Source organism: Parasteatoda tepidariorum, chromosome 6 (genome assembly GCF_982258835.1).
Source record: "Parasteatoda tepidariorum strain Cologne lab strain chromosome 6, Ptep-v5.0, whole genome shotgun sequence".
In the NCBI taxonomy this organism is placed as follows: Eukaryota; Metazoa; Arthropoda; class Arachnida; order Araneae; family Theridiidae; genus Parasteatoda; species Parasteatoda tepidariorum.
In genome coordinates, this window is record NC_141760.1 from 33,157,780 (window position 1) to 33,434,908 (window position 277,129).

At 27.8% G+C, this 277,129-nt stretch overlaps 14 protein-coding genes and 1 long non-coding RNA gene across 21 annotated transcripts; 10 read left to right on the forward strand and 5 right to left on the reverse strand.

The window, feature by feature from the left end:
- Positions 1 to 4,188: 4,188 nt before the first annotated feature.
- Positions 4,189 to 15,346, reverse strand: CLS (cardiolipin synthase). Its single transcript, XM_087165613.1, has 7 exons — positions 14,858 to 15,346; positions 13,292 to 13,429; positions 10,741 to 10,870; positions 9,220 to 9,305; positions 6,406 to 6,474; positions 5,929 to 6,020; positions 4,189 to 4,465 (listed from the first exon to the last, which is right to left on the reverse strand). The coding sequence occupies exons 1-7, from the start codon at positions 15,227 to 15,229 to the stop codon at positions 4,363 to 4,365; spliced, it is 990 nt and encodes a 329-aa protein (XP_087021739.1). The 5' UTR covers positions 15,230 to 15,346; the 3' UTR covers positions 4,189 to 4,362.
- An 86-nt stretch (positions 15,347 to 15,432) lies between these two features.
- Positions 15,433 to 71,290, forward strand: Oseg6 (intraflagellar transport protein Oseg6). Its single transcript, XM_043042070.3, has 36 exons — positions 15,433 to 15,688; positions 16,177 to 16,268; positions 22,571 to 22,636; positions 22,958 to 23,083; positions 24,055 to 24,153; positions 25,785 to 25,995; positions 26,343 to 26,455; positions 28,291 to 28,372; positions 29,016 to 29,110; positions 30,422 to 30,662; positions 33,292 to 33,406; positions 36,288 to 36,394; positions 37,341 to 37,463; positions 39,296 to 39,451; positions 41,233 to 41,313; positions 41,410 to 41,476; positions 45,662 to 45,825; positions 48,281 to 48,318; positions 48,476 to 48,573; positions 49,103 to 49,164; positions 50,229 to 50,452; positions 51,453 to 51,522; positions 51,601 to 51,671; positions 53,310 to 53,385; positions 55,901 to 55,983; positions 56,061 to 56,201; positions 56,278 to 56,367; positions 57,352 to 57,586; positions 58,190 to 58,336; positions 60,096 to 60,192; positions 60,336 to 60,460; positions 63,458 to 63,539; positions 65,424 to 65,574; positions 68,488 to 68,611; positions 69,267 to 69,343; positions 71,017 to 71,290. Exons 1-36 carry the CDS (start codon positions 15,683 to 15,685, stop codon positions 71,156 to 71,158), a joined length of 4,077 nt encoding a protein of 1,358 aa, XP_042898004.2. The 5' UTR covers positions 15,433 to 15,682; the 3' UTR covers positions 71,159 to 71,290.
- Positions 71,291 to 74,195: 2,905 nt separating this feature from the next.
- Positions 74,196 to 87,971, reverse strand: LOC107445949 (uncharacterized). Its single transcript, XM_016060469.5, has 3 exons — positions 87,702 to 87,971; positions 76,740 to 76,861; positions 74,196 to 74,470 (listed from the first exon to the last, which is right to left on the reverse strand). The coding sequence occupies exons 1-3, from the start codon at positions 87,805 to 87,807 to the stop codon at positions 74,303 to 74,305; spliced, it is 396 nt and encodes a 131-aa protein (XP_015915955.1). The 5' UTR covers positions 87,808 to 87,971; the 3' UTR covers positions 74,196 to 74,302.
- A 5,571-nt stretch (positions 87,972 to 93,542) lies between these two features.
- On the forward strand, positions 93,543 to 98,101 carry LOC147807763 (uncharacterized). The gene is made up of 3 exons (XM_087166803.1): positions 93,543 to 93,573; positions 95,171 to 95,292; positions 97,582 to 98,101. The coding sequence occupies exons 1-3, from the start codon at positions 93,543 to 93,545 to the stop codon at positions 97,750 to 97,752; spliced, it is 324 nt and encodes a 107-aa protein (XP_087022929.1). The 3' UTR covers positions 97,753 to 98,101.
- A 2,029-nt stretch (positions 98,102 to 100,130) lies between these two features.
- On the forward strand, positions 100,131 to 108,506 carry LOC122269366 (uncharacterized). Its single transcript, XM_087165612.1, has 3 exons — positions 100,131 to 100,304; positions 101,477 to 101,598; positions 108,188 to 108,506. Exons 1-3 carry the CDS (start codon positions 100,232 to 100,234, stop codon positions 108,356 to 108,358), a joined length of 366 nt encoding a protein of 121 aa, XP_087021738.1. The 5' UTR covers positions 100,131 to 100,231; the 3' UTR covers positions 108,359 to 108,506.
- Positions 108,507 to 116,692: 8,186 nt separating this feature from the next.
- LOC107445942 (uncharacterized) lies at positions 116,693 to 121,345 on the reverse strand. The gene is made up of 3 exons (XM_087165611.1): positions 121,090 to 121,345; positions 119,451 to 119,608; positions 116,693 to 118,070 (listed from the first exon to the last, which is right to left on the reverse strand). Exons 1-3 carry the CDS (start codon positions 121,163 to 121,165, stop codon positions 117,798 to 117,800), a joined length of 507 nt encoding a protein of 168 aa, XP_087021737.1. The 5' UTR covers positions 121,166 to 121,345; the 3' UTR covers positions 116,693 to 117,797.
- A 228-nt stretch (positions 121,346 to 121,573) lies between these two features.
- LOC107446096 (coiled-coil domain-containing protein 6) lies at positions 121,574 to 141,644 on the forward strand. Of its 2 annotated transcripts, none has more exons than XM_016060655.4 (8): positions 121,574 to 121,978; positions 129,258 to 129,407; positions 132,399 to 132,631; positions 133,631 to 133,788; positions 135,607 to 135,763; positions 136,515 to 136,618; positions 136,729 to 136,875; positions 140,279 to 141,644. In XM_016060655.4, exons 1-8 carry the CDS (start codon positions 121,766 to 121,768, stop codon positions 140,491 to 140,493), a joined length of 1,377 nt encoding a protein of 458 aa, XP_015916141.1. In that variant the 5' UTR covers positions 121,574 to 121,765; the 3' UTR covers positions 140,494 to 141,644. The 2 variants fall into 2 exon arrangements, with proteins under 2 accessions (XP_015916141.1, XP_015916150.1); XM_016060664.4 differs by having other exon boundaries at positions 136,729 to 136,871.
- Positions 141,645 to 146,409: 4,765 nt separating this feature from the next.
- Positions 146,410 to 179,772, forward strand: LOC107446081 (uncharacterized). 2 transcript variants are annotated; one of them, XM_016060641.4, is made up of 27 exons: positions 146,410 to 146,544; positions 148,301 to 148,720; positions 150,465 to 150,608; positions 153,178 to 153,260; positions 154,160 to 154,254; positions 156,059 to 156,192; positions 156,347 to 156,423; positions 157,305 to 157,343; positions 157,828 to 157,861; positions 160,419 to 160,502; positions 161,447 to 161,523; positions 162,289 to 162,383; positions 164,632 to 164,765; positions 166,292 to 166,365; positions 167,395 to 167,455; positions 168,746 to 168,820; positions 168,916 to 168,992; positions 170,869 to 170,963; positions 172,075 to 172,205; positions 172,609 to 172,703; positions 173,141 to 173,234; positions 173,970 to 174,040; positions 174,383 to 174,548; positions 175,101 to 175,180; positions 175,267 to 175,350; positions 177,180 to 177,248; positions 178,350 to 179,772. In XM_016060641.4, the coding sequence occupies exons 2-27, from the start codon at positions 148,429 to 148,431 to the stop codon at positions 178,407 to 178,409; spliced, it is 2,520 nt and encodes an 839-aa protein (XP_015916127.2). In that variant the 5' UTR covers positions 146,410 to 146,544; positions 148,301 to 148,428; the 3' UTR covers positions 178,410 to 179,772. The 2 variants fall into 2 exon arrangements, with proteins under 2 accessions (XP_015916127.2, XP_015916110.2); XM_016060624.4 differs by having other exon boundaries at positions 174,383 to 174,551; positions 178,350 to 179,002.
- Positions 179,773 to 183,786: 4,014 nt separating this feature from the next.
- Positions 183,787 to 187,469, reverse strand: LOC107446072 (UPF0389 protein CG9231). Of its 2 annotated transcripts, none has more exons than XM_087165614.1 (3): positions 187,240 to 187,469; positions 184,661 to 184,745; positions 183,787 to 184,182 (listed from the first exon to the last, which is right to left on the reverse strand). In XM_087165614.1, the coding sequence occupies exons 1-3, from the start codon at positions 187,358 to 187,360 to the stop codon at positions 184,023 to 184,025; spliced, it is 366 nt and encodes a 121-aa protein (XP_087021740.1). In that variant the 5' UTR covers positions 187,361 to 187,469; the 3' UTR covers positions 183,787 to 184,022. The 2 variants fall into 2 exon arrangements, with proteins under 2 accessions (XP_087021740.1, XP_015916096.1); XM_016060610.4 differs by having other exon boundaries at positions 183,787 to 184,139; positions 187,240 to 187,462.
- An 86-nt stretch (positions 187,470 to 187,555) lies between these two features.
- Positions 187,556 to 192,533, forward strand: LOC107446062 (oligosaccharyltransferase complex subunit ostc-A). Its single transcript, XM_016060599.5, has 4 exons — positions 187,556 to 187,992; positions 189,724 to 189,797; positions 191,743 to 191,960; positions 192,444 to 192,533. Exons 1-4 carry the CDS (start codon positions 187,854 to 187,856, stop codon positions 192,457 to 192,459), a joined length of 447 nt encoding a protein of 148 aa, XP_015916085.1. The 5' UTR covers positions 187,556 to 187,853; the 3' UTR covers positions 192,460 to 192,533.
- Positions 192,534 to 197,214: 4,681 nt separating this feature from the next.
- LOC107446044 (ZZ-type zinc finger-containing protein 3) lies at positions 197,215 to 210,184 on the reverse strand. The gene is made up of 8 exons (XM_043042076.3): positions 209,602 to 210,184; positions 209,146 to 209,401; positions 206,525 to 206,694; positions 205,186 to 205,266; positions 201,892 to 201,999; positions 198,703 to 198,822; positions 198,519 to 198,613; positions 197,215 to 197,410 (listed from the first exon to the last, which is right to left on the reverse strand). The coding sequence occupies exons 1-8, from the start codon at positions 209,833 to 209,835 to the stop codon at positions 197,266 to 197,268; spliced, it is 1,209 nt and encodes a 402-aa protein (XP_042898010.1). The 5' UTR covers positions 209,836 to 210,184; the 3' UTR covers positions 197,215 to 197,265.
- Positions 210,185 to 210,487: 303 nt separating this feature from the next.
- On the forward strand, positions 210,488 to 222,681 carry Rrp47 (Ribosomal RNA processing 47). The gene is made up of 5 exons (XM_016060590.5): positions 210,488 to 210,899; positions 212,749 to 212,815; positions 216,254 to 216,309; positions 218,544 to 218,670; positions 222,521 to 222,681. The coding sequence occupies exons 1-5, from the start codon at positions 210,768 to 210,770 to the stop codon at positions 222,619 to 222,621; spliced, it is 483 nt and encodes a 160-aa protein (XP_015916076.1). The 5' UTR covers positions 210,488 to 210,767; the 3' UTR covers positions 222,622 to 222,681.
- A 4,009-nt stretch (positions 222,682 to 226,690) lies between these two features.
- Positions 226,691 to 232,030, forward strand: LOC122268337 (uncharacterized). The gene is made up of 4 exons (XR_006225142.3): positions 226,691 to 226,872; positions 227,669 to 227,872; positions 228,562 to 228,783; positions 231,592 to 232,030. It is a non-coding gene; the product is annotated as an uncharacterized LOC122268337 (long non-coding RNA).
- On the forward strand, positions 226,871 to 227,614 carry LOC107446033 (serine/arginine-rich splicing factor 10). The gene has a single exon (XM_016060569.3). The coding sequence runs from the start codon at positions 226,941 to 226,943 to the stop codon at positions 227,454 to 227,456; it is 516 nt and encodes a 171-aa protein (XP_015916055.1). The 5' UTR covers positions 226,871 to 226,940; the 3' UTR covers positions 227,457 to 227,614.
- An 11,005-nt stretch (positions 232,031 to 243,035) lies between the features above and the next one.
- Positions 243,036 to 273,488, forward strand: gkt (tyrosyl-DNA phosphodiesterase glaikit). 4 transcript variants are annotated; one of them, XM_087165619.1, is made up of 17 exons: positions 243,036 to 243,092; positions 244,847 to 245,168; positions 249,010 to 249,072; positions 249,205 to 249,342; positions 250,262 to 250,308; positions 250,844 to 250,899; positions 252,199 to 252,295; positions 252,908 to 252,942; positions 253,043 to 253,135; positions 254,502 to 254,663; positions 256,132 to 256,210; positions 258,059 to 258,241; positions 259,741 to 259,856; positions 261,439 to 261,546; positions 262,233 to 262,335; positions 262,477 to 262,570; positions 273,302 to 273,488. In XM_087165619.1, the coding sequence occupies exons 2-17, from the start codon at positions 244,898 to 244,900 to the stop codon at positions 273,373 to 273,375; spliced, it is 1,719 nt and encodes a 572-aa protein (XP_087021745.1). In that variant the 5' UTR covers positions 243,036 to 243,092; positions 244,847 to 244,897; the 3' UTR covers positions 273,376 to 273,488. The 4 variants fall into 4 exon arrangements, with proteins under 4 accessions (XP_087021745.1, XP_087021744.1, XP_087021742.1 ...); XM_087165618.1 differs by having other exon boundaries at positions 243,073 to 243,201; XM_087165616.1 differs by lacking the exon at positions 243,036 to 243,092 and adding an exon at positions 243,108 to 243,270.
- The last annotated feature ends 3,641 nt before the right edge of the window (positions 273,489 to 277,129 follow it).

The following is a 277,129-nucleotide window of genomic DNA, read 5'->3' on the forward strand; positions in this document are numbered from 1 at the left end:
CATATATGAACAATGCGCAAAAAAATAAATAAAATAAAATTTTAAAAAATCAGACCACCATGAATAACTTATGATTTATTGATCGGATTTTTACGTTCGTAGGACTCAATCTTAATGGCCTCAAATATGCTAATTAATATGTGCAGACGATATTTTAAATTACGGAAGTCTGATACAAAAATGCACTTTTTCAAAATCAAAATTTTTTCGACGGATTCGGATTTCTAACTTCCAAAATATAAGGGTTAGCCGCAATCCGAGAATTATGGTTTCGAAGTTTAGACCCCTTAATTTTACTTTTTGAGAATTTCGCCATATCTCGAAAATTGAAAAATCTTTGCATACAGTTATAAAATTCGTTTATTTAAAGATAATTCCATTCAAATAATAACTCTTAGTAAATATTTATTATTTTACTTAGTAACAATAGAAAACATTTTAAATTGTAAGGTATACAATTTTTTGCATCATTTTAAGGAATACAATATTACACGGAAAAAATACAAAATTTGAGCGAAATCGGTCGAATAGTTCCTCGGATATCGAATTTTAAATATGCTACTTTTTTAAATTCGATTTCTCAGGAACTATCTTACTGATTTCGATTTTGCTCAAATTTAGTATTTTGCCTTCTAATATTACATTCTTTAAAATGATGTAAAAAAATAATGAATGTTTACAAAAAGTTATTTTTTGCATGGAATTATCTTTGGAGAAATGATTTTTATAATTGTGTATAAAGATTTTTCAATTCGCTTAATCTGGAAATATGGCGAAATATGCAAAAAGTGCATGCATAATGAAATATGCATAAAAGTGTTAATGCATAATGAAATATGCATTAACACTGAGGAGTTCAACTCTCTTGACAATAGGAGAAGGACCACGTTTCCCAGATTGAGGCTACCCCTATATTTTGGGAGTTAAAAATCTGAATCCATCAAAAAAAAGGTATGTTTATTCAGAGAAAATACGTTTCTGTGTCTGATTTCGTAAAATATGGTCTTCGCACTAATTAATTAACGTATTTCAGGTCACCCCTTTGAACCATTAAGATTGAGTCCTAGAAACGTGAGGATCCAATCATTAGATCAGAGGTTTTCAAAATGGTCCCTTTTTTTGTGCGCTGTACATATAAATTCAGTATCGTAAATTTTTCTTCTTTTAACATAATGCACTAAAATCAGTCCAAATTTGTTAAGTTTCTAGGCTAAAATCATATCAAATTTTTTTTTTCTCATTTTAATTTTTTTTAATTTAAAAATTATTCTTTTTACTGATTTTTTAAACTTATGATAAAAATTGAAAGATGTGTACGAATTTTGGGGCTTAGGAGTTATCATAAATGTGGGCACTTTTTTTATAGCTTTGAAACTCATTAAAATATTCGAAAAACCTTATTCCATCCATGTTATAGAGAAAGATTTTTACCAATATTACAAAATTACTTAATATGAACCTGGAAGGGTTTAATATGCATCACTTCATTTAATTCTTGATTGGATTTTTTTAAATCTACAAAAAATCTTACTCACTCTACACCTTACAATAAGTGATGAACTTGTACATATGTCTCTTTTAAAAGGTATTATATGGCTTCATTTGTTCATTAATATTTTTGTATAATGAAAGTGTTAAAAAAAACTTTTGAAAAGTGAAATGTTAACACACTGTCTATTGTTTATTACAAATATGTCCATCAGTATATGCTAATGAAAAACACAAATTTATTTTTCTCTGTATTTTTGAACAACTTATACAATGTACGATGCCGTTTAAAATAGAAGAACAATAATTTTTATTAATTTTATTTTGTTTAATGAGTTTGTATGTTATAAAAATATTATGAACTGAAAATAGTGCTGACATTGGAAACAAACAATACGTCGTGAAATATCAACATTTCTGAACGTCACGATAATGGTATTTTAAAACAATATTGTCAAGATGAACAAAATAATGGAATCCATTTGAAATTCATTGTCGGTCTCTTAAACCTCTTTACTTCATTGATATGTACGAGAAATTGCATGATCTAAACACTTCTGAAGTTATAAAATAATTAGTTAAGTATTTTTGGAAAAATACGAAAAAATGTATTAGTATCGAATGGTTTCTAATATTTTATCCATTCCCTGTCCAGCGTTAATACAATGTCTAATAATTGAAATTGATCACACCATTATATTCAATATTCACCGTCGATATTCAATATTTATGAATATTATTGACAACTATGTTTATTAAATATATTGTGAGTGATCAAATATATTGGATATGAAAATATTATCTAATGTGAATTAGTTAAATTGAAAAGAATACCATGTTACATCATAAAACATCAATATTATCTAACAATGTAACATAATATTAAAATTCTAATAAAGCCCAGAACTATAGTTCATATCACAAAAATCTTAAGTTACAATTAAGATCCAAAAAGAAAAAAAAAATTACAGAATTAGAAAAAGCAAAGGTTGTTATATATAAAAATTTTAAGCGTAAAAACAAAACATGTTAAGCAGCATTTTCAAATCATTCAATTTTTCATGTTTAAGAACATATTGTGGTTTACTTTCAGCAGAAATAATTATATTATTCTGCAAAATCTTTTTAAATATGATAGTTCTTCAATGGAAACACGACTTGATATGTTTTGTAAACAGTTTTCGGATGTGGTCAGATTTTTCAAACTAAGAATCGAAACATATCACTGACAGAGTTGGGGATTTGAGAATGCCATTTTATTTTCACTGGTCCAATATCTTAGCTTTCAGGCAAAAATAACATTTCACCTGCAACACCAATCTCCTAAGACATATATCTTATAAAATCATTGCAATTGTTTCTATATTTTGAAATAAAAACAAAACTTATGAGGAGTAATAAATCTGATGTAAGCTGAAAAATAATACAATGGTGTTATTACAGAATCCAGCACCACATAGCTTATCGAATGGCGTAAGAAGCAATTTAATTTTAATTAGCAAATATTTATTGTCAATCTAAATGCTCTCTGCATGAACACAAAAAGTTATTCTTGATTATGGACCCTTAAACCATGTATTGCAAATGCAGGTTAGCTCCATCAAGAAGTTCTCCAAGAAGGCAAATTTCACCCAATAGTCAATCCAGGAGTTCCCTTGTCTTCTGGATTGGGTTCAAAATTACAAGGCTGCGGAGTTGAACATTAGTAGTCGTAAACCCATAAAATTGGGTCGGCTGTTCAACGACGGCTATAAAATATAGACCCTTAAGTTTTTTCTGATGTTCAAATTTTATTCACCAAATAAAATTGTAGATCTAGTTCATTTATATTTTCCTCCTTATGTGGAACTTAAGAAGAGCAGGATGAAGAAGAGCAGGGTGAAGAAATTAAGAAGAGCAGGATTATAGAAGAGCAGGATGTATTATTTATCTATTCTAGACATTCTCAAAATCTCTATTATTTACATTAAAATTTTTAAATCTATATTTATCAATTGTAAAAGTCTATTATCACAAAATAAATGCATGAGATCTACTCATATCTGCTTAATTAAAATGGCCTAGTTCCCTACCATGTTCATAACTTCCAACAAGATTATGCCTTCTTTACATTTAAATCAGAATCTTCAGTTTGGAAGATCAGTTATTATTACTACCATTTCACAAATAGTGTATGACATTTATATAAAACTGAAAAATTACTTGTCGCTTGAGCACTACTAATATTAATATATTAAAATAACTTTTATGACTATGTTTTAACTTTCTTAAACATAGAAACATAAATCATAGAAAAACCAATCTTTCAATGAAAAACAAGCTTCTCCTTGGCAGACAGTTATGTAATATAATGAAAGAAAAATGGAGGGTAAAATAGCATCAACATAGGAAAATGGACAAAGAATGGATCAAGAATAAGGAAAGAAAATAAATGGATGAACAATTGAATGAGAAGGGGGTGTAAAGTCATTGATAAAAATAATTATAGTCGAGTCTTTTAATAGAGCAGTAAATAGAGAGGTGAGTGTGGTAGTGTCATTTAGGATGACATTTAAAACTTTTTTTGAGGCGAAAAAAAACTTGTGCATAAAGTTTTCAAAAAAAGAACTTTTTTACTATAATTATTGTATTAATTATAATATTATAAAACGAATATAACATTTGTGTTCAAATAGATGTTAAGTTACAATAATCTTTGGAACAATATTGAACAACATTTTATTCATTTAACAGAATAGTATCACATATAAACAATAATAAAATATAATGTATCTGTATATTCACATTACCTAACGATAATAAGTTTTTTAATTGGATAAAACTTATATCAAATATATTAATTATTATCAGTGCGAATTTAGGATCAGTAAATTATCACTTCTCTTTTTTAATTGCTGAAGAAAATAACTTGAATGTAGAATTTTTGTAGTAAACATAACTTGCTGCAGATAAAATAGTTGTAGTACCAGTTATATACCTAAAAAAGGGAGAAACAGTCAAATATACAATAAATGAAATGATTATCAAATTGTTCATAACTTTTTTTTGATGCAATAAAAACATTTTTCTCAAATTTTAAAAATTAAATATGGTAAAAAAAAGAAGAAATGTACATTAATTTTTGTTTGTGACATTCTCTTAATATACATCATTGGCTTTAAAGTTAAAGTTTGCTTTAAAGTTTTCTAGTTTTAAGTAAATCGGTTTTTCTAGTTTAAAAAGTTATCCTTCAACTGATGAAAACTATTAATTCATATTTTTAATGAAATTTTTATTTATTTTTCATGTTTCAATCAATTGAAAGAATTTTTTTTAAAGCTTAAAATTATAATCATCAACTTTTTCTTGTTTTGGGAAGTCCAGATTTTTCTACAACACCTGAACATCTTATAAGGTAGCTAATGTTAAATTTATCACTTATCTACAGTTTAATAAAAAAGCAATTACATTAAACTATACTAATTCATACAGAATAAATATCAGAAACATAAAAATAAGCCAAATTATAATTTACAGTCTATGAGTCCAATGATTATCTACTTAATAACATTAATTTAAGTTATCTAGAGTAGGGGTGATTGTGAGCCCAAGTTAAAATTCCGGAAAATTTCTTATGTTTAAAAAAAAAAAAAGAAAACAGTTTAAATTGAAAAATTAGAAAAGATTTAAACAAGTATTTTTTTCCTTTTTCTCAATATTTCTTAGTTTACTTAAAATATATTAAAAATTTTACACATACCTATGATGACCTGGAGAAGTAATTAAAATTTACAAATATGTCTTTCTTTCTTGAGTTTATGATTATAACAACTATTTACTGATAAAAAATAAATATTAATCATGAATATAAGCTTATAAAGAATCTCTGTGGCTCTCCCTCACAAACAAATAAAATAAACTGTGTTTTTAAGTTCCACCTTTGAAAATTTTATTTCCGGAAACTTCTGTGATCAATGATTTTTTTAAACGTCTGGACCTTCGATCTCCGGAAACTTCCGGATCACTGTTAGCGAAAAATCTGGATTTTTTCCGGAGCACAATCAGCCCTGCTAGAACTAAAATGTCTCTTTCTCTCTCTTAGTTACAGTCTTTTAGCCTTCTGTAACTTAGATTTTCTGGATTTAGATTTTCTTATAACTGAATATATCCTTTTATATATCAACAATATAACTAATATACTCTTTTGTTATTGCATAAAGTTTACTGAAGATAATGTAGGGTAAAGGGCTGAATGTACATACAGTATTTATCTGGTTATTTTACAAGGTATGATATTTTAAAACTGTTGACCCATCTTTACATTTCTCTATTAGTGAGCATTCTTATTTATGTAATTTTTTTTTAAACAAAAAAGTCTTTTCCTCTCTCTTGATAATTATAAACATGTTTTGAATACTTGTTTATAATTGTTACATGTTTATAATTAAACACAATACTTACCAAAGCACATGTAAATAAAAGTGGTCAACAAAACTGAATACAGGAGCAGCAAGGGATGCTGCCACAAGAGCCAATTGAATTCCAGTGTTGATCTGTTAATAAAGAATATGTAAGAGTTGGACATAATTCACAAATAACAGATTCAAAGAATTTTATCATATTAGTTGGAAGATTTTGTGGCGAAAAAATAGTTACTATATAGATATTTTCAAATAACCTCTATTAATTTAGTGCATAGAGTTCTGAATATTTAGTTATGATAATTCATTATTTAAAAAAAAAGTGAAAAAAAGTAAGTGAAAAAAATAAATAAGGGAAGAAAATAAATTTATGTCTCTTTTGCAAATTTATAATCAAATAAAACTCTTTTTAGGGCTGATTTATTAATAAAAGTTTAAATGATGTAAGAGCCACAAATAAAATTGTGTTCATAAAATATAATAGTTCATGATACATAAAATAATTTGGTAAACTTACTTTGCTTATGTTGGTTGGTGATAATCGAGCTGTGACAAATGACATATCAAAATACCTGGTCAGTGTTTTCTAGGAAAAAATAATAATTTACTAACATCTAACAAACATTGAAACAAAGAATAATTCTTTCTTTCATTATCAGCATTACAAACCCTAATATAAATAAATAATATGAATTATAACAAATATTATTACCATTGTAAAAAATATAAAATATATAGCAACACACATACAACCAAATATACAGATTTTTTTTGTCTTAGAAATTTCTCCTTTTACAAAATGAGACAGAACTCTTGACTCATTAATTTGTAATTTTTGCTACCACATGTAATACTGGAGCAATATAATCTTATATCTTCATGCGTTTTTATTATGTGTTATTACTTCATGTGTTATGTCTTACATCTTTTCTTTAAATAAACATTCCATTAAAAAAAAACATGCTAAAGTATACAGGCAGTAAAATAATTAACTATATATGTATCATAATTACTATATAATATCAGTTAGTCATCTGAATTATCCATGTAATAAACTCCATATAATAATCAATATAATAAACTAGGTGATAACACATTAATTATATGAATTTTCTATGGTACAATAGTAATGATATATTTTATCTACAATTTAGGGCTTTTGATTGAAAACCTTTTAAATCAAAGAATTTGAAAGTGACTTAACTATAAAATTAAACAAATTCTAGCTCGTACCTTTGAATATTTTTAAATATATAACAATCAAATATTTTCAAAATTCAAAAAGGTAACATTAACCATATATATTGTATTTTTATAACTTTAGTTTATGAAATTCCAATACAGTTATCAGTTCTTAATTGTTGTTTAACTTTACCACAAAACTATTTAAAACTCTGAATGAGAAGAGTAGTTGTGAAACCAGGACCAAATCTATAATTAATTAATTGCTTAAAAACTTTATGATTTATTTAAATTTTTTTAAATCAAAATAGATTACACGAATAATTTAGAATAGATTTCATTTGAATAACCAATTGAAGAATTTTTTTTTTTAAATTATACGTTAAGCTATTGGTTTAATTTAAAATTATCAGAACTAAATAGATCAATAATATTAAAATAAATAAAGAAAAATAGAGAAGGGGGAAAAGCTAAATTAATAATAATAAAAAAAGTTTATTGAACATAATAACTACATAAGTTTGCACTTTTGCTGCCTCATAATAATAATTCATTAAATCTTCATAGCCTGCAGCACAGAATGAAGAATAGTTTAATAGTTTTTACTTTTGAAGCCTCATATTAATAATTTATCATTATTTTGAAGCCTCTAGTTTGGAATAAAGAATAATTTTAAAGTGGTAAATTTTGAATACTGAACAATTCTTTATGTTTTTTAATAACTCACTCAGATTTTATATTAAAATTAACAATTACCAAAATCAATATGTACTGCTTTTTTTGTTGCTAATTTAAAATTTTTTTTAATAAATCACTAATCTTCATCGTTTTACTCATTATCATTCAGAGCAAGCATTGAATCAGATATTGAAGGAATAGAAAAATTGTGTGATGCGAGTTGTTGTCGATGTATGCATTGTCAACTTCGGAAGATCTTCAGCCAAGCAATTTTATTCTGGAGGGCCTATGTTAGTCTTGGATATCGAAAAGCTTTATTAAAGACATTAATGGCGTATTTTAGTTAACACTATCCAATGCTGCAGAAATCAAATTTAAGAGCTTCCAGAACATTTAATTTTCCTTAGAAACATTTTGCAGGTCACCAGAATCAAGAAAAAGAAATTATTACTTAACCAGTAGTTTAGTTTAACATACTTTAAATGATTGGATTAATTCCAATATTCAAAGGCTGCTGGAAAAAATTCTACTCGCAAATTTGAACATTTATGTTCCTATTATGTATTTATGTTCCTTCCTGTGCTTTGCCCATCCCACCCCCTTTCTGACTTTGACCCAAGGGGAAAATCCCCTCTCACACACAAAAGGGCAATAGTATGGAATAGAAAGAATGTCAGAAAAGCTATGAAATGCTAATAAACAAGTATTTAAAAAAAAGAAGAAGAAAACCTATAAAATTTGTGCGAGCTTTGTAGAGAAAAAATGATTTTGGTTCGTTAAAAAAAAATAAAAAGCAAGATATTTTAAAATAAAGGGTGATGTAAAATCTGGGTTAATTTAACATTGTCAGTATCAATGTAGGCAATTTTCACGGGCCAGCTGAAAATGATGTAGGAAGTGGGACAATAAATGAAACGAACAAGGTAAACCTGGAGTTCTAGTGTTTTAACCAGAACTCCAGGGCATTAAACTCCTTGAGCATTAAAAACTTCGTTAATAGTTAAAAATGTTACACCAACAATTTTTTTCCCAACTATTGATAACTTTTTTTTTAAAAATTTTAAAAAAGCAATCATAATCTTAAATTTATTAGTAGTAAAAATTTTAACAAAGAAAAGTATATTTAAAAAAAAAATCCCTATAAATGGTAAATTTTTTATAATTTCAGAAGTCAAATTGAAATTTCAATAAATTAATCAATTTGACTAAAAATCAAATTTTATAGAACAAGTTCTGTTATTTGTTTCTTACACAGTAAACTACAAAATTATGCAAAAGATTTTTTTCTTCTCATTACAATTGGTATTAAATAAAAAATTATGTTACAAGATAGGTTACATAATACTCTTGTGAACAACAAGCGTGTTAAAGACAATTTTAAACAGATTAAATAATTAAAGAAAAATATTTGTCAGTAAATAAAATGTTTTTTTTTTCTAAAAAAATAAGTAACTGAAATAAACATACTTACAGGAGGAGGTAAGGATACATATCTTATATAAAAGCCAGCTCCAAAGAGAACAGCATCGCGGATTATAATAAGAGATGTTAATGGAACTAAAGAAAAAATTAAAAACAGCAATATTTAAAATAAAGAAATCGAAATATAAAATTAAATTATATATAATAGTATCATTACATATTTTTAATAAAAATAAATAAATTTCATTATGACATAAATGGGTACTTCTTTAAGAATGAGAACAAAAAATGTAACCATTTTAAATTGTGTTTTAAATATTTTTAAAGGTACCACATTATTTTTAATAATTCTGTTGCACACAACAAAGTAAAACTCTGTTAAGTTCATTCCAAAATTGTTGTGAATTAATTACGATCACAAGATCAAGCCTTCATGTAAGATACTTTTTCCTTACACAACATTTAAATTAGTCAAATAGATATTTGATATCTAAACCAAAGCATTTAGTATCCAGAAAAACCACAGTTAACAAAATATTTGTTTATAGGGCAAATTGTCCAAAGTTATTTTTTAATGTACTTCACAAATTCAATTTTTAAATTGTAAAATTATTTAAACAAATTAGCACAAAACTTTGTTTCTTTTTTTATAGAGTAAACAACTTAGCTTCAACTTGTTAGCAGAAAAAAAAGTTCATTACGCAAAAAAAGCAGTCAAATCCTACAGAGAATCTAGTTTAGAATAAGTAGTTATTATTTAAAAAAAAAAGTTCATGTGTACATTAAAATTCCATGACTTTTAAGAGTTATTCACCTAAGAGAAAAATTTAATCTTCTCCCCTTCCAATTGAAAACACATGTTTATGATAATGATCATAATTCAAGTAAACAGAAATGATGCTATATTTGTTCACGCTAAAAAAAATTTTATATCAACATTTATAGGTCATTATTTTTGTAAGCAAATAAACATATTTATTAAGATAATGCTAAACATATAATATAAACATATTTATTAAGATTTTGCTTTATTTATCACTTCTAAAATAAAATAAACATTTTTAGAATTAATATTATTTTAAAAAAGAATTAAGCATATAATCAAGTTCCTTAATTATCATAAATACCATGAAAAAACAAAAAACAAGAAAAAAAAGTAAAAATAAAGGCACATAAAAAAGGCACATGTAAAGCACAAAATAAAGACATTTTTTCGATGTTATGAATGATTTCACATTGTTTTGAGTCTTATTCAAACATAACACAAAGTATACCCTATCCTCGTTTGAATAAATACTGTGTTTCAGAAGGATTTTGCAAGTACACAAAAATTATTTCTGTATATTTTAAAAGTTAAAAGTCACTGAAGTTAAAAGGTACTAAGTATGTTGACACATAAAATATCTTAGGGTTGTTGCCGCAAAGAAAATGATATAAAAGAACATAAAGAAATCTTTTACATTTTTCACCCTAATGCATTTAACATAAATCATTTAATATAGAATATAATAACTTTAAAATAATGTAAATGGTAAAGAAATAAAATGATAATTCTGTACTAATATCTCACCAGGAATAAGCCCATTTACTGTTAGTGTAACAAATAGAGTAGAAATTAGAAGCTTATCAGCAGCAGGATCTAAGAAGCTCCCAATCATGGTCTGTTGGTTTGGAAAGTTTCGAGCTATGTAACCATCAATCTATAAAAAGAAAATTTTAAAATCATGCATGTTTAGATTCAGCTAAAAATCCATCCACATAATTACTGATAAAATGTTTTTTTTCTTCCTTTTTTAAATAATATTAAGGATAAATAACAAAGTTTTATGTGAAAAATATGAAATATTTCTGTTTCAAAATTAATATTAATAAGAGTAAAACCTATACCCCTTAATGAAAAACATAATATCAATAATTCTTTTCTTCACATTTCCTTAAAATTATTTTATTTAAAAAAGGATTTTTTTTAAGAAACCTAATGCCGCAAAATAATGATTTTATAAAATAACAAATATTAAATTACCAATTATGCATAAATAACAGTCAACCGTTAAAGAAAATGCTGAAGTATGCCTGATTTTAATACAATTATAGAAGTTTTCAATTGCATTGCATCAGCTACTTGACACCCGTGAGCACCAGATTAATTAATATAGCTTTAAAGTTTAGTCATGCAAAATTACATGAATATGCAAAATTACATGAATGATAATGGTTGACAAAAATGCAAAAGGTTAAGTATGAATAATGTTTTAATTCATTTGAATAAATAAAATAATCTTCATTTGCAATGTTTAGAAAAATTCCCCAATAAATTTTGCCTGAAAATTTAAAAGGATCGAAAAAAGTATCAATTGTATAAAATAAAAAAAAGTGGAGATTTAATCAAATGGCAAGTTTTAGCTTTTTTAACAGTGTACACTATGTCAAAAACTAAAAATTTTGAGCTATTTTAAAAACTGTAGATATTTATAATTGTAATGCATTTCTAAAATGAAGAAAAATTTACAGGTACAAGCTTGATATAAATTAAATTTCAGATTACAAAATGCTAAAAGTAATTCCACATTTAATTTTCGTAAAAAAAAAAAGGGTGAGGAAATTTTTTAATCTCCATTTCTTATATTCAGTCTCCCTGTGGCAATGGTTAATTTTTACCTAATGGTGAAAATTCCTATATATTCCTAATAGTTTATTATTACTAAGAGGTCCTTCCCCCTTTTGGCTAATCCTTAAGATGGCTTGCACAATTCTTTTTACCTGTTCCACTCATAAGAAACAACTTCATAATTTAATTGCTCCAAAACTTAGGGCCACCCCACACTAAGCATATACCACCTTGTCAAACGTGATAAAATTGTAAGTTCCACAGAACAAATTATGTTTTGGCCAAAAAATATTGGGGAACGATTCCATAGTTGCAAGTTAACCAAAATTTCTGAAAATTCATTTCAAGCATTCCGCAAAAACATCAGTTTTATCTGAAAAATGAACCCAACAGTCATTTTTTCTCTTTCCGTTGATGTCATCCGATAATATCTCTGCTTTTTATTATTTCTCTAATTTACTGGCTAATAATTTGAAATTCATAGTGGGAGTCGTGAAAACTAATAAGAAATGTAAGCCAACAAAATCTAAAGTATTGTTTGACTTCCAATGTAAGAGTAAGTGGCTGTAAAAAACGATTTTAATTTTAGTGAGAATTATTTTTGCTAAACTTCAGACAGAATGGTATATGGTAAAAAAAAAAAATCATGATTCTTCTGCTAATATTTTGGTTAAACAGAATTACACTACAAATTCGTAAAAAAAATTTTTTTGACATAAAATAACTCAAAATCAAATAACTTCAATGACAGTTTGATACTGTATTACTTCTTAAACATATCTCAAAATTTACGAAATTTCATATTGTTTCATCGAACAGTTTTTTAATTATGAGTCTATTGAATGTTTATTGTGTGGATTTTATTTAGCAAAGATGCACGCCTGATAGAAATTTTCTAAAACAAAAGTTGGTAGTGAAAGGATCTATAACAGTAACTTATATACACAGGGGTGATTGTGAGCTCAAGTCAAAAATACAGAAAATTTCTTGAGTAAAAAAAAAAATTTTAAATCGAAACAAATTTAAACAAATTTTCTTTCCTTTTCCTCAATATTTCTTAGTTTACTTAAAATATATTTAAAATTTTACACATACCTATGATGACCTGGAGAAGTAACTGAAATTTACAAATATGTCTTTCTTTCTTGAGTTCATGATTATAACTATTTACTGATAAAAAATGAATATTAATCTTGAATATAAGCTTATAAAATATCTGGCTGTCCCTAACAAACAAATAAAATAAACTGTGTTTTTAAGTTCCACCTTTGAAAATTTGATTTCCGGAAACTTTTCTGATCGATGATTTTTTTAAACGTCTGACCACGGTTAGCGAAAAATCCGGAGATCCGGATTTTTTACGGAGCACAATCAGCCCTGTATATATATAGAATGAAAACTAACTAATACAATATTGTATTTGACATTTATTCATTTTAACATTCAGGAAAGAGTTAAACAATAATTTAATGTAAATAATAGTAGGAAATGAAGAATTATTTAGTCAACTTACTAGATCAGTAAAGCCCGCAAACATAAAAATTCCTAATGAAGTTGTGTAGTATTCAGATATCACAAGATATCCTAACAGAGGAGTTGAGATTATTCTTAGAACACAGAGCCCATTAGGAACTGTCAAGATGTTTTCTTTCTGAAATAAGAAATACTATTTAGTTTAGAATAATATTGTTAGATGAAAGATTGATTATCATAGAAAGATGTTAAATAATATGAATTTCGAAAGAATGTAACATAGGTCACTAAGTTTCAAGTATAATTTAAAAAAAAAAAATTTAATAACTGACAACAAAAACAGTAGGAAACAAGCAATCAAACAAACTTGCCATGAATTTTTCGAAATTAAAACTTATTTTTCTTATTACTACTGTATAGTTAAATCTTACAAGGTTGTTTAAGCTACAGATGGTTCTGCATCTGAAAAGTCAGCTTTCACTACATCTTTTCAACATAACAAGTAAGACATGGAAACCGTTTGTAGAAAAAAGGGGCATTTTAAGTTTTACTCATTTGTTAGTTCACCAGAGGTTTAAGATCACATACAGTGGAAATCTGAGACTGTAAAACAATTTAGATTGTAATACATTTTTCAATTATGCATCGATTTCCTCTCTCTTCAGTTCTGAAACTGCTAAAGACATAAAAATGAAATCACAAAAGTAAAGCATTTGTTAGCGATAGTGTAATCTAATAAAATATCCAGCCTTTACCATTACACAAAAGCTAATAACCGTTAGAGGCATAAAAATGGATTTTTAAATATAAAGGAATTGTTTGATGCAGTGTATTGCGATCATATACCCAGACTTTATAAGAAAAGCGACCACGTCGAAGAAGCTCTTATTACTTTCAATGTAGTTCTTTTTATTGAAAGAAAACAAACTTTAATTAAACATTAAGCATTGATGCAATATAACTAAATGTATTAATCACTATTTAATACACAGGATATATTTCATTTAAAAGATGCCGGAAATCCCTCCAACTGCATGGATTGAGTGAAGCAATTTGTCAACCATGAAAGTTTTACACTAGAACAGAGCGTTATGAACACACTAGGTAGTTAGTACAATGATTATACAGGGTCAGGAGATGGTTTGAAGCCTAAAGCAGTCTTTTAATTTCATAGGAATTATGCTGTCATTTAAATTCTGGGAAAATAACTACCTGAGTCAAAACGGTCACTAAGTATTGGCAAAAGCCAAACGGTTACCATAAGAAATTTTTAAAAAAAATTAAGAAAACAAACTCAAAAGGGATAGCTAGGCATCACTTTTTGCAACTGACTAAACATTTTTCTTAATTTATTGCAAATACAAGAAAAGGGCAGTGGCATTCAACTGATAACAGTTATTATGGTCATGAAGTTAATATTTACCAGAAAAAAAATGAACTCCTTGATGTGTTGGAGGGGATATTTCCTTGTTGGACTCGATGGGTCAATAAGTTAAAAACGAAGGAAGATATGTATTATTAATTTCATATTCATGCTTACGAAAATAAGGACAATTATGATAAATACAGTTAAAAAATTCATTAAAAAAAGAAAAGTGCAACTTACTATTTCTCCAATTTTGTTTTGCACTTTTCTTTTAGTTTCCCTTCTAGCATGCTGTAATTTCAATGTTACTCTTTCAGCAAAAACAGTACTTCTGTTTCTCCTCTTTTTTGAATTTTTAAGTGCAGGAATACCATTTGATGAAGATTTGATCCATTTTGACATATGTCGAACAAAATTATTGGAATTAATTTCCGTCATATAATAGTTTGTATAGGGTATGGATTTTTGTAATCTATATATACATCTAGAGTGAGAATTAGAAAAATTAACTTGGTTACATATTAAACGAGTAGATTGCTTTAATTTTATGACATTTTTAAAATTTATTAAGAATTGCGGCGAAATACACATTTTAAGACCATAGGTAAACATAATACTAATAAAATAATTAACTTTATCTCATTCAAATTGTAACTAACGTTTGTTTGTTTACAATTTAAATTTAGAAAAGAAAAGCACCGCCAAGTTCTTCACTTCAGTTCATACAATAATCTAATATGAACTTATATGGTTGCAATTTTGCTCTATTTGTCCATCCATTCAAATTTTTTACAAGCAGATAAACTGTAAACCACCATGTAAACAAATCAAGAGAAAAACCATAACAAATGTTAATGAAAGCTATTTATCTCCAATTTAAAATGTATTTCTAAACCATTCTTTGATGACAAATCGAACATATTCTTATGGACATTTTAGCACACTGTATGACTGTCTTCAACTCTGACTTTCAATCAACTGTAGTTATCGCTGAATACATCAGCGCACTGTATTTTCTCAAAACTTTGAACCTTAATGTTCATTGTTAATACAATATAATTTGCTATGAAGGTGAATATTTTAAGAGTAACGCAATGTATTTGTTTGTATTCATCTATCTATATTTAATTTAAACGAATCAATGATTTATTTATATGTAGTTAATTTAAATTATTTTTATATGTAGTTAATTTAAATTATTTATATCATGAATCAACGACTTGCTATTTATTTAATGCAAATTTAACATGTTATAATTAGTTATGGTTTCTATTTAGGTTTTTGTTTTCGAAAATATTGATGATGGATTAAACTTAGGATATAAAATGCAATAAGGGTAATCTAATTTTTGAAACAAATTAAAAGTAACCAATGCTGTATATTTCCTTACAAAGAATTTTCAATTTACTTATTCCGAGGTTTTGTACAATCCTCCTTACATTTGAAGAAAAAAAAAATTCTGGGTCCTTTAAATTGTTTAGTTTTTTTTTCCTTACAAAAAAGTTTTTGAAAAATTAATTATAAAGAGAAGCATTTTTATAAATTCTTTTTTATTTCAGAGAGTGTTTACTATTCCCCGGAAGCTGTCCAATAGTGGCCCTGTCCTATTTCTATGGCAGTCAGGCTCAGGCAATTTCCTGGTTACAACTGGGTAACTTTTTATATACTTATATACAGTAGGGAACCGATTATCCGGAACGATCGGGACCATCGCTATTCCGGATAACTGATTTTTCCGGTTTTCTGAATCGATACAAAAAACCGTTTTTTTTTTATTGTTAAACCCAACTGAAAAAAAAATAAATTGGAAATCTTAAAACGAAGAAAAAACGATTAAGTAATACACTAATGATTATTTCCAAAACGATGGTAAGGTAAACATCTTTCAAAAAAGAAAGAAAAATCCTAAAATCTTCTGAGGAAAAAAAAATTTTTTTTTTCAAAAATGGCGGCAAAATTTAGCGAATTTCGTTCCGGTTTTTTGGTTTTCCGGTTTTCTGATTTCCGGATAACGGGTTCTGTACTGTATTTTCATGAAATGAATGTTTTATTCTAAATACTATCTTAAATTGAGGAAACTACATTTGCACTGAATAATGGGTGATATAAAGTTCAGTACGTTTAGAGTCGGTCCCTTAAAGTAATTTTTTTTATTTGGTCATTTTCCTCCCCCTTTTTTAACATGTGGTTCAAAAAGCCCCTTTAAAAAGTACATCAAATGACCAGCATGTGATGGTGCCAATTTTCTTTTTTCATTGTTTTGTCAAGCAAGAAATGGAGGTATTTCTTCCAGATTAGAGGGATTGGTATTGATTGACTGAATTCTTGCAATGCTGGTTTCCAGTGAAATTCAGTATTAGTCCTACACAGAGGACAAAATTGTACAAAAGCCCAATCAAACTTAGTATTTTAAGTCTTGCAATTAGCAAAATTTTGCATGATCAAATCATAGTACCATTATCAAATGCTAACTTTCCCCTTAAAAGTATGCTTATAATAAGTTGTGATGGCCCAAATGTCATTAGATTGATGAACGTTACTCTTCTGGCTGTATGAGAGAAGTTATTGGTTGACATTGTTTTATGCAGTTTCCATGAAATTTATAATGCTTTTCAAAAAGGATTAGAAGCAATTGGGGATGAAATGACAGGACTGTTAATTATTTTATTTTTTAATGGCTGGCTAGCAAGTTGAGAATATTTTTTTTGCAAATTACAAAAAGAGATGAACATTAAAAGTTATAGATTTGTGAAGCGTTCTCCATTTAGATGGCTGACTCTAAAACAGGCTGCTGCAAGAATTCTTGAACATTAGGCAGTAGTCATTAATTACTTTCTGAAATTTTTTCCTTTGCATACTAAATCCATTTAGCTACAATTAGGCCAGTTTAAAAGTATTGTTAAACTTCTAAAATCCGATATTAAGGTTAAATTAATTTTTATAGTATATAGTGCTACTTTTATTTCAAATTATTTAAAGCTATTTCAAAATACCTACCAACCAACGATACATAAATTGTTTGATAAAGCGAAAAAATTGCTTTTAAATTTGAAGAAGAGTAGTATTCCTGAAGATCATTCAATTGTTGAGGACGAAACTAAATTATTACCATTAACAGAAATAAAGTACAACTTGGAGCTGAGTATTAATTTATCAAAATAGAGAAAAAATATAAAAATACTTTTTTTAGTTTTTCAAGAGTTTTATGTGACAGGATATCTTAATAGTTAAGAATAAAAAGAGGTGTATTATCTGATCTCCAATGCTTGGAGACAATTTTAAGTTAGCTTCCAACAAGTCTTTAATCGTTAAAAGGCTTTACCATTGTCCCTGAACATTAGGCACCTTTTAAACATGCAAATTATTTTGAAATTAGAAAACTAGAAGAATATTCTATTGATCAGTATTGGTGAGAAATTAATCTGTCAAAAGTACAGTGAATGAAGTTAAATTTACTGCTGTTGGTGAAGTAAGTGTTAGTGTGTCTATGTTAGCTTTGTCACATGGCAGTGATGCAATTGAATGAATAATCTCCACCTTTGGCAATGTTTTAACCTCTGATAAAACTGCCATGATAAGAAAAGGTTTAGTGTAAATATTGATATCGTTTCAGGAATAAAAGAATTTGACAACAAACCTTAATTAGTCCCTATTACACAGGAATTAACTATGCTCACCAAAAACTACTTCGAAGATTTGAAGCAAACTGATAAGATGAAAGGGTGGGATGAAGCTGAAAAAATAAAATCAAAAGTAAATCAGCTGCAGAATTAAAAGAACTTAGCACTAGTCTTATACAGTAAAATCTTGATTTAATGACGCTCGTCGGACTGGTGAAAAACTGTGCAAATAAGGGAACATTGTTATGAGGAGACATGAATTTTCCCATGAAAACTGAATTTAAATGCTTACAAATATTATGACATTTTGTTAAATAAGTACAATCAGAAACTTCAATATAATTTATTTAATAAAAAATAAAGGGTGCGTAGCATTTTTAAAAAGTGCTTAAAGGTGTTTATTTTTTATTTTAATTTTATAAAAGCCCTTAAAGGTGCTTATTTCGTTGGGTGTTGTTAAAAAGTGTTTAATTTTCCCTTTTCTAAAATGAGTTTTTTTTTCTATACCAAGTTGGATCTTGCCACAGATTATGTAAAGAGCATGGAGCATTCCATTCAACATTTTTACAATTGATTCCGCCACAATCCATTTTTGTGTACCGTCAGTCCGTTTGCGTATGTAAGCGCCAATCATTTTACATGTTTGACGAAATCATTTTGTATGTTGTGGGTCTGCAGCAGAGTTGGCCAAAAATGTAATCGATTACATTTTTTGATTACAGTAATCAATTACTTGTAATCATGATTACAATTTTCAAAAATTTTGATTACAGCTGTAATCATGATTACAATATTGATTACAGTAATCAATTACTTGTAATCGTGATTACAAAGTTTGATTACAGCTGTAATCATGATTACATAGTCGATTACAGTAATCAATTACTTGTAATCACGATTACAATTTTCAAAAAATTTTGATTACAGCTGTAATCATGATTACAATTTTGATTACAGTAATCAATTACTTGTAATCATGATTCCAAGTAATTGCGATTACAAGTAATCTCATCAAAAACGATTACAAGTAATTATGATTACAAGTAATCAAAATATATGATTACATGTAATTTGATTACATGTAATTATGATTACATGTAATCTAATTACACGATTACAAGACTATTGTATTCTTATAAATGATTATATTTTACAGTAGATAGTAGAACGTATTTTATAATAATACATTTTGCACGTATAACATGTACTGCATTTTGTACGTATTTGTATACGTGCAAATGAATGTAACTGAAATGTATGTACATATGATTTTATCTAGTGTATATGTTCAGACATTTTAGTATCACACACATGTACATACACTTATATTGTAAGTATAAAATATATGTACGTATGTATATAGATAAAAATTACGTATGTATGTGCAAACAATGTAGGCATGTACATTTATACACAATGAATATATGCATTTTATGCAAATATTTGTGTATGTAAAATGTATATCAATGTTCATGTATGCATGTATATACAAGTATTTGTGTTTGTACGAACATACATACATTGTCTGTACAATGTATGTCCCATGCATGTATGTGCAATTTATTTATGAACAGTACAATATATGTATGCATGTACAATATAGGTACATCTGTAGGATGTACAATATATGTATGTATACATGTACATGATATGCATGTTCAGTGTATTTATGTACATGTACATAATATGTTCATGCTCAATGTAAGTATCCAACTATGCATAATACATTTGTGAACTATTGTACGTACATTGGGCGTATTTATATTTCACATATATTCATACATGCATTCGACATGCATAACGTACGTACATACTCACATTTGAGATGCATATATTGTACAGATGTATATACATATAGCGTACAGATGTATATTCATATAATGTACATATGATGAAATGAACATATAATGTACATATGTGTGTACATATACAGTACGTATGTGCATAAATATATTGGGCATAATTCTTTCGTACAAATTTTACATGTGTACATGCATGCTATCCCTATCCATGCATATGGTGCAATGTATATATGTACAATGAATGTTACCGCACATGTACAATACACATATGTTCCATGTATGCATATCCATATATCTACTATATATGCACGTACAATACATGAATGTATGTACATACATTGTACATGCGTACATACATTACACGCATACATATGTACATTACATTTATGTCTAAATATGTGTTCAATGCAATAAATAAAATGCATGTAAGTTAACTTTTAATGACTCAAGCAAGTTAAATGACAAAATCAAACGATATTTAAATTTAGTTTTCAGCTTTAATTGTTCTATATCATTTTGAAATTCTCTGAATAAAAAATTATTTTCAGGTATTTTCATGAAATGTTTGACAATACAGATTTATTTATTTTTATAACATAATGCATGATTCATAGAAATTTTTTAAATGGTAAGAAAAACGGTAAATTTTATGTGTGGAATTAATATTTAGAAATTCCAAATAAAATTATCGTTTGCTTTCTAAGAAATATGAGGTCGAGTTTCATATACCTTAGAATAATTTTAAAACAAATTTTAATAACTTTACTCATATAAATTTTTTTAATGTATGCACAATGTATGTGTATATTGTAATTACATATATTTAAATGTACGCACGTATTTGTACATTACTTGTAATTATGTACACGTATACGTTGTATGCACATGCATACATTGTGCATATAACTATTTTTTTGTACATCCATGCATTACATGCGCATAAGTATTAACAAAGTATGTAGTTATACAAGTACATACGTAAGTTGTACATAAGTACATACTTTGCGTGCACATATATCGATGTACATATAAATATGTATGTATACATGTACGCATTTTATTTACGCAACTATGTGCATATATTGTACCTTTAAATAACATTTTTACATATTGTACGCAAATGCGTACAATTTTATATACAAACGTACATTGTATATACGTGCTATTATCGTAAATTTATACAATATATGCACTTAAGTACATAAAAGCATGCAAACGCATAAGCATTATTTTCATATACGTTCATACATACATTGTCTATGTATACAAAGATACAAAACATTGCCTTTTTGTACAAACTAACATACATGCGTACATGTATCATAAATGCATAATTACATGTACTAAGCATATGCGCATTGCATTAAGTATATTACAATATAATTATGAATATTGTACGTACAAACAACGTTTGTGCATACATTGTATGTATAGGAATCGCAAATTGTACGTTCATGCGTGCGTACATTCTATGTACATAAAAATATGTAAACACATGAATACTTACATAAAAAATTTGACTATAGTATACAATCGTAATAACTTGTAATCGTATAGTTTGATTACAAGTAATCACAATTACATGTAATCAAATTACATGTAATCATGATTACATGTAATCATATATTTTGATTACTTGTAATCATAATTACTTGTAATCGTTTTTGTTGTGATTACTTGTAATCACAATTACTTGTAATCATGATTACAAGTAATTGATTACTGTAATCAAAATTGTAATCATGATTACAGCTGTAATCAAAATTTTTTGAAAGTTGTAATCACGATTACAAGTTATTGATTACTTGTAATCGTGATTACAAGTAATTGATTACTGTAATCAAAATTGTAATCATGATTACAGCTGTAATCAAAATTTTTTGAAAGTTGTAATCATGATTACAAGTAATTGATTACTTGTAATCGTGATTACAAGTAATTGATTACATAGCTGTAATTATCTGTAATCAATTACAGTTGTAATCGATTACTGTAATCAACGGCCAACTCTGGTCTGCAGGTACATACACTGAAATGAATTTGGTGGCCTCTCATGTGCAACTTTGCTGCATTTAGTAAGCGACTACGATTTCAGGTTTTATTTCCCACCCTCTGAAATCGAAATGAAAAATCTCTCAAACTTTTGCTGATTATGAGAACAAACCAAACAGTGCCAAATGTTTTCCCCATATCTCTACATCAATATGTTTCATGTAAAAAAAGCATCTTTTAAAAAAATTCTCAATTTTTAAAATTTTTTTTTTGTCCCTAAATCCCTTTTTTTTTTAAAGTTCCAGGCTGCTAAACACCCTGACAGCTGTCACATAGTAAGAAATAGAAACAATATTGGTTATTTAATGCATTCATCGGTAACTTCTCGTATTTTAAATCAAACTCAAGTTTGACATAGAATGCCTTAAAATTTCATAATCACTATTATTCATTTCTCCCTTTAAAAAAAATTTGTATGAAGAGTTTATGTAATTGAAGTTTCTATGCAAATTTTTATACTTATGTTACAAATTTTTTAGGTATGACCAAATAGTGAACATTTTTGATCGTCATGGGGAGAAACAGCATGAGCTATCACTACCTGGGTAAATTAATTTTAAACATGACTAAATAAATATTCTATTAATTTTATTTAATTTGTTGAATCATATTTAAAAACATATCATTATTAAAATTGACTTTATTAATCAACTTTTCCTTTAGGTGTTAATAAGCATAGAAAAAGACAATTTATATTTCATTTGCTCATTCATTTTGTTTTATTTTAATTTCTTACCTTATTGTATTCTTTCACAATTTAATCAATGTTTCTTATTTGCTTTTAAAAAATGCAGATTATTTGAGTCATATTTCATGGTTAAAGGAAAATATTTTATTTTTTATATTTTTTTTTATTTCTATTGTAGTGTCTGCTCTGGAATTTCATGGGACAAAGACGGCCAAATTTTAAGCATAATTTGTGAGCATTCAAATTCACTTATTTTGTGGGATTCTAATACGAGAACCGTTTCTCATGTTGATTCTGGTCTCCGGTATGCTTTATTTTTATTTTTTCGAAATGAGAAAAAAATACTTGATATTTCATTGATTTAAAATTTGAAAATGTTTTATTACAAACTGTATTATTCATACATCTTTTTATTTCTTAACCCTATTTTAGGTATTTCTGTATTTTTAAATTTTTATGTAAGTATTAATTTTCAAGTTCAATAGCTGGATACTTTTTCTTAAAAAAAAAGTTTACTTCATTAATTTTATTAAAATTTAATTAACCATTTAGAAGTTACAAATTAATGGGTTTAACTAAACAAAATTCCTCTTTCAGAAAAATGTTTGTTGCATAAAAATTCAGTCCATATTCATATTAATATTTCTTTTCCGACTTTTTCAACAGGAATAACTAAGCTATGATATTCTTCAGTAAAATTGTTTATTGTTTTAACCACCAATTGATAAAGAAGGGTCAAGAAATATATATGTAGAGTTAAGATTTAAACGCAGTTTCTCTATACTTGCATGTTTCTCTAATTGATATTATTTTACTTCACAACAATTTAAGAAATTTGAATTTTCTTAAGTCAATTAACCTTTTTTTATGTTTATTTTTCTCGTTTGTAAATGGGTATCCTAGATATCAAAATTATTTCTGTGTACATAAAAGAGGAAGGAAAATTACGTATGAGCAAACTATATTTCCAAACTTAACTAAAAAAATAAGATTTCTTTTCCTTTATTATTGGTTTAATAAATATTGAAGTAAGATTTATACTTATTTTAAAAACACCTAAAGAGAGCTCTAAAGCTGGAAATGGTTTTAAACACAATCAAGTTTTTACCTTCTTGCAGCATTGTATCTGAAATTTTTGATATTATTCTTTTGAACTCAACCATTACGTCCCACACATATGTATATCTCCTGAAAATATTTATGAGCATAAACATTTTTATATGCTTTTTACCCTTCCTGCTTTTGTTAATTAATAATTTCATTAATAATTTTTAGTGATCCAATGACTTTAATTGTTTGGTCAAAAAGTGCACCATTGCTTGCAGTTGGCACTATTAAAGGAAATCTTCTGATTTATAGCTACCGTACTTCTAAGTAAGATTTGCATGCTTATTTTTCTTTATTAATTGAATTTTTTTAAAAACTTTTTTGTAGTACTTAAGAGAATATATTTGTAATAATCACGAAGAAAATCATCATTAGGAATATTATTTTCTCTGCGGACTCCCAGATACCAGTGTTTTAGTAGTTAGAGATGCATTTAATTTATAAAATGGGAGATGTTTTACCAGATTAGTTGTAGGGTTTTAAATATAAACATCAATGCCTTCACCCTCAATTGCAGATGGATTTGTCCAAATGTAGATGGAGCCTAAAACTGTGCATGTCTGGTGATGGCATGTTTGTGATGACATGTCTTCGGATCATCCTCGGGAATGTTTCAAAGACCGTCGCCAATAGCCGATTGTGCAGCTCTAGCCATAGCCCAGATCGTCCCTCATAGTCCAGTGCGACGTAAATAAAGTACCTACCTACTTACCTTGACAAAAAAAAAATAAACTAAAAATATCATCTAAAGAAAACTGTAGCTTGGAGATAGAAACCGATTGCAGATTCAAAATCAGTGATGTAAAAATATCTATGGTCAGTTAAAAAATCCCATGCAGCAGAAAACAAACAACAACAAAAATTATTCTCAAATTTAATTTATTATTATAATATTTGTCATTATTTGAACACAGATATAAAAATTATTTCAGTTTTTTTTATATTATTAAGATATAATCATTTGCTTCTACAGGTGATTATCCAAATAATGGAAGCACTTGTGAATAAAAGGGACATTTAAGAATTCGCTTCATAAGCATTAAAATATAATCTTAGCTACCAGTTTTTTTTTAATATAAAAAGTACATATATTAGGTGGTATGAGAGAGCTTTAGCAGAGTTGTCTATGTTTTGATTTTTTGTCAGAAGCGTAAAACGTCAGACCTCACAGATTTTCAGAGAGGCCAAATTGTAGGAGCACGACTAGTTAGAGCAGCAGTGACCAAAACATCCCAGCTTTTAGGCGTTTGTAGAGGTACGGTGTCTAAAGTCATGACAGCATACACACAGCGCGGAAAGACAAGCTCAGCAAAGCAAAATAGTGGATGGAAGGAGAAGCTGAGTGAAAGAGACCGACGGGTATTGAAGCGGATTGTAATGTCTAAAAAGGAAACAATTGCAGCCACAGTGACCGCAGAGCTCAATCAGCATCTGGATTCTCCAGTGTCAACAATTATAGTTAGGAGATACCTTCATAATGAGAACATTTACGGCTGAACAATAATTCCCAAGCCTTCATAATCTAGGGTGTTTCTATATTATTTTGATAACCACCTGTACTTGTCCCTAATGTAGATGCCTATAAATAAACAGTGATAGTTTTGAAACTGATGTATTGTAAAACATTGTATCCTCTTTTTAATTTAAACTATAATACTTACATATCTTTCATTAAAAAAATTTTTTAAATCTTTAAAATAGCAAAATAGTCCATCAAAAACATTATGTAATTTAGTTTTCCTTGCTTTCTTTGCAAACATTTTAATTAATTTTCTATCAAATCTGTATTTAGTTTTTACAACAGATTTTCTTCATACTACTCTTATTCAGTATTATTTGAGCTTTTTTGTCACTTTGTTTAGCATTATTTATAACAGATTTTGTTCTATTTTTGTTAGAAAAATCTCCATTTTGGGCAAGCACAACAAGCAAATTACTTATGGTGCATGGAGTCAACAAAATTATCTAGCTTTGGTTGCAAGCGATAAATCTATTACCCTTAGTAATGCTGATGGAGATACAATATTCAGAACTACTTTAAAAGGGGAGCCTTCACATGTTCAGTTTTCATCAATGAAGCAAGATGCGCCTGGAGGTGGAGAAACTACTGTATGTTTATATTTATTTTATTGATTGGTTGCTTATTTTTTGATTTTATGTGAAATTTAATGTTAAAACACAATTATGGTCTCTTTAAAAAGATAATTCTAGATATTTTTAGATGTTAGTATTTATTGTTCTTTTTTTCATAGATATTTAAAGGAAAAGTCGCAGTTCTAAACTATTTGTGCATCTAAAATTTTGTTTAATCTGAATTTGAGGATACTTCTTGTCTTAAATTTCAAATAATTTATGTTTGACTTTGAATTCTCTATAAAGTTTATTTTGATAACGATGTAATTTTTGTATTTTGTCATTGATTTTTGTTGAAAGTTTTGCTATTTTTTTTGTGTTAGGTTAGTTTGATCTTGAATCGGAAATCTCTGTTCCTCTTGAACATTCATGATCCTGAAGATCCGATAGTGCTGTCATTTCAAGAGAAATATGGTAGTGTCATTGACTATTACTGGTGAGTCCAAAAAAGTTTCACAAGTAATGCAACGATGAATACCCTGTTTGAACTGATTGCCTGGGTTTCATTTAAATACAATCTACTATTTTAGTATCACATTCACACAGTGACTGTAATACTGATTTCCAATGTTTTTGGCCTCTTTAGTACTTAAAAATAATTTTCCTGCACGAGAAAACAGTTTTGATTAACAGCGCTAAATTTATTTTTATTGTATATTAATTATGTAATTTAATTTTTAATTTAATGACATTGTTACTGATGTTAAAATTTTAAAAAAATGTGTTTAAATCACAGTCATCAGGTCAGAGCAAACAGTGTTGGCAGGTGGTCAGTATTAAGCTTATAATTGCTGTTAATAATAAGTTGCTCAGTAAAAGCTAATAGCCATGTGCCTAGATACTGAAGTAACTCACTTTTCTTGCATATTTTTAAGAATTATGTTAAAATAACATAAATATTTTTATTAGCTCAAAACATCCAGAAAGTGTATTAGTTCAGTAAAAAAAATATATTATTGAAAATTTTAAACTAATTCTTAAAATGTGCTGTTTACAAGTACTAATGATTTCTTTGCTCTCATTGAAATGTCATTCTTTTTTCTAAAATTAGAAAGAAATTTTATTTAATAAGTTATATTTCACTGCAACAGTTTGTTGTCAGTTTTTTAACAATTTAACATCTAGTTCTAGTTGTATCCATATTTTTTATTGAATTGTGGAAGCACTAGCAAAGAACTCTTTGTTAGTGTAAGAAAGTTTTTTTTCTCAGTGTAACCAACATATTTAAAGTTATCTTTGTTGTGGTTAATATAGACTTAGCAACATTTTACTCAAAAACAATTGCATAATATCCATCTTAAGGCAGCTTGGAGTATATTAGGATCTCTTTAGTTGCTTAGCCTCCTTTAAAATTAAGTCGACACAATTCTGAGGTACCCTAGCAATGTTTTATCCTTCTTAATAAACTAATAGTCAACTTTTATTAATAATGTATTATAAACATTATAAAAATTTATTAAATGTTTTATTATTTTGATACGAACTTGTGTTTAATATGAAAAAAACTAACTTTTTAAAATACTTGTGACATGTAGTTTAAAAGAATCATCAATTCGATTTATTCTTATTAGTGGTAAAGTCGACTCTTTTCAAATGTCAAACTAACTGATTTCTTGTATGGAAAATTTTGCTTTTCCCCATGCTACTCAGTTTTAAAAAATGTGAAGATGTAAAAAAAATTACTCAGATTTATTTTCAAAGGGTTAAAAACCTCATTTCTTCCCTTCTCTGCACATTTGAATTTAGTGATATTTAGAAGTAAACTTCCTATAACGTTGCATTTCCTCAAGGTAATTGCAATGGTTTAAGTTTTGTCTTAATAAATCATGACAGCTCTTTTGAAATAAAAAGTGGTTAACTGGTATATAAAGAAAATTAGCTTGATTTTCTTATGTTATTTAGTTTCATAGAAAATAGACAAATTGGATAGATTTTTCTAATGTTATGTGTAATTTAACTGTTTAGTACTTTCTTGTCACACATATGTGCTGCAATGGCTCAGTGATTAAAAGCACTGAGCATATTGTGAGGAACTGGGGTTTGATCCTCAGTGGGAGCTTGAAGTTCAATCACATATATCAATTCTCTTATCACTTAACAAATCTCAAAGAACTGTTTTGATTAGAATGACAACTACTTCTGAAATTGTAAATATTTTTCTTCTTTTATTAGTTTAATTCTAGATTTGCACTACTCTCCTGATATTTAAAATTCTTTTAGTTATTTCTTTTTTGTAACAATAGTCATTAACTTGCTTCTATTTTTATATAGGCATGGCGAAGGCTACATTTTGTTGGGTTTTTCTTCAGGATTTTTCATTGTGCTTTCAACTCTTCTAAAAGAAATTGGCCAAGTTAGTTTCAGCCTTTACTTCTTAGAAAATGATATAATTTTTTAGTAGAATTTCCCATTGTTAATAATGTTTTCGAATTTTTTTTTTCTTTTGTGAAAGTGATTTTTTAAAAATATTTATGTATTATTTTTATATAATATGCATTAATAATGCCTTCAAAAAACAGAGTGAAGTAAACTCAAATGGAATTAACTTCATTTATTGATGAGGCAAACAAATGATTAATTTTACAGACAATAGATAAATGTTTCAAAAAATTAGCTGAATTATACAGGTGAAATAGGGTTATCAAAATTCTTTTGTAGTCAATTTTATTCTTGTAACTATGAATAATTGTTTTACTCTCTGTTGTTCCTGCACAAATTGCTATTTTATAATTTAATAATAAAATATAATTAATTTTAAAGTTAATAATTTTTTTAAACTAATTTTCAAATGTATTAAAATGTATTTGGTTCAAAATTATTTGAAACATTATTATCATTACAAAATATTACATGTTTAGATTTTTTTTTTTTACTATAAAAGTTTTGCAAAACTTTACAAAAAGTTTTAGTAAAACTTGTTTTTCTTCAGAAACTTGCAAATTAATTTCCTGTGTGCTTGTATTTTATATTCATGTGTTTTATTTTTGATTTTTCAGGAAATGTGCCATGTACAGTGCTTTAAAAACCATCTTATGCACATGTCATTTTGTTATGCAGAAAAAAAAGTTGTTGGTTGTGGAGATGATAACAGGTTCCACCTTGTTTTTTGAGTCAATTTCCTTGCCTTATAATTTAAAATGGAAATGTGCGAAATAACTGTGACATTTTCCTTCTTAACCAGTTTAAAGTTATTAATTTTGTTAAAGGATATCAAAAATGGTTTCCAATAGTAGAATGGAAAAAAAAACTCTTCAAACAACTTTTATGTAATTTGAATCCATCAAATAGTTTAAATTTTAACCCCAAATTTTCTTTTGCATATATTTTTAAAAGACCAACTGTTTTGCATTTTTATGCTCAAAATTTGTTATTCTTATATAAAAATATAAAATTTTTGATTTTTTTTTTCGTTTTAATTATTATTATTTTTTTTTTGTTCTAAAATGTTTGTTTATTGTGTTTTTTCTTGTAGCCATTTAATAATATAAAAAATACAGTCAAGTATAACTACTATTATTTCTAATTTTCTTTTAAAGCTTTGACTGTTGCTTGACTGTTTCTGCTCAATTAAGATGCATTAAAATTTACAAATTTTCTTAGAAAGGAAAAAAGAAAATATATACTTTTCTTTGAAAGAAATATAAAGTAGTTAATAATATAAATTTTATGCTTCTACTGCAAGTGTCTGTAAAATTGAAGTATGATGGATGATTGATAATTTACTGCAAAATCATTTTGAACCACCTTTCTTTATGATCAAAACTTCTTCATACAATAGAATAGTATAAAATTTATACCCTTTTGTATTAATATTGAAAATTAAGTTTTTTGGAACATTATATTTTCGTCTTGACTAATGTATTAGATGCAACTTTAAATTTCTCCTGGATTTTTTTTATACAGCATTTTTAAATTGTATTGTGCGTTTAAAAAAATGTTTTTCTATTGTGCAGTGTTTTTAAGTCCATCCTCTTGTGTTTGTAGTGTAAACTCTGTTTTCATTTTAAAGTTTTTAAGGAAAAATTATACTTTCTCTATATTTTATTGGTTTTACAATGGTAGATTTACTAACATTTAACAAAAACGTAGCTTACAAAGTACAGCACCACATCTGGTGAAATGAAAACGTTTTTTTTTTTTTTTTAATCTTCTGCCCGTAAATACATTTAAAGAAAAGTTTTATAGAGCATTCTAATTTTTTTAAGTAATGCATTAAGCTTAAATTTAGTTAGCAAATCTTCACAGAAATTTATTCATGAAACTGTGCTTATAAAAAATATACTTTTCTCTTGTTGCAGTGTTGTGAAGACCGTCCTCGTGTGTTTGTGATGTAAACTCTGTTAACTCATTTAAATGTAAGTGATTTTAAGTACTAAATGCAAACTTCTGTTTCTTTATGTAGAATAAAAACATATGATTTAAGAAATTTGCAAGAAATGCTGCAGATGATTTCTGTTGAGGATGAGCAAACGATTGATGGCGTACAGTGGAGCGATGATGGCCAGTTACTGGCAGTGTCCGGAAATGAAGGAAATCTTCATGTCTATTTAACTAAACTGCCCGTTTTAGGTTGTGGTTACAATCAAAAGTTAGCCCATCTAAGTTCATTGTATGAAGTATCTATATATTCTGCGAGGAAAAAGGTAACAGAAATATTTGAACCTATGCACTGTCACTTGCAACCTAAAGTGCACTTGCATGGCTATTAATCAAGTATGAGTAATTTGGAATGAGTTTTCATAAGGTACACATTCATGTATGCTTTACAATTGGGCTTTAAACGCAAACTTTTCATATTTCTACAAGTTTTTTATGCTGTAAAAATATATTTGTTATATTTTTACAAAATATATTTTTAAAATAATGAATCTTATCTACAATAGTTTAGAATATAATTTTGATGCCATTTTTGGATAATGTTTATTAATGTTGCGTTAATTTTTAACTACATAAATATTATTTTGGATTACATTTATAATCAAACCTGTACTCAGGGAAAAGAAGATAGATGCAATTGTTCTTGTGGTCGATTGAAATTTCTAATGAAAAAAGTAATATTTTCTAATGAAGCTTCTATGCATGCATTATAATGAACTAACATATCAGAAATGCTTTTTCTGACATTAGTGCTTACTGTCTACTTAAAAATAATTTATTTTCTGTTAAGTCAAGGAGATAGAAGAAAATTTAGATAAAAATAAAATTTAATGCCAATGATTTTGCATTCAACCTTGTAATATTTAATAACATTTATCTTCCATGCATAAAAAATAGCCATTTAGTTTAATAACCTGATATATCATTCATAAGTTGTTACAAAGTTTGAAATAAGAATTTTTATATCTTGATGGGATTAAAAAGACTGTGAACTTTCTAGGAAGGTTGATCATAAATCAGTTCTTTCAATGCAGCAAAAGCTCAGTCAGCTAATCTTTTTTTGGTTTGAAAATCCAAGTCAACCAACGCTAATTTCTAAATTATTATCCTTTTGCAAACTGATTATGCTTTTTGTCATTTCTTAAACTAGTATTATCTGACAGGGATAATACTGCTAGTGCTTTAAATAAAAAAATAAGGAATGGAACTCATTTCAGCGATTCAAAAAATACCTTTCAATATGATTTTGTTAAAATGGCGTATGTATTCAAAACCTCAATTTGTGCATATAAGTTGGTATGGCAACCATTCAATTGTGCTGTCTGAAAATATCTTAAAAACACAGTGTAGCATTAAAGTAAACCTGTAAAATTATTTTTAATCAAATGATGCTGCACCCTTTTCTTGCTTCACTTACCAACCTGTGGGATTGTTACACAATCATATTTATTTCAGATTGTTGAAGCAAAATTAAAAATTAGTAAATTAAAATATATCAAAATTTTTATTCTACTGGTACAGATTTGCTTCCTGTTTAAGTTGGAATTAAAATTTAAACCATATCAGTTTGCTCAGTTATTATTGCAACTTCATTTACAGTTTTGTTTTTCAAATTCTTTTGAATTTTTGGCAAAGTTGTTGAATATTTTTAGTCAGGAAGATTATTTGGCAATAATACGAAAAGTTAATTTCTAAAAATACTTCACACATTATATTAAGCTTATTATAAAAAAAAGTAAAACTTACTGTTTAAAAATCGTAAAACGTTAAATAACCCTTTAAATATATTTATCTTGATATAGTGTTGCAAATAAAAGAACATTATTAGATTGCATTTAATTAAGGAACACTATTTCAAGTTTTAGGTCTTTAATTTGGAATAATAAACCAAAATCAAAAATGTAATTAACGCAAAAAAACAAAAATACTGAAAATAGATTAAATATCACAGTAAAATATTTTTACATTATGGAAAAATAAATAATTTACTGTTAAAAAATGCCATAATAACTTTTATTAATTTTATGCTGATGTCAACCAAAGAAACATGGATCTTTATAGTTAATTAAGGGATAGGATCTCCTCAGTTGCGGGGTTAATTAAGGATTGTATTACACGTTTTTTCTCATCAATTAGAATACACTATTAACAATGAGATTACAATTTCGACTATTTTCTTTTCATGCTATTAAGAGACGCAAATGAAGCTTGTAAATGTATGCAACATGACTAGAAACCTTCAGTAAGAGTAATTTTAAGCATATTCCAATATATAATATAATTTAATTCTATAAATAAATAACTTTTTTTTATACAATTTCTCATGTGTCACTTTGTTTTTCCTGAAAGGACAGTCATTTAAGATCAGTTCTACGCATGCTTTCATTTCAATTTAATAAGTTTTTTAAATAACTGACACCATTTAAACCTGATACATTTTATTTAGTTTCATTACAATTTTTATGTGCATGAGCAATTAATTATTTTTCTTTTAAAGTGTTGTTTTTTTCATTGTTCTAATTAAAAAACCTTTCTGAAATTGCTTTATTTTTTTATAATGATTTTAAATAATCATCTGCTATTAATAATCACATTTCTATTGTATAAAAAATAAAAATATCCAAAAAATTTAACCATTTTTTTAATTTTTAAGTGTTAAATTTTTAGTTTTTAAATGTTTTAACTATTAATTAATTTATCTTAATTTATAATTATTAATCTAATTAGTTACTAAGTAATTTATCTTTTTTCACACTCGATTCCTTCTTTAATAAAAAAAAATTCTTTAAATTTGAAAGTATGTAACAATTTATTTTAAAATGCAGTAACTTCAAAAAATAATATCAAGTTTTATAGTTTTTGACTTTATTACAAAAACTTAAATTTTTATTTCAGAATGAAGTGACAAAGCTAAAAATTGATATAGAGCCAAAATTTATAGCCTTGGGTCCTTTTCATTTAGCTGTTGGCATGAATAACAGAGCTTGGTTCTACACTTTGAATGATAGTGGTAAGAAAATAGTTGTTGAACCAAGTTACAGGGTGTGGCAAAAAACCTGGGCAAATAATTTTTATTATACTAACTTTATTAAATATGAAAAATTAATAAAATATAACAACTTATAATAAAAGTAGGCTTTAACTAATAAGTAAATTTAATTTTTTCAAAGTGTTTGGTGTGCTTATTTAAATTTTCAGCAATGGGTTACAAGGCCTTTAACCTATCACATTCCTGCGGAAGCAATTACTTTACGGGGTCTAAAGTTTTATTTTCAACGTTTAAGTGCAGAGGAAACGAACGTTTTCCTTTCTTTAAACAACTCTAAAATAGCAGATCTTTTGTTTGCCATAGTAAGAAAGCCAAAAACCACTATGTAAATTAAGATATATATTTTAAAATATTTTATAATTAAAGTGATAGACAAAAAAAATTAATTACACAAAGTAAAAAGAAATTAGTTAACTTCAATTTTATGATGCAATAACTATGTCTAAGTTTTATTTTTGCTTTATTCTATATTTATATATATATCCTGTATTTAAAGTAGATAATTTCAAAAAATTATGCAAAATTTTAAATTTTTTTTATTAAATTAAAACATCTTTTACAAATAAAAGTCAAATTTGGTTATAATAATTCTAATTATTTTAATTGTATCAAGTTGTACATTAAGCTTTTTAATCTTTTTTTCTATTGTGGCTTCTTTTTTTTTTATCTGTGACCTTATTTCTAAATTATTTTTATTTATTTTTCAATTTTACCTAAGCAATGCATTGTATTTCATTTTCGAATTGAGGTCCAAAAAATATTCCTTGTACAAGAAATGATATCAAAATATAAGTAGGTGAGTTGTAGTACAAAGTAGAATATTTTAAGGCATATATGCAGCTAAGGGCGCTTTTTCATTACACGACACGATAACGACAAAACGGATCCGATTGTCGGCGAACGACATAGGGTCAAGTAAAATACATGGTCAGCAACGGAGCGCTTTTTCACTCACCGATACGATAGCAATTATGTCGTATCCGACAAGACGATAACGTTTGTCGGAATCAAATGTCGGTTAGGCAAGAAAATTTCTCCTCAAATCGTGGCGATTTTATTAGTTGTTGTGTATCCTTCCTGTTTTATCTCCTCTTTTGATATCATTATTTTATTCTTTTAATCAATTTTAATATTTTATTAGATCATGTCAAATGTAAAATTCGAAAATAAAAGTTTTATATAATTTATTCTCATGTCTGGTTATAAATTTTTAATTTCATGAAGTTGCATTTTTTACATTATAATGAGGTTGAAAGACGTAAACAATCATAAAAGTTTCATTGGAAATTTTTATAAATTCATTATATGCTTTAATGAAGGGATGGTATTTTTTATAATAGTAATGGTTTGATAAAAAGGCAAATAAAGACCCTTATGTATTTCAAACGGAACTCGATCTAACTACTGGTTTATGCTTGATTGAATAATATAAAGTCTGTTCCCTGATTCAACTGAAACATTTTTTTGAAACATGATAGAACGGCTTCATAAGATAAATTTGATAAAACTCATTTAAAAAATCATCTAAAAAGATTATTCTAAATGAAACTAATATTTTAATTCGATTTGAAAAAAACGTTAATGCTTTAAAACATTTAAAGAATTTAAGTAATGTTAAGTGATTACAGACATAATTTTAAGTGTAGATTGGCGGCACTTAAAAACCGCCAAATCTGTTGCTGCTGTGGCGTTAATACGTAAGTACCATTTCGTGCACCCAAAAACGTTTCTGCACTGCTAGCTTTTTTCTTCTAAAATAAAGTAAGAAGTTTGAGACGACGATTATCATCCGGCATATTTAAAGTTTGCAGAAAAAAATCACAACAGAACACAAGCAACTGCTCACTTGTTGGGTCTTTGTGCCAACTAAATTAAATGAACACCAATTTACGATACTACCAATAATTTTATCAAAAAATAACATATTTTATTTCTTAAACATTTTAGAACACAACAACATTTATTATGTATCTAACTCCGTTGCCAAAACGAATTCAAAACTAAAACTTATAATTTTTCGAAACACGTTCAAATAAATTATTTAAATTTTATGTCTCTACACACTCAAGCTCAAAACATTGAATGAACAAGAATTTCTACTTCTCGGACTAACGATATCGGACAAGTGAGAAAACAGTTGCTTAAACGATCCGGCAACGACATTGTCGTTCACACATTTGTCGTCCGATTTTGTCGGTATCGTGTCGTGTAATGAAAAAGCGCCCTAAGGCCAAAGATCTTCACTTTGAAAATTTTTAAATAAGATAGTAATGTTTTCCTGTTTCATTGACAGTTTAGTCATTGACATTTTAATAAATAAATTAACGTTTTGTATTATGGGTGTAAAAATTATTTCTTGACACCATAATTATCTCACTTTTAACTTTAAATTCAGTTTAAAGTAGAACCTGGTTGCTTTCGTGCATAACAAACTATTTTTTCCTCTGTGAGAACTTGTGCAAATTTAAATTAATGTACCTTTAGTTAAATTGTTAAACTTCAATTAATTGTGATAAAGGTTTGTTTAAAGTGTCTTAAATAACTTCACAATTAATAGAAAATTATTCAGGTTATTCGATTCAATGATTACTAGACAGTCATCATATAGTATGAAAATATTAAATCATTGTTATTGAGGAAACATTAAATATAAAAATACTATTTATTAATACTATTTTAACTAATATAAATATTTTTTATATGAAAATACTTTTTATCTATTAATTGAATATGAAACATTAAATATTGTGGAACTTTCAGAAAAACTTAAATTAAAATTATTTAAACTTTGTTTTACTTACTCATGTGTATAATCATTCAATGTGAGTATATTTTCTTTCAGGAACTGAACTTCTGTATGACAGGGAATATCTAAGTACAGTTCGCAGTTTATTTTTAAATAGTGATTATGCTTCAGCATTAATTGATGGAAAAATTCAACTTCACATGGTAAGTTCGTATTGATACATTTCATCGAATTTATCCTTAATAATTTTCTCTCTGGTGAATTAAACCTCAATTAACTTTTGCATGCACTCAAAAATTCAATAGTGATTATAAATTAATATAAAATAAATTATGTTTTATTATGTATTAATTTTTTTAGGGCATAAGAAAATAAATATAAAAATTTGTAATTTATGGTTATTATGGTATTAAATATGTTTATATTTTGTAACTTTGTTTTAATTATTGTTGCAGTGTGAAAAGGTTTTTCTTATTGCAGTGTAAAATGTTGTTTTTCTTTTTGCAGTGTAAAATGTTATTAATCTTGTTGCAGTGTAAAATGAGCTATAATTGTTTATGTTTATGGTTTATCATTGTGTTTTTTAATGCAGTTTTTTTAATTTGCTACAGACTACTTATTGACTAAAAATTATGTCTATGCAATATCCTATAAGGTAACTAATAATCTATCTATGTTTTTCCTTCAATACAGAAAAGGCTATATATTAAATTATGTAGTTGCATTATTATAAGGCAAATAATTAACTAAAATTTTGATATTAAAGAGAGGAGTCAGATGTAAACTCTTATACTATTTTTTCATTTTCTTGGAGTTGTCATCATATAGAGATCATGATCAGAAATTCTTATGATCATTAAAACAAAATCTGCTTGAACAATTTAATATTTTTAAAAGTCAAAAAAGATTAATTACATTATAATTTTAAAAATTGGTTAAATTTGTTTATATAATGCCTCGGTAGTAGATGAGATGACCAAAAATGTGTTATAAAATTGCCTGCTGAAGGAGGAAAAAAAGTAAATAATTCTTTTTCCCTTTCAAATCTAAATTTCAACTGATTTCAAAACTTTTTAAACTGTAAATGAATTGTTCAAAGCCTGATTGTAATTCAGAACTCAATAATAATCTGGTCATATATTTAAATAGATAGATGAACCAAATGTTTCATGCATGGAGAGGGAATCAAGAATTTTTCCAGATCCAGACCAAAGAAATACTGTTATTACCTGCCATGCATTGACTAATGATTTTCTTGCATTTGGAACAGATGTAAGTTTTTTTTTTTTTTTAATTTAACTTTCAATAGCATTTGGACTAATACTATTTTATTATCATTTTTTCCCAAACATTTCCAATTAAATTTTATACCATTAACTTAAATTAGAAATGTTGGATAAAGTTTGGTTTGATTTAAAAAATATTAATTATGATATTTATTTAGTTTGAAATTAATGATAGTATTTAAGGTATTTCACTACTTAAAAATCTCTCGCAACCAGGTCAAAGAGTAGAGGGGAGTAAACAATCCATAGCTCATGGAGACTTCTGTCAAAGTCCACCGTAAAACTATTTCTGCTATCGTAACTAAAAAAATTATTTTTATCATGTGGTGATGCTGTCCCTGTTTAAAAGGCAATAAATTCCCAGAAAAAGATGAGAGGTCGTATCATAAAAAAAAACAAGATCTTCAGTCAATTACTTTCTCTGCACTGAGATGTACCCAACCTATGTGGAGATACAGGAGAATAGCAAAACTAGATAGAGACCAAATTCATTCAAAAACACCTTCCTTTTATTGAAGAACTATTCTAATTTTTCAACATCATTTTTTTAAGAGGCACTGGAATTATCATGAATACCATCATATATTTTAAATATAATCTTATTCCAGTTTAAATTATTATAAAGCGATTTGGTTGACGCTCAAAATTTTCTTTACCGTTAATTGTATAAAAATAAAAATGCCTATCAAAAATCTGAAAACTAATAACTGTTTAGATATCTTTAAAAAAATTGTTAATTGCAGAATAGTATTGGCATAATTTCGTGAAACAAGATTGATAGGGAATCTAAAATACTGCTCTTTTTCTATATCAAATTCTGCTTGGCTGATGGTCTTTTATTTTACATGTAACAAAAAATACTGCCATATCAAGTAATTCATCATCAGTTTATTTGTGTAAGTTAAATGAAAAGGATTAAAAGCATATTTAGAATTTCCCCTCCGCCCCTTTTCCCAGTTGAATTCAGTTGAGAGAGGAATGGCCTCTTAATGGTAGTGGTTAAAGCGCTGTACTGTCATTGCCTGTGTTCTATCTCGGTGAAGACCTAGCTTCAAATTGACTACCTAACTTCAGATTGAAAGATACCAGCTTGCCTGGAAAATAAAGGTGGCACTTTGCCACCATCATGCGATGAGTCTCAAAATTAAGAAGTCATTAAGCAAGTAACTATCGCTTACGTGCTGAGTCCAGCATCTAATACTATTAGTTGTTATAAACATTCTCTGCAGTAGGCTTAAATTTTAAATTTGAATATTATTTTGTACACAACAATCTTTCTTCGATAATTTTTTGTTTCAAATTGTTTCTTAAATATTTGCAGTTCTATAAGTTTTTTTAAAAAATTAATTTTGATTTTTAATTTTACGTAAGATAGAGGATTGCTATATTACTGATGTGACTCCATTAGTAAACTGTATTATATTGAATTTTATAAACTTTTCCAAGTCTTGTACGAAATTTTCCGATCAATAATTTGTGTGTTAAGGTATTATAAAGTATGCATGTTAAACCTTCACCCAGTAAACTTTTGTTTGTTACAAAATATAATATATAGTTTCATCACATTTTTGAATATGTTATATTTCTGATGAAATATTGCCCCGCATATCTAAAATATAACCTGAAATTTTGTCAAAATTTTCTTGCAAAACTTGGAGAATTTTATTAACAAACTGAGCAAGAACCCTGTAATTCACTCAGTGTCATAACAATTAGATGATGAAAACAATCATTTAACTTTTATAAGACATTTTTTTTTTACTTCTAAGGTTCTGTGACTCTTTAAATTAATCTGATTTTTCCTTTTTTTTTTTTTAGACTGGTTTAATCCATCTCTTTTCACTCATGGAATGGGAGTTTTGTGTGTCAGTACAGCATCCTCAAAACACAGGCGTTAAAGAACTCTATCCTGACTTTTCAGGAACTCGTTACCTTATAACAGATTCAAAGAATTCTGCCTACATTTACAATCCTGTAACTTTTGTTATATTTAATATTTTTGTCCAATTGTAATATTTAAATTTAATAATTTTATTTTATATTTTATGATATGATTATGGAGTAATGCTTGTTGATATTATGTATATTTGTTGTTGTTGTTTATTTACGTCGCACTAGAGCTACACAATGGGCTATTGGCAATGGTCTGGGAAACACCCCTGAGGATGATCCGAAAACATACCATCACAATTTTGATCCACTGCAGAGGGGATGGCACCCCTACTTCGGTAGCCTGACGACCTACACAAGAAGTTGAGCACTTTGCGGTAGAACAATTTAATGAGACCAATACCACACACCCTTTGTCCCTTCATAGACTGATTCAAGTGTTGACTCGCCCTCACACTGACCGTAGCCAGTGAGGCTTGACTTTGGTGTTCTACTGGGAACCGTGTCTTAACGATCAGTCCACTGCGGGATGATATTATGTGTAGAATCACTGAACTTGATGAATCTAATTAGTGAACATTGTTTGTTTAAAAAGTTTATTTTTTAATTGAATCTTGATTAAAAATCTTGAATCTTGATTACAAATAAAATCACTGAATTCAATTCAAAAAGGTATTTGTGACAGTAAGATATTCAACTTAAACTTTAAGTTTGTAAATGTAATTTTAAAACTGAATTAGAATATCTTAGTGCACATTTGAGATCAGTCGGGGCTCAAAGCGAACTCTGGCTTGTTTATTAAAAAGGATTTTGGGCGGGCTCAGACTCTTAATAAAATTTTCTAAACTTTTACTACTTTTAAACAAACGTTTCGTTCAGTTATTTAGTACATAAAATGTATAAGGTGTAAAAAGCCCTTCTTTTTACTGCTTTATTGGTTAAAATAAATTTCAGTTAATATGGTTTATGCACTCAGTTTGTTCAAGCATGCAAGAAATCGGAAGGGAACTATTGAGTATGAAGAAATTGAAGTTGTTTTATTAAGAGAAACTAGGAACAAGAATTGCAGTTCAGTATAAAAAGTCCTATTGTTTACTGTTATGGTTGTTAATGCAAATTACAGTTAACACTACAATTTTTTTGATGGCCTGTAGCTTTTATGAGTGCAATAACCATATACAAATATAATAAAAGTCCTCTCCCATGTGATAGAATGGGGAAAACTGCATGAACCTATTTTAAAAATTTCTTTTAATTTTCAACAACAATTCGTAAATCTGAACTTGGATTATTACACTTGTCCTCTCAATTATTATATTTTGTTGCTTGAATACTCATTCTGATAAATCTTATTGTATCTTTATTGTGAAATGAGTCACGCATACATTACCCATACATGGCCAATCACCTTACCCCATCTTTAGGGCTCTATCTTTTTACAGCCGTGATAGGAATGCCAAGAAATTTTAATCCTGGTCAGACGACATACTCATCGCCTGAACTGGTACATCTCTCTTCAAACTTCTACACCACAACCAACAAGAGGGCTTTCAGTCAAGACAAATTAAATTTTTCTGCGTATACATACTGTATACGTGCTGGTTGTTTTGTCGGCTGTCAGTTTGAACTCGCTACCCAAAGATACATACATGAGTTAACTCTGGATAATCAGGGAAGCTGTTAATGAGTATAGGGAAAAGTTGTGAGAAAAAGAAGTATTTTCACATATTTGGTTATTTGTGAAAACTCTGTAATGTTAATTTGTCAAATTTTCTATTCAAAAGGAGTAGGAAAAAATAGTTTTTTTACACCTTTTTTTAAAATAAAAATCTTACAGTGTTTAGTGATTCTGTTTTATTTTGCAGATGGAGAGTAATTTATTGAATGTACCTAAATTTTCTTCAAATGTTTCTAAACTTCTGTGGAACCAGTGTACAATCTATAAGGTAAATTTTATTAAATTCTTTTTTTTCTTACTTTTTTAGGTTCCTTTCTTTTAGATTAAAAAAAAACCATTGATTTGATTAATTACTTTTTTTCAGGGTATTTTTATTGCATTTGATGAAGAGAGAGCTAATACTTATCTTTACATCTGTGATAGTTTAGATGGTAAGTGATTTTTTTTTCTGCTCGCATTTGAATCAAAATAGAAGGAAACAAGAGTATCACATATGAAGATAGTTGCATTCTATAGTTTCAATACTTTAAATGCTATGCAAAAATTTATCTCTCTTTGATTCATTCACTTTTTTAGCGTTTTTTCTGCATTCTGTCCTACTTGGTGTTAAGAATGATGCTTATTAATAGCATCTAACAGTTGTATTCTCTAAATATTTTTGCTTCCATGTCTTGTGTTTTTTTTTTCTGTTTTGGCCTAATGTAACCATAGAGTAATAAATAAGAGGAGACGGCATGCCCGTACACTCGTGAAGCCTTAACCGCAACCGCGGCGCCATATTGGTACAACCAAAACACATCGAATTTCGTTGAACTAGAGCTGTATGTGTTTAAACATTCTTCAAACTGAGTTCTAAAATGTTCTAGAAGAGATTGTAGGTTTCTTTTAACAATTTTATATAATTTAAATTATTGTATTTATTAAAAGTAATTAAAATTTTTGGTTGTTTTATTTAATATAATTCCTTTAACATAACTCTCTTTCCTAAAAAGCAGGGTTCGCCAAGTGGGCCCACCTTGAAAAAACCCACTTGGAACGATAAGTAGGTTTTTTAAAAAATAAAATAAATTAATAATAATGTTTTTATTAAAAGTTAGTGTTGCACATTTATTTATATATCATTTATTATGCTGCATAAATTTGTCTGATTAAGTTTTTAATATTTGTAAAGTAAAAGAAACTCGAATCTTATAATTTTGTAGTACTATTGAAAACTTTAAGAGGGTTTTTTCAAAAAATAATATTTTAATGATATTAAATCAAATAGAAATTTAAATAATACAGTCTGAAAAGATCAATTTTTCAAATATAGTTGCATGCTTTACATATTAATAAACAGGTTATAATTATTAATTCATATGTTTAAAAAAATTGAAAAGAAACAATTTTTTTTTTTTTACTAAGGGATACATTAACAAATTTAAACAGTTTTATTTTCTGAATTTAAAAAAGTAAGCTAAAACTTTTTTAAGAGAACTTTTTAAAATTATTTATCTAAAAATGAAATCATTTTCTTAGGGTTAATTATTTGAAAAAAATGTGACAAGTACCTGATACTCTTTATAATTATATGTAATTTTAATTTCACTTTCTATTAATCTTATTATAAAAACATGGAAGACCATTAAATATTTATTTCAGTTTTTTATTAAAGTCAAATGTCAGATGAAACTTTAGTTTTTACTGATTATAAATATTTACAGATTATAATTTTATAATATATATATATGTGTGTATGTTTAATAAATATAGTAAATAAATGTTTGTAAAAACAAAAAGATTAATAAACTTGTTCCTTTTACACTACTGCATTTATATTTTACAATGCATGAGTTAAAAATTGTGAAACATTAATAATATGTACTTAACACTAAAAAAGATTCAAACATATATTAGTGATAATGCGTTATTTAAACTTAATATAAAACACATATAACAAAATTTAAATAACTTTTTGGATTTATTTCTATTTTTAAGCTTATACGACACTTTTTAATAAATAAAAATATTTACACAGTAAAACTTAAAGTGTATGAGCACTAAATGAAAAAACCCAATTTTCCCCGGTTTTTTTTTTTAATAAAACCCAGGCGGGTTGGGTTTTTTCAAACCCTGCTAAAATCAGCAAGTAATTATAGCAAGTAATACTCATTGTACTTTCAAAGTGTTGACATTTAAATCTTGTACTTTGCTGGATTTCTATGTGCCTTAAAAAGGCTTTAGTATTCATTTTATCTTTTAAAGTTCCTTAAAAGCCTTAAAATTTGTTTCATCTGAGCCTCCACCTTCCTCTACTAACGTCTCAATTGCTGTGTCAAAGCTTTAATTTATTATAGAGCATTCATTATAGATAATAATGCCTGGGCATTTATTATAGAGCATTTATTTGCTCACCACTTCATGTATTTTGTGAATGAGATGGAGCATTTCATGAGTGGAGTTTAAACCTCAATTGGGAAATAAATATTCCTATATATTAAATACTCTGGGCATTTACCTTTAAAAATAAATACACAGTTATTTTACGTTGTTATTTGTAAATTACAGTTTTGTACACTTCATATGAAGTGCTTTGCAAAAGAAAAATAAATTAGACTTCTCTGCTTAGTAATAAACAGTAGGTTATGGACTAGTTTTATTACCCAAGTGTTTACTCAAATGGCTTAATGTTGATTATTGCTATTCTTTTAGCACAAACCAATATTTTTCCCTTTAAATATTCTAACTTTTAAAGCAAAATTCCGTTTCATATTATTTTATTTGTATTTAAAATAGTGTGATTTTAATGTGATATTCTTTAAATAAATTTTTAATTGGAAAGCTGCCCCCTTAAATAACAATAATATATTACTTTTAATGCATAGATAAAATATAAAGGAACCTAAGTTCCCGAAAACTGCTGTAAAGTTCTTTTTTTAATTCAGTTGTAAAATAGAGCTATCTTAAAACATTATTTTTTGGGAAGAAGAAAAGAAACTAATATTGAAAAATTGAATGAAAAAAGGTGTTATGTATTAATAACAAAACTATTTCAATCTCGTTTTCGAAATTTTCCAATCATAAGAGAAAAGATCAAAAACAACCTAACTCTTCCTCTTGAAACCTGAGCGGCTCCGCGAAGTTTCTGGTTATACCAACATGGCCGCCGCTCCTTGACAGTTACTTCACTCGCGCCAACAGGGAAGGGAAGGAATGCCCACTCCTTCTTATTTATAACTCTATGAATGTAACATGGACATATAGACATAATGGTTTGCTTTGCATTTGGCCATTGTAGCCCTTTACCCATTCATCATGAAATTCAAGAACTTGAGGTATAGAAGTCCTTAAGGGAGCATCAAATGAAATAATAGTGCGAAGAAGTGAGCATTTTGTTCAGTAAAAGTCCAAAGGACAAATTGAAGGTTTGGAAAAGCATAGGGATGATGAAGAAAAATTGCTGTACTTAGTTAAAAAAAAAAACATCTCGCAGTTTAAGTGATTATTTTTCACAATGGAGAAGTTAGCATCACTAGACGCCACTACTTACTTGAACCTATAGGCTGACAGCAAAACTTAGCTTCACAAGTGACCCCTACTCGCAGTAACTGCTATGAACGAATGGGGTCACAAGTGACAGCAAGTTTAAATGCTACTACCGAATACCGCCACAAAAATCACATTCTTTGGTCAATTCACTTCAACAATTCTTTTCTGACAATTTAAGCTGTGTTTTCACTTTATCCGGCCCTGAAAACCACATCATCTTGAATTTCAGTCAGAAAAATTTTCATCAATTAATAACATCCTGCAGTCCCCAATACTTGTGACATAAACACACGAAAGAGGAAGGATCATATGGACAGCATGATGAGGCTCTTCTGATGCCCAAATACATCATCCTCAGAAAGATTGCGCGAGCCGCCAACTCAGCGAGAGAGCAAAGCACAACTGGTTCTGAAGGGAAAATGGCAAATTAAGAATGCAACACAACTTCCTCTTCTCTTACATCATCATTTGTATTCTATTGAGTGCTTTATTTTTTTTTTCATTTAGAAGTGTGGTTTACATGTTAAGTTACTGTAATCATTATAAAATTTTCAGTTATGAAAAATGCATTAGAAATGAAAAAAATAGTTGCAATTTTTAATTTTAAAACTTCAGTGAGAAAAAAAAATTACACCTTTCAAGAAATGCTTTTTAGCTTAGCATCTTTTTTTAAAGCTTCGACTACAATATTTTAATCTGTATTTATAATTTTGTTGATGTTTAAAATTTTCCAATGCTGCTACATTGTGTGAAAATATTGTTTTTATAGAGTAACTTGTAAACATTTACAATATTTTATCACTCACGTATAAAATATAATATATTTAAATTTAATTTCTAATAATGTGAGTTATTTTCTTATATTACTAAACTTTTTGTTGTTTACATATTTCTCTCTCTCTCTCTCTCTCACTTATTTTACACATTGGTGTAATTTTTTTTAAACAATTCTTTGTTAAACTTATGCATAAAATATTTCCTTAAAACTAGCAATAGTGGTAAATGTAGATTATATATATATATTATTATAAATATTTAATGCACAGATATTTTTGAGTGTTATATTTTAAGAAAAAATTTATTTTTAGGGAGTAAAGTTGAACATTTAAATTCTTTTGCAAGAAATGATTTGGTTCCAGCTCTGTTTGTGGAAGATGAATTGATATCTTTGACTCCAACTGGTAAAACATCTGCTATGCCCGTACCTGGACATCATTTGGATGCATATCATTATGGCCATGATCCAATCCAAGTAAGCAATGTTCTAGATTTATGATATTATATTATTAATAATAAATAATTAATACTGATAATAAAACAAATAATTTTAAGAAATGTGTGAAGAAAGAATTAAGACATGAAAATATAAGTACACACTAAGAAAAGTAAAGCTGCAAATTATAATTTTTATTCATTTTTGTACACATCAATTTGCTAATTTTGATCCTCTTTTATTTTATTTTCTTGTAATGTATGTTTAATAATTTTATTTTATTGATTTCAGTTCTGTTTTAGATTTTTTTTCAAGCAGTGCACTACTGAATGTATTTACACTAGATATATTTTTAAAAGGAGCTTTTTTATTTATTTTTAAAATTTATAAAATACAAGGGGAACCTGTCCTTAGGAAATGTGACTCTCAATAAATTCTAAACTTCTAAAGAAACACATTGCTATTTTCTGTGAAACCTGGTAGAATAAAATTGATATTAAAGATGTGTTTATTTCTTTTACAATCATTTTGTGATCCAATTTGCACTATTGAGATATGAAATTTTTTGTTGAAAATAAAGGTGTAAAGTGATGAATGGTGAATAATGGTGAAAGAATGCACTCATCAAATGTTATCTTGAATGATTTTGCAATAACCTACAGAAATTAAATTCAAGGAAATGGGGGAATAGAAGAGTAGATATTAAAAAAATTATTTATCTAATACTGGGTGCATAGCTTTTTTAAAGGTGCTTATTTTCGTTTTTTAAAAGCCCTTAAAGGTGCTTTTTTCATTGGGTGTTTTTAAAAAGTGCTTAGTTTTCCCATTTTCAAAATGAGATTTTTCCTTTACTATGTTGATTTTAGCTGCAAATTATGCAGAAAGCTGCAGTTCACATTTTTCTATTCAACGTTTTCACAATTCATTCAACCCCAATCTATTTCGGCGTATTGTCAGTCTATAGTGTATGAAAACGCCATTCGCTTTATATGATTCAAAACGTCATGATTTTTAATAATTTTCAAAAACAATGCCAAAAGTTTTTTTCTTTTGGCATGATAGTTAAAACAAGATGAAACCGTCAATTGTCAAAAACTTTCCAATCCTGCACAATTATGATATTTTTTTTAAGTGCTTAAAAATATCTTTTGAGGGCTTGAAAAGTGCTTAAAGGGTGTTTACTTTTTGTTGAATAATTTGGCTATGCACCCTGTAATAAATAAGAGAAATTTTAAAAAAATTATTGAATTGAAGTCAAGTTAAGTTTAAAATTTTTAGTTTAGAAAAAACCTCAGACTCATGAGTCAAACACTAATATGTATTTCTACATATTTGAATAGAATGTAAGCTGAGCTGTAAAAATAATTTTTAAAAACAGAAAATGTTAAAATTAAGCAATGAGTCAAAATTTGGATTTAAATTATTAGAAATCATCAAAATAAAAAGACATTGTTACCCTATCCATGTTGAATAAATTTTACCTACTTAAGAATTTAAGGTGTTAAGATTTGTAAATAATTTATTATCATTTATACATACACTATTATATTTTTAAAATTATTATTGTAATATTTTTTAAATAATAAATAAACATTTTGTCTGTGGATGCATAAAAATTATTTAGAACATTTTCTTACCTTTTCAGTCATTTAAAAATTTGAGATAAAGTATGATTTCACTTAATCGAAGGGATTGCTTTTAGCAATTTTGGTAATGAATTACGAAAATATTTTTTCTTTCCATTGTATCGACCACCATTGTTTTAAAATTTCTTTCAATGAATTAATAATTTTAAATTGATGCAATTATGCAATGGATCTCAGTTCAAAGAAAAACGCTATTGCCTTATTGAAAAGGAAATTATAATTTTAAGGAATAAACAGTAAAAAAAAAAATTTCAGTTTGAAGGAAAATACTTTTTCTTAAAATAGTCTAAATCAATGTTCTTGAAAATTTAATGAACTAAACTTAATAGAGTACCAGACAAGTCAAAGACAAAATGATTTAATATTATTGATTTTTAAATACTTTGAATCGAATATAGTATTTTGTTATTTACAAAAGAAAAATCGCTGTAAAACATTAAAATTGAATCAAAGTTTAATTTTTTTAAATCACTAAACATGTATAAAAAAATTTTAAAAAATTCACTTGAAAATTTTTAATGAAAAGAATTGTAGATTTAATAAGATTATCATATATATTTCATGTATACTTGAAAATAAGATGTTTGGGTTCCCAAATTAGATTATTTCAATTGAAAAATATGTCTCATAGTCGTACAATATCTGCAAAATATTTTTTAAATTAATATATAACCGTGAAAACTTAATAAATTCATTTGTAAAATTCATTAAATTAAAAAAAAATCTTGTGAAAAGAGCTTTTACTGTGCCCTTTTTTATGGGAATTATGATTTATTGTATATTTTAAAATTATCTTTTTTAAGTTACAGAAATAGATTATTTTAATTAAATATGTTTTATAATTGCAGGTTGAAAACATTTTTCAATCAGCACTGAAGTTAAAAAGGTTTGTGAAGTTATTCTGAATTGACGAGCTTAGTAGAAGATATCTAGAGATTGCGTATAAAAACAGATTTCTTCTACTAAGTTCTTCAACTGAATTTTTCAATCTGAAGTTTTCATATCATGTACAGAAAATAAAGTATTTAAATTTTCTTTTTAAGGTTTGATCAAGCTTATACTTTAGCTTCAATGCTGAAGTCCGACAAACATTGGAATGAATTAGCCAATATAGCCTTGTACAATCTAGAAGTTGAAAAAGGTTGAGACAATTTCGTTTCCTTATTTATTCTTATTTTACTGAAAATTTTGAATAGTTTTGAAGTAAGTGATTAACTGTAAATTTTGTAACTACATCAAGTGTTCAATACTGTAAACTAAATCATTCAACTATATGAAACAATTTATGTAATAAATCTTGCTAAAATAATTAGTTTGCAGAGATTTTTAGTTTTAAATTTGAAAAATTTTAATATCTGAAATCAAAAAAAATTTTAATTCAGAAAATTAATTGCTAATAAGTTTAATTAGTGAAAGTATTTTTTCTAAGATAAGTTTAAGCAACCTAATTCTTTTAAATTAAGTTTAGATTCGGTTCAATTTCAAATTTAGTTATGTATTAATACTATAAATTTCTGAAATTCACATTTATATTTGCATTGATTGAATTGTAAAAATATTATTTTTAGAATGTTAATTTTAATAGTAAAAATAACTGTCAGTAACAGAAAGTTTTATTATCTTATTACATTATCTATGGTTAGTTTAAATATAATGCTTTGTTTTAATAGCTGCTAGGATATTTCAAAAACTTGGGAATAGCAGTAAAGTTTTCGTATTAGATGAAATAAAGGTAAGATTTCTTCTGTTATATTTTATTTTAATTTTAATATTTAATGTATTAATTTTTATTTCCACTTATTTTATTTATAGTGAAAAATAGTATGATGTTTCATTGTTCATGATACTGCTATTTATATAAAAATATTTTAAATTTCTTGTTAATTATGTCTTAAAATCATAAGGTTTGAATTTTACTCAATTTGTGCAGTAAAATGTTAATAATAAAAAATTTTGATATGGTGTGACACCTGACAGTTCAGAGTTACTAAAAGTTTAGCGCTACCCAAAAAATCAATATATTTTAATTATTGAGTCATTCCGTAATGATGCGATTTTCCATCTTAGAAATCAAATCTTGCAATTTACTGGCATTGGACCTTTTCTTTTCTTTTTTCTGAAAAAAGTCTAAGGCTTTTGTCAAAAAATCAATAATCTCCCAGGCCTTTAAGAAGGAAATATAGAGTTTTATCATTAAAATTTAGATATATTTATGCAAAATGTTGATAGAAATTTTTTCAGAAGAGTTTGTGTCGGCGAAGCAGTAATATATGTGTGGAATAGTACTATAACCAATGTTATACTACATATGTTACTAATGTTATACTACACCAGTTATACTATTATATTCATAACGCTATATTGTACATTTTGCTTATTTATTTTTTATATTTTAGTTTAAATTGTATACTTTATATTTGTTTATTTAGGAATCAATAAACAAATTCACTATTTTTAATTAAAAACTTGTGTTTTCTGCAAAAAATTACTTTTTGCATTTATTTTGAGGCACCTTTCATAACTTATATGACAACAAACAAATCATTTATCCTCTAAATTATTATCCATAGGCATGTTGCTTAATTATTGTTTTTATTAGTGTGTCCAACATTTGATATTTTTGAAAAAAATGTATTGCTATTTAACTTCTTATTCCATAATGCAATGCTTATGTTAATGATCCAAGTTAGTATGGCACATCATAAACCACTGGTGGTAATCAAGAGTTTGCTTTATAATACATATTTTTTTATATGTATCCTGTGTGAGTTCTACATGCTTGAGTTTGTTTTTCAGGAAGTGGAAGACACAAAGCTTCTGTCTGGTCACATTGCTGAGTTTTTCTTCAAAAATTATGAACTGGCCCAAAGCTTATATTTAATGTCTTCCAAACCGTCTGCTGCTTTAGAAATGAGAAAGAATCTTTTCCAGTGGGAATCTGCCTTAAAGTTGGCTGTTACTTTGAATCCAGTGGAGGTGCCTTTAATATCTAAAGAATATGCTGAGCAATTGGAATTTACGTCAGTCTCTTCTTACTGTATTTCATTTAAAGTTTTTTTTGTGTTACATGATTTGCATGTGTTACATTGCATATTCTATGTTAATTTTTTTATGTGTTCATACATTTTATTATTCATAAAATGTAAATTTTCAAATGCAATAAAAAATTCTATTAGTGCTTAAAAACTACTTTTAAAGTCTACTTTTACTCTGTAAATTAAGAACATATATATATATATATATATATTTATATTATGTTAAATATAAAGGTATGGCTTAAGTAAGGTAATCTTAAATTTCCTTAAAATATAGATAAGTGATAAAATGTACTATTTGAAGTCTTTTAAGATGTTAAAATTTTACAGCAATGTCTTGAATTCCCTAACCTGGCAAAATTCAGTTAGATGAATGTTTAGTTACAAAGAGTGAAGTCTACAAATGTTATGAGTTAATGGTTATCTATATTTATTATAAAAATTAAAGTTTTTATGCATCTAGATTTCGAAATAATATTAATATTGTAGCCATTTCTTTTCTTTTAACTATAGTTTTTTTTTAATTTTTTTCATAGTATATGTAATTACAATAAATTTAATATTACAAATAAATTTATGTCATACAGGAATATAAACTAAAACTAAACTCAGCGGCGCGACAGCCCATAGAGGGCCAGGGCCTACTGTGCCCATCTCAGTTTTCTTGACCTTCGGGCTCTGGGGTGCAGGGGCAGATGTTCCGGTTAGGTGGTCAGCCGAACGCGAAACCCCCAGTGTTTAGTTCCCAAGCATGCTTGGTACTCATTTATCGACCCACTGAAGGGATGAAAGGCTGAGTCATCCTTGCCCGGCCAGAGGATACAGGAATATAAACTTACTCAGTTTTATGAGGATATAAAAAATTAAACTGTTAAATAAATTTTGAAAATTTTAAGTTATTATTCACTCTTTTATTATGAAATTTTTTATTTAGACTTTTAATTAAAAAAATCTTTGTACTCTGAAAGTTGAATTTAATTTTTAGGGGTGATATTACAAATGCTTTGCATCATTATGAAAAAGGACTCCAGATTAATTCAGATGATGACTATTTGGTTTGTATAATTGTAGTACTCTGATTATAATGCATGTACTGAATTTAGTATTTTTGATCTTAAAATTATTTTTTCTAGGTCAGTCATCAAACTTTAGTTTGCAAAGCTGGCATTGCTCGAACGTCTATTCGCTCTAGTGATTATAGAAGGTAACTTTTCTTTTTCTGCGATTTTAACAGATTTTTATAATTTATTGATATTAATTAGCACGTTTGGATTTATTGTTATCAATGCGAACTTCTTAAACCAAAAATATTGTATTTTATAGGATTTTGTGAAAACAATTATTTTTTTAGTATATCAATCTTTATGTTTTCTGTTCAACATGCAGTTGACTTATTTCCATGTTAAATTGAACACACAAACGATTAAATTTCATATTGTAACTATAGACTCATATGCTGAACCTGGCCTTTGTAAATATAAAATACCTCCATGGGAAAACAGATTATAAATTTGAGTACCATGGTTCTTAAATTAGGGGCTTGATATCTCATGGTTATCCTCTCATGTATCACAAATGAGGTGTTTATTCATCAGAACTAATTCAAGTATATTATGTATATTATTTAGTGATTTTTTTCCCAATAATTGATCTATTAGGTCGAGGTTGTTCTGATACTTGTTCTTGTCTTCTGAGTTAGGTTCAAAATTCCTACAAGGGGATGAAATATTAATGCAATATATTCAATTCTTTATGGGGTTTTGGCACTTTGTAAATACAGATAGATTGATCAATAAATATATTTAGTATGCAACATGTATACAGCATTAGAGATAGATTTGTGTATTTGATTTTGACCTTCCAAGAACTGAGCGCAGTGGCTTTTGATATTGGAAAGCCTCTAACAGAAAATTCGGAAAGATGGCTGGAACAAACGCTCATATATAATTAAAAAAGGTATTAATTATATATTTTAATTTTTTTTTCATTGAATACAGTATAAAGTCTAAAAATATCTGGCTAACAAAAGCATGAATAAAAAAATAGAACAAGATGAATTAAAAATAAAAGCAGGAGACAACTTATGGAACATCTGTTTTGTTAGTTAGTTGTTGATTTTTGATGAGATAATTTTTGGTTTTTGTTTTTGAATTTAAGGTTTATACTAACCCATTACAGGTATTTTAATTTTGTTTAGTTTATGTGTGGTTGTCAAATAAATGCATTTTTATAAAAAAGATCTGTTTCTTCAATATAGCTTACAACAGTGCTTTTAAACTCTTATTCAATTTATCCTTACAAAAAAAATATAATAATGTGTTGTAAAAATTAAGAGTTTTCTTAATGCATGCATGTTATGTATATTATTTTAGCTTTACTTAAATAAAAATTAAGTTAATCTAAATTAACAATCAAATTATTTATCGAATTAAAAATTATTCAAGGTAACAATGAATAATTTATTGTAAAGTAAACAGTATATAATAGTCATAAGTAGTTCCTCTATTTTGTAATTATTACTACCTATTAGTGACTCTTTTAACTATAAAATATTTAACTCCAATATTGTTTGTGTACTCAAATTAATTCCTTTATTTATTTTTTGTTCTTAAACAAGGGCATATTTCTTGTAAGATATTGTATTTACAAAAGAAAATTAGTAATTTTAATGTGCAGTTTCAAATTTTCATTTTAAGATGCATAATGTCTAATTCAATAATTGTTTTATGTGTACTAGTCTATGTATTTCCATAAGTTTAAGTTTTAGTCATTCAGTGTTAAAATATTTCTAAAAATATTTATAATTCATTCCAAAGAGACTTAATAAATTTCTATTCTTCAGAGGTATTGCAATAGCAGAAGAAATTGATGATCCAGTTTTATATCAAGAGTGTGCCAACATCTTGGAAGAAATGAAAGTGAGAAATTTTTTTTAACCTTTGGTTATAATATATAATTCAATAAAATAATACTAATAAAATTTTGTTTTATAATTATTAAAGAACTATCAGTTTATTTTTCATTAGATTTCTTATATTTCTTAAAGAACTTGTAAAAATTTTTACAATAAAATAAGCATTTTGCCATTTTTGAATTTTACTAATTCTTATTATGCAACTATATAATGTACTTTTTTATAGATTTTTTGGTTAATTTGAAATTCTTCACATTGTTTTGTTTAGTCAAGGATTAGTTTCAGCAAGCATTGTTTCTTTACTAAAAATGAAACTAATGGGTTGAAATATTTGTTCATGAAAAAACTTCTATCAATAGCAATTAACACTCAGTTTTAAACTTTTTTTTAAGTAAATAATGCATTGTTTTTAAAATCACTATGAGTACACCTCATTAAATACTTTAACATAATAAAATAGTGTCTAAAATTTTCAATATAATAAAATAGTGTCTGGACCACTCTAACTGCTCCAGTTTGTCTCAGGAACCAAGGCTTAGCTAACAATGACATTATTTAGATGGTAATTTCTTCCTCCCTTATAAAAATTTTTAATATATTTTTTGTGGTTTTGAAACCATTTCATGATTTTTCCAATCTTTCTATCTTCTGTACTGGAAAGCATTTTGAGTATAATTACTCTCATTAGCACTCTAGCCAGCTCATAACACACACATGTGTAGTTTTGAAATTAGTGCAAATTTTGATTTTTAATGTAGACAGTAAGAGAGGTAGATGTCTGTGGTTTCGTGTCAAGTATGTAACTTATTATACATATTTTGTGCAAATATTAAATAGTTAATTGCAATTGAAATGTAAAATTTTATTTACTACAGTTTTGTGTTTCTTTGAATTATTACTTTGTAAAATCTATTCACGTTAATTTTAAAATGTAGCAACAAAAGAGAAACTATTTGAGATCAGATACTCCGTAAATTAGGCTATGATTTGTTTTGTGAAAAAAAATTTATGTTGGTTTTGGCTTGTAAGGAACAGTCTTGGTTCCCCTCCTAGTGACTTAACTTTCAACTTGATTAGAATTTATTTTTTGTTTTTATCATTAAATTAAAATTGTAATGATTACTGACTTAATAATTGAGCCGAGCTTATGTTCCATAATTTTCTTTAAAAAAAAGTTTTTAATAAAAATGAGATCAATCAATTATTATTTATCTGCAAATTCTATGGGAAAATTTGTTTTCAAACTGAAACTCGTAACTCATTATATAATTCCCATCAAACATTTTAGTATGAGCAAGCAAGAACTGTAGAACTTTAATACTATATTTTGCAAAAATCATTCCAGCTATCTTTTCTATTTTTTTCCCACATAAAACTAGAATTTGTTAATAGCACTATTTGTTTCCATTGTCCTTGATATAATATAAAAGTTTAGTGTTGTGTAGCCAATCCTGGAATCAATTCCAATAAACTCTACAACAAACCTAATTCAATTCTTAAGAACATGTTTATGATGATGCCTATATTTTCTCAAATTTCACTGAGCTAATTTGTTATTTTTTTAATAGAAATTTTTTTTTAATTTTGGTGACTATAGCCAGCAATAAAATCATAGTGCTTGATTTTTAAAGTTATATTTTACAGGAATTGTGTATTCATTGAAATAACTTGCCTATTCAGCTTTTTCATGGTGCGTAGCATTTTTAAAAAGTACTTAAAGGTGCTTATTTTCGTTTTTTAAAAGCCGTTAAAGGTGCTTTTTTTCATTGGGTGTTTTTAAAAAGTACTTAATTTTCCTTTTTCCAACATGGATTTTTTTTCTATACCATGTGAAATTGTTCAACGTTTTCACAATTCCTTCAACCACAATCGATTTCGGCGTACCGTTGGTCATAGCGTATGAAAGCTACTTACATGTTTGATGAAATACTTGCAAGTCTGCAGTATTGAGCTGGGTTCGGTGAGATTATTGCACTCTCATGTGCAACTCTGCTGCATTTTGCAAGATATTCTCAATTTGAGGCTTCATTTTCCACCCTCTCATATCAAACCGAAAAATCTCTAGGTCATTTTATAATGGCTAATATGATCAAGAAAAAGACTTCTTTGCTAGAAACTGGTTATTTTATCATGATTATGTGAAGTCTTTGAAAATTATTTTGCATTTTGTTAATGTATATAGTACTTAAAAATAATTTTTGAGTGCTTAAAAAGTACTTAAAAGGTGCTTATTTTTGTTAAAAAAATTTAGCTACGCACCCTGTTTTTGCTGCTTATAGCTTCATTATATTATTACAGCTCCTTCACTATTTTTAATTGAATGCACCTAAAATAAATGGTTTATAAAAATTTATTGCTTTAGGAAAATTTTCTAAATATTCATAGGATAACAGATTGAGAAAAAATCAAACCCACTTAATGCGAATAATACATATATAATTTTTTTTAATGAAATAACACTAATAATCATTTACGAGTGTAAATATTTCAAACTGTATAGTGTCTTTTATTACATTCAGCTTACATCTGATGCTGCTTCACTGTATGAAAAAGGAGGCTGTATCGACAATGCTGCTACTCTGTACATAAAACAAAGGAATTGGTAGGTATAAAATAGGTAATTAAAACTTTCATATTTTAAAAGAATTGAAGAATTTCATGGATTTTTTTTTAATTTAGGAAAAAAGTAAAGGAGCTTTTACCTTCTGTGTCCTCGCCTAAAATCCACGCCCAATACGCTAAAGCTCAAGATGCAGAAGGAAATTATGCAGAAGCCGCCCGTGCTTTTGAAAATGCATTTGAATATGCTGATGCTATAAGGTATTTTTCTCAGATTTTGTTTTCCTTCAAATAAATTAACTTTCATTTTATTCAACGTTTTATTTTTATATTCCAGAATATACTTAGATAATTTAAAAGATCCTGATTCTGCTGTGCGAATTGTGAAAACTACAAACTCGGTTGAAGGTGCTAGAATGGTTGCAATGTAAATATTATTTTATATATTACTGTTTGAAGTATCAAGAATTTTCTATGGTTATGGAGATCGTTTTTTTCTTTGATAAGTTTTAATGAAACTAAGGTTAAATCCTTGTTAAAATGTATACTTTATAGTTAGATACTTAAGTATCATGTATTTATGAAAGTTGCTCTATCAAATTTGTTATAAATAACAGCATATTTAATTTAAAGAATTTAAACATTTAATTTGAAGAAATAAATATTGGATGTGGAAAGTGGGAGCACAATCATAAACAAACGAAATTCTTTATTAATGCTTGTATTTTAGGTGAATAGTTTCAACTTTCATAGAAAAAACTGTTTAATGCTATGAAACAATAACAGGGCTCCCACAAGCCAGGGAAAGCAACGAAAACCTGGAATTGTCAGGGAATTTTATTTTAACTTTCAAAAGCAGGGAATAATCTCAATTTTTTACAAAAAAGCTGGAAAATTCCTATATCATACCTGGAAAATAGCAGCCTTAGAATTGTCAGTAACCGTTATTCAGATTCAAGTTAAATAATTCTAAAATCTATTACAATTATTTTAGAAAATTAAATGTTTTTAAAGAAACTTTTCCATGTTTCCATTCTCATTCCATTATGTGTTTGCTCACATAATCTAATATTTGACATTACAAATTTAAAAAAATCAAAGTTTTCTGATGAAAAATTGCATGTATGGATAAAATATGGTATGGATTTTCATTGAAATAGATCTGATGTACTTAGAAAAGTCAGGAAATTTCTTTTCTAAAATTGAGTGGGAACTCTGAATGATTATTGCAAAGTAATCATCATTGTTGGTGAGAGCTATCATTTGGCTTAGCCCCCTAGTAGTAATATATTGTTTAAATTATTTACTAATAAAAATAAATAGTCTAAACAAAAAGTTTCTCTTTATCTAAAAATGTCTCATTTTATTAGAGTTAAAATATTTGAGTTCATAATTCAGCAATTGTTTTTAGGTTCTTTCAAAAGCATAATGATAGTGCATCAGCCATCAAGTTCCTTGTGATATCAAACTGCTTGAAAGAAGCCTTGCAAGTTGCTCAGGAAACAAATAACATGGATGTGTATGCTGAAGCTATTGGAGAAAATAGAGACCCCACAGACTTCATAAATATTGCTGTTCACTTTGAAGAAAAGAGAAATTTCCTTAAAGCTGGAAAGTACTTTATGCTGGCTCAGCGATTTAAAAAGGTTTGTTTATTTTTGGAAATCTTTTCTGAAACATTTTTAATTCGTCAGTAGAATGTAAGCAAACAACACAGTATTAAAAAGTATTTCTTTCTAAGTTTTTGTTTTCATGTGTGACAAAAGTACATTTTTTCGGCAAATTCTTTAATTTATTGGTTTATAACTGTACATTTTGTTTAATTTTGAATCTCTCTCTATATTTTTGTTAATTAAAACCATCCTAAATATACTGTATAGAAAATTGGATAATTTTTTTAAAATTTGACTTGTATTCGTTAATGACAAAAATTTCTGTTAAGTTTTTAATCACGAAATTTTTTATATTTTGTTCATTAAAGTTTATACTTACTTAAAATCACCTAAAAATCTTCTTTTTTTTAAATTTTTCCTAATTTTCTTTCTAGTGACTCTCATAGTATGGCTATTGTTTAATATTTTAAAAACACATTTTCCATTGACATTTTTATGCTTCACTAATTGTAGTTTAAAAAAAGTAATATTTCTAATGTTTTTATTCTTAAATTTTATTTGTTTGTTTTTTTAAAAAAAAAAGAATGTTAGGTTATGCATTATACATTTATCCTTTATCTCTTCCTTTTATTTTAGGCTGTGAAACTTTTGCTGGAAGTTTCAGGACAAGATGAAGATGAAGCTATTAATCTGGCCATCCAAGTAGCTGGAAAAGCTAAAGATGAACAAATAACCAAACAACTTGTTAGTCACATCATGGGAGAAACAGATGGAACAGTAAAGGTACCAAACTTTTCTCCTAGTAGTAATATAAATTCATTGATTTTAATGTTATATAATTAATTGTATATCATTAAACTTTAATATAATGTATCATTAATTTTAAGTTGTTCTTTAATCAATTTAAAAGGATTACTCAAAGCTAATACTTAATATACACTGTGCCCTAGGCCAAATACTTAATCTGAATTAGCAATGTACCATGCAAGGGATGCGAGGCAACTTAATAAATAATTACTTCCTCATTCCTCTTTTTCTTAAATAAATATTAAGTGTTTAGTTTTGAATTTAAAAAATATGTTATTCAATATAAATGGTAGCTGAATTACTTGATGAAAAAAAAATTATAAATTAATACTAAACAGATTTTAAATCTTCAACAAAGTTGAAAGACATACACCAACACAATTAAAAAAGCAAAAATAATTCCTATTTTATTTATTTATCATTTTTTGTTTTCCCGCCTTCTGTATTTACACTATTAGATTGAGGGAAATATGTTTTTCTATTTTAGTAGTTCATCCTATCAAAATAAAGATTAACTGCATAGAGTATCATTTGGCATGATGCAGTTGCTCTTGGCCAACTCATGATAGTTAAAATTTACCACCATCAAGCAATATTCTCCTGTACTTATCACTTTCAGGGGAGGGGATAAAAATTCTATTTCCACAATATCTATTATAAAACTACACTGTATTGATGCAATTTTAATAGGTACCAAATATACTAATGTAATATATTATACCTATATAAGTATATGTGTTACCTATCAAAGCTGTACCAATTACCATGATACTAGTAATGCCTGTTCCTAAATTTAATTAAGCATTATTGGCATCAATAATAATATGCCGATTTTTTGCGTTTTTCCTAAACTAATACCGTTTGTAAATTAATTTTGGTTTTTAGTATATAACTTATTTTTTAATTTGATTAATATCTACTAATAAAATTAATTAAACACCATTAACGTCACTTATAGTCTGGTGATTTTTTACATTTCTCTTTAATGAATTAGTTCCATATCTCCATTATTTTTCTTTCTTTTCAGTACATAACTATTTTTTGTTTCAATTACTGTTGATTTTAAATTATTTAGTTTACAGAAACATATTTTAAAAGCATAACTATAAACAAATGGTTTCAGATCTCTTTAGGAATACTAATTTGGTGATGTAGCCTGCTCATTTTAACACGTTCACATTGATCATTTAGTTTATATGACATAATGCATAATAAATAAATCATTATTAAAGAATGTGGAATAAACTTTTTTTTAATAATGAGAGCTATAAGCCATCAAACATGAATGATGTTACCTTTAAAATATTTGGAAATAAATAAATAAAACTGCCTATAATTTTATTTAAATCAATGGCTAATGCTAAACCAATCAGAAAATTCCCTTTTTCAAATGTCCCCCTGAAATGATTTAATTGAAGTTTAACAAATTTTACAATGGAGAGCTCAAATTACCCCCTTCACCCACTGTCCAAGTTTCAAGATAGTTGCAAAACTGGTTCTGGAGTTATCAGAGACACATATACTCACAGACAGACACACAAACTCTTCATTTTATTATAACATTTGTGTTAATGCCATTTTTTTGTTTGTTTTATTTAGTAAGTTAAGAAAAAAACATGATTGTTAAGTATGTAATGACAGTTTATTTAATTTTCATTTTATAGTGTTTGAAGTCACTTATGTTAGTTCTTTAAAAAATTTTTTAGTATTTATGCCCCTTTCCTTGTTTATGTAGGATTTGCAGCATATTTATCACCTATATTTATCATTGGGACAAATAAAAGAAGCTGCTAGAACTGCTGTAATTATGGCTAATGCTGAACAAAATTCAGGTATTTTTTATTTAACAATATTAATTTTAACAATAAATTAATCGCATCTGTAAATTAATCAATTAAAAATATTTCATAAGTCATTTTTCTAATATTTTTAATTATTAATTTTATTAAAAAAGTTTTTAAATTATGTATTACAGGTACCTATAAAAAGGCCCGCCTCTTGCTATTAAGCATGTATGCTAAACTTAAAGAAAAAAGCATGAAAATCCCTATTGGAATGTCCCAAAGTTTAATGTTGCTCCATAGTTACAGTCTTGCAAAAGTAGGTATTTTGGGGACCTTTTTATCTTTCAACCTTTTTTCAAATGGACGAAAAAATTGTCTTGTTGCAATTAATTATAAAATTTAAATATTCTTCAATGTAATCAAAATAATATCAATTAGTCTTAAATATTAAGAGACATAGCAGGTGTTTGACATTGAGTTAAAATAAATAATAATATTTTCTCCATACTTAGTTTTCTGTAGTAAAACTAAATTATAGCTGGCTTAAAACTTTCACAGCAGAAAAAATTATTTCATGATTTTTTTCACTGCTGAGATTATACTTGCATTTTTAACTTTAAAACTTTTAACTGAAATTATCCTTTTTAAATAAACCTTTGAACTACATTTATTTTGAATGAACATGGAAGGAAATTTTGCTGAAATGTAAAAAAATGTAAATGTTTTCAACACTTTAATTTGTACCTCTACATATTGAAATTTTAATATTTTAATTTCCTTTTTTTTGTTAAAGTTTATTAAAATTATTTTGAGAAAAAGCAGTTATGAAATGATTTCAGCTAATTGGTTATCTCTTTTTATACTTCTATTTTATTAGTACAATTACAACTGGGTTGATATTAATTTTGTGTAAGACTTTTCTCAATTGATATATTCTCAACACCAACTTAGACTATTGCTTGATGTTTGTTACGTTTAAATTGAAATTGTGTTAAAAACTATATTGGATGTATTTGTTTATTGAACATTAAGGCATGTATTAGTTTTATTATTGACTAATTTATTTGGTTAATTTTATTAGTATTAAGCGTAGCTTAGTATCTGAATGTTCAGTGTAATATTTGATGGTATGCTAAAGTTGTTTCTGCTGTTATAAAAATCTATTTAACTCAAAATCTATTTCATACCCAGTAATGTTAAATAGTTTCTAGTAGTAAGTTGTTCATTTTGTTCTCTTTTAATTCCTGTGTGTCCCAAAATTTCATAGATGATTTATGTTCTCTTATTTACATAGTTCATAGATATAAGTTCTAAGATTAATACATCAGATTATCTATTTTTTTAACTAAAAAAAGCAGGAAATAAGTATTTAAATGATTGAATATTTTATTGTATACTATTTTATCATTAACTTATTATTTAATATTTTGTAGTATACTAATTAATCATTAACTTATTATTATTTAATATTTTATAGTATACTAAATTTAATCATTAATTATAAAATTCTTAATTGCATTCCTGTTATTAAATTATATTTGATGTTGTTTTTTAGTTTTTTGTTTATCTAATAGATAATGTTTAGTGCATCTCAGATAAAAGTTGTTCTGTTTATTATTTTTCAATATCTGAATTAGACTTTCTTTATAAGGTATGAATGCATTATAAAATCTTTATAACGCAGAATAATTCTTTTTCTTATAAGTTTCTTGTGAAATATATCTGATGTTGGTATGTTATACTGTACTTCTTGAAAATCTCACAACCCTCTATAGTTTTATGTTAGAGTTGCCATACTAAGACCACATTGATTACCAATTAAAAAGGGAATGCCGGTAACCTAAGACTTGTATTTAGTTTGACATGGTTAATACAATAACATTTTTGTATATGTATCACAAATGCCTACTTTGCAGTTGTTAAGAAAAGTTTTACAAAATAATAATAATTGAAATGGGAAGAATTTCTAAACATTAAACTATTTCATCGTTACTTAAATGCATAACTCACTAATTAATAAATAATACATATGATAAAATTACTAAATTATCTTAGTGGATAAAACAATTCTTTTTTTAACTTTGAAAATTAAGATCGTCACTGCCACTTCACTAAGAAAAATTTGTCTAAGTGAATTACAAGTTGTCATCTATAATAAATATGTATATATCATTTATACTGTACAATTTGCAAAATAAAAAACAGGCCACCCTGAATAACTTTTGATCTAATGGTCAGATCTTCATGCTCTTAAAGGTTCTTTGAAGTGACCTCAAATCGGCTAATTAAGAACCAGATACAATATTAATATTTAAAGCAATAATTACTTCTTAAGAAATAGAATTTTATAAAAGCTGTAATTTGCTGTAATTTTGATTGTTGTAGTTGTAGTTAATTTACGTCACACTAGAGCTGCATAATGGGCTTTTGACGACAGTCTGGGAAACACCCCTGAGGATGATTCGAAGACAAGCCATCACAATTTTGATTCCCTGCTTCGGTAGCCCAACGACCTGCACGCGAAGTCGAGCACTTAACGGTAGAACAGTTTAACGAGAACCAATACTGCACACCCTCGGTCCCTACGCAGACTGATCCAAGTGATCGTGTAATTTTGAAAAGCTGTATTTTTGTAAAAGCTGTATTCGATTTCTCAGGAGATTTTTGACCAATTTTGCTCAAATTTTGTATTTTACCCCGTAAAATTACATTTTTTAAAATGATCTAAGAAATGATAAATATTTACTAAAAAATATTTTTTGCATGTAATTGTCTTTGGATAAATTAATTTTATTTTATTTATTTATCTATTTCTGTGTGCAAAAATTTTTCACTTTATAAAGTTCTCAAAAATATGCGCAATATGCAAAATGGAAAATTTACAAAAAAAGTTAAATAATAAATACTCAAAAAGTGAAATTAACATTTAGTGGTCTAAACTTCGAACCACTCTCTGAACAAGCTAGTAGGACCATATATTTTGAGGATCAAGAATCCAAATCCGTTGAAAAAAAGGGGGAGAGATTTATTCAGAAAAAGAACGTTTTTGTGTCTGATTTTGTAACTTAAAATATCATCTGCACTAATAAGTTAGCATATATGAGGTCACTCTCGTGAACTATTAAGAATGAGTCCTAGAACATTATTATCATTAGATCAAAAGTAATTAATAGTGGTTTGTTTATTTTGTTTGCACAAGCTATATACAAGTTAAATGACATTGTCGTACTTTATATATTACTTAATGTTTACTTTTATTTAAAACTTGCATATTAATGTATTCATCCCTATTATTCTGTGTGATTCCATTTAGCTGCATATGCAAAGGGGAGATCACATGAATGGTGCTCGAATGTTGATTAGAGTATCAAACAATCTGAATAAGTTTCCCAGACGTATGTACATCTATTTTTTTTTTATTTTACCTGCTTTGATTTTAATTTATTGAGGTTGTGTTAATATTGCTTTTGGATTTATTCTTATTCCCGTATTGTGTTAGAAACTTTTTCCAGTAACTAATATTATCTATAACTAATGTTTCTATTGTGTTATAGAATTATATCTGATTCAAAAGTGATTTGTATTGTTCATGAAAGATTGTTGGCAATTAGCCTATTTTTTATTTGAATCCTATGCCCTATATTAAACAAAGTAATTCTCCCTATTAACAATATTTGTTTAATTCGATACAATATTTAATTAAATAAACCTAAGTACTATATTATTAAGTTTTACCTATGTAGAAAATATAATGACTTAATTTAACAATGTTTATCTGATTCAACTTAATAAATAGTATCTGAAGTATTTTACCTATTAAAAGAACTAACTAAAGTTTTTCATATTTAATATTAATCTGTTAAAGCTAAAATCAAAAATAAATAACTTTCTTATGTCTGAGCTTCAACTTTGTCAATAACGTTGTCGTTACATTTTTGTTTAAATTTTCCTGACTTAATAGTGCCATTGGATGGTGGGTAATTTAACAAACTGCCGGACTGTGATGTTCTTAATAAATAATTATTAGTATGCTAGTATTCCAAAATGATTTTAATCAACTGTTTTTAACTTTAATATTTTTGAGATTAATAAATTAGAATTTATTTAAAAACTTGTCATCATTTAAAAAATATTACACTTCAGCTAAATTTAATTCACTCACTCTGCTATTTTCCCACCTAAAGGGAAATAAAGATGACTTAAATTTCATTATAAAAAACTCATTTTTTGTGTTCAAACTGTTTATTATTCATATTTAAGTAGGACTAAATAAAAAAGCAAAATTAAAGCTTTATGCAGCAATATTGAATGATTCAGCCATTGAAATACCGTCAAAGTTTCTGTTACCTGACTAAATTTCAGCCCAGAAATGCCAGTAGTTGGTCTATATCTCATGTCTGTATGATGATTCATATTTATTACTGATACTTACCTATATTAGCTTCTTATGTAAGAGTTGATCTAGAGAGAGAACTAGGAATTGATAAAATATCCTGAAGTTGAGGTCTGTTTCCCTTTGATGCAGAATTTTTATTAAATATATTTTTCATACTTGTTTCATTATTTTGTATTAATTCAAGACAAAATAACTGAAGAATTATTATAAAGCAGTTTAACAATTTAGAGTTACGAAATACTGCATTAAACACAGATTTGAAGTAATTCTGATAAATATATAATCAGATAAATATAACTGAGAATCTAACAGATTTTTATAGTAACTTCTATTAGACTGTTTTTTATAAATAAAAAGTACAAAAATATTTTTTTGCTTGTAATTAGAGCTTTAGAAAAAATATATATATAAGGGACACCAATGTCCCGTTTGGGTCAAAGGGATGGATAAGTAATGAAAAATGTTTTATATTATAATAACAATAGCATGTTTTTTTAAAACAATATTATCTCATTTTAAAATAATATTATTTAATGATATAAATTAGTATTTCTCTCTTGTCTTTGTCAATCAAGTTAAAAATTCTGTAATTGCGAATTAGCATATGATCTGTAGAAATAAAATGCTATAACAGTTGCTCATAACAGTTTCTTTATCATTTTTATAAATTCAATCTTATCCTTTCAGGAAAAAAACTCTCCAAATGCATTCAATATGTTGTTCAAGATTGTAGTATTCAAAAAATCAGTATTTTGTATTTGTCACAATACTTATTTCTTCCCACAGAAAATTCAATCTAGGCTAACTTAGTTTCACGTGATAAATAGAAATCGAGAAATTCAAGTCTGTGTATAAATCAGGTGATTGTTTATTTTTTTTTCAGATGATGTTCAGATATTAACTACAACTGTAGTTGAATGCCAAAAAGCTGGTCTTCATATATCTGCCCACAAAGCTGCAGTTATGTTAATGCGACCTGAATACAGATCAAAACTTGATCCAAAATATAAAAGAAAAATTGAAAACATTGTTAGGTAAGTTTTCCTTTTTTGTTTTTCGGCAAATAATTTATTCCAATGAGAACTAAAAATACAGCAGTATTCAGGGACTAATTTACGCGAGGATATTTGGGGCTGATGCCCAGGGCCTCACCTAAATTACCTAGGATAAATAAATATTTTTATTTAGTTAATTTAACTTATAAGGGGTCCCTAATTTTTCTGTCAAAGTTTTAAACATAATATCATCCGCCTAGAAAACAGTTTCTGATGACAGTGTTGTTATTACTTTCCGAAAAGGTAGTTTTTCATCAGTTCTGACCGAATAAAACAATGACAGCATATTAGAACAGAATGCCGATACCGACTTAATGGAATATTTGCAATGTGATAACAAGGGTGGGATTTCATCGACTTGCTAGTAGAAAATTACTAGTTAAAAAAATAAACAAATGCTAGTTACAAGCTGGTTAGAAAAGTGCAATAGCAAAAATTGCTAGTAACTTCTGATGGTCTGAATTTTCGAACGGTTTTTTTGTCTTTTTGGCACGTGATTTTTGAAATTCAGCATTTTTAATACATTGTTGTTACGACACGCAAATTTCGAATTAGAGTTGCCTTTTCTTGATACTCTCAATTAACTAAGATTTCCTCAAAAATCCTCTTTTCTTTTTTACAGTTGTTCGTTTTTTCGAATATGAGTGATCACTGTTTGATTCGCATGATTCACAACTATTCGGTCGTTAATCTCCGACGTTTTCTAATCGTTTTCTCGGCAGTTAATTTAGCTTTTTTTTCGTTTTTACAGCATTGTTATGAGGACATTAACATTCTTATATTTTTAATAAGTTATTACTTCACTTGAATTTTAAATTTTAGTATTAATTTTATGACATACTCAGTTTGTGTTGATTCAGTCGCAAATCCATTTCCTTTTTCAATTGTTTATTTTATTTAAATTTTTTTCCTGCTATTTTAAGATGATTTATTAAATTCCTATTTTTTAATACAATATTCCGGTCTCCAAATTTCGAATTTTAATAATAATTTTTTGGCGTGATTTAGTTACGATTTCATTGTTCATCGACATCCTTTTCAGTCCATTTTCTCGGTAGTTAATTTCCTTTTATACGGTCTTTTTCTCATAGTTTTTCAATAAAGATATTTTAAAATGATATTATTATGACACATGAATTTGTCTAATCATTTTTCTCAATTCGCTACCATGCCGTCGTAAATAAGTGTCATTTACTAATAATTTGTTTTGCAGTTGTAATCTATATATTTTAAGTGCAATATTATTACCGCCGACGTATTCAGAATAGCACATTTGAGTATCTAAACTTTCCTACAAATATAAATCTTTAATATTTATCACTCAATGATCGTTTTTCTTTACTTTCTTTGCTGAGATGGTTTTACTAGTAGTATTTTTTAGAACTAGCAAAATTTACTATTGATTTTTAAAAATGAAATCATGCCCTGGCTGATAACAATCTGATGACTTATCAATTTTATAGCTGAATCTAGTAGTGATTAAGAAGACTGTGAATCTTTAGATCCAACACAATAGTTTAATGAAGCAACTGAGACTAAAAATTTTCATTCAGTGACATGAAGAATAATAATAGAGAGACATAGTCTCACCTTGGAATTGTTGGAAAATTCGTTGCATACTTTAGGACAAAAAAAAAGGTTATTTAGAGAAAAATGTTCTTCTTTACTGAATAAATTATATTAAAGTTTTAGATTGTTTTTGACAAAATATAATTAAATTTGCTTTAGAATTTGTATTTCCCCTTCCATAATTTAAATGTTTTTGTCCTGTCAGACCAGCGTCGTTAAATAGAGGTTTTTCTTATTCTTTCAAGTCATTACAGTCTGTTACAGGACAAGGTCATCCCAAGTAATCTTTGCAATCTACTCCTATCTGCAGCAAGGGTGATGCAGTTTCCCTTATTTACTAGGGAAGCTTTTGCTGGAGGTTTCAGGACAAGACTAAAGGCTTTCTCAGTACAAGACTAAAGGCCAAGTAGTCTTAGCAATCTAGTCCTATCTGCAGCAAGGCTGATGCAGTTTCCCTTATTTACTAGGGAAGTTTTTGCTGGAGGTTTCAGTACAAGACTAAAGGCTTTCTCAGGACAAGACTAAAGGCCAAGTAGTCTTAGCAATCTAGTCCTGTCTGCAGCAAGGCTGATGCAGTTTCCCTTATTTAATAGGGAAGCTTTTGCTGGAGGTTTCAGGACAAGACTAAAGGCTTTCTCCACCGAGTCAAGCCACCTAATTGGTGGCCTTCCTCGTTTATTTTGCCCACGAGATTAGTAAAAGTTAGCTTTTTTTATTGGGTTTGTATTATCAGATCGGAATCGATATCAGAACCATCATAGTCTATTGCATTTTATGACTTTAACAATACAAGTTTACTTGCACTTTTAGTAAATTTCAAAGTTAAACAAGGTTCCCTTGCTATTATTCTCATGAATTGCACGAAATATATTTCTTAGTGCCTTGCTGACTGCCAATTCTACACAAAAAGTATGTCATCTCACCGGCTGTTATTTTGTAAATGAATATGGAGGTAAAACATTCTAAATATCGAGTTCATGCCCAAAGGTTGTTGACTGATGGTAACTTAACTCAACATTGCAAGTGCAATGACGAGTTAACTCGTCTCCGTACAACAAAGTCTGGCCAGCATGAGAAGATCAGTTAAGTCATGACCGGTCAACAATGTGTTAGATTTTCTATTGAAAGGTCAATAATTTATTTTCATGCAACTTGATTATTGTCCAGCATTCACTTCCATAAAACAGAATAAATCAAATGAGTGATTCAATCAAATGATGATGTTAATTCTTGTTCCTAACATAAAAATTGAGATCTACTGTATTTATTTTTCAATTAAATCATTTTATTTTCTAGTTTCTTTCATTGATATATCTTTCACAGGAAATACCAAAAAATTGAAGAAGATGATCTTAATACGCCATGTCCTTATTGTGAAGATCCCATCCCACAGTCTACATTATATTGTGAGAAGTGTAAATATTACTTGCCATATTGTATTGTTACAGTAAGTTTTGTTTTTGTTAAAGTTTTACATGATTTAAATAATTATACATATTAAATAAACCTAACATGTTTATGTAATAACAAATTTTTATTTTTTAGCCTCATGTAAAATAATTTGAAATGTCAAGTTATGAAATTTTAAATGTTACTTGTTCTTAGTGTGTTATGTTAAAAATGTTTTAAGTTTCCTCAATGTGTATTATGTGTGTAATACAAAAAAAATACATCATACTCGCAACTAGAAATTGTTGGAAGAAATTCTTCTGTTTTGATGTTATAAACGAGCATCATTGTCAGTAATAATGTTGAGCGCAATGCTTGTTTGTTTCAATTATAATCAAACATCATATTGCTTGTTTATTACAAAGCAGTTGTCTTTTGTTTATTTTTATTTGTGCACATTACATTGTTTTCTTTGTTTAAGCACAGAGATAATATTTTCTTTATTTCTCCTTTCTTTCATGTTTAAGAGTGGTCCATCGAGAACATTATCATTTTCTTTCTCTTTTTATGAATTAACTTATTAGATTAAAAATGCATTATGATATATTTGCGAAACATTTTTATTAATTAATTTTTAATAATATTTAAGAATATTTGTAGTATTGAAAAATGTTATGTGTGTATTATAGTATGAATTATATATTTATTTTTAGGGCTATCATATTGTTCTGAATGACCTCACCATTTGCCCTAACTGTGAATTTCCTGCAATGTTCTCGGAGTTTTCAAGGTAAATTGAATAATAATATTATGGTTATAGTATTATGAACATTTGGCTAAGCAATTAGTGTACTTGATAATAAATAAATCTGCTTTTAAATTATGTTGATACATTATAATTAATGTTTGGCAAATGTTTTAAATATAAAATCAGCATTATTGAAAATACACCTGCAACTATTAGTTACCATCCAAAGAAACCATTGAGGTTCTGACCAACAATTAATGGTGGAAATGTGATCTGGTTATCTTTAATTTTCAAACAAGTTGCTAATCATTGATCTGAAGGTCGGTTGACGTCAAGGTATTCCTCTGAAATAGAACTTTGACTCTTCTCAATTGCAGCTCCGAGTTTCAAGACAGCAGTATTCTCAGCATTTCTCAGACAACAGAAAAACTATTGGTCGTAGCAAGTGTATGGTTATAACTTATTTGGTTTAAATATCATGTTTCACTTGTTATTTGGGAATAATAATGTCACCCCAGTGTTGTTGTAAACTCTAGCTTTTTTTCTTTTTGGTGCTAAGTTGGTAAAATTTCATACTAAACTTTAATATTAAAGCAAAACTTGTTTTATCATGTATTGCTTAATTTTTTTTCAGTTAATTTTTGGCAATTTTGAGTCCATTTATTCTCACATGGGAAATAAATTAAACTATATTTTTTTATTCGTCCTTATCATAATTGACTTGACAACCCAGTGTAGGCGAAAGCCTCCTGCTGAAGATTCCTGCAGGACAACCTATTTTTTGGCCTGGACTACCATTTCTTTACCCCATTAAAATCTGATTACAGAAAATTGAGCCATCGTTGGTTTGTCCTTCTTTTCTGACATGTGAAAGGCTTTAACATAAATAATCTTCTTTACTGGATCTTTTTCATCCGTTTTGGCAGTATGATCTACCCAGTTCATTCTTTTAATTTTAATACATTTGATGATATTGTGCTCCTTATTTTGTGACTAAGTTATTTGAAACTTGCTGATTCTAGTGCGTGTCTAAAATTAATTTCATTATAATTTGCCGATCTGCACTGATTGAATTTTTTTCCCAATGCAGTCAATAAAATAGTAGAATGTATCTCAAATGTACATAAAAGTTTGTTCAAGTAACGGGGAAAAAGAAAACCAAATAGAGAAAAAAAGTTAATAAAATTTATTTTATCTTATATAAGAATGTATTAATGATAATAATGTTGAAAAAAACATTATAAGGTTGTCAAAATGATGTTATGGAAATTTGCAATACTTTATGTTAGATACTACATAAGGTTTTAAGGTTAAAATGGTTGTGGAAATTCGTTAATAATTTACTATATTATTTTTCGCATCAAGTTAAGCAGTTAAAACAGTTGTGGACATATAACCTAACTGAACTAATTATTTTTCCCACGTTGAACATGAATGCACAATTGGCAATTGAAAATTGTTCATCTAGCAGTTGTGACTTCATTAACTTCACCCATGTGTTACCATAGAAATTCGGAATCAATTTTAAACACGAAATTTTTAAATACATAAGTAAATTTTTTTTTTATTTAAACAATGCGCATAGTTTTAAATTAAGATTCTATTCGGAAGGGGGGGGAAAGGTAATTTTCTTGAAATTATAACTTCTATTTACTGTCTCAAGTATAAATAGTAATTTTTTATTAAATATAATTTTGAGAAAACAATTTTTTTAGATCACTCGTTGTTGATAAAACGTGTCCAATGTGCCTGTCTGATGTCTCAGTGGATGATTTAAAGAAAGTGGAGTACATACCACCTGAAAACTTTGATGAAGATGATCAGAAAATCATGAACAACATGAAAACGCACAGTTGATAACTCAGCCAAGAAATCATGCTTTTTATGTTTAAGTGCCTCTTTTCACTCAATCTAAAATATAGTCTGTATTTTATTTATATCATTATTATATGGATTCTATTTCATTAAAATTTTTATATTCACCATTTATTGTGCATCTGTTGTTTTCTTGTACCTATTAAGTCTTAACTTATTAAGTCTTCATGTTTTAAATTCTTCTTAATTCTTTCCATCAATTTTTAACCCATACTGAGGCTGAAAAACTTGGAAATTTTTTAATTTTTTCCATTTTGCAACAGGATTTTACAAGTCCCTGGTGCAGAGAGAGCAATTTTAGACGTTTGTCTTGCTCTCTCGATAGAAAAGGTTTTGCTTTTATGACTTTCTGGAGCTGGTACCCCCTGAAGACGTCAGCTTTGGTTGTCATATTTATCCAATTTGTTTAATTGTTTGAAACTTATTCCTATATAAACCACATGGTTAAAATTTTACTGCTATTACTTTTTTATTTCGTTGCTATCTACCTTCTTCTAGTATGAGGTTTGTAGAAGATATGAAAATACATTCGCTGCGAGCTAAGTACAAATTTTATGTTGTATCTACCACTGAAAAGTGGTTATCTATTAGGATAAAATAAAAGTTAAATTTCTTATTTTTGTAACCACATTAGTTTTTAAAATTCATAATAAGCTTATTTCAATAACCAGTGTTTTTGTCGAGATAAAATATTATATTTTCTTCAAAAAAGTGGGATGATGATAACATGCATCTTGCTATCACTTGATCTGTTTTATAGACACTACAAATACAACTGGTAGGAAGAATTTTGTCTCGCGCTGGCACAGGATTAACATCGAAAGTGTAAATAATTCAAAGGCTTATCTGAAACGCCTTTTTGTTACTTGTATTGAGTCTTTTAAAAAGTTGGCAAAATTAACCGAAAATATGCAAATTTTAGTTTATAATTCTCTACCGTTGTTTGGTTGTTTACCGCAGGTTTTGTTGTTTGTTTGGTTGTTTACCGCCAGCCGATCCGTGCAGTGGGTTTACGGCTTTTCGCGACCACTGCGTAAACTCTACCGTTGTTTAAAATATTTTGTAGAATCCGGTGCGGTTGGCATCTCTGCTAAAGTGTGTCCCTTCACATAGAATGTATTGTATGTGATCGCACTTGCCAATCGATCTTGCAATGCGATCGCTTTTTGCCAATATGTCTTGCCTGGCTAAAAAATTTTTTCAATTGAAATTTGCTGACGGAGCCTCGATGGCTTAAGGAATAGAGCGTTCACCTTCCAATGAGGTGAAACGGGTTTGATCCCAGCGATACCTGGTCGAAACGATTTCCTCATCAGGCTTGCACCGACCACAGTGTTGACGTAAAATATCTTCTTGGACTCGTGTTTGTGAGAAAGGAAGTTAGAATCTAGCCGGCCGAAGAATCTCCATGTATTAAATGGTGACTGGTGCACGTTAAATTTGTCGGGGTTGCGAAGTCCTCCAAGTTCAGTTCCCATAACAAATCAATACCTCTGAGGGTACTGATCCAGGAGCTCCCTTGTCTTCTGAATTAGAATCAAAATTACAAGGATACGGATTTGAACATTTGAAGTCGTAAACCAAGAATCGGGTCGGCTGTTCAACGACGGTTATAAAATAAAATAAATTGATTGCGAGCCGTGATGACTCAGGTGTTCGCCTTCCAATGAGGTGACCCGGTTCGACCTTCCAACGAGGTAAAACGGATTCGATCCCAGCGATGGCTAGTCGAAACCATACCGACCACAGTGCTGACATGAAATATCCTCATTGACAGACGGATCATGGGTTAAGAGTCTCTTTGCCGTCAGGCTAACCGTGGGAGGTTCTCGGGATCTTCCACTCCATGTAACGCAAATGCGGGTTAGTTCCATCAAAAAGTCCTCCACGAAGGCAAATTTCCCCTAATATTTGATCCAGGAGTTCCCTTGTCTTCTGAATTGGGTTCAAAATTACAAAGCCACGGAGTTGAACATTACTAGTCGTAAACCCAAAATTTGGGTCTGCTGTTCAACGATGGTTATAAAATAAAATAGAAATTTGCAGTTCCGAAAAATATCAATGGGTTGAGCTACAGAAATTCCGCGGTAGTTCGAGGTAAAAGAAATAACAAAGATTAAGGGTTTATTGCTATACGCAGATTTTTTCATCTATTTATTGAAAAAATAAAAGTGGGGGCAATTCAGTATTTTATCATTTGCTTGTAAATCAAGTATTCAAATTATTTAAAGTGATAAAACTCTAAATATTATGTGCTCTCCTCTTATTATTTTTTAAAATCCAAAAAATACTTAATCAAAAATTCGCTAAATTATATAAATTTTTGTTTATTTATTTATTTCCTTCTTCTTACTTCATGGCTCGCATGCACTTAAGAAAAATAAGAACTTGTAACAATTTTGCAACGAAGCCACTGAAAAATTAGCCTTTGGTAGCCTTTACTTTCACTTAAGAGATAAAAATTCAAATCCATCGCCTAACGATCAAGATAGACTTACTTATAGTTATTAAAATATTCTAGTAATAGGAAAACACAATAAATTGTGAATTGTTTATCTTAATATTGCTACCGCTTTTTAATTTTTTCAGGTGTATATGAATGCTGTGCTTTATTACTTTATCTTAAGGGCTCTTAATAATCTGCCAAAGATATTAAAGTGGTAGTTAACTAAACATCAAAGCAAATGGAAATTTTCATGCTTTATCACTCACTTAATTCTTAAAGGTCTTCACCATTTAGCTACAGATTTTTCTATCCGTATTTAAGCTACCAAATTATTGTAATGCTCAAGAAAATTTCATGTTAATTTTTTAATTATAAGAAATACATTTTATGATAATAATTTAGTTACCTCTGTAATTATTTTGACAAACCGCTGAAAGCTGTGTTTTGCTGTGAGAATTATGCAAATACTACCACTTTAATTTAAAAAAATTAGCGTAAACTGAAAATCTGTTGAATTCAAAATTGTGCTATGCTTATTCATAATTTACAGAAAGTGATTAAAAACGACATAACTCGGAGAATAATTTTTTATTCTTTTAAGGACGGCGCACATCAGATATAAAATAAACTGCGCCTACACTATATAATGATCCATCAATGTAAAAATTTATTATACATTCTCATACTACAACATATCCATCTTTTCCGCAATCCGGATTCTTGTTGCAACAAAATTTACACTCGCTTGTTTCGATTCCGAATCCTTTTTCAACACAAATCTGCGTACAATCTGTTTCGCACGTCCTCTGTAGTTGGACAAAGACGCCATTTATTCTGGTAACAACTCCCTGCAAAGAAAGAAATTTTAAACTATTACGTTCACGTAAAAATTATGGGGCTTAAAAGTTATTAAAGAACTTTTTGTCAGTAATGCGCCTAAACCCTTAATTTCCCTTCCATATTCAGTTGATGAAAGAAAATAGCCATTCATAATGGATAAAGGGTATTCGCGTCGTATCCTCCCCCCATAAGAGCGTTCTAACTCTCTTTTTGTTTGCAGGTGAAAACTAATGTGATAAAATGTTTTGAACTTAAATAGCAAAATGAAAACATTTATTTTAAAATCTTTAAGTCGATTCTCACTCTCATTTACACACAACTGGTTTTTGCACACACTCGACTGCTAATAGCAACACAGGAGTGACCACACACACAACCATGAACTTAATTTAGCTCTCACGGCTAAAACTCAAATCCCGGTGACCTTAATCCAGCTCTCCCGGTCTTTCACAAATACAGCAATTAGTGGCATCAGTTCATCGAATTCTATACCTGATGAGGACGATGACGCAATCACAATTAGCAAGTCAACTGTTAAGTGTGGGCCATCCATAGAAGTAGGTGTGATCATATCACGTCCGCAGGTCACCAATGTGGGGACAGGCCACAAGACAATGCCAACCTTCATCTATCAAAAGGTACCTCAAGATTGAATCAAGTTAGCATGTCTTATATTCTAGTGGATTGATGTTTAATAATCGTAGTGGTAGTTACGCCACAGACTCACGATTTCCAATATCTAAAATCAATTAATCATTTAATATCCCATTACTATTTTTCCTGTTTCTTAATTTGCCTTAGTGTGTAAAAAAATAAATCATTAAAATGAATTTTAATTTTAAATTATTTTTATCGAAATCACTAATTTATACTTTCTATTAATAAAAAGCATAAATTTACATAAAATACCAAGTATTTTGTACACTCTGAAATCTTTAACATATTTGAAGAAAATACACGTTTTGCAAGTCGTTTAAGCAATCGTCTTATCATCTCCTATTGCTGCTTTAAGGAATTTCTTCTTCTGTCTTATTTCAAAATGACATTGACAAATCAATAGACAGTGCTTTGCATAATGGTATGGCATCCCAATCAATTGAATATGTGTCTAGAACAAGAGCTCTTAGAACCACGGCAACCAAGAGAAATTCGCTGAATTGAGTACGTTCTATTAAATTTAAATGCCATGACTGAAGAGGAATGTTTCAATGACTTTCAGTTCTGTAAGGAGGGTTTATCCCTTTTTAATGAATCCCTTGGATTGCCAGAGAAAATTATTTAATCTTGATGTTATAAGACTTCAGGGTTCAGAGAAAATTATTTAATCTTGACGTTATAAGACAAGGTAATCAAATATTTTAAGTTTGTTAACCATCATTAATATCAAAAATGTTAAGTATATGCGCTTTACCATTTACGATTATAAAAGATGGTCAGAAAAGCTCAACGCAGACTAAGTATAAGTGATTAACTAATAATTTACATGAGAGTATTTAAAATGAAGGTAAAGTCGAGCTAAAAAGGATGCGTCTAGAACAGTAAAAATCCAAGTTGTAAGAATTTGAGTGGCAGAAAGTGATTGCACCATTCCTTAATTTATAGCAGACTATAATATTGCTCAGATGTCACGAGTCGTAATTCTTCGATTACCTCTTATCATTTCAATCAACAAAAGCAATTGGTTTGTGGGAGATCATGGCGTTTCTGACCTTGGGTCCTTAGTAATATGATGTTGGTGAACGGCTCTTCACGAAACATTTTACATAATTTATATGTTCACAGCCGTTTGTTTTTAACAGTATTCGATATAAATAGTAAACATTTGATGATTAATATCTGTATTACATTTTACTAAAGATTTTACTATTGCACGTTGCTCTGCACTAAACGTATTCACCACGTCTGCGATGCACTAGATGTTTGTTTTGCAGTGCACTACTCTATCTCAAGCTATCACGAAGAAAAATGGCGTTGTTGCGCACGTACGTAGCTACTTTTATAACGCAGTCATGTGTGTTTACTTTTCATTTGGTCAACCTTTGGGCATACTAGAAGATTTAATTATGAATTCTAGATTTGAGTTAAATTGAAAGAACAATTTTTGAGATACTCTGATTTAGCTCAAATTTTAATGAATTTTTAAATCAATATGGTAGATAAATTGTGAACTATTGGCTATATATTTCCCACCATTCAAATAATTTTCTTATATTTCTTTGGTCAAGTTTCGTACAGTTTCCCAACTCACAACGCAATTTTTCAATCACAGTCACTTACTTGACAAAATTTGGAGGAATCGCTGCATCGTGTTTTCTCGTTATCCTTGGTAGGAAACAAGCAAGAATTGTTTTGTTCGAAAGGCTGGCTTCGGAAATCGACACTGCAAGTGAAACAGTCAACTGAAAAATATAAATATATTGGGTGCAGTTAATAATTATTGAATAGAAGGACATTAAACCAAAATTGTTTATTTGAATTCTAAAATTCATGTGGTAAACTGAATTTGAAAAGTGTTTATTTTTCCTCATTTAATTTTGGTTTACTGTGAAAGCAAAATCAAAAAATAAGGAAAGTTACAAAGCAAAGAAGGTTATTGAAGGTAGCCCACATTTGATGTTTTAAGTATACATATTCTTCAAATGTTTTGATTTTATGGTAAGTACTTTTTCGACTTTTTCTATTGGCATGACAGTCCTTTGAGGGTCAGAGCCTTCCCTAGAACTTTCCTCCATTCGCTGTTTTCTTTGCGATTGTTCTCCAGTTAGAGATTCTTAGGATATTGAAACCCTCTTCCACACAGTAAAACCATCTGATCTTTCCTTTAACTCTAGTTCTCATTGGTTTGTAATTGAAGATCTTAAATGTTTATGGTATATACAATCATTTCTAATAAAAATTATTAAAAAAAACTAAACATTATAGTTTAACTTTTGCTACAACTATATATATGAGCGCGAATCGTAGAGAAATATCTCGAAACAAAACACTCCACAAAAAGATTAAATGAAATATAGCATTCAAGAACACTTTCCTTCAACTTCGTTGCACCAAGTATTACATGTTAAAGCATAAAATTTAAATCATAATACTATGCACAATGTCAGAACTTTTAATGATTCGCCAAAAAGTTGTGCCAGTACAGTCTTTGAGTTTGATGATTATAATTATGGTAATCAAGAACCTTTTTTTTTTTTTTAAAGACGAATTCAGGTCTGTCAACTTTCTACGCTTTTCGAAAAAATTTCTAGTGGTATCTAAGTTTACGTTTTAATATATAATTCTTTGCTTTCTAATTTTTATTTAAACTTTATCTTTACGGCTCTACGTGAATCGAAAGTTCATACAAAACGCCACTTAGTTCCAGCTCATTCGTGACGAGGCTTTAAAAAATGTTGGCATAATTACCGCAATTTCAGAGAGATTTAGTTTCCAATCGTCTACTACCCTATAAAATGTTTTACGATGAACGTGATAATTTGCAGGCCTTCAAACTTGAAAGAACAAGAAATTCCAGGGATGTCAACTGCTCGCTTTCTGCAAAAGTTTTAATATACTGGTAGCGGACCGGGATAGCCTGGTTGGTAGGACGTTGGACCCGTATTTGTGCGAACGGGAGTTCAAATCTAGCCAGCCGAAGAATCTCCGTGTATTAAATGGTGACTGGTGCACGTTAAATCTGTCTGCGTTGCAAAGTTCTCCAAGTTCCCATAACAAATCAATACCTCTGGGGGTACTGATCCAGGAGCTCCCTTGACTTCTGGATTGGGATCAAAATTACAAGGATACGGATTTGAACATTTGAAATCGTAAAACAAGAATTCGGTCGGCTGTTCAACGACGGTTATAAAATAAAATAAATTGGCAGCGAGCCGTGATGATTCAGGGTATAGAGTGTTTGCCATCCAATGAGGTCACCCGGTTCGAATCCCAGCGATGGCTGGTAGAAACGAATTCCGTATTCCGGTTTGCTCCAACCACAGTGCTGACGTAAAATATCTTCAGTGATAGTCGAATCATGGGTTAGAGTCCTCTTACCGTCAGGCTAACCGTGGGAGATTTCCTTGTTTTTCCTCTCCATGTAACGCACATACAGGTTAGTTCCATCAAAGAGTCCTCCAAGTAGGCAAATCTCTCCCAATACTTGATCCAGGAGTTCCTTTGTCTTCTGGATTGGGTTGAAAATTAGAAGGCTACGGCTTTAAACAATGGTAGTCGTAAACCCAAAAATTGGGTCGGCTGTTCAAGATTTTGCAAAATGGTAGTAAAACAATAATTAAGTTTGGAAGAATTATCTAAAAACAAAACTATTAAGATATCTATAAACGTAAACATTTTTTTAAAAAAAATTATTGATTCGTCATGGTAGTTTAAAAAATTTTTTGAAACTTTAAACTTCTAGATTTAATACGCCAAAACGCTAATGTTGCTACCGCTAAGAAAATTATTTCTCAACTACTGTACAAATTGGCAGCTATGTATTATGCATGGTTAATAAGCATATTTTAATATCTGAACAGTAAAGCGTCAAAACACGGCGAAACACGGGCTTTGTAATAAAAATCAATAGGTTGAGTTCTATCTGGAACTGGAAGCGTACAACAAAAAAATTTTCGCTTATAGTAGTTCTTGTTTCTTTTCGAATATCCGCTCAATTCATAAATCAGAGCAAAGGACTACGCCCTGTTCTTAAAATAAATGTGATAATTAAAACCAGGTTATAATTAAAGTGGAAAATATATTTATGTTTTGATATTTGTTTTTTTTTAAATTCATTTTACCACCAGGATATTTAAACAATTTTATAATGTATGTAAAGACCTAATTTGCGAAAACTTTTTAATTGCTATATTACAAAAACTGCTTTTACTTAATAACGTTACTACCACTGGGGAAAATCATCCGCGGAAAAATTAAAAGTTGGCAGGTATACAACTTTGTGTGCTAAGATATAAAATATTTGGAAGTCTAAAACTTCAGGGTCGGCAGTTCTGAATTTCTCAGTAGAGAAACTACTTTTTCTGAAGTGATGATTTTTTTTGTAGCAAAAAAAAAAAAAAAAAAAATTCAATATACATACATTTGAATTTATGAGAAAAAGCAATTTTTTTAATTTCATCATATTTTTAAATTCGCCAATCGGCCTGTGTAGGGGTCAGGGAACTGTCCTTGCATCAAAAAGGTTCTGGGTTCGAATCCCGGGAAAGATATGGATGTTTTTTCATTTTCTGTACCATATGTCTTTACTGTGTCCCCTGAAAGAGCGGCAAACAAACCTGCCCTTCAGATGCCTGTATTGACGAAAGGTCATTCTCCGGGTGGGCATTGGGAAAAATACATATATCGAAATTCGGCATAAATAATTAACAAGAATATTAATTCAAAATATTTATTATTACTTCCATAAAAAGTTAAAATGAATCTAATGATATACTTAGCGCTGAGAGAGCCTTTTTACCATGAGAGGCCACATTTTAATTAGGCAATGATAAAGAAAGTCGCATAAGTTGATATACCTATAAATGCGACTTATGTGAAATAATTATGGTTTTAGTATAAGTCTTATCACTTTATTACATTATATAGAATAAGGCAAAAAACATTAAGTCATTTATTGAGATAGACATTTGCAATATAAAATATTTTTGTATTTACTTAAGTTTAATAACTTACTTTATCATTAATATTTAATAATTTTTTATAAATTATTAGTATTTTTCAATAACTACTATTTTATTTTATATTTTATATCCGCCGTTGAACAGCCGACCCAATTTTTGGGTTTACGACTACTAATGTCCAATGCCGTAGCTTTGTAATTTTGAGCCAATCCAGAAGACAAGGGAACTCCTGGATCAGTACCCCCAGAGGTATAGATTTGTTATGGGAACATGGAGGACTTTGCGACTCGACAGATTTAACATGCATCAGTCACCATTTTACTACACGGGGAGTCTTCAGCCGGCCTGGAATCGAACAGACGAACTCTTGGACATGAGCCTAGTGCCCTACCGACCAGGCTATCTCCCCTCAGAGTTATTGATTTGTTATGGGAACATGGAGGACTTGGCGACTCGACAGATTTAACGTGCATCAGTCACCATTTACTACACTGAGAGTCTTCGGCGGAATAACTACTATTTGCCGAGATTCACTTTTTTAATTCAAATATTATGTTCTTTGTGACTCAAATAGTGTTTATTTGCATTTGCTTTCTGCAAAATAGCCAAAACTGTATTGCACGATAAACACACTATTTTGACTTTCACGGGAGTAAAGAAATAATGTAATTCCCACTCAATGTTCTGTTTCCTTCATATATTTTCCTACTCTTACAATTCGGCATGATAAAGAAAAAATGAAAATCAAATGGTATCTTTAAGGAAGCGTATACTTACCAAGAACACAATAAAACCTTGTATTACTAAAATATCAGAATTACTAAAACAAATAACTAGATTCTAACAATGACCGATAGCACTGAGAGACGAAACTGTTACAAGCACGCACAAATTACAACAAATCACCATCTCCGCAACACACAAAGAAAAGCTGAGAGGTGCGGGTGAGAGGAAAAAGAGTAGGTACAGTCTGTCCTCAGAACAGTCACTGTCACTGTGTCTGGTGGATAATGGTTGCTATAGAAACAATGTTAGTATATTTTAAGTAGGGGTGAGCCAAGGCCAAAAATAAGGATCGGTTTAATAGTTCCTGAGATATCGAATTTTTAATACGGCAAAATCGGTTGTATAGTTCAAGCGAAATCGGATTTTAAATATACGACTTCTTAAAATTTCGATAAAACAGCTTGAAAGATGAAAAAAGAGGAATAAGGTGGAATTTCACAACTACTTTAGAAGACCTTGATTTTGCTGCTGAAATCGTACTTTTTTCATCCAAATGTACAGACCTTCAGCTTAAAACAGACAAATATTCAAATAGTGTAGATTTATTCATAAAGAAGAAGAAAACTAAATTAATGAAAATAAATCAAAAGAAAAATGACAAAATTAAAATCGAAAATCACGAAATAGATGACATAGAGTCATTTAGCTATTTAGGTTCCATTGTAGATAAAAAAAAAAAAAAAAGTGGAAGTAGTGAAGATATTAGACAGAGAATAATCAAAGCAAGAACATGTTTTAAGGGATTACATAAATTTTGGAGAGAGTCAAATATTGATATAAAGACAAAAATAGTTGTTTACAAAGCTATTGTTAGAGCAGTACTATTATATGGTGCAGAAACCTGGAAACAGACCAAGATCGAAATACAAAAATTAGAAACCTTTCAAAACAAATGTTTAAGATTTATTTTTAAAATTTTCTGACCTTACAAAGTATCAAGACAAAATCTATTAAAGAAAGCTAAAATAAAAACAATAGAAGATGAAATTAAAAAACGAAGATGGAGCTGGCTCGGACATATCCTTAGAATGCCCAAAGAAAAAATTACATCTGTTGCGCTTACATGGGCTCCTGATGGTAAAAGAACAAGAGGAAGACCCAGACTTACCATCCAGCGCATGTTTTGGGGCGAATTAAAAGAATGTAGAATATCTGGCTGGGAGGAAGCAAGATCTATTGCTAGAGACAGGAGGGATATGCTGGAGGCCTTGAGTGCCCTAAGGCACGTAGAGGATAAGTAAGTAAGTAAGTAAAATTTCGATATCTCAGGAACTATAAGACCGATTTCGCACAAATTTTGTATTTTGCCATGTAAAATTATGTACTTTAAAATGCCGTAAAAATTTTTATCCCTTTCAATTAAAAAAATTTATTAAATAAAATAATAAAAAATTATTACTATTTAAGAAAAGTTTTGGTTGGAATTTTCTTCGGATAAAAGAATTTAATAAGTGTATCCAAAAATTTTTAAATTCTCTTAAAAAGTCCTCGAGATAAGGCAAAAAGTAAAATTAACATTAAAGGGACCCAAACTTTAAATCGCTCTCCTAACCAAACTACGGGGACCATATTTAGCAGATTGCTGCTGCACCCTATATTTTGGTAGTAAAAATCCAAATCCGTTGAGTAAAAAGGTAGATATATTCGGGCAAAGTAAGTTTATGTGTCTGGTTTTGCAACTTGAAATATCGTCTGCGCTAATTAATTTGCAGGCTTGAGGTCACCCCTTCAAACCATTAAGATTGAGTCCTAGAATGTGAAGATCCGAACATTAGATCAAAAGTTATTCAGGGTGATCCATTTCATTTCTTTTTTTGGCTCATTGTACTACTTAAATTTAACGCTACTTAAATTAGATTTTAATGACAACCTAATAAATTAATAATAATTATAAATAGAGATTAAAATAGATAGGGAAATATCACAGAGGATTTTTGTTTCTATCCCTTACATTTGACAACGAATTAATGAGGCACGAATTTTTTTAATCATTTTTTTCAGTAACAAAAAAAAATTGTAAGAGAAAGAAAGAATCATTAAAATTTATTGTTAAGAGAGAATGCACGAAACGGCAATACAATTATCTTCTTGCGAAACTGTACGTATCTGCTTTTCGAACTTTTTAAAGTACTAATCACAATTTTTTGGCTGCCATCCACGAGTTTAATGGTCTCTCAACCTTCAAACGAAAATAACCGCAACTATGAACTACAGCACGCAATAATAACCATATGATTAGTTTAGCTAGCTTATCTAGTTCACACAAATAGGCACGGCATGGTGGATGTTTTAGTTAATAATAAAATTAACGACGTCCATGATTTTTTTATTTTTTTAGTCCATTATTATGTATCATTTGAATCTTCGAATTTATCAGGGTGGCGAAATCTGGAAGAAAAAGTGGAACTATCAAACTGTCATTATCAATTCTTTAATGAATGAGATATCAATGTTTTTACTTATTTTTATTAATCTTTGCTTATTTCAAAATTTAAATGATTCGACTATACTTATTGCATTACCCACTATAACTGAAACCTGAACACTTCTTAAATTCACGATTTTTGCAGGGCGGGGTAGCACGGTGGTTACATCGGACATCGGTCATAGCCTTCAGTCCGACAGGACCGACTGGTTCAATGTTCAAAGACGCTAAAGCCCACTCAATACATGCGATATTTGTGCTCGTAAAATCTATGGAATCGAAGTCCTTTGGTCAGTCGCTAAGCGGTATCATGAACGCAGTTATCTGGAGAAAAATACTTTTACCCTTCAAATCTATGTCTAAACTGTGGAAGTGACCTCTCGAGTAAATGGTGGGGTCATCTTTTGAAGGGGTTCTGATCTTAGTAGCACGTTCATCTAAGCCGTACTCTCTTGTCAAACGAAAAGCGCTCCTTCGTTCGGCTAGAAAAAGAATCGCAAGGGGCCCCAAGTGTCATTAGAAACAACAACAACGAGTTATGAGGAAAAAAATTTCTTATTGTATTCACCTAAGCATTAAAAAATCATTCCCAAAATTTTTCTATACTCTTATATATTTTTTAAAATTATAAATATAGTCCAGTAAAATTATAGACTTTTTCTCTTTAAATTAATAACCAAGATTTTTTTTTTTTTTTTTTTCAAAAAGTTTTCTTATGCTATTATAAATTAAGCTTGAAAACTCCTCAATTCTCCTCAGCGCGCTTCCCCTTTTGGGAAAGAAATTAGAATGATTTAATTGAAGAGAGATCTGAATTTTTTTCTAAACAAGCAAGTGAGGCATTTATTTATTTTTTTTTCGACTATCATTTTTCAGGCTGAATTAAATGAGGCTAATCTTGATTGATCAGATTGATGTTATAGAAATTATAGGCGTGTTTTACAAGTGGCAAGTTAGTAAAAATTGGAAGTTACAGACATATATAAGTATATGTACGAAAAGTACCAATTTGGTACTTTTTTTATCCCTCTTATTTGCATATTGTATTGTGAGTGAAGTATTGTTTCCTTTTTTTTTTATTTGTTCTCCTTCAATAGAATGAGTCCAAACACGAATCAAAAGAGTTAATATTTTAAAAGTTTTTTTTTTCTTTGTATAAAATGTTTTTTTTTTTTTTTTTAATTGCACTTATAAAGAAAAACTTTATAACTTCAAAACATTCTATTTTATATACTAATGGTAGTGAACTAAAGCAGAATTTTTTGAAATAGATTTTAAAAAAAGAAAAAAAAATTATTACGATTTACGAAGTTAAGCACACGTCTATAAGACCTGATATGTATCTGCTTAAATTACTTGCTTTTAGTGGTGGACAAAATTCCTTTTATTCTATAGTAAACGTGCGTAAACTGCGGAGAACACGAGCATATGAAAGACGCCTGCAGTAACAAGAGTTGCTGCATCAACTGCAAAGAAGCTAACCAGAAATACAACAAAGGAATTCGCACAAACCATAATGCTTGGAACCAGTCATGCCCATCTCTGCAGTGGGCCAGAGAAAAGATCCAACGTAACACCAAGTACTGACTTTCGGGAAGTTCCGGATTTGTGAGCCCATTGGGCACAGCTTGTGTTTTGTAACTCTATTTTTGTAAATAGCAATTTTATTAATTTGTTTTGTTTTACAATTGAAATGATCAATTGTTTTTGTACTATTTTTGAATAAAGCATGGGTTTGGTGCCTTCCAGTCATTGGACATCTCGATGGACCGCGGGATGGCGGACGCCCGCTGCTGTCGACCCTGCTCGACTGCAGGCGGTTTGACGCCGCTCCCCTGTGGGTTCGGACTCTCGTCCACTGTCCATTGCTCATCGACGCTTAGTGTTGCTATTTGTCGAGCGTGACTCGGGGCCATGGATCCTCGTGTCCATGCACCACCGGGTCCTCCGACCGATTCGAGGAATGCAGTAACGATAGTCACCAAGTACCACCTGGATGCCCCGTTACGGGGCGGGACAGGGTTAAGCTGCGCTTATTCTATAGTAAGAGTATAGTATTTTTTATTAAAATATAAATACTATACTCTTGCTATCGTTCCGAAAAATATTTTCTGAAACTACGGAGAATCGAGTCTCTGACACAATAATGATTAGTTGTCAGACTAATCATTATTGTCACTACTAATCAATTAAGAACTTAAGAGCTTATTTTACTCTTTACGAAAGCTAGCTATAATTGAAATGATTTTGCTATCAGTTTCTCGCTTTTTTTTCCATTTTACTTTCAGCCCTGGTGTTTTCTTACAACTATTTTTGTGAGGAATTTTGGGCTAGAATCAGTTTATTTATTTATTTGGGCTGTAAAAATTAAATTGAAAGGATTAGGATTTAGGATCTAAAGATTTTAAGAAATGCAATACTATTAGCCTAAGAAAATGACTTCGACACCTTAATTAATTTGCGTTCACCACTATAGGTACCTATATTAAAATTATCCCCTATCATACTTCTAATTGTTAAAATCATATCTTAAAAAAATTTATTTCTACTAGGGTTAGCGAGAATTTACTACAAAATTAAATTTTCTAAGACTAGTGGAAACGCTGAGTAAGTTTCTTATTCTTCAATTAATTATTCTTACTTTATTATTATTAAGTTTTTATTATTATTTCTAAAACGTCGAGATGTTTTTTTAAAGATGTTTTTATACAGTTTGACGAAGAGGAGGAACCAAAGCTTTGTAATAGAATTGGAAGAGCTCGTATAATTCCTTCAAAGACGTATTGTCCGAGTATATGACTTTGGGTGGGGGGGGGGGGGGACTGACATCATAAGTTTGAAAAAAAATGACTGAAATTAAAAATGACATAGAGAAAATTACTTTGACGTTAAAAATTATTTAGATATTAAAAATGACTTTGAAATCAAGAATGGCTTTGGAAAAAAATGACTTCGACAACTTGATTAATTTGCGTCCACCGCTATATGTATAACTATATAAAAATTGTCCCCTATCATGCTTCTAATTGTTAAATTAATATCTTAAAAAAGTAAATTTCTACTAGGGTTATAGAGAATTTACTACCAGAATTAAATTTTTAAGACTAGTGGAAACAATGAGTAAGTTTTTTATTCTTCTATTAATTATTCTTACTTTATTATTATTAAGCTTTTATTATTATTTCTAAAACCTCAAGATGTTTTTTTAAAGATGTTTTTATACTGTTTGACGAAGAGTAGGAACCAAAGCTTTGTAGTAGAATTAGAAGTGCTCGTATAATTCCTTCAAAGATGTATTGTCCGAGTATATGACTTAGGTAAGATAAAAAACTGACATCATAAGTTTGAAAAGAAAATGACTGAAATTAGAAATGACATAGGAAAAATTACTTCCACGTTAAAAATGTCTTAGATATTAAAAATTACTTTGAAATCAAGAATGACTTTGGAAAAAAAATGACTTCGATTAATTTGCGTCCACCGCTATATGTGTAACTACATAAAAATTGTCCCCTGTCATGCTTCTAATTGTTAAATTAATATATTAAAGATGTAAATTTCTACTAGGATTAGCAAGAATTTGCTACCAAAATTAAATTTTTCAAAAACTAGTGGAAACAGAGTTAGTTTTTTATTCTTCTATTAATTATTCTTACTTTATTATTATTATCAAGTTTTCATTCTTATTTCTAAAACGTCAACATGTTTTTTAAAAATGTTTTTATACAGATTTTACTATGTTGGGGGAATAAATCTCATAGAGAGTCAGTGGGTAACGTCTCCTTAAAAAAAATTCCTCGGTTAAAAATTTATATATTTTTAATCAATTATAAAATAAAACAAACTAAACAATAATGGGCGTCTCAAGGGTCCATTTCTGAAGGGGCGAAATTGAAATGCACAATCACAACAACCCTCTAAACATAAAAATAAAATTCTTATGTCGGCTAAATATTTGTAAAAAGATTAATTATTTTTATCTCTTTCTCGTGATTGATGCATTTTAATCAATGATGGTTCATATTTTCTTTTATTTGATTGAAGTATTGAGGGGAACTTTTAGAGATTTCTAATTATTGAGGGGTACATATACTCCCCGTTCCCACCGTAAACGACGCTCATGAAGCAAAATAAATATCTATTTTAATATAATTTTTCATATAATTTTTTAAACAGAATAATAAACTTACATGTACATATTTAAAAATACTACAAAGTAAAACAACTCCTCTCTTCTATGAAATGTCTATATTGCTATAATTTTTACTTTATTATGCGAAGAAATCGTGGTTTGATTGGTTCTTGAAAGACACTTGTATTTTTATAATCAGTTCTTAAGGACTGATCAATTCGAAAGAAATATCTGTTTTAGTTTTTTTTAAATATATCTAATTAAAATGGTTGACTTACCTGCATAGCTTACTTGTAAAATACTACAAAGAAAAATTAAAACTATCCAAAATAACGAAGGCGCTACCATCTTATATCTTAAAAGCAAAAAAAATTGCTTAAGCATTCATGATTAAATGTAACAGTACGGAGAGAAAACTGGATAGTGTCATCAGACGAACATGTTTACACCAAGATGTTCTAAGACTAAACCAATTTATTCTGAACAATAGGGCAGCGTCCTAGTAGGCCATGGTGACTGTGGATGTCGTGCCATTGTCACCAGGTCTTAAAAAAGAAAGAAAAAAGAAACTTGTAATCACGTCGTACAAAACCTTGGGTGTGGTCCTTTTCTTTAGGAGTATACTGAGTGCACGAAAGGCTTCACATCTGTAGAAAACAGTAAAAATTCGCAAGAAAATCTCGACTATTGATCTAGAAAGTTGATGAAAAAGTGTTTAGTTATTCAGATCACGCTCTGTTGGTAGCAGAAGATGGTCCAAAACTCCTCCCCTTGTACATGCAGATTGCTTGAGTTGCTTTAATTCAGGTCGAATAATAAAATTAGTTTCGCGACAGAGAACGGAAATCCTATTATCTTCTGGGAATAGAATACTTAATATTTGCATAATTCAATGGAATGCAGTATTTTCTACCTCCCACTTATAACCTATTTAGAATACTCAAGGGACAAATTATTTTAATAAGTGTTTGCGTATGTTGCTATGCATCACTGAAATCTTCCAAACTGATTTATTTACTGGATTATTTTTGTGCCGGTGCAGAATGTTCACTTGTATCTGTAGTTGTTGATGATTCAGTAATAAGTATTGAGTTAAACTAATATTTTTGATAATTTTCGGTTCATACAATTGAAGTATTAATTTTAAAAAATTACTTGTTAAAAATTGACGATTCAACTTATGAAACAACGACTTAGAAACCATCGACAGAGTAATGAACTCGTTTGCAAGAAGTACTCTTTTTCTAATCTAGTTTTATTGTAAGGAAAGGAAGACCACAAAAAATCTCTCAAATTTATACAACAATTGAACTTCTTAAATCCAATAATCACAGTTTTGGCAGCATTCTGATTTGCACAGAAAAACCAACTGCTAGTATACGTCGCTTGCTACTTGCTCCACTATCAAAAACTCCAGTCTTTGTTTCGCTACCACTTTTATTTCTCATCGCAAAATATTTTTTTTAAAAACAAATGTTAATCAATTTACTTTTTATTGTTATTATTGTCGATAACCAACCTATCCAAAGAGGAAATTTGAGGGGAAAGTAACACTCATCTTCAATTCTAGATATTTTAAACTTAACTTCAAATGAGTCTAGTTTTTGGACAAACTCATTTTCTCAGAGTTTTCGTTATTTTTATTCTTATTATTGAAATTACATTTGAAAACCAGGATAATTTATAAAAAAAATTAAACGACCGGGAAACATTTAAAAATATGGTTACATGATGCAATTAAAAATTTCAAACGCTTTAATTCCACTACTTAAGGATTTATATTATTAAGTTTTAATCCCTAGATATTTTATTTACTTCACAAATATATTTTGGTAGGGAAGCATTAGGAAAAACAGTTTTTTTTTCAATTTCCCACAACCACTTTTTAAATGTTTCCCGGATGTGGCCACTCTCACTTATCTTTGTAAAATAACACATTTGAGTCAATTTATATATAATTTATTAGAGTCATTGATAAATAGTATTTTAGTATTAAACACACACAGTGATTCATTTCCTACTGACATTATAGTTACAATAGATTGTATGAAAATGTTATTACAATCATTTACTGAACAGTAAAAGTATTGATTTAAAAAATATTGTTCATTTCTTGCTCAAAATTCTTTTTTTTTTTACATCTTTTTATTTATATCAGACCTGCCATCTTTTATTCTTTTCGAGGATCCCAAGCAGTGGAGGAAGACTAATTGAACTGCAATTGTAGATAAACATTAACTTTTCACAATTGCTATGGTTTATAACCATTTTCGTTGATGGATGCTGGATATTTTATTTTATTTTATTTTATGACCGCCGTTGAACAGTCGACCCAATTTTTGGGTTTACGACTACAAATGTTCAACGCCGTAGCCTTGTAATTTTGAACCAATCCAGAAGACAAGGAAACTTCTGTATCGGTACCCCCAGAGGTATTGATTTGTTATGGGAACATGGAGGACTTTGAGACTCGACAGATTTAACGTGCATCAGTCACCATTTACTACACGGGGAGCCTTCGACCAGCAGGGACCGTACCCACGAACTCTTGGACATGGGCCCGGCACCCCACTGACCAGGCTATCCCGGCCTAGTAGAGACAATTTAATTTTACATAGATAACTAGCAGCGTTACATTACAGCCACAAAGAATGGACATCGACAATAACAGTACAATATAAAATAGCTAGCCACGTCACAGGTATTTTTTTTCTTATTTTTTTTTTTTTATAATTTTTAATTTTTAATTTTTTTTTTTTTTAACATTTAACATAAATGGCCATCACGGGTAGCTGAAAAGCTCCGGACTCACTGTCTGTCCCCAGGGACTGGGAGCAGGGTCAGTGGTGAGGCTTGTGTGGTATGTATGTTTTGTTTATGTTGTGTTGCGTGTTTTACCTATTTTTCTTATGAGTAGTAGTTGAGGCAGTGTTTTAGCGGATCATGATATAGATAACTGTTTTTTATTGTGTGTGCGTTTATAGACAGTTAAGCAATCTCTTGTTTGTGTGGATCGAGCTTAAGTTTTTTTCTAACCGATTCATCGATTCTGTTTTGTCGTATTCTAGGAGGTCCTACTAAATATCTTTGAAGTTGTAGTATGTTGTAACAACAAATCAAGTCCTTAAAGAAGTAAATCTTTAGTTTTGAAGTGAAAATCATCTTTGGAATGGGGAGGTCCCCTTGAGTAGAGTTGTATGATAAAGTTAATAGTATTTTGATAGTATGCAGTCTGAGCATAAAAAGGCGGTAATTGGGCTGAAATTCGAATTATCACGGATTATATCAATATCGAACAACTTATTGAAATCTGATGTGGTGCATGTTTTTGCGTCGCTATAAAATTTTGTGGTCAATTTAGCAATAAAGCAATTGATATCATCAATGTTTAAGTCTTTTCTGAGTAATCTATTGCTAATCGCCCTTGGGACGCCAGTCATTGTGCGTAAAAATTTACCTTCAGTTGTAGATAGCTTCTTTTTTAGGTTGTTGCTTATAGTAGTGAGGGCTGGGCAAGCATACGTAAGAATTGGTCGAATCGCTTGTATATAGATAGTTCTTTTATTTGATAGATCAATCTTTGAATTCTTACCATTTTCGTTTTTATAATTTACTCATATATAAAACATTGATTTATTTAATTTATTAGTAGACAAAATCATATTAAATTAAATTTATAAATCCAAGAATTAAAAAGAATTTATGAGTTTCATTACCATTTTAAATATAAGAACGAAGTACTATAGTATACAGACAATACATAGTTGTTAGCAGCTGTGTTGTGACGCCGCCGAGTTCAACTCAATTTTTGACTGCATCAACATAGTTGAAGATGCTAATATCAGACCTTTGGCTCACTTTTTTACTTCTGATATTACTCTTATACTTAAAAACATGCACTGAGTAAAAACACACAGATTGTCGAAACCCCGTGAAAGAGCCCTGTGGGTCTGATCAGCAGGACGAGATTAATCCAAGTAATTTTGAGTGTAGAGAGCAACCCGACACGAGTGGTAATTAACCAGGACGGTCGGGTCTCTATTTTAACAGAGGTACACTTTTTGTTAATGAAGTTTTTTATGATCTTAACGCTATTCATTATGAATATTTGTTAATTCTTCCTATTTTTTGTAAATATTTCTCCTTCGTGTAATTTTCATTTCCCTACTTGTAAATATGTCTTGAACTTTTCTATACATTCAATTATTTGTTACTTTTTACAATGACAAAGTGCTATTCTTTTTTTTTTCTACCTTAACATGTGCCATTATTTGCTGCATTTTATGTAATCTGTGTATTGTTTTTGCTTATATTCTCATTACAGAATGAATGAGAAAATGGCTATTATTGACCTCAGGAGCCCATCTAGACCAAACAGACCGGACCAGATGGCAGCTGTGTCTAAGACCTAATTCCTACAATATATGATTCTAGATACTTCGATTTTAAAATAAACACCTTCATTTTTTGCATTTGGTAATTCGATTTGCAAAAATAATAGCTATTCAAGGCATTATTTGGCTAAACCAGTTGAAAAATATCATTTGTAATAAATGTTAGCAATCCCTTTTTTCTATTTCAGTTAAGAAAAGGCCATTTAAAAAGTAGAAATCTCAAGAGATGGATAAATTTTCATGTTTCTCTTACAACAAAGGAAGTGTTACCAGAAATTTTTTTTAACTGCTAATACTGTAAGAAGGGAAAGCAAATATTAACCTAATACCAAGCTTATGCATGATTCTTTCTACAGTGGATAAAGAGAATTAATTTAAGCAATTTATGGTTCATCTAACATAAAGGCTTAAGTTGAGTTACTTACTACTAACTTAAAACGACTGTTTTTTAAACTTCTAAGTTAATATATGATTTTTCTGGCATTCAAGATTTGGTGAATTTCTATTTTATTTTTTTTCTCCAGCAATGTCAATAAACCACACTGCTGTCTGTAAGATATTAATAAGTATAACTAAAGAAGTGTACAAAAAAAATTTTAGATTATTTTGAAGAATTTAAATTTGAAGAAATTTTTTGGTCCGAATTCTCATGTTCAAAAAGAATTCTGCTCACATCCACACTCCACAAGGGAGGGGGTGGACAAGACTTCTGACAATTCCGGAACAGTTTATCAGGATCACAACATGATGACAAGGACACGCAAAAACTAGTGTTCTTGCGTTATATACGAACACAGATTGAGGTAAAAAGGCACAGTCTTGTAACATTACGCATCACCGAAAATCATTTACTGCTTTCTAATATGGAAGTGAAAGAGGGACCGATTCTAAAAATAACTCCTTTGAAATATAAATCTAATTATAATTCAATGGTATGTATTCAGCCTTGAATTCCCAAAATAGAATATCTCTATGCTTACTCTTTAACAAAGACATTTTATGAAACCGAAAGAGTTTTAATTCTTTCATTAATACAAAAGTATTTGATAGCAGAGCATTTTTCTAGTATATATATATATATATATATATATATATATATATATATATATATATATATATATATATATATATATATATATATATATAAAAGTAAACAAAATAATTCAGAAACTGGTTCAATCTCCTTAATGAAAATTTTTTCAAATAAGTATGAATAAAAGATGTCCATTGTAACATAGTCACGAACAAAATATTTAATATGCTTTTATATTAAGACAAAATACAAAATATTCTTTTATTGATGTCCACTTTTTGAAATTAACAAATTAATAAATAAAATCTTAAAATAACATTTTATCACTTCAGCATAATATTTTAAGCAGCATGTAGTATCAAAATAATACTATTCTTCTAATATCCAATTGCATAAGGAAAAACATTTTGGTAAAATCGTTACCTATTAAATATTTTCCAACTATTTTCTTATCTAATGAATTAGCCAAAATAACAATCATTCAAGTTCAGAAAGTAGTGATAATCTACACTAGGGCGCAACCGCAAGGGACATATTTAATCAGATTAATTGAAATTTGGAGTTAGATTCGATTATTCAATTGCACGTTTTGTGGTGATACATATACTAAATCTGATATAATCGAACGCTTTGCAGTATAACAGCTTGTGATGGATAGATTCAGACTGACGATTTTTCTAGACCTTTTTACCATGGGAGCTATTCTATCAGTTTGTAACGGAGGTAAATAAAGCTTTTTTGAAAACTAATTTTTAACATTATATATTATGCTCGGTAAAAATATTTTATTTGACCTATTAACTATTTAATAATACGATAATTATATTTTAGTTTAAAACTACTTACTCTAAAAATAAACGGGGGAAATTCAGCATTTTTAGAAACCATAGGCAAAACATAAATGTCTGCTTAATATCTTTTACACCTTTATAAGGCAATTTGTTTCTAGTAATGTTATGTTAGAATATTTTTGGCATTGAGATAGATTTATAAAAATAAATTCATTGGGTTTACACCTAAAATTGATTTAATTTTTAAGACCATTTTTTTTTCTGGTAGGATTTTTTTAAAATTCTTCCTACTTTAAAGGATTGGTAAATAAACTTGCATTTTTGAGCTGGTAAATAAACAAATTTATAAACGTGATAACTACAAATAAACTGAATGAACAAATGAACGAACGCACGATGAGCAAGATAAAATATCTTCCAGCGTTGGCTTTTTCTTAACCTCACTCTAACTTTACTGCTACTCACATTTATGTAAACAAAGTACACTCACATTTATGTAAACAAAGTACACTCACATTTATGTACACACACATTATAATTTTTCTATTTCCTGAAGTTATCAGCCCATGGCTGAAAAAAATAGCTTCTCATTGACTTTTAAAAATTAATGAAGTCGCTGGTAAGTATACTTACCATGGCCTTATAAAAGATTAACCCTTTTGTACCTAACGTCATCTTAAAAGAACGGTTTCTTTTTTCAAAAGAAAAAAGATAGCGATAGTACAATATTTCATTATCATGCCGTATTTATTAAGGACTAGATAGTACTATTCATAATACATTAATAAAGCAAAAATACTTATATTTTGATCTAAAATAAAAATAAAAACTTTTCATTCCCTGATATTAAAAATGAAGATAGCTTTTAAAAAGAATTTATTAAAAGGTTACCCCTATTTTCTGCGTAACTTTGTGTTTTCTATGTAACTCTGTAACTAATCGGGTGTTTGAACTTTTAAATGAAAGAGAAAACAGTGAAAACACATTTAAACACCATAAATCAAAGCTGTAGACCTCTGATAACCCTAAGTATTTTCTTTTCTTCAACAGATGGAGAAACTTCAAATTTAAAACTGGGACAAAAATAACGTGTAAACATAGTTGACAAAGTGACTAAAATATACCTAAAAATAAAAATTAACCTAAATTCATTTATTTTACAGATGTTTTTTTTTTAATGTTAGTCCTTACAAATTTAATGATACAAAAAATTTAAATAAAGAAATAAAATAGTGTTAAAATGGTATTTTCTCGACTTAGCTATCCGCTTTCATTCTAAAAAGAAAACAAAAAAAGAGAGAATTAAACTCAATTAATATTAAATGCATTATAAATATTTTGCACTAATTGCAAATCGAAATAATTTTATGCGTCTCGAGTTCGACAAATTGGATAAAAACCGTCTAGAAGAAATGAACATAATATAAAAATATTGAAAATGTGACGACCTTACAATTTTTAACATTCCCTTTTTAAATATCGTTATATTGTCGATGGTGTTCATGCCTGATATTTATTTTACTTTCTAGTTGGATGTTATACGTGCTCGGTTGACCTCAGAACAGAAAAGTTTCCAGCCAATAACAGCTGTGCTTTTCCAAAGGATGGCAATGATTTCGCCCATTGTAGTCACAATAGTAAATACTGCAAAGTAAGATAATTTTATTTAAATTCATTTCTTTCTGATTTGAATTTTAATGCTTTAAAAATTCAAAAAAAAAAAGTTTAAGGCTTAGAATAGAGGAGGGAGAGATAAAACCATCCATGTCCATCATAATATAAGCTTTTGAGACACCGCATCCTTATATTGGACAACATTTGGCACAAGTTTAATACCTAAGATATTATATTTAATGATCTTTTTTCTGTTTGTTATGTCACAAAGCGATTGTATATGAAAAATTATAATTGGTTTTGCCGTCCTTAATTAGAATTTTCGAATACAACAAGTAAGTGATTCGATTAAAGTGAAGGGATTTATTCATAGTCGTGTATGTCAACCTTTATCTATCAAAAGGTAACTCAATAGTGAATTAAGTTAACATGTGTTATATACTAGTGAATTGGTATTTAATATTTATAGTGGTAGTTACACTACATTACTCCCTTCCAGAATTTTATCTGTGATAGAATTCGATGAACGGATACCAACCCCTAATCATTGGGGGCCCCAGGCCATGGCCTATTCTGGCCTGTAATGGGTAATCTAGTAGTGGGTAATCCAGCACTGCTTATCACTTCTAAACTCGAATTTACCAGAACTATCATTTGGTCGCCAAGTATCGCCAAGAAATACGCGACTTTCTTGTAAATTTTCTCATCAAACTATCTATGTAGGGTCCGTCTGCGTCAGCCTCACAACACAAAAACACACAAATAATCAGAAACTCATTATACGTTACATTATGCATCATTCACGAGCAGTACATTATATCAGCGTATGTAAAGGTGAAGTGATTATGATTTTTTTTTTTATTCTGTTAGCTAAAACTTTTAGATATCTAACCGGTGTTGAACAGCCAACCCGATTTCTGAGCTTACGACTTTGAATGTTGAACTCCGTAGCCTTGTAATTTTGAACCAAAACCAGTAGACAAGGAAGTCCTAGATCAAGTATTGGGACAACTTGCCTTCGTGGAAGACTTTTTGTTGTTGTTGTTTCTAATTCCACTCGGCAATACAAGCAAGCCAAGCCTGCTTGGATGAAATCAAGCGAATTTAAGTCAGGTGGAGAGTTTGTTTTTCAGTGGAACAACCTATGCCCAAGAGCACGACTTTAGCCACACGCACACGTCACAGCCCGTTTATGGGGCGTGGGGGCGGACCCATTCAGTCATCCACAGATCGTAATTTTGACCTGAACCAGAGAACGATCAATCTCCAATTCAGGACCCCCAGAGGTATGGTTTGTTATGGAAACGTGGAGGATTTTGTAACCCGCCAGATTTAACGTACACCAATGACGATTACTGATTTTTTGTGGAACTAACACGCATTAGAGCTACATGAAGAGGGAAACCATGAAAATTCCCACGGTTAGCTTGACGGCAAGGGGATAAACGTATGATTCGTCTACCACTGAGGATACTCTACGTGAGCTCTGTGGTCGGTGCAAGTTGGGTGCGAAACTCGTATCGAATAGCCATCGCTGGGATTCGAAACCGGGTCACCTCATTAGGAGGCGAACACTCTATCCCCTGAGTTGCCTTGGCTCCTGTAATAACAATTTGAATAAATTAAGGGAGGGTAATTAAGGAAATAAACAATTAAGATAAACTAAATTTGCTATAATTTTGCCAGCAATATAAAACATATTTGCAGGATTATCAGGTTTAATATATAATATATGTTTAAATTGCTTATATAATGATAGTCAAAATTATTCTTTATCAAATTTATTAAATCAAAAATAAAATAATAAAACAAAAAAGGTCCTTTAAATATTCAAAGAGAAAAAAAAAAGATCTTACGTTTAAACGGGAGAAGTTGGCATGTATGCATTTTATAAAATAAATTTCGATGCCACTTTGATTTTTTATACCATGAGAAGTTTTTTTAAAAAAATGATAGCATAGATATGCTTAAACTGAATGGCTATTTCTTTCCGCTACTTACCGCTTTTGCTTTGCAAAATCACATGTTTCAAACATAAATATTTATATTAATAATAGTGATAGATAGAGGTACCTTATACCTCCTACACAAATACTAATACTGAAAAATGTATGCAACGACTTATTATCACTTTTATGGAAAAAAGTAACTATCATTTTAGAAGGCGAGCGCTTTTTAAACATGTAATAATTGCAATGATAAAAAAACTAAATGAGTTATTAATTTTTAATAAAACCATTGATTTTAAAATCATTTTTTAACTTTATAGAGTAATACTTAAATGTAAATTCAGAAATAGTTGAATGAACTATGAATTTATTTTCAGGCCGTGGTCACAAGAATCAATGGAATTTTTGAAATGATATCAAGAGGTTGTTCGGACGACTGCACGGAAGCCTGCGTTGAAAAAGGATATGGAATTCGAATAAGAGACTGCACAATGTGCTGTGAAAAGGAAGCCGACTGCGGGACCAGCGATCTGAACAAGAAAAAATGACCCGCGGAGAAACAAAAAAAATGACCAGAAGAATCAAAAAGACGTTGGATGCATGGTTTTCTCGTCATTTTTGAACACGGTTTGTTGATTTTTCTCAATTTACGCGAATGGAAGGTGTTCTATGATCATTAGGTTGACCAATTCAAAAAGAACAATTAATCTGGAGTTGAAATAGCAACCAGATATGTGATGACCTTTAATTTTCTTAAATGCGTAGCTGTACAAAAGTTAACCACCTTTCAAACTAAACCATCCGATTGTTGCACCACAAACCGTAAATAGCAAACTTATAGTGGTTTTTCATGGGAACGAAATGATAACAAAAACACAAATCACAATTTCGTTCTGCGGATTTTTTGTTTATTGATGAATTGTATCGAGAAATTATAAGCATATCTATTCATCATTATACAGTATTTATCCTTAGTTAAACTATGCCTTCAAATTTGATGATCTAAATAAAAAATTTCGAAACTTGAATTTGTGAAGAATAAAGCTACAATATAATTTAAATGTTGATAAAAATTATTATTACTTTTTATAAAACTGTATTGGTACCTTGTACCAACATGATACAATATGGAATGTAATTTGAGAATTTTGAAAGTATGTGCATGCTGAAAAATTATTTACGGTGATAAAATCTTAATTTCTAATTGGGGATAAAGTAGCAAAAAAGCAGTAAATAAAGAAAGTATCATAGTAAGCTTGTTTTAAAAAATGAGCTGCTATTAAACAACTATAAGCTGAAAACCGAAATGGCCCTATCTGTATTACCAATAGTGATCGAATAAATTTTTGCAATAAAGATAGTCAAAGAGGCATTTAGTGTAGGCATTTAGTCATAACTCTGCAATAAATGCTACTTATTTAAATTTTTTTAATTTAGATTTGAACACTAAATTTTAAAATACAAAAAACAAATATTTTTTTAATTACAAACGTAATAAACTATAAGGTTGATGATTGAACTAGTAGCATATTATTCAGAATTATAATAATAATAATAAAAAAAAAACTTTAAGTCAAAGAACTAAAATAATAATATTTATAATAACTTAACCAAGTATGTTATTTCAGTGTGCTTCTTCTGCTTTGGGGCATCATGACAAATAATACCACTCAAATGAACTCTGATCATTATTAAAAGATTAATAAACAAAACAGTTTTAATTAAGAATCATACAAAATACATTATAAATAAAATATTTTTATTTAAATAACGGTATCCACAAGAGAAATTTTAAATTAATAAATTTATATTATTAAGTTTTCTCTCAGTTTCTTTGGGTACTCTATAAAACGAAAAGGTATTTAATATGTCAATTACCAATTAAAATTTTAGTTTATTAATTTATAGTCACAATGATACGTTATAAATGTATTTGTGTAATTATGGGATCTCTCAGAAATATAGGTAATAATAGGTTTTACTTTCTTCCTTTGAAGAAAGTAAAAAAATTTTATTTTCCTTTGAACTCTATTCATGATCTAATTTCAACATTTGTGGGTTGTGATATTTCCTAAGCTTTGATACATGTACTGTTTCAAAATTTTGTTTACTTACATTTTTATTTTTTGTAATCAGTTTCTTGGTCATTCTTTCTTTTTCCTATTTTTCCTTTTCTTTTTGTTACCCTTTTTTTATTTTTTCGTCGATATTAACCTGATAATGTACGCATCCATTACCTAGATCTATCTTCGAATCATTTGACCTTTTTGGACATTCTTTCTTTTTATTTTCTCAATGTTCACTTTTACTGAAACATCTTCAACTTTTATTTTTTCGATGTTTACTTTTACTCAAAACATCTTTTTCATCATTTTTAACCTTAACATTTTGAGAATTCTGCTGTCTAATGTGCAAAGATAAGTTGTCACTTTTAAAATTAGCAGAGATGATCAGTCTCTTACCAAGTAGAGTAACAACTGGCCCGACACAATCAATAAACAAACAAAAACCTTTGCAAGTTAAAATGGGCACTACAATAAGAATAAAATAAAAGTAAACAAAACAATTCAGAAACTGGTTCAATCTTTTCTAAGGAAAGAAAAAGGCAAATAAGTTAAATAAAAGATGTTCATAGTCAAACACAAAATATTTAATATACTTTTATATGATAAATGAAATCTTACAATAGCATTTTATCACGTGAGCATAATATTTTAAGCAGCATGTAACATAAAAATAATACTATTTTTTTAATAACTAATTGCACAGAGAAAAACATTTTGGTAAAATCGTTATCTATTAAATCTTTTCCAGCAATTTATCTCATCTGATGGATTAAGCCAAAATAACAATCATTCAAGTCCAGAAAGTAGTGATAAAATTACACTGGGGCGCAACCGCAAGGGACAGATTTAATTCCCGAAAGATGAAATTTGGAGTTAGACTCGATTATTCAATTGCACTTTTTTTGGTGATACATATACTAAATCTGATATAATGGAACGCTTCGCAGTATAACAGCTTGTGATGGATAGATACAGACTGGAGATTTTTCTAGTCCTTTTTACCATGGGAGCTATACTCTCAGTTTGTAGCGGAGGTAAATAAAGCTTTTTTGAAAGTTAATTTTTAACATTGTATTTTATGCTTGTTAAAAATATTTTATATGTCCTATTAACTAATTAATAATAAGATAATTATATTTTAGTTTATATCTAATTACTCTACAAAATAACGGGGAAAATTCAGCATTTTTAGAAACCATAGGCAAAACAAAAATGTGTGTTTAATATATTTTAAACCTTCATAAGACAATTTGTTTTAGTAATGTTATATTGAAATATTTTTGGAATTGAGATAGATTTGTAAAATTAAATTCATTGGGTACACGTAAAATTGATTTAATTTTTAAGAGCATTTTTTTTCTGGTAGGATTTTAAAAATTCTTCCTTCTTTAAAGGATTGGCCATAAACTTGCATTTTTGCGCTGGTAAATAAACAAAATTATAAACGTGATAACTACAAATAAACTAGAATTAGATAGTACTATTCATAATATATCAATAATGTATAAATATTTATATTTTGATCCAAAATAAAAACACTTTTCATTTCGCAGATATTAAAAATTAAAGATAGCTTTAAAAAAGAATGCAATAAAAAGTTATCCCCATTTTCTGAGTAACTTTGCCCATCGGGTGTTTAAACTTTTAACTGAAAGAGAAAACAGTGAAAATACATTTAAACACCATAAATCAAAGCTGCAAACCTCTGATAACCTTAAGCATTTTTTTTTCTTCAACAGATGGAGAAACTTGAAATTTAAAACTGGATAAAATAACGAGTAAACATAGTTTACAACAGACTTACGGAAAAATTTACCTAAATTCATTTATTTTATATATGTTTCTTTTTAATGTTAGTCCTTATAAATTTAAAGATATTAAAAATTAAAATAAAGAAATAAAATAGTGCTAAAATGATATTTTCTCGAGTTAGCCGAGTTTTTATTCTAAAATGAAAAGAAAAAAAAGAATTAAACTCAATTAATATTAAATGCATTATAAATATTTTGCACCAATTACAAATCGAAATAATTTTATGCGTCTCGAGTTCGACAAATTGAATAGATGAACTAGTAAACAGTCTAAAGAAAAGATGAACATGTAAAAATATTGAAAATGTGACGACCTTACAATTTTTATTATTCTCTTTATAAATATCGTTATATTGTCGATGGTGTTCATGCCTGATATTTATTTTACTTTCTAGTTGGATGTTATACATGCTCAGTTGACTTCAGATCAGAAAAGTTTTCAGTCAATAACAGCTGTGTTTTTCCAAAGGATGGCAATGATTTCGCCCATTGTAGTCACAATAGTAAATTCTGCAAGGTAGGTTAATTTTATTTAAATTCATTTCTTTCTGATTTGAACTCTGTTGCTTTAAAAATGCAAAAAAAAAATTGTTTGAGGCTCAGAATAGAGGATGAAGGGATGAAACTACCCATGCTCAACATAATACAATGATCTTTTGAGACACCGCATCCATTATATTGGACAACATTTGGTACAATTTCAATACTTAAAAAATTATATTGAATGATCTTTTTTCTGTTTCTTATGTCACAAAGCGATTGTTTATGAAAAATTATTATTGGTTTTACCTTCTTTAATTAGAATTTTTAAATACAACAAGAAATTCGATTAACGTAACCATTCTAACAGCTTTATAACAAACAAATATCTAATTATTAGTCTAATCTAATGTATTCTCTTTCAGGGCCAAAATACGAAGAACAACCCTATAAAAATATTCTACAACGGGAAAAAACTCTAAGAAATTACAATTTATTATTTTTAAGCATTAATTTAAAGTAATTAAAAAACTAATTAACCCTTTTAAATACCAATCAGTCAAATGACTATATTTTTGAAATTTTTAGAATTATTGCATTTAATAATGAACATAGGAAGTAGAAGAAATGTTTTTTATTAAAAAAATAATTAGTTTTTATTTTCATAGCTTGTTTCTTATATTTTCCGCTTAAACTCCCATTTCGGGACAGATATGATAATTTTCTTCGAACCAGCTTTTCACAAGTATTGAAGATGACTTACTTCTAAAAAAATTTCACAATTATAGAAAAAATTATTTTCAAGGATTGTTTTCAAAAAAGTGAATAGAGGAAAAAGTCACAATTTTTTCATTTCAAATATTTTTCATTCTCATAAAAAATATGACAAATCACAATATTTTTTGAAATTTTTAGAATTATTGCTATATAGTAATGAACATCTAAAGCAGGATAAATATTTTTTACGAAAAAAAATAATTGGTTTGATTTTTCATAGATTGTTCCCTATATTTCCTGCCTAAGCTCCCCATATCGGGAAAGACGATAATTTTTTTTATCCAGCTTTTGACAGGTATTGAAGATGACATATTTCTAAAAATTTTCCGCATTTATAGAAAAAATTATTTCTAAGGATTGTATTCAATAAAGTGAATGGAAAAAAAAGTCACAATTTTCCCATTATAAAATTGAAATACTTAATAAATATTTTTCATTCTCATAAAAATTAATAAAAGATTATCTTATTTTATATTTATTGATACATTTATAGAATTTAAATTAATCTATAAAGGGTAAGTAGGAAAAATAAAGAGTAGTTGTTCCCATATCGAGAGTTTTGGTGCCTAATGGTTTAAATTTAATTAATTGATTTTTTTTGAAAACATATATTATCGCATTAATTAGTTAACTTTCTTCTTAGAAACATATTTCTTAGAAACATATTTCTTAGTAACAATAACTTTACACTCTATTTAATCCAGTAAAATCGTCCCTAATATTCTTGAATAGTTACAACAAAAATTAATGTAGTTTAAATTTTTTGATAGAACTGGGAAAGAACTTTGAATTCAAGTTTTCTTATTGGGTACTTCTTGCAAGCGACGTTATGCGTAAGTCAACTAATCAGGTTCGACACACACGCGTGACGTCGTTAGCGGGTATCCGATTAAATCTGATACGAAAAGTGATTCAGCGTGATAATAAATCCAATCCTTTAACACATAACCACACGCAATGCACAACCACACAGTCATGTAATTTGTTACAAATATCTAATGTCTCATCCCCGCCACTATCTTGAAAGAAAAAAAATTCAAATTTCGAACTTTTTTTTCCAAATATCTATTAAACTATTGATTTTACAAAATAAATAAATAAATAAAAAAGGCGAAATGTTTTTGTTTCTTTCATTTTTTTTTTACAAAATTAAGTTTTTTTACAATTTAAGACAAATACGAAAAGCTTCCTGAATAGAGCTCATTGAGTTTTAAGATTTCCTCCAAAAAATATGAAGAGTTTAAATTCCTGGTAGTACCCTAACAGACAAACAGTTGTGCAAAAAATTATTATTAGTTGTATAATATGTATGTTTATCATTCTTGATATAATTTTTTCTAATAAATACCAGCATTTAAAATATTGTATCTCAGAGTTTATAGTCACTTAGATATCTATAATTATTATTCCGACAAACTTACTCGTCGAATTCACTTTTTAGTTGGAATCGAGCAATGCCTACAGAATTTCATATTTTTGGCAAAATTATATCAACTCAAATGAATTATATCAGCAAATCAATTACATCAATTAAATTATATCAACAAAAACTCAAAATTATATCAACTAGCTTCCTCTTGGTCTCAAAATGTACAAAAAACAGCAATTTACATCTTTTTCTAACACGAATACTTCAGAAGGAAAAAAAAGAGTAAAAAATTAAGTGGTTTTTTTTCCTCACACGTAGTGGTCGAAGATATTGGAAAACTTAATTGGATGGGCTTGAAGTAATTGAATTTTTTATCACTCATTTTACCAACCAATGCAACAAATGAAAAAATTTCTTATTTTTTTCAGAAATTAACACGTAATATTTGAATCATGCATTTTAGTAAACACTTTTTGACAAACTCAATTTACTCCGATTGTAACGTAAATCGATGTTTACTTTTCGATAGCATTTTCGGCAGTTATTGATTCTCGCATGAATTTTAAATATCCCGATATATATCAAACAATATGGAAAATTGGAATCGTGCATTTGAGTGTTTACTTTTTAAGGCAATAATTCTATCGAATATTTGGCAGTTGTTGCCATTGATTTCTCCATAGTTTTTAAATCCGATAATCGCGAAACGAAAACACGCATTTTAGGAGTCCCGATTCGCGTGATTTCATGGTCGATCTTTTTTTCGGCAATTAAATTACTACTACATATTTAATGATTTTTAATTATTTTTTTTATTGTGACAATTATTTACAAAATGCGAAGGAAATAATTTGTGCATACCCCCCCCCCCCAACAAAATGGGAGAATATCACCATAATATTAGAATAAAAAATTATTACATATTCAATTAAAACAAATTATATATTTTTTTAAACACAGTGCTTTTGTTATTTTAAATTAGCAACATATACACCGAAGAGCATTACATTATGACCACCCTCCATCTATAACAATGGTTTCTCGCCCAGGAACAATGTTTTCATGGGGCACATTAGGACCCATAATCCTCATAGAAAAATCCCTGACGTGTGTAAGCTACTTGAACATAGTTGCAGACCAGGTTCACCCATTCATGGCAACAGTTTTTCCTGCGAGGGATGGTGTTTACCAATAGGATAATGCACCATGTCATAAGGGTCGAATCGTCATGGATTGGTTCGAGGAACATTCCAGTGACTTTCATGTCTTGGCCCCCAAATTCACCTGACCTTAATCCCATAGAGCATTTGTGGTCCTACTTGGAAAACCAAATTCGTGCTTCCACGTTACCCCCTCGCAATGTGAGGGAATTACAGGACCAGTTGGTGAGCGTTTGGTACCAGATACCTCAGATTACCTATATGCACCTTGTGGAACCAATGCCACGGCGGGTGCTAGCAGTTTTGAGGGCTAAAGGTGGTCCTACATGTTATTAGCAAGGTAGTCATAATGTAATGGCTCTTCGGTGTATGTTTGTTATTAGAAGTATCTTGCAGAAAGATATTAGTGCTAGAGAGTTATGTCGCAGATTACTTGAAAAAGTTCTGCCATAGGGTGTCTGAGATACCCACCCTCACAGCACAAAAACACACAAAATTACTCAAATATTTCGAAACACATTATACATTACATTACATATACATTATGCATCATTCACAAGCAGTACATTATATCCACGCATGTAAAGGTGAAGTGATTATGAATTTTTCTTTATTCTGTTAGCTACAACTTTTAGATATCTAACCGTCGTTAAACAACCAACCCAATTTCTGAGCTTACGACTTTGAATGTTGAACTCCGTAAGTAAAAAAGTACAAGATAAAGTAATAAAAGTACAAGATTCGTATGTACCTAAAAAAATTAAAAAGCGGTAGCAATATTAAGATAAAAATTATAATTTATTGTATTTCCAATTACTATAATATTTTAATAACTTTAAGTATATCTATTTTGATCCTTGGCGATGGATTTGAATTTTACTTAATTTAATTAACTTAATTTAATTTAATTTACTTAATTAAATTTAAGTCTTAAGTGAAAGATAAGGCTAATTTTTCAGCTGCTTCATAACAAAATTGCTAGAAGTTTTTTTTTCCTTTTTTTTTTATAGTGCGTGCGAGCCATGAAGTAATAAGTAGGAAATAAATAAAAATTTGTATAATTTAACGAATTTCTAATTAAGTATTTTTTAGATTTTAAAAAATCATAATAGGAGAGTACATAATATTTTGAGTTTTATCACTTTAAATAATTTGAATACTAAATTTACAAGCAAATGACAAAATACTAAATTGCCCCCACTTTTATTTTTTCAATAAATAGATGAAAAAAATCTGAGTATAGCAATAAACCCTTAATCTTTGTTATTTCTTTTACCTCTAACTACCGAGAAATTTCTGTAGCTCAACCCATCGATCTTTTTCGGAACAGCAAATTTCTATTTTATTTTATAACCATCGTTGAACAGCCGACCCAACTTTTGGGTTTATGACAGTAATGTTCATCTCCGTAGCCTTGTAATTTTGAACCAAATCTAGTAGATAAGGAACTCCTAGATCAAGTATTGGGAGAACTTTGCCTTCGTGGAAAACTTTTTGTTGTTGTTGTTTCTAATGCCAAATGCCAATACAAGCAAGCCTGCTTGGTTAAAACCAAGCGAATTTAAGTCAGATGGAGAGTTTCTTGTTTTTCACTCGCCACCTATACCCAAGAATAAGACTTTAGCCACACACACGTCACAGCCCGTTTATGTGGCGTGGAGGCGGACCCATTCATTCATCCACAGATCGTAATTTTGACCTGAACCAGAGAACGATCAATCTCCAATTCAGGACCCCCCAGAGGTATGGTTTGTTATGGAAGCGTGGAGGATTTTGTGACCCGGCAGATTTAACGTACACCAATGACGATTACAGATTTTTTGTGGAACTAACACGCATTAGAGCTACATGAAGAGGGAAACCATGAAAATTCCCACGGTTAGCTTGACGGCAAGGGGATAAACGTATGATTCGTCTACCACTGAGGATATTTTACGTGAGCTCTGTGGTCGGTGCTAGTCGGGTGCGGAACTCGTATCGAATAGCCATCGCTGGGATTCGAAACCGGGTCACCTCATTAGGAGGCGAATACTCTATCCCCTGAGCTACCTTGGCTCCTGCAATAACAATTTGAATAAATTAAGGGAGGGTAATTAAGGAAATAAACAATTAAGATAAACTTAATTTGTTATAATTTTGCCAGCAATATAAAACATATTTGCAGGATTATCAGGTTTTATATATATGTTTAAATTGCTTATATAAGGATGGTCAAAATTATTCTAAATCAAATTTATTAAATCAAAAATAAAATGATAAAACAAAAAAAGGTAATACTCCTTTAAATATCAAAAAGAACGAAAAAATAAGATATTACGTTTAAATGGGAGAATTTAAATGGGAGTTGGCATGTATGCATTTTATGAAAAAAATTTTGATGCCACTTTGATTTTTTATACCATGAGAAGTTTTTTTAAAAAAATGATGGCATATACACAGAAGAGCCATTATATTATGACCACCCTCCATCTATAACAATGGTTTCTCGCCCAGGAACAATGTTTTCATGGGGCACATTAGGACCCATAATCCTCATAGAATAACCCTGACGTGTGTAAGCTACTTGAACATAGTTGCAGACCAGGTTCACCCAATCATGGCAACAGTTTTTCCTGCAGGGGATGGTGTTTGCCAACAGGATAAGGCACCATGTCATAAGGGTCGAATCGTCATGGATTGGTTCGAGGAACATTCCAGTGACTTTGAAGTCATGTCTTGGCCCCCAAATTCACCTGACCTTAATCCAATAAAGCATTTGTGGTCCCACTTGGAAAACCAAATTCGTGCTGCCACGCTACCCCCTCGAAATGCGAGGGAATTGCAGGACCAGTTGGTGAGCGCTTGGAACCAGATACCTCAGACTACCGATCAGCACCTTGTGGAATCAATGCCACGGCTGGTGCTAGCAGTTTTGAGGGCTAAAGGTGGTCATAATGTAATGGCTCTTCGGTGTATAGGCTTAAACTGAATGGCTATTTCTTTCTGCTACTTACCGCTTTCGCTTTGCAAAATCGGTAAGTTTCAAACATAATATTTATATTAATAATAGTGACAGATAGAGGTACCTTATACCTCCTATACAAATACTAATACTGAAATATGTATGCAACGACTTATCATCACATTTATGGAAAAAAGTAACAGTCATTTTAGAAGGCAAGTGCTTTTTAAAAATGTAATAATTACAATGATAAAAATAACTAATTGAGTTATTAATTTTTAATAAAACCATTGATTTTACAACCATTTTTTTAACTTTAGAGAGTAATACTTAAATGTTAATTCAGAAATAGTTAAATGAACTATGAATTTATTTTCAGGCCGTGGTCACAAGAATCAATGGAATTTTTGTAATGATATCAAGAGGTTGTTCGGAAGACTGCTCGGAGGACTGCGTTGAAAAAGGATATGGAATTCGAATAAGAGACTGCGTAATATGCTGTGAAAAGGAAGCCGACTGCGGGACCAGCGATCTTTACAAGAAAAAATGACCCGCGGAGAAACAAAAAAATGACCAGGAGAATCAAAATAACGTTGGATGCATGGTTTTCTCGTCATTTTTGAACATGGCTTTGTTGATTTTTCTAAATTTACGCGAATGGAAGGTGTTCTATATATATTAGGTTGATCAAATCAAAAAGAACAATTAATCTGGAGTTGAAATAGCAACCAGATTTGTGATGACCTTTAATTTTCTTAAATGCATAGCTGTACAAAGTTAACCACCTTTCAAACTAAACCATCCAATTGTTGCACCACAAACAGTAAATAGCAAACTTATAGTGGTTTTTCATGGGAACGAAATGACAGCAAAAACACAAACCACATCAATTTCGTATATGGTCACGATTATGATTCGTATATGTCAATCACCAATTATAATTATAGTAAATTAATAGTTAGTCACAATGATACATTATAAATGTATTTGTGTAATTATTAAATTAAAATTTTATGCATGAAATACTTTATAAAAAATTCAAAGAAACTTTTTTTAATCTTAGTTACGAAAATGTATTTAAAAAAAAGACTCTTCTGATAAAATAAGTTAGACGTGACTTACACAACAGTAGAGGTTATTAAACAATGTGATAACCAAAAACAAGTTAATATAGGAAAATTCGAATTAACAGAAGAAATTTTTGAAATCAAATTCGATGCGTGTAAAATGAAAATTTATCGATGTAAAAGCATTCTTTTAAAGTGTTTCTTTCAAACTAATGTAATTAAATAATATTGCATATTTTCTTAAACCCTTCAATAACTTCATTATGTAATAAATGAAACAAAAGTTCTTTTTTTTTAATAATTGAAGCATATTAATTAACATTGGTTCGTGATTGTAAAATAATTTTTTAATTCATTCATTGAAAAATTGAATAAAATAGATATCTTTAACGATATGACCCATGATATAAAATGAAAAAAATCTAAAAGGGCATTTTTTTAACAAAAATCACTAAACCTTTTACCCAATCGATATATGGATGTTTTTTTAATTTTTAAACTTTTAGAACTTATTTCTACAATTGAGATACTTGTAATTTCACATAGATTGAAGTTTGAAAAACCACTCATTAAGTAAGAAGATATAATATTAAAGAATCTAGCAGAAACAGGGTAATATGCACGATTATGAAATTAAAACAATTTTAAAATATAGGAATTCTTTATTTCAGGACTATTAGATATGAAATTGTCATCCTACAATCAGAAACATTGAAAAAAATCAGTTAAAGGTGAAACATTAGCAAAGACGAACATCACAAATCCAATTTTTAAATATTCCACATGTGCGATAATAATAAATATAGTGAAACCCCGGTTTTACGTTAGTTAACCCGCTTTCTACGTCCTTTTCTGCTGGTCAGTGAAAATTACGTATACAGATAATATTAAATTATCCCGAATTTTATGCTTCCCTTTTAAGAAAATCTGGCTGAACAGATCAAAACCATATTTTCTCTACAAAAATAACACAAACTTTTTCTGAGTTTTCGTTAGCTTCATTTTTTTTAAGAAAGATTTGTTTATTAGCCGGTTGTAGCTCTTTTGTCTTATTTTCTATTCCATCTTATTGATAGTTCCCCCTCGAGTCAAAATCAAAAATGGAATGGGCAGGCATGGGAGTGAAGTGTGGTTAAAGGAAATATGGGAGCTTAGAAGTGGAATTTTTTCAAGCAAACTTCAACCTTTGAATCTTGGAATCATCCAATAATTTAAAGAACGTTACACTAAAACAACTAATTAATAATTTCTTTTTTTTCCCGGTGACCTGCAAGATGCTTCAAAAGTAAAATTAAATGTTCTGGGAGCTCTGAATTTGATTTCTAAAGCGTTGGACAGTGTGGAAAGCTTCTTGGGGTTGATTGCCTCTTGGTATCCAATGGGAACATTGGCCCTTCTGAAAAAATGCATGTCTGAAGATCTTTCGAAGTCGATGATGCAACCGACATCCCATTCCTTTTCAATTCCTTCAATATCTGATTTAATGCTCTCAATGATAGTCACAAAAACGATGAAGATGAACAAAAAATATCGGACAACAGCTTAAGAATTTGAAAACATGAAAACTCTGAAACATTTGTGGAACTAAACTATAAATCAAATTTACAAACAATGCTAAGTATCCAGATGAATATTTTTATAATTGTATTTAAAAACAAAAAATATTTAAAGATTACACACTTTTTCCAGTAGTTTATCTCGTAAATGTTAATTTTTGAAAAATATATTTACATTTATTTTTGCCACAATTTTAAGTTATCCTCCATCAATGTATTTTTTAATGCAAGTTCCTTGGTAAAACGTAAAATCGAGGTTTCACTGGGTATAAAAATATATGAATGTAAAATAAAATGCAGACAAAATTAAAATGCAATAAGTAAAAACGTAACGAATTGAATAATTTTCTTTACCCTTCATTAAATTTGGTAGTAAGAAAGATAACATTGTAAATGACTAGATAATGTTTCACATATGCTACAATAAAATGTCTAAAAAATATATCAAATAGAAATTTTCAAAAATTAAAACATAATTAACTTTTCTTATGATTAGAAATCTCATTTTTATTTGTGTCCTTTGACAATGGAAATAAATACATAAAAATATTTTATTTTAAAAAAAGCATGTAAATAGAAGAATAAAAAACGGTAAAAGAATACAATACTTTATAAAAAAGAAAGAAAAGATAATTGCATTACTTGCTACAATTTATCAGAATTTTTGGTTTCGTTAAATTCAGCAAAAAGAAACATAAATGCAGCAATAGTTAATGACTAAAAATGTTTCAAAAAGTATCATAATAAAATATGTCAGTAGTACTTCCAAAATAGTTCAAATAATAATTCACCAAGATACTATTAAAAAAAATTCTTTTTTTAATTTCGTTACTTTCCAGTAACAGGAAACAAAAAATAACTTGAATCAAAACAATATATAAAAAAATGCAAATGGAATAATAAAGAATTAATTTATAACAATAAATTACAGAAAAAATTTAATTTTAAATAAATTGTAACAGCTTATAGTACAAAATTATGTAAGTTTCCTTAAATTCAGCAACAAGAAATATAACACAGTAAATTACTTGAAAAAAATTATAGTACCACAATAAATAAATATGCATATAAAAATAAATAAATAAAAATAAATAGTAGGTATATAAATATGTCAAATTGCAATGCGTGACTAAAAATATTTAGCTTTAAAATAAAGTGACTAGAAAAGTTTTTATAAAATAAATGAACAAAATTACAAATGAAATGTCATGAATATTAGAAAATAAATCATTGAATAAAAAATAAATCAGGAAGAAAATACATAAAAATAAATACTAAAATATAAAAAAATGGAAAATAAATTTACTGAGGAGAAATAATAATAAAAAAACTAATATCATTAAATGAACCCCTTTTTAAAGAAAAAAAAATGGAAAAGGAAGGATTTTTAAAATATAAATTTTTTTTTAACAGAATAGTTAATGAAGAGAAGAAAATGTATAAAAACTCACACAATGTAATAAACTCACATGTTACCTTTCATTACTCACATGTGTGGTAAAACAAGATTGATTAGTTGTTATTTTCATTCAATAACTATATTGTGTGTCAAATTATCAGCATCAGATTCACCACAATAATTTTTTATTATTTATTTATTTTTGGAGCAAAAGCAATTCTAAAGGCAAAATTAAAAATACAGATTGGAGAAAATAATTTGGTGATAGATATATTTTTTCTTCATGTACTTAGTAATATGACATGACATTTATTTCATATTTTTTCAAGTGAAATCAGTTCTATAATATAAAGCTTTTTAATTCCTATTGTTTTAAAAATATCTGCAATTAAAATGCAGATATTAAAAATTAAAATGCAAAAATTAATTTATATGCAACTCTGCAAGCAGTTTTATCTGAAATCACAAAAATAGATAAATGCATAAAATGATATCTGAAATAAAAATGCACCACCAAAAATATATATCTATATCACACATGAAGAGATGTACGAAGTATTGCACAATATTGCAACTAACAATTTAAATATATTGTACAGTGCGAAAAATAAAGAACGGACCACTCGGAATAACTTTTGATCTAATGATCGAATCTTCATGTTCTAGGACTCATTCTTAATGGTTCGAAGGGGTGACCTCAAATATGCTAATTAATGAGTGCAGACCATATTTCAAGTTACGAAATCAGACACAAAAGCGTACTTTCTCTGAATAAACATACCCTTTCTTCAACGGATTTGGGTTTCTGGCCCCCAAAATATGTAGCAACAATCTGGGAAATATAGTCCCTTTAGTTTGGTCAGGAGAGCGGTTCAAATTTTGGACCCTTAAAGGTTAATTTTACTTTTTGTATATTTTGCCATATCTCGAGAATTGAAAAATTTTTGCACACAATTATAAAATTCGTTTATCCAAAGATAAATCTATGCAAAAAATAAATTTTGTCATATATTTATTATTTTTTATTATTTTATTTAAAAATAGTCGAAAATTTTTTGAATTGTAAGATGTATAACTTTTACATTATTTAAAAGTATGTATCATTGCAAATACAAAATTTACAAAGACAAATTTGGCAAAATACAAAATTTGAGCGAAATCGGTTGAATGGTTCCAGAAAAGTAGAATTTTAAAGAAGTTCTATATTTAAATCAAAGTCACCCCCTCGAGCCATTAAAAGTGAGTCTTAGAACGTAAAGATGATCAATAGATCAAAAGTTATTCAAGGTGGTCATTTTTTTGGCACACTGTACAATGAGAAGTGCTATTTAATTTCGTTACATAATCTTTTTGAAAATATTTCAACTGCTAATTGAAAACAACTGCAAACAATTGTAGCAAATGAATTATCATTTTTAAAAAGAATCTACTGATAATGACTAATTAAAGAAAAAAATTTAAATAATAAATAAAATGCATGTAAATATATGAGGCTTCTCTAATAGCAGCATTGGTCCCTTTTCTAAAATCCCACAATAGATTTAATTATATTATGCCAAAAAATATAAATAAATGCACACTTTATTCACTCAAGACAGCAAAAAAGTGTCAGTGCCAAAAACTATTAAAAAAAATTAAATAACTTATTAAAAAGCAAAAGGATAGTTTTACATACTTAACATTGTAAAAATAGACAAAAATTAAAATGAGGTAATTAGAGACTTCAATTATTACAAATTTAGGAAAAGATATATTAAAAGGGAAAGAATACGTAAAAGAAAAATGAGTTATAGACCCTGCTAATTAAATAGTAATCTTACTTGTTATTTTATTCTATTAACAGTTAAAAGAGTTTTCTAAAAAGTTAAAAGAGTTCACATTATAACTACATTGTAATAGTAAAGTAATAGCGAAGCTTATATTAATCATCAGATGAAAAACTTATACAGTCAATTCGCTATAACTTGAAATATAATAACTCAAATGTATATAACTGGGTTTTTTTTATGAGGTTGCATCAATTTTATCTTTACCTTCAAGTTAATTATTCTCAAGTTTTACTCCAATTCAATTTTTTCAAGAAATGATTTAATCATTTGTAGTTGAAAAAAGTAAAGAAAAATATTAGCCACAACTAAAAAAATAAAAAATATTTGCCCTGTCGCTTGCAATTTTAGTGCAATAGACTTAATTTTCTGATTAAGTCTATTGCACTAAGCCACTTTATAAAAAATAAAAATTTTAAGCAATTAAAAAACTGTTAATACTATTAATGTAAGGCATTTTTCAAAATATGTTAAACACTATAAGGTTCATTTCATAAATGAAGAAAAAATTTCAAAAACAAGTTTGAAATAAAGTAACTTTCAAACTTTTACAAAATATTCATAATAATGCCATATTTATCAAACAAATTAATAATGATAATTTATATAGGGTGCGTTTTGGCAACAAAAAAAAAACAAACAAAAAAACCTTGGATCAGGTGGCAATTCGTAGATAATTTTTTAATAGATATTGGTCATAATAAGTTGCCATGCTGGTGGTAGAGAGGTCCTCTCAGGTAGAACGCGGACAGCCTAACCACTACACCATGAATACACATCAGCTGAAAAGTTTAATTAGTTTAAAAGTAAATGAACTTAAACATTAATGAGTCATATTTCATCATAAGGGTAGATCAGATGGAAAATTTATATCTTATTTAAAGTTTTCAACCAGGCTCTTTACTTTCAGTTTAATTTTGTTTTAATAGGAATTTTGCAGATGCGTACTTCCTTTGTTGGCAAAATTTAAAAACTCTTAGTTTGGAAGTTAACATTAATCTTACTTAAGATAAGGATATATATCAAATCATGAAAAAGAAAAATATAGCTCAAAAGTATGGTATTCTTCTGAATGCTTGTAACCACAATAGCAAAAAGAAAAAGAGAGAGAGAGAAATAATAACGTTAAATGGTATTTACCTGTAAGGCATAAGCCGAAAAGAAATCTTCATTATTTTTAAGTCAAGAGCCAAAACTAGCATTAAATTTCATTATAATAGGGAGGAGTTATCACGAATTGACTGCAATTAGTATAAAGGTAATAGCTGCGTGCACCACAATAAAGTCAAGCGTTAAACATGCAATGAAAAAATTATTGCCAAACTGAAATAGTGAGAAAGTTTCAAAATAATATTACAATATAGTAAAATTTGACATTAGATACTTAATAATGTTAATATGTCATCAAAATGTAACTGGAAATGTAAGTATCTATTCTAATTTAGAAAAGAGGCACTTAGCATTCATATGCAGTGCAAATTAGCAAAGTGTCAAAATATAATGCATCTGTGTTAATTGCAGATAAAATTACATATTGCATATTACTTGCAATAGAAACATTTCCTGGGAGAAGTAGTATGAAGAATTCTAACTCTAATTTAGTACAGTTCTATATTCAGAAGCAAAATAATCTGTTGATCAAAAAATATGCAAGATAAGTTAATAATAATAACTACAAACTAGACTAAGTTATAAAATTTACAAACATGAACTATAACTTAAATACCTAAAAAAAATCAACAATAGATGTCTAATATACACGTATAGTAAAATAAAATTAGCTTCCTTTAATTTATATTGAATGAATTTTGAAGTTAAAAAAATATAAAATTCAAATGTTAAAACTTGTGTTTTATAAATGAGTGTTTCACTTACCAAATTGGTAAAACTCACTTTTTACATTTTTTAAAATGTTAATAAAGTGCTTAACTGATAACTAACTGTATAAATTCAAAGCAAATTTCTCAAATAATAAAATATGAATAGTACCACCAATATACAATTTTTTTTATCTTGACCATTAAATAATAAATTTTTTCAGATGTATTTAATTATTTATTTATATTACTATTTGTATTTGTTTTATAGAGTTAATCAATTGAAGAATTCTAATATTTTAAGATTTATAAGGTGTTAAATTTATTGAATGATTTATTTTCAATTTTATTTAAAAAATACCATTTATTTATTTATTTTTTTAATTTAAAGAAGTTATGTAAATGAAAATGTTAATTATACATCTAATTAATCTTACCTGACTAATAAAAGAAATGAAACAAAATTTTTTTATTTTAAATTAATTTCTTTAATCTTAATATAATTCAATAGAAATATTTTTTTTCAATAAAGTAGTATGTAAATTGATAAAAAACTTAAATTGATTCTGCAAAGTAAAGTTAAAAATGTCAGACAATCAATTTTATTCAGTAATCAAAAATAATTTGATTTAGTAGTTTTAAGTAAATTATTTAATGTTGAAAAAATTAATTTATATCTAATTAGTAAATCCTACTAATTAGATATTTTTAATTCTTTTGCTATAATTACATTAAAATTTATGATTTTATCAAAATATAAAAAGTCTGATGAAACAATTTACAAATTGCATTGCCAATACCTGTTTCTCTTTTTTATTTTATACTAATATATTCATCATTCGAGTTGAACACATTATATTTATTTTGATTTTTTCAAGTTATATATAGTTAATTTTAAAAGTTTTCATAGCATCTAAGCATCTGCTAAAGACATAAATCTACTTGATGTAATACTAGTACATATTAAAAATTTCAAGAGAAGTATAAAAATTCCATGTGCATATTTTTTTCTTTGTGATTTTTATTTGTGATTTTTGATTTATTATAGAATTAAAAAAATTTTTTTAATGACTTTACAAATAAGAATTAATATTATTGAACTAATGATTAATTATATATATACATATATATTATACAGTGGAAAATCCCATATCTCTGGGATCCTCGGGACTTCGGCAAGTCTGGGAAATGGATTTTTCCTGTTAATAGGTCTTTAAGGTAAACAAACATCATAGGATGTGTTATTCAATAACAAAATAACAAATTGATGATAATTAACATCAATTTTATGCATAAAAGTTTTCTTATAGGTTCAAAATTTTATAAAAATGAGCAGGCAATAATTTGAATTTTCTCTTTAATGAATACAAACATGTTTTCTCGTTCTTATCCTTTCCAGATTGGCAGATAATTAGTTAAAAATAACAATAAAAAAGGAGCCTTATATTCCAAAAGTAAATGAATCTGATTTAATAAAAAAAATTTGCATAAAACAAGGAACTGAATAAAGCAGATTTTTACAGTAAAAACATTTATATTTTAAAAGGGAACACAGCTTGTCTACTGCTGTTCTTTTTAAACACCATTTATATTCAGCTTCAACTGCTCTCATCTTTTCAATAACTCTTTTAATGCAATTATTGAAGCAGAATAAATATTTAGGAATAGAAAAAAAAACTAAAGAAAATTAATAATATTTTTTTAAACAGAATGTAAACATAATTTTTAAAAAAAGGGAAAAGATATGTATTTATTTCAGTTATAAAAAGTGTATGGAAAATAGACCTTTCCCGTAAAGAGACTTCCAGATGTGGGACTTTGTACTGTATATAATATTAAATGCATTGAATATTTAAATATATTTTTAAGGAATATAATTTACAACATGAAAATTAAAAATGATGATAAAATTTATTATAGTTACACAAATAAAGTGTTAAAAAATATTTTTAATAAATTTTAAATAATTGTCAGTACTGCTACTAAATTAAATACTTATGAAACAGCGTCCTAATTTCCAAAAAATAAAATTATAGACTTTACATACTTTAGATAAAATAAATTTAAAAAAAAAAAACTAAATTTAGTAAATAAATAAGATTTTAAGAAAGCTTAAAAATATAAGACTTAAATCAATAGTTGTTACAACTTTTTACAAATATTTTTCTACTTTTAACAAAATGTAAAGTTCTTAAAGACATCCATTACCAGAAAAATATTTAAATGTACACTTTAAAAATCTCTCAGGCTCAAGTAAATTACACATCATTATGAAGAGGTCATATACATAAATATTATATGTGATTATAATTAAGGACAATCTCTTAAAGCAAAGTTTCCAAGGATTTAAAAAATGTAAAATATCTGTATAGTGCCATTCCTGCAATTAAAATTAAATATTTATCATTTGGGGTAGCATTTTCTGTTCCAAAATTGCCATAATTGCAGAGATATTTATTGCAGCAAGATCGACAGAGAAAAAGCTTCACCCGCTCACCAACAGTGTTGCAACCTTCATGACATGTTTCTTCACAACGTCGCTCGATAGACCAAAAGAAATACTCACTAGAATCAGCAGAATATCGAAATAGAATAACCTAAAATACAACAAATTATATACTATCTCAAAACAAAAAGATTTAAGTATTTTATTTCATATATATATATATATATATATGTAATAAGTGAGACAACAGCCTCTATGTTATCCCGCCAGATGTCGCTCGTCCGAACGAGATGGATAGAACTTTCTCGATGTAAAGGAAGAGTTAGTTGATATTGTTTCGAGAGGAAACTGGTAACCTTAGTGGTTAAGACTCTAAGTGATATTAGTTAATTGAAATATGTTTCTGTGTGAAACTGGAACCTGCGTGGTTCGATATTAATTGTTTAAGAGTCTGTGTGACTCATATTATTATTAAAGAATAAGCATAATCATTAAATGTCTTGATTGACTTTATTAATGGTAATCAAGGCATATATATATATATATATATACATATATATATATATATATATATATATATATATATATATACACACACACAACAAGATAAATACAAAAAAAAATAAAGTAAACAGAAGTAAACTTATTGTTTTTAAAAAAAAAATTTATCCTTATTTTTTCCTTTCCCCCAGTTGTTTGTTATTTTTATTATTTTTCATTCCCCCCCTTTTTTTCATATGTCTGTAATTTTCCTTTGTTTTATCTTCATTTTGAATATATATATATATATATATATACTATATCATACTATAAATTGCATCTTATGTATATTCACTAAGAAAAATCAAATTTTAATGCCTATTCAAATTAAGCCAATACAGGAAAAAACAAAACGTATTTAAATGGGAGATTTATAAGTTCCTTAAAATGATCATAGTAGTTACATTCAAATGCATTTTCATAACAATTAAAATAAATATTAAACTTTATTAACATGCTATATTATTTTATTAAGAAAAATTATAATAACAAATCAATATATAAAAAGTAAACAAAAAAGCTAAGATGAAGAAATAAAATTTAAATACAAGATTTAGACCACACTACAATATACTCATTAGTTATTTTATTACACTTGATACTCAAGTTTAACTTTTTTTAAAACGAAAATAAGAATTAAATTATTTTTAAATTATAACCTTAAGAGAAGCAGAATTTGAAAACTAAACAATAAAACCAATGTAGAAAACAAAAAAGTATTCTTCAAATATGATATTTTTATAAGTTAATTAAATAATCAGAAACTTTAAAAAATACTCTTATAGAAAATTAATCAGAAATTCAACTCAAAATATTACAACTTATGTAAGTATAGTCTCAAACATTTACAAATTAATGCATAAGATAGATATAATAAAAAAATTCACAATTAAAAAAAAAATAGCAAACTAATAAGCTAAACAAAACATTTCTAAGTGTACTATTTTAATTTCACTTTTAATTAAATATATAAACTAAATATCATACTTACAGAACAAAACATCTGACTTGTTTTACAGGATCTCTGTAGTGCTGAGTTGTTGTATTGAAGATTTCGGCATGAATCTCCATGATTTAAGGTATTACACTCATAACATGAAAGGTTATGAGGCGTGCGGGATAGATGGCCAGCTATAACAGTTTGACTACCTAAAATGAAATATTACATTTAGGTTAACTTGGTTAATTTAATAGATCGTTATTTTATCAATTGTAGAAAATTTTTAGAAGTGTACAAAATTTTTTTAAATAATATGGTGCTTTCCTTTTGTGGGGATATCCTATTAAAATGATTAATTAAAGGCCATCATTAATTCAAATGTAAAAGTTCAGTTGTTTAGCATACTTACAGCATAATTTTTATAGCATTATATATAGATGAATAATGGGATTACTGACATTTAAATTGAATTTTAAATATTTTTTCCTTTTAAATACCAACTGAATGTTTTATTGCCAGCATTTCTTTGTAATTTTATATTTGCACTGTTAAAAGATAAATAAAAAACACTCAATCTTATGCTGAAGCTGGTTTTATTCTCAAGTTCACCAACTAATCGATTTTAAAAGTATTCTGAAGGAAATATATATAATTAGAAAAATATACAAGATATTATGAAAAAAAATCTAAACACTGGCATTAATCTAATCATAAATATTTTGTATGAAATAAATAAAAAAGATAAAATTTCTCTAGGTTCCAATTTGACATAACCATAAAAATTTGATTAATTAAGCAAGAAATAATAACGCTCGTTAATTTTACTGTGTGAAAAAGTTTTTAAATATTAGCTGATGCTCATAATGCTATGAATAGCTATGAGTTTAATGAATTCATTAAATTTAAGTTTTGTAAGATGGATATTTAAAATATATATTCAGTGAATTTTATTCAAGAGAAATATTAATATTGCAAAATATTGTTAATGCTAAATTTTTTTTTAACCTAATCATTTGTCCAAAAAACGCGGGTTCAAAAAAACATTATTTTACTTTTAGATACATTTTTTTTACATTATTTTAAATAGGGGAGACTTTTGTGATAGAATAATCATAAAGTTTTGGCAACTGCCGGGCAGCAGCCCCGGAGAAACTAAAAAAACAACATCACAGAAAGGGACTAACTCGAAAGGTATAACTTGTAGCCATCCTCACAAAAATGCTTTTATTTTAAAAAAATTTGCAAGTTTAAAATCACATTTTTAGTGATTGTAGCAGATCATGATACAGAAAAATCCCCCAAAAAAAATCACAGACAATGAGATAACTCACACATAAATTAATTACAATTTTATAAAAATAAAATTAAATAAAATTTTATCGATTGACAGAAGACATTATTTTTAACAACAAACACAAATATACATATATTTATTACAGGTTAACACTTAATCTTAAACTGAAATTTAATTAATTAATTAAGTTTCCTACATAAGTAAATTTCATGTTATTTAATTATCAAAATCAAGAATAAATTGTGTCAATTTACAGAACAGGTTTGAAAGATCCTTATAATATTTTCCGTAAAATTCGAAAAATTGAATTAAAAACAGAAACTGACTGTCGCTTTTGACTCTAAATAATAATAAAAAAATAAAAAAAATTGGATGATTTTTTATTCTTTAACTTACGAGTTAAAACGGAAAATATTAAATTAAGAGTTAAAATCCAGGAGAGACAAATGCTTCCTTTAATACATTGAAACATTATAGGTTGATTAATTTACGGAACAAAATATTCACATAACAATAGTGTGCAGCTAAAATGGTTAATTTATTAATTTATATTTCAATAAGCTCAAAACATCTGTGTGATTGTTAGATTAATGAATAAGCAATTAGCGACTATAGCTTGATGAACTTTATTACTTTGACTTTTTCAAAATCAAAACATCAAACAGAAGAAAAAAAACAGCAGCCGAAAATACTACCATGTTGCCATTTTTAAAAATATTAATTAAAAAAAATGAAGAGCACATTTTTTCGAAATTCTAAATATTATTTAAGTTTTTAAAGATTCTGTAAAAATTTCTGTTACTAAATTCAGGATTTTTACATGAATTGCAAAATATTTTAGTAATTTTAAAAAATTTTTACTGTGTTTTTATTTGGCAACATGTTTTTTTCAGATGAGACGACGAGTTGTCGACAAAATGCGTATTTCAGTGTTTGCGTGGGTTGTATAATTAAAAATTTACTTTCATTAGTATAATTTTAAGTTATAACACTATGTAAAATATCTAGATTACTTCTTGGTTCATTTCATATATCACAATGAGAGTTAGGAGTCAGAAATTTTAAGTAAACAATGGCAGACAGCGCTAGTGAGAGTGATAGTAGCTCGGTAGATGGTGGAATGTTAATTCCATCTTCACCAGCTTCTAGAGAACAATTTCAAAAAAGGATCGAGTCTTTACAGCAAGAAAATAGAGTTTTAAAAATGGAACTGGAAACTTATAGATTAAGAGTTAAGAACCTTCAAGAAGAAAATAGAGCCCTAAGACAAGCGAGTGTGAATATTGTAGGTTTATTTAAAGTGATAATATTATTAAACATGACAATACTGAAGAAAAAACATTTAGAGACTACTATTTAAGTTTGAATAAACTTACAGTTTAACTTAGAATCGAGTTCAGCTGTATGATTGTAATCATTTTAATTCAAAATCACCTGACTTAATTAACAGGGGTAGATAGGAACAGTTTTATTTTTGTAATCATCAGCTATTTTTTTTTTTTTAAATAAGTAGAAAAACCTGCGTGTTGCACAAGTTTTTTGTATAAATTCTAGACATTTAAAAATTGGTTTAGAGATTTAAGTGACACTTTTTAAAGCCTATTCGTTAATAGTTAAACAAGTAAAAGTTAAATATATCTTTTTTTTCATGGCGATTAAATATAATTAATTTTTCATATTTTTTAATCTATGTTGTAAGTTTAAGGATAAGAGAAATCAAAGCGTACCCACACACAGAAAATATTGTTAACTTTATTTTCTTGTAGGTGAGAAGGTCATCCAGTTTTTCTTTCCCTCTTAAAGATACCTCCCTCACAATTGCAATAAAATAATCTCCTGATAATTTCTGAAATAAATGAATAAATTCATTCACCTGGATCTATTTCTATATCTTGATCTATTATATCAACTAATATCGCCAGGACACCAAATGGATTTCTTTCTTTTTTTATTAAGAAAAATATTTAACTTTTTTCTTATATTCACTTTATTTTCCCAAAATATTTTGATAAAATTATTGAATTTTTTTAAGGAAATTTTGAACAAAAAAAAAACTTTGTTCAGAGGAAATATTAGGCTCAGAATTTTCTGCACTCTTGCTTATATGCACATGAATGATTCCAATAAATCATGACTATAATATATTTCTTGATAAGTATACTGATTTTAATTTATGAAAAATATAAATCTTTCAAGGGTCGCATTCCCCCTAAAATTCCTAAAACTATGTGCAAACCCTAAAATTCCTAAAAATCTGATAAAATTTTGTTGGTGTTCCTAATAAAATTGGAGTTGTAGGCTAAATATAAATAAAACAGCAATAATCTAAAATATAAGAATTTAACTACATTAATTAAAACTGTTTTAATTTTGCCACGTGGGAATTCTGATCCTGAGAGAGGTTTTTCGATAAATAAAGCAATGCTTAATGTGAGTCACCATGAGAATACTATTATGTCTCTTAGACTAATCAAAGATACCATTCAAAATTATGGAGGAGTGTTGAAGATCACCACAACACTATTGAGGGCAGTAAAGAATCTCACAAATCATATCAAGAATATATTAGAAAAATGATCATGATTAATTTGTTTTTCTCTAACTTCTAATATAAATTGCTGATTTGAAATCTAATAATATCACACAATAGTTTTTCTTAATAAAGTAAGGTAAAGGATAATAATGAAGTTTTGATTAAAAAGGTAAAAATTAAATAAAAATCCAAGTTGGTGTTAATTTATTTTTTTCTCTTGATTTATTCTCACTTTTGCCTGTAATATGTAAAGTTGAAATTTCATTTTTACACTTTAGAGATTTCATTACTTGACTTAATAAATTTCAGAGCTTTATTTTATGGCTTGCAATTATTTATGATATGTGTGGATGAATTGTAATAATCTTCTGTTGTGTAATAAACTACCGTGTGATCTGTTTTTATCCTAACAAAATCATATATTACCTCTAAAATTTACCTAAATTTTTTTGAAAAAAGCTCCTAAAATTTTAAAAAACTTTGCTGCTACCCCTGACTTTGTTTGAATGAGTAAATTTTCAATCAATCAATTCAAGGTTTTAATTAGTACTACAGTTATTAGAATAAATTCCCTAATTACATGTTATTATATTATGTTATAATTTACGCCTTTATTCTCGTCTATGCAGATCAGCATCAATCAAATTAATAATTTCAAATTTTGGTCTTATTCATACAAAACTGCAAAATGAACTTGAGAACAGAGGACTTCATAACTATTTTTTGTAATCGCATGCCTTGGAGAAAGGAGGAGTTAAAATAGGTGTTAAAAAATTTTTGATTTTACATGTAACAATTAAGATGATTGTTAATTTATTTTTTTCGTAATATGATTTTTATTTTTAATAATTAAACAAGGTAGCGAATTAGATGCATTGCAATTTTAAACATTTTTATTTATAATAATTAATAATATAATATTTATAATTATTTAATAATTTTACATGTATGTTTATTTATAAATACTTCATATTTATAATAGCTAATAATTATCTTTACACCGTTACTTTATTTTTTTAGTTTTTACTATTATCAAAAATTATGTCAAAAAGATTTTTTTTTTTAATTTATAAAAGTAATTGAGAGTCTTCTAAAAAAGTTATTTTGAACGCAACCACATAACCAGTGGTTCCCAATTTTTATATATAAATTTTTTTTTTGCTATGGAACTCTAAATAATCAAGTAATTGTGAACACTATAACCTTTAGAAGACTAATTTTGAAATATTTCATTAGTGGAATGAAGATTTTTCAATGTTTTACCTTTAATAATCTTAAACAAGGTTTTATATCTGACAGTTAAATTTATAGTCCTTGTGCTCTTTCTAGTCTAGTTATGAATTTATCTTTGGTGTATATACATAAACTGAAAATGAATAAAATTATACTAATTATGGTTTACATCAAAATGAAAACTTAAGAGAACTGCTATAAATGTTTGAAATGATTATTAGAGAAACATATTTATTTTAATTTAGATAATTTATTTCGATTTGAAAAGCGTGATAGGAAATTCTAATGCAATATTTTATAAATGCTTGTTCTTTTTATAAGTCTAAAAAAAGCTATTTCTATTTCATTTGAAATAATTTCACAAAGGCAACCAGAAAATAAAATAAATAATGAGTTATAGGTTGGATTTAAATATAACTGAGGTTCCAAACCTCATGACTAAAAAGTACTAACTCACAGAACCTCTTCTACTCTTTCATGTAAAGCTAGATTTCTGCGAAACATCATTGGGAACCACAGATCTAGAATCTGCATAGAAGTAATTATTAGAAATCATAATCGTTTATTTGACCTGGCTGTAAAAAAAAAGTTTGTCAGAAAAAAAACCTCTCTCACAGACAGACACATTTATTTTATTTTTATTAAAGTAATTTTGCACAATTGCTTTATCAAAAAACCTATATAAAATTATGTGAAGAAAATAGAAAACTTTGTTTTTAATTCTTTACTCTTACTTTGCATCTATTAAATCATTTCATTTCTGTAGTATAATGTTTGACAGAGATTAAACAGTGATTTTATTTTTAAATACATCTATTATTTGTTTGCACTAACACTAAGCATTAAAATCTTTGTACTATTTTATTTTTCTAAAATAATATTTGATTGTAAAATTATGAGTTTTGTTCAAAGAATTTTTAAATGATCTCAAATTACAGTATGATATAGGATGCATTTTTAAAAGTTTATTTTTTCCATTAGAATAAAAAGATCTAATTTTATAATCATCTTCTGCATGTTCTGTCTTTTTATAAGCATTATTTTTTTCTCTTATCATGATCTCCTACCTATATGATTTCCTTTTCTTTCATAGAGCTACTTTTAGACATTACATCTGCTTTTAAAACAGTTTTACGTTTTTTTTGGGGGGGTGATCAATCTTTCAAAATCAAAAAGTTGGATTAATTATTGAGAAAACTCTTGAATCTAAAAATAAATTATTAGCATTAACTTTGTTAATTTTTTCCCCATTGCATTTTGATATCTGAAAATCAACATTGACTTACAAAACTTTTATTGTGAGAATGAAGATCTTGATCATGAACCCCATGGCAGAATCTCGGCTACATTGTTGCAGAACGTCAGAGTTCTTACAGAAAGGTTTTTCTTTTGAAAAGTAAAAAATTTAAGTGTTTTTTTTTTTTTTTTTTTTTTTACAGAAATTTACACGTAATATTTGAATCATGCATTTAGATCACTTTTTGACGCGCTTAATTTACGGCAATAGTATCATAAATCAATATAATGTTTCGATTGTATTTTCGTCAGTTATTGACATTGATTTTCTCCAGGTTTTTATATATCCCGAAATATTTCGAACAATATGGGAAATTGGAATTGTGCATTTGAGTATTTACTTTTTTAAGGCAATGATTTTATTAAATTTTTGGCAGTTATTGCAATTGATTTATCAATAATTCTTAAATCCGATATTTTTTATGCTATATTACAATTATTTATTCTGCATTTGAGTTACACCTTTTCGAGGAGTCCGATTCATGTGATTTCGTTGTCGACCTTTTTTTTTCGTCAGCGGATTTTATGATTTTCAATTATTTTTTTACTGTGATGATTACTATTTATAAAATGCAAGGAAGGAAATAATTTGTGCATTACTCTGCCTGCTCTCAAAAAAATGCAAGAATATCACCCATAATATTAGAATAAAAAATTATTACATGTTCAATTTTAAAAAGAAATGTTTTTTTGTACACACAGCGTTTTTGTTAATTATTTATTAAATTAGTAATTATTAATAGTTAGTTAGTAGTTATTAATTAAATTAGTGACCAGGGTTGGCAGGTTTTTGACATGTGACAGTTTTTGACGGTTTAAACCGTCACGTCAAAAACCTCACTGTCACAAATGTCAAAAACCTATATTCATATGCGAAATTTAATTAATACATAAAATTTATATATTTTTTATAAAGGATAGTGTTTTGAAATATGTTCTAGAAAAAATAAATTTAAAATTTTGAAGAAACACTTATATTTTGAATAGTAACCAAAATCTTGTACTTTTGAAAACTCACATCTTTTGTAATATTATGTATTCATTTTCATGTGTTATTGAAAATCTGCAGTGATATTATTGAGAAATTTATTTATAACCAAATTTAGTGTATAGTATAGATTATACTAAAAATTAGACATTTTTAAAGATAAACATTAGCAGTTTTGTACATTAGACATCTTTTAAAGAAAAATCTTTTAAACAGGTTGGGCACATGCAACATTCACAATCAGGGAATTTTTGTCTATTTTTAGCTCTTCTAAAGTAAACTGGGGGGAGGGGGATTAGTGAACTGCTTTCAACATACTTTGTTTGGTGGTGGAAAAATGTTCAAAACTAGTTATGTGCTACCATATGCTGCGAGGAGCAAATGAACTAGACTATTGAATTTTGAATTAAATTTCTACTTCCATCATTTTCATTTTGATTATGTAGTGTGATGCATGTTCTAATTTTTAAAATTATGTATTTAATTAGGATAATTAAAAAATTTCCATAATAATTTGTTTAAATATTTCATGGATCAGTGACTGTAATGTTCTTCTGCTTAGTTTGACTTTTGTGATTGGTTGTTAGTTTTTCAGAAAAATCAGTAATTCTGTATTTTAAATCTTCAATTTTTTTTAATTCATAGTTAACGTAAGACAATACAAATTTAAGTGCTTTCTGTTAAATACACAGAGTAGTTAGTGTCGATTTACAGTATATTCAGCCTATTCATTTACTATGCTGAAAATTTAGTTTATCCAAATACTTGTGAATTTCATTTTGCTGAATACTATATAGTTTTGTTGAATATCTAAATATTCATCAGTTGAATAATTGCTGGTTGCTTTCAAGATATACATCATTTGTATTCTTAATACAAGTGGAGAAAAAAAAATTAAGTGATAAAAATTGTTTTAAAATGATAAGTGTAATAATTATAAATAAATATAATAAACAATATGAATTATATTTATCATTATTCATAAATATAACTACTTTTAAATTCAAATTAACATACTGGATAATAAAGATATTCGGTATACATTAAAAAGTTTTTTTTTTATACACTTATATCGTATTTGTATTTATTAAACATAACTTGTAAGTTCCTTATAAATATAAATATTAGTTATATGTTCGTTATATACCAAAAATGCATGGTAATAAACTTTTAATTTTCTTAAATATCAAAAAAAAAAATTTTTTTTTTCAAAATATAAATATTTAAACAATTTTTGTGCAAAATTTTTCTGCACATGCATTTGAATATAAATTTCTGAGATTTTAAATCTGTTATTTTATCTTAATTTTAATTAAAAAATATTTTAAAACCTGCTGATTACCTATAGTATAATTAAATTTCAATATAATGCATGACAGCTGCTGGTAGTTTTGAAGTTTATATATTTTCTTGGCAAACTTCAGTTTTTGACGTTTTCGACGGGTTTTTGACGGTTTAAACCAGTATTATACCCTTGTCATGTCAAAAACCACTTTTTGACGTCAAAAACCCAACCCTGTTAGTGACATATATGTTTGTTATTACTAAAAGTATCTTGCAGAAAAATATTAGTGCTAGACAGTTTTGTCACAGATAGCTCGAAAAAATTATGCCACAGGGATCATGAAAAGTAAGAACTTTTGGTGTGAGAAAGAAGAAAAAAAAAATTTTTTTTGTAGCCTGTAGAACATGTTTTTCTTTTCTTTTCTTCATTTTATTTTTCAGTTACTATACGTGCCGTAACTCCCCATTTATATGAGGCCTGTCATCAGGCTCGTGACATTGCTAGAGAAACAAAAACTCAATTTGTCACCTTCAATTCTCGTTACCTGCCTTTCGGCAAGCATTGTTAGCAAAGATGATGTGTGATGATTGACTCTTTGCGTCACTTGGTTATTTTTCACCTATTCTTCCAAGGTGGGGTTCTTAATATCAGGAATGGTGTAAATTTGGCAAGCCTTTTTTTCAGGCTTGTGACACCTGAAGACTGCTTTCAGGTGCCTTTTTTCAGTTCTCCTGTAAATAAGCTTTAGTGCATGAGCTTAAGCACTTTTTATGTCAAGACAGGCAACAGTTTTAAGACTTTCTGGGTTACATGAAACATCCATTAAATATTTCTTTAATGTTCTAAGATAAATATGCAGAAGACACGCTAAATATACTATGAAATATGTATGTGTTCGTAAAACATCTTTAAAATTTGATTTATGACATTAATAAATTTTACTTATGAATGTTACAAGTAGTAGGAGATGGTAAGAAACTTTCCCAAAAATGGAAAAAAAATTTGGTTTTTTGTTTTATTACTAAAGATATTTAATGTGCTACCAATTAAATTAAACATTCATTTCTTTTATAATCTTTTTTTTAAAGAAGCTTGTGTTTTTAATTGGTGTTAAACTGCATTATATATTTATTTTTTAATTTATTTAAAATTATTAAGCGATCCTTTTTTTAATATGTTTATAATTTCCAGATTTAATTGCTTGTTAATTCTTTATTTTTATAATTTAGCAAGCAAAGGCAGAACAAGAAGAGGAGTTTATCAGTAATACTTTATTGAAACAAATTAAAACTCTAAAGAAAGAAAAAGAGACATTGGCTCTGAATTATGAACAGGAAGAGGAGTGTCTTACTAATGATCTATCTAGAAAACTCAATCAAGTTAGTTAATTTTTATTTATTTATTTATTATTTTATTTTTTTTAGAATTTTACTGTTTTAATAAGTTTTAGGCCACTGTTACAGGAAACTTTCTTTTCACTCTCAGAGCACAATGCTATAGAATAAGGAAAAAAATATGAAATTCTGTTTTTTTTCTTTAAAGAAATGTAAAGTTTGAGGAGCATTCTGCTATAGTTATTTTATTTCTAAATTTAAGGATCTTTTTTGCTTTATTTGATTTTGCGAAAATTATTAATTGTGGAATAATGATTTTTGCAACAACATACTGTCACGTCTTGAAATGAGTTCGCAATCCTTTTTAAAGGTTTTTTTTTTAGTTTCAATTTAAAGGTATATTAAGTAATCTACCGATGGCGCAGTTGGTTAAGTCGTCTCTCACACCACTGGCTGGAAATCTGGGGTCTGTGTATACGCAGCATTAAATCTGTCATGGCTGAAAGTCTCCTCATTAGTTGTGGAGTGGAAATTAGGAGAGCAAGAGAGGAGTACCAGGGATGTGAAATATGTATGATTGCATGAATTTGGTTTGAAATTAGTTCAAAGCCTTTGGTCAAATAAAAAAAATGCTACAAAAGTTTTTATAGTAAAAATTTTTTAACTTTACTAAAGTTTTCCTCTTTAAAAAAAAAGTTTAATAACTTTATTTTGGTATTTTCTTTTTCAGAATCGAAAATAAATTAATTTCATCCTTGATAAGTTATTCATTTTTAAGTAAAATTAAACATTCAGCTTTTTCAAACAAAATTTTGCTTTTCATTATCTACGATGTGATTTTATGAACTCCCTCAGTGAGTAACGACGTATTAATGTGATTTATGAAAAAGACATAGCTCCATGCCATTTAAAGACATTAAATATCGCGATTCCTTTACTTGCGATTAAAAATTATAATTTGAATGGATGTGATTTTGAAATTAGACGTGGTGATTCGTATTCTCGCAATTTTAATATTCTGAAAACTCGTTTTTACATTGTTTACAATTTATATTCACCTAATTTTAAAATCAAATGTGTTTCATATTTACATGATTGTTTTCTCACACCATTTATAAAAATAAAATATTGCAATTCTTATTTACCTGATTTCAAACTGGTTCAAACTTTATTAGCTTATCTGTAGGTTTGAAAGTCACATTGCAATTCATATTCATGCGATTTCGAAATTACATGTCATATTTAATATTAACGTGACTTAAAAAATCGAAACATCTTGATTCATATTTGAACAATTTAAAAAATTTTCTTTTACCTATCAACTACTTTCATTTGACTTTTTGGAGTTAATTACAAAATATTGTTGTATTTCTCAAAATGTAAATGTTTCTGTTTGAACACTTGTTGATTGGAATTCATCAATAAAAAAATATCTTTAAACAAGGTGATAGAGTGATGAAAATCATCAAAGTGCCTTAACTTTATGTTACTCATAAACTTAAGTTTTTAAGTGGGGCCTTAAATTTAGTTTTACCTTATATTTATTTTGTATTATATTATTTTTAACACATATGTTAATTTAATCAAGAATTGTGCAAAAAAAAATGAAATGAATTTTTTCTTTGTTAAGGAAAAAATTATCAGAAAATTTTGACAATATACAAACTTTACTTTCCAAAAATATTTTAAGTGGGGCCTTAAATTTAGTTTTACCTTATATTTATTTTGTATTATATTATTTTTAACGCATATGTTAATTTAACTAAGAATTGTGCAAAAAAAAAAATGAAATGAATTTTTTCTTTGTTAAGGAAAAAATTATCAGAAAATTTTAACAATATACAAACTTTACTTTCCAAAAATATTTTGAAAGCGTTATTATAACTAAATCAAAAAGAAAAGCACCACAATTTTTAAAGAAATTTTGAACAGAAAAAAAAAAAAAACTGTTTTGGGAAAATATTTGGCTTTGGGAGTTTTCTGCACTTCTGTGTCTGACCAGTGTCAAAATTACGTGGCATTCCTTCCATTAAAAGATAGAACAGTAAATATGGAGTTAGGTGCTTGGCCATGGTTGGGTGATGATACAGAATCTATATATTTCTGAAAGATTTATAAAAATTTCGTATTTTTAGAAGATATTGACCTGTCTTCATTTAAAAGAAAAATTGGATTATATTTATTAATGAACTTAACACAAATAATTTAAATTAATGAGAGATTCTTAATATTTTCATTTATTCGATCATCACTTGTGTAATGATTCTGTGTTAAACTTCTTCGTTTGAAGCTGACTGTGAATATATTAACTTTCTCAAAACTGCTTGTAAACTCCTTTCAATTTGCTTCTGTGGTTTTTAACTGTGCACACTGAAAATTGCTTATCTATTTACTCATCTGCTAAGAATTTTTTGGTGAACTTATTATTTCACTTGAGTGAGAATGTTTGTTAAATATGAGAATGTTTGATAATTAGTGTTTGTTAAATATCTCACATTTTGTAACTCAAATCATTAGTAGTTAGTCCGTCCCATTGTGTTTTGAAGAAGTTAAATAAGTGAGCAAAGCAAAGTGATCTAGGAAGAAACTGTACACGCAGTTTTTAAAACTTAAGTGAGCAGCCAGAATCATAATCTTCTTATCCTATGCATAAAAATATTTGCAAATGGGTGGTCAACTAATTTTTTGTAGAATAAGTAGTTGCTTGTATCTAAAAAAAATCGTCTGGAAGGAACGATGACAAATTTATAAGGTCATTTTAAAAGAGTTTCATAGTTGCAACTTGATATACTGCATTAAAAGTAATGTTTTATTTTTCTTTAACAGTTAATTTTAATTTATTACATTGGGTTTTTATTAGTTCTAATTTATTGACATACTTGTTATAAAGAATGTGCTATAAAAATCTCAATTTTTCTTGTGATTTTATGGTTTTGTTTCCTGTTTTTTTTTTTATATACTTTATCATACTAATTATAAATATATTAATTCATTATCAAAGTAAATAGCTTGATAGTGATTATTTCACTTTTTCAGTTAAGACAGGAAAAGGTGCAATTAGAACAGACTTTAGAGCAAGAACAGGAAGCTCTTGTTAATAAGTTGATGCGGAAAATAGAAAAGTTAGAAGCTGAGACTCATGGAAAGCAAAATAACTTGGAGCAGCTAAGAAGAGAAAAAGTTGAATTAGAAAACACTTTAGAACAAGAGCAAGAAGCCCTTGTCAATAGGTTGTGGAAAAGGATGGACAAATTAGAGGCAGAAAAAAGGTAACTTTTTATTCTGAAATTTTTTTTTTAGCTGAGCTGTATAAAGCTAGAAGCTTTTTATAGGAATTGAAAACTTTCCGCTTCACCACATTTTGATGCAATATTGTTGACAAAAACATATCTGAACAAAATATTTCTGTTGAACAAAAAATCTATTTATTACATCAACTCGACACTATTCCAAAAATTTGTTGAAAAGAAGAAAACTGTTGAAGGATCATTTACTTCTTGTCTATCATATTTAAATAAATACAGTAGGGAACCGATTATCCGGAACGATCGGGACCATCGCTATTCCGGATAACTGATTTTTCCGGTTTTCTGAATCGCTACAAAAAGCCGTTTTTTTATTGTTAAACACAACTAAAAAAAATTTTTTTTTGTGGAAATAATCTTATAATGAAGAAAAAACGATGGAGCAATACACTAATGATTATTTCCAAAATGATGGTAAGGTAAACATCTTTCAAAAAAGAACGAAAAATCCTAAAATTTTATAAGGAAAAAAAAAATATTTTTTTATAATGGTGGGAAAATTTATCGAATTTTGTTCCGGTTATTTGGTTTTCCGGTTTTCTGATTTCCGGATAACGGGTTCTGTACTGTAGTATTAGATTTATGTAGTAATTTAATCATATTCAGTTAAAACTTTTCTTATTTGTACTTCATTTTTCCTAGATAATTTAAACGTTTTCTAATAACCTGTTCACTGACAATGTGTTGATCTATTAGTGTTACATCAATCCTCTTGTTAAAAGACTAAGAAATATATTATTATAACATTGTGTTAAATTTGATACTTTTCACTTCATGAAGCAGCAAAACTTGCATAAGTTTGTTCCACAAAAACAATATTTTTAGTTATTTTTCAAGTGAACTCTTTCATTTATTATTATTTTACAATCTTGTAAAAAAAAAAATTATCTTCTCATTTTTTCAGAGTACTCAGTTTTCTTTTAACCATACTATTGTGCATTTTGTAAATTGTGCATTTTTCAGAATGCTTCAAGAAAAATTAGATCAACCTGTATCTGCTCCTCCCTCTCCAAGAGACATAAACAATGGAGATCTTGCTGCGAACTTAACAATGCATGTTCAACACCTAAGAAATGAAGTTGCAAAGTTGAAAACTCAGCTTCTGAATGCCCAGCAAGAACGTAATTTCCTTTGATTTTTTTATTCAATTATTTAAATTTGTATTTTTATTTCAATAACTTTATCTTTAAGGCATCAACTTACAAATATGGCTCAACTAATATCATGATCATCCAAAATTAAAACATTACATAAATGATAATTTAATTAATGCAGCCGAGTTCAAACATGAGTAAGTTTAAGTTGTAATTACAAAATATAGACAATATATGTATAACTTACGAAGTTTTTATACTTTCTAATTTCCTTCATAGTTGCCACTGATGAAGCAGACAACTCAAATTATGATCAAAATAAAATGAAAAAAACACTTATAAATATATACAATTAAAATAGTTGGCACAATACTTAAAGTAGGCAATACTTATTACTGATATTTGTTTTTTTAAAAGTGTTTATTTGTTATTGGTCTGTAAAAAGTGTTTAATTTTCTCCATTCCAATATGAGATTTTTTCTTTTCATGTGGGTGCATAAAAATAATAAAAACAGAGCATCAAAATAATAAAAACACAAAGTATTTTCATGTGGGACCAGAGCAGTCATCTCCATTTTATTTATTTACTTAATAAAGATAGAAATAGGTATTTTTTAATCTTGGGCATTTGAACCGGAGGGACCACCCACTACTCATATAAAATATTTTAGGCTTTAATGGTAGTCTTATTTTACTGGATTTGTTATTAAAATTTGCAGTACTCTTGAGTTATTTATGGGGTAAAAAATGGAATTTTATGGAGATAAAAAATCAACTCAATAAATTTTAGAGATGTAATTATTAAATGAAGCATGAATTAAGATTATTTTAAGATTTAGCAAGTGCAGTAAAAAAAAAAACATATGTTATTCAAGTTTATCTTTTTAAAATAATATAATTGACATTAAAAATTCAGCTATGTCAGATTTTTTAATCCCAAAAAACAAACCAGAAACAAACTCTATAGCACTCAGATAAAATTTCTGCAGAATATCTCCTGTGCCTATCGTACATCCCCCACAAATGCCATTCAGGTTATTCTGGCAATCCTTCCGCTACACATCATCCTTCAGCAGAGCAATGAGAATAAACCTCGTGGGAAATAAAAAAATTTCCACAATAATTTAACAAGTCTGACTTACGAGAAAAATAACCATATTTACAGATAGATCCAAGAAGGATGGTGGAACGGGAGCAGAAATTGCAAAATATGAAGATTGCATAATCGCACCTACCATACAATTAAAACTTAATTCCTACAACACAGACAGTATATTAGGCGGAAGCTTTAAAGAATGCCATCACTCAAGCCATGAAACAAAAAGACCACAGTGTATTAAATTTAATGTATATGAATTTAAATTTCTAAAAACCATTGAATTGTTTAGTGTTCTGAATACATAGAGATCACCTATTAAATTATATCTGTAATATACCCAGCCACTTTGGAGTCCTGGATTTTGCCCCTTAATGATTATGGTTAGTGATAAAAATAGTAAAGAAAAGTTTGTATACAATTCTTTGTTTAGTTGTTAAATATGTGTTGAATATTAAAAAGGTGAATTTTTTGTATTGTGCATTTTCTTAGCATGCATTTTTAGGTATGTACATTTTTTAAAACACATTTTGAGCTATGTCCATTTTTTTAAACACAAACACATATTTTGAGCTATGTCTATTTTCTTAAACACGCATTTTAAGTTATGTCTATTTTCTTAAACCCACATTTCAAAAGCTTTTGTTCGTAAGCAATGACAAGCTCACCAACAATGTTTTTGTTAAGAAACCATAATTTCTTTCTTGACTTTACTCTTTGGCCTTATTTTAAAACTATTTCTGTTTTAGATTCTGAAAAAATGGCTCAATTTGCAATGGAAGAGAGACATGGTAGAGAAGAAAATAAGAGACTTCAAAGAAAACTTCAGTTAGAGGTTGAGCGCAGGGAGGCTTTGTGCCGTCACTTATCTGAGAGTGAGTCTAGTCTTGAAATGGATGAAGAAAGGTATTAGCTTGAAATTTTAATTACCTATTATTTTTCAAATACTAAATTTGTTTATCTCATTCACAATGTCAGGATATAAAGAGGTTCAGATTAAAATTGATCAGGCTTCAAAGACTTACAAATTAGAAGGTCTCAATAAATAATGTTTTTGATTAAAAATGCATTTAAAATTCTGGATTTAAAAAAAAAAGAATATTATTATAAACTTTTATATGCTCTTTATTTCAAATCAAATGCCTTTGTCACATCTGTGGGAACAAAAAAAGGGGGGGAAAAACAATGACTTTATTTGGATGACCTTTGTATGTTTTTACAGTTCATAAATCTTTTCTCAATGTCTCATTTTGTTAAGAGTTACAAACAATAGAGAATACTTCATGTTTTACAATATTTGCTTTGAAGTTTTGGCAATATAGTTTTTAACTAAAAGTAAATGTTGTGTCCACAAAAATGGTGGTCATCATTTAGTTTATGTTTAATAAATCTTGTAAACAGTCAAAACCACTGTAATAGTGTCATTATTTAAGTTTACATCTCTCTTAAAAAATTTTAATAAAATATCAGTAGTCATGCTTGGTATGGTAATGACCCAAATTTATGCATGTATTATATAAAAATTCGATAGTAAGCTCAAATTAGAAATTGCCTGAAAAAGTTTGTTATGAATGGGAACAATATAGTATGGAGATTTTCTCAGCAAATTTATTTTAAAATCTTGGTTTAAAAAATTTTCTACATTTTAATTTTTCAGGTACTTTAATGAAATGACCTACTCATGGCATGCTCGACCTAGAGCTGCATCCAGTCCTGTTTTTCATATTCCTTCTCCTAGTTCTTCGCGTCCTCTAAGTCCTGGTAATTACCTTTTTCTGTCCAGTACCATTTTTTTCTTCTGTTTATGCTGTTTTGTAAAGTTAACTAAAGTATATGAAAAACAATTTGTCATAATCACTTATTTTTTATAGGCAGCAGAGATGCTTTTAGTCCTTCAACACATTCAACAAATAAGTGCCCTCACTGTAACCAGTATTTAAGTTCATCTCTGTCTCTCCCAGGAAGTCAAATATATAATCCTTCTGTAGGTTCTGGTATCGGGGCTCACTCCTCCGTAGGTGATGTTTATCTTTATTACAGATACATTTTCTTTGATTGTTATGCAAATTATTTTAATGCTAGCTCATATCATATATATAAATCCTCTGAAAATCTTATTTCTAATAACGGATTGGATTCATGATTTGTGTAATTAAATCTTTAATTTTACTACAGGCTTTCATATTCCTAAAAAAAAAGAAAATGACAAAAAATCTCTTAACTTTTTCTTTTATATTAATTAAAGACTTATTTTAGCATTATTAATATAAAAATAAATAGGAAATTTTTCTGCCATTCAACCATGTTCAATTTTCTGCCAAGTTCTTACTTTTTTTATATTGTTCTTTCAGTTTTTACTTTTTTAATATATTAATCAAATTTAAAATACATATTCAAGTCTAAAATTTATCTTTTCTATTCATGGCAAACTTATCTTAAAGTTTTGAAATACTGTGCTAAGCTTTTCAAACCTTTTGTGGAAAATTTTTTAAAGCATTATATATTTCTTGATATTAACGCATTAAGCAGGGGTGTAGAGCAATTATTCATAACCAGCTAATATAAATAGTTCATGCAGATGGTGAATTTTAAATATCTGCGTGTTCAACATTGTAGTGTGGCAGCCCTAAATAGATTCATGTGGTCTTATTGAATTTATGAGCTGAGGCATTCATTAATGCCACGCCATGCCCAAATTGTTAACTTAATTAGTTTAATTTTTTGCTATGATAAAGCTTTGGATGTTAATGCAAGTGATTTTGTATTGAAGCATAATCACTTGCATTAATACTCAAATCTAAAAATTTCCAAAAATTAGTTAAATGATTAATTGTTATGCTTTGAATTTTTTTGGATGATTTTTTTTTTCTATGTATTTTTTTCTTCCATTTTTGCAGCTTTTACTCTTGATTTTCTCATGGCAAGGTAATTTTTCTAGACATTACCAAAAGTTGAGGCTATTTTCTGATAGCCTAAAAAATTTTTTAGCTTAGTTAATATTGAATGTTTGAGATATTTCTGATTAACAATTATAAAATCACTGATGCTAGTCTAAAAATGCAATGGTATTCATGTCATCATACCACAATATTTTTTACATCAGATAAAAAAGTCATATTTGATTTCATTTTTAAATATTGACAATTTTATGTTTGTCTTTTATTTCTAAGAATCATACATGCTCCATAGCAGAATATGCTTAAAATTTTGAGGCACATTTCAGAACAAGCGCCCATTTTGCTGAACAATAAAAAGTGAAAAAAATTACATAATAAAAAAAAATAAACAATTGCATTGTGAGGCAAGTAACCTGTTAAGCATTGTTCAATAAATGAAGGAAGTATAGTAAGTTCGAATAAGATTAATTTGTATCTGATGCCCATCGAAATACCACAAATTAATGACGACCCTCATTCCAATATTAACACTGATATCAGTGATGAAAATAATGTCAATAATATAATATAATTTGAAAAAAGTATCAATTATTGTCAACAAAGATACTATGAATAAATCATTATCAATCAAAATAGGTAAGATTTTTTTTAAAAATAAAATTTATCTTAAGTTAATAATAAAATGTGTTTCGCAGAAATTTAGACATCAATATTAAGGTACTTTTCATTACTTTTTAATTATTAAATGTAAAAGCCGATTTCTAGTGAATTTTGTCATATTTTTTATTGCGTGATCAAAGATTTTTATTGATCTAAATAATGATTCTCATCTCATTTTTTTAATGATAAAAACTAATAAGGTGAGATACAAATACTCTTCATGAAAAGCACTTTCTTTGTAATTTGTTTAAGTAGGCAATTTTTACTCTTTTATCTAGCTCTGCATGTTGAATCCATGTTTTAATTTACTTTCCTTTGCTTTGAGCAAGCTAAAATTTTCCTGTATTCTAAAAAGTGAAACTCTATCTTTCAAAGTAAATTGTTTGGTTTTGTTTTTTAAAAAATCATTAACATATTATTAGATTTGATGTTTCTGTTCTGTTTTATTTTTCCCCTCCCTTATTGTGTGTAGCCTTATTTTTCATTTCTGGTTTGTTTTATTTTTAATAAAATATTTCTGATATGATTAAATATAGCTTAACTTTAAAATGAATTCCTTTTTTTTCTTCTGTTTTTTGCAATCTCATATGCCCATGTCTGTTTTATGTTGAATAAAATTGTCTGAAATTTTACCTAATTGTATTATTATCTCTCTTAGTCTCTACTAAATTTAATTTAATTTTTAATTGTGTATAGCAGTAACAGTTAATTACATTATCATTGACATATGCTCTTTTACATCTCACACTTAAATGAACTTTTTAGCACAGTTATGTAATCTTTGCTCAGAGATAAAATGCGTGTATAATCCGTAAAACATATGCTTGTTAATTACTTGTTGTTAACATATGCTTGTTACATTAATCCAACAGGAAAAAATATCTATTATAATTTTTTAAATATTTGAGACTCTTCTGATTTTCGTTAAACATTTTAACTCTGCAATTATCATTTTTTATGGATAAGTTTTGTAGTTCATCAATTGAATCGTAGTTCATCAACACCAAATTGAGCATCACAAAATAATTTTAGCTTGATCTTATCTGAAAAACTTAACTATTTTCTCACGGAAGTTCAGAAAAAGCAACTGAAAAAAAAAAAAATCTCATTCAATATGTATTTATTCAATGTTAGTGACATATTCCCAATCATGTCTTTTCACGTCTCCAATCATGTTTGAACTGTTGTTAGAAATTTGATACAATTAGAATTGAATAAATTACTAAGGAATGGTTCAATTACTAATCTGAGGAAATACCTCTTTAAGAAGGATAGCTATGATTTTTACAAAACCTATTTGATATCTATTTGGCCCCATTGTTCGCTAGAAAAGGGTAGTAGTTTCAATACACAATATTATCATACTATAAAGAACTCAACTGAATCTATCAGTCATTAGTCAACAAAGGTATAATTGACCAGGTTACAAGATTTTGCGAAATCATTAACTTTTTTCTAATGATTTTTTTTATTTATTTATTGAATTTTACTGAAATGCTCTAATTTATGACAGTAACTTTATCTGGGCCCACAAAGTTTATTTTATTGAGGTTTAACATAAAGTTTTATGTTTTGAAAATCTTAACTTCAATCATGTGATTTTGTTAGTATCTATGCTGAATTCGGTAATTTCAGAAGATGGAAAATGTTAATTAACCGTAGAAAACTTACTTTATAGAAATAAAAATTTGTGCAAACTCTCGACATCCTAAAGTATGTTCACAATTGAAGACACCGTACTTTCCCAGCATTTTATTATTGTTATTCTAATTAAGTCTGTAACTCTGAGATTATTCCCTTTGTGATGCAATAAATTGAATCAATATAAACAGTTATTATAAAATAAATAACTGAATCATTACAGGAATCAATCCCAATTCCAATCAAGAGCGTGATTCTAGGGGTGAACGAGAAATTTGTGAGGCCGAGTGCTCCACCACCAATCCTTCCAAGCACCCACTTAGCCCAAAATCTAGTGAATTCTCCGAACAGAGAAAAGAGCTAAAAAAGGCAAAGTTCCTCTCCATTGAAGACTTCATGTTAGACAAGCCTACAGGCAAGGAAGCTAAAGATGAATAACGTGCCTCACTAAACTTGGTTAAGAGTATTAACCAGATAACAATAATACCAGGAGTTTGTTTCAATGCTATTATGTTCTGACATAATTGCTTTAAAAAAAAGGGTTGTGCCTTTTCCCAAATGACTGATAGATGTTAATGAAGTAAACTCAGTTCTGATTTTTATATCCTATGCAAATAGGACTTGATTTTCATCTCTTTGTGTGTTATCTTGTCATGTTTTCAAATATCTATACCAGTGAGCTTAGTGTAAAAATTTGTTATTTATGCATCTATATTTTATTAGTCTGTGTGAGGAAAGAGAAATATATGAGCAAATATCAGATATAATGTGATTGATGAATAAGCAAAGTGTTTATACATTTACTTTCCCTTTTATAACTTGTATATTCATATCTTAAAGAATGTATAACCCCAAGTTCAGAGGTATAATTTTAAAATGGGATAGTCAAAATGGTTTTATTTTGAGACTTAAGTCACAGGTGTGTATGTGAGTGTTGTATTTGAAATATAAGTTTAAATAGGATCATTTTGAGTCCAACTTTTAAAATAGAAATTATATTGATATGCAAAAATAATTAAAGATTGCTATTTAAATTGAAGTTTCTTAAAATATTATTAGTTAATTTGAGAGCATGTCCAATATTAAGAGATTTTATTGGTACTGTTTGCAGGTATACCATCAAACATCTTTGTGTACATCATATTCTTTACCAAATTTCTTAGATCGAAGCTATGTAAATTGATTTTTTTTTCTTTCATCGAGACAAAGCATGCACAAATGTGAATATGACCAAAAATGTAACTCTTCATTTTCTTAATAAATGAAACTCTATATTCTACTTAGGTGTTTTTAGCTGCGTAAAACAAAAACTTGCTAAGCAATTTAATTTTTTTCTTACTCAGTATTTGCACTCAAAAATATTTATTCAAAAATTTTAAAACAAAATAATAGTTTTAACTGTAAAGAAATTAATTACACTTGAAGAAAATGCTTTTAATATTAAAATATGGCAAATAAGCTTTTAAGTTAACTTCATTCTGAATAAAACTGTTGAAAATTTTACTTAATGCTTTCTAGCCATAATATTATTTTTAATTAAATAAAAAAATATTTTGTGAAATAAAAAAATAATTTTTCTTGATAAAAAATAGAAATGATGCATATGTTATAAATAAAAAGTATTGTGCTAATAATTCTTAACATTATTATCGGAACTATTAGATAAAAGAATTGGAAATAGTTTAACAAAAGTTGTTTGAGGTACCCTATATTTAAAATATAATTGAGACTCAATTTAATGTCAAATTCTCTTGATTATGGTGTTCCTATTCTGTTTCAGCTTCAGATGAGATTGCCAAAATTTATAATTCCATTCTTTTATTAATTACTTGCTATTTAGAATGAAAATATGTATCTTCCTATCTCAAAATAAATGGTAAAGAGAGTAATGTCTGAATCATACTTAAACTTTATTTGTGAGAAAAAAGTTTAAATCTTAAAAATAAATCATTTTAACTGGAAAATACTTGTTTCATTTTCCAAAACTAATTGATGTTCTAAAGAATATTTCTTAAATATTTAATCTACTCATAAGATATGAATATAAAATCTTAAAAATACTTCGTGATATTCCTATTTTAAAATTTGTGCCAAAATTTACTACATTACAATCTATGCAAAATAGCAATGACTGCTTAATGACACCAATTGTACATACCTTTATTATTCAGCTTTTGTAAAAGTTGAAGAGTTATTGATAGAAGGGCATCAATCAAAACATTAGAATTATCTATACATATTTATATATATATTTGTTTTGTTTTTTCTTTAAAAAATTGATATAGTCACAATACTGTGTGTTTTTGTTATTATGTGTTGTTAAAACAAAATTCATTTTATTCAGATATCATTTTACTTTGTGTAGAGTTTAAGTTGCAAATTCCATATCCTTGTTTTGGAAGCTCTTTTTCCTGCTAACCTACATTTTTATTTAGATGTATAATTTGGCAGTGGAATCAAATTAATTTTAAATTTTTGCCAAATCCACTGCCTTGTTTTAACACTTTATTTTCAGCAAAAATTTGCTAAAACTCTGTTAATTATTGTTACTTAAATTTAGTTTAATTTGTTAAGCTTAGCGTTTTTTGTTTATCTGTGATATTTGGTTGTTTCAATTACTGTTAATGTATTCTTTGAAATCTGGTTGTATTCTTAAAATGCATTTCAGATTTGATTAAAGTATTTTTTTTTTTTATGTAGTACAATCATTGTCAGAAAACTCTATTACATCTGTGGCAAAAAAAAGAAGTTAATAAATAATATGTTGTAGGTTTATTTAAATATTTTTAATTGTAATATGTTGCTGTATAGAATGACAGTTATATTTTGCACAAGCGTAATCAGGCATAGTTAGCGCATTATTAACACTATTAAAAACATCTCTATATAAAATAATAAAAAATATGATAATTTTGGAAAAATTGGATTAATAATTTCTAGAACTTACTTCACAAGAAAAATATATGTATCCAGCACTTTTTTTTTTATATTGTGCAGTTTTCATTTTTCCTTTTTTTATTTAAAAAGGAATGTTCTCAGTTTAGTCCAGTTCTTTTGGGGTTAATTAGCACATGGAAAGTGACTTTTTATCTTTAATAACTTTGGTTTCTATTGCTCATCTGCTATTGAACATTAAACTGTGAAATAAAACCTGGAGAAAATATCTTGGTTATTAATTATAGGAAATGTGCATCTACATGGCTCTTAAGTTTTATGATTTTAAAAGCTTCAGCATTTACTAACAAATGCTTGACAATGATTGCACTTTTGATTAAGAATATTTTCTAAAATTGAAATCCATGAAAAGTTTCAGATTGAAATTAGTAATTTGAATAACTAATTTTTGATGTGTAGTTATAATTCTTTTTAAATAATCAGTACTGTTTTTTATTTTTATGAAATTTTCAAAATTTTATTACTTAAAAAAACTTTTAAAAGTAAAAGTGTTTGTTAGTATGAGGTTTGAAAGTTACAATGTAAATGTGTAAATATTGGGAAACAGAGTTGACTTCATTTAAAAAATTGGCTAAAGCTCTAAAATTGTGTAATGTAAAAAATGCATAGTTCATTCAGTTTGTGTATTAATTGTTTTACTAAGCAATGGAAATAGATGGTTGTACTAAAGATTGTCTTAATTTATACTATACTATATTAATTGGAGAAAAAAAATTATAAATATTTTTTACGTATATTATTTAGAATTTTAAAATTGGACTATTAAATAACAAATTATTTACATTGATTAATTTATACTATTAATCATTTATGTTATTTTTTTAATAACTTTTACCCTGTACTTTTCAAGCAAATAGTGCTTTCTTTAAGGTTTTTAAAAATAAAACAAGTACTAAACTTGCATTTGTGTTATCATATATATATTTTTTAACATTATATTTATATGAAGGTTAAAAGTACAGTATTTACCCTTTTTGTTGTTTAAAACTTTTTATTTTTAGTGCAATTGTTTTGAAGATCTTTATTTACAATAATAAAAATTAATTATACCCTTGATCTTAATAGTTATGTGTGCAAAATCTTAATCTGTGCAGTACATTTCATTTATAATCATATAGAAAATTATGTTTCAATGTTTTTATCATACTTTTGTTTTTGTTACACTATTGTAATTGTTGCCAATTCTTTGTTCTTTTTAAAAATTAGTAAATATTAAAAGGCTTTTAATTAAACCATTATGTTACTACAGTTTATTATTTGTTGTATAAATATATGATAACTACTTGCCTGTCTACTTGTTAAATATAATATTTGTTATTGAAACGTTCAACTTGGAAGAAAATCCCATTTTTTGTGTCGAATATTAAAAATAACTGTCCCACTGTGTTAGCCATCATTTGCATAAACTTGTAAATATTGTGCCACCATAACATTCCTTTTGAAACTTCCCATCTTATATTGTCTATCTTTTTCATTTTAACAATGAAATATTGTTCTTGGTGATGCTGATTGAGTGATTAATGGAGAAAAGAGAAATTTATTGGAAAAAGATTTATTTGTGTATTTGTAAATATTGTGAAGAAGGATTATTGTTGCTTTCTATATAGTACTACTTAGTACTATCTTTTGCGCTTCTGTTATTGTGAAATAAATGGTTGAAACAAAGAAAAAGTTAAGCTTTTTATTTTATTTGTCTACATTCATTTAAAATGTTATTGAGAGACTACTACTAGTACTACAATAGTTGAGTAAAAAACTCATTTTAAAAATTTTCGAAAATACTATCCAAATTAAATCTGTAAAAATGATGCTAAATAAACCTAAAATGTAAACAATATTCCTTTATAGAACTTGTTTCAGGTTTCTTGAAAGTAATTTTTTAAAAAATTGGGGGGGGGGATACCATAGACTGAAGTAATTGTTCTTTTTTTTGCAATTAAAATAATTCAAAGGATTTCCATCTTTGATAGCGTTCCCTCTGAATATGAGGGAAAGGATAGCTTCTTATGTACTTTAGTTTTATTAATATATTATTAAATTTTCACTGATATGCTACGAAACCTTATTCTCAAGAATCACAAATCGAAAAAAAATATTAAGGATTTATCCTGTGATGTAAAAAAAAAAATGAGATGACTGACGATTTTTGAAATAGAATTGTGATCAGTTTCTGTACTCTCACGAAATATTTTAATCAGAGAAAGTGCCTGACATTCTGAATTACACAAATTATCGATAACAGACAGGGTAATGAATTTTCGAATTGAGAGTGACAGTATAAAATAGTGATTGTAAATAAACGTGGCAAAGGTTTTGTTATATAAATGTAGTTGGAGGCATTAATTGAGACAATAAAAATTGCATAAATCGGATTCTGAAAAGAAAAGTTTTTCCGTAAAAATTAGAAATCGATAAAAAAAAAAAAAGCAAACTAATGCTTCTTGATTTAAATGAATGTATAATCCTCCCAAAAAAAACTTGCAATGGAGTGTTGAAATTTATTTTCAACATTCTAACCTGTAAAAAAGTGTTATTTTTCTCAATGTACTTTAATTTTTTGTTTTTGCCCTTTTATATTAGTTTTTCGGTGGGGCATTGGGCCCATGTCCGGGAGGTCGTGAGTTCGATTTCCGCCGACCGAAGACTTCCCATGTGCAAAATGGTGACTTTATTGGGTCTCAAAAGTTCCCATAACAAATTAATACCTCTGGGTGTACTGGATCGGAGATTGATCGTGCTCTGGTTCAGGTTAAAATTGCGCTCTACGGATGGATGCTGTGTAAATGTGTCTTCCCTGTGAAACGGGCAGTGACGTATGTATGTTGTTTCCGGTTCATCAGCAAGGATGTTTCCAAGACCGGCGCCAATTCGCGATCGCATCATTCGAATATGCCATCTTGGGAGAAGACCGGTTCCATGTCCTCCTCTTTTCAGTTGTATGGGAATGCACTACGAGATTTTTTCGTATTTAAATGTCAGAAATATTTTCTAAAATTTCTACAACGCTTTCTTTCAGAACCAGAACTATGTTAAATGTAGGTTTCAGTTCCACAATGCTTCCTCACTTATAAGTTTTTAATCTATTTGAAAATCTGGACAGAAATTAATTAACTTTCTTTTCCTATGAATATCCATACGCTCAGTGCTGTCAAAAATACGATCCCAACTCTAGTTTCTAGCAGATGAAAACTTTTGATTGATTTGTATATTTTTTTTTAGTATTTTTTTTTAAATCTAAAATAGCTTATAATTAATAAAGTTTGTCCATATTTCGGTAAAATTGATGATTGAACGACTTCAGAGTTGCGGCATTCGAATGCAGCACGAATAAACTCTGAGTGACTGTTTTTATTAAAATGAAATATTTAGTAGTTTAAAGATGGCATCACGTCTCATGACGCTTTATTTATATTATTTGTTTTCCTCAGCGCTGAGTTTTGTTCTCGGTTTAGACGGTGAAGTGAACAAGCCGTATACAATAATATATAGTATAAAACTATAAATTGCACGAAACAATTTTAATTTTGTATATTTGTAAGATCATTTATTAAATAATGTGCTGATTTTCTGTTTACATTGTTTCTTACATTTGTGCCTTATAGTTGAATTTAAGTTGTGAATATTAACAATAGATCAATATTTTTTTTAACTATATAACTCCAAAGCATCTATTTTCTTAGCGTTTTCTGTACCTTAAACTTTACTGATCATGATTTCTTTAAACTTTATTCTTATATTTTTATTTAACATTTATTTTTACTGTTTTACTCATCTTTCTTGTTTAAAATGTTAAAAGTATGACTCTCTCCCTTGCAACCGAAAAGAATTAGATAGGAAAATCAATATTTAAGGAACATTTCTGATGCACTAACAGTAATAATCGGAAGAAATATCTCTTTTAGTAATATATTTTTTGTATTCTAAAATTTTAGAAACAGTACTTTGTAACTTTGCATCTGATGTCTGCCAGAGTTTTTATTTTTTAAAAACACATGAAAAACTGTTTAAGAAAGGACATTTTTGTATTGGATCCTAAAAGCACCAACTGCAATGCCAAAGTGTTCCGGTCCTAAACTTTTATTCCTGATGTATTTATTTATTGTGGTTTGCCCGAAAGTGGCTAGATACAGATTTTGTCCTTTGATTTGCCCCATTCAGATCTTTTACGTATCAGTATCTGTTTGCTCCAACTACCACCACCTTTGGGTTTGTCTACATTTGCAATGTTTTTTTGTTTTTGTTTGTTGCAGTCTGTTGGCTCAAAAGTCTCAAAAAATTGACAATTATTTTAGTGTAGTTTCTAATATGGAAATCTCTCTAAAAAATATCCATTTGGTATAAACACATGTGTTCTTCCTCTTTTTCACATATAGGTATTTTTAATATATATATTCAAATTCTTTTGTGGGTGATCAATAATGGGTTAAGCTTCTTTAGCCTCAATAATTATTTTGCAATTTTTTATTATTTTTCCAAAATAGAGTAGATAATAATAAAGACTGTCTTTGTGTTTGATTTTTGGAAGAAAATGATCAACAAATGTTGAGTATACCTAGTTTCAAAGTTTTATGCAAGCAAGGCTGAATATAAGTTTTACAAGCCCCAAGGACAAACTTTTTTAGAGGCCTCTTCCTCTGAGTACTAAAAGCCTTATTTTCAGATTTTGTAGAATTTTTGAAGACCTTTTTCATGAAATTGTTTCTTTACATAGATTTAAAGAAATTCTCTGCAATTTTTTTGAAAAAATAAAAAAACTAAGTAATAATTACTATATTTTTTTAAGGAAATTTTGGTCAATCTCTGATTTTTTTTTGTATTTAAGTTCACTCTTTTTCCTTTATTGTATTTTACAACATTTATCAAAGGTATTTAAGTTTTTTTGATTTTAATAAGGTCTATCAGAAATAAGAAGGTTTTTAACAGAAAACATTGTTTTAATATTGTTTGTTTTTATAAACAGGGGTCTGTCTAGTTTTTTCTGAGAGGTACCTATTTTGCGAAAATTTAGACATAATTTGTGAAAATTAAAAATTATATTAAAAAATCAACACACAAAATATGATAAAAATATGGATTTATCGTTTCTTAAGGTATACAAAAATAAAATTTTATGAAAGAGTATTTTGTGAAACTGCCGTTTTTCCTAAAGTTGAATTTGTGAAGGTACCGCTAAACGGTAGTAAATTTGGCATGGACAGACCCCTGATAAATATGGTTAAAATATTTTTGTAAAAAAAATATGCCTGTTTTAAAAAATGTGAGAACTTGTCTAATTTAATGTCTGTTCTAGGTTTTATCATTGCTTTTTTTAACATGATAACAATTGTTACTCTGGGGTAGTTGTCATCAACCTTTGCAATGTTTAGTATATGATGCTTCCTTGAGCTACAGTATTTGACTCCTTCTCTTCAAATAAAAATGGCTTCTGAGGATGACGCTTCACAAATCTCGGAAGTAAATTCTGTTTCCGAGTCAAATGAGAATCAGAAAGATTATGATTCAGATTCATCTAATAAAGAAGAAAAAGAATCCAAAACAAGCAATGTAATTGACAAATCTGAGCCTCCTCAAAAACCACCAGAAACTATTCCTGCGAGGAGACCTGGTCGGAAACGTCGTGGTCAGATCTACGATAAAAATGATGATCCAGAGACAATAAAAGAAAAACGGAAAAAGCGGGCTGTGGAACTGAAATTAAAAAATTTGAAATGTAAGTTTTTTTTGTTATTTACTTTTTATAGGAGCATGTTATTATATTATTACTACTTTTGGCGGAACAGGGGGTTTTCAGGATTTAAACCAGTTGCCAATAAATTGGGAAAGAGATTAAATTTTTAGAAAACTCTCCCATAACTGATAAAAACATTATAAAATAAGCAAAATGCAAATAAATGTAAAAGTTTTGCTGTAAATATTTAAAAAAAATTGCAATGGTTTCCAGCTCTCATTGGTTCAATCTTTGTGTATTAAGCATACAATTGGGAGAAAACGTAAAAATATTTTATGCAAAAAAACTTTAGGAAAAAAAAGAAAAGTATAAAAAAATTTGTGAAAAAAATTTAAACTGTGAAGATAAAAGTTCAGATTTTAATTAAAACATAATAAATATGACATATGCTCAAAATTGTGCTTAAACTTATTTTAACAATTTTGTAAATGTTGCACACACTTTTTATAAATAGTTTATTGTTTATAATTTTTCTATTTTTATTGTCAAAAATTAAAAGTTAAATCCTTAAGAAATTTATAGATCAGAAAACCTAATCAGAAATATTTTCTGGCTGTGACAAGGACTAAATTATATATTTTACTTAGCTTTTTTTAAACAATTGGTGTGCTTTTTTTCAATCTTATTTTCCCTACTATAAATTGTTTTCCTAGTTATAGCTTCAAAACATTATTTTTTTATTTACTGGATATCTAATTTTGCCCCTGAATTCATATTTGTTGATCAAAAAATTAAAAAATTTAATTGTGAGAAATGTAAGAAAAAAATAAATAATAATAGTAATAATTTTTATTAATAATAATGTAAACCTTCATGATGGTGGTGTAAATGAAACGTCTAAAACAAACAGGAGAAAAATAACTTATAATTTATTTTTTTTTCATTTTTTCACCAACTTAAAAGATGTAGAGTATGATGTAAAAACTTTTACTTTTTGTTATCAGAATTTTGGTTGTGCTTTGATAGCAGTACTTCTCCTGTATTTCTGTTTATCTAAGTATGTGTATTAATCTGTATTGTTAACTTTTTTAAGTTAATTATCATTTGCTATTTTTTTATTTTTAATCTTCACATTATTTGTTCGATTTCTTTAGCTAAGCATCAGGAAAAAATTTCATGTGCAAAAGTATTTCGGAGGTAAATGGTTAATTTTAATTTTCAAATAATAATTTCCTGTTCCATAATAGATATATTGTTTCATATTCATAAATGTTTCTGTACTTTTACATTAGCATGCCACAAATAAATTCACAATGGTTTATTTTTATTTATGTCTCCATGACACCTGATGACTGAGTTGTAGTGCTTTGGTGCTCCCGTACCACATGTCCTGCATTCTATTCTCAAATGTGGGCAAAATTGACTCAGACTTTCATTTCTTCCGTGGATCAATAAAATGAGTACTGAGCATTCTTGAGGACTAAACATTGAGGCTTCTGAGCTCGGCTGACCACTGAGCCTGCTCTTGCCCCTTCTTGGGCTGTCACACCACTGGGTTTAGTTTATTTTTATTTATTTGTTTTTAATACAAAAAATGCCCATCACACCCTTCCTTTCCCAAAAACCGAAAAAATAAATAAAAACGTATTAGAGTGTATTTGTGCCCAACTAAGAGAATAGTACTAATGTTTCTATTTTAAACAGGAAGTAGGATAGTTATAGTTAAGTAGAAAAATAACTAGTGTACTTATAGTAATTCAGTTTGAGATTGTTCTTTTAATTTCAGGGACTCTAAATCAACCAGCAGATGTTAGTGGGAAACGGCAGAAAAAAGCCCCTCAAAGATTTGAGTTGGTTCCTGTTGATAAAAGAAAATCATGTATGGATGATTGTGAAGGATTTGGAGAACCTTTAGGCTGCATAAATTGGAGTAAGTTCATTTTATTTTTATTTGTTAATATGTATATATTTTTTGTGTTTTTATTGTTCCTATTTAACCTTTATCAACTGATAATTTTTATTTATTTACTAATAATTAGTGTTCACGCCAGTAAGGAAAATTTAGCAGTCCAAAAATTTAGTATGGAAATCAAACTTCAGAGAGAAAAAATTTGCAATAATTCATATTATGATGCACATCAAAAAATATTAATTGCCATCTATATAACTATAATTACTAAGTAGGTGCGTTACCTCATAATGATTGAAGATAAGTGTTTTTTTAAAATTAAGTGGAAAGATCCTAAAATAATAATAGTATAATAGACTAAATAAATAGACTAATTCAATATAGAGACTAAAATGCTGAAATCAAATAAATAAATAAATGAGAAAAACTGAGAACTAGCAAAATATTTCATTATAAAAAATTTATGAAATATTTTGCTAGTTCTCAGTTCAGAAATTATAAAATTCAAAGTAAAATTATAAAAGTCAATTCTAAAAGAGAAAAACACATTATTATATTGATGAGCAAATATATTGTTAATATTTGAATGCAGCAGTAAACATGTAAATTTGAAATTTCAACATTTAATATTAAAAAATTTTGTAAGAGACACTATCAGTTATTCCATTTGAGTACCACGCATTTGAGTTCTAGACCTAGACTGATAAAATTTGTACAATAATTTTTTTTAATTATTCGATGCAAAAAAACAATTTTTCGTTATTATTTTGTAGATTCCTAACATCTTTTAATAAGTTTGTTGCCCATGCATATGATTTTGTAGAACATTTGGTGACATTTCTTGCCATACTGTCATGGACCCAAATAATAATTTATTTATTTACTGATAATAGTTTTTATTATATTGTATTCTAATTGAATTGCATTTTTATTATTTTATTTTTATTTAAGTTTTCTTTAATTAAGATTAGAATTTAAAAAATACAAATTTGCATTTAATTTCAATGTTATGTTGGTATCAGGGCAGGACAAATTATGCGAAGAATAAATTTTCACCTTTTATAGGATGAAACTTTATTAAGCAATCATTAGGAGACATTATTATCTTTAATATTAGTAGACATCACTTTTTCATCACAGATTTTGACATTTGCTATAATTACAACATTATAATTTTTTATTTGCTTTAAAAAACGAAATTGTATATAAAAAGTATTTTACAAGTTTTTGATGGCGGTTTTTTTCCCTTATTCCTTTCTACCATTGCTAATAGTTTATATGCATATTTTAATAAGTATTAATAATAAGAAAGAATTAAATTATTTATGTTTAATATCCTTACATATAAATGTGTTATACCATATGAAAAATTAATATAACAAGAACAATATTCACTTACATTTTATATTCTTTTGTAAGTCTTGTTTTTTATTAATAAATTTAATATTTTTCTTTTGCATAATTTCTTTATTATAAAGGAGACAACTGAAATTTGTAGGCTGTCAGGAAAAATCTTTTTAGTTAAGTAAACCTTATATTATATGAAAGACAATTAAAATATTAAAGCTTTTTTTATGAAATTTAAAAAATTTTATCTGGAAAAAGTTGATCAGAAAATAAAATTTTATAGTTTTGAATGTCGCTTGCCCTTATCAATGATTTCTACTAAGCGCCTCAATTTATTGTTACCAACTCAGAAATTCTTCCTTCCAACAATGTTTAAGTAGTTGAAAGTAGTAACTATAAAAGTAAAATTATTTAGAAAACTTCACTGCAGTGTTGTCAAGTCTTCAACAAACATATATTTAGATTGTTTATGTTTATACACTTAGGTGGCCTTAATTGAATTGAATAATAATCATGAAATTTACAACCACCTTAAATTTGAAAGAAGAAAAAAAAAACTCTTGTTACAGGGAAGGAACTTGGCATCTATATGATTTAACATTGAAAGAATATAATCTATTTGACTATAGAAAAAAAAATAAGTTGAAGTGTGTGGAATGCTCAGAACATTTGCAGCACTGTCTATAAATACATCAGGTGTGTGAAAATTCTTAACTGGATGATCTAAATCACCACTTCATTCTTGGTGATATTGCTAAAACTAAGCAGAAAGAATTTCTTTCCTTGTTAAAGTAAACCAGAATTTTTGTTAATGGCATAAGTATTTAGAAATCTAATAACAAATTTTAGTTAAATCAATTTTTTTTATTTAAAGAATGTGATTCCCTCAATTAGTTATAACTGTTGAGACAAGATCTAATTTTTTGGCAACTTTCTTAAATTTCTTTTCCTCCTTTCAAATACGGGAAATCAACAACTTAGTAATCTCGATTAGTGGTTTTTCTTAAAAAATTTTTAGATTTTAAACTTCTTGTTCAGCCATTTAAATGCAATTTATAGAGTATAGAAAATTTTTTTCCTTATTTTTATTATTTTTAATGAACTCATTTAAAATTCACAAAAAGAATTAATCATTATTCTTCATGGTTCCACATTCAATATATTGTGCTTTCTTTATTTTAATCGTGTTTTGACATCACACTATCTGCTTTAATTATCACTAATTTTTGTAAAATTTTTTCAGTTCATACAAAATTACAAGTTGCTTCCATTTATACACTACGTTTACTTCATAGGACTATTTATCGCAAACAAGGAATGTTTTCAGTAAGTATCTTATTATTTGCATGTAAAATTTAATTTATTTATTGGGAAAGTGAACAAATTTAGTATTCAAATAAGAATTTTTTCAAGCAGTTTTCTTTTTTCTCATTTTAATTTATTAAAATCGAGTTTGTTCAACTTAATTATGGGTTATAAAGAGATTTTCGTTTAAAGAAGATATTTTAACCAATTAAATTTTTGAAAGAATGTGTGCTCTTTTAGTCATGTATAAAATTCTCTCTGATTTGTTTTCTTAGTCAACAATAAAAACAACAGAATTTTTGATGCTATTATGCCGCACATTCTTTTGATGTAGAGTTGTCATGTTTCATGTTTTTTGTATGCAAAAACAAAAAAAAAGAAAGAATACTAATCCGAGCCCAACAGCCATTAGCCTTTTGTAAATTAAGTCAGGAAGATGTGCTTTTGATTTGGCACCACAAGGGTAAGTGCGTCTTAGTTCACTCTTATCAAGTCATTAACAGATGACCCACGGCTAGATGGCAATACCACTCATTCGTGAGGCCACTTTCTCAATTTAGTCATAGATCAGAAGGAGAAAGAAATTTTCTCCAGATCCCTGTATCCATTTTACTGCTCAGCAGCAAACCACAAGTCTTTCAATTTCACAGATCTATGAGCACATGTATGGCTTGTACTCGGTGGATCTTAACGGCATCAAGGATCGAACTCCGGCTCCTCAGAAACGAAGTTCCGTTATCTAATCAAAATGTTTTATAAAAGTTTGGTATTCTTTTTTTGTTTGTTTTTCATATCTATTTGTGAATTCATTTTCTTTTTAAATAAAATTTGTTTTTTCTTTCTTTTTTATATCATTATGGTTTTGGTGATTAAAGTATGGTTTAAAAAAATAATATCACTTTACAATCATGTATTTTTAGGAGAAACTTATAAGAAAAACTGTTGGGAAATTCAGTGGTTTCCCTTTTGATGGAACTCATCCAGAAATGATGAAGAGAAGAGAACAGCTAGAAAAGTTAGTGTATTTAAAAGCTATTAAGTTTATATTTTTGATAATTATCTTGATTATGATTTGACAGTTTTATTGAACTCTTTTGATTTAACTCTTTGATTTAACTCCTTTGATTTAACAGTTAAGACATATAGTTATAGTAAGTTAGAGTTTATTTCCATGGTGTGTTATTTGATCAATTTGTTTATATGTGTTTTTTGAATGTGTAATATTACCATACTAATACAAATAAAAACAGCTTTATATGGCTTTTTTTAAATCCTAGAATGTTAACTGTTCTATTTTTAGTGGTTTGTAGTTTTCAAAACTGCACTCTCTGGTTTGATCTGTTGACAAAATTGCAAATTTTAAGCCAAAAAGAAAAATAAAGAAAAATACAACTCTTGACTGTCTTACTTTAGAATTCTGCCTTTTAGCCAGCATGTTTCTCACAATAAAATTATTTCTCTGTAGGAAAACTAAGTATAAAGGGAAATTTGCTCATAAATAGGAAGCCCTAGAGAATTAATTGTTGAAAGAGGAGTGTGCATTGTTTTACTGACAGTAAAATTATTAAATACTAAACCATTCTAATTTTAATTTTTTTCTGCTGATTAAGCCTTAGATTGTAATGTCTAAAAATGTATCTTCTCCTGCTGTTCTTAAAGTTAGTTAACTCCATTGTTATCAATAAAAAGTTGTGTACTGAGGAGACAATATATAAAATTGTTCAAATGCGAAATGGTTGAATTAAGTATGGTTATAAAATAAAGTAAGACATGAGTAAAATTTTTTTTAAAAAAACTGTTTGTTTAATATTCAAACAATAACTATTGTTATTGCTATTTAACTTCTTTGAGTAAGCTAACAGTATAAAATTTAAAGTTGAAATTCTGAAATTTTTTGAATAGAAATTTCATTCTTTGTCTGTTAACTACAAGGACATTCTATTTGCATATGTTACAATATCCTGCAAAAATTTTAATGTGATTTCTTTAGATACATTTTCCATACTGATTTAAAAACTTTCATGCTGATTCAAAAACTTTTACAATTTGCATTCAAAATTTCCTTTCAAATGGCAGTATTTCCTCTAAATGACAAGTAAGAAAATCTGCTTTCAGAGCTGGAAACTTTCCCCAAATTGTGCTCTAAGTCAACAGTTAAATGGTTAAAAGTGATAAATGCGAAATGCTCTCAGAGGTTTTAAACTTTTTTGTGTTACTGTGAGGAATTCTAGCGATATTTCCTCCTTTAGTTTTGTCTCTATAATTTTTTGTAATTGATTCAGTTTATAAAAAAGTTTAATTTCATTAAAATAAGTACATAGTATTTATATTTGCCAAAGTTTAACCATTTCTGGCATTTGTGCCATTAAACTTAGCATACAAGCAACCTAAATTTTATCAATGATCGAGGTAATACGAAAAATACGTGAGAATAATTTTAATTTTTTAAAAAAGCTATAAAAATAAACTTAAAAACAGTAATTGTAAAACTTAAAAACAGTTAACAGTTTTTAAAATAAAATATCCCTAAATGCAATATACCTTCATATGGTTCTTCCACTTAAATTTTAATACATGAAAAAATTTTAAAAAAGTTTTTTATACGTTCTAAATGAAGTAACCTTTCATTTTCTAACTATTTGGTTCTTTTTCTTTTGACATAATTATTTTAAATGCTTAAAAATGTTATCTGTGTATAAGCAATATGTTCATTACATTTTCTTCAATTTTTATTTTACAATATTTGGTGTTGATGAATTACCTGTTCATTGTCTTTTATTTGAGATTTAAATTAATTTGAATTTTATAACACTTTGTAGAGCTAATGCTAGTTCACTTGGGCATCTGTGTGACTTGTTAGCTCTTCATCGAGCCAGTAAGGAAGTAATGATAGATCGGATCATTGGATTTTTATTGAAACCAAATCGAGAAAGTGTAGAGGAATATATGAAAGGTATTTTTTTAAAATGTTTTTAATTTTTTCATTAATACTTATAAACAATGTCTCTTTACCAGCTAATATTATATTTTATAAATATTTGTTAATTTATTTTTATAATTAAGGTGTTTTTTTTTTCATTATGTGATAATCTGATATTTATATTTAGTTGCCATGGCTGGGAAAATGCAACAGTCAAGTCTGAATATAGGAAAAGCAATGTGCCAATCCTTGAGAGTTATTCAGGTAATCATTTGTTAGTCATTAAGTGATTTACTGCAATTATTTATTTAAAAGTGATTGTTCTTTTTAGTGGCAATGAAATTAAAGTGAGCATTTTATTTATCAGGTTTTGTGTCTTAATGTATCATTTAATTTTATGAATTAAGATACGAATTGAAATTATTTGAAATAAAGAAAAGGGAAGAAAAATTATTAGATTTAGACATTTCAAGGAGCAGTGTGCAATATTTCAGTAAGATTAGTGTGTTAATTTTTAAGAAATTGTGTCCAAAATACTTTTTTTCTTCTAAGGACACTCTGAAAATCAGTTCTCTACTGTTGAATTTTCTAAATGTTTAGAAGAAATTTTTTTTAAATATTGTTCAAATATCGTTTTTTTATTAAAAAGATTTAAAGAAAATTTTCAAAACCCATGTAAGGAAATTTTGAGTAGTGTGAAAAACTTAAAATAAATAATAAAAAAATCTGCAAGTTTATTACTACATTTTCATATTTACTAATTACTAACAAAAAAATTAATAAACGAAAAAACTGCTGACTTTTTTTTTAAAAGCATTGCAATATGCAGAGGAAAAATTTTATGTATCTTTTTTTCTTACCCTTTGAATTCAATTGTATAAAAGATCTCTTTCTTAAAATAAAAGATTTCTTTAGCTTTTTTTTCCTTATAATATATACAAATGAAAAAAAATCATATTTCAAAGCTTAATGTAACAACCTTAAGTCATTCAATATTTTATATCCATTTTACTTATGAAAAAATCAATTTAGGAACTCCAATTTTTTTTATTAGTTTTATAAATTATGATTTTTTTGTCACAATGCTATTGTATTGAAGTTAATTTTTGATATTTTTATATATTTTATTATTATTACTTTAACAGGATCCTTTTCAGCCAATGCTGTTGTGTCCAACAGATCAGGTATATACTTTTTTTATTTTTATAAAAACAGATAATGCTTTAAAAGATTTTTTTTATGACGTGACTATTATAAAACTTAGATGATTTTCCTTTTTTAACAGTTATAACAAATTTTCAACAATTTTATGTAAAGGTATTTGAATAGTGAGCCAACTCTACTTGTAAAAAAAAGCAGTTAGTGTGATGAAACTATAAGGCATTGTACATTACCTAGCTTTTAAATTTCCTTTATTTCATAAATTTGATCATCTCTAATCTGTCTTTTAATAAATAAATCATTTAACTAATTTTAATTCAATTTTATAAAAAATAATTGCAAATATTTCTATTCTCAAGAAATGTAACAGCTAAAATTTTATTTCAATGCAAGTTTATAACTAATTATTATTCAATGTTACGACAACTTTTATATTCTTTCTGGTATCTGTTATATTCTCAAAAGTATACAAGCTATTAATTAAAATAATTTTGCCCTGTTTTTTAGGATGGTATGAGAGATCTTTCTCTTGGAGAGGAAAGTAAGTAATTTTTTAACATTTCTTATGTGTACTTTTAGTTCTATGTACAGTTAAATCCCTGTTTACCTTTAAAAAACCCAACAAATTGTCTCATTAAGAAAGGTATCTGTTTAAGAGAAAAGTAGTCTTAGAAATTTAGTCAAAGAATCTTATGTTCATGATAGAAGAAATATGTTATGAAAATTAAATTCAAATTCATATCTTTGTTCATGTATCATTCAACATGATGTGTAGCATTTTTAAAAAGTGGTAAAGGTGCTTATTTTCGATTTTATTTTTTTAAAAGCACTTAAATGTGTTTTTTTCATTGGATGTTTTTAAAAAGTGCTTAATTTTCCCTTTTCAAAAATAAGATTTTTTTTTCTTCACCATGTTGTTTTACGCCATGTATTATTCAAAAGCATGCTTTCGTATGAAAGAGTCAAATGTTTTATATATTTGGTTAAATACTTGCGGGCTCGTATGTGCATATACTGAGCTAGGCGCGGTGAGATTCTTGCACTCTCATATGCAACTCTGCTGCATTTTGCAAGATATTCTCAATTTCAGGCTTCATTTTTCACCCTCAGATATCAAACCGAAAAACCTCTTGATCTTTTTATAATGCAGGGATGTGATTCTTCCGCGGATTCGCGGATTTCCGCTTTTTGTCAGATTTTTCCCGCTAATTTCCGCGAAAAAAATTTTTTTGAACAAGTTAAAATATTTTATGAGGAATTTAATTTTCCACGGAGCGAAAGTATTGAAGTCCTCATTCCTCCCTCTGAAGTTTCTCTAAAAATCATTTCCTTGGGATAAAACTGGTTGACCTTTATACGGAGATGAGATTTTTCGTTTTTGCCTCTCGAATTTTAGTCTTTTTATCAAAAACTGCGATTCTCTAAAAGTTTCGTTTTTTTTTTTTTATATATATAAATATCCCGCTTTTTTTTTTTTTTTTGAAAATTCAGTCTTTGAAATAAAATAATTATATTTATTTACGATTTTCAAAGATAAACAGAAAATTCAAACTATGTCCCTTCTGTATTTTTACTTATTTTAGCTATTTTGTCCGCTTTTACACACAGAAAATAAGATTTTCCGTATTTTTATTCTTCCGCCGGATAGCTCGTATTTTCGCAATTCAGACGTCGTGACCCTGTTGTCTAGCGTAAAAGCAAACGAAAAAATATATATATATAGACGTGGATTTGCGGTGAAAATATTTATTTGCTCATTCAATTAATCTTGAAAATTTCTATTTATTAGGTCTAAACAAAAACAATACAAACAAGCCTTTCAGAAATCCGAAGTCCTGACTCTGCAAATATCTCGATTGTTATTCACGCGATTTTAATATCAATCATCGATTTTTGTATTTACCTGCTTAAAAGTTGCGCATTACCAATCCTATTTACGTTATTTAAACATCGTGCATTATGATTCTTATTTACGAGATTAAAAAATCCAATAGCGCGTTTTGTATTTATGCATTTTTAAAATCGCGATTTTATTATCAAACTTCGATTTTCGTATTTACCGGATTTGAAAGTTGAACATTGCGATTCTTCTTCAGCCGATTTAAATATCGTACATTGTGATTCTTATTTACGAGATTTAAAAGTCCAATATAGCGATTTGTATTTACGCGCTTTTAAAATCCTATGTAGGGATTCGTATTCACGCGAGCTTAAAATCCAATGTCATGATTCGCTATTGCGGTTGCAATATCAAACGTCGATTTTCGTAATTATATGCGCTTTAAAAATTAGACATTGTAATTTGTATTCACGCAATTTAAAAATTATGCATCGTGATTCCTATTTACATGATCTAAAAATTACGCATCATGATTTGTATTTTCGCATCTTTTAAAATTCGATATAGAGTTTCATATTCACGTGATTTTAAAGCCTCATATCGGGATTCATATTCATACAATTTTAAAATTAATCATCCGGATTTATAATTACATGGCTTACAAGCTTAAAAATCGCACTTTTTTCGTCAAATTTTTGTGTATATATATATATATATATACTTTCATTCTTGGATTTCCTCTTTTTTACTTTCTGACTACTCTCATCCCTGATAATGGCTAATATAATCAAGAACACAGTCCTTTGTCAGAAACTGATTATTTTATCATGATCATGTCATTAAAGTCTTAGAAAATTATTTTTCATTTTGTTAATGTATGTAGTGCTTAAAAATATTTTTGAGAGCTTAAAAGGTGTATATTTTTTGTTGAAAGATTTGGCTACACACCCTGTTCAAGAATCGATATGTATCAATGAAGTATAAATAACTTTTAACTGCTCTATTTTGTAAGTTAGAATTATATTTATATGCTTGTTTTTGTACCATAAAATGGAAGTTTTAATCTATCTTAAATTAATATTTAAAACGGAAAACAGCAGCCTAGTTTTGTTCTGTACCTAAACCTAGTTTAGAGAGTTAGGACATGCAGGTAACAGTCTGTGATAACGGACAATAACTTCTGAATTATTACAGTATTTTATGATTACTTAACTACTAAAATAATTGGCTATCTGAATATTAAAATTGTTTATTTTAGATTCAGAGCTAAATGATATTGCCTGGGTAAAACCTGATTACTTTGTTGAAGGAAATGGAGTTAAATTGAAGTTCATTCGTGCAAGTAAGTTTATAAAGTATTGGAATGTTTATTTAAACAATTTTAACCCTTTGAGGATTTACCTTTAAATAAATGGTTTGTTTATGCATGTTAATTTTGTTTTTACGTGTATATATATACATATACGTATATATATTCTTTTAAAGACTGTATTGAAAATTTCTTGAAACTTTTTAAATTTTTCAGATATTCAAATCAAACTTTTTTTAATTAGTTACCAAATGCGATTCAGTACAAAATGACGGAAATTTTTTTTTCGCTCTTTCGCTGTGTAAAGGAACTACTTGAAAAACTTGAGAACTACTTGATATCTTGCTCAATTTTTAACGAATTTTTTTAAAATTTTAAATAAATAATTTTGTAATTAATTTTAATCTTTCTTTAAAAACTTTGTTTTCCATTGAATATTTATAAAGTTATTGCAAAAAAACTTAAGGCAAACAAATTTGTTTTTTAATAAAATGTCCATATCTTCATAAATAATCTAGTTTTATGAAATTTTATTTTTAAAAGCATATAATTAAAAAAAAAATTAAAAATAACAACTAGAGTAATCGATTCAAGTTACAAGTTTATTGCTTGATTTTCTAGCATAGGGTGTTCTAAAATACTTGTTTTCTTTCGTAATTTATTGTCGGCCTAAGAAACCTCTGAAAGCTTTAAACTTTTTGATTATTTCTAAAGTTATAAAATAATTCTTTAAGTATTTTGTAAGAAGTTTTTTAAAAAAAATGTGAACAACTCAACATGTCTCTTCCATTATTGTAGATAAGTGCGCATATACATACACACACACACATATATATATATATTATTATATATTATTCTTATGTAATAAAGACTTAAAGAAATATTATGTTGTATGTGAATGCTTAATATGTATATATATATAAATATATATATATATATATATATTTATATATATATATATATATATTCTTTTTCAGTTGTTCATAGTATTCAAGCTGCTTCAGATCCATTCATCGAATTATTACATCGTCTGCTGTTTTTAAATGTTGATGAGGTATGTTAAAGTTTGTTTTGAAAATCACTTATAACTCTTCTGTTTCATTGTTCATATATATTTTGATTTGATGAAGTGCATCCGTTTACATTATTTTAATATTTATGCAGAAAATACTTCAGTAGATATAAAAAATATTTATGAGAATATAATGTAGGTCTTAAGTATTACTTGTGGCACAACAGGATGGTCTGCAATCACTGCTCTTAATGTATATTTTTAGAGTCCTTCTAAAAAGGAATTAAATTAAATCAGCACATAAGAGGTTTCAGATTGATATTTAAGCAGGGAAAAAATTAAAGGCCCTGTCAAAACCTGAAAAATTGTTACTGTATTTTTTTTTTTAAAAAAAAGTAGGATAGAAAACATCAAAACCTGCTAGATTGCTGAAGAGAACTGAATAAAAGGGTAGCTGAGAGAAAGTGAAAATGAGAACTGAATGAAAAGTAACTACTAAAAACACTTTCAAGTTTCAATTGGTATTAAAACTACTCTGGGTGTTTTCAAAACTGTCTTTGTCAGATTTTGATAATGTTTTTGTGTTTTTTCTCTTAAATTTCATTTTCAGAATAAATATCGGAGTGTATGGCCATTGCAGCGCTAAAACTACACATTTTACTTTTTGCCTCAATAACTAATAATTCAATACAGTTTTCTCAGTACCGAGGAAATATTTTCATTATTTATCTGTAAAATGTATTCATTACTAGTCTGTAAAATGTATACATTATTTTTTTAAAAATTATTTTATCTTATTTTGAATAGAAAGTCAACATGCGAAAAAGTATTCTTGAATTCAGTGGATACAAATGTGAAGTTGGTTCTAATGAATATATGTACAGAGTAAGAATTCTTGCAGCGTAAGTTAAATTTTGCTTATTTGTTTCTATCTGTTAAAAAAATTATTTTTCGTCACGTTTTATCAAAAGTAATCTATGGCTCAGGGGATAGAGCGTTCGCCTTCCAATGAGGTGAATTGGGTTCGAATCCCAGCCATGGCTGGTTGACATATATTCTGCATCCAGCTTGCATCGACCACAGTGCTGACGTGAAGTACCCTCAGTGGTAAGCGGATCATGGGTTAGAGTCCCCTTGCCATCAGGCTAACCGTGGGAGGTTCTCTTGGTCTTCCTCTCCATGTAACGCAAATGCGGGTTAGTCCCATAGAAAAATAAATTCACGAAGGCAAATTTCTCCCAATACTTGATCCAGGAATTCTCTTGTCTTCTGGATGGGCTTCAAAATTACAAGGCTACATAGTTGAACATTAGTAGATGCAAACCCAAAAATTGGGTCGACTGGTCAACGATGGTTATAAAATTAGATGGTTGTAAAGTTTAATCTCTGGACTGAACTAACATCCTTTATTTGTGTATGAAGGTACGTACTAAAAAATAAAAATTAGAGATGGATCTGTATTTGACATTTTGTACTTCGTACTTAAAAATATTTAGTACTTTGCAATCGTGCATCAGAAAAAAAACATATATATTTAGTATCAGTTCATTTCCAAAATATAAAGCTTAGTAAATTTCTTAAAACTTGTTATATATATATATATATATATATATACATATATATATATATATATATATATATATATATATATATATATATATATATATATATATATAATAAAATTTACCTTGTTACATGTACAAATCCTTTGAAATATACAATCCTTACAAATTAGCAGTTAATTTGTAACAAGAGGAATAATAAAAATAAAATGAAGCAAATAAAAAAAATATTAAAAACAAATGAGGTAAAAAGAGGGGTAGAGTTTTATCACGAAATTAAAATTAAATTATTAATTTTAAAAAGTTATCCTAGGTGGCAATATTATTTTAAAGTTTTATCTTATAATCAAGTAATTGTTTTTATTCACTTTGGCAGTTCATCATATTTCAACTTCTCTGAGGAACAGATCTGCTTACATCAATTATAAAGTACGAACTCCAGTACTTCAAATTTAATTCCTGTATTTAATATCAATTTGCGGACTCTTTTCAGATTAGTCTTGAAATAATTCATTTATGGACTCACACAATGAAGTTGTTATTTGAACACTGATGCAGATACAATCTCTTTTCTTCACAAACATTCATAATGAGTTTCGTACTCTTCATGATTACCTTTTCATTCGTATTAAATTAGTGAAGTTGTACGTTACTATTTTTTTTTCTGTCTTTTAAAATTAATAAAAAGAATTTACAGGAATACTTATTGAAAAACTATTAAAATATTTTTTTACAGTTTCAGATGAACTTTTTCTGAAAATTTTGACAAAATTAAGAATTTGTTATGTTTTAAGTGTTAAATTAAGAAGATTAAAAATTCCTTTTTTTCTTTCTAACTAACCTAATTCAAAAACGATTTAGAAGCACAATTAATTTTAACTTGATTCCCAAAATATTTTCTCATGAGCATTTCTTATAACAGCTAATTAAATTTGTTTGACTTAGTATTATGTTCAGCCTTAATTAATGCATGAATTTGTTACAGTTAAATCCTATGTAATTTTTTTTTTATTCTCTCTTAATTAAGATTGAATTAAGTCTAGTTAAATAATATATTAAGACTTAAAGTCCATAAATTAAGACTAGTTGAAAGCCTGCATACATTTCTGAGTAATTTGTTTTTGATATAAGACAAAATATCACTAAAATGTGGCCATGTAATTTTTTATTTAGTGTGTGCCCTGTAAATGTGCATGTTGGGAAACAATTTGGCTTATGAGATCATATGTGAAAGCTACAGGTCATATTTTGTGGCATGGAGTACTATAAATGATTGGATCTTCTTATCTTATTCTTTGCGTGACTAAGATTAAGGAATACAGATCAGTATTTTTCGACAAATTCTAATATATTTAGTGGCATTTTGTCATTAATCTCAAAACTGTTTGCTTCTAAGCATTAATAAAAAAAAAAATTTCCACTTAATTATTCACATTGTGACAAATTCAATTTAAAAAGTTTGCATTAAAATGTGTTGCATCTGTTTATTGATTGACTCAATATAAAGTTTCTTTTCTTTTTGACTGATATCTTTTTACTCTTAAGTATTTCAATCCGGCTATTTAACTGGGTTTTTTTTCTCCCCTAGTTTACCTGCAGAGCAACTGAAACTTATTTGTAAAGTTCTTTGTCTTCCAACGTGGCATAAATCAAGACAGCTCTTGACTGAAGCAATTATGGACTTCCTTGCAGCACCTCGAATTTCTGTTATGAAGAAGAGAGGTTTGATGTTCTTTGTAATCTCCTTGTGTGATTTAAAACTTGTTAAAAGATTTGCTTCAGTCTATATTCACGGTGCATTTTATAAATTTTATAATATATTTTTGTTATTGCTGTTATAATTTTAATTGGGATGTTAAATATCTTTTGAATACTATAAACCAGAGTGAGTTCTATCATTACAAATATTTTTCATTGCTTGAAGTCTACTTTTAAGATTATAAATATTTCAGAACTCAATTTTTATTTTTATCAAATAAAGTAAACCCATTTAACTTAGGGATAATTTTGTCTCTTAAGTGTAAACAGCATTGAATTGCAGTTTTTTTTTTAAAGGGATAGTTCATGTAATTTTGTTATTAATTTGTATTGAATAATCTACCATACTTTTAATGGTTTTAAAGTGTGAAAAATTTTGTGAGTGTAAAGAAAAAATATTACAGAAAAAAAAATTTGTTTTTTTGAAAAGAAGAAATGAACACATTTCAAGTATCAAAACCATTATGAACAAATTAAAAAGTTATAATTCAATTAATACCTTCTTATTTTCATTCATTTCTTTAAAAAATATTAAATATCTGTTAATACAGAACCGTCCTAAATGGAAATCGCAACCACCATTTTTAAAAAAAAAATTCTAGTGTTAAAAATGTTTGAAAGTTCAAATTTCTGATATTTTCTCAGATTCCAGCTGACATGGAGTAAAAATAACTAGTTAATCAATCATTTTTCCTTAAGTCTAAACATTTCTTATGACCAAATTTATGTAGAGAAAGTAGCTCACCTAAAAACAAAAGCAATATCCAAACTGAATTAGAAGTCCAAATTTAGGAAACAATTAACGCGTTAATCATAAAAGATAGAAATGCATTCTAACAACCACTTTCCCCTTGCAAAGTCTTCAAAAATTAACTGAACACTATGAGCAAAGAAGTATTTGCAATTAAAAATATTTATTTAATTTTCTTTCATGTAGGTGTTTTTTTTATTAATTTATGTAGGTAATTTAAAATGCTGTTTTTAATACTATATCTTATAATCAACATAATATATAATCAAACTAATAATAGACATTCAGAGATTTTTCTGCTTATTAAATTTATACACAGAGTTCCTGTTCTATGTGAAATAATTTTTCATCCATTTTTTTTATCGTCGTTTTTACAGCATGTATTGCGTAATGATCTCCTAGACATTTGAATGACCTTGGCTGATTCCGACATTTAAACCATGTTTTAAATTTGACTAGCAAATAGTGAAAAAATATAATGAATTATTTTCTGTTCTTTTTCAAAAAATGATGAAAGAAAAATAGTGGCAAAAGGAGAAAAATGTTTTGTTTAGTAAAGTATAGTTAACTAAGAAAATTATGTTCACCCAAACAAATAAGCAGTAATATAAAATTTCAAATTGTAATGAAACAGATGATAAACAGACAAACATGTATTTAAAAACTTTTTTTTGAAAAATAAAATAAAAATTCAAAAATTTGTTAATTACAAAAACTTACTTAGTTCATTCTCTTTCAGTTCCTCCTCATTTTACTGATGAAATTACATTTTCATTCGATGGAATTAAAGCTATCAAATCTCCATTGCCTGAGGTATTTCATAAATTTGTTATAAATTTTCAACAAATTTCCTAATCTCTTTTTTATATTTAAATGTTTTTATTTGCCTCTCTTATCTGAATTAAACTTATTTCAATTCACTATAGAATTGAAATTTTCTATTTGTTCCCTGCGGATTATCCACAATGTCTTATAATTTGCAGGCAAGAATTTCAACCAGTAGGCAAAGTTTCAGTTAACAACCCGCAATGCCATATACCTCACAAATTTTATGGTGGCTGGTTTAGCACAGGAGAAATAACAACGAATTTCAAAACTCATTCCACCGGCAAAATCTAAGTCATATATCAGCGAATCTATGTCATACTATATAAGTCAATGGGCATCTGCAAAGAAATAAGCAAGCGCACATGTTCATGTTTAAGGGGCATTCACACTGGATTTGAAAAACCCTATTTGCAAGGTCGGATATGCGAATTGACTAGCATTTTTTTTTTTTTTTGCTTTCACAAATATATTTTATGACTAAGTTACTCATTTGCATCTCTGAATTTGCATGCTCATATTTGTCGCGTCCAGTGTGAATAGTCCTTTACACTTTTATGCCTGGCGAAAGTCATTAGGAAATTTGTGATACCAGATAAATAATTTTGCCAGACTACAGGCAGTGATGATTTCAATGTTTTTAACAGATAATCCATGTACAGTACGGCTTTCAGGAGAACTCCTCCAGACACCCGTCTCGCATCGTGGCGGGTACTATGGTTACGAAGAAAAGTCACTTTGGATAGGGGTGTGAGATTAATAGTTTTGTCTTAATCTTAGCTTAGATCATCGTGAGTAAATCAATCGACACCTTCTTTCCTTCATTTCACCCCCATTAGAAATGTGCTTTCCCTTGTTACCATAGCAGCAGACAGCCCCAGACATTCAGTTGGGAGGAGTTCTCTTCAAAGCCACACTATATTATATGCAGGAAATTATGATAACATTGATACTATTTCCTATATTGATAGAATGAAACTTAGGATGCTAACATTTAATACATAATTTCTTCCTTAGCTGAAGTCAGCAGAATCTGAGGAAATAGAAATAGTTCCTGACATACATATATCCGATGAATGTAAGAAAACTTTGCTATAATTATTTCCCCCTAATCACTAAAGTTTCCTGTAAATGATTCATTTACATTTTTAACAATTTTAAAAGCTTTAGTACCTCAATTGTAAATTCAAATATTTTTGGGTAAAATAATAAGTTAGCAGTAGTTAATTTGTATCATTCTATAATTTAAACTCTTTCAGAACTGTTGGTACATATTTGTACCAGAATCAATTGATAGCAAAATAATGATTACTATGTTAAGGTTGTACTTTTAAAAATGAAATAACCCAGCACTATGTGGATAATTCATTACCATTAAGATTAACGCCTAAAAATAGTTCTGAAATGATAAAAATTCTTTCCAATATTCAAAATTGTTTTACTTAGAAAAGATATGAATCACTTTGTTCTAGATGTAACACATATTTTCAAGGCAAGTATTTAATAACCTTTTTCAAGGAAATAATTTTAAGTTTTCCTTATTTGAGTAGCTCAGCACAACTTTCACATTTAATAATAAAGAGGGCAAAATTTTTCTTTTGGCACAAAAACAACCAGTCTGAAGTTTGTATAAAGCTGAACTAATGATTTGAGGGTTTAAATTTTATTTTATTTACCTTGTAACTAGCTTATCCTTTTTTGTTTCAAGTACTAAGATATATAATTGTGAATTTTAATCAAAACTCTATGACTATGACAATATTAAAAAGTAAAAGATTTTTTCAATTTACCATTTTCCCCTCAGAAAAAAAGTTGAATACTTCATTTTTTTTAACCCTCTGAATATTAGTCCCAGCTTTTCCCGAACTTTCAGATGTGGGCTTTCCTGCGTCAAAAAACCAGTTTTTCCATGCTATTGAAGGGAAACATAGTGCATTTGGGAAATTTCTCTACAATTTTACCCAGGGGCTCAATGCTTGGAGGATTAATATTAATAAGAGATGGCAGAGTTTAATATTTTAAATAAATTTGGCATTTGATATCTGAGTATCAATTATTATTGTTTACTTTTTAGTTCTTACTAAAAATGTGTTAAAATTCAATAATATTGAGAACTGAAAGAATTAGAATTAATTAAAATGCAAATAAAAAGGAGCACTCTTATAATAAAAATACATGAGACAAGATAAAAAAAAATTGTTTTTTGACCATCCAAAACATTACAAGTTTAGGATATCTTTAGTATTATTGGGGCTCTAAATTAACCAAAAAATTTATAGGTAACCTCTAACACAAGTCTAAAAAAATAATATTTTTATTCTATGTATAATCATTTGTATTATATGCAAATTTTTTGTTTATTTATCAGCACCTTCCAATCTTGAGTGTAGCATGACAAATGATAATGAATATTTAGGAGTTAAACTGAAACATTTCTCAAATAGTAAGTATCTCCATTGATGTGAAAAAGTTTACATCAGTTTTTATATGAACTTGTGTTGATCTATTTAAATGCATTACATTCCATTTTTTTAACAGTACACTACCAAGTTATTAGTACTCCAGCTGCCAAATTAAGCGATGTTCACATGATTTTATACCTAACCACTAGTGCTGTAAGTATATTAGAATTGTATTGATACATGTATATATTTTTATAGATGTGAGTAAAAATGTATGTTATTAAGTGTAATGTAAGTATCTGTAAGAATTGACTAAAAAAGTTCTAGAATTATACCTTAATTCATCTATTCAAATAATGTGATATTTTAATTACTTGCTCTAGTGTTAGAAAGAGAGTATATATGTGGAATTTTTTAATATTTTACATTTTAATAAACTCCAAACTATGGATAAATATGTATAATTTGAAGAAATGAAATGTTTTCTATTTTGCAAAGAAAGGAAAAAACTTTTCTTTCAGCATTTCGACAGATTAATATTTAAATAAGAGGTTATCATACTGGTCTCCATCGGGCACTTTGCTCTCCAAAAAGATATAGGACATATTTAAAATTAAAAAATTATGAAACATATAATGTGAATAAATAAGTTTAAAATTTAATGGAAATATATAAAAAATGAGAAAATTTATTTGAATATTATGTTCTTTTGCTCTCTCAGTGTGTAAGGGAGAAAAAAATCAAGCATCAATTAATTTTCATCTTTCGAGCAAAACATTAACTGTGTAATATGAATGTCAGCATTTTATGTGTCTGTTTCTCATCTGTTATTGAACAAAATAAGTTCTCATCAAAAAGCACAAAATAAGTTCTCATCAAAAAGCTATATGCGGCGACACAATCTGACAAAAGCAAAATTTTAAATACAAAGGTCATTTTTTAAGTGAGATCCATTTTGTAATGGAGTAAGAGAAACTTTATGAACGCAAATTGAATCACTAACTAAAATGTGAACATTTATCCAAGTCATCACACCAGCATTTGGATCCCATCCTCAAAGAACTCTGTAGTCTAACCATTAAACCAGTTAACAGTTTCTTTCAATATGTCATCATTTTCCAAGCACTTTGCACCAAAAAACTCTTTAAGCTTTGAAAACAGATAAAAGTCTGATGATGCTAGGTCAAGGAAATATGGCAAAAGATCCAGTACTTCCCATTCACGACAGTAGGCCATCCAGATCGTTCTTCTTTCATTAACAAGCCTACACCATTTCTACGCATTTCCATCATTCATTACACCTTCACCATAAACTTCAACAAGCTGCTTGGAAATTTCATCAGGACAATGTTTTTTTTTTGCATTTAAAAACCGAATAACTAAGCAAAATCAAACTCACAGCACAATCTGTTGAATTACTGATTGACATGGTGATAAACGAAACAATCTATCCATACAACAAACACTTGCAGAAACATACTGCCGGCCTAGCTAGAGACTTGCCAAGATTTTTCGACCTTGATCTGACATCGCTCAACAGGATGTGCAAGTGATTCTTACTTTAAACATGACCCTCATATAATCCCATTGTGCTGATCAAAGCTACCCTTCCTTTATCTATTTATTAAAGCCAAGTAAAAATTTTAAAAGAAACATAGTGCTGTCAAAATAATAACATAACAAGTTATGAATCTGTTATATTTACCTTGAGTTTATTTTCAATGAATGTTTTTGTCCTAGTCCGAAAGTAAAGAGATTTAAAGATGGAAGTCTAATGTTTACATGATAAAACAACTTTGCGTCATTAATATTATTTTGTCAGTCAATTTACAAGCGGAAATGTAATGCTCAACATTGAATTTCCAGTATCAAAGATGTTACATGACTGAAAAGTTATAAAACCTTTTATTTAAACCCTTAATTTTATGGGATGTTGCTATAAGTTTGTTCAAGATTAATGAATTTTTAATACTTTGAATAATTAATTTTTGTGTATGTGCATTTTCTTTTTTATATGCAAATTTGGGTAATTAATTTTTATTACATATTCTCTGAAATTATTGTGTTAACTTTGGGATTTAATTTTCAGCAAAATAACATTCGTCGTAATGTGCTTGAATTTTCTGGCTATCATTTTGATGAAAATTCTACAGAGTATCAGTGTCGTAGGAACTTAATGGAACAGTAAGATTAGATCCTTTTTTTCTTTCATATTAATAAAATTAATTGTGTATAAGTGTGAACATCAACTTTATTACATTTTATAATTTTTACATTATGAACGTTTTACAAATTTTCTTATCAAATATTTATAATTTTATTCCTATGTTTTTAAAAATTTATAAACAAAATAAAACTTTCCATTTTTTCACAAAATGTTGTATTAGTCATAGAAATACAAAACTGTTTATTAAAAAATATGTTATAGTCAACTATATGTCAAAAACTTAATTTTTTTACAATTTCAGACAGTTATTAAAGGGCAAGTATGTTTTGTAAACAACTTCTTGCTTTTTCTATAATATCTAAAGCTGATGTTTTTAAATTTGCTGAAATGTCATTTCGAATCTTTTTCCACAAAGATGAACATCACTTTTTTATTAGACACTGAAACTCCACCGTACCTGGCCAAATTTTTATAACCCAGTACTCAAACCTAGTTATCAGCTCTTATCTTTCATTACTATATGCTTAGAATCTAGCTAAATTTGCTGGGTAACACTCATTTATGTTAAATACAGCCATGTTAAGATTGTGTACTTAGACACTATTCATAAATATAATAATAGTTTATTAAACGCGTGTAGTCCATTAGTTCTTAATCATTTAAACTAAAATTACTGGTAAGGCATGATAATTTTTATTATTAGGCGAAATTGCTCAAAAATTGAAAAGTAAATACTTTTCTCTTTATTTATGTATGCATATAATAAATTTACTTTATACTATATGTTGTACAATAATTATTCAATAGGAATTTTTTTGATTTTTATATTATTTTGCAAAAATGCTGTAATAACCGTGCTATATGAAAATTCTAATTTTTTATCATATACACAGCTTAAATTTTTACTGGGTTCCTAGAACCAGTCTGGTAAAAGCTACGATTTTCACAAGGCCTATCAAAACTTTAGTACATCTTTAGTGTTAATGTTTTTATTTCTGTTGGAAACCAAGCATTTTTTTTAAATGATATTGCTAAGAAAATTCAGTAATATCTAGTTTATATATTATTGTTGTTGTGTTTACTGTTTTACAGTATTTGTTTTCTGCATTAAAAACTCTTTGTGCTTAGGATGAGTTTGGAAGATCTTAAAGTAGTGGCTACTGTCCTTTGTGTTTCACAGTATATTGTTGATGAGTCAAAAGAGAGTCTTATAGAAGCAATTCTGAAGTTTTTATTGAAGCCATCAGCATTATTAAATAGTATGTTTCATTTATTCAATTCAAAAACTCTTTTTTTTTTAATTCAAAAGCTTAAATGTTTAAATGATATTTCTTAACTCTATATTCTGAATTATAACTTTGAACATAAACATAATTAACATTGTTTACTTCTTAAATGAATTACTATCAACAGGATGATGTAGAAAGTATTTTTTTTTTATGCTTAAGATTTTTCTCCCTGTTATTTTTCAATTCCTTTGTGATTTTACTAGCTGTTTGAATAACTGTTAGCTCATCTGTTTATTTAGTTATTTTACTATTTTTAAATATTCTTTTTCACTAAATTTAAGCATCTAAAATCCTTGGCAACAAAAGCAATTTAAATTTAATTTTTTATCTTATGATATTTATAATCAATGAATTCATTGTAAAATATTTGTAGGTAGCACTATTATGCCAACAATATCACCTGCACCTTCAGCAAGAAAGATACCAGTTGTTAAGAAGAAGGCAACCAGCACTTGTTTTCCATTTCAGGTATTAATTATTAAACTTTTAAAAGAATTATCTTTTTTAAAGCTAGTGAGAATGTTATCATCCAAGGTTTTTATTATTATTATTATTTAATTATTGATCCTAGTCCTTAAGACATATTTCTAAAAATGAATTTTTGAGAAGTAAAGAAAACAAACAATGAGTGCATAATCTCTAAAGCTTAATGTTATCTTCTACAATAATGAATGTCATATTTTAGCATAAACAAATTATGATCGGTACTGATCCAAAATTGAATCTGAAATTTTAATTAAATTTATTTATTGCAGTCATATTTTTTTATGTTTATGCTATGTTAAATAATAGTGCATTTTATTTTAGTGACTGCTAACAACTATATTTTTTCCTCTTGTTTCTTTTTATGTTTTGATGTGCTACTACTATAACATATATAGATGCTATTCTTTTCATAATTTTAGTCACTTGATGGAATGCCAGAGATAATGATATCTAAAGTGGAAACTTTATCAAATTCCAAAGAAACAAACCAGTCATTTAATAATGTAAATAATGGTAAGATAATATAATCATAAACATTAAAACATTTGTTACCGATGTATTTCCTTTGTAACGTCTTGAACATTAAATGAATTATATTTTGCATTGTAGCGCAAAATTTAAAATAGTAGGAAATAGAAAGACCAATTTATTACAAAAACTTATCTTCTGCATGAGATTAGATTTTATGCATTGTTATGAAATGTATACTCAGTGATGGGATTCAGCTCAGAAATAAGATGGAATCATAAAAAACTATGGTACTTTTCCTTGTACTCTAATATTCACCAAACCTTTAAACGATAAAAATTTTACTGTGCGAAAATTTTATACAGTCATCCCAAAAATATGAGTGCTGCACCTTAGCATTGTTATAGTTTCACAAAAAAAATTTTTTTTGATTTTGAGAATAGTTTGTTTTATATAAAGAAAATATTAAGAAAAAAGCACTTATCAAGCATTTGGTATACAATACAGTTTTTTATTGCTGTCAAATTTGACTGGAAAGCAGATTTCACCTTGTCTTGAAGAAATACCATGTGCTAATAAATTTTGTTTGTGGAATAATTGTAAATTAAATTTCTTAAATTAAACCTCTTTTTGTTCTAAGCTTTCAATATGGACCCTGAATTTTTGTTAGAAAGAGGCATAAAATAGCCATTCTTTTTAAATTTCGTTGCTGTGTAATTAATTGAAACTTCCATGCTGGATAAATTTTACTTTTCTAATTTAAAATATACTGTATTTCAGTTATAAGCTGTACCAGTACAACTGTGCACGAAGATATCAAGCCTGATATAGAAAAAGTTAAAGCTTCTCTTGTAAGTTAAGGAAAAATATTTTGAACTTTATCTTTCATTTTATTGGAATTTAACATAAATGCAATTATTTAACCAATCAAAAGGATTAAATTTTCTTATAATTTTATATTATAATAATATTTCTTGCAATTTTATATGATGATCTTATCATAAAATTATGGGAAGGAAAAAAATAATGAAAATTATCTTTAATAAGGTTAGAAATGTGGTAAAAAAAAACTCAATATTTGAAAGAAAACTATTTGTTCATTAACGTAAATTAATAGACCAAATTTATAGCTCTTTATATTTGAGAAGCATTTATCTACATTACATATTTAAAATTATTTTTCCTCTTTACAGTCTAGTAGTATTCAAATAGTGCCATTACCTTCCCCTGATGTAAAAAGTGTAACAATTACCCCTACAAGCAATAGGTATGTGCCAATATTACCTACTCCAGTCAAAACTCAAGAATCCACTAAGAAGGAAGATACTGATGAGCCTTTATCAAAAGTCAAAACTTCAGGTAGTGAGTGAAAATTTTGTCCTCAATTAGATTGTTTTATTTCAATCCTTCTACTATATTCAATTTGAAAAATATATTTCATTTAGAACATTATAAAAATATTTCCAGTGTAATATATTCAGATTTATCAGATTGTTGTGTACATAACTTTTTTTTTATGGAATTAAGCTTTTATTTATAGATTGTATTTTATACTAATAGATTAATCATTACAAGTTCCGCATGGGAAATAGAATCATTAAATTATTGCCAATCTAATCTTATAAAATATCTAAGGCACCTGTTCATACTGTTGACTGTAAATTTAAGGTCTTAAATCAGATGGAGAGGAATATACAGTAACAAAAATATCTAAGATCATACAGCTGTTACAATTTCATTAAACATCATTGAGAGAGTGTAACTTTGGCATAAATCATGTATGTAGTTATACAAATTTACCTCCTTTTTTTTATCAGAACTGTTCTTACAGTAGCGCATGCACATAATGTGGTTTTAATTACATGATTTTTCAATTGTTGATTTAAGTTTTAAAATGAGATGTCTTTTTAGTTATTCCAGCACCCATAGCTTATTTTGAAAGTGATGATGAAGATGATAAGCCATTATCTAAAATGATTGGACATCCTAATGTAAGTTAACCTTCATGTCTTGTAAGAATATAATTTTATGATCTCTTAATTTCGTGAGTTTTAAACTTTTCCTTTCCTTGTTACAGGATGATCAATTACGTGCTTTAGTAGCTAAAATCATCAAAGATTCCAGACTTGATGAAATAACCATGAAGACAGTAATAAGAAAAGTAGGGAATGCATGTTTTCTCTAAATATTGGTCTACATAATTTTTAGTTACTATTAAACATTTTCTTGTTTCAATACTAAAAAAACAAATACTCATTAAAATATTTACTATTCAAGTTTATGTCAATATTCTTTCTTCATATTTTCAGTTTGTCTATATAATTTACCATATAATTAACAGACTTGCTCAATTAAATTATCAGCTAAATTTGTAAACTATGCATTTAAATTTCTTTAACTCTTTGACAATGAAAGAATTCTGTGTTTGGCCTGCATGGTAGCTAACATAAACTCGTTTATCTCAAATTCAAATAAAAGCTGTATATAGAAAAAAAAATTTCTGTACTTATCAAAAAGATTAAAGTAAATACAGAAATTTTTTTTCATTTTAAATTTGTTCAATGAATTGTCTCTTTTTTTTTTTTCAAATACCGATAATTCAAAATATTGAATAATTTGAAGTGACATTGATACACTGAGTATTTCCTGTTCATACCAATCTTAAAACTAGATCTTTAATTTAAAATTTTCCTGGCAATTTCAGTTTTTTCATGGTCTGATGAAGAGGGAATCAGGAAATTAGACTGCTTTTTAAGTTTATTACATTTCTTAATTGATAATATGTTAAAAATGAAACTAATTAAAAAAATTGGTTATCACAGAATTTTTTAAGTGCTCCTGAACAGCCTTTGTGCAAATAAAGTGCACATATGTTGACTTTAGGCATAATATTAAGGAGCTATACTTTTTCCAAAGATAAGGTTTTAACATTAAACTAATCCATATTATTATTTCCGAATAAGTACTTTATATATTCACATAAAATTCTTTTAAAGACAGAAATGCACACAATTATCTCATAGCCTACATGGTAATCATTATTTTTCTCCAAAAACAGTCTTTGGAACAATTTGAAATTGTGACTTATCTATATATTGCATATTTTATTAATTAATTAACTTATTTTATTGATTAATTTAATTTATTACATTAATCAGAAGAATAGGAATGGTAAGTTAAGAGGATTTCAGTTTGTCTTGTTTCTTGCTGCTAATGAAGAAAATGCAAATGCTATGAATAAATAAAAAATATAGTGAATCTGTTTTGGTTTGCAAATAACTACTAAAATAAATTTCTGGCAGTTGTATTAAATTTTAAAAAAAAATTATACAAGAGTTTTTTCACTACTTCGAAACATTTAGGTTAAAAATTGGTATTTTTCTCATAGATATGTTTATATATGTTTGAAAATACATAATATATATTGAAAATTTCCTTATATGTTAACATGGTATAATTGATCTTTGACAAAGGGTTCCTCACTATGAAAAGCACATACAATATGTTTTGCTTCCCTCTTCTTATGTTAAACCTATGGGAAACATACCAAAATCATTCACAAATGAAAGGTTATGAATATATTGTAATGCATAAAGCAAACCCAACGTAAGCTTTATATTTCAACATGAGGTATTAAACACTATTAGTTAGATCTCGCAGAAAATAAAAAATTCATTAAAATATATTTCAAACTTTCTGAAATATTTGCATCAGAATTTTAATAAAAAATTTTTTTTCTGAATGGCTAGCAGTTATCTTTAAAATAAATAATGAAAAGTAATATGAATGTAAAAAAATAAATGAAACATGTATAAGTTGAATGTTGTTTGTGCATTTTTTATTTAAAATTTACTACATTTAAATTTTTTTTTGTGTATTTTAAAATTCATTAAGAAGTGTTATTATTGACATTTAGTTTTTATTTTTCTATTTAATGTTCATTTAAATAAAAGTGCAATTGAAAAGGAAAAATGTCACTTCTTTTTATAGGTATTTGATACTTACCCGAATTATGATCTAAGTTATCGAAAAGAATTTATAAAATCAAATGTGAGACTGGTAAGTTTATTTTTTTTAAATTGAATGCCTGTATATGCCAAATTATTGTTGTACTATTTGCTAAGATAAATGAGATAATTTAAATATTTGCATGAAGAATATAACCTTTGGTTCATACTAACTGCATTATCTATAACATAATTATCCATAATGGTAAAAAGTAGGGTTAACTTGAGAACCATTTGTGTTAAAGTCCTGAAATTTGGATAACTTGTGCATTGGGCAATTTTTATCCCCAATCCTAAACATTGTTAAAAAATTTTAATTAGTTCATTTGAAGGGTTAGTGTAAAAAAAAAAGTTATGATAGGTTTAACTTTGCTCATTATTGAGAATTAAACAGCAGAATATTTTTTTATTATTATTTGAAAAATAACATCAGTAACGTTTGCTAGTTTATAGTTATACAGTTTATATATATATGTGTGTGTTTTTCACTGTGAATTTATTGCAAATTATTTAATAATTATACATATTTGATATCCTATATTTGGTAAAAGCTATAATAAATTCAACTTAGATAGCCCGTGAACGCCTCATCTCCGAATCAGTATTTTGAAAGTTATCTGAAACTATGTGTTTATTTTATTTTAGTTATGCTTTTGATAAACATTTCTATCAACTGGAATAATTAAAAAAACAACAAACAAAACTTTATGCACTAAATTGCAAAATTAATGGGGAAAATTGCTTGATTAAAATAAATTTTGACTGTCATGAGTTGGCTACGCTCAACAGCTTCATTTTTGGTGTTTATTTATTTTAATAAGTTAAACTTTTAAAAAATGTTTTTTGCCCAATGAGATAAAGTAAAGGTTGCAGAATAACCTTTCGCAAACAAATTATAATTCAAAAAAGCAACAAAAAGATAACAAATAACAATAATAAATTTGGAGTTTTGAAGTGTTTTATAATAGGTTTGTTTTTCAGTTTTGTGCATGATTACACGGTGTTCGTTAATACTTATTTATTGATTTTTACTTTTCCGCTTTATGAAAAATGAATAGAATATTCAATCATTTAAAATAGAATATTTATCAATATTTTATTTTTAATATAAATTGTAAGAATGATCTCTATCTATTGCTTATTTTTATTTTAGCTACTGTCACAGATGGATGATCAAAACTGTTCTGTTACAACAACAGTGATTACAATTTAAACGCATTCTTTCACGACTCATTTGTATTTTTGTCTAAGGTGCTGCATGTAACATTTTAATGCATTTAGTCATAGCTATTGTTTTTCCTGTGCAGCTTTCTTTTTTCCATCTTTCTCAATGCTGTTGTGATTGTATATATTAATTAGCTAAATGTTTTGTCAAATAACTGCAAGCTGTCATTTTATATATAAAAATAACATATTGTTTTCAAATATGACATATAATGCAATATTATCAGCTTTTGTTCCATTTAGGAATCTCATTCCATTTATGTAAATATATTTTTTAATGCATTGAATTGTTTCAAAATTTGCAAATGTCCTTAAAAAATAAAAAGTGATAGTAAAATTGTTCCATGATCAATTGGAGTAACTTTTTTTTTAATCATAAGATTTCATAAATCTTTATGATAAATGGCTTGTTTTATTTTACATTTTAAGGACAGTTGCAAAGTTTGATTGGGTGAGAAAAATATCAGTGATCTATGTTTCATGTCTCTTTCAAATTAATCTGAACTAAAAGTTTTAGAGAAAAAAAAAAAAAAACATTGCACAAATCATTACACTTAAATGTTTAACGAATTGCATCTGACAGTGATGAAGTTTTAGCTAGTAATCTTAATTATCTATTTTAAAAAAAATTTTAATAAAATTATTTTGAATAATTTTTTTTCTTCCTATTTTGAATTATTTCTTAATCATTAAATGCTCAATTGACAGTTAAAATAATCTGAATTCCTGAATTGTCAAGCTACTTAGCTGACTTTTTTTTATAAATAATAACTTTCCTCCCTACCACTATTTCTCTATCATTAAATAACGAGAGCATTTTTTAATGAAAAAAGTAACCTGATTCTAACCTTAGCAGATTTTGAAGTTTGGGGATGAAGAATTTTTTATTTTGTAACTTGAAACCATTTTCTTTTTCAAATGTAATTATTTTTGTCTATTTTTCTGCCTATTTTTCTTATGAAAATACTCACTGAATGTTTAATTTGAAATGAATTGTATTTCACTCACAAAAATTGTTTATTCTTTTGTTAATATGAATTTTTTTGAAATTTTTTATAATGCACAAATTTGTATGTTATGTGGATATTTAAATGTTATTAGATCTTAATAGCTTTAACCACTCTTTGTTCTCTCATAGTGGATTTTAATTAATTTAAACCAACTCTTCCTCCTGCTAGAGTAGTTTTATTGCGCAACTGAGAGTCTTGTACTCTAAGTGAATTATGACTCTGCCATAGCTGCCAACTTTTACAATATTCATAAATATTTTGTATTTAAAGCAGTTGTGAAATTTATGCTTTTTCTATTTAATTATAAATTTCTAATTTTAAATGGTTCTGACCACCACTACATATATATAAGAAATAAATTCTTCCATACCAAGAGGCAAACTCAAATAAACATATAAAGATGGTCATTATGATAAAATTAGGCTCAGGAGCACAATTCAGGGGCTTGCTTGCTCAACAGGCAACCAGCCAAGCCACAAAATGACAAAAATGCCACAGAACATGTGAGCCTGATAATGAGCGATCGATACAATCGATGAACTAGTCAACACTGTGGATCCATTGAATCATGATCCAGACTGGAAAACTGCAACCACCTTGCACTTTACTTTGAAAACTATATATAAATAAATGCATATAATAGTGTGTTTTAACTCGGACAAAATAAAAAAACATTTATACCTGTAATTTTACTACCATTAGGAAAAATCACCCTTAAAAAAATTTATAATTTATAAGTATTTAATATTAATATTTTTTTTTCTTCATTTTATTGGCTTCTCATTGTTTGCATTTGATATGTATTTACCAAGTAACTAATGAATTTTCCTGAAAAAAAATTTTTCCACAAAATACACAAATGCTTCAAATTTCTCACAGACCGTACTGTTGTTTGATGTGATTCTGACATTCGTTCAATAATGAAATTCTTAACTGGGTGATTTGCTTCTGTAGATTTCATAAATTGTGCAGTGATTTAACACACATTTTTAATCTGAATCTTTAATAACATTTTTCTATTGATGGCATACAGTAATTTGCAACTTGCATTTAATAAATAACTTTATTTCTGTATTGAGTATAAAGTTATTTTTTGATGTATTAATAATTATTTATGGCTATATCCTTCTGCAATCGTGGGGTGTGTGTGGATGTGAATGAACCAGTTACATATACGTTACTCTGCTCTTGAACGGTTAAAACTTTTGACGATGAAAAAAGTTGCAATTTCGTCATCCAAAATCAAGCATTTTAGGTGAAGATGTTCTTTGTCATGTCATTGATTTCTTAATCGTAATGTTCATCACGAAATGAAAGGGAAAAATTTTATTAATGTAAAAAATTAAGAACTTTTAATGTTGAATGCAATATTTTAGTATGTTTTTATTATTTATTACTAACATTTTACTACTGAATTAATTACTGAAATATTTCGTGTAAAATTGAATTTTATTGAAAAGGCTTAATCAAAAAAAAAAAATCAAATTACAATTGCAACACAAATCAAGTGATTTTCAAAATTTAACTTGAAAAACGTTTTTAATGCTACTGATCTAAATTCTATTGAGTTGTTAAAAGTTTAAAAGAAAATTACTGAACAAGTTGCAAATTCTTACTAAAAATGAATATTATTCTGATATATAATAGAGATATAATTTTATTTTGGAAATACAGAGTGATTATAAATTAAAGTAGAGGTGTCTCAGATTTTTTATTTCATAAGTGAAATTGTAAAAATACTATACTATTAAACTTATATGTTTAAAACTAATTAAATTTAATTATAATTGAAGAAATTTGTTTTCTTTGTGCGCCAAATTTCAATATTCTCATATTTTCCTTGTTTATTGATTTATTGCATTGAATACACTTCTTTTATAACTAGTAAAATTATTTCGTTTTTTTTTTCACAATATTTTTTAATGTGATTTCTATTTATAGACTAAGCAATTAATAATCATGATAATCTTCATACACAGTGCCATATTGTGAAAATATATTGTGCCAATGATTCATAAAAATTAACTGATTTTAATAGTAATTTAATTTTCAGTAAACGAAACTTGTGATCATATAAAAGTTTGAGTGTATTAGAAATCCAATTATCACACATACCAAGAATCTAAAAATTTCTGGTATATATCATTAAGCTGACTCAAAGTTTTGTGACAGCTTTTTGTTATTTTTTCACATGAAATTTTTAGTTTTAATCTTATATTATTTTAGTCTTGTTCTTTCAAAAGAAAAAAAACATAAACATTGACAGCAACCTCTTATCAACTTAATTAACAACCTAATTGTCTGAATCAAATGTGATATAGGTCTATTTTTAGAGTAACAAAGTCTTTTCGGACACTTTGCTGTACACCACTACTTTGATTATAATCACCTTAGTATCAAAAATGCATTTAATTTTTTTTACTTTTTGTATATAATTATGAAAACCTTGTATATTTTGATCTAAAGCATAAAATGCAACTAAAATAGTAAGGATTTTAAATGTACTTTTTAGTTTTCCTACTATGTTTTATCTTGTCAAAAATAAAAATATATTTTATATCATACTTTTAAGCTGTATTGTTTTATTTATACTTTGTGATGCATACTTTAAAATTAAAACATTTAAGTTTTATCAGTTTTATTCATTAACACCAAAATTACTGAGAATTCTCAAAATTTTGTTGTTACTTATCCTCTTCTGGCCTGACGAAGTCAGAACAGATCTATGAAATCGAAGACCAAAAGAGGAGTAGAGTAGATGTCTTCCCAAAGAAGACCAAGACAGCCCAGGATATGATCGCCGGAAGCCCGATCTATATGGCATTTAGGGGGTAGGTTTAGTAAACCTTCGGAAAATAGTAGTAAACCTTTTAGATGGCCGGTAGCTAGGCGGGAGAGGGTGGTGCAGACTCTCCTTTCAAAGGAAAGAGTCAAAGAAACTCCAGGCTTATTTCCCTTGTACCAATGGTGGGTGGGGGGAATCAGCCAGTCCCTGAGAAGCTGGGATTTCTTCAGGGAGTAAAGTTTAAGATAGGTAAGATCAGAAGAGGTAGGGTGTGGGTGGCTGTAACCCTCTTTAGCCAGGCTGTCCGCTAAGTCGTTGCCATAGAGACCAACGTGAGAAAGAATCCACTGCAGGTGAATATTATACTGAATATATTTTGTTTAGGTTGGAAATACTGGTTTAAAATTTTGTGATAAGATTAAAGAACTATAAATTAGCTATTAGTTTAAATTCGTGATAGAAAAAAATTTCAGAATGAAATTAAAAGGATTTTTAAAAAAAGGCGTTAGAAAAATTCTACATATAATATGAGGAAATTTAGCAGACTAACATTGACATTGTGAAAAATATTCAGCTTTTGAAATAATTGGAAACCACAACTCTGAGACCAATAAGACCCTCCTTGGACCATTATGAAATGAAATCTAATCCACAGGACCACCAAGTTTCCATAAATTAGTTCATTTTTTTAACCAACTGTTAGTGATATTTGATGTGGTAGTTACAAAAAGTGTCTCTTTTTTTTTAATGCACTTTTTCTGAACATTTTAGTAACTGTGAAATACAGTGCTGATCTAATCAGAATTTTCTTCAAAGCATTCTTAAGCTTTCCAATCAAAAATCTGTGGATTTGTAAATGATTTTAAGATAACAAAACACTGACATTTTTGTGGGTAACAAGAATAAAATTTTATCTTTGTGGTTACAGTTTTAAGTTATCATATAAGCATTTGAGTATAAGAATTCATCTTTTCTAAAATATTTAAGTTTAATATACATTTCAGCATAAGAATGCAGTTAAGTTAAAATATTTTTTTTAGATATACAATAAAATAGTTTTAAGTCTCTTGTACTGATGCAATCAAATGCTGAAATTATTTATCCTAAAATATTTAAATCCATCATATTTGTTTAAATTTAAAGGTAATATTTTTTAAATAAAAGTTTCAGAGAAATAATTTGTAGCAATGTTCTTTCATTTATTACAGATATTTTACACTGTGTAAACTTTTTTTTTTTTTTAAACTTCTGTGCAAAGAATGTATTTATTTCCTACTAATTTAAAATAGGTAATATAGGCAGTTTTCGAAAATTACAATTACTAAAAGCTGCCAGTTATTTTCATTTTACATTTTTTTCTCAAAAAAGATACTTAAACCATTTTGCCCATACTACTGAATATTAAAATGACTAGCTAATACATAATTTCTAAAAATATGCAATGAAAATAAATCTTTAAACTATAATAATATTGTAAAGATCTTGCATAGAGCTATGTCATGTTCCATTGGAGAAAAACAAATTTCTCTTTTGTTTCCTATTGAACCTTTCAAAAGAACTAAAAACAATGATACAACAAAAAACGTTTTTATTTTATTTTAAATTCACAACTGCTTTTTACAAACAAAATAACAATTTTTTTTTCAAAATATTTAACTGATATAAGAGTAAAATTAATATTCAAATGGGTTCATTATTCCACTAAACAATGATATATTATTGCTAAAGTTAAACTCAACAAAATTACTTCTTTTCATTCTGTTCCTTGTGCCAATCCTGATTCATTTTTCGAATGCTCTCTCCTCTTTTAGCTGCTCTCTTGCCACTGAATATCATAAATACACATACAATGCCTGTGACGATCATCATATAAATAGTGATTTTGATTCGGGACTTGTTCCGAACTCTCTCCATCATGTCTGGTCTGGAAATAAAAAATTACTGTAACAAATTTTTTCAAAACTTGCCTAATAAAATTAAACAATATAGAAAATAATAAGAGTTTTTATAGCAAAATAAAAAGTATTTTTTTAGTAATAACTGTAAGTATTGGAATATGTATTGTTGAAATATTGAGTTAAACAAAAGGTAAATTACATAAGTTGCTTGATTAACTTTTTTGAACATTGAACTAAGAAAGAATTAGGAACATTTTATTAAGAATTATTTTTCCCGATAAAATAATTTTATCCTACATTTAAATTAAAGTTAATTTGAAAAATGGATTTAAAATTTTTCAGTTAAAAAAGTTATTGGTTACCTACAGTGATTACACTTTTTTCAAGGGCATCTTATCAAAAAGTTTGCTTAAAGAACCCACACACCTGTTTGCCACTATATAGAACATCTAAGTTATAAAATAGCTGAATTCAACTGTATGTATTTTACTGTAGAAACCAATTTATTGCAACTGCATTGAAATTAATTTATTTTGTAAATACTCACCGAACAAAGTCTGGGACTTCTTTGACTGAAGGATACTTTTTCATCCATACTAACAAGTACTTGTCAATTGTATTAGGTCTGTGACCTAAAATGTAATGATAAATAAAAATATCAATAATATATCATCATAAGGAATAATAAATTTGCTATTCATAATTTAATATTAAACTATATTTTTATGAAAAATTTTATTTGCATGAATCAGTGGGACATTCAAAATACTTTTATTTCTAATAAAATTTTAATTATCTACTCCCAAATGTTTCTATCTATTCTACCTGATATAACATATCTGCTTCATAAAGATTATAAAATTATTTATTGAAAATAAAATTATTTTTCTGAATTATGCAATTTTTTTTCTCCAAATGATTTCTCTAATGGTACATGCTCCAAATATTGGTGGTAATAATGAAATATTTTTTAATAAAAACTTAATTCAAAAAATATTAAGTCAAATGCGAAAAAGCATAAAATAATTTTTAAAAAAAAGTTTCTTAATCAAATCGGGTTACGTAGTTGTCCTGATATTTCTGATAAAAAATATTCAGTCCTCATTTTCAGCCTTTTGTCCTGATATTCCAGATTTTTTTTGAACACACAATTTTAAAAGCATCAGTTAGATTTTTTTTTTTAATTTCTTTCACTTGAAAATAAATAAGAAAAACAAAACCTATCATAGTAAAAATTAGTTCTAATTTTGTTTATAAAGTGAAATCCGAAATGTGTAATGAATGAAAAGAAGTTAACGTGAATAACATAATTACTTCTTTATGTTCTCCTTTTCCCTCAGAAATACGAATTATTGCTAAATCAGTGATGAAATGAAAATTTTCCTATTAAACTCCATTTCTCTTACAGAATCGTTTGCAATTTTTTCACTTTACACCTCTTTTTATTAGCATTATAGCTCTTTTCATATTAGATACATAGTTTGTAATTTTACATGGCTAAATACAAAAATTCAGCAAAATATTTCCTGAGAAATCGAATTTTAAAAAAGTCATACATTTAAAATTTGATTTTTCAGGAACTAGTCGACTGATTTTGGTCGAATTTTGCATTTTAGAATTTAAAATTAAATACTTTAAAATTATGCAAAAAAATTTAGACCTTACTACTCAAAATTTTTTGATTATCACTATATAAGATATAATAAATATTTACAAAATTTTATTTTGAACAAATAAATTTTATAATTGTGTGTCAATTCACTTAAGAAGTTCCGGAGATATAGCGAAATGTGCAAAAAAAATTAGCAATAAAAGGTTCAAACTTTTGGACCCTCACCTGACCAAACTATTGGGACCATATTTCGCAGATTGCGGCTACCCCCTATATTCTGGAGGTTAGAAATTCAAATCGATCGAGAAAATAAAAGACATGTTTATTCAGAGAACATATGTTTTTGTGTCAGATTTTGCAGCTTATCTTAATTAACACTTTTTAGGTCATCCCCTTGAACCTTGAACAAAAGCGCAAATTGAGTGTAACAAGAGGGTTTTAAAGTGTGCTTTAATTTGTGCACTTTAAAACCCGCTTTTGTTTTCATCTTTTGTAATCTGGCAATCTTTCTGCAAAAACATTTTTAAATCATTCTTGAAAAATATCCGTCCATGTAAGTTGATCTGATTTTGCTGCTCGCTTTATAGTCCCCCCTTTTTAATGTTTTTTCTTTTTATTTTATTTTATTATCTGTTTTTACATGTTATTTTTACTTTTTGTGATCTATTTTATTTGTTGTTATTTTTATAAAAATATTTTTTGAGTGCTCCTCACACAATTGTATTAATATATTTAGCTTTGGCTTTATTGATACAATATCAGAAAGCACTCTGTTTTGCGGATATAATCGTGTGGGCTGAAGAAAAGATTATATCTTTTTTTCCGGTTTTTTAATTAACATTTCATTTTTTTTTAAATAAACTGTTGCTTGTTATTTTTTTACTTATTATTCCCCCCCCTCTTTTTTTTCATATGTCTATTATTTTTCTTTGTTTTATTCTTCATTTTGAACTTATCTAATGAGTTCTGTTTACTTGCAGCTTAAGCGCAATAAATGAAACTTATTGTTTTTCTTAACTTTCTTCGTGTTTTCTTGTATTTATTTATTTATTATATATATATAACTCATATGATCACACTGATATCAAATCTTAAGTTAAATCGTGACAAAAAATGAACAAAATGGTTATTTTTTTTATAACAAGTTCATATTCTATCTTTATGATATACTATCTAACTACACTTGCAGCTGTACCAAATAAAGAATTAAGAGGAAACTAGATACTAGTTAAAACAAAAGACATGTGACAGGCTCTTGAATACTACATATCAAACAACATAGTATGACAGGTAGAATTGTTTTAATAGCAATTAAATTTAAAATGACCTCTAATTAAAAGTAAAATATTTGAAAAGTTAAGGTCACATACACATTCGGATCTTAATACACAAATAAATCTGGGTTTCTTAGATTTTTAATCACTGTTTTTCATTCAAAAAATTAAGTATGCATTTCCGAAATTCATTATCATAAAAGTGTTTGGAAACAACGAAAACCTTTTCAAAATATCTACCTTTTGAAGTGGAATATAATTGTTTACATGGTTGACTTAAAATGACAGGTCTTAACTTCTCAATAATTCCAGCATTTTTATAAGTAACAAAAGACGGTCGACAGGATAATAACAAATTCATATTTAATAGGAAAATAACAATTTATAACTCCAAGATAAACATAACCACTATAATCTCGTAAAAATCATTTTCATCTTTACCTTACTCGTTGAACTTTACGAACATCAATCATCAATTTGATTATTAAATCATGTATTTTTAGCTCCACCTTTTTTCAAAATAAAGAGGCGTATACTTAATCAATGGGCGTGTACATTTAAAAAGCGTCCTTTAAAAGATAAAAAATGTTACTTTGAAAACAAAAAAAAGGAAATTTATTATAAGTTTTGAAAACAATTTTAGATTTGAGAATTTTTATTATTTGCAATGTTTCAATGATTTTTATTTAGTTTAAAGTTTGTGTTATTCATTTTGGCATTATTAAAACGAGAACTGATAGCAGCAAAAAATAAACAAACCCGGCGTAGCTACGTGTAGTTTTGTTTGAGATCTTTTGCGATAAATTTAAGTATTCGTTTGAGTGTGAGGCTTTATTTATTAAATTTTAATCAAAATGGAAACTCTATACAGTTTACCTTTTGCAGTCCTAGAAATTCCATGCTTAAAACTTAAAAGACCGTCATGGTTTCATAAACCAAGTGCTATGTTTGTTTATGCTCTAGTATTAATTTCTTACTTTTTGGTTTGTGGAGGTACGTTTAGATCTATGGCTCTTTTACTTCAACTTTTTTCTTACATCACAAATAAACATCTAGCTTTTGATTTGTTTTTTTAAAAAACGAAGAAAAAATAACAAAAATCAGTGGAGTGATTGTCTTTAAATATTTGCTCAATAGATTTTAGACTGACATTGACTAAACTGTATTAATTATTTATCAACCTGACTAAAATAGAGTATTTTAAACTCATTCGTTCACTCAATACCTACAGTACCTTTTTTCAAAATTCTCCCTTTTATTTTCCTGTGTAATTTCTGCAATTTAAAAAAACCTTTAGGCATGTTAGTGAAGGTAATAAGTATGAACCAATGCCGAAATGCTCCTCAAACCCTAAGTAATGACAAAATATTATTGACCTGTTATTATTACGTATATTTTTGTATTATCATGCTTTGATCCTTTGTTCATCTTGAAAAACATTACCTGTTATCCAAAGAGAAAAATCTTATTTCCAGTTATGGATTTTCTCTGCATTAAAAATATTTTTTAAATATTTATTGTGTTTCTAGATTAACAACTGTGACGTAAAAATTGAAGGAGTTTCCAGTTCCCTATTAATGATGTAGAAGCGTTTTCTAATTTCAAAAATATGCGATAAAACAAACTAGCATCAAAAGATCTCTAGTTTTAGTGTATAATATCATATGAAGATTCCTAATTAACTAAAAAAGGAGCGAAATATCAATGAGTTCAACTTCTAATAATATTACAATTTTAAACATTTTACTTGTAAATTTTTTTCCCCAACCCATTTTGTACATTTCTGCTACAAAAATATTTTTTCTTGTTCATAATCCTGTTATTCTTAACTATCTTTAGATTATTCAAATATAGCCTAAAAGAAAAACATATACTTTGATATTACTCAGTGTTTTAAAATTACAAATATTATTATTTTTTAATTGTATATACAACTTGACCATGAAGACAGAAATACTTAAAAGCTTATAGAAAAAGATGTAGTTTTTCCTGCCTTGATCAAAAGACAGAAAGGTCCTAAAATATAAGATTAAAAAATAAAAATTAACTATAAGAACAAAATTATGCCATGATAATAATATTTTGATACTTTTAAGCTATTTTACTTCAGGTTAGTAAAAAGATCGTAACTCTTTTATTGCATCAATGAATTCTCGTTTGTGTCAAGTTAGTTTTTATCTCATTGTTTTATGTTTCAGAACACATTTGAAGGATATTTAAAAACAAATAATTAACCTAGAATTTCACGCAAAAAAGAACCACAAACTACAATTTCAACCTCAAAACTTTTAAGTAAAGCGAAAAACAAAGTAAATAAAGCACAAATAATGTTTCCACGAAAATTCTTTATTTGTGCTTGCTTTACTTTTGCTTTATTCATACCTAGCTCAGTATAAATTTATTCCGATTAAACTTTTTTCAAATTTTTTTTCTTATTCTTTGGACATTATATTTTGTTAAAATAAGTTCACTTGACTGGAATCAGACTTCACTGGCTGAAAAAATCACAACCTATTACTGGTGATCACACGAGTTTGCCCTGTTATTAAACCATCCTTTCGTAAGAGTTATGAATTCATTCATTCTATTTCATGAATTAAATTGTTATAATGTGTATGTTTATTTGTATAAGTAGAACTATGTAATGTTCTGCTGTTACTAAGATTAGAACTATTATATCATAGCTTATTATAAATATATATTACTTTGCTTTATATTTTACAGGTGTCATTTATGATGTAATTGTTGAACCACCAAGCATTGGATCCACAGTGGATGAATTTGGCCATTCTCGACCAGTAAGACAATAATTTTTAATCAACATCTGTATAAGAGAACCTCTTGATTTAATATATATATTTTTCTTTCACAATTTTTAAAAATATGGGAATTGGAGAGGGTTAAATTTTAAAAATAAGTTTGGATTGCTTAAAGATCTTTGAAAATGTAAAATTTTGTCCTTTGAATATGAAATACAAAAATTCAGATTCAAAAGAGAAATGTGAAACAAACTCTTTTGAATCTGAGAAGTACAGAAAGAATTGAAATTACATTAACAGATTCAGATTTAAAAAATTTTTGTTTTTGAAATGTATCCGTTTTGACATTGGCTAAGACAGAATTTTGGCAGAAGCAATGATTTATTTTTAGAATTAAAAATTAAATTAGAAAAAAATAAGTTTCTTTTAAAAAAAATTTAGTATCTTAAACAAACAAACCTTTTCTCATCTTCTAAGGCTAACTAATTTTTATGATAGAAAATTAAATGCAATCTTTAATTAAAAACATAATTGTTTATTTATTTAAAATAATTCTATCTTTTATAATTGGTAAATTTGTATTTACACATAATTATATCAGTAGAGGTCATTTTTATTGATGCTTAATTTAATTTATCGATCTGGTTTTCATGACACCAACACAGGTGGCGTTTCCACACCAAGAAAATGACACTAACTAAAATTAAAATCATTTGCAAAATATCATGTACTTTTGATAACATTTTGAAGTCAATGAAGGTAACCCCTAAGAACTTCCATTAACGACCATTTTATTGTGGAACAGAGAGTGGTCTCTCCCGAGAGGTTTCACTGTATAAGGAATTGTGATACAGTATGAGGCATAAAATTTGATTTTACTAATTCATTTTTAATAAAGCACACACATTCCACAGAGCCAGCAATCAAGATATTAAAAATATTTTTTATTCTAAGAGACCCTAACATTATCTGAAACAATCTTAAATTTCTGTCTACTGTTTTATCAAAATACTCAGTTAAATTCTTAGCAAATTTCTGAATCATTATTTTTATATTTATATTATTTTAATCATGGTGCATAGCGTTTTAAAAAGTGCTTAAGAGTGCTTATTTTCGTGTTTTAAAAGCCCTTAAAGGAGCTTTTTTCGTTGGGTGTTTTTAAAAAGTGCTTAATTTTTCGTTTTCGAAAATGAGATTTTTTTCTTTACTATGTCAATTTTCGCCATGTAATTTGCAAAAGTGTGCTTTTCACATTGTTCTATTCAACACTTTCACAATTAGTTCAACCACAATCCATTTCGGCCTATCGTCGGTCCATAGCGTATGAAATCGGCAATCATTTTACAGGTTTGATGAAATGCTTGCGAGCCCGCATGTGCGTATAGTGAGCTGGGTTCGGTGAGATAATTGCATTCTCATGTGCAACTCTGCTGCATTTTTCAAGATATTCTCAATTTCAAGCTTCATTTTCCACCCTCTGAAATCGAACCAAAATGTCTCTTGATCATTTTTTAGTGGCTAATATAATCAAGAAAAAGAGTTCTTTGTCAAAAACTAGTTATTTTATCATGATCTTGTAAAGTCTTTGAAAATTATTTTGAATTTTGTTAATGTATATAGTGCTTAAAAATATCTTTTGAGTGCTTAAAAAGTACTTAAAAGGTGCTTATTTTTTGTTGAAATATTTGAATGCATACCCTGTTAATAAATTTATAATTATTATCATTTCTAAATGTGGAAGTTCCAATAAAAATTCATTAGTAATATGCTGGGAATAAATCCTTAGTAGGTATACAAGGTTAGCTATAAATGTTGCAAAACTGATTTTATGATTGTCAAGTTAGGGCATTTATACTATAAAGCATAAAATTTGTTCAATCTTACACATAAATTTATTTATTTTATCTGTTTTATTGTCTAAATATTTTCTTAACTAACAAATAATTTTATAAATTTGTGAAATAATTTGGTATATTTATTATAGGTAGCCTTTTTGCCGTATCGTGTAAATGGACAGTATATTATGGAAGGTTTGGCTTCAAGCTTTTTATTTACTATGGGTGGCCTTGGATTTGTTATATTGGATCATACACATAATCCTAATACTCCAAAACTAAACAGAATACTTCTTATCTGTGTTGGATTCATCTGCATTTTAGTGTCTTTTGCAACTTGTTGGGTATTTATGAGAATGAAACTTCCGTAAGTAGATTAAATTTCCATTGTTTCTTATTCTATTTTAATGGAAGTGTGTCATAATTTTTTTATTATTATAATTATGTAATATAGTTTTTGGCTGCAACTTTAATTTTTTTCTGCAATTTGTACAAAAATATTATGTGAAAAAATGCATATATGATATTTTTTCTTCTGAATTGTGAAAATTACTATGAACAGGCTGTAAAATGTTTGTCAAATACTAATATGAAACTTATATTCTTCAACTGTATAGTTTAAATACAAATACATAATGATTTTATTTACATTTATTTCAATTAAAAATTGATCAGCAAAATTTTAACTTTAATGTGATTGCATTATGTAATACACATACTTGATTAAGTTCATTGTATTAAAAATATGCAATATAAAAATTTGAAAATGTCACTTAAATCACATATTTTATAATAATTTTGTATTTAATCTAGTTATGTATTTTTAAATTGCCTTTTTCTTTTCTTACAGAGGTTACTTGCAATAAAAAGGAGCTTAATAGCCTGTTATGATCTACTTATGAACTTTTATTATTTTCTAATAAAAAACTTAAATATTGAAGTATGTCTTATTGACTTTTCATCTACTACATAAAAATGACAAAATTTTATATACTTGGATTAAGAATACAAAATTTAGCTGGATAATAAGCTTTTATATGCTTATTATTTTATCTATCTTTAAAAATGTCTAACATCACCATAGCAAGTAAAATCTTTCACTCTTTTAAGGAAATGGCGCAGTGATCATTTTGCCTTCCAAAAAATACAGATCTTGTATTTGAAAACAGAAAAAGAGATTGTAGCAAGTGCAATATATCATAGAAAGTTGTGTGCAACTTGTCTTGTCCTCCAATTCAAGCCTGCTTTCACTTATTTTTATTCATTCTCATTTATGCATCAGCCATTTTATTAGCCAATTAATTTTTTAAATACAATTCTAATCTTATTTTCATTAGAAATAGAAAGATGTTTTTCTAGTAGAGGATTTGTCTAATTTGATCAGTTTTGAGATTAACTTGTAGATTAATCACTAAAATTTCCAATATTCTTTCCATTTATTATTTCTTCTATCAGGGATGAGATTCTTCCGCGGATTGGCGGATTTCCGCTTTTTTTCAGATTTTTCCATTTTTCCCGCTAATTTCCGCTGAAATTTTTTTTTGCACAAGTTAAAATATTTTATGAGGAATTTAATTTTCCGCGGAGGGAAATTATTGAAGTCCCTTTTCCTCCCTCTGAAGTTTCTCTAAAAATCATTTCCTTGGGATAAAACTGGTTGACCTTTATACAGGGATGAGATTTTTTTTGTCTCTCGAATTTCAGCATTTTTATCAAAAACTCCGATTCTCTAAAAGTTTCGTTTTTTTTAATAAATATCCCGTTATTTTTTTAAAGTTCAGTCATTGAAGTAAAATAATTATATTTATTTACGATTTTCAAAGATAAGCAGAAAATTCAATCTGCGCCTTAGCTGCTAACCCTTCCGCATTTTTACTTATTTTTACTTATTTTAGCTATTTTCTCCGGTTTCACGCACAGAAAATAAGATTTTCCGTATTTTTTATCCGTCGGCTGGGTAGCTCGTATTTTCGTAATTCAGACGTCGCTGCTTCTTGTATTCTGACGTGAAAACAAACAAAAAAAGAGGAAAAAAGTAGAGGTGGATTTGCGGTGAAAATATTTACTTGCTCATTCAATTAATCTTGTAAATTTTTATTTATTATGTCTAAACAATACAAACGAGCCTTTTAGAAATCACAAGTCCAGACTCTGCAAATATCTCGATTTTTATTCACGCGATTTTAATATCAATCATCGATTTTCGTATTTACCTGATTTAAAAGTTGCACATTCTCATTCTTATTCAAGCGATTTAAATATTGTACATTGCGATTCTTACTTACGAGATTTAAAAAATCAATAGCGCGATTTGTATTTACGAGCTTTTAAAGCCCTATGTAGCAATTCGTATTCACGCGAGCTTAAAATCCAATATCGTGATTCGTTTTTGTGGTTGTAATATCGCGCGATTTAAAAATTATGCATCGTGATCAAAAAATTAAAAAATCAAGATTTGTATTTCGCATTTTTTAAATTCGATGTAGAGTTTCATATTTACGTGATTTAAAAGTCTCATATCGGGATTTATATTCACATGGTTTACAAGTTTAAAAATCGCACTTTTTTTGTCACATTTTTGTTTATATATATATGTATATGTACATATATATATATAATATTTTTTTTTCTTTTTTTGGATTTCCACTTTTTTACTTTCTGACTACTCTCATCCCTGTTCTATTATAGTTTTCCATTCAAGCCAGTATGTTTGTGGACTAAAAAATGCACCTTTTTGGGCCACTATCACTTCATCTTTTCCCTAAAGATTATATATTTTGCACTTTGACAAATTCATATAAAACTTTCTTCTTAATACACAATTGTCCTGTTAAATAAGAATTTCAAAAACTGAATTTTTGGCAAGAAAAACAACATGTGAAAAGGTATCTATGTGCTGCAAATAATCAGTTAATGAAAAATAATTTTTTTCTTGATAAGGGGTATAATTTAATAATTAAAGCAGTTACAAATTAAATAGCATTTAACATCAGCACCTTGGAAGTTGCAAAGACAGTTTCATTTCAATAGATTTTGTAACACTGGTTGCCATTTCCTTGTTCAAACAAATTTGTTTAAAAAATAATAATACTGTCTTATGATGTCTTATTAGTTTTACATAATTATGTATGTTTTAAGTTTAATATTTTCAGCTCTTAAAGTTTTTTAAACTAGATTTTGTAATTATAAATAATTACACTCCTGTCAAATACTCGAAGAAGTTGCACATTGAAATATATTCTCAGGCGTCTTTTGTGTGTTCACAACACTTTCCGTTACCATAAATATAAAAAAAAATTTCAGTGCTAATTCTAAAATTATAGAAATACCACTTTTTTCACATGAAATTAAGATTTTGTTTTACATTTATCAAACTAAGTAATTTCTGATAAAGAAAAAATAAATGTGTAGCTTTTAACTTCCATGACTGATCTTATTACTCCTGAAAATATTATAAAAATAATTTACACATATAATATTATTTAGTACGGAAAAATGCCCTTGAGTTTTCTGCTATGAATTTTCAGAAATGATTGTTAGTTTCTGTGTTTTACAAACATTAGGCTTTAACATGCACACAACAGTAGGTATAGGATTTATTCAATAGTTTGCATAACATATTCTGAAAGTTATTGAAATTTTGTAATTAGAGAAAAAAAATATGAGGAATTCTATATCACATTGTATTGCTTACATGATATTTTATAACCGTCGTTTAACAGTCAACCCAATTCTGAATTTACGACTACTAATGTTCAACTCCGTCACCTTGTAATTTTGAACCAAATTCAGAAGACAAGTGAACCTCTGGATCAAGTATTGGGAGAAATTTACCTTCATAGAGGGATATTTGATAGAACTAACCCACATTTGCATTACATGGAGAGGCAAATCTCAAAACCTCCCACTGTTAGCCCGACGGCAAGGAGACTCTAACCCATGATCCATCTACCACTGAGGATATTTTACATCAGCACTGTGGGCAATTCGTATTAACCAGCCATTGTTGGGATTCAAACCCATGTTACCTCATTGGAGGGCGAACGCTCTATCCCCATGTCCATTACAGCCCTGCTTACATGATAAGCAATGTTTTTTATTTTACAACTGTCGTTGAATAGCCGATCCAATTTTTGAGTTTGCGATTACCATTGTTCAGCTCTATAGCCATGTAATTGCGAACCTAATTCGGAAGACAGGAGAGTTCCTGAATCAAGTATTAGGAGAAATTTGCTTTTGTGGACTTAGTGTTACGCTGAGAGAAAAACCTCCCACAGTTAGTCAGATGGTAAGGCGACTCTAACCCATGATCTGTCTACCACTGAGAATATTTTAAGTCTGCACTGTGGTCAGTGCAAGCTGGGTGCGGAATTCGTATTAGCCAGCCATCGTTGAGATTCAAACCAAGGTTACCTAATTGGAAGGCCGCCACTGCTCGATATGCAATGTTTGAACTAAATCGATGTTTTTTACCTTTTCAAAGATAAAGAAATTTCCACAATGAACCAAACACTTTTCTAACAGGTTTTATATAGGCTTTTTACTATTAAACTGGGGAAAAAAATCTTAAAAATTCCCTTGTTAAACCTGAGTTCTATTTAAATCAAGGTTCATAGCTAGTTTACCTATTTTAAATTATATTCAAAAAATTTAAATTTATTCTCTTTTTAAAATTATTTATTCACAGCCTATAAAATTTCTAAATTTTGATTTGAGTCATTCAAATTTTTATAGATAAACTGAGAAGGGGGAAAACATTAAGAATTATATATACACTGTTAATGAAAAGAATTAACAAATCGGTTTTAAAATGAAAATAAAAATATTAAATTTATCTATGTTTAAGTAGTGCATACAAGGGCGCCGGCAGAATAATATAAAAGGGGGTGCAACCCTCTAACAAATTTCCCTCCCCCCTAAAAAAAGTGAAAATATTCTGTTTTTTGTTATTACATATACTTCCATCTGTTAATTTTTTTCATCTATTTCAATATCTTATGAATCCCTCGAATACATCGATTTAGTTATTCAGGCCACACCGTTTTATCCAGCTGTATCGGGGAGGCAGTCAAAATTGGCCTAACTCTTCCAGCTACTACGTGCACTATTGAACGCACTTTTAGTACAATGCGAAGCATCAAAACACGGAATCCGCCTACAATGTTTCACGAGAAATTAAGTAGTTTGTGCATGCTCAGTGTGCATAAGAAAAGATGACTCAAAATTCATTGAAAAAGTTATAAACAGATTTGGACAGTTAACAAGATGATTACAATTCTTGTTTGACTATACAATTTTTTAATTGTTGTGTATCAATAATTACTTAATTATTTGTTCTTGAATAAAAATATTTTTAATAAACAAAATTTTATAACCAAATTTTTTTTCTGTATCTCTTTAATTGCTTTAAAAAAGCCAGGGGGGTGCAAGTGCACCCCCGCTGCCGGCGCCCTTGAGTGCATAAAATATTTTGTAGCTATCATGTAGTTAGCGTCTGATTTAAGTAGTCATAAATTATTACTTAGAAATGTATGTAATCCAAGTTAAAAAATCTGCATTTGAACGAAACATTTTGTATATTATGTGATCAGATTTTTATTTACTAAAATGAGAATGGAATATTAATCTTATTTACAATTTTATTACAATAAATAAATATAGTGTACAAAATATTAAGCAGCTGGCATGTAATTAGGGTCCAAATAGTTATAATCATTGCCCAGAAAATGCATGTAGTCTCTGTCTAAAAACCCAGCATTAGAATGATGAATTTCTTCTATCTGGTGATCAGATGTATGCTCGCCAATTTCCGGGGAACTAAAAGATTGAAAGAAACAATGTTTATAGTTTAAAGGTAATTAAGAAATTTAATGTTAGCAAATACCAAAAATAAATAACCAAGTCTAATTACTTGTAAATATCTTAGCATTAGCAGAACTGAATGTTTTTTATGCTTAATTTATGTTGGTTGCAAGTAAAATATACAAAGTAGTAGATAAACTCTAACTAGGAGTGCTAAGAAATGTTTTAGGGAATAATTGGAACTGCAATTCTTGTCTACACCAAGCTATGACATAAAAAAATTAGGGTTAATGATTCAAAAACCTCAACATTTTATTTTTTTAACTAGCACCTAAAATGGATTATTTACTAAGACAACAAGCAACATATTGCGTGACAAAGTTAATAAGACAATTCTAGTTCACAGTGTGTTTAATATTTAACAGCTGAGAAGTATTGTTTATATATACCTTTTTTAAAAAATAATATAAAACTCAAAACAGAATGTTGCAATTTTTTAAACTTATTTCAATAAATTCTAACAAAACAATTAAATAAGATTAATAAATTTCAAACAAGCAAAGGTTTCAATTCAATTGTTTTCTTTTTTCAAAATATGGATTAATAATTTATTTAGAAACATATTAAAATGTAAGTTTATTTAGTTTAAAAAAAAAAGGGTAGAAGCCTGCTATAATTTATTATAAAATAAGAAAATGTGTTAGCACTCCTCAATTTTAAAAAATTCTAAGAAAATACTCAAATTATACAACAAAATTCAAACAAAGGTTCCACTTCAAATGTTTTCTTTTTTTTCTTCTAAATATGGATTAATAATTCATTAAAAAACATATTAAGGTGTAAGTTTATTTAATAAAAGAAAAAAGAGTGAAATATTTTTTTTGTAGAAAAAGGTTAGAAACCTGCTATAATTTAATTCAAAAATAAGAAAATGAGTTAGCACACTTCAACTTGATTAGGAGCCATACACAAATTTCAAGTATCATGTACATCAATTATAACAATTTGCTTTTAAAACTTTTAAGACAAATTTATATTGTTCTAATTAAAACAGGAAAGAATTGATACCAACAAATAGAATTTTGCTACTAACATTATTAAGTAATTAATTAGTAAGACTTACTTTTTAAAACAGTCTTTGCAAAGATCTATTGAAGGATTGCATTCTACACAGTGGTATCTTATTCCTACAATAGGCTCTGACTTACACACCTTGCACTGTAAAATATGGATGAGTTAATATGTTGTGAGTTTAAATCTTTATGTTTATTTATTTTTAAAAAAAAGAAAAATTATTGAATAAGTACCTTAAATCCAAAATGTTGCATCATAGTGGATGACTTTATTCTTTTCTTAAGAAGTCTTTTGTACAGGAGTAACTCTTGATACTCCGCAGTATCATGTAGATCTGAACTTATTTCATCATCCTAAAAAGATGACAAATTATGAAGGTGCTAGATAGAAACCTTAAGTAAGATAATAACATTTTTGTATTGGAAAAATCCAAAATTTTAAAAAAAAAATCCAAACAAACAAAAAATTACCTAAAAACTTTTTTTTTTCTTGGATTTTTGAAATTTAGGAGATTACTATATTTGTAAAACTTGCTTCGAATAGTTAAACCATGAGAACAATGTAACATTTCGGCTCCTTAATCAAGTTTTAATCTAATTCATTTTTTTTTCCATTCCACTTATTTTTGCATTTTTCTAGTTCACTAAACTTTAACTACGATTGGTTTATATATGTTTCCTGACTCAACTAAATGTTATTTAAAATCTAGTTAAGCTCTTTTTTTTCTTGCTATTCTATCATTATTTGATATATCATGCTTAATTGTTACAGGTTTAGAATTATTTTTTAGTTAGATTAAACAGAAATTAAAGCAATCCACACCACATGCTTATTATGTTCATTGTGCTACTACAATCTCAACTTAGTCCTTTAGGACAGTGTTCCCCAACCTTTTTATCACCGCGGACCTGTCAACATTTGATAATTTTACCGCGGCCCGCTCTGGGGGGGACGTTGATTGTTTATATTTCAGATTATTTAGATTTAATTTAATTGTATTTAAACATGCCTTCAAAATAAAATACAGTTACACCAAAAAATAAATATAAAGAGATTTAACATCTTAACTTAGTTAAATCAATTAGTCACGATCGAGAGAGAAGACGAAGTTTTGTTTTTGTTGTCTTCTTCATTAGTTCCAATGTAAATTTCTCGCTCCGCTTTCGTGCTTTATTTATGATATTTACAGTTATGATGATTGATTTTTTTTAATTGAAAAAGAAAATAGTTGCAGTGGTTTTCTTTTCTTTTTTTACTTTTTAAAAAATTTATGTCACCACCTTCGGGGGCCCCTTTTTTTTTCAATAAATAAAATTTTAATGGAACTATTCTTAATCTGGGATTTATTTTTAATTTGGGGTATAAACCAAGGAATTTAAATTCAGTTTCAATGAAATGGGCGGCCCAGTGTCATTTGATCTACGGACCGGACCGGGGGTTGGGGAACACTGCTTTAGGATTCAGCAGAGGCAAAAAGAAAAAGTTGGCCATTTTTTAAAACAGTTCAAAATGTGTACAACTTTCTTTTTTAGTCTTAGTATTGTATAACGGGAAAATCTGAGAACATGTTCAGAGTCAAAATCAGAGATTACATAGAAAGCATTCAATCCTACTCGCTGGGTAGGAAAGCAAGAAGCAGTGATTGCTCTTAAAGAAAGATTTACTGATGTTCTGAAAGAATTATCATTTATTTTTAAAAGCAAAAATCTAAAAGAGAGGAATGATGCCATTGACCTTAAAATACTGCTCGATACTTTTAGATTTGTTTTGTTAATAGTAGTACAAAAATAAAGCTTTGGAGAACATAAAGTTTGTTTCAAAACCTTTACAGTTAGAATATCTTTACCTACATACTGTGTATGACCTTGCTGAGACTAGTAGGCTTTTGATCTTTTAGTTAAAGACTAAAATATGGAGAATACTACTTCAATTCAGTCAAAAGAATAATTCTAATCAATGACAGATGTAATTTATTCCCAACTTGAAAGTCGTTTTAAGAGGATGAAATCAATAGGGGACCAGTAAAGTGATACAGTACAGAACCCATTATCCGGAAATCAGAAAACCGGAACAAAATTCAATAAATTTTCTCGCCATTTTTTAAAAAAAAAAATTTTTTCCTCGTAAACCTTACCATCATTTTGGAAATAATCATTAGTGTATTACTTCATCGTTTTTTCTTATTTTTAAGATTATTTCCAAATAAACTGGTTTAACAATAAAAAAACGGTATTTTGTAGCGATTCAGAAAACCGGAAAAATCAGTTATCCGGAATAGCGATGGTCCCGACCGTTCTGGATAATCGGTCCCCCACTGTACAACTTTTCTTTTTAGCTTCCTCCGCTGATGAGCAACTACAAATAGAAGATGAAAAATTTTCTTAAGATGCTTCTCTTTCAATTAAATCTCAAATCCTATAAGTAAGAATTTCATTTAGATGTAAGATTAAAAGTCTAGTAGATATCAAACAACTTGTTCATCTACTATTGATTGAGAACAGTTTTCTGACTTCTAGCAACAGTTCTCGTTGTACGTACTTAATTGTATTTGTTATTGTGGCCAAAGTTGAAAGATCATTCTCAAAATTAAAATTGATCAAGAGCTACCTTAGAAGTTCTACAACACAAGAACCTCAGTAATTTAGTTAGCTTGTCAATTAAAAAAGAGAAAGCACAATAAATAAATTTTGATGAAGTTGTTGATGTATTTTCTGACATCAGATGAAGAAGAAAACATATTCACCTTTCAAAAAACTTAATGCCCGTTTTCACAAGTCAGAAAATATTTTTTCCTAATATAAAAAATATTTGAAATAAAATTCTTGTGTGATATTCTTCAAATTGTCCTTATAAACACTTATTAGATTTATTATTTAATCGTCACTAGAAATAAAATTAAACACTATTTAGCTATTTTGATTTTATAAAAAGCTTTACAGTACCTATACAATGCCAAATTATTTCTATTTTAATTTAGAAATTTGGCTTTCACGGATCTTGCAGCGGGACGTTGAAACACCTAGCTAAACCACAGGGAGTCAAATAAGGCTACACAATTAAACAGATACAATAAAATTAAGATTGCACAATGAGCTCACAACGCTTTCTGTTGTAATATATATATATATCATCCAATAAACAGTTCTAATTTTACCTTAACGACTGCAGTTTTCTAATTCAAAATTATTTCAAATTTATTTTATTTATATTTAACATAAATTTGAATAAAATATTTTTCAAATTTAAAATATTAGAGCTGCCTTACATTATAGTTGTCACAATGAAACATTTACCAACAACAGAAAAAAATACAATTCAAACTTACTATTGTGATAAAAGAAATCAAGGTGACGTAAATCATATCTTTGTTTGAAACAAAAGTTAGAACAACAAAAAGTAGAGAATAGAAAACCAAAACTAACTGAAATATCTAATTTTGAATCTAAAGAATCTTCATCTTCACTTCCAGATTCAGAAATGCCTTTATTCTTCTCTTGTATTTCATCCTCTAATCCAGCATTCTTCCTTTTCTAAATATTGTATATAAAAAAAATGCAATTAAAGGTTATCTCTTTTTAGCGATTTAAAATACAAGTTTCTCCTACAATAACTGTTATAATAGAAAGCATAGTATTTAAATTTATTCTATTCTTAAAATTACTTTAAATTATAACAAAGAAAAATTTAAACTAATATAAAATATTATCCTAATTTAAAATTTTGTTATAAGCTTTATTTTATTAAGTTTTGGTAAATATACTATAATCATTGAACTGTCGTTAGGCTTGATTACATAGTTTATTTTTGATAGGCCAAGATGAAAGTATAAAGAAGCATTTATAAACTGAGATAAAAGAAAAACCTAAGAAAAAAGGTATTGACGCCTAATATTATAGATCAAAAGCACTGCTTCTTCGAGGCAAAATGTGATTAGGTTCATTAGTCAAAATTTTTTTTATTAGTGAGATATTTTAAAATTTTAACTAATATTGCTATTTGTAAAATATTTCAACAGTTAACTAATAAGTCTTGTGATACACTTGTAATAAATAGTAGCAAGTGTGAAAATAAAACTCATAAGGTTAACACACTCTGACTGCGAGAAGAATGCAAAGATTCATTCGCTGGGGACAGATGGTAACTTTATAAACTAGAAAGTGTACAGACACTCACAACGTCTTCAACATATTTTTAAAGATAAACATGATACAACGAAAAATACATGAATTAAATACATCAATTATGCAACAAATAAACTTAATATGATGATGGATGAAAGACAAATATGACAATCACTGTAATAATTACACACAGATATCAACATAGAAGAATAAATAATATGAACTCTGCTCCTTGGGTGACAAATCTGCAATCACCATAAAGGTCTAAACCAGGGGTGTCAAACTCAAAAGCTAACTTGGGCCAAATAAACAATGCTTAACTTTAGATGGGCCGCAAAAAAAAAAATCAATGTTCATAGGAAACAAATATTTTTATTTTGAATTGTAATAAACATATATAAAGTTAAATTATTGTTTACGTCCTGATACTTGACATCTCTTCTCTGCTACCATCTTTTCTATTTCGGGAGAAATTTTATAGGCCGAGACTACTTTCAAAATTGACCCAACGTGAGCGTTATTAATACGGTTTCGGACAGGAGATTTATTTCCATTCATAACAGAAAATAATTGTTCTCACTGACTTTCAAACATGGAAGTAATTTTCTATGCGAATTTTCGAGTATTTTCAAACCTTTCCGGTAAATATTCGTAAAATTCAGGCACACCCACTTCAATGACTTTTGCCTTCAAATTTGAGTCGCACTGAATCTCAATCACTTCCATTTGCATGTAACTGGGTACTGAGTCTATATTTATATAGAAAATCGAAGAAAACAAACAAAATTTTTCTTCCAAAGAATTAAAATCTTTAAACCTTGTTTCAAATTCTGTTCTAAGATTTGAAATTTTTTTCTGCATATTTTTGATACGATGCAGCAACATCTGAACTAGATTTATCCTTGTTGCACGTTGGGAAGTGCGTTAAATCTTCATTTTTCAGTTGCCTTTCCCAAGGAAATAGTTTACATTTGAATGCTTTAATTATGTCAAACATGATCATAATGATCTGATCCTTGCCTTGTAACAATAAATTTAAATCGGATAAGTGTTTGGCTATATCAGCCATAAAAGATAAATCTTGCAACCATATTTGATCAGAGAACAAGCTTGTATCTTGATTTTTAGTTTGTAAAAACTTATATATTTCTTCCTTCAAATCCCAGAATTTTTTGAGAACCTTGGAGCAAGATAACCAACGTACCTCGCTATAGTAGGATAATTCTGAATATGTACTATCTAATTGATAGCTTACTGTGAAACAAACTCCATTTCAGCCAATTAGAATTTTACATTTTCGAGCGTACGATTTAAAATGATCAGTATAGTTTATAAATAAAGTATATTATAATTTTATATGCTGGTTTGTTTCTAATTCACATTTCTATTTTATTTTTACTTTGCTTCGGATATATTGACTGGGTCACAAAAATGCTCATCTTGGGCCGCGAGTTTGACACCCCTGGTCTAAACAAATAAACCCCAAAAATAAACAAACGTAAGAATTTTGTTAGTACTATAGCTAAGCTCATTTGATGTCCATAATCGAAAGAACAACACTCTTAAAGAGTTCCCCAAAAAGAAAGACAAGATAAGGTAACAAATCCTACATTGAACTAAGGAAATTAGAATCATTAAATAAAAAATTGCTATCTTTTGAATTTTATGTCACATTTTGGCTATTTATTAAGTTAAACAAAACCATTATTTTCCCCTTCACTTTATTGAGAATAATAAAAATTAATAAAATCCATAGTTTAACAAATAAAATTAAAACTTTCAATTGGTAAGATGGTTTCAACTAACACTTCCTATATCTAGTTTCGTTATCCATGCATTGAAGGCTCTTTAAAAGATAATTTTTAAGAATAAATTTTAATTATTAAAACATCATTAGAGAGAACTAATTTGCACACACATTTAAAAAAAAGTATGAAGAGTTTATTAATATTTAATGTACTCAACTAATTAATTTTCAGGAACAAGATTTAGGAGTTAAAAAATTAAAATTATAAAAATCCACAATGATAAAAAGAACACAATAAAGTTAAGTAACAATAGGTATCAATGCTTTTCAATAGATTTTTTTTTTAAAAAGGGAGCGAAAGAATTATTTGATATAAGCATTAAAATATAACAATAATGTACCATATTAATTTTATAAATATACTATTAAAAATTTTCATCATCCATTTTATTTTTTATAGTGATATGATAACTAACATATTTTTTAATAAAAGAGTTAACATTAAGAATGAAACAAGAATTTATTTTTGATCAAACTGAACAACATTTTTAATTAACTGGAACTTAGAGATTGGTTATGTTAAAAGTGTAGTATAGTATACACATATCATCAAAATACTTATCTAGATTAAAACATTGAATTCTAGGTAAAAATGCTTACTTATAAATTATAGCTCACACGCCCTATAATTTAAATTCAATGCACATTTAAAACAAATTTAACTGCTACTCAAAACAAAAATTAATAACAAAGTTGTGTTTAATGTTATAATATTAACTATTTCTTAAACAAAAAATTAATACTAAATTAATTTAATTAGAAATCAAATAAAACTATGCAATATTTACTTTTCTAGAATCACTATCACTTGAAAGAAATGTATCCTTTCCAATGAATAGAGGAAAACTTTTCTGGACTTTACTATTTACCTAAATAAGGAAATCAAAATATTAGAAATACATGTATCCAATAGTAATTGAAGAGTTAAGTGGATGAAGGTTTTGATAAAAAGTTCAGTGTATTTAAATAAATTACATAATGCTTACATATACACAGTGTCAATAGGAAAGAAATATTATACATTGCCTTAATTTCTTGTTCTTTAATTGGCTAAATCTATGGATGGTGCTTTCAATAGAAATGTAAACAATAACAATCTCGAGCTGTATGCCTGCTCTAGTTCCGGTTAGAAAGTTTGCAGCTGCTTACTACAGGTTATTCCGCGAGGCGACATTTTCAAACGGATAATTTTGTTTTCAATAAAAGAAATAAATTAGATAATTTCTGAGCTCAAATCTGCCGTATTTCATAAGATATTAATATTATTATGTAATTCTGGTGAGTTGGAAGTGAAAATTTGTTTTAGTTATTTAAAGATATATTGTTAAAAAAGGTGATATGGTTGCTAGATTTTGAATAACTCGCTTTTTTGGCAGTCTTGATTTGGCCTCTTTCCATAAGTTTATTACTGTTTGTTCTTGTTGCAAGCTGTGCACCATCTTACGTTAGTGTTAACACTTTTAGCATTGTAAACACAAGTATTGTTAGCATTGTAAACACAACTAATAAGTAATCAAATACATTGTTTGCAAGAATCTCAAAACACAATGATGCCAAATGGCTTTAAAATACAACGGAAACAGTAACCCGGAAATTTAGGCGGTAACGAGCTTGCAGCGTTCCTTAGTGTAGAAAACACCATCCATATAAATCCCTAACACTCATTTAAATTACTCATAATATAATGCTCAAACTTTTTAGTAGCCAAATGAATTTAGAAACTTCTTTCGTCTTGAAAACATTTAAAGACTATCACACAGTACTAAATTTAAAGACTAAATAAGATAAATGAATATTTTGAAGTTTAATGAAACTGAAATAAAATCTTACACCAATGAATCTCTATGATTTTTACAAAATATATTACTTAGAATTTTCTTGCACTAAACTTTTCAATTCCCTTGTCATTTATTTTTACATCAAATATTAATGGAATAATTTCAGATTCCTTTTTTAAACAAAGAAAATTTGTTTTAACCAAATATATTTATTATGAAAGGCAGTCTTTATTATAAAATTACTAAAGAAAAAGTAACTATATAAAAATATAATATCTTTTTGCCTCAAAGTTAATATAACTAGAGAGGTATTGCAAAATAATAGAACAATAATGTTACAGGAAATAACCTGGGAAGCTGTGTGATTTCCTAAACATTCAGCAATTTTTTCCCAACGATCATTCTGATTTTTTTCAGGGGGATATTTTTTTAGTAATTCCTCCAAATGCTTCTCTTCCTCAAGAGTCCAACAATCTGTTTCAATTTCTTTCTCACTATTTTTATTTTTTCTTTTAAAATCTACATAGTGAAAAAAATATATTCATCAATATGTTGAAATACATAATATGAAATAATATTTTGATAGTTCATTTATATATTTTAAAATAAAAAATATGACAATAAAGAATTAAATTACCTTTAGGATATTAATTTTTATGTCGAATTTAACTTTAGGTACAAGGCTTAATGAGTCTATACAGTACAATAATTATTTGCACAATCATTAAGAAAACTTTAAATGAAGCAATTTTTGAAGCATCCAAATTAAGCATTATTTCCAAAAAACAAAATAATCTTTAATTATCATAACATGAAATTTGTGCCAAGAAAAACTTATTGAATGGTGAATGCACAGTTAAAAAATTAAAAGAATAAGAACATACATATTATTTACTGGAATAATTTTACAGCATAACTGCAACATTTATCAATAGTTATAAAAACATATTTACAACATACAATAGTTTTCAACATCGAAAAAATTAAGTTTTTCATAAATAGGACCTTTTAATATGCTAATTTAAAGTAGAACACATCATTTAGAAGGAAATACACTGAGAAAGAAAATACTCTGATATGAGATTCCTAATTGAACCAAATTTTAAAATGTTTCTTATGGCTCAACTTTTCTTATGATTTAATTTTCGTTCGGTAATATAGAGAAAAAAAATGAATAAAGTCTCTTTGAAGTGCCTATGATGAAACTTTAAAGGGATTTTGAGAATTTTCTTTTGCAAATAAGAATTTTAATAAAATAAATGTTAAGGAAAATCAGAATTTTCTAAAGAAATTGGTTTGTAAATTCAACTCCTACGGAAGCTGCAAAGTAAACAACTGAAATTGAACTCCTCGAGAATAAGATAAAACATATTAAGATAAACTATACATACTAGTTATACTGTTTAAAAAATACAAAGGATGGCTCCTTAACATAGGCATCATTCGAGAATGAATGAGGAGTTATAAGCAGGACTGTGGAGTCATTAGGAAAATAAACCGAAAATTTTACACTTAAAAACTCTTACTCCCTCATATATATGTAAAGATATATACACATGCTATAATTTACTTTTTTTTAAATATAAAAAAATTAATAGATACTCAGGGGTCTGTCCAGGCCGAATTTACTACCGTTTAACGGTACCTTACCTTCACAAATTCAATTTTAGGTAAAACGGTAGTTTCACAAATTCAACTTTAGGAAAAACGGTAGTTTCACAAAATACTTTTTCTTAAAATTTTATTTTTGTATCCCTTAAGAAACGATAAATCTATATTTTTACCATGTTTTTGTATTGATTTTTAATATAATTTTTAATTTTTCACAAATTATGTCTAAATTTTCACAAAATAGGTACCTTTCAGAAAAACCTAGACAGACCCCTGATACTATCGGAAAAAAATTTGATGGCATAGCAGATTACTTATATTAATTATCATTTATTGTGATTTGTGAAAACTGCTATTAGTTATACTCAAATTAATAGTATATCTTCTTTGATAGAGGACCTTAGACCTGATTTGAAAAATTTCAGATCTGAGAATAGTCTCTCCATTCTAACTTAAGTAGGATGAAAAGCTGTTACTGTTAAGACTATTACATTTAACTTTTAAGGATAGACTTGTATAAGGTCTAAACGAGGTGTTTTGAAAGAGTAATAATATCTTTCTATTTCTTCAAGGTCTGTGCAGAAATTTTATTTGTATTTTTCCATTTTTATATCTATAGGCTCTTGGTTCCTTATTTTCATTCGCTTTGCCATAGCCTTTTCAATATTATCCTAACATTTTTCAAAATCTAATTCATCATTGGAAGAGGACGATAGACTTCCTTGTAATGTCTGTAGTCTGACTTTCTTGATTTGAATACTCAGAGAACAATTCATTCGAAGTAAAAATTTATAGATGGCTTTATTTTGCCTTTTTAATTTATTTGTCATCGAACTAAAAAACCTAGCAAGATCTCACCGTCTAGCAAACTACGTAGTTTCTTTAGTCTACATTTATTTATTAATAAGTCAATAAAATAGCAAATAACTAAATACTTATTGCTATACAATTTGTAAATAAATATGATAACACAGTTTGTCATTAATTTTCTTTTTCAATTCACTTTAATTTCATTTCAAATTCAAACTGTCAACTAAAACTGGAGTCTGAGTTAATGCGTTTTTACTGACTTCATGACTCAGACTTTTATTCAAAAATCTGCCACAGAAAAATTCCAGCCAGTTTATTTGTTGCAACAAAAAATGAGTTTTCTTCCCATATTTTTGATGAGAATCTTCAATTTATGCACATTCAGACACAATGTTTAGAAAGTTAATAAGTAAGTACATGAATCAAATTGAGAGATCAAAATTATTAGTAATGTAATTAATTGAAATTCTTTAAAATAACAAATGATAAATAAACACTATTGTTGTTGATTTCAATAAAAAAAGTTTACAAAAAACAAACACATATTACTTTTTCTAACATCAGCAGCTATTCTAGATATTTGTCTTCGTTTAAATGCAACAGGATCTCCACTTAGGGCATATTTCCCCCATTCAATGGTGGGCACTGGATGAATTAATTGAGCAGATGGCATATCCATATCTTCTTTCTGTTTTAACTTTTCTACAAATTCCAAGGGATCAGCCAAAGCTTTATCTTTCAAATTCTTAAGATCGCTTAAATCTTTCACAGCTTGTTCTCGTTGAGCTTCTAATATAACTATTGCCTAGAAAATACACAAGAAATCACACATAATCTTTCCCGTTTGTTTAACAATATTGTAACTAATCGATTTTAAAATAATTACTAAACTAATTTTAGTTAACGCAGTGTTAAAATGTAATACATTCAGATTATACTAAACAGCACAATGGCTTACTCTGGTTCAGACATTAATAAATATTTATAATTTGAATAAATACTTACTTCTAAAACATTCTTGTAATCATTGTTTCCTTTCAATGCCAAGATATCCGACTCAAAACAAAATTCTCCGATGGAATCAAAATCCATTTTTGGTGGTCGTTGTAACAAAGGATCAAAATCAAATTCATTTAATTTATTGCTATCTGTATTAATTTCTCGAAGAAATTCTGAGGAATGTTCATTTTCGACACTTTCAATATCAATTGAATCTTCTAAACTTTGATTGGAACTCATATTAAAAGTTAGATATGAATGAAAAATTACTTATAATATAAATTTTTTATTACTTCGAGTTACCGAAAGTAAACAGTGCAGGAAAAAAAAATTTTGTTTACAATCGGTTCACGCTACAGATAAAGCCGTCAGATACTTGAACTTAGCATTTTGAAAAACTGAAAACAAACGAAGTTTACATTCTGCTGCATTAGTACTTTAAAAACAAAAAGCTAAAAAATAGTTTGATGCCGATTGTAATGTTGAACTTTTTACACCGGTTTCCGAAAAGATAATTATATTCAGAGACTGCATTTCTCACCTTAAGTTCCGCCCTCATGTCTTTGGCTCCTCCTTTATTTGCTCCTCCTTGAAAATACTCCTCCTTTGCTTACTCCACCTACAATTGGGTATAATATGAAAAAAACACAACTACTTCGATTTAGTAGGAACAACATATGACGCAATGCTAAACGAATGGAATTTAGTTGTTGTTTATTTAGTTATTGTTATTAGTAGTTGTTGTTATTTGTTTTAGTTGTTGTTGTTTATTTAGTTGTATTTAGTTTCAATAACTTTTCTTTATAATGCAATAAAATCTGGCGAGCAGCTATTTAAACGATCGAACACTTCGTTTGTTTATTTGTGGCTTGAAGTTAGGCTCGCAGAAAATGCCGTTCATGGGTTAAATTTAGTAGGAACAACACAACCTGTGACGTAGGCTATATTATACCCAATTCCAAAGAAATAAATAGCTTTCACACGTCAAAGCAAGCCGTAAGCTAAAGTTAATTATTAAAAGCAATTTCCGCTGCGAATATCTCCTGCCTATTTTTTTGTGAATAAGTCTCATTGCATTTACTTAAAGTTCAATAAGTTTACGCTGTATTTGATCATTTTAATAATAATTGGGTGTAATAATACATAACCTTAACAATATTAGCTTGTAAATCATGGAAAATACTGAGATTTATATACCCGATGAAATTATGGGCAAACTCCAAAATTTCCACATTGCCATGGAGAAGATGGAAGAAACTTTGCAACCTCTACTGAAAACAAACATTAATTCTTCAGACATAAAGGTAGTTTTTTATAAATAATTCTGCCTAATTTGATGCATTCTTAAAATTGATCTTATGTTATCAAATGCACCATTTAATATAATTTCGGCCCATTTAAAATGAAAAAAAATTATTAATTTTCGGTACCTCTTACTTCATAAATGCTCGTTGTTTTTATTTTTATTTTAGAGCAGCTATTGTATGGAGCATAGTTGCAAAGTGGCGTGAGTTGATTGTATGAAGACTTTTTTTGAACATTTGTTGTACTGAGCGTACTTAAGTGTGATTTTGTTTACATTTCACATGGCAACACATATTACTATTTTCTCATAATAAGTACCTTATAATCAGAAATAAATATTGATAGTAATCCTGTACATTGATTTTTTATGTGAACCTGTTAGGATAATGGTTCTTCATTCTTAAACTGCATGAAGTCATGTAAATAAATAAACCAAAGTAAACAGTGTTGTTGTATCTGATTGAAAACTTCATTCGCTTCAGAAATAAACGTCGATCTGTTCGAAGTGCTTCAAAAATAGGCAGTTATTTTCTGTACTTGCGAGACGTGAATGTTAAGAAGCAAAAAAGATTTAAAATAAAAATATTTTTGTTTCTTTATGTTTACATCTGGCAATGTGTGCAAATGAGTGTCTATTTTTGAAGCATTTCAAGCATGTTAATCGTTATTTCTGTAGCCAATAAATAAAGTTTTCAATCGTGTAATATTTTACCACTTCAGTCTCTTGAGATTATTCATTTAAAACAGTGTTGTAATTGTGTTTTATTTTTTCATTGAAGGATTATTGTGATGTGGCATCTTTTAGATCCCATGTTAGATGGAAATTTAAGATTATTCTTATCAAGATATCCATTTAGCGTGGAAATCCAAATTAACAGAAAAAAATTTTAAATAATAAAAGTTTTTATTGGAATAACTTAAAGAGTTTTTACAATTGCTTTTTTGTCGCATTCCTTACTATTAATGTATACTAAAAAAAATTATCAATATCAGTTGCTAAATAAGAAATGTAACACAGTTTAAGAATGAAATTCTAAAAACTTAAAATTTGAGAAAAAATACTTTTTTTAATGCATATTTAAGGTCCATAAAATACACAAATTTGAGTTTCATCAAAATTGCAGATTATACGCATGAAATCACTTTTTTTCCTCTGATTGATATGATTTAAATGCATTCAAAGCAATAATAATTAATGCTAATAATGCAGTTGAATTTGCCTACAATGAGCCCTGATTCAACAAGAATCCATATTTAACGAGAAAAAAGAACTGAAATAATTGGGGGGGGGGGTGTACAATGTTAAATCTAGTGGGGCATTGTTTACTTTTAACATCTAAACCCCAGTTTTAGCTAGCAATATTTTGTGATTTGTAGAATGTTTATAAGTTTGTACCTCTCCAGCTCAGGTAATCCCTTCATAAAAAAATTCATTTGACATTCCAAAGACAACTAAAAGTTGTGATGAGTCATAAATCTAGCAAGCACTTAAACTTTTTTTCAAAGTAGGGTTGCAAATGACAATGTTTTTCAATCAATGAGTCTTAACCAAAAAACAAAGCTAAAAAAACACACACAATAAGCCAGTTTAAAGAAAATTTAATAACCTCTTTTGTACTGTACGGAAAGAATAAATAAATAATTACTATATTTATTGTTTTATAAATATATGTTAACTTGTGGTTTTTTTACACACCTGTTTTTTACGAGCACTCGGCTATGGCGAACAAATAGTACGATTCCTTCACACTTGTAATGAGTGAGTTTAACTGTATTGTCTTAATATCCAATTGTACTTTGAATTTATATCAGGTACAAATAATTTTATATTATTTCTTTTTCTTTTAGCTAAGTCCTTTGGATAGAGCTCGATTAAACTTGGCTAGCGGATATGCTTTGAATTCTTTATTTTGGAGTTAGTATTACATGTTTTTTCCTAATTCTGTTTTGTTATTTTTAGTACTACTACTTTGTATTATTATAAGCTGGGCTATCATTATAATACAGATTCAATGTGCATCTACAGCAATTTTTCTTGCATGGATATTTCCAAATCATAATATGCCGTATCAAATACAATCACCAAGAAGCCGAATGAATTTTAAACTTGCAATTTTTCAACAAAAAAAGCAGAGGTTTGCCTGCTAGTTATACCCTTCAAGTTGGTCCCTTTCTGTGATTTTTTCTTTCTGGTGGGCCGCTGCCGAGAAGTTACAGACGCAGGTGGTTATTCAGACGCAGAGCACTATATGGAAATCTTCTCTTTCTTGTCCAAATTTGTGCTATAATTTTAACTAGAATTAATTGATTTTCATAGCTTTATTTTAACAAATTTTGTCTTTTTTTTCTTCTTTTTTTAAAAAATAGTGTGGTTTTATACTAAATGGTTATTTTTGAATCAATTCAAAATATAATTTCCTTAGTAGGGAAACAGCTTGTTTGTGTTGTGTGAATGAAGCTTGACAATTCATTAATTTCCCTATTTTAATATTTTTGTACAAAATTCTTTGTTAAATTGGCATTGAAGCAAATATTGAGAAGGTAAAATATTCACAATACCTACCCTAGATGATTCTCATTCCATATAATGTAAATACAGGTTAGTTTCTCTTCATAAGTGTGTTTGTCCCAGTACTTGACTAGAAAATTTAATTAAGTTGATACGATACGATATGAAACGATTTCATACGATTACGATATGAAAAAGGTGCACCAAAAAGCACCTTAACTGCTCATCTGATGTATAAAATGTCTGTTTTAGAATCAAAATTATAAAGTGCATCGTTAAAATCAAGTATTTCACAAGGAATATATTAAACAAATTGGTAGCTCAGTGTTTTCACTACAATGCAAGAATCTCGCATGTTTTTTTCTTATCTCGCATTAAAAAATGATTAACGCGAGAAGTTTGCTCACTCTATTAATAAATTTTAAAATGGCGAATCTCGCGAATTTTGGAAAAAATTTCGTATTCCGCCATTTTAAATAAAATCCGCTTCACTTTTGTTTCTTGATCTTTCATTATTTTCACCGTTAGTCATTGTTATCTAGCTTCCCTATTTACAGTATTGCTCAGAACAGGTGCGAACAGCAGAACACCATCCCCCAAACCACAGAACCCCTTACAGAACACATTTCTCTGCAACCACGTGTTCACCGTAGGTTCATAAGGTTTCTTCATGTAAGATGTTTAATTTTTTGTGCATGAATGTAAGATGGACAAATACCTTGTTAAGGCAACATCTTCTATTCCGTAACGGACAAATGAAAATGAAACAAATGTCGGTAGAAACTGTCAGAACGAAACAAATACAGATATTTTTCAGCTAAATAAAAAATCCGTTGAGAAGAAAAATTAGTCCTTTATAATAAGTTATTTAAAGTCAGCTATATTTTTATGAATTACCAAACTCCCTCATCGACAATTTACAGCAATTTGTAAAAGTTAAAGGCTGTGAAAACTATGCTATGCTGGAAGACATAGCATGAAGTATGAACATGGAAATAACTTCAACGAACTTCACTATTCTATAGCAGAAATAATTGAAAAGCCTGTGCTGGCAGATGTAAAGGATAGGTCAGCATCTGTTGCAAGGTCATTTAGCACCCAAAACCGATTTAAGACAAAATTTCGTAACAGATTGACTAATAATCATTTGAGCAACCTAATGAGAATAGCTGATGAAAAAGTAGATATATATTAACATTTTCCATATGATGATGCAGCAAAAATATCCGATGCTTTAAAAATTAGAAGATGTTAAAAATGTATTATAATTAAAGAAATATTTTTTATCCAAGTCTATTCGTGTTTTTTTAATTTTTAGAAATTTCACTTAACTTTTTGAAATCTCACCCTGTTTTTGAAAAGGGTGGGAAATTCTCTCCAATTTTTTTTCTGTAATGAAAACACTGTAGCTTGTATGTGAACTTTTATTCCTTATTATTTATGTGATTTAATTGTTAAGCTTCGAATTTTAGGAGTACTAAAATCAACATTAAAAACAAAACAAAAAATTTAGGTGCTTCTTTTTTTTCTTTATCATTTTTATCCGTTGTGATTTTATTCATGCTCTAATTGCTTTGAATATAAGATATGTTTACTACATATCTGATATTCACTTATCAGGGTTGATTGTATTCTGGGTTTTTCATATCATTCTTCTGCATCTATTAACTAGATGTAGTTTTTTTTGTGAATATCTCAAAATTCCATGTATCTCAAGACCATTGGTTTGCAGCCTTCCGCAAAAAAAAAAAAAAAAAAAAAAAAAAAAAAAAAAACTTATAATCCAACTTATGATCTGATTCTAAAACTTTTGCTAGATTCTGTTAACGAAACTTTACATACATATGACTTTTTCGCTAATTTGATTCTTTTGGTTTGGCAGGGTTTTGTAATTTTAAATGTTTGGAACTGCACCAGAATCTGCCAATATTGTAATTCTTATTCAAGTGATTTTAATATCAAACATAGATTTTTGTATTTACCTGATTTAAAAGTTATGTGTTGCTATTTGTATTCATACGATTTAAAAATCGTGTTGGAAGATATTTCTAAGTCCAAAGTGTCAACAAATAGATGGGCAGTGTTTTCCAGAAGAAAGATGTGTCACAGCTTGGAGGAAGTGAGGGTTTTATTGTCAGTTATGTTTTGCTCTTGGTAAAGTGATGAATAGTTATGTGTAGTTTTTAACTTTGCGTTTATAGTTTTATCTTATTTTCAATAAACTTAGTTTTTAAAACAGTTGTACAGCCCTTCTGTGAGCTGAATGCTTTATTTTTGTAATTTAAATTCTGCAACTTAATAAGTATGTTTTCTTTTTACAAAAAATCCTACATTGTGAATCCTTTAACACACGATTTAAAAAACAATATCGCGATTTGTATTTACACACTTTTAAAACCCAAAATTACAATTCACATTCAAGTGATTTTAAAATCCAATATTGCTCATATTCATGCAATTTTAAAATTCAATGTCTTGATTCTTGTAAGAAGTAAGTTTTTTCTTGAATTAGTTAAACTGTGTGATATTCTTTACTTGTAGGTTACTTAATTATGAATGATACATTGATTTTTTGCACATAAAATTTTCAGGGTTTTTCATTTTGTGTCATAATTATGTAATGAAGAAAGTATTATATATCTCATAAAGTTTCTGTATTTTTTATTTATAACTTCATTATTTTATGCAAAATTTTTAAATAAAAGAGAGAATATGTAATTTAAATGTGAGCAATCAGTTTAATACCTACATGTTATAGTTGTTTTTAATGAAATTTTTAGGTTTTTTTAATTTAAATTTTTAATGAAATTAGTTAAAGTTTTAATATATGTTTTTATTTTTCAGTGTTTTTAAATACCTTAGGAGTGAATCCTAAAGACCATGGAATCAGAGTTGAGCTGGTAATATTCTTATTACTTTTCAGAAAGCTTTTTATAAATTATCTTGTAGAATATTTTATTATTCTTGCATTAACTGTTTCTAACTGTCTATTCTGTCATTAACTGTAAAAATTTTACATCAATGGTTAAATATCTGTTTCTACAATAGTTATCATTATTTAGATTTGACTGTAATGGATTGATAATTTAACTATTTATTTTTAAGTATTTATTTTTAATTCAACTCATTGCATATTATTTTTTTATATATTTCAGCTGTGTAAAAAATATAAATGCATACACAAGTACTTTTTTTCCTTATATTTAAATCATGTTTTCTACAGTCGAGGATGTTATCTCTGGTTCTTGATGCTTCTTAGATTCTAAAAAAACTATGTCATATTAAGCTCTCGATTCATACTCACACGAGTTTAAAATCCAAGGCCATGATTCATATTCAAGCATTTTTGAAATCCAATACAGCAATTTGGATTCACACATTTTTAATATCAAGCATCGATTTTTGAATTTTTATACATGATATAAAAAACTACACACATTGCAATCATATTTACGTGATCTAGTGATTCGTATTTGAATGGTTCAACGATTTTATATCGCAAGTTGCATTTTCACGCTTTTTAAATTCCAATATCACGATTCATGTTCACTCGGTTTTAAAATCTAATATTGCAGTTCTTGTTTGAAATAAGCTTCTTGAATAGTTGCTCTAAAGGTGTGATATATTTTGCAGGTTTATTTAATTATAATTGTTAGTTCAAAAAATTATGTTAAATATGAAAGATGTATGGTATATAAATTGATTTAGATTTTCCCCACATAAAATTTTCGGGGTTTTTCTATTTGTGCCACAATCACCCCTGTTATATAAAATATAAGTAAATTCATACCTGTCTCAATTAAATTTATTTTTTATCAATTTATATATATATGTCAGAATATAATAATACTCTTCATGCTGTTACAACTTTTCCACCTGCTTATTTAATGTTTGGCTCCTTGCCTTTTGATTCCCCTATTGATCAACCTTTATACCCCCCAGTAGAAAAAGCCTAGAAAAATTACTATCTTGTCATCAATATGAAAAAGGATATTAAAATATGACTGCAAATATTATGGAATGCAGTATTATGATTAATTAAAGGCCACAGTTCAAGAGTTTACGAGAAAACACGAGAAGGAGCACTACATATATATATATATATATTTGAAAGTTACATTTTTTTTCTTGCAATTTAAGCCAGAAATAGTTTTTTTTTTTTTTTTCAAAAAAGTAGTGTCTAGTTTGAAGAGATAGAAAATACCGTTTCAGGGCAAAAGTGACTGTCTGCATCCGGTTACGGGAGTGTCCGCTTTGTGGAGAATGTATATAATGCTTTATTTATAGAAGATTCACTGGGAATTTAAAATATGTCTGCCTTGAGAGGCACCCGTTTTGCAAGAGTGTCCATAACAGGAGGTTTCACTGTGTGTGTGTGTGTGTGTGTATATATATATATATATATATATATATATATATATATATATATATATATATATATATATATATATATATATATATATATATATATATATATATAAGTTCATAACGAAGAACAAAACAAAGAAAAATAATAGACATATGAAAAAGGGGGGAAATAATAAGTAAAAAATAACAAACAACAGTTTATTAAAAATAATAAACATAATGGATACATAATATTATATTACATAATATTAAAAATAATGGATATATATATATTGGCTACATTGAATGAGATGTTAAATGTTTTGTCAGCACACAGATTATTTACAAAAGGAAAAAAGTTAGTCCTTGATACTGCTTTGCAATTTTATTAACATAATTTATTTTAATTGCATAAATTGACTGAACCCAAATACATATAAAAATTATTAAGACTTAAATTTAATTAATATATTGCTTAAAATGCCTCTAAGAAATACCTCTTTTTGTAGTAAACTTTCAAATTTCTCTAATAATTAAAATTAAAGAAATATATAAAATTTATTCCAGATTATTAATTTCATATGCTAATAGCTATATTAAATTTAATAATCGGTGTGAAACTAGTTCTATCCTGGTGTTCTCTATCCAATAAGAATAGTCAATGTGAACAGTTTCATATAATTGTATTACTTCTTAGATGTATGGATATAATAAATTCATTAGTCCTCCTTACTTATACTACAAAAAAATTGTATTTGTCTTTAAAAGAATGAAACTCTTTTTTTAGGAGCGATATAAAAGTTTCATGCAAAGAATAAAGGAAATAACTGATAAAGACAAAGCTCCTGTTTTAAACAAAGATGCTGCTCAAAGATTTGTTAGGAATGCTTTGTGGGAACCAAACGAACAGAAAGGTTTGTAGTAAATTTTTGATCATGCTCCTTATCATTTTAATCATACCAAGATTTTCTCACCAACAGCTTAACACTTCAGAGCTACCATCATGTAAGGGTTCAATATAAACACAATTCAGGACAAATGATCATTTCTCTCATTTTTCAAAAATTTTAAAATCAAATATTTAATGTATTTTTGAGCAAAAAAAGAAAGTGTATACGTAATATAAAATGCATTTTTAAGATAAGATGCAAAATATAATAGTTGAGAAATGGTAAAACAAACTGCTTGAGATTTATGGGGTCTAATTTAAAAAATAATTAATAAGCCTTCAAGTTATTCTCATTGTTTTAGTTTATTTCAATAATTTTATTTATAATGTGCATCAGGGCTCAAAAATTACATTGCTTGATGTGCCCATGAAACTTAAAAATTATTAACTGTGTTTATATCTTAGCATGTAAATAGTCAATCTGAATGCTCTTTAATTTTTGATGAAATCACTAAAATGGCAGATCAAGTGAAAAAATACACCAAGGGAGAAAGAAAAAAGAATAAAAAAATCAAATATTTTTGATAAGATCTAAATGTTACTGAATTTAATTTTATAAAAAAGAATTTAATGATGTGAACAAATAAAAATTATGCAAATGAGAACCTAAATTAGCTTTCTTATTACCCTAGCCACACTTATTTTTATTAGATAAAGTTTACCCTAATTGTTTTGTATAAGGAAATACTTGAGATGCTTATTTAATGTAACGTGTTGTAAAGCATACATTTGCAGATAATACGTAATAATTTTTGATAATATTTCTTCCTTGATAATAATACTCTGCCTTTACTCCATAAATTCTTATTTGTGCTTCATTATACTTCCTCGTTAGTAGCGCCTAATACTCTTTTGCTTATACTACTTATATTTGTGATTTGTACTTAAAATATTGTTAATGTCATTTTTGTTCAAGAGATAAATAAATACATTCATATATTTTCATTAATATGCAATCAAAATAAAAGTTAGGTATGCAAACTATTTATTTGAATCTGTACTTTATTGATTAACATATTTGGCAGAGCATGTAAATATTGTGAGATTTTTAGAATCCTGATATGTGTTTATTTAAATATATAAAAAAATTTCATCTGGTCTAACATTTTTTAGGTACCTTCTTTAAAAATGAAATAATATGTGCCTTTGGCTCAATCATCTTTCAAAAGCTCTCCTAAGTAATTTCTTGCTGATATCAAAATGAATATTTTTTTGCAATGTGTTTTTGTTTCCAGTATGTTACAACTATTATGGGCACAGTTGGTAGTAGCGAAGCAGCACTGCAACTAAGTCCAATTTGTTGTCACTATAATTACGCATGAAGGGAATGCTGTTTTGTTGCAAGTAGAATACAACTGTTGACAGCTAGAGGTACAAAGTAATCCTTAAACTCCCAGACTTTTGCCAGAGTTCCATTCATTAATGCAATTTACCATATCGCTATGTCGCTAATGGCATGATACCAGCAGAGGAAATTAAAGCTGTCTCTCAGAGCTTAACCCTTCTGAATACGAATTTCTCAGCTTCAAATGACTCAGACAGTACGGTATAATGCCTGAATAATCAAGGGTTCCCTCTTTTCAGCAATTTATCTGATTACATCTGTCAGTTGCTGAATATAACACTACAGCTAGGTTAGAAGAGATAGGAACGAGAAACAGACACCTAGCTATATTTATATTGCTATCTAATTTACATGAAATTGATTTCAACCATTTAATGTTTAATATTAGATATGACCTAATAACTATTAGATATTACCTAAACAGGAAAATCTTTGCTAATTACCCTTTACCATATTGACTTTCTCTACGAATTATGCAAAAAGACACTGTTCACGTTGTTCTATTCAAAGTTTTCACAATTAATTCAACCCCAATCTATTTTGGCGAGTGCTTAAAAGGTGGTTATTTTTTGTTGAATAATTGGGCTATGCACCCTGATGAACCTTCAAAGTAAATGAAACCCTAAATTTTGACTATCAGCATCTGTTGGGCTGAGATAGCCTGGTTGGTTGTGCATTGGACTCATGTTCGTGAGAGCGAGAGTTCGAATCCAGCTGGCCAAAGAATCCCTGTGTATTAAACGGTGACTGGTGCACGTTAAATCTGTCATGGTCACAAAGTTGTCCAAGTTCCTATTACAAATCATTACAGACCTGAATATTGGTAGCCGTATACTCAAAAAAATTAGGTCTGCTGTTCAACAGCGGTTATAAAATAAAATGAAATCAACATCAGTTGACCGACGCTTTTAATTTCATCAATTGTTAGAACATTGCAAGTAATGGGTTGTTAATGTTTAGTCTCCCATGAATTAAGAACTGCTTGTTTACAATATTGTTTTTATCAATTTAAATAAAATCAGAATATAATTTAATAGAAATTATTGGAGTTTAGCAAACTACAGTGAACACACCCTGAAGCTTTATAGCTATGAATAATAATAAATAGAAAAACATTGCAGAATAAAAGAAAACAACAAACTGGTTTAAAGCAGGAATGACTAAACTTTTTAATTCATGTTTTACTCTATGGTGTAATATCACCATAATTCATTAAAGTAAATTTTTGTTCAGGGTTAGTAAGCTCACATTTTCTAATACAACTTTTTCAACTCAGTGATGCTTGTGCTTGCACCCAAAGTGATTATAATTTTTGGAATGGTAAGATAAATTTTTAATCTTGTGAAAACAAGCATTACAGAGAATTAAGTTTGCTTAAATTTAATTATGAGCTTTCACATTGGAATAATAATCTCTAAACCTGAGATCTCCCATCTATGTTTCATTTTTTTAGGAGTTACTAAAATAGTGTGATGATTATAAATATTCTCAACTAATCTTATGCCTCTTAATTTTACTAATATTTCTATTTAGAATTTGAATAGAAAGAGAAATAAGGCCTAGCACTTTTTTTTACTTACAGCAAAGAGAGAAGTCATGTTCCTTATAATTTTAACTTATGATAATTTAAATATTTTTACAATTCCCCTTGAGCTTGAGTTAAAAAGTGTTTACTGAATTTCCATTTCATTTTATCATTTCTATTCTTATAACTTGACTTCCTTATTATATTACTTCATAAAACTTTGAAAGTCAAAAAAACTTTTAGTTGCACAAACAAATTCAAATTAAAAATACAATTTTAACATTGTGGTAAATGGAAATTGATGGTAGTTAGAGCTGCAATAGCTATGTGGCGTACTATGATTTTGACAGTTTAAAGTTCACCCAAATACAGATCCATAAGTGCATTGAAAATAAAGGTGTGTGGTGTGCAATGCTAATCACATTGTCATCATTATGTAGTTGGTTTCAAAATTCCCTTTTTTTATTCTTTTTTTTTTTACAACAAAAAAAAATCAGAAATTTTGAATTGCACTTTTAAGTTTTTGAACACGTCAAATCTTAATCAATGTAGTCTTTTAATTATTTGGTGTTTTTTTTTTTTTTTTTTTTTTTTTTTTTGTGATTATCACTACAAATTTCCAAGGTTTTAAAGTTTTTTTTTTCAGTAGATACATTTTAAAAAATTTTTAAAATGTCAGTACAATTATTAGTTTGACTGAAGTTTTGAAAATATTTGATATTCAATAAAACACTTGATTTTAGATATCACGAAATTTTTTGTGTCACCCTTCAACTTTGTGATATCGAGTTTTGGTTATAATTTAAATATTATTCTAAGCCTGTTTGATTTTTATGTATTATTATTATTAAGATTGTGACGTACATTATAGAAGATTTCTATTATGTTAATTGGGATTTTTTTTAAGAATGTTTTATTATAACAAATTTGTTCATTTTTATGCAGAAACTTCTGACTGTTCATCTAATCAAGCTTTAAATGTTAAAGAAGACAAAAGAAATTGTAGTTTTACAGACCATGGGAAGAAAAAGAAAAGAAGACACTGACACGTTACTGTAAAAATATGTAAATAGTCAACTTTTTAATAAAATTTACTTTGAAGTAAAGATATGTCATTTTTCATTTTACTTTATTTTCATTACTCCAGAAGTAAAAAATGAAATAGTTGATGCCTAAAATGTAATACATGTAAATGTATTGCGCAATCTCACAGGAAAGGCAAAAAATTTGAGATAAAGTGGTTGTGAGTTATATGAGTATTTTAAAAAGTTAAATTTAATTAAGAAATCCTATTAAAATTGATTTAATTGTTTTTAGTCGAAAAAAACAAGCATTTCTGTAAATTAGTTATACCATGTACATCTATTTACATAAAAAAAAATATTTAACATACATTTAACACTAAAAATAATTTTTCAAAGATTTTTGAAGTCTAACCTTTTTTGTTTCAATAATTTTTTTCAATAATTCAAGAAAGAGCAGCAAATCCCCCATAGCCAATATTTTCTTGGGATTCAAGAAAAGTTTGTAAGTGTTCTACAGCTTTTTCTCTTGCTCTCACTTTCGGTTGTTTATCAATATGATTTTCAACTTCTTCATCTGATATTCCTTTGACATTAAGATTTCCTCATGTTGCCATGCAGTTGTCTACTTGTAAAAACTTCAAAATTAATTTCAACATTAAATCCCGATTTTATTTTATTCCATTCTTGCAAATCTAGCACCTTTTTTTTCTTCTTTCCCCCAAGCCCTGAGCATGTACCTAGCACTGAGCAAATCTAGCTCTGTATTTTCAGCATCATCAGTTTCTTCTTCTTTACTGATGCCTTCAACCTCTTGTCCATATTCACAGCTATTTTTAAAACCAGCAATTTTAAATCTATTTTGGATAATTTTTAGAGACACATTTCTACAAGCAGAACAGTCATTCTGATACCGTCGAACACATTTATTTTTGGAAGAGTTCTATAGTTCACTTTAAAACACCTAATTATCCTTTGATCCATTGGTTGCAATTTTGAGGTGAAAATGAATTTCTATTCCTAGCTTTCCTATCTATGTTGAAAAGCTAATCACTGGTGGTCACTCCATCCTACTCATCAATCCCTCACTTATTGCCAGAATCGTTGTATTCTTTTCAAGTTAAGGAAGTGAAGGGACAGTGATCGAAATTCCAACAAACACCCCAACCTGTTCATCTCTACTTCCTGTGGGTTCACAAAATTCATCTCCGTCTGCAAGTTCTACTGATAAAGTTATGTTATTTGGACATTGTTTTGTTGCATGTGCAATTAGCAAACCCTTCTTTTTCCTGCACTTAAAAACGCACTGTCTCTATCATACTACAAGCTTTATTACTACGGCTCTGAATAGAAACCATATTTGATAAGGATTCCGCCCTGTTGTATTATATCTTGGCCATTCCACACAAAAAATTTCTAGGTGCACTAATATTTACCGTTCACATTTCTTGCATATGAGCCATGCGAGAAATTAAGTAAATTTTTTTTTATTTCCAATGGCAGAGAACTTGAAAAAATTGTGAATGCAATGAACAATAAAATAAGCATCTCGTTCAGCTTTTCACCTTCCAGTACCGCTTGACTACTGTATTTCCACGAAGCACTTCACAGCATAGAAGGTGATGTTGTTCTCTCTGTTCAGACATGTTGCTCTCTTAATAAAATGCATTTTAAAATTCTCAAAAATTTATGTTTCATTTTAAATTGCAATATAAGTTTAATATGGAATTTTCATGGGATTGTTTTAATTTATGTGATTTGTCTACGATCGTAGTTGATTCGTATGATCGTTGTGATTTGTGTTCAAAATTTACGTGTAGTTTTACCATTAGAGATTTTTATTTTTTAAATTCTAACAAGTCGTGAGCTTAAGACAAACGTAAGAAAATTGATATTACAACATAAATAAGGTGTAAGGTATGCCATGTTTTTGACGTTATCCCTTATTGACTACAATTGGCGATCGAAATGGGCTGCAGATGGCGTAGAGCAGAACTACCCGTGGCAACACTTCGCATGCTTTCCCCATTAGCGTGTGGAAAGTCATAGAGGAAGGAAGTACGCAAGTTTCTCTCTTGATTTTCATATAGATTAAAATTTTTTAAGCTAGAAAATGTATATGGAACTGAAAACAACATTAAACATAGTTCTAAAGAATATCGCCCCGCAGTGGACTGATCGTTAAGACACGGTTTCCAGCAGACCACCGAAGTCAAGCATCACTGGCTGCTGTCAGTGTGCGGGTGGGTGACGACTTGGATCAGTCTGCGTAGGGACCGAGGGTGTGCGGTATTGGTCCTCGTTAAACTATGCTACCGTAAAGTGCTCGACTTCGCGTGCAGGTCGTCGGGCTACCGAAGCGGGGGTGCCATCCCCTCTGCAGAGGATCGAAATTGTGATGGCATGTTTTCGGATCATCCTCAGGGATGTTTCCCAGACCGTCGCCAATAGCCCATTGTGCAGCTCTAGTGCGACGTAAATGAACTACAACTACAACAACAACAACTAAAGAAAAGCATCAAGGAAATTTTAAAAAAATATTTTAGTATAGTGTAATATAAAATAAAAAATTCTACGATAGGTACTCTGTCCGCCATTCGTCTGGAGGGGTGGCGGGGACTATGGTAACGAGGTATGATTATTTCAAGTAGGGGTGCGGGGTCCCTCTTTAAGACTGGTTTCGGTGGGAGAAAAGGAGACTTCTTTCTTCGATCTATTGTATTAGCCCTAGAGTTAAGAGAAATGAGCATTCGCGCCTGAAACATCGTTTAGAGCGTGTGATTTCTTTTTTTTTAATCTTTTCTCTTTTTCAAAAATGTATGTATGGAATATGTATGGAAATTGTATAAAAATGTTTAAAGCAGCTCAATGTTTTATTAATAAATAACTCATCTATGAATTTATCATACATAGTAAATTGGTTATTAAGAAAAAAATAAATTTGCTAATAAAAACTGTTTTTAATAAATAGTGAAAAAAAACTGTACAGGTTACAATAAAATATGAATAAGAAAACGTAATTTAAGCAAAAAAAACTTCAGATAATTTCAGATGGTTTGATGGGTGCTGATAAAAATCATTGTTGATAGTTTTAGATTTCATCCTAGTTGCGGTCACTTGCTTTCAGTTTCAAAAAAAAAAATAAATAAATAAATAAATAAATAAATAAAATATTTAAAAATTAATAATCAAAACAAAGATATTTAATATTTCTCCGGCACAGATAACGTGAACTATTTTTATTTTCAGCAAAAGTTTTATCTCCTTTTAAAATCAGAGTTATTAAGTTTAAGCTCTTCACTTTTTCCAGAAAATTCAAGTAATAAAAAAAATTAACTGCTTTAAAAAATGTGCAAGTTTAGAAATTAAACCATCTAACAATCAATGAACATTCATAATAAATATCGTAAAATTAAAAAGTAATATTAAAAAAACCTGTACTACCCCTAATGTCAGAATTTGTTCACTTTTTTTCCTTTGTATTTAAAAAATAACAACTGATTGAATCGAGAGAATTATTTTAAGTAAGAAAGAAATATTCATGCGAATCTTAAAAAAGTTCTTGAATCAGATTAAATAAGTCTCCTACTGGTGGCTGAGTCAGCCAATCTGGTATACTCCCCATACAAGCTATCATCGAAGGCGAAAGAAAAGGAGACCTCTTCATCGAAGCCACCCTCCCTAAAATGCTCTCTTCTTGTTTCCATAGCACCAGACTGCCGCAGACTTTGTGGCGGACAGAGTACCTATCGTAGACAAACAGTACATTCCTACACAGCTAAAAATAGTAGGAGAGGGAAGGGAGAAGGGCCATGCGCGTGAAACCGGCGATCGCCAATAGTGTAAAATATTGCCATTTGTTATTTTTTTATTTATTTACTTTGCATAGTGGATAGCAGGCTTGCGGAATCTTCCGAATCCATTCGTTGTTTGTTTCGGTGAAATTTAAATTAAAGAACGAGCTATACGGTAATTATTACAGATATAATAATATTGGATGGCGACGACAAGCTTTGACAACGCATTTTAACTACTAGCGCCATCTGTGCCTCGCTTTACAGGATTAACCATGCATAGTAAACAACTCAACTTTATTCGCATTTTTTGTGACGTTTATTGCTGTTGCGCGTTATTTTGTGACCCTATTATTGTGCGATGATATAATTGGAATATTGTAACAAAAAAACTCTTCATTTATTAAGTTTATATTACTAATGTGATAGTTCTAAACGATAGCTGTTCGCTAAAGTAATATCTCATCAAAATTACTTATTTGTGAGTTGATTCCATTTTCCTTTTTATTGTGTTAATTACGTTAAGCCTACCAACTGGCTCCTAAAAGTATGTCCCGTTATTCACGGCCACCTAATTCATCGTTATTTGTTCGGAATGTACCGGACAGCGCGAGGCCTGAGGAATTGCGCCGATTGTTTGGAAAATATGGACCCATAACAGATGTTTATATTCCTTTAGATTATTACAATCGAAGACCTCGTGGTTTCGCCTATGTACAATTTGAAGATATTCGGGACGCCGAAGAAGCTCTCAATGAACTGGACCGAATGCGCTTTTATGGTCGTGAATTGGAAATTGAATTTGCTCAAGGAGATCGTAAGACACCTCAAGAAATGAGAGGTAAAGAAAGGCGAGGTTCTCGTCGTTCACCCCATCGTGGAGGATCCAGTCGTTATGATGATCATCGTCGTCGAGGCCGCTCAAGAAGTCGTTCACCATATTACAGAGACCGCAGCCCTGGATACCGGAAGAGACGATTTTCTGGAAGCCGATCTCGTTCCCGCTCACGATCTCGCTCCAAGGAAAGGTACCACAGAAGTGTTTCACCGCATAGTGATGCATAGGTCCTCCTCCTTCCTGCGTTAAGTTGGACATTTTTAAAAGCTAGGCTTCTTTGTTTTCATAGTTATCATTTGATTGTATAAATGCCATTTATTATCTCTTAATCATTCTCTGTATTATCTATGTTCCATGAATAAATCTTTCTTTGCGTAACTATAAATGTATGTAAAAAATTGATCAATCAGGAATGTTTATTTTCATTTACTAATTGCAGTTTACTGGATATCCAGAAACAAATCAAGCAAGTCAGGGTAGAGTAAAGAGTCAAGCTCAAAATGTAATTCCAAGGTTTCAAGTTCAATGCTATATTTTCCCTGTTATAAAGGTTGTGTAAAGAGAAGCCAGATAAAGTATACAAGGTTTTGCAAATTTCAAGTGTGCCCACAAGGCTCACCAAGTGTACAGTTAAGAAATTAAGGTAATTGGGATGTAGGTTTAATAATCTAAAATTCTTCGTATCCATTAAAAGAATTATATATTTGTTGTAGCTAAATGTTTTAAAATTAAACAAATTAAAACTTAACGTAAGATAATTATTTATGCTGTTGACAATGTAAGTATTTGTCGGATTTTACACTTTAAGTTTAATAATTTAAATCAATTTATTTATTAATCTAAATTTAAGGAGTTTTAATTATCATGAAACTTGTATATTTAACTCATGATAAGCACAGCAATTTTGATCTGGTTATGCAGCTTACATTTGTCACACGAGAAAATTATTTCTTAGAAATTGATGTTAAATAAGCAAATATATGAAAAAATTTATTCATTAATGTTTCTCAAAATTTCTTTTTTTTTTATGAAAATGTAAGATATATTTGTTTTTATACGATTTTCTTTCTGCATATTATGTTTTTTTGTTATAGAAGATTGTGTAAACATCTTTTAAAGCATTTAAGAATATTGAGAATTTCTGATATTTAAAGTATTAACTAGATATGATTGCAAATTAGTGAGCCGCTTTAATTCCTGACAAGAATATATACATGAAGCAATTATAAAATGCATAAATCTCTAAAGTAATTGCTTGTTTTGAGGTATGGCACTTATGACTTTATGAAGCAGAATTTCTAAGCTTATTTGAATTTTTTTTAACCATTACAGTCCAATTTGCAAGGTAAAGTCAAGTTGAAACAAAAGAATTCAAGCATATAAAAGGTAGCATTCAAGTCCTTATTTTGTAAAGAATCAGATATGTAGTTGGCTTGTAAAGAACCGAAAAAGTATTACAAGTTTTCAAGTAAAGTAACAAGTCGTCAAAGGATACTCAAATTTGCAAGCTACAAAACTTGCTTTGGAAAAATAAAGTACAGAAAAGTTAAAGAGGTAAATGGGAAATAGTTTTACTATTAAATCTTTAAGTATAATAATTTTCAGAAACCCAGTAGCAGAATTGGGTTTATCATTCTGAAGTATCCAAATAATGATTGACTATGCTTATTGTAATTGAATTGTTCTAGTATAGTTGGTGTATGCGACTTAAATTTATCTTTTAAAGGACTGAAACTATCTAGGTAAGATGTAGTTTAAATTGAATGTAATTGTATAAACAATTTCTGAGAAGCTTGTTAATTCAAAAAGTGCACAAAAGTTGAAAATACTTACACAGATATTGTTAACGGTTTCTGCTACTGGGAATTAAATCTTATCTCAATTCGCTAGGGTAAATTTGCGGAGTATTTTGAAGAATTAGTATCAAACTTGGAGACTAACACATTAAGGGTATAAAGGAAGAAACATTTTTAGGGTTATTTATTTAGATTCATACATAGATTAATAAATTGCCATTAGATGATACTATTTATTTAGCAAATTCCTTGTTATAAAATAAGCTTTAAAAGATAAAACATTGTACTTTATAAGTTAATGTTTAACTATACTATTACTCTCAAATATGGTCGCCTATGTCGAGACACTTCAGACATTTTGAGTTATAAACAGTTTTAACTCTTGTAAAACTATTTGTAATCTAAAAAATTTCATCTTTAGGTTTATTCCATTAGAATTGTAATTCTTGATTCGTAGCTTCAGTGATAATTTTATCTATTATGGTCAATTCATTAAAGCATGTTTATTTCACTGACAATTGTCAACATTAAATTATTTAATGCTAGTATGAAGTTTTAGGTCATTACATTTCAATAAATTTTTCTATTACATTTTCAATAAATTTCTATGATGCCTAATAATTTGAACTCACCAACCATAAGAATTAATGTTCGATGGGTTATTTGACAGTGCCTTTGTGAAAAAATTATGGTTGTTAATTTTCACATCTATTTAGTCTTGGTATTAGGGTGGCCGAAACTGAGTGTTTTTAATTTGATGTTTGCATTATGTATTATATTTGTGACATAGCCAGCCTGACATTCTCCATACCCATAGCCAGACTGATTCTCCATACACATTGGCAGAGAATCATTCCTGTCATATATATCTAGACTATGGCATTGAAATTTCAGTTCTAAAGATACTAACCAGACTAAAATTATTTTTACCACAAAGTATGGAAAAAATCTTTTTTAACTGTTAGTAAAAGTAGTATGAAGAGCATTTTGGGAAATAAAACTGAAAAGATATATATAAAAATGGAAACATATTTATAGCAAAAAATATTTAAAATAAGGTTTAACTGATTCCAACATCTTCCATATACGTAAGAAAAATATCAGATATGTTACCATACTTTTAGCACTTTGTGTTTATATACCGCTGACTTTCAACCCTAAAATAACATTAGTCGGGGTCAAGATACATAAAAAAAATCTGCACAGACCTTTTAGCGAATTTTTAATCTGATTTCTGAAGTTGCATCTTGATATTTTTCCTAGGTTTTCAACATAAATGCAAGATCTGAGAAAATTGTGACTGGTACTTTGATTTGAAATACAATTTTTAAACAAGATAAAACTTGCTTGCCAGGCCTAAATATTTGATCACCATTGGCAAATGGATTGGATTACATACTGATCAAGGCTATTGCCTTTTGGCCCTGATTGTCTTGTTAGGATATGGTTTAATTTTGATATGACAGCTATGCACTAGAAATAAAACTAATTTACTGATTGTTACTGTCGAAATCAAAATGTATGTGCAGAATCAAAACATCCTGAACATTCATTTTCAAATAATTAATACGAAAGATAAGATAAGAGAAAAAATAACAATTTGATTTTCTGCTTGAAGTGCAATTTTTTATTAAATTAGCAATGTAAGACTATTAATATTTTTTATTCAATTGCTGAATGAGTTAAAATAATTGTTAACTTTAATTTTGTTGACTTAAAGGTATCAAATATATATTTAGATAATTTCTTTAATCGATTGAGGTAAAAATAATGCAAATTTGCTTACACATTTTTGCAACTGAAAAATTTATATTACTTTATACTATTGAGATAAAATTGTATTTTTTACTATTAAGGTAAGATTGAAAGTATATTTAACCCTGTCATGTGCAACATAAAATTGAGATGTAGATGTGTTAAAATAATGAGGAAGAAAAAAAACATAGAATTATTGATATCTATTTTAGTGAAATTGTAGACAAGTTCTAACATTACATGCTGAAAGTTGGTTTTTTTTTTTTTTAAAAGAAAAACAAAAACATTATACCTATGTCTCTTGTTTTTTTTATTTTATGGCCTTGAGTTTGTTATACTTAAACAAACATGTAATTCTATATAAAATTTTGTAACACAGTGTATGTTACATGCATCTATTACCTATTTTAAAGAATTAATGGATAGTTATAATTAATAATTGTTAAATTATAATTTGACTAGTACAGATATTTAGATAATTGTTCAGTGTGCAATTTAAGGCTTATTTCTGTATGTTAAAAATCAATAAGCAAAACCTAAAGGATGTAAGTTTCATAGAAAAAATTTCTGTGAAAATAATTTAATCGGGCTATTTTCTTAAAATAAAAATCTTGATTTAAAATACTTCCTGGTTTACTTTGAAACATAAGTTTTCTATTAAATGTTAATATATTTTTTTTATTCTGTAAAAAAAATATCGATAGTTTTATTTTGCTTAATCTATAAAATCATTGTATTTTTAGGTTTGCCATTTTTATATCAAATTTTATAAAAGGGTCTAAACCTAATCAAATTTTTTTAACCATTCCAGTCCGCAAGGTAAAGTCAAGTTGAAACAAAAGAGTTCAAGTAAATAAAAGTTAATCAAGTTCTTATATCTAAACGGATCTCGGATACGTTTTGGGCTTGTAAAGATCACAAGTAATCAAGTAAAGTTACAAGTCTCCTCAAAAGACAAGTTTCGTTTAAAGATACAAAGGTCTAACATATTTGCAGCTAAGAACACAAGCGGTATAGCAAGTAGTCAAGTCTCCATAAAAAGATCAAATAGCAGGCCATGATGTTCGTTTCGGAAAAAGTACAGAAAAATTAAGAGGTAAATGGGAAACAGTTTTATTAAAATCTTAAATTAAGAAATTAAGCATAAATTTGATAGCTTACTGCTTATTAATTTGCTAGATAAAATTTGATAAATACTGAAATTTTTTAACTTATGTTGCACTTAAAATAAAGAGAAATAATAGATATTATTTTGGCATCTTGTTTGTTCTTTATTTCATGTCTTACATTTCACATGTTGAAAATTACATTTTTAATTCACATTATCTTCAATGTTTGGTTAATTGTGTGTTGTAAAAGGTATGGTATGACAAAAAAAGCTTTTTCATTTTTTTAACACAAAGATAAAAAAAAGCTGACAACTTAATATTTTAAATGAAAAAAAAATTATTTCATCACTTGTCTGAAAATTTAAATGCTTAATTTGCAGGTAAAGGCTGTCCTATATATCTTAAGATCTAGAAAAGAAAAAAATTTCTTTTTTCCTGCTTGCTAAGCTTTTTATTTTATTATTATTGTAAATTGCAGAAACTGCAAAATTAAATTTTTTTTATATAATCCTGTGTGTTGATTAGGCATTTTTGTAATGTGTAGCTGACATATGTTTCTAGTATGCAATAAAGTCTAAGCTATATTTTCGGTAGTTTCTTCTAGCTAAAGACAACATAAATTGCAAATACTAATGCTTTGTAAATAGAACATTGAATTATTACACACTATTTTTAAAATTTACTAGCAGAATTTAGTTTAGCATTCCTCCTATTTCATCCTTGTCAGTGAAAATCAAATTTCACGTTTGAAGGTAAATCTTCTGAGCCAGTGGTACCCAACAGAAGTTGAAAACAAGTACTTACTATATTTGCTTAAATTTTGATTACAATTACTTAGTACAATTTAATAAAAACTTAGAAAGTACAGAAGTACTGGAGCTTTTATAATTTTATATGTTAACTAATTAATACCTCTTCGAAAGTCCACTTTCTAGTGAAACTTTTGCATACTCATTATGTTTTTGCTCATAAAATCTAATATTTAACCTTTTGCTTACGGCTGGTACAACATATGGACCACATGTGATGGTACAGATGATGCACCGTAAGCAAAGGGTTAACAAAACAAATAAAAATAAAATAAAGTTTTCTGAAGAAAAAATCAATGTGTAAAATATGGTATGGATTTCCATTAAAATTTACCTAGTATGCCTGGGAATTTTTTTCTTCTGAAATTGAGTGGGATCTTTAACAAAGCATGCAAATAAAAATTAACTCTTGTTTTTTCTCAGAATTGAATCAATGCAAATTTTAAAAGAGCATGAAAAATTTAAGGTAATACAATTTTCAATTCAAAAATATTTTGAAAAAATGGAATGGTGAAAAGGACTTTCAACATATTAATATGTAACTATCAAATTGGTTATTTACCTATCTGAAGTAGTAAAATAAAGGTATGCTATAACAGCATATCAATATGCTAGAAAGCAGTATAAATAGAACAATAGATATAGATTGAATTTTTAATATTTTCACATCATTCTCTTGGTTTTTTAAAGCATTTATTTTTTAAAATATTAGTCAATGAAATTATACTGCATACATGTAATGATAATTTTTTACACTGTTAACAAATAAAATTCAAAAAAGCAAGCATCTAATTCCCATTTATGCTTTCTACACATCAAAAGCACAATTAACCTATTTTAGGCCATGCATTGAAATTTTATTCAATGCAGCATTATTTTAATTTATTAAGATTAAAAAAAAGTTTCATGAATGAAAAATATTTTTAAAAAGGTGTGTGTATGCACCATTGGCCAGATAAAGGACAAACCATTTAGTTGAACACTAGTTTTTTTAAAAAAATTCTATTTACAGACCTTGCAGCATTAATCCATCCTAAAAACATATGATTTATCTGAAATTAAATAATTGTGCATTTTCGAAAAGTCAAATTTGTCAATCATTTCAAGTTAAAAAAACTTGGGTAGTTTAAAAAAAATTTCAATCAAAAGTGTTTACTCTCAATTGAATTACTAGTATTTCATAGATGTCTTCAGAACCCTTGATAATAGATTAGTGATAAATGCAGTGCTAATAAAAAAATATTTATTGAAATAGTGCATTTACGCACTTTTAAGCAAAAGTAGGTTAACGTGATTAAAACAGAACTTTTTATAATTGCATTTTTTTAATAATTTTAAAAACTATCTGAACATGGAAAAGATAGTCTGTATGATTAAAAGAAGTTTTAGAGACATTATGACTTGTTGACTTTACATTTACTCTTAATTATTTTATGATTATATTTTAGCAGAAAAGCAATAATATATAAATTTTTAAAAGTAACATCACATGTATTAATTTACAGTAACATTCTCACATTAGTAATTAAACCCAAGATTAAAAAGATTTTTATAGAAAAATTTACTACTTAAAATTACAATGTTTGAAATAGAATTATTTTTGTGAAGAATGAAAATTGAAGTTGTTAAACCGATTTTCTTTAAAAAAGAAGAAAGAACCCTGTTTGGTTTAACAAAAAATTTTGTTAAACTGGTGTATAAAGTGATTATAAGTTGACACAAAATTTTCAGGGTTTTCACATTATGTCACTATCACTCCTGTCTGCTAATTCTGGGATGCACGGTCAGACTTGCAAAGACAAAACTCTTGCACAATTCCCTGTGTGGCCTTCTCATTTATAACAATTTCTAAGCCTAAAAACTCGTGCAAGTATCTTCAGTCCTGATTCCTGTAATGAAATTTAACATAACTACGAAAAAAAAATTGGAGGATAAGGCTTCTTGTATTCTAATTCTTTAAATCTGTCAATTCTTATCACTCTCTGTTAACCGTACAGGCAGTCTTTTCACCGCCTGAGCCTCCAAAGAATCATTTATTAATTCAAAATTTTGTTTTCAAAATATTACTAATTTCTTAAACTCTTCTGAAAAGTGTAACCCGAATTCATTTTCTAAAGATATGAAGGGGTATGCATTTGGAGTCTATAAGCATAAGAAACCTCATTCCCCTTTGAATACTATGGAAATTTTCATCAATTTTTTGTATTATGTTTTCAGACCTGTCACTTTTCTGCAAATTTCTCTTTTTTTCTGACCAAATTTCTCTTAAACTTAACAACTCTAAAATTTTAAAACTTACGTGTTGAAATGCTTCATATATTCTACCCGATAAGAAAGAATCATCATGCATCATATACTTATCAGTAATGGAAACTTTCTTCCGAAGTTGAAAAAACCACCCCGTAAGAAATGTATTTCTGTCAACCCAAGTGACAAAAATGAAAAAAAAAAATTTTAGTAAAGAAATCTCAAATATTAATTTAAAATGTTAACATTTAACTGTAATCTAATTTAAATAATTGTTTCCAATTAAATAAGTCAAGGTGAAAATTGGAAAGAAATATATAAATGTACTGAATTGAATTTTTAGGATATTAAACAGTATTTTTTTAAATTGTATTTTTTTAAAACTTTTTTGTACTATGTATAATTATATTCATTCTTAACAAGTTATGTTTATACAAGTGTATTAATCAGAAAAACTTAAACAATTATTAGCACCAAAGAAGCATTTTAGTTTCTTCCATTTCGTACACTTTCTTCCAGTGTCCTTGAAAAAATTGTTTTTATTCTGGTTATATCCAAATCAAATCTTGTGTAATGGAGAAGAGTTGAAGTTATATAGTTTTTGAAATGCTGCAAAGAACTTGCACTTTTACATTTGGTTTTGTAAAATCTTCAGTATTTTGACTGATGCACTTGAAACTGCTTTGTTAAACTCTTTAGTTTTAAAGTAAAAGGACTGCATCATGATAATTTAAGTAATAATAACAAGCAAATTAATATTTATATGATGTTTTATTTTATCCTGCATCTGAGATTATCTTATAGTCTGTTCAGATTATCGATAGAATTCATTGTTATTCGACAGAGTATTTAAAGGCTTAAAAGTTGTACTTGTCTCACGCTATTCGTATTTACTTGTGATCGAGTACGAAAATCACATACAGGGGCAATTCCACTTAACTGTAAGTTTTAGGTATTTTAAATTCGAAATTCACCACAACCTTGGATCTATCTTCGACTTCTGCTAATCTTTCTTCACCTTGAGAAACCATTCACACTAAATACGATTCACACACCTCCGCTTAGCAGGGATAAAAAAAATAGGAGTCTAAACCGAACATGCCGCCGATAGTCCATTGTGCAGCTGTAGTGCGTCATTAAATAAAGTTCCTACAGCCACGCGAAATAATAGTTGGTGACCCTTGAAAAAAATTCAAAAATGCATCATGATGACATTTAGACTTGCATGAAAACAACAAAAAAATAATATCTAACCTTGTTACTTTATGTTATGATTGTTTTTGATGAAAACCTTTTCACATATATTGTTTAAATGCATGGGTTACCTCTGGATTTGGAACTTTGTTAAAAGAAGAGAAGAAAAAAACTTATCAAGTATCCAAAAGAGTTTTACTTCACAACTATCTAAAGTTAATACTACTTTTTTATATGTAAGGAAACGTGTGTCTTTCCATCTTATAAGGAGTTTTACCAGTAAGTAGAATTCTCATTTATAATAAAATTTTAAAATGTATTAAACATAAAATTTATACTGTCTATCAAATTATTTATCACATATCTTATGAGGAATGTTGCAAGTTGGAGAATTCTTTGTATTAAAATTTCAAATTAATTAAATTTAAAATGTTATATTCTTCAACAAAATATTTTGCAAGTGAAAATGTTATAACTTTTACAGCGTTGGTTATCAGAGTGACTTAAAAAATAGGTGAGGCTCATCAATTAGAGGAAAATCAGTCTTATTTTTTTGGGAAACAATATTATCTTTTACTTAATGAATAATTGTTGAAAGGCCCAGTGGGCAATCATCTTTGTGATTTGTCCAACTTATAAGACAATGTTCGTGAAAGCAGAGCCGGATTATACCTTTCGTAGGCCCTAGGCATGGCCGTTTTGGGGCCTTCCCTCACTCCTCCCCTCTTTTCAAAATATATGCTAAAATTTTCTTGCATACTTTTTTTTTACATTTTTATTAATATGGATTTTATTTTACGATTTTGTTTATCGAACTTTATCTGCAATGCCGACATACTGCCGATATTGCAGTTGATATCGATAATACCATTATGATTAGTTCGATCGATACCTATGTAAACACTTCACGTCAACAATACAACAAACCAGCAAAGAAAACAGTGAAATTGATAGTGAGATTAATTACAAGAAATAATTAGACTACAAAAAGCTTCATAGTTTTCATGATACTACTATGATAACTAAATGAAGGAAATTAACATTGTCAAAAGTAAATCTTTTATAAATAAATTTGCAAGGTAGGTTAAATGTTTACTAAAAGAAAAAAATGATTTAATACTATTTTAATAAAATGTTAGTCACGTTTTTTAAAATTAGTCATTTTAGCAATTGACCCTGTTTTTTATACATATTTTTCAGGATCATATATTTTGTATCTTCATAATTTTGTGCAAAATACACTTGTTGTTTTTAAAGCTAAATTATTTTTGTCAACAAATTTTTCTCCCAAGTTTTTCGTAGGCCCTAGGCACGTGCCTATAGGTTAATCCGGCCCTGCGTAAAAGTAATGGCCGCAGTCTGCTTAAATAGGTTGCAGCATTTTATTTAAGCAAATTGTGCAATGTTCCTAATTTTTTAAATACTACTGTGGGCCGCCAAATGCAATAATCTCTCCCCAATTCAAATATTGTGTTGGGGGGGGGGGATTCTGATCATTCGCCCAGTTGTAACCATCTATTTTCCACAAGTGTCAGACAGGTACATAATCACTTAGTTGTCAGGCCAGGGATTTTTGAAATTACATACATTTGCTGACTTGTGTGCTCAATATAGGCTTATAAGTCATTGTCAAGTAGAAAATACAGATAGAACAATTCAGAGAAAGACATCACAAAGAATACATCCAGGGTTACGGCGGGATTCGAACCCGCTACCTCCACGCTTAACAGAGCGTTTGGACTGGCGATACCGCTCGGCCAGGGAGGCCCCGGGATTTGTCTGACCTCAATAGTCGTCAGACGACAGAAAAAAGATCGTCGGAGAAAAGTTGGTCTGGTGCAATGATTTGTAAAATGGCTTTTCAATATTTTCTGTGGTACCTTCTGACGGTTGTAAACTGTCCAAATGATGCCTAACATCCCAATCGGTCATTCAACTAATAATATATTACGCTACAGTATATGATTACAGACAGGATTTGACCTTTGTAGCAAGGCTTCTTCTAAAGGTTTAGGATAAACGCACAATCCATGGATGATAATAAACGAGTCTCTTATACCCTCCAAGAGATTTTTTTTTCGGGCAGTTGCCAAAAGAATGTTTGGAAATTTGCCATAAGAGTTTTACTTGGACATTTGCAAAAAGTTTTTTTTTATGAGGGATTTATAAGGAGGCAGTGAGAAGTTTTAACTGTTATTTAAGCTTTTTCGGAAAATGTCTGAAGAATTGAGTTATGTTCATCTTCAGAAGACTGTGAATTATCTGATGTGCCTTTCGGATCACCTGTGTCACTGACGCCTCCGACTCCTTCTTTTAATTCTTTAATTTCTGATACTGCATTTATTCCAATCTCTCCTTTTCCAGAATTTCCCAAACCAACATCTTCTGTAGAACCCGTTCCAGATCGGCCACTATTGAAACAACATTCAGTGGTCATAAGTGCTCCTTAGCGCTGCACACCAAAAAGAATACTGCTGGTCTCTGCTAGCAATTTTGGGTGTCGTTTAGGAAGGAAACTATCTGTTGAAAACGGTTGTTTGGGGAGCCTCCAGTAATACCTTGTAGTAGCTTAGATGAATATAATTCTAGCAAAGATGTTAAGTCCAGTAGGCCCTCTAAGTAAAAGTGAATATTCCAGTAATCCTAGTAGGACCTTCAACAAAAGTAGAAACATGAGGGTACTTTTTGTGAAATGAATAGGGAATTTCTTCTGGGAAAAAAAATTTCATTAAAAAAGTGCCTCAATCAGTTTCCACGAAATTCAACTACCCCCGAGGATACTAAGTGACAAACTCGGATCCATTCAGCGACAGAGAAGCAACTTTTCCTAAATATATAGAAAAAAAAAAACTAGCTGTCCTTAGTATTTGTTCCGATGGATAAACTATTACAAACGGGTATATATATCACGGCAAAGATGCGTTTGCCACAGTACCCACCTATCTAAAATTATTTCAGCAGTCATTGTTGAAACTTAAGAGAACGCATCGGACAATGCATCTATTGAGCTAGGGTGGACTGCTATCGATGAGTTGCAGTTATCTGTGGTATTTCTGAAGTTATGTGTCTAATAGTTGATGCTTATACATCCCCCCCCCAAAAAAAAAACGGGCCGCCTTGAATAACTTATGATCTATTGATCAGATCTTCACATTCTATGACTCATTCTTAATGGTTCAAGGGAGTAACCTCAAATATGCTAATTAGTGAAGACACAAAAACGTACTTTCTCCGAATAAACATAAATTTTTTTTCTCTCAACGATATCTGATTTCTGACCCTCAAAATGTATGGGGAGGTCGAAGTTTGGTCAGGAGAGCGATCCAAAGTTCGGACTCCTTAATATTAATTTTTCGTATTTCACTATACCTCCATATCATCTTGAGCGAATTGAGATTTTTTTTTCCGCACAATTATAAAATTTGTTTATCCAAAGATAATTAAATGCAAAATATAAATGCTATTAATATTTTTTTTCATCAATTATTTAATAATAATCGAAAAAAATTAAATGGTAAGATATGCAACTTTTTGCATAATTTTAAGAAATGAAATTATAAATGGCAAAATACAAAATTGTATCGAAATCAGTCGAACAGTTTTTCAGAAATTAAATTTTAAACATATGACTTTTTTACAGTTCGATCAAATTTCTGATTTCGCCTTGTAAAATTTAATACTTTAAAATGATGTAAAAATTTTTTTTATACCTTCAAATTTATTTTTTGCATAGAATTATCTTTGGATAAAAGAATTTTATTATTGTATGCAAAAAAAAATATTTCCCTTATAAGAGTCTTGAGATATGGCGAAATACGCAAAAAGTAAAATTGACATTATGTATCTGAATTTGTAACTTAAAATATCTGTAATAATTAATTAGCATGATGTTTGATGTCCTAGGTTGAGTCTCAGAACGTAAAGATCCAATCATTAGATCAATAGTTATTCAGGGTATTCCGTATTTTTTATTATGCGCACATTACTTAAATGTTCCGTAAATAATTAGTTGTTTTAAAGGATTTGGTTTGTTTATTTACTATTCTTTTTAGAGGTATAGAGCTATTGATTTTTATAGATGGAATTTCCAGATGTCTATTTTTAACAACATAATGTATAAGTTATAATAGTGAAACCTAAACAAAAATTGTATAGTTTATTGTATTTATCTATAAATGATAAAAATAAAATTTCACAATGTATTTAGGCTGTTTGGTATTATTAACTGAAAAATTTCATGGTAGGATCCAGTTTTTGGCCACACTAACTTTAATAGTTATAAGTTATTATTTTCCAGATTCCTTCCCCATTAAACGGTGTATTGACGATAAAAAGCTTTAAGAATTTCTATGTTTTCGAAATTTTTTTACTCTCGTTATGAGGGAGCTTTACCATAAAAAATATGGCAAGTACCATAATATAATCCACATGATGCGTTTTGCGCTTTATACCACATATGTAACACGGTCTCTCGAAATAATAGTTGAGCACTGTGGTGACCCTTTCTAAAGAAATTCTAAGACTTGCATGGAAAAAAATATATCTTTTCACTTAGATTTACGGATGCTAATTTCACATATATTTTTTGAATGCATGTGGTGGCTGGAAAAATTTTCACTCCTTGAAAAAAATTTGTTTTGTTGGCAAGCTCTCATATTTCAAACTCTTATTGAAAGCTATTCTATTTAAGAAGTCAATTAACACAGGTGTTTTAAATTACCGTGCTTTACATTTATACAAAATTTATAATAATTTTATGTCTGAGTTACAGTTGAATATTTATGATTTAGTTAGACCAGTTATGGGATAATATCTCATATCAGCAAAGGTATGATCCCCTCATGGATCAAGACTTGGAGGTTCTTTGAACTGTAATGGCTTAAAAACGTTGTAAAGAGATGGAAAATAATAGGCTGTCAAGCAACATATGAGTTAATTTTGCAAATCGCTGATGAAATTGGAAACTTAATCTATTCATTGGATATCGGAGGGTGGTTTTGCAAAGTACCTTAAGATGAGTGTTCAATCTGCTGGACATTATGGAGCCTACGAGAATATGATGCGATCACGGCATACACAAGAACACAAGGAATGTTTGATTGAATGAAAGACTTGTCCCAATTACCGCACGCAACTGATACAATGACTTGATATAAAATTTGGAAATGAACAAAAGTGGGGCAGGCTCCTTATTTGGAACCAATCCCAGCTTATCATTTTTTTTAAAAAAAATTATTTGTAACACACTTGGTGCCAGTTCTGAAAATTTTTCATTTCAACATTTACGAAAATCACAAATTAAGATTACGGTGATGCTTATTTTCAATCGTTCAAAATTTTCAAGGCTGCGATGTTGATGAAACAGGGGGGCTATTTTTTTTAATCACACTCTATGCAACAAGTTTTAAATTTTTTTTTTACACTGAAGAAAAAAAAAAGCATTTTCCTTGAGCTGCTTAGATAAATCTACCCTAATAACATAGATGTGTTAAAGAACGCGTGATTGCGCACTAGTGGAAATTTTCTATTTCTCCAACCCATATGGGATCGTTTCTGATGGATTCAAAAACGCATAACAGCCAAATTTTGACTTGCACGGGAACGTTACAAAAAAATAAAGAATATATAACCTTGTTATTCATGTTTTGATTCTTTTCAATAAAAATCTTTTCACATTGAGCTGTGTATGCCAATTTCACATAAATTATTTGATTGCATTTACCTAAAAGGAGTTTGTTTTGCTATAGCCCAAAATTCATCCCGTGATAAAAAAAAATTGGGATTTCCATATAACGCCACGTGGTGCTTTTTGCTGTTAATTTTGAGTAAGGTTCCTCTATAATGGCTAAAAGGGCTCCATCATTTCATTAAGGAAGATGACACATGGTTCAGGTTCTGGTATTCTGAAAAGCCATTCTCCAATATCCAGTGAATAAATAAAGTTTTAAATTTCATGGGCAACTATCAACACCAGTCCTTTCTATGGTCCCAATAGTTTGGCCAGGAGAGCCGTCCAAAGTTTGGAACCCTTACTGTTAATTTTACTTTTCGCGTATTTCACTATATCTCGGAAATATTGTAAGCTAATTGAAAAATTTTCGTACTCAATTATAAAATTCATTCACCCAAAGATAGTTGCAGTCAAAAAAAAAATTTTTAGTAAATATCAATCATTTTTTATTATTTTATTTAATATTAGTCGAAAAAATTTTCAATCGTAAAGTATATAATTTTTTTACATAATTTTAAGAAATATAATTTTACATGGCAAAATTTGAGTGAAATCGGGCGAATCGTCACTGAAAAATCGAATTTCAAAAAAGTCCTATTTGATCAATTTTAATCAAAAAGAAATTTTTTTTGCCATGTAAAATTATATTCGTTAAAATGATGTACAAAATTTTATACCTCACATTTAAATTTTTTAATGTATAAAAATGTTAAATTCAAAAAGGTTTTTATAATTTTTTTAGCAAAATTAAATTAAAAGTATATATAGTTTAATAAATTTGAAATACAAAAAACCTTTTAAGTGTAAATTAGTGTTTAGTAGTTGATTTACAAGTTTATAATGCTTTTAAAGATAAATTGAGAAATATATTTTTCCTTGAAACCGCTGGGAATCGAACCCCTGACCTTTAGGTATGTAGATTCGAATTTAATTAAATTTAAATTTCTTTCATTTTCTAAAGAAATTTTTTTTTTATTGTGCATTTTAAGAAAAGTAATACTGTTGGTTGAATACATCTTAGAATAATCAGATCAAATATTATTTAAATGACGAAATTAAAGCGTGCGAATCCTTGATTGCCATGTTAAGAATTGGAAAATTCAGCGGAAAGTAGACTTACACCAATTACTAGCGCCACTAGATTGTAGCAATGGTGTGTCGCATTTCGGAACGAATTCACCAACGCAGAATCCGCCAATCATACGTCACGCCAGTGATGTTGGTAAGAATGTCTCCCAATGCTGCATAGGCGTTAATAAATTAAAAAGCTTAATGCTGAAACATAAGCACTAACAAATCTCTGTTCTAAGATGTACAGGTCAATTTTCTATGTACGTAAACAAAACATATTTCCGAGAAACATTAATTGTGTGCTTTAATTTTCTGATCCGGTTCACATTGTAAGAAAAAAAATTTTACTGATTTTTTTTACCTTCATTTGGTGAATAGTTTAAAATTGATATTTTTGACTATTTAAGATTATTTAATATATTTGTTGCTGTTCATGTTTATCTTATATATATATATATATATATATATAGTGACTTTAGGGCTAATTTAACATCCTGTCAAAAACTTGGGAATATCCCCCGTCCCAGAAGGAGACCGACTCGCAAGGTATAACTCAGTATCATCCTCAGACAAACCTCTGCATATATATATATATATATATATATATATATATATATATATATATATATATATATATATATATATATATATATATATATATACATATATATACAGGGGTTTGCTTTGAAGAAATTTGGGTCCGTTCACAAAACATCTTTTCATAGAAACGGACCCTTCACAAAATATTTTAACTTAAAAACGGACCCTTCACAAATTTGTTTATATTCATTATTGTTTTGTTAATCGAATAAACCCTTCCCTGGGCAGAAAACAAGAAAGATGGATGTAAACGAATTAAGTTTTATCTTCGGCATACGATTCTTCCATTATTCATCCGAAATGAATATTCTGCATTCAGCAGTATAGGCTAAATACCAAATATTTGTATGTTGCATCTCTAATTTAGAAGCAGCAATTGCTGTTTATTTTTGAAAATTTAATTTCTTTATTCTAATTTTACAGTGCCGAGCATAATCTTGTATCTATTTACAATTTAAAAACTCATTGAAAAAGTTTTTTGCAATAGCCCGATCCTATTTGCACAAATTCATTAAAGCAGACTCTAGTTGAAAGAATGTGAGTAATTTTTTCACAATTTTTCGAAAACCGGACCTTTCACAAAATGTCTGGACAGACCCCTGATATATAAATATAAAAAATTATTACTGATAAAAAATTATATATATATATATAATTTTTTTTATTAAAAAAATGCAAGATTAAAATCCATTTGGAACCTTGGTGATTGTAGTTAGAGCGACAGATCACTTTCGAGAAACATCCCTAAGTTTGGCTGCTTTTTCGATGCAGGTACGAACAGGAAAATCTCCCTGTGAGGTGTGTAGTTTCAAATGCCAATGCTAGTATGTAATTATAGCACCAAATAGTTATTTTTAAAATTGATAGAAAAGATTTCCGTATCGATACCTTTGCTAACATAATAGCCAAATTTTAACGACTTCTGACCAGTGTCCTGCAAGAAACTAACTTTCTCTGATCTCTAACTTTCATTTAATAATAATTAAATAATTGAAATTATTTTTTCTCATATTTCGATTTTTTGTGAAATTAATTTGGTAAGTAGTTCTTTTAACATCTTATAATTGATGTTCATAAAATTACTTCATGATCTCTTAACATATTGCATATGCTTGCTGAAATATAAGTAATGAAAGCTGTTGTGTGGTAAAACAAAAGTTCAAATGTTAGTTTTCATTTACGGTTTTAATTTTCATAAAAAATTATTACGATTTTTAATAACTTAAATTAAACAGCATGAGAATTGTTTCCTTTTGAAAATTCCATTTGTTTTTATCTTCTTTCTTCCTATTTTTTTATTTTCAGTTATTTGATACTACTTTTCTCCGAGTATTTGGTTTGGATTAGTTTTTAAAAATGGACAGTGATTCTGATCGTACAATTGATTCAGATGAACTACAGGAAATCATTGAGCAATCTAAGAAGAGAAAGAACTCGTCATTTGTTAAACCAAACAATAAAAAAGTGCATACTATCTCAGATTCTGATTCTGATAATGAAGTGACAGTTGAACAAAATAAAAGGAAATTTACAGCTATCGAATCAGGGGATAATCGTCCTAAATGCCAGTATGGTAAAAAATGTTATCGGAAAAATCCTGATCACATCAAGAATTTTAGTCATGAAGGTTTGTATTTTAGTATACATAGTCAAAAAAAAAAAGTATTTTATATTTAGTATTTTATTGTAATGTGCTTTTCTGTTGCAGAATTGTTATAGCTTAAAATGTAATAATTTTTAATTTTTGTTCTTAATTTAAAAGCTTGTTGTAATGTCACTCGTGTGTAAATTGGTACTTTGTTCATCAATATATTATACAATTTCATATATATGCATTGGAACCCCGGTTTTGGGATATCAGTTTTGTATGTTATCCCGCTTCCTATGTAATTTTTCTGCTGGTCCATAAAGATTTTCTATACCGATAATGTTAATTTTTTCCGGATATTACGTTACCCTTTTTACGAAAATCCTGTCTTATATGTTTTACTTAACAGGTCAAAATAATTTTTTCTCTACAAAGCTCACACAAACTTTTTTTTTTTTTTTTTTTTGAAGAGAGATTAGTTCAAAACTGCTCTTTTGTTCTTTTTATTTTATCTTATTGTACTTTTGTCTGTGAAAGAGACCCCAGAAGCAGAAAGTGCCTAAAACTGCGACGTACGTCGCAGAACAAACGAAGTCCTGCAGAACAATTTGTATCTTGAATAAGTGACAGATTTTCTAAAAGACCAAATGATTTCGATGGAGATGAAAAAGTTGTTGAAGAAGATGTTGGAACAACAGACAAGCGAATGTTTGTGTTTGCAAATGATACAGCATCTGGACACTTATCCCTTTGAAAGATTTTTAAGCCAGCCCATATTTTGATGTTCGGAACTTCATATCATAGGCATTTTAGTAATAATTCATTATCATCGTAATTAACAAAATCGTAATTAACAAAATTGTACTTCAAAAGTGATTGAAAAAGTAATAAATCAAGAATTTTTGCCTTTGCTTAAAAAATAATGTAGGTGTATGATCCTGTATTTTAATAAATGAAAATATTGTATTTTAACGTAAAATTGGCTTTTTCGCTGTGAAATGCTTGCAGAACATTTATATAAATCAATAAGTCCTGTTGCAGAACATTTGAAAATATTCTGCTTATGGGAAAGAGACCACTTGAGTCACAATCCCATGAGTGGTGGGATGGGCAAAGCGCAGGAAAAGTATTTCAGTAAAGTATTGGAGCTTAAATTGTAAAATTTGCGAGTGAAATCTCTTTTAGCGAAATTCAACGTTACTTTAAACTACTGATTTGGTAATAATTTTTTTTTTCTTCTTGATTCCAGTAACCTGCAAGATTCTTCTAAACAAAAATAAATGTTCTAGAAGCTCTAAATTGGGTGTCTGCTGTGTTGAACAATAGACTAAAATATATTACAAATTGTTTTAATGAAACAGGCCTCTCAGGATACAACAAGAGCATTGGCCCTTTGGAATAAATATGCCTGGCTAAAGAATTTCGATGAAAAGTATCTATTCATTTCAACATCCATCCCTTTTCTTTTTAATTCCTTCAATATCTGATTTAATGTCTACTTCAGATAATAGTGATGAAAACGATGGAGATTAATAAAACCCCATAACTAATCAAGAGTGTTTCAAAGCATTAAAACTCTGAAAAAATATCTATTTGCAAATGTAAACCGAAAATTAAATTTGCGGACAATAGCAAGTGCTGAGAGATATATTGTTAAAATTGTATCTGCAAACAAAGAGAAAGTAAAAATTGCACATTTTTTCTAATAGTTCATCACTTAAATGTCAATTTTGAAAAAATATACTTACATATTTTTTTATCCTATATTTAAGTTTTCCCACTTCGTGCGTTTTTTAAATGATAATGATAAGTGCAGAAAAATCGAGGTTTTACTGTATATTTATATATATGTAACATAAAAAGCTTCAAGTAATCTTTTTGAAGTATGCCTAAATTATTATTTCTTTATCAAAATATTTTTTAAAATTTATTATTCAAAACTGAATGCTCTTTTTCCACACTTTAATATTCGCATCCTGTCTTTTAATCTATTTTTAGTTGAAGTATGCATTAATTAACATTTTTCCTTTTATGAACTGTGAGAAACAATCTTTCCCCGCTACCTATTTAATAGACCAATTATAATTGCTCAAATTTACCCTATTCCCTAAGATATCACAGATTTATTTACATATTACAGATTTATTTTGAAAGATTTTCTGTGACTTTTAAATTGAGGAGCACTCCCTGTGGCAGAATTTTATTGAGCTACCTGGGACATAACTCTCTAGCACTAATATCTTTCTGCAAGTTACTTTAAATAATAACAAATATATATATATGATACTAGATACTAATTTAAAATAATAAAAGCACTGTGTTTACAAAAAAACTATATAATTTTTTTAAATTGAACATGTAATAATTTTTTATTCTAATATTATGGGTGATATTCTCTCATTTTGTTGGATGGGGGGAACGAATAAATTATTTCCTTCTACGCATTTTATGAATAATCATCACAGTAAAAAAAATAATTAAACGTCATGAAACAAGTGTGTAGTAGTAATTGCCAATCGATGACGAAATCACGCGAATTGGACTCCTCAAATGCTTGTTTCATTTCGAGATTAGGTTGTTGCAATAAATATATTGTATAAAAAATATTGGATTTAAAAACTATGGAGAAATCAATAGCAATAAATGTGAAAAATTCGATAGAATTATTGATTTAAAAATAAATGCTCAAATGCACGATTCGAATCTTCCATATTGTTTGAAATGTATCGGGATATTTAAAATCCATAGGAAAATCCATAACTTCCGAGACATTGATTTATGATACTATCGGGGTAAATTGAGTGCGTCAGAAAGTGATTATTTAAATGCATGATCCAAATATTATGTGTACATTTTTGTCGAAAAAAGAAATACATTTTTTAAAATTTCCAAACAAAAAATCTTTTTGCAATAACTCTGTAACGTTTTGCGACAATGTCATTGTGTTGCTGTGACTCTGCCACGTGGGGAGCACTTAGATTTTGTGTCACTTGGATGATTTTTCTCTCTCTAATAATAATCAATTAAATGTTGTGTCCTCTTTCCCTGCCTAAAACCTGCTTTTATCCTTCCTCTCGGAACAACTTTGCAATTCTCCAGTTAGTATAAACCCTCTGCCTGTATTAGTATGATAATGGATTCATTTGAAAAAACTTTGATTAGGTACAAATCTGGTCACCATAATTTACAGTTCTGTTAATTTCTTTCTTTAAAATGAATTGATTCTATTTTAGTATTATCATCTGCAAGTTAAACCTTTCTCTCTGATTTCATTTTTGAGCTTAGTATAAGCATCTATTTTTCTTCTTCTTTTGAGCAAAGCTAAAGTATAATTGTATAAAATTCTAATTAAGCTTAAAACAACATAAGGTTTTTGTGTATAACTTTATTATATTTGATATTTGCAAATTGTACTACACTTGTTAGATTATGCTTAATTTTTTTCAATAATAATCTCTGCGTGACCAATTTGAAGTCACAGATAAGACTGCAAGATAAGACTTCGAAGATAAGACTGCACTTGCAGTGCTCTGTAAATTCTGTCACTGGTTGTGTGTATACATATTTCTGATTGATATTCTTCTTGTTTATTTGCAAGATTTTTATTCTAAGGGTATATTTTTTAAACTTTTTTATGACATTTTTTGTAATTTATAAGGGATTATTTAGGTAATTAAAATCTGGGTATTAGTGAAAATGAAGAATTGTTTGGATTTTTCGAAGTAGCTTTAAGAATTTTCTTTACCTAAGAAGAAAATGAGTTTTTGTATAGTTTCTATCTTTAAAATTAAACAATAATGGAGCCAAACAACTTTTTTTACATGAATTATGCTTAAATTATTTTTTTTTTTCATTCAATTTATTTCATTTTTTTTTTTAGATGCAGACCCTAAGCTAGCTAAAAAGAAATCTACTGCAGTAGAAGTTAAAGCAGCTGCTTCAGGTGGTTTACATTACCAGTTTTATCTTACTAAATTTTATGGACTAGTAGAGCCCAACAATTTTGTTTCATGAGTTATACTTTAATTACTTGTTTTCATTCATTTTATTTACTTATTTATTATTTTAAATGCAGATCCTAAATCAGTTAAAAAGAGATTTAGTGCAGAAGTTAAGACAGCTGCTCCAGGTGGTTTAGATTACAATTTTTATCTTACTAAAGTTCATGGAATACCTGAAAGATATAACAACAAATTGACTTTTGATATTAAAGGTAAATCTATTTTTCAGTATTTGTAATTCTAATTTAATGAATATTTCAACAACAGAAAAGAAAAAAAAAAGAGCAATTTTATAAGCTTTTTTTTCTGAAATAATTTTTTTGTGTGTATTTTTTGAAAATTTAATTCAAAGTTTTACGCAAAAAATGAACTCATAATAGCTTTCTATTCATATAATCATAGATTGAGTAACTTTTTATTTTGGTTTTATTATTTTTTAAAACAAATGTGTGATGTTTTAGTATGTTTCTATTGTAGAAAATCTTTTAAAATAATGAGGAAAATAATTGAAAATAAGTTCTTTACAAAAGTAGCTCATAAAAATTTACAAGTTCTTTGGATTTTTAAAGTAATATTGCAATTGCAAATATTGGTTATTGCCTTAGATTATTTAAAATAGTAATACAATTGCTGACTTGATGTAAATTTCACAAAACGTGAAATTTTGAAGTCCTGACATAATTGGTATATGGAATTGTATTTTCATGCAATGAATAATTTTACCTTTCTGCTATACTTTAAATGATTTTAAATTAAATATTTAATTCATGAGAGTGCTAAAAAGTTATATTTCTTCATTTATGATAATTAGGCTTTATATGAATCAGAATTGTTTTTCAACAAAATGGTTTGAGATATTTATAGAAAGCAATATAGGCTTAATAATTACCAAGTAATATTACAATGCTTTAAAATATTCAGTTATCTTTTTAATTTGTTGTTTCTTAATTTAAAGTAGATAAATAAACTGCAAAATACAAAAAATGAAATTCTGTATTTTACTAATGCAATTTAGTTTATTAGTCAACAATTATTTCTTTAAATGAATTTATTGTTTAACTTATTTTATTACTAATAAAACAGCATGCTGTGTACCTTTTTTTAAAAAAGTTAAATGTTTTTAATATTTAGATATATTATCTTTAAAAGATGGAGGTCCATTGATTTCTTCAGCTCAAGTAAGTATAATACTTTATTGATAATTAAATTATACATACATAAAATGTAATCGAGCGGAAGCTGGTAATTAAGGCAGGTGTAGGCAAGGGAAAATCACAACACTCTTTATTTAATTACATTAATATTGTGAGCATTATATACTAAGGATGTTTCTTCATTGAGGTGACAATTTTTTGCTTCCGTAATGGAAAACCTTTTTATGATAATTATTTTTAAAAAATGTAAGCATTTGCTGTTTTGAATATATTTTTAACAGAATAAGAATTAATAATTGTAGAAAAGCTAATGTTTAAAATGATGAATTAGGAAAGAAAATTAAACAAAGAATTAATCAAAAAGTTGTTAGGTTTTTATATTGCACACACACAAATATATATCTATATAATGTGTGTGTGCTTATTGTTTTTTAATAATTTTGATATTTATTATTTAATAATTTTGCAAATCATTCTTTAAGATTTAATGTTGTTAGATTCTTTAAGTGCCGTAAGGAAATGCACACTGTTTTTTTACGTTTGTTATCTCCATTTCCAGTTTAACTATATGTTTGATGTGCGTTGGCTTATGAAACAGTATCCTGAAGAATACAGGTATGAATTGGTAGTAGTTTTCTTTATAAATCTGAAAAATTTTTTGAAATTAAAAATATAGATTTAAAATAATTTTAGTTATTAGAGGCTACTGTGTGTTTAAATGAGGTCCCAGTTTTAAATTACTTTTTAATTTAATGCTTGAGAGCATAATTTAATTTATAAGTATTTTTCAAAATCTTACTCCTTTTAAAACCAATATATTAACTTTATACGACAACTTGCATTTAATGATATTGTCAGTATTTTTACAATGTATGTTTCAAAAGGTTGTAACAGTTGAGAGTGTTAAGTTCTTCACATTTTAAGACATTAAAATTAAGTTCTTCACATTTTAAGACATTGAAATTAAGTTCTTCACATTTTTTTACTTACTGGGTGTACATTAATTTATGGGGTGTTTTACTTTTTAACTGTACAAGGTGGTAATCTGAAAGTGGAGTAGGCATGGAATTTTTTAAATTAATTAACAATAAACTCTGGAAATTCATTGATTATTCGTTAATTGATAGATTATAAACAATTAATAAAATAATTTTATTTATTTCAATGTAATTTTGTTAAATGCCATAAAAACTTAAGGTACAAAATTATGAACAAGTTTAAATTAAAGAAATTAACAATTTTACTTCAAAGAATTGTACTGTAAATTCGTAACATATTTCTGTAAATTCATTGTAAATTTTTAACATTTCTGTAAATTTGCTGTAAATGCATTTACGATAAATTCTAAACATATCAAATATATATATATAGCAATATATATAATTAACAATTTTACGATTAACATTACTCTAATTTAAGTCACTAAAATTTGTAAAAATATTTATAATTTTACTCTGGAATTCTCAGGAAGTTCGTTTTTGTCAACCTGTTATTGTATAACTAACAATATTTCTTTACTTCCATATTTTTTTCCTACTGATATTTTCTGTAGCATGTCCATATTTCATTTCCTTACATTTCTAGATGATAACTTTGCTTATGACTGTTTGCTCACATCTGCTTTTTGATGACTGTTTGCTTATATCTGTTTGGAAGGCTTTTCTCTTAGTTATTTTTTTATTTAAAAAATTATTTAAGTGAATTTAGTAAAGTTATGGGTAGAATTTCTATTTTGAAATTACTCTTCTAAAAATTTTTTTTATTCATTTTTTTATACAATATCTCAAAATTTAATTTATATTTAACACATAAATTGAATATTTTTACTTGTGTTCCCAGTCTATTTAACCTATACATTTATGTTTTATTTCTTGATTTTGCAGCTGTTTCATATGTTTTATTTTCTATTTATAGGAAATGTCCACTAACAATTGTACATGGAGAGCAAAGAACGTCTAAAAGTTCATTAGAGAAATCAGGTGCTGATTTTTCAAATGTTAAGTTTTGCCAAGTTAGTATTTATTGCCCATTTGATATATTTCTTTCTATTTCCTTCAGTTTTTTCCCTATCATATAAAAAGTAATTTACTTTAATTAAATTTAAATTAAAGTTTAAAATTGAAATTAAACTTTTAAATCTTATACTTATTTCATTCATTTATCATTTGAATGATAGATTTTAATATATGCATTTTGTATGTTTCTAAAAGTTTCAACATCTTAGTGTAAAATTGTTTGCAGTCATTAGTGTTCTAAAGGATAATGCAGGAGTTTGATAATAAAATGTGTATCGGATTTTAAAATAAATTTACTTTTTATTAAAGCTTTATTAGAATAAACCCAAAAATGAACCAAATTTATGAACCAATGCTGAATTTCTTTTAAAAACTGTCTTAGTTATTCTTACTTTTCTTCTTTTTTATTATCAAATCTTGTTATTGCTGTCTTATTTTTCATATTAACTTAATAATATTTGTTTATTTTTCATTGTAGTTATTATTATTTGATGTTAAAATTTTAATGTTCGGAAAAAATATTAATTTTCATTACACTTAATCATCACATAATTTTTATTCTGGTTCAAACTGCTTGCTGATATTTTTCTTTCCATTGATATCCACAGGCAAAACTAAATATACCTTTTGGAACACATCACACGTAGGTAAAAGTTTTAAAACTTTATTTTTATTATATTAAATATGTATTTTATGACTCTAAATATTTTATTTTTTGTTGATACAATGTTTGCACTTTTTAGGAAAATGATGTTTCTTTTATATAAAAATGGATTCAGAATTGTTATTCATACATCCAATATTGTAGACAGTGATTGGTACCAAAGAACTCAAGGGTAATATGAACACCTATAAATTCTTATCAATAATATTTTACTATGTAAATATTAACTGATGAAGTAAAATTTTAAAAAGTAAAATTAAGTTTCATTAATAGCATAAAATGAAGCATAGATGCACAATTGTGTTAAAAACTATTTTAATTTGTGATCTTATAAAATCTGTATGAGAGTCTTAGGTATTAAAGATAGAATTCTAATAGATATGACTTTTGTATACAAATAAAAGTGTAATAACATCTTTACTTAAAAAGAATACTTTGAAAATAAAAATTTATTAGTTTATTTAAAAGCAATTACTTTTTTTCCGTTTTTAAATAATTTTGCAGATGTATGCATTTATTTTAATACTTTAAATGTTTTGCATGAGTATGCATTTATTTCTGACAATTTTTTATAAAAAAACTAGTTACTTAGACAAATTAAAATGTTAAGATGTTGCAAATATCTAGTGACCTTAATTATCTAAATTAATTAGCTATGTATTGAACTTTCACTAACATTAGTATTGTATTTCCAATGATCTTGTATTAGTAAGATTGCAATTGCCAAATTTAGCATGTACACATGAAACAAGTTAATATAGAATTTTCATAAATGCTTACACATTAATACAAAACATTTATTTCTGCCCTTAAATTTTATGAATATTATGGTTTTAAGTTAAAATGGTTTTAAAGTTAAAAAAGAGGTGGTGTGTATCAGTACCAAATTCTTTTGTCTTTATCATAATCTGTCAAATATTGAATATCTGTTCTGTGGAGGATATTCCCTTTCAAAATCTATTTTGATGATCTCTGACTGTTTTTTTTCTCCATAAGTGCAGAAAATCTATGGAATAGAATGTTTGAGAATACTTTAGAACTTGTACAGTGCAAGCTGATTCCTTTATAGTTAAAGCACTCAAGTATATCTCCTTTCTTATATATTACACAGGTTTTGCTCATTTTCCATTTCTCAGGTATATTATTTTATGTTCCCATATTTCTTGTATTAAATCAAATACTTTAGTAGTTTCCTCTCCACCATATTTTATTAACTCAAACGGAATAGTGTCAGTGCTTTTGTCTTTAAGTTTAATCAATTTGTGCTATGACTTCTTCCAGTAATGGTGGTCTGAGACTCTTAGTATTCATATATTCTAGTAAAAGCATGAAAAAACGTTTAGCTTTTTATTTTTAAATGAAGACTACATTTTTAAAAATGAAGAGAAATGCATAAGTCTGACTTTTAAAATTATTAAACAAACACTTGTTTAATCAAACATAATTTCATATTTTTCATGTTATTTTATATTACAATCTCTTTTTTTTTCCCTTTTTTTACATAAATGTTTTGGCTAAATGTATTTATTTTCCCAAAGAATATGGATGAGTCCAGTGCTGCCTGAGTGTATGAATTCTGAAAGTGGTGAATCTCCTACAAGCTTTAAAGCGGATCTCTTAGAATACATCAATGCCTATGAAGCTCCAGAATTGAATGAATGGTGCCAAATAATAAAGAAACATAATTTTTCCAAAGTAAAGTTAGTATACACAGTATCAAAGTTCTTATATATCCTCTAAGCTCTTTTTTTCCACATTAAATTATATTAACCTTTATTAAATCAATCTTTAAATCATCTGAACTTTTCTGAATATATAGTTTTGTTTTATGTCAAATGTGTTTTTTTTTTATTACTTGAGAGAATTCTTGTTTAACTCAATGCAGTTACTTTGTTAAATTTTTTTCAGCACTAAAATTATGTAAGTGTTCTCTGATGTAAAATTAAGTTTCTTTTTTTTTTTTTTCAAAAAAAAAAAAAAAAAGAAAAGAAAGAAATATTTTTTATAATTTTTGAGACTTTAAAGTACACAATCACATTATATTTCTCTCAATTTCACACACAACTAAAACTATTTCTTAAATTTTCTAAAATCTACAGAAAGATTATTCTCTTTCTTGATTTCACATTTCATGAGTTGAAATTGATGAGGATTCATGAAAATTTTCTTTATTTGTAATTGTCTCAAAAATGCTATTTTAAATTTTGCATTTTTCATATTCACAGACTCAAAAACATTTATCCTTGTTCAGTTTGCTTTAAATAATTATAACAGTGTTTTTTAGGATATCAAATTTGTGACAAAAATGCATTAAGAAATTATTACTTGAAGAATTATTGACTATATGCCTACTGTTGTTACTGAATGCCTGTGATTTCTTAAAACTTATGACTTAAAACTATTAGTCATCTTCTTGCTTTTGTTTCTCAATTTGTCAAATTGATGCATTTAATAGTTATATAAATTATAACTTGATGTGGTTGTCTAATACTTTTTAATTCATTATAAATATAGTAAATTTTGGCATGGTTTTCAATTTTAATTATACTGTTGATTTAGCTGCAAAATATTGATTTTTATTTTTTATTTTACTGCAACAATATTTCATTACACAATTTTTATTCAAATTCTGTTCTGAATTTTTCACATGTTTTTTTTTAATTCATTCATTATTTATTTACTCATTAAAGTTCTTTAATGCATCCAAATAGCTTGGTATTTTATTTAATTAAAAGGGTATTCTTTTATAAAACTTGCTCTTGTTTTTTTTTGATAAAATTATATTCAAATATTTTTATTAATTAAGTGCTTAAATTTTTTTCGCAATATGCCTTTTATATCTTATGAATTTGTTACAAGAAATCAAACTTGGTTAAGATTTGATAGTTAGTAGATTTTCATTCTCATAAACATAAAATTTTTAAGTTCTAAGTTATATTATTTTTTTTACTATGTTTATATTTGTAATTAAAATGAAAGCAACTTATTTTTTGTGTTGATTATTATTTGTTTTCATTCATTTATATTCCATCTTTACTACTGTTTGTTTCTTAATTGCTGCTTTATAGTGATTAATATTTGAAAATTAAATTATTAAAGTAATTTACATTAAATTACAATGCTTAAATGTTGTATATAATAGTTTTGTTAAATATTATGTTCTTTTAGTGTGTTTCTAATTGGATCTGTTCCTGGCCGTCATATTGGGTCAAAGAAAACATCCTTTGGTCACCTAAAATTGCGAAAAGTAAGGGATTCATTTAAAATTGATGTTCCATGTAATAAAGTGTAGGATAAATTTGTATTCATGCTTCCTGAAAAATATGGGGTTCAGTCCATGCTTGCTAACCTCCATAATTGCTTCACAATCATTTTTGTTTCAAGACAATAAACAGATTCATAAATCAAAATTAAAAATAAATTGCATAAAAAATACCAAATGTTTTATTCATGGATTTTGTTCCCAATTTATTAGGATAAGATTTTAAAATATTTTATTTTATTTATTTATTTTATTTTTTTGCACGATTTTTAGTATTTTTCTCAAGCTTGTTTTTTAAATTCTTAATTATTTTTCTATCAGTGAAAAAACATTACATGTTTTTCACCAAAAATATTGCTTAACAATAGTGCAAAAAGTTTATTCCTCATAATTCTTTGCAATTTTAATGAATTATTTTATTATAATTTTTTTATATTGCTTTTGTTAATTGTACAGAGTTTCATATAAAATATATAATAAAACTAAATATAAACATATAACTTTTCAGAGAATAAATTAACTATTTGCACTAGCATTATTATTTACCATTTATTATTCAATAAGTTTGTCATAAGAAACAAAAATGGCTAAAATAACAAAATAAGTTAAATATAAACTGTTTGATTGTTTAAAATCGTTGAAGATAGCTAAAACAAATTTTAAGCAATTGTATTGTGACAATGATTTTTAACATTAACTTAATACAGTATCTCTATTATCAAAGTGGTATCTCTATTATCACAGTGAAACACAATAAATATGCAGTTAAATAGGAAATAAATAATTTACAGGTATTGACCATTAACCATTATAAGTTTTATTAATTTTGTGTTAATGACAGCCAAAAGTTTCCTAGTCTCATTTTCTGATAGTTAATTAAGAATCTTGTTGCATGATGTTTTTGTCCAATAATAATACACTGACAACAATGAGAAGCAGTTTTGGTTCATTACCATACTTTCAAATTTTTCACAGTTTATTAGCATGTACTTTAAAATAATATTTTTAACCCAAAAAATATAATATTTAATTTTTAATAATAATGTAATTTTAATTAAAAAATGAGCAAAAAATATAATTTTTATTAAAAAATAAGCAAAATTTCAGAATAGAAAATAAAAAAATTATTTTATAATATGGCTATTTATTAAATTGCCTGGTCAAAAAAATTTTTCTCCCACTTTTCTTTTAACTATAAAGTATTTTTTGAAGCAAATAAGGTCAATCATATCTTATAAAAACTTATTTAATGGTATTATCATTTATCTTTCTTGTCATCGATGTTATTTTAATAAATATTTCTCTAATTAATAATTTCGTTATTTCCACTTTCTAGTGAATAAGCATTTCTTTTAATTTAACTTGAAAATCTTTTTAAAAATTAAGTTCCTTAACATTTTTGAAAATTATTTATATTTAGAGCTTTTAAATATTATAATAAATTTATTGAACACATATTTTTTGTTTTATATCAGGAAACTTCAAATACAATATTTGATGGAAGAACTAGTGATTTTAGTTGTAAGAGAAATATTTATTCATAAATTTTTAATCATAAATTTTAAATGCCTATTAATATCTATATATGCATGTATACATGTAGAAATTTTTTTAATTATTATCAAAAATATGTTAAAGTACACTGTGAACATTCAAACTTTTCAAATTTTTACCTTATAAATTCGAGTTTTTCTAAAGAGTTGTATGCCTGTTATTCAATTATTTTTAGAGGCTACAAAAGTTGATGATAATTCTATAGTTTTGTTGTACAATTTTTTTTCAACAATATTTTGTATCCTAATGAATTGTTGGTTATAAATATTTTTTTTACAGGTTCTTAATTTGAATGGTAATCTCAAGGAAGTTGTGCAACCTGATTGGCCACTTATTGGTCAGTTTTCAAGCATTGGTTCATTGGGCGCCTCACCAGACCAATGGTTAACTGGGGAATTCTCTACTTCTTTATCAACAACAAAAGGTTCATCTTTAATAAGTCAGCCTGCCCCCCTAAAATTGGTTAGTTAAACATGATATTTTTTTTTAATAAGGAAAAAATCATATTTTTTAAAAAATAGTAATCTCAAGTTATGAATTAATAAAAACGCATTTAGAAGTTTCTCTTCAATGCATTTTTTCCTAGTGGTCTGGACTGCTTGAAATGTATTATAGATAAATATAGATATTGTCAAATGTGAAGATTATTAACTTGATGAGAGCAACATTATATTACAATTGTTTTTCTTAGAAAAAAAAACTATTTAGGACAGATAATAGAGTGTATATTTGACTTCTCAATTTCATTTGTGTGTTTCCCAACTGAAATACTACTTTATTTGTTTATTATTTATGCCCGACTCTTTAAAACTAACAGTATGAGTTGTCTATGTAATATATCGTTATCACTTAAGTAGAAATAAAAATTTAACACTTGATATTATTTAGTATTAAAATAAGGGATTATAATAGACAGCTTCAGTATAAAACTGATAATGACAATCTTTTTTTTTCTTCTTTTTTTCATTTTTCTTCTTCTTTTTATAAGTGAAAAAAGCATATTTGTGCTATTACAAACATCTAGAAAATATTGTTCTTATCTAACATTGTCTTAAACCAAGTATTATCAATATATTCAATAATGTATTTATATTTATTATCAAAATAATTATTTTCTATAAAAATAAAGCTTAATTAATTACGTAAAGTAAAGCTTAATTAAAAAAATTATTTTATATCAAATTTTAATTAAAAAACTAAATTAAATGTTGTTTTAAAAATATACTATATTTGTAGCTCAAAATATCGTATAGAAATATTTTTGTAATAAGCAAGACATACTAAAACACTTTTTGTATAATAAGTAATTTTATAGTAATTGTTTGTAAGTTATTCAAAATTTGAAAACTGACTCATTTCTTAAATAGTAAATCTGTAATTTGTTTATATTATAATATTAGTTATTATTTTAATATTCGGAGAAAAAACTTCGATTTAACAATTATATTGTTTCAAACATCATCATCTTTAACAATTGCATCAAATGTACGAAGTTTTTTTTTTAAATAAAAAAAAATACTGTAATTAAGCACCAATTTAATTAGCAATCAAATTAGTCAAACATCAATTTAACACACGTTAAACTCAGTTTATTAAATTTAAACTAAGTTAAGATGGAATTGTTATTGAAAATATTTTAGTTTAACTCTAAAGTTTATATTAATTTCAAGGTAAATCTACCAATTTTAACTGCTCAAATTTAAGAATGTCCTCAAAGAAACAATCATTGCAAAAGCACCTTTTTTGTATTGTTTAAATAAATTTTAGTTAAATTGGTATTAACTTCATAAATTTCAATTTGTAAATATTTATTCTTATTAAGCTAATATTTGTTATTATTATTAAAATTCATTATTTTAATGCGTTAATATTAATAAATTTTAATTTTTGATTTTTCTTTTTTTTACTTTAATGATAACTATTTATAAATGTTAACTTGATGTTAAGACTTATTGTTTTAGGTTTATCCAACTGAAAATAATGTGCGTAAAAGTTTAGAAGGTTACCCAGCTGGTGCCTCTTTGCCCTACAGTTATAAAGTAGCTACGAAGCAACCTTATTTGAAAGATTTTCTTCAGTAAGTTGAAGTAGTATATGTATACAAAGCTATTTGAATCTTGATAAATTCTTTTCGATTATAGTTTATATTATTTCGTTCAGACTATATATTACTGTGTAAGATCTGAGAAAGAAATCATGAAACATTTGTGACATCCTATATTTGCAGAAAATTAAAAAAATTTATATTACAGAGAAAAAAAAGAAAAAAAAACGAAATGTTTTTTAGCTATTATCTCTTTTTGCTGGTAGTATAATGAAATTTTTAGTGTAATAAAATTTAATTCTCATTCTGAAAATTGTATTTAGGCTTATTTGAAAATGTTTCAAGATCTTTGTCTGTCTATATAAGAATTAAGTAACTTACTATGAGTATGTATTGTTAATGTTTGACTTAAAAGCTCTTATAAATGATGCTAGTTATTTAATACTTAATATTTAAAACTGCATATTTTAGAAATTGGAAAGATTAAATCAAAGTAAATAAAATAAAAAAACTATAGAGTTATGTACTTTTAGTATTAATGTTGGTATAACTCAATAAGAAACTTTAAAAAATTATTTAAAAATGAAAATAACTAATATTAAAACTAGCAATTGATCTATTTTCATACCTTTATAGAACATTAAAGATGCACTATCAAATTTGTTTTATAAAATTATTAAATTGGGTATTAACTACATACAATCGAATTTCTATAATTCAAAGATTTGTATTAATATTTTTAAGTATGCAATCAAAATGAATTAAAGAAGTTATGGACAATTTGTAACTTGACTGTTTTAATTTCTAATTTTTGGAAAAAAAGATGAATTAAAAATAGTTTTAATTGTAGATATTTAAGAAAAGTTGTCAAGCAATTTGATGTATTTTTTAAGTTTTTCACTACTTTTTAAAAATTATTTGTGTGACTTTTTAGACTTCAGAAAAAAGTGTAGAAATAAAATTGTGTTGAAATAAAAAAAATATTGGAGACAGGCATCATTATGTGTGTCATATAAAACTTCTCAAGACAACAAATTTCATTTGTACAAAAGAAGGCAGAAAAAAGTTTGAGTTTTTTTCTAAGAGTTAATTAACCCCAAAACTTCATAAGGCAATCAGAAATATTCCATTTTTTATTAAACTATTATTTTTGTACTACATGCAATAACTAATAGTTTAATAATTTATTACTCCCTACCATATTATGTTTCATTATTTTTGACAATGAAACTTTCTTTACAATTATTTACCTAATGATAAAATAATCTTTTCTTGTTAGCTAAAAAATGTACCTTTTGTTATCTGAAACTTTGGATCTTTAAAATTTTTTAGTTTCACATTATCTGAGTTCCACCATAGCTGAGATTTTTTTTTCTTAAGAAATTTAGGTGTTTTCCTCCTTTTGACAACAAGGAAGTTGGTTGTTTTAAAGAAGTAAAAGCCTAAGTTCTTATAAAATACTGATTTTTAAAAAACTAAAAGTCAATCATGAAGTATTTTATTCCATTGCTTCATTAATATTCTCTAAATATCAAATTATTTCTATGCATAAATTTTATGAATTTTTAAATTTTTGCTCATTCTGAGAAATTATGTTACACTTTTTGTTTAAAAGTATCTGGAAAAGTGAAATGCTGGGGCGTTCAGAAGCATCTCCTCATATAAAAACTTATCTACGAGTTTCTCCTAGTAATGCGAAAGTAGCATGGTTTCTTGTCACTAGGTATGTTTATATTTCAGTATTTTGTTGCTTAATATATTTATATTTATTCAAATTCTATTTCCTAATATTTTTGAAATTCGACAATACAAATTTATTTATATTGTTAAAAATTAAGGTTTAAATTTTCATAGCCATCTTACTTTTTTAATTGAAAAAACATTTTACCATTTAAGAAAAGTATTTTTAATTTGAGTTTTTCTTGATTGCTTGATGTAATGATAAATAAATGTAACCTTTATAAAATAATATATTTTTAAAAAGATTATATAATAGTTTTTTTTAAAATTAACTTAAAAAAAGAACTACTTCTAACTTTATTTTTAGAAAATTTCATTGTTTAAATTCAAAAATTTTTGCAAAAATTATTGCAGTTTTTCCATTGAATAAGATAGAGAAAAAATTGTTTGTTAACAAAATCAAAATCTTCAATAGAGCTTTTTATTCATTAATATTTTGATAATGTAGGATATGATTCCATGTCTCATTAGAGAATACTTTCATTATTGGCAGCTAGGTGTTTACTTTTATCATTCAACTTTCAAGGCAATTTAATCTATTTATGTAAAATGATAAATATAAAAATTCTATCTATCATTAACTTGCTACATTTTTTCTCCTCGAAATAATCTATATGTTTCCGTAAAAATGTTTGTTTTACTAATGTTCAGGTTTTGAACTTTTTTTAGTGCAAATTTATCCAAAGCTGCATGGGGTGCACTTGAAAAGAAAGGCTCTCAGTTTATGATTAGATCGTATGAATTAGGTGTTCTTTTCTTGCCAAAATATTTTGTAAGTAAAATTGTCTTTATTTTTTTTATTTTAATGTAGATATATATAATATATATTTTACAGATTTACTTTAACAAATATGTTTGTTTTTTAAAAATGTTCAATAGTTATAGTTAGTGATAATTCTTTATTTTTTTTTAGGGAAAAGAAGTGTTCACTTCTCCAATGGGCAATAATTTTAGTAATATTTTTCCAGTTCCTTATGATATACCATTACAGCCATACTCTAAAGATGGTAAAATAATTTTAAATATTCTGTGAATTCTGTTGTTGGAAATTAGCTAAATATTAGAAAAATGTTATGCAGTAAATTTTAATTTTTTAGAATTTATTTTTTTCAACATAGTGCAAATTTTTATTTATTTCTCTTTTTTTACTATTTTGTACATATTAATACAAAGTAAAATAAAAAAGGTGCATTTTAAAAAATAGGACTAAATTATTTTTTCTGTTAATGTTTATTATAACTATAACCATATTTGTTTATACAATTTTGAAATGAACTTAATTATTTAATATTCAAGAGATTAAAAATTATAAGTAACTTAATTATTTTTTATAAGTTAGTGATCCATGCTTTACAACTTTAGAAGACTGATAAATGGGCGTATGAGTATGCAGCAAGATTTTAGATTTTATTTAAGAAAGGAACTTACTACAATATTTTAAGAAGATCTATTTGTTGGAACATAAATTTTTCTCTCACGTTTCTGTAAACTACAACTTTTATCAGCTCATTTTTTTTAAAGAAATAATCTAGCAAAAAATTAGTAGGCTTTAAGAATGATATTGGTTGGTAGAATGTTTCTAGAATTGAAAGGTACTGCAATTTTTATTCTGTTACTAGAGTGCAAACTGGTTTGTAGTTATAGTGAAATATTTATCAAAGTGAAGTACGAGTATTGAAATGTTTAAAAAAAAAACTTAGACAGTTTAATTTGGCATTTTCGGTATTTTAAATATGGGCTGCATAATAACTGTTGTACAAAAAGAATAGTTTCTACAAAATTCGTTTATGATAATATGCTTTTTCTCTCACTTAATTACTATTCATCCACTTATTGCTAGATATTTGAAGTTAATATCAACAGCTTTCTTAAAATAAACTGTTGGTATAAATTACTTGACAAAGTAAATTCCTTTGAGGATCATTGCTTTAAACACAAATCTTCTGGGGCATTGTTTTATGTAACAAAAATTAATATTCCTCTTGAGATATTATAAGATGAGCTTTGCTTATATTATAAGTAACTTTTTGAAATTAAATTAAACAATAACAAATTTATTATACATCTTAAGTAGAGATGTACCGGATGCTAATTTCGAATTTGTTGGCTTTTAATGACTTGCTCTCTTTTTTGGAGATTTTCCTCTTGGCTTTAGTTAGTCGCAATTATAATTCAAGTTTTTATTTCTTTTAAAATTTGCAAAGTTTTTATTTCTTTTAAAAGGCAAGAATCAAGTTTATTTTTACTTAAGAAAATGAAAAACAGAAGAGTGGGTCATTGAAAGCTGCTGGATTGAAAAATCCTGTGTGCTGGATACCCAGCCAGATTTTCACTATCTGATTATTACCCAGACTCTGCAAAAAACAATTTTACTACCTGATACAAGGTGTACCATTTTTAGTCTCAAGACCGGTACCAGGTACTCGCCCAATTTTACAGGATGCCCACTCCAGGTAAAAATTATTTATGTTTGGCAGAACTATATTCAGATTTATAGTAACCTTAAAATTATTTCTAAAAAAAATTGAATTATTAGAAATCCATGTATTTCATCAGCTTCCTAACTATCAAGCTGAAATTATTAGTTAAGGTAAAACATATTTTACTCTTGGTGCAGAATTTTAATTCAAGGAAACCCTGGCAAATTTATTACGATGATATTTAATTCACGATAATAAAAGCATAATTAATAAAATTCGAAGATAGCAATTTATAAGTATAATATTTCTGTATTATTCTCAAAATTTACTTTCACCAAATAAATAAATGCAATTATATGTTTTTTATTTTTTATTTTTTTTGGTTTGAAAGTGCAGCATTTTATAAAAGTATAATGCTGATAACCAAACCACAAATATTTTCTAAATAATTAATTATTCCAATACTAATATTAATTAATGCATCATTAAAGATTGATTTCCTTGTAAATGAAAGCACTTGTAAAAACCGAGCCAATTGTTTTAATAAAAAGTAATTTGGAAGTTTTTTGTCGGTAATTTTTATTTTAGAACAAAAAGACCTTTTTTTATTTTTAAATAATTAAACAAAAAAAATTAATAATAATTTGAAAATATTTCATTTTCACTATAAGTTGATTTACCTCTGTATTGGAAACAAGCATGTACAGTCCGCAAAAAAAAAAACGAATCACCCTGAATAACTTTTGTTCTAATGATCAGATTTTCTCGAACTAAGCGTCAATCTTAATGGTTCCTGGGGGTGACCTCAAATATGCTAATTAATTAGTGCTAACTATTAATTAAGTTACGAAATCAGACACAAAAACGCACTTTCTCTGAATAAACATACATTTTTTTTCACATATTTGGATTTTTAACCTTCAAAATATAGGGGGTAGCCGCAATCTGGGAAAAATGGTCCCCATAGTTTGGTCAGGAGAGCGATCCAAAGTTCGTATCCCTTAATGTTAATTTCACTTTTCACGTTTCTAGTCATATTTTTAAAACTAATAAAGCAATTTAAATAAAATTGCACCCACTCATAAAACTCATTTACCCAAAGATAATTTCATGAAAAAAATAATTTTGAATAATTATTAATTATTTTTTATTATTTAATTAAATTGAGGATGAAAAAATTTTGAATTATAAGGTATGAATTTTTTTATACCATATTAATCTACATATTTTTCAATTGAAAAATCTAAAGTTTCAACTGTTTTCATTTATTAGAAGCTGAGAAAAATTAAAATTAATTATTTTTAAAAAATAATTTGGCGACAATAAGGAAATGATTAAATGGGGCGATTAATATTAAAATGTGATACACTTGCGAGGAACTTGACTTCGCGCGCGTAGTGTAAAATTTCATTCATATTTTTTTCGCTAATAATCGTTTGCTAATCTTTTAATTTTTATTTATTTCTAACTATAAAATACAATGTTTCCTTTTTAGTCGCTTAATAATTTATTTGCAATTTAGTAAAGAAATTTGAATAAAACATTTTGTATAAAAAACACTTTATTCAAGGAATTTCTCGTTTTATAAAATAGGATATGATATGATCTTCTGATAGAATATGATTATACACCAGATTGTGCTTATTTAATGTGATTATTTTTTATTTTTTGATTTTGTTTTTCAATAACTGATACAATTTCATTAATATACATACGTATGCATAGATTTGGAATAATATGTTTATCAATTTCTTGAATATATATTTTATAAATATTAATAAAAATAGGTAGTCAACTTTTTTAAGTATCTCTCAAACATCGCAAATTTCTCAACATCTTATAGAGTAAATTAACGAATGAAAGAACACTTAACTTAAGCTTAGCTTGCCTTTAAGAAAAAAATCATAAAAATTACAAAATTTGTAATTTTAGCTAAATGATGGTGTCGACATATTTGTTATTAAATACAAATTATGTAAAAAAAAATTAGATAATATACATAATATTGTTTTAAGCTTTTGGTGGTTTAAATAATAAGTAGTAAGATAACCAATAAGTAGTAAGATAACCAAGTGAAGGAACAGTTCTTACCAGTGAATAAACACTAAATTTTCCAGTGAATGAACACTTAATTTAGAAAATGTTTGATTTTCGTTAGGAATCCATTGGCTACACAAATGTCTAAAAACAAGATTTTTCTTAGAATTACAACATATAACCACAGTTAACGTAGAAAATGTTACTTTTTCTTCCGTCATGGAATGGAAAGTAAAATATGTTTGAATGCATAATTTAAAAAAAAAAATTTTTCATTTTTTTTCCTCACAGTTTAATAGTCCGTTCTAAATTATGAATGTTTATCATTGCGTAATCCGATGATGTTTTTATTATTATTATAATTAGATCACTTTTTTGTTTACTCTTTTCCCCATATTTTTTAAGCTATTTTTTAATCTTTTCAAGTATTTTTTTTCTCTTCGTCATATTTTCTGCTTTAACTTTTTTTTCAGCTCTTTCAATCTCTTTAAATTTTCGTTCTTTATCTGAAGTTAATGCAAAAAAGTAATTTTTTTCTTTTGATTTAACCCTCCTCTTTTTTTCAAATTTTTAGCCAATGTAAATGTATCTTCGAAATTTCTTTTGATTTTCCAATACCATTTCTAGAATTCCTCACTAGATAATAAATGAGAAAAAGGAGTTTCGAAGTTTGAGTCAAATCCATCTCTCATTGACTTATATCTAGTGGGTCTTCAGCAGTACTTACCATTTACTTATGGAACCAATTGTTTTTGCAACTAACAATGCCTCAAGAGGACTTATATCAAAATCAGTTTTCAAGATACTTTCATTATCAATGTTAGTTGCATCAGCTTCAGTGCCAAAATTTGATTAACCAAATGTTTTTTTTTAAATAAATTCTTCAATATTGAGAAAATCACAGGCTATTGGTTATTTGGGAGATTAAACTTTTCAGTCGTCAATGTTCCTTTAAAAATTTGCAACATAACTTGTGAGATTTCCCTCTCAAGCTTCTGAAGAAATAGTGCATCGTTACTCTCGAAGCATGTATTTTGTTGATAAGTTGTCTAGCTTATTAACTCTTGGTGTCTGTTTTGCATGCATTTGTTAAAGTCAACGTTTTTTACATCGAATGGAAAAATATCGCATTTCATAAAAGCATTTTAATTTCATCGGTTGATGCCTCAAAATCTTATTTAAAAATGGATGTAAAATTTTCTCGGCATATTGCTTTACAATTCTTTTAAGATCTAACGGGAGATTTCCCTGAATTGGGTAGAAAACTAAACCAGAAAATTTGTTTTGATGAACATAACTTGCTCAGTTTCAAATTAATATGAGATTTATACCTATCCAAAACGAGCAAAATAAGGAATTTGATAGCATTTTAATTAGGCATGGGTAGAAACATTTGCAATATATTTGTAAAATGTTGCTGCGGTCATTGTTTCATTTCATGAATCGCTTTTTCCAATGAAATATATAGCAGGGACTGATTCTGTAATATCTCAAAGAATTCTTCTGTAAGGAAAAACTACCAATGGAGGTATTTTTTCTTTCCTAGGTACTTTAGAATATAAATCCTAATAATTTTTAAGGCCGCAGATTTTTCCCGTTTAAGGGCAATATTCAACTCTTGTTTCATTCGCATTGTAAATGCAATCACTTTATAAAAGGATGCCAGGGCTACTTCCCTCCTAAAGATTCTCTGAAATTCTTAAAACCAGTATTTCGAATATTATTCTCTAAGGGAAGTTTTGCCTTTTGAAATTATCTTCGCATTGCACTGAGTTATCGGTGGATGTCGCCTTAAAAAAACTTCACCCATTTTTCACCTGGATGATTGTCTTTAAATGGATTTTTCCTACCAGTTCCCGTCTGGACGTTAAAGACCGCAATAAGATAATAACTTAGCTAATTATTAGCACAAAGTCCTGCAAAGAAATTTTCTATTCAAGCTTTTATTATTATATTTAGTCAGTAAACATAGCTTATTAAGGTGTCTAAGGTATGATGTAATAACTAATCACTACATTTATAACGATAAATAATTAATAAATTATTATTATAATTCTTTAAATAAATTTAGCAATTAAATTTGCATTTTGAAATGAAATTGTTATAGGAACTACTCATACAACATTTAATTGAATTTAAGGTGTCCTCTATATCACAGAACTACTAATTGTGAAATCATCTACCATGTAAAATCATATTTCACACATACTGTTCATTCACTGGGAAATCTATTCCCAGTGAAGAAACATGCCTGTTCCTTCACTGGTTAGAAGTTGTTTTTTGTACTTTTAACATAATTTTGATGTATAATATGACTAAAAGTACAGGAAAATTAAAATTTTTCTTTTATTTTCATTAACTTGAAAAAATCCCAATAAAGGAACACTTGTTTATTCATTGGTTTTTCATCGTTTGGTAATCCAGTTAATAAGCACCCCCTAATCTCAGTACTTGCTTATGTTATGATGCTTGAAATAAATAAAACGTAACTTCAATAACCATGTTTTGAATTCTATTTTTCACAATGAGAAAAAAAGTATTATTATATGCAATTAATTGTACTTTAAACAGATAACTACCACCACTGACCTTATAATTGTGTCAAAGAAACATGTCGTTGAACAGATACTAACAAATTCAAAACTTTTTCCAGAGAAGACTCTAAAACCAGGTAACTCAATACATTGTTAGATGACTTCCTATTGTTAGGTAGTAAGCTATTGTTACCAATCAATCTAAATTAAAACGTTTAAAATCTTATTTTTAAAAAATATCTATGAAATGTTCCTTCACTGGGGTGTGTTCCATCACTTATTGGTTTACCCTATATCGTCTTAATCTTAAAAGAAATTTTCGGAAGTGTTTCACAAGTGTTTCGCAGAACTATTTTACCTATTATTTAGTAAATTTTGACATTTTTAAGAATCTTATTCCTTACCCTTTTACGTTTATTATTTCTTCATTAATATACTAATCAATTTTTTCAGTTCTTTAATTTAGGTTTTCTTTAAAGTAAAGTTCCTTTCTAAATTATAGTCATTTTTCTTGAAAAGAATTATTGTCTGCTAGCTAAGAATAAAATCTTGTTTTACAAGATTTTATTCTTAGCTAGCAGACAATAATTCTTAACAAATTAAATTAAAAACATTCCGCTGTTTAAAATTATTTAATGCAAAACAGCTGATTATTTACTAAGTATACTATTTTTTTTAAAAAAAAGAGTATAAATTATTGATTGTCTTTTTTTTGTTTCTCGTGACTTCAACATAAATTATCTAAAATAGCGTTGATGTATTTTAAGTCACTACAAAGAGTATGAAGATACCGAACATAAAAAGCTGTCGAATTTGTAGCCAAAATTTTTAAGCGTCTTAAAATATCTCAGTATCCTAAATGTCGTTCTAACATCTTAGTTGTGAAATTAAATTTTTAATTATCTGACCACGAGTGATTCACTTATTATTTCATTATATATTTTACTCTTTCTTTATGATACCAAGTAGATTTTTTTCCTGACAATATACTAAACTATTTTGTTTAATTTTTTACTTTAGCACGATTCCCAAGATATTATTGTAGTATAATTTGTTATCAGGAAAATGCCTTATTTTGTTTAGCAGGAAATATTAAAAATTGAAATATGTAAGAAGATTCCGAAGCCGTGCCAATTTTAGAGTCATCTGATTTTAAAAAAATGCTATAAGAAATACGCAATTTCCGAACTCATTTTAATAAAAATAAATAAAAAAACGTGGCAAGAAGGCTAACTTACTTTTTACAGAAACTGTAAAAACTAATTTTTCCCATATTTCGTCAAAAGAGGATAAGAATGATATTGCTCCAAGGGACCTACTCAATAATTTCGCTATTTCCAGAATGAAATCTGTTTGATCGAAACATATTATTCCTTGAAAATTAAAACGAGGAAAAAATTAGCTTTTATTATTTATCTAAGCTTATTCCATTTATTTAATGATAGCGGTTTTAAGGTTAAAAATATGCGATGGAAGCCCCGTTTACTATTATACTATAAATGCATTAAATCATGTAGCTTGAATAATTTATTTTAAGCAAATTATTTAATAATTTAAGCAAATAAGGGTATAAAAATAAACTCGATCAAAATACTCCGAAAGTATACCCTAAAATATATGTAGAATAAACTTTGGCATCGATATATATAAAATATACCTTTTCAAAACTTATTTTAATATCGAGTGAAATAATTTAATATGTTGTGTAACTAAATGGATAATACCAAGAAACTGAATCGAAAGTATAAAAATTTCATTGATTTAAAAAAATAATATATGATAATAAAAGTAGACATGTTTTGAGCGTCCAATAATGAAAGTCACAACTTATTCAAGCCTGACAAGTCTTGAGAATGGGCGATGATATTTGAACGCTCAAAGCATGTCGACTTTTACTTCCCTTTTCATACGTTTCGAAGTCAGTTGAGTTTTTATCGTCAATTATACTGTTTTACATTTGAGTCTTGATCATTATTTTGATAAGGATTTTACACTCGTTAAAGTAAACATATGCATTTTAATATTTTAACAGGATTCATGTGGTCTTTAAAAACGTAAGAGCATCAATATTGTAAAAGTTATATTTAACTTAAAAATTAAAATTTTGAGACCGGATATTTTGAGTTAATGAAATTAAATATTTTATCTTTTAAGTTTTTCAGTATCTTAAGGATCTTACTAGCTCTGTTTAAAAGGAGAGTATCAGATATATATAAGAAAACATAAATAATCATAGTAGCAGTATTTGGTGGTAAATGTAGCTTATCGTAATTGAAGAATATGCTGCGCGACATTGTATGGTGAATTTGCGAACGTAAGTTTCAGAATGCATCGAAACACGAGGAAGCAATTTGGTAATCATCTTTATCCAAATAAAACCATGTAACCTAAATATCTAGCAGAATGAAGCGATTTTATGAACAACGAATCATACAATATGCAACATATTATTTCAATATCTTATTCATAAACATAACATATTTCAATGTCTTTAAAATGCCACTAAACATTCACCAATTCCTTGAGTTATAGAAAAAAGAAATATCGTAAATTACAGAAAACCTTGTGAATGTGCATTAGAATTACTATACAATTAACATTTTATTTTTCAAGCACTTTTTTTCATCTTCAAACTTTCTTGCCTAGAAGACTCGATTAACCCTTTCGCGCCGACTGTCACAAATACGTGACAGCATAAAACAGTATCTACCAGTGTAAAAAGATAAAACTGGTAATCAAAGTAATTCTTTAGCAGTTTATTTGTGGGCAGGGTTATAATTGTTTGATTTATTTAATTCACCATTACTTAGCTCAAAATAAAATTATTTAGTTATACTTTGAACTAGCATTGATTATATATATGATTGAACTAACAATAATTAAATTCAAGGAAGAATTCAAGGAAATTCCGTGAAATTAGCAACGCCTGCATTTAAGCTACCGTTTTTTATTTATTTACATCCTGGTTCTGATTTTGTACGAATGCTTTCATGAATTACCCGTCGCCAAGGGGTTTAAAGCTGTAAAAATGATTATCCCTAAAATTTTGTATATAGCTGTAATAAGTTATGTCAATTTGATTTTAGTATGAAATACTCGAATAAATTTAGCAAAAACAGCATAATCTAAACAATATCAGATAAAAAGTTCATGTATTTAAATTCTAACAACTTAGAAAATCATAAATAATTTATAAATCGATTCAAATTTTCTTTTCAAAGGACATTGAAAAAAAAATTTTTTTTTTGCTTTTTAGACAGAAATCAGCTTAAAAATTGTCTATTGCCTAGAAACTTCAGGAGATTTTCTATTAACAATGAATTAAACCTCTCTGAGCAATCACAAAACATTATTTCAATTTTTTTACAGTCATAGTATGGTTGCCTAGCAACCTAGTAAAATTAAGCATTCCTCTTTTGAATTAGTCAATGGGTTATCTTAAAATATTCATTTGCGCAGGCGACTTTTTTTGGCGGTTTTCTGGACTATCGCCAAATATATAAACCTTTATTGCTACACAATTTACCACCCAATTTTTTTGAAATTTTGTCTACCCCCCCTAATTCAAGCATCCAGATTCCAAATATGTAAAAAAAAATATATGTTTATTCAGAGAAAGTACGTTTTTGTGTCTGATTTCGTAACTTAATTAATAGTTAGCACTAATTAATTAGCATATTTGAGGTCACCTCCAAGAACCATTAAGATTGACACTTAGTTCGTGAAAATCCGATCATTAGAACGAAAGTTATTCAGGGTGATTCGTTTTTTTTTTTGCGAACTGTACATCCCCAACTTTCAACTCAATTTTTACCAGAAAGCATGTTGCTTATTCCTTAGATGAATAAATTCAATTTTCAACCAGCCTGGTTGAAGTTCTTTTACTGTCAGACTAGCCATGGGAGGTTTCTTAGCAAATTTGATCCTTGTTTGTTGCTTGATCTAAGAGTTACTTTATTTTTGAGAATTTAAAATTACTCTGATATGGAAATTGAATTGTAGCATAATAAAGACAGCAAAACCGCCATATGAATCTTCTACTCAACATTGAATATAAGATAAAATTTCCCACCGAGTGTCGAAAAGTTTGAGATTGTACTGAGATATTATTTTGCATAAATTATGTTTATAGTTATCAGTTGATTAAAAATTAAAGCCTGACTTTTTTTAATTTAATATGGCATAATTTTATAGCAATATTTTTAAAATATCCTACGTTTAACAGAATATGTATTAATTAATGCTGTTAAAAATTTAGGTAAATTGTATAAAAAAGTAATTATTAAGTTAAAAATAATTATTTGCAAATGTATTCATTTTATTGCAAGGTTGTACGTTAATCATTCTGTGTCCGAACAGTCATCTCAAATTTCTTTTAAAAACATTTTATTTTAAATTTCATTAGAAAAAATTCAAAAACGCAAGCATGTTTTTACTTATTTAAGTGTACAATAAATTTCTTTAAACTGCTTCTTGTGAAATTTTTGTTTCTTATTGAATTATACAATATTAATTGTTTTATATGAATGTAATAATAGGAAGAGTAATATGTCCAAATTTTACCAGATACATAAAACCAACTGGGTATGCATAAATTTAGATTAAAAAAATATTCTGAGATGTATATCATTAATCTGAAATTTTGTTCAAGTCACTTTTATATGATTTTTGTTTCTTAATTCTATCTGTTTTTTTTTTCTTTTTAAATTTATATTTTTTGTAATAATAATTTTATTACTTAATTTAGATCAACCATGGATTTGGGATATTCCTCATATAAAAGCTCCTGATCGTTTTGGTAATATGTGGTGCCCACCCTAACAATTATTTATTGTTTAAAAACATTTATCAACTGTAAAGCAGGGCTTATAATTGCTCCATTTTATTTTTTATATATTTATTGAAACAATTATTCAAATAAAGATTTTATACTATGGTGTAGTTTTAATTTTTCATAGTTTATTTTCATTTTTATTAATTATTTAATTCAAACTCTTTGTTTTAAATTAGTATGAATTATTTTAAAATTAACTCTCCACCTCACTTTGCAACAAGAATCAGACTCTTCACTCAATTAACTCTTCAGTTTGTAACAGGGACCAGAGAAAAGACAGCAATTAATAAGTATCTTTTCTTTTTACCACTTTTAACAAAAATATAACGGCAACCACTAAATTGGAGTAAAAAGTTGGGACAGATATAAAACTGTTTTTGTAAAGAGTCTGGATTTCCCGACTCTGAGATACAGTGATTTTAAAGAAAGTAAGAAAAAAAGTTTTAGTATTTACTGTAAAGTTTGCATGTCATGCTTTTTTTCTCTCTCTCCTTTTAATATAGTCATGAACAACTGGAACCAGGAAAAGAACCCAGGAGTCTTTTTCTAAAAGCTGGGTATCTCCCCTCAGTTGAGCTCTATGAATCTGAGGATGCCCGAGTTGAGCTGCAAGAGGCAGTTTCGATTCTAATTTTGATTCATGGGTGCAAATTCATTTATAGGGGAGAGTCTGGTAGCCACGCCCACTTAAGGAGTATTTCTGTATAATATTGAGTAATAATCTATATTTTTGTATGTTTCCATTGTCCCTCTTGCATGACTAAAGAGCGGACGTTTCGGATGAGAGTCACACCCTAGATTTAAATATCCATAAGGTTACTCAAAAATAATTCTTTCATTTGGAAACTTATTCATATTATCTACGTGTTCTGAAAAATAATCTTTTCCTGCGATTAGCCTTCATAATTAGGTCAATGTGGTGAACTAAACCAAGGCAAAATGGTAGCAAATTGTACTGAGTTCTACTTTACAAGCTGCTTGTATTTACATACTTTGAGAAATATAGTTAACTCGTCAATGCATGTTGCGAGACATAAAATTGAATTAAATTCAATGTCTAAAGAATCTAAAGTTCAGTTTTTTAAGCATATAAATTAAGCTAAGTTTATATACACACAAAAGTTTATATACATGGGGTAAGTTTATGCATGGTATTTATTCTCAGTAATTTCAAATAATTTTTTTTTTCTTTTTAAATTCATTTGTATTGAATTATTGCAATTAAAAGGCACTTTTTTCTACCTTCATTTTTGAAAAAAAACCTTTTTTATTAATTTTTTTCCCCTTCAAATTGCTAGAAATTAGATAATTTCTTACACATTTTTGCTAGCCTCTTGTTTTATAAATATTCTAGATTTAAGTATGATCAGATAAAAGTTTAATCCAGCACAATCACGATATTAAAACTTGAACCCTGATTGAATGGTAGGAAAGCATTTAGGTTAGGAAGTGATAATTCTTAATGCAAACAGTAGTGTATATAAGGATATGGGATATCGCTAAATATTTTTTAAATTTGCATTAAGAATAACGAAAAAAGACATGAAAAGGCATAACTTTAAAGCAGAGCAATTGGTAAACTTGCAGATTAGGGTATACATATTTTAGAGTTAAGCATTGTTAAATTAATATTTCAAGTATTGTTAAATTAATATTTAGCATTTTTAAATTAATATATAATAATTAAAATGGCAGTGTAAGAAATTTCGATACATTTGGCACTCAAAAATGTAATTGTAAGAAAAGAAGAAGAAAAACGTAGCATCTATCTAGTTTATGAATTATGGTTCTCAAGCTTATTTGAAAAAGGAAAAACTTAAATTGTAGCAAATTCAATAAAATAACACATAACATAAATTTTGCTTCGAAATATAAATTCGCCCCTAGAATTTTAAAGATTAAGAAATATTGAAAAAATCAATAAAATATAACTTTTTCATAAACGTTTTACCCATTGACAAAATGGGTGATGTTTTGGGTTTGATGGCGTGCGCTTAGATGTTTTGTTTTTTTCCATAGAAGTCAGGAATTATTAGTGAAAAATAAACGTTTAAAACGAAAGTTATAGTCGATAAAATTTACTTTTTTAAACATTTCTAAAAGTAAGTTCTAATGATATAAGATTATGAACTAAGTGTTTAGATCCGAGAGTTTTCATTCTGTAATGTTGAAAGTAATTTGATTCATAAAATTATTAGATCCATATCCTTACATTTAGGAGAACTTTTTTTTCAAAGATTAAAATGATAACTCTGAGATTACTAACTCTCGATATTAAATACAATTCCCATCTGGCAGATGTTTCTTAGATATTAACTTTATGTGTTGGATATCAGCGATAAATCTACATCTGCTCAATTTTTCTGAGGTATACCAATAAATGCAATATCTATGGGACGTTACGCAGTCTCGTCCCATGGATATCTAACAGATATTACATAGATATCCGGTTATCAGCTTTGTCTAGGTTTACCTAGCATTTTTGTCTTGCAGTTATAAGGAAGTTGGACAACTACTGATTACATGGTTTATCTGAATATGTTTCAGTAGGATCCATTTTAAAAGGATCCAATCACGAATAGTTTAGGAGTGGACTGATGGTTAAGACAGGGTACCCAATAGAACACTGGAGTCAATCATCACTGGTAGCCATCACTGTGCGATTAGGTCACCACTTTGAAAAGCTTGCAAAGGGCCCGAGGGACTGCGGTATCTGTTCTCGTTAAACTGTTCTATCGTGAAGTGCTCGACTTCGTGAGTTGCTTGTAAGGCTAACGAAGCGGAGAAGCCATCCCCTCTGCAGAGGACCAAACTTGTGATGGTATATCTTCAGATCATCCTCAGGGATGTTTCCCAGATTGTCGCCAATAGCCCATTGTGCAGTTCTAGTGCAACGTGAACAAGTAACCAATTCATAATAAGATTGTGTTGGCACTTAGCTACTTTTAATTCAAAATTACCAATAGCCCATCTTGGTAGCTCTAGTGTAAAGAAAGAGTAAATATAATTATATTATATATACTTTCTAATGAATTAATTCATTAGAAAGTATTCGGAAGTAGTTGTAAGAAACAAAGAGGACGAGGACAGAAAAAAACGGTTTCGTGGGCCGAGCTTAATGAAAATGAAGACTGTTAATCAATAATGAAAAATTTGGACCATCACTATGGATGCGAAAAAATCGTGTATGTGAATTCAGAAATGCGAAAGAGAATGTGGGGATATTAGTTAAGACTATGCCAACCTTCATCTATCAAAAGGTACCTCAAGATAGAATTGAGTTAACATGCCTTATACACTAGTGATTTGGTATTTTAATATTTGTAGTGGTAGTTACGCCACATTACTCCCCTTCCAGAATTTTATCTGTGATAGCATTCGATAATTAACAGCATGAATCAACTATAGTTGATTCATGCTGTTAATATATTTAGTTAATTTTGCTCATTATATTTTTTCCTCATTTTTTTATGTTTATAGCATTTTGCTCATTTTTTTGTTTTTTATTAACTGGGGGACTTTATTTACTTCACCAGATTTTTTTTTGAGCAGTATATTTTTTTAAGCAAATCAACTTTTTAATATGGATCATCCATCAATATTGGCAAGTTCCTATCACGTCCGGGTCACCAATGTGGGGATATTAGCTAAGACTATGTCAATCTTCATCTATCAAAAGGTACCTCAAGATAGAATCGAGATAACAAGTGTTATATACTAGTGATTTGGTATTTTAATATT

Bases quoted from the DNA above. Each gene is read 5' to 3' on its own strand.
- CLS (XM_087165613.1), bottom strand. From the start codon at position 15,229: ATGTTTACCTATGGTCTTAAAATGTGTATTTCGCCGCAATTCTTAATA. The intron at 10,871-13,291 runs GTAAGTTGACTA...TTCTTTTTATAG, and splicing joins TTGCGGGCTTTACTGATCTA to ATTGATGGTTACATAGCTCG. The intron at 6,475-9,219 runs GTAAGTATGTTT...ATTTTTTCCTAG, and splicing joins ATGTATCCTTACCTCCTCCT to AAAACACTGACCAGGTATTT.
- Oseg6 (XM_043042070.3), top strand. The intron at 50,453-51,452 runs GTCAGTCTCTTC...TTTAATTTTTAG, and splicing joins GCTGAGCAATTGGAATTTAC to GGGTGATATTACAAATGCTT. The intron at 68,612-69,266 runs GTAAGTTTTGTT...ATTTATTTTTAG, and splicing joins TGCCATATTGTATTGTTACA to GGCTATCATATTGTTCTGAA.
- LOC107445949 (XM_016060469.5), bottom strand. From the start codon at position 87,807: ATGCTTAAGCAATTTTTTTTGCTTTTAAGATATAAGATGGTAGCGCCT. The intron at 76,862-87,701 runs GTAAGTCAACCA...TATATTTTTCAG, and splicing joins TTTACAAGTAAGCTATGCAG to TTGACTGTTTCACTTGCAGT. The intron at 74,471-76,739 runs GTAAGTGACTGT...CTTTCTTTGCAG, and splicing joins ATTCCTCCAAATTTTGTCAA to GGAGTTGTTACCAGAATAAA.
- LOC147807763 (XM_087166803.1), top strand. From the start codon at position 93,543: ATGGGAGCTATTCTATCAGTTTGTAACGGAG. The intron at 93,574-95,170 runs GTAAATAAAGCT...TTTACTTTCTAG, and splicing joins TCTATCAGTTTGTAACGGAG to TTGGATGTTATACGTGCTCG. The intron at 95,293-97,581 runs GTAAGATAATTT...ATTTATTTTCAG, and splicing joins ACAATAGTAAATACTGCAAA to GCCGTGGTCACAAGAATCAA.
- LOC122269366 (XM_087165612.1), top strand. From the start codon at position 100,232: ATGGATAGATACAGACTGGAGATTTTTCTAGTCCTTTTTACCATGGGA. The intron at 100,305-101,476 runs GTAAATAAAGCT...TTTACTTTCTAG, and splicing joins ACTCTCAGTTTGTAGCGGAG to TTGGATGTTATACATGCTCA. The intron at 101,599-108,187 runs GTAGGTTAATTT...ATTTATTTTCAG, and splicing joins ACAATAGTAAATTCTGCAAG to GCCGTGGTCACAAGAATCAA.
- LOC107445942 (XM_087165611.1), bottom strand. From the start codon at position 121,165: ATGTTTCAATGTATTAAAGGAAGCATTTGTCTCTCCTGGATTTTAACT. The intron at 119,609-121,089 runs GTAAGTTAAAGA...ATTTCATTTTAG, and splicing joins AATATTTTCCGTTTTAACTC to GTAGTCAAACTGTTATAGCT. The intron at 118,071-119,450 runs GTAAGTATGATA...GTTGTATTTTAG, and splicing joins CAAGTCAGATGTTTTGTTCT to GTTATTCTATTTCGATATTC.
- LOC107446096 (XM_016060655.4), top strand. From the start codon at position 121,766: ATGGCAGACAGCGCTAGTGAGAGTGATAGTAGCTCGGTAGATGGTGGA. The intron at 136,619-136,728 runs GTAATTACCTTT...TATTTTTTATAG, and splicing joins TTCGCGTCCTCTAAGTCCTG to GCAGCAGAGATGCTTTTAGT. The intron at 136,876-140,278 runs GTGATGTTTATC...GAATCATTACAG, and splicing joins CGGGGCTCACTCCTCCGTAG to GAATCAATCCCAATTCCAAT.
- LOC107446081 (XM_016060624.4), top strand. From the start codon at position 148,429: ATGGCTTCTGAGGATGACGCTTCACAAATCTCGGAAGTAAATTCTGTT. The intron at 148,721-150,464 runs GTAAGTTTTTTT...TTTTAATTTCAG, and splicing joins GAAATTAAAAAATTTGAAAT to GGACTCTAAATCAACCAGCA. The intron at 166,366-167,394 runs GTATTTCATAAA...TTTCTTCCTTAG, and splicing joins TCAAATCTCCATTGCCTGAG to CTGAAGTCAGCAGAATCTGA.
- LOC107446072 (XM_016060610.4), bottom strand. From the start codon at position 187,360: ATGAATTTGTTATTATCCTGTCGACCGTCTTTTGTTACTTATAAAAAT. The intron at 184,746-187,239 runs GTAGATATTTTG...ATTACATTTTAG, and splicing joins ATTATATTCCACTTCAAAAG to GTCACAGACCTAATACAATT. The intron at 184,140-184,660 runs GTGAGTATTTAC...TTTTATTTCCAG, and splicing joins GAAGTCCCAGACTTTGTTCG to ACCAGACATGATGGAGAGAG.
- LOC107446062 (XM_016060599.5), top strand. From the start codon at position 187,854: ATGGAAACTCTATACAGTTTACCTTTTGCAGTCCTAGAAATTCCATGC. The intron at 187,993-189,723 runs GTACGTTTAGAT...TATATTTTACAG, and splicing joins TTACTTTTTGGTTTGTGGAG to GTGTCATTTATGATGTAATT. The intron at 189,798-191,742 runs GTAAGACAATAA...TATTTATTATAG, and splicing joins AATTTGGCCATTCTCGACCA to GTAGCCTTTTTGCCGTATCG.
- LOC107446044 (XM_043042076.3), bottom strand. From the start codon at position 209,835: ATGAGTTCCAATCAAAGTTTAGAAGATTCAATTGATATTGAAAGTGTC. The intron at 209,402-209,601 runs GTAAGTATTTAT...TGTATTTTCTAG, and splicing joins ATTACAAGAATGTTTTAGAA to GCAATAGTTATATTAGAAGC. The intron at 198,614-198,702 runs GTACTTATTCAA...CATATTTTACAG, and splicing joins TGCAACATTTTGGATTTAAG to TGCAAGGTGTGTAAGTCAGA.
- Rrp47 (XM_016060590.5), top strand. From the start codon at position 210,768: ATGGAAAATACTGAGATTTATATACCCGATGAAATTATGGGCAAACTC. The intron at 210,900-212,748 runs GTAGTTTTTTAT...TTTTTCTTTTAG, and splicing joins TTAATTCTTCAGACATAAAG to CTAAGTCCTTTGGATAGAGC. The intron at 216,310-218,543 runs GTAATATTCTTA...CTCTTTTTTTAG, and splicing joins ATGGAATCAGAGTTGAGCTG to GAGCGATATAAAAGTTTCAT.
- LOC107446033 (XM_016060569.3), top strand. From the start codon at position 226,941: ATGTCCCGTTATTCACGGCCACCTAATTCATCGTTATTTGTTCGGAAT.
- gkt (XM_087165619.1), top strand. From the start codon at position 244,898: ATGGACAGTGATTCTGATCGTACAATTGATTCAGATGAACTACAGGAA. The intron at 249,343-250,261 runs GTAAATCTATTT...TTTAATATTTAG, and splicing joins ATTGACTTTTGATATTAAAG to ATATATTATCTTTAAAAGAT. The intron at 256,211-258,058 runs GTAAGGGATTCA...TTTTTTTTACAG, and splicing joins GTCACCTAAAATTGCGAAAA to GTTCTTAATTTGAATGGTAA.